A 214,551-nucleotide genomic window follows, 5' to 3' on the forward strand; every position below is an offset into this window, starting at 1 on the left:
AGAATAAAGACAAAAAATTGCCAGGAGACCCTGATGATGATGATGATAATGATGATGATGATGAAGAAGAAGAAGAGTTGGTTTTTATATATAACTATATAATGCTATAATGCAAATCTCAGAACATTAAAAAAAAGACAGAAAAGAACACACCAGCAAAAAAGGCGGCGGGGGGGGGGGGAATAGCAGGGCTGTTTGAACTAGCCAGAGCGCTTTAGAGATGGCTCATAGACGGATTGAAATGAGCTGTTTGAACACCCATCTTTGTATCGCTTTATTCCAAAACAGGCCAACAACGGATGACATCCGGTTTACAACGGTAATCTGAATAGGGCCTTTGGCTTCTTAGCGTTAAAAATACTAGCATGTAGGGAGAATGTTAGGCTAGAATCTCCCAGATGTGTTTACTTGGAACATGCAGGGATCTCTTTTTATGTGGGAAAGCATTCAAATACTTGACACGCATCCCATCCACAGTCTGAAATGGTATGTTCCAGAAACCAAGGCGTCACAGGAGGCTGCTGCCACCACTCACTGAGGCAACCTCAGGTAGATCCTGTCAGAGGAAGAGTACCAGGCTCGATGTTAACACAGTAGGGTTGTTCCACGAGATATTCTGTGCTTCTAACTGGCTCTGTACATTTAACACACAGAGAGGCACATATTATTTCTCACGGATGACACTAATAGTAACAGCTGACCCTACAATGGGCTTCTCCTGCCAAGCTTGTCACCTATGTTGTCATCACTCATTAGAGGTGACAGAACCGGCAGAATTAAGAGCTTCTTTATAGAGCAGAGCGGTGACTGAGAAAGATATAGCCAAATTGATCTGATAGTGGCTAGATTCATCTTGAAGTACTCTGCCGGGGAAGCTGAAGTGGCAGGAACAAAAGCCTTGCACTGATGAGAGGTTCCCAGTTCTTTCCCAGGTGGCTGGTAGCACAGGGAGGGAAATGGCCGAATGACCCAGAGAGGCAGGAAGCAAATATCTAGTGAACTCAAACAAGCAAACAAACAAAAATATGGCCTTGGAGGTGGGGGGAAACTAGCTATTGATTAAAAGTGAGGGATTTATAAGTGAAGTTGGAAGAACAGATAAATGAAAGGCATTGCTTCCCTGACTTTCAGCATATTATTGCCAAAGGGGAAAGTGCAAGGTTTGGAGCTTCACTGGATTCGTTTGACCCATTGTAATGAGCCATAGCACAAACACACTGGACATAAGGGTTTTGGCAGCACAGGTTCATGAATGTAGCCAGTGTCCAGATGGAAATACAGTACTGCTGCATTAGGATTTCTAGGTCCTTCTTTTCCACTGGCAGGAGTTTGGGGGGGGCGGAGCCTAGGAGGGCAGGGTTTGAGGAAGGACTTCAATGCCATAGAGTCCAATTGCCAAAGCGGCCATTTTCACCAGGTGAACTGATCTCTGTCAGTTGGAGATCAGTTGTAATAGCAGGAGATCTCCAGCTAGCACCTGGAGGTTGGCAACCCTGTGCTGCATTAATACCTAAGTTGGCACATCAGTGGCAGCAACTAGTGTCATGGAGAGCCATTTTGAAAAGGGACAGGTGGGGTGGGCCAATGTCACCCCCCAAATGGTTGGGCCTGCGATGCTGCCACTCCTTTTGTTTTTCGATTGAAAATGAGGGAAGCGGCCAAGTGGCATCTCTCTGAGACCCTTTGTCTAGGATCCTCAAGTTGCTGATGTCTAAGGGCCAAGCTAGATGTTATGGCATACATGGGTCTAAACACAGATCCAAGATCTCTTGGGACTGCCACGGACCTGACCAGGATCAGGCCCTTGTGGCATTTTTAAATGGCTTCATTCTTCTCTAAAATGGTGTTGGTGTTCACAGGTCAGACCTGTGGATGCTGTAATGTCTAGCTTGGCCCTGAGTATGCAAAGATAAGTACCATTCTCTTCTTGTACTACCCAGTCCACCATTTAAGATCGGTCTCCCAAGCCCTGCTCTGTTGTTTCACCTTCGCAGGTGAGGCAGGCAGTAGCAACTAGAAACAGGCATTTTCCAATGTGCCACCTTGCCTTTGAATGCTGTCCGCCTTGAGGCTGTTGTAGTACCTTCCAAACTGCCTTTTAGGCCATTTATGCATGGCTATTACCTTGTGGTCACCCCGCTGACTACTTCGGGGCTTTGCCTTGATTATGCATGCATTTTCCAACCATCAGAGGTCGCCTTACTCTCCCCACGCATTTCCGCGTGTTTTGCTTGGGGTTTGCTGGCTAAACGCGAATCCCAAAAAAGTGGCAAAATGCAAGGAAATGCGAGGGGAGAGGAAGGCAACCTCTGACAGTCGGGAAATGCAAGCATAATCAAGGCAAAGCCCTAAAGTAGTCAGCGGGATTACCGTGAGGAAACCGCCATGCTCTAGGCCAAATCATGTCTTTTTACCCAGGATTTTATCTTTTTAGTTGTCATATGGTCTACTTCTGGTCTGAGGTCTGTTTTGTGGATTTTTCTAGGGTGTTCTGTGGCTGTTTTGTGCTGTTTTTCTGGCCCTTTTTTATTTGTAATGGCTTGGGGTTTTTTTTTTACTGCTAACTTCTGATGTTTTTGTGCCTTTATGGTGTTAGTTTTCACTCGTAATAGCCTCACGCAGAACTCTGAAGAGGCAGCATATAAATTCCCTAAGAAAATAAATAATAAAGAACAACTTAACACAAACCAGGGCTGGGCATGCAGTGTAGCACCTTGACTGCTCTAGAATCAAATTGTTTTCACAAAGCAATCTTATTTTTTGTTCATCAAATTACAGCTAGCAAGAAGATAAGCTTGGCCTGGCCCACATGCCAAACTCGGGGTGTCATTTTAGCTGTCCAGGCAGAAATGTCTCTGTGCTGAGGCAGATAAGGCAGATTTATAACATCAGACTGTTAGCCATGTGTTGGGTGCTTGGACCAAATACAATGATCTCAATGAAAGAAAAATCAATTCTCTTCATTTCTTCTCTTTGGTGATCAGTAAAAAGTAAAATGTGACTATCAAGTGGAATCAGTGTGTTTGGGGTGAATTAATCTGTGAGTAAATTGAGAGAGGATCATTCAGAAAATAAGCATGACCATGGAGTAGCCTGCGCGTTGTTCACCAATACAGGCTTGCAGTTCAGTGCGTATGTAATTTCCGCAGTCTACGGACCTTGCTTTAATATCAGGCACAGCACAACAGCAGGCACACCCATGCACATTCGATGGTTGGGGGAAAGTGTCTTCACATTCCTTTAGACCAGTGGTTCCCAAACTTTTCGAGCCACTGCCCCCTTGGTTCCACAAACTCAACCCCAGCACCCCCTACCCTATCCCATAAAAAGCATTATTCAAAATAGGGTTTTCTATGTTGCACTAAAGAAGATAATAACAATAAAAATTCAAGACAGTAACAATTAATTTCACATCTATTCAAAATCAAATTAAAACTTTTAGTTGAAATTTATTCAACAAAACTGATGATCCAGTGGTACCAGCTCTTCAAAGTCTGGAAAAAAATTCTGATAGTTTCCACCTAATTTGCCAGCATAGTGCCATAGCTTGATTTGTTGTAAATTTGTGAACAACACAGTTGAAGGGGCCCACCTCTACCGCCCCCTGCTGCCCCCTTGCCTCTTCATGCCCCCCTAGGTAATCCCACTGCCCCCCAGGGGGTAGTACTGCCCACTTCGGGAACCACTGCTTTGGACTATTAAAATTAGTGCAGTGCTGCAATATTCTACAAAGAGAAACAACAATGAAAATGCTCTTACTATCTCACCGCCCTGGGGATCAGGGATAACTCATGTGATAGCTTGCTGAGAAGACTATGGCCGACAGGTGGAGCCTGAGGAGGGCGGGATTTGGGGAGGGCAGGGACTTCAATGCCATAGAGCCCAATTGCCAAAGCGGCCATTTTCTCCAGGTGAACTGTTCTCTGTCGGCTGGAGACCAGTTGTAATAGCAAGAGAGATCTCTCTCTCTCTAGCTAGTACCTGGAGGTTGGCAACCCTATGCTGTTAGTTCTCTGGGTTTAATTTCTGTTACAGGAAAAGTGGAAGTATGGATTTCATTTGAGAACTTTTGTTTGCCAGACACACTAAACTCTCTGTAATGAAATGGTAATTTTTAGGTCCAAAACATTACTAATTGACTAGGCCTTTAAAGAGAAAAATATAACTTAAGTAGTGAGCAAGGTATGCTGTGCCAGACTGCAAGAACCTGTTTCCTAGTACAATTTGCTCTAAATTACACCATACCAAGTCTAGTAGTCAGCAAATATCTGCATTACTTTCTTAGGAATGCACAACTGGGAACTACTGAACTAAGCCAGAGAACTGCAGCAGGGGAATCCCACTTTGAATAAAATATGATACTAATGATAAAGGAGTAACATAAAGCTGAATTTGGAAAACAATATGTTTATGCCTACGTCTCAAAACAGCAACTTAGAGTGTGGCACTTCAAATAATTTTACTGCGATGTGCATATCTTCAGGGAACACTTTCCAACATAAGCTCATGTGCCGAGGATCCTCTTGAAGGTCTACTATGGACTTTCACAGGTTTGTGAAATGTTTTGCAGCAACTTCTGTGATGCTCACTCTGTTTGTGGGAGGCACTGGCCAGGATTTTCAGCCTCAAGGTTTCCCTCCTAAAACCGAGGTGACTGGAGAGCCAGCATGCTGCAGTGGTTAAGAGCAGTTGTTTGGAGTGGTGGACTCTGATCTGGAGAACAGGGTTTGATTCCCCACTCCTCCACATGAGTGGCGGTTGCCAATCTGGTGAACTGGATTGGTTTCCCCACTCCTACACATGAAGCCAGCTGGGTTACCTTGGGCTAGTCACACTCTTTCAGCCCCACCTACCTCACAGAGTGTCTGTTGTGGGGAGGGGAAGGGAAGGTGATTGTAAGCCAGTTTGATTCTCCCTTAAGTGGTAGAGAAAGTCATCATATAAAAATCAACTCCTACTCCTACTCCTCTTCTTCTCTGTCCTGAAATTGCACAAGACAGGGCAAGATCTTCAGAGGTGTTTTTAAGGGAAGCTTGTACTGATCTTTTCATTAATGAACCAGGTGTTTTCTAGGGGCCAATTTGATCATCACTGATGTATGCATATTAGGCTGCATCTACTAATAGAAGTAGATCCAGCAAGGAAAGCAGCAAGGGAAGCTTCAAGAAAACCAATGACAGATAAACTAAGAAAGGAGAATGACTGGAAATGGAACATGGAAATGAGGGAAATGGTGCCAAGTAGATTTGTTTGAGAGGATGGAAGAAACATTTTTTTCTCAAAGTGGTTGCTATACAGTAAATGCCATATTATTATTGGAAGGAGTCACTGATGTCACAATTCTATTGAATCTGCTGTAAATATTTAATAAGAGGTTATTTTAAACCTGTGCTACTAACAACAGCAACTATACCAGCCATGGTATAGTGGTTAAGAGTGGTGGACTCTAATCTGGAGAACCAGGTTTGATTCCCCACTCTTCCACATGAAGCCTGCTGGGTGACCTTGGGCTAGTCACACTTCTTTCCAAACTCTCTCAGCCTCACCTACCTCACAAGGTGCCTGTTGTGTGTGTGTGTGGGAGAGGGAAGGCGATTTTAAGCCACTTTGAGACTCCTTATGGTAGAGAAAGCGGGGTATAAAAACTAACTCTTCTTTTTTTCTTTTCATATTGCAGAGGCATGAAACTTTTTATGTTAATCTTGTTAGACATTTTTTTTCATTTATATCATTATTCATATCATTATTGCTTGTCTTTCTGATCAGAGGTCCTTCCTCCAATCCCCATATTTCGACCGCCAATATAAATCCAATTTTAGTGCCAGTTTTTGCCAATAGACACAAGGAATACCAGGGTCGCTACGCAGAGGCAGGCAATGGCAAACTACTTCTGAAAGTCTCTTGCCTGGACAACCCCTATGGGGCTGCCATAAGTCGGCTATGACTTGACAACACTTTGCACCACCACCACACCTAAAGACTGCCTCTTGGATGTTCTCTATGTTATGATAACTGGCAGTATTTTCATTCCCCCCCCCACCCCAATTTCAAGCAGAGAATCACATATAACCAGAACTCAGCATTTTGAATGCAGCATAAAAACATACAGCTAAAAAGCTGTCCTAAAACCTTGGCAATTACCTTTTCCAAAACCTTAACCAAGAGGCAAATTTCCCTTGCCATATTTTCTTATAAAAGCAAAACAAACCATTCTCATCAGACAGCGGCTTTATATATTATCTAATTTGTGACGCAGTAATCACATTGTAGCCCATTAATTAAGTACCGATTCTTCTGTACATCAGCAGTGAAGCCACACGGTCATGTGCCTGTTCTGTTCGTATCCGGCTTTTTGATTATGTCAGAAGAAAAATACTTTCTGATAGTGTCAATGAAACAATCTGCTGTGGTTGCCTGTTTGTAGGTTGTTAGGGGGAAGGGGCTTGCAGGTGTTGACCTATATTTACGATCATTATAGAGTTGGCTCCCATTGTAAGTAGAACCCGTATTTGCTGCTTTTGTTTCTCAGTTACTGCAATGTCATTTATTTGTCTTCCACCTAGATTTACATGTGCAGCAGACACAATAATGCCTCCGGCATCTGTAATGTCAGGATTGTTGCGGGTTCCCCCCCCCCCCCGCACATAAACATAATAAGATCTCATAAAAGTTGCTAAGCTAGAAAAAAAATCTCGATTGCTAGTATTTTCAGCGTGAAAAGCAAAAGGCTAACTTAAAAAATCTGACTATTTAAATATATTGCTTGGATGTAAATCTCGTCTGAGCTAGAAAGCGTCGTTCATTCTAAAACGGGAAGCGCTGAGGTTTAATTGTTTTGTTTTGTTCTGGCCTTCTCTTTCTATTGCCTTTTCTAGCAATGTGGTCTCCCTCCAGTGGCAAAAAACAGTTCCAATTATATTCTCTTTTCTGTGAACCAAAGACGCTGCCAGTCTGATCCACAACAGCTAAAAATAGCACTATTGTGTGCTGGGGGTGGGGGAGGGGTGCTCCTACGCGGCATACTTAACCAACCCGCCACACTGGTATTACTTGTTATATTGCATACTCATCACACACTGATTGGAGGTATCTTTTCTCCCCCCTATTCCAGAACAAGAGGTCTTCAAGAAGGCATAAAGAGATTACACAAGTTGTTGTTGTTATAATGGCCAGAACTCAATAGAAAGCCTTCATCATAAATGGGAGGATAACCACTTGGTAACTGAACAGCAAAGCTTTCCGATTCAGGAGCCATCATAGCAATGACACGGAACACACACTAAAGTACAACACTCACAGAGCAATCCTATCCCCGGATGATGCCTGCTGGGTATGATGGCGATCGCATTGCTTCCAAGCGCACTAACAGAGCTGGAAGATTAGCTGGCATAGGGGTTTATTACTGGTTTGAGAGCCAGTGTGTAGTGGTTCAGGTGTAGGGCTAGGACCTTGGAAACCCAGGTTCAAATCCCCAGTCATGCCATGGAAGCTTGCTTGGTAGCTTTCGGCAAGTCACACTCTCTCAGCCCTGACCCTGGCTAGTATTTGGATGGGAGACCTCCAAGGAATACCAGGGTCGTGACGCAGAGGCAGGCAATGGCAAACCACCTCCAAACATCTCCTGCCTTGAAAACCCTACTAGGTCGCCATAAGTCAGCTCTGACTAGACGGCAAACAAATAAACAAAACTGGATTGGTGGTACTTAGTGCTGAAGAAACGTTTACATGCCACTAGCATGAGAGGTTAAAAGTGGGCAAAGCAGGGGCATGGTAAGAGAAGAACAGAGCTTATTTGGAAATCTGTGATCATCCAGGGTTTATTCTTGCCCCGTTGTGACATCATTAAGAGACCCTGTTACCAAATTCATGTTCATGTGTCTATGATACATATGGCCCCAACCCTGCACTCATCTGTTCCAGAGGAGACATTGGCAGGGGACTTCCTCACCCAGGCACTTCTTTCCCCATATTTAACAGCCATTGGCTATTCACATGCTATTTCACACTTTTAAAAAGTGAGAAATGAAGATTAATTTGTTCTTGACACTATAAAAAGAAAAGTTGCCACATCTCTCACGCAATTCACCGATCTAATTGATAGCAGATAACCCAGTATCTGCTTCTCAGAAGATGTCATTAGCTGTTTTATCCAGGGGGTGATATATTTATTCTGTGCAATATTATTTTGTGAACAAGCTAAAACAATGTGGGCTAGGGAGTATACTTGATCCAGACAAGGCAGCCCAACCAGAGGCTGTGGTGAAGGGAGAAAGGGTGAGGCCATGCCCAGAAATGCACCACAAGCAGCCTCAGACCCTGGCAGGCCCAGCGCATGCCTCAGAAGGGAGGTGGGACTCAAGCTGCGGACTGCTCCTGGGAATGGACCAGAAGAAGAGATCAGTAGCAGCTGACGCCTCCTAGAGCCTGTGGAGGCAGGCAGAGCAGTCTCATAGAATCCTAGAGTTGGAAGGGACCACCAGGGTCATCTAGTCCAACCCCCTGCCCAATGCAGGAAATTCACAACTACCTCCCCACCCCCACCAACCCCTACTCTAAGCCCAGAAGATGGCAAAAAACAACAACAACCCTCCAGGATCCCTGGCCAATCTGGCTTGGAGGAAAATTGCTTCCTGACCCCAAAGTGGTGATTGGCACTACCCTGGGTATGCAAGAAAGGGCCATGAGAGCCAAACACTGATGCAAACCTTCCTGCCCTCCCTCTCATGATCTGCCTAAGGTCATAGAATCAGCATTGCCGACAGATGGCCATCTATCCTCTGCTTAAAACCTCCAGGGAAGGAGAGCCAACCATCTCCTGAGGAAGCCTGTTCCACTGAGGAACCGCTCTGACTGTTAGAAAGTTCTTCCTAATGTTTAGCCCGAACCTTTTTTGATTTAATTTCAACCCGTTGGTTCTGGTCTCTTTTAAGAAGGGAGGGCCCTGCTAGGTAGGTCATTGGCCCAGATTCTCTTTACTCACCATAGGGCTGCCCCTGAAGAGGGGCATTGGGAAAGTTCCCCAGGTTCTACCCCCAAAATCTCCAGGTATTTCCCAATCTGGAAATACCAACCAAAGTACGGTAAGAGAGGTATTTCCCAATCTTGAGCACTGTGGTGGCAACCCTCTCTCCTCAGCCTAAAACTAAAATGCTTCTTGGTTCTGGCCTGGAAAAAGGGAAACTCTGGAGGGCACTACAGCCCTAGAGTTGCAGACTAACACCTGGCACATACATGGGATGACAAACAAGTGCTAAGAGATAATTTTAACAAAGGACCAAAAGTTCCTAGGGAAGTCCTGAAAAGAGTACTGAAATATTAATACATTTGAAAACAGAGATCGTTTACTGAGCTGAATATAATATACATTCAAGCAATCAGTATAATGTTAAGTATCCAATTAGCATCAAATACTAGAATGCCCACAATAAATGCCAATATTCCTAATGCCCACACATACTGTCCAACGCATTTCTCAGAAGGAGGAAAAAATTGGGAGAAGATAGCAAAGAATTGATATATTTGTTCTGTTTGAGGGTTCAACTGGGGGGCCTCCACATTGTTCCACAAGAGATCTTGGAACTACACAAACTGGGTGGGATTGGAGCTGCCAGAGTGGTGGTTGCCCGGGCCAGAGCAGAGGCCCAAGAAACATGTCCAGGGAAAATGCATGTGCCCTCTGCCACACAAAGCAAGACTGAGTGCAACAAGGGAAATGAAACCCAGGGCACACTGCACAGCAGAACACAACAAAAAAAGAGCTGGTCACCAAGCACAATTGGGGTGCAGACTCTGCCTTGAGTGCAGGAGATGAGAAAGAAAGAATACGAAATACTTGAATTGCTGGATTCGGGGGAGAGGAAGGAAATCCAGATGAACTCCAATGCAAGCTTCCTGATTCATGGATGCTGTTGTGGAGCAGTTCCTGTGTCATGGGAACTTCTCTAAATGAGGAAAGGGAGTCTTTGGGTGGGGAAAAGGTATGTGAGGCGGTCTTGGTTATTTCAGTGGAATGTAGGATGTTCAGTATAATCATGTGAGGAGAAAACTTCATTAAGTAAAATGCTGAGGTAACCAGTCTTATTATGACACTAGCACAAGACAAAGGAAAATTGTGCCAAGGACACCTTGACTGAGTTGCCACAATTCGTTGAGCAATGCTATTAGTATGTGAGGCTCCACCCTCACCAACAACCTCTCCTGGCCTCCAGCCATTGTGCCACTTTACTTTCCTGGGGTCTCCACAGGTCTCAGAATAGCAAATGTGGGGCACAGGGTTACACCACCCAAGTCCTCCCTCTCTTTCCTGGAGCAGTGTTCCTCCGAAGTATGGCACACTCCCCCTTTCTACTCCTCTCTGCCCTGGTTGCGGAGCCACCATTTTTGCTTCCTTCCTTCCCACCCAACCAATCAACCCCAGCACCACCACCACCCCGGCCCCACCTCATGGCCTAAGTAATTATCTGGTCCAAGGGTTGGAGCACCACTTCTCCCAGTCTCCTGCTCCATCCTTGCTGGCCCACTCCCTCACCAGCCAATTTCTGGAAGGCCTTCAACCAGGCCTTCCCTACCTGGCTCCTCCCAGGTTCTTGCCTGACTGAGCTTCTCTGGTGCTCTGCCTAGGCCATTATGGTTGGACTTCTGCTGGCTGCTTCCATGCTTCCTGGCTGGCTTCTGAGGCTTGTTCTGTCCTGGTATGGTCTTTGCTGTCCTGTCACCTGGAGAAGCTGTCTCCATTGCAAAGGATCATAGCCATGTGGCGGAGTATATTTTAATGGTGTTACAACAGTTGTCTTTCTTTATACACAAGGAGGAGGTTTGTGGCATTTTCTAAACTAATAAATGTATTGCCGCACAAAGAATTACTGATGAAACAATTACTGAATGAGAATGTATCAATAGATTTAATTGTATTAACTGGGTTTTTCCAGACATAACACACTTCTCATTCATTACTGATGTTAAATTAGCTTACCACAATGAGGGAGACTATGTTAAAACCTGTTGCAGCTGCTGTAAATGGTCACTGCAGTTATACATTTGTGATTTACATAGAAATGTCACAAACTACGATCCCTTACACACAGGTTGTTTGCCTCAGCTCTCATGCCATTAAGAAGTGACCCTCAATAGGATTCACTCAAAATTCTGGGGGTGAATCCTAGAGCATCCGATGACACAGTGACATGACTTCCAGTTATATAGCCGGAAGTGACATTGCAGCATGGATGGATGCCAGGATAAGACCTGCCCTCCCCAGTCTTCTGGAAAAGTCTAGATCTTTCTGACTTTGGCCACATAGCCACATTTTCCATGCATGAATCCCCACTGCAGCCATTTCTCCCTGAATTGTATTGACAGCTGCCAGCAGCAACAGGGAAACCACACAAGCCTGTCCCCACGTGGAAAACACCTGTACCACATAGGTTTTGTAACCTAACCCTACTGTTTAAAATTTTTTCCCCATATGTAGTTACAGCTAGTGACAGAGGATTCATTGCATGCTTTACCCACGAAGCATATACAACAATAAATATGTTAATCTTTGAGGCTGCGGCAGGCCTCTGGAATTTATTTCTGAAAGTATTTATTTAATTTGTACCACAACCTCACCAGGGCTTAGCTCAAGACTCCGTCTTCAGCCCTAAAGTTGAGTCCTGGAAGAAAAGCCCCTGTGAACACACACACAGCACCTTCCCCTCACCGCTTAACAGCTGCTGTATTTTGCCTCCCTGCACACTTAATCATAGAGTTGAAAGGGGCCATACAGGCCTTCTAGTCCAACCCCCTGCTCAATGCAGGATCAGCCTAGAGCATCCCTGATAAGTGTTTGGCCAGCCTCTGCTTAAAGACTGCCAGTGAGGGGGAGCTCACCACCTCCCTAGGTAGCTGATTCCACTGTCAAACAACTCTTACTATAAAAACATTTTCCTCTAATATCTAGCCGGTACCTTTCTGTCCACAATTTAAACCAATTTTTGCGAGTTCTATCCTCCACTGCCAACAAGAAGAGCTCCCTGCCCTCCTCTAAGTGACAGCCCTTCAAATACTTAAAGAGAGCAATCATGTCCTCCCTCAACCTCCTCTTCTCCAGACTAAAGGCCAGCTTATTTGCAGGCCTCAGTTACATTTTGTGATGAGTAAAGGGGATTGTGTCACCATAGTCTTTAAAACCTCAGATTACAAGGGTGTGATGCTACTTGGGGAGGGGGGAATAACTTTTTATAAGGCTTGCTCTGGGCTTTAGATTTAGTGAGTATGGATATCACTCTAGTACAAATTGGACAACCTCCATGGAACACCAGGGTTGTGACGCAGAGGCAGCAAGTCTCTTGCCTTAAAAACCCTACGCGGTCGCCATAAGCCAGCTGTGATTTGATGGCACAAAAAATAGTACAAATAAAAAAGGAGGAGTGGAGGGATAAATTGGATGGAGGTAGAGCTGTCGGCAGCCCTAGTTGCCTGCCATCATCCTCATCTGTGGTGCTACAACACTCCTGGGGAAAACCAGTTTTACCATAGTGTTTCCGGCAATTCCTAGAGCTACCCTACATCACTTCTGGGTTTTTCCAGGAAGTGATGTAGCAGCACAGAAGACATTGTGCCCCCTAGGTCCCTGCCTCCAACATTGCCACTCCTTGCCTCATAGTACATGTAGTGGGCATGGGGATGGCCCTGACACTTGACCCATTTCATTCTGGTGACTGCTTGAGTACTGGCTTCATTAATCTTTTTGAAGTCAGTTTTTCACATCAGAGAACCTTGTTATAATAGGACATACCCCATGTGTCCAGCACACCCTCCACTTGGCAAAGGGAGGCTGGTGCATTAAGTGGGGATGTAAAGTGTAGAAAGCTCCCTGGAACAAGTGGCAGGGCAGAGATGCCAAACTCTAAATAATGTGTTGACCCAACTTTCAGGTGGGACGCAAGTGATGGGTTCTCTCTCTTGCCTCCAAGTATCAGAAACCCTGATGATGCAACAAAAATTACAATGCCACATATACAACGGTGTTCTTGATTTCATAAATTATTTGACTATGGTCAAATAACAGTAGTCAATTCACAATATTTGACTGGTGTACATACCTGCCTTCTTTTAGGACTCTTTTCACTTAGCTTCCTAACTTTCAGCCTCCCTGAGCACCTCTGCCTCTGTCCCCTAATCTCGCAAACGGACCTTCCAGCTCTCAGCTTCTGATTATTAGAGTCTTCCCAGCCAAACTGGTCATTCTCTTTTGTTGCTGATATCACACTATTTCAGAATTCTGTTGCAGAAAAAATTCTGATGTAAGTATAAAGGATACAATTTCCCCAGCACAGACAAAAGGCCAATTGGTCGGTAGTCAGCTAGATTAGATTTGTCCCCTTTTTATGGATCGGTACAATAATGGCATGATGCCAAGATCTAGGCATTTTGCCTGAGTTGTTGATCGATGTAAAAATGGGTGCCAGGAACTGGGCCCACCATCCGGTATCAGAATGAAGAACTTCAGATGAAACTAGGTCCGGGGGCTTTCCTGTGGAAAGCTTTCCCTGAGCTGTGAGAACTTCACAATGTCATAGCACCCCAATGAGTGGGTGTGTGTGGTGGTTCACAGGTGACAATTAACCTAGCGGGTCAGATTCTTGGGGAAAGGAGCCAGTCATCTGAAGGCATCTGTGTTGCCAGAACTAACAGTTCGCTTTTATTTTCAACTTTGTTTATTTCTAGCACGCTGTAGTTGGGATTGTGTAGCCTAATTGGTAGTAGGCTGAGGAGCCAAGGGCCTTTGAACTTGATGGTGCTCTAGTCCCTTCCTATGATTCTGGTGTCCTGATTCTTAAGTACACAAGATGCACACTCACAGTTGCATACTGCAGTTGTTTGTGCCTTTCAGGCACTGTCTGAATTCTGACAACAGGGTGTGTAATGGGTGGATTCTTCTCACCTTTAAACACTTGCTTGGGGGTAAAGTGGCGAAGGGAAGCAAATCTACATTATTGATTGCATCCGTGGAATGGGGATGATAGTTTCTGATTAGTTAATGAGAAGCAAAATGGTGTGACAATGGGGATCTGATATCAACTTACATTCCATCCAACGCGTTTAAGCTAGAGCAGCCTGGATCTAGCTTGCAAAATCTTGCCTCCTTCTTTGCAGACAGCTGTAGAGACCCAGTGTGGTCCTATGCCTATTTACTCAGAAGCGAGTCACACTAAGTTCAATAATCCGCATCCATAGGCTTGCTGCCCACAAAATTTACATCTTCACTGATCTTCCAGGTACTGCCAAGACCATATTTATAAACGGAGTCCAATCATGTTCAGCTTCTCTTGGCACAGTTGCCTGAAACATACAGAATCCACACCTAAGGGTCCGTTCCCATATGGGTGTGTTTCCCACCTTTCCTTATAACCGTTACTAAAAATGCCAAGCAATCTGCAGTGATGTACTGGCACTGAATAAAAGCCTACCTTGGCTCTGGCACATGCCATACAGGCAAGCACTGTCTTAGATATGTCACTGCCAGGTTTGTTTTGTTTATAGCCAGTGCAGCAAACCCTCGAACGGGAGGGTTTTTTTTCCTTCCTGGAAGTGTGTTTTGCAATTAGACTGTGAGATCTAATTCACTTCGACGTTAGTCTTTGAATGGAGTGTGTGTGTGTGTACGGGAGGGAGAGAAAAGGGGCATTTTTACAAACGATTACATTGTGTATGGGCTAGCCTCTAGGGAGATCGGCCAGATCTGTTGCGGGTTTGGTACCGGCGAAGAACTCCGCTGTTGTTTTTTTGTTTTGGCGGAAAAGCTTGCGTGGGTGGCGGGCAAGTTGAGCCCCAGCGGGCTGGTTCGTTCTGCTTCATTAGCTCGCTTTCCAAACCCTACTGGGATTCTCCGGCCCTGCTAAAAAGGGCAACAGCGGTGCGTTGAGACAGAAGCCGGCCGCAACGCATGAGCCAAGCGCGTGTCAGCGGGACCTCCTAGGGCGCTAGATCTCTTTAAAACTCCCGAGCGCTACGTTTCCCCCTTGCAAAAAAAACCCACTGCCCAGACCCCCCGCCCCGGGCCTTGACAAGATGCGCTTTGCAGCTGGCCAAAGCGGACAGCGGTCGCGCGCCGTCTCCCTCTGCGCAGATTACGTAACGCGCGCACAAGATGGACGGAGCAGGAGCCGAGCCGAGCCTGGCAAGCGCCGATAACGCAGCTCCAGAAGAAGGCGAGACGTCGAGCCCGGGAGGAGGGCGGCACTCCCTCGCGCCCGCCCGCCGCGCCGCCATTGGCTCTCCTTCCGACCTCATTTGCATGTCTCGGAGCCTTCTTTTATGCCTTCAACCCCCTCTCCCACGTGATCGGAGAGGCGGACGAGACTTCCTGTTGAGGCCGATGGGGGGGGGAGGAGGAGGAGGAGGAGGAGGAGGGAGCAAGTCTCGCGTCTCTTTCTCTTCCCCCTCCCTCCCCCCCCCGTCGTGGTCTCGCGCTGCCTGCCTAACCGCTCGCTCGCCTGGCTTCTTGTCAGTTAGTAACAAAATGGCCGCGGTGGCAGCAGCTCTGCTCCTGAAGCGGAGGGCAGAGGCGGCGGCGGCGGAGGCTGTGAGGAGGAGCGGGGGGCCGGCGCGGCGGCGTCTCTGAGCCCGGCGGCGTGACCTGCCCTGCCAGCGGCCCAGCCCCTTCCCCTCCAAGGGGAAAGCTCCGTCCAAGGAGCCGCCGCTGCTGCTGCTTCCTCCGTAAATCCCACTGACCCCCCCCCCTGAGAGGCTCTCCGAGTCCCTGTGGAGGGGGAAAGGAGGAACGCACGCGAGAGATTGCTGGGTCCTGCTCGGGTGGATCCCGCTGGGAGAGAGAGACTGACGGACCTCCTTAAGAGAAAACTCAGCTGCTGGCTCGCCCGGGGGATCCGTGGGACCTGTTTTTCCCCCCCCTCCCCTGCGCGAGAGAGGGAAAGAGACTGCATTTCGCTTTCTTTCCTGGGTCCACCTATGTTTGGCTCAGCTGGGTGGATCCTCTTGAGAGAGGCTGGAGGACCCCCTCCTCACTAAGAAGCCTGTCGTCTGGACCCTTTCAGGATCCTGTCTATGAAGAGATTGCTGGAGCGCCCTTCCTCAGATCCACATATGAAAGGCACAGTTGGTGGATCTCCCCGGCGTTTGTGGATCCTTGCCTTCTGAGACACTGCCTGGATCCTTCTTTCCTCTTCTCCCCCCCCCCCCGGATTTTCCTGAGAGAGACTGCTAGATCCTTTTTCTGTTTGTGTTTCGCCTCCCTTTTAAGAGAGACTCTGCTGGGTACTTCTGTTTGGATCCCTATGCGAAACTCTGCCGGATCCTCCTGTGGCTCCTTTTTGTTTTTCTTGAGGTATTCCCCTTTAAACCTTTGGATGGGTTCCGTTTTCTTCATTTTAATTTGCACTTTCGAAAATAAAATCTTCAGCAGCTCATCCATATAAACTGAGAATCTTTCAGACACCATTTTTAAAAAGAACCCTGTTCTGATCAGCTACAAAATGTAACATTTTTCACTGTCTTGCATCCCCACAGTACATTTTTGCTGCAACCACGTTTATTTAATTTTAAAGCAAATTCTGGGTGCAAAACTCTAGCCAGGAACTCATAACTGGTAGTTTTGCTTCCCTGGAAATAAAAAAAGAAGAAGCTTGTTTTGGAATTGGACCTGCATCTGCTGCACTTACTCCTCTGGGCTGGAATCAAACCTGAGCTTTTAGCTCTTCTACTTGGATACTGTTGATTTCTTGTCTGATTCCTTCTCCCCTTCCTCTGTGGCAGGTTTTTTGTTTGTTTTGGTTTTGTTTTAAATTTGGAACAGGCATAAACATTAAAAACAAACAAACTTGACTTTCTTGGCCGTGTGAGATTTTTTTCGTATTCAACGTGAAAAAATACGGGTACTTTTTGTAAGTAAAAGCATTAAAGAAAGGAGCACGCTAGTGAAACTCCCAGACGCCAGACAAAATATTCACTTGTTCTTTCTCGAGGACACTGAGTCGAAAGCTGCCAAAGAGCCCCAGAAAGAAACGAAGAAAAGGTAAGAGGATGGCTGTTCCCACCTCATAACATGGAAGCAGGAAAGTTAAAAAAGGGGGAAAGACCCTTTTACATAGTTTAGGATGTACCACTCCCTGTGCCATATGTCCAGTATGCTTATTGCAGTATATTTTCTTATTTCATGGCGGAGTCATTAAAATAAGAAATCCATTAAATTGAAGTTTTAACCCCCCTGTGCGTATTTAATGTAAATCCTGATCATGGGGTGGGGGAAGGTGCCCTACTTAGAAAAAAGAAAAGAACTAATAAGTTATGGAGCAGGATTAATTCAAAATAATGTTAGTGTGTGCATGCTGCTGATAACATCTCATTACCATGTGATGTAATGTTTGGAAAATAGTGATAATTAGCCTTGGCAATTTGTCTTGGTTTAAGTGCGGCTAGAACAGGAAGGCTGATAGAATGTAACGAAGTGGACGAAACTTGAACTTCATCCTTGATTACCTACAGTCAAGTATAAAAAGGTGACTAGATCTTTCTTTCTTATAGAGAATAAACGGGTCCTTGGTTCCCCATATTACGATTTTTTTTTAATAAGGCCAATGTTTTCCTGTTCATGGTCATTTTGACTAAATGGAACGAACTGTTAATTTACTGAAGTATAAATGGAGAAGGTAGACATTAAGTTTGCTCAAAACCCTGCCAGTAGAAGTTTATTAAAGGTATCCAAAATATCTGAATTTCATAAGTTTGTGTAGATGCCTAAGCTTTGTAGAAGTAGTATAGACATAGAAGGTTGTTTTGGTGAATTATTAAAACACATATGGCTTTTTAACATACTATGGATAGATGGATGTTTAGAATTATGTTTAAAATTGCACCTATAAAAATGAAAGGTTGGATGTCATCTGCTAGGAGTATTAATGACTATGTCAAGTCAGTATGTGCAAATGCATAACCCCAGTCCTTCCATAGTAATTTTGACATATTCTTATAATAGCAACTAATTCTTATAGACATGACACCTCATCACCTGCTTGAACTGAATGACATAAAATCCAGTATTTCCCATTTTTAATGAACTTAGATGTGGTAAATGGTTGGGATGCAGCAGACGTTTGGTTATTCTAATCAAAGAGCATGAAGGTAATAAACATTTTTAAAACCCCATGGTAATATATTTATCTTGGTTTTTTATATAGTGAGGATCACTTCTGGTTTGTTCTATATGTGGCTATCAATATAAACAGTTTTTAAAAATTTCCCTCGGAAACCAGATAGAGAAGAGTAGAGCAGCTTCTCACTGGTAAAACTGATGACTTAAAAAAAATCTTAATTCAATATTGGAATTTCTGGGCATCATCTCGGTTACTGGAAACTCTTCCAAATGGTGCCAAACCTTTTAGCTTTACTAGCTACTAATAACCAGTTATGAGCTTTGATCTCAAAGTGGTGCCTCAAATATACGAAATTACTATCACAGCTATAGGCTTGATTTACTCTTTATTTTCTTGTCTGAAAATATCTGTATAAATTTTCTTTTCTGTACAAATGTATTGGACAGATTTCAGCTTGGGATCAATATTCACTTTAGTTGAATATTCAAGATGGTATAGTAATTTTTGATTAATGCCTTTTCTGTCATAGGTCTTGTTGATTATTTGGTTATAGGTGTTAAGTGTGATGATGCCTTGCATGATAGTTGGTAAGTAAGGCACTACAAACAAGCCATGAAAGTTTCCACTTTGTCACTTGCAATGTTCCACAACTTAATATAGAAACTACTTACGACAAATTTCTGGGTGCACACTAATCAAAATAATAACCATTCTTAATTCCATATGAGAAGGTAGTTTCACTTCAGAACACATCACTGGTCAAGACTTCATGGGCACAGGGAGTATTTTGACTCCTAAAGGTAAATATTTAAGTGCAGACATAAAACCAGATACATGCTGCTTCCTTTAGGAATGCTAAGGAATATGCAGTGCAATCTTAGAACAATTTCCTGGGAGTAAGCCCCATTGAATAGAGCCGTTTAGGATTGTTCTCTAAATGGACCAAAGAGAAAATAGTCAATGAGGAGAGCATACATCATTTTAAAAGCATTTTACTATTACATATAGAATTTTGTATGTTTGCCTGAACTTGTTTGGTCAGCTTGCCAGTATCATTACAATAAACATTTATGTGAATGTTATTGTGTTCTTTAGTTCACAATGGATAGGTGTCCTATGCCAACAGAAGTTCATCCTTTTTTTAATTAGACTGACTATCATGACTTGGGAAATACATCACATCCTTCTCCAGTAGCTAATACTGCTACTATCCAGTGGGAGAGATGAAAGACAAGGGAATCTGAATGGATCATATACCTTGTTGACCAAAGTCTTGGCGGGACAGTCCATTCTAATGAGAATTCTAGATAGAAAATCCTAATTTTTGACATGTTTCTATGCCTTTGGCCTATCTTAACATATAGTCACAGCTAAGGTTCTCTGTTTTGAAATACAGTTCCATATAGGATTGTGGATGATCTTCAAGACTGATTTCTGTTTTTGTCTGAAAGAGTTGCTTTATTATGTTATCTTACCAGTAGGGTTTTTTCCTTGTTCAGAGCTGAGTTTTTTAAAAAAATCATCTTTACAATCCTTGATTTATTACTGAAGTTGGAGCGGATAAATGTACGCTTTTGGCAGTCGGCTTGGGCAGGCACAATGTTAGGTCAGTAATTAAACCTTTCAGCAATTTTATTACTTTCAGTATTACATTCCTTCAGTATTCGATATGTTATAAATTCGAGCATATAATCATAAGGGAAGGATTATATGCTTCACAACAATTTTTTTGGTGGTTAGATCTTCATGCAGTTTAGTTAGATAAGATGCTGTAGTTCAGAATCAAAAGAGTGTAACTTGAACTGCTGTTGGAGTCATTACAAAATAATCTTAATGTATGAAAATAGTCAATTTAGGAAAGAGTTAAACCTTTAAATACATTCCTCTTTATTTCTAGCTAAAAACGAAAACACATTTCCATGTGTAGAGAGCTCAGCTTCTTTATTTACTAGGGAAAATAGTTGCCATGGTGACAGCCTATTTTGGAATATTTAGAAATCTAAAAATGTAGCCTTTGGAAACTGCCTCCCCCATTCCAGTTATCAGAAAATACATCTACTGAAACAGCAACATGAAAATGATTTGTCACTCAATTTTTGGTGGCTTAAAAATAAGACTTCTCTATCAGGGGGAATAGCTAATACAGTTAAGTTACATTTAGTTACTCCTAAGCAGCTGGCCTTGTTGAGATAAATATGCACTTTTCCCAATGCTGTCATCTGGCTTCTTTCCAAAACAAGCTGGAGGAGGAGGTCAGGGGTGGGGCAGCCTTCTACAGGGAAGGAAGGCTTTAAGATGGAAAGAATGGTTAGAGAGAGTCCCTATGAGAACACTGCAGACTGGAGCTTATCTCCCATCCCATTTCTATTCACATACGTAATATATGCTAATTTCATCTACTTTAAAATCTGTTACTGATACCAGTTACGGAATTTAATGCAAACTGTTTTAAATGTGTAGATTAATACTGCTAGTTGGAGAAGCTCCTAAATCGTTCTGTTATTTTATGAACTGTAGAATAGGATTACTTTGAAGGCAGTCTGTAATCCATATTATTTTGTAGGTTGCTCTTTGCTGCTGATGCTTTGTTATTGTTGGTATTATTATTATCATCTTCATTTGTTATTATCAGTTAAAATACAGATGACAAGATAACATGCTTGAAACATTTCCCTCCTAGTTTTGAAGCTACAGGAAGGAATCCATCAAACCATTTAGTACTAGAGATGAATGATAAGAAACATGTTAAGTGCCTGATGATGCTGTAGTCTAGCCAATTTAGTATCAAAAGAAGCCTTCTGGAGATAATGCCAGAGGTTTTCAGTAGCTTTATGAAGATATCAGCCAGGTCAAAGAAAATGTAAAGAAGGAATATATTTTACTGAATTGCAGGATGTTTTTGAAATAAACCAGTTTACAAACTTCTTTCATTTCCTCTCAGACCTTATATTTAAAGTGTTTAAATTTAGAGACTTCAGAAGAAAGGTGAATCACACATGCTGTTTTGTCTCATAGCCCAGTAATAAAGTTATAAATTGTGAGGACCTCTCATTGAAGCTTTATTTCCAAACACGAGTGCTTAGAATGAGGGTGTGTTAATGTACAGCAATGCTGGAAAAACAGCAGTGAAAAAATACCAACATTTCATTACTCAAACATGGCAGTGAAAAGATAAATGTAACCCAGGTTTTGAAAGTTTTTATCAAATGGTTGTTGAAGATCTGTTTGGTTGAGTACTGTTTCATGCAAATTGGTAAAAGTAAAAAAAAAAAGCAAGCTAGAAAATAGAGCTGGAATTCAATGCAAAGCAGTTGCACAGATGGAGAGTGGCTGATTTTCACTTCTAGCCATAGCCCCTAACTCCTCATGGACTGCTGGTCTGGAGAGCCTCTGGCCTTGGTGATGCAGAGAGATGTCACCATGAAGGGAAAAACCTTTTATATGTTTCTGGAACACCATGCTTCGGCCAAGCTTTAGTTTTAAAGCTATATTGAAAACAATATTTTTGGGTCTGAAAAATGCAATGCCTTTTGAACAAACAGATTCATTTATTCCAAGTAGTAAACAATGTGTTCAAAAGGTTGTTAAAACTAGGTTTCATTTCTTAAGTCTTATATAGCTAAAGCCCAGTTCTGCCTTCGTTATTTAATTGAAACCTGTTATGCACTCTCTGAGACGTCATCATAAAAAATCTGGTTTTAATATTTGATACTTCTCTGTGATGCCATAATCCTAGCTCTGAATGCTTATTTGGGTATGGGGTTTTCTGTCTTAAAAGGCATGGATTTCTACAAACTTTGGCCTACAGATCATTAAGAGTCTGAGGCAGTAAAGGCTTGTTACTCGAGCTCCTCTTGTTATATTTTACAGCTGTGGAGGGCTTAAGAGAGTGAAAGCAGTATCTGTGCTACGAAGTGATGTTTTATGGCTGGCTGCCCAGATTGTCTAGCTTTGCACACAGCTCTGTGGTTTGTCTTTGGAGGGCTGGAGAGGTGGAATGTATTCTTAATAAACAGCTTTATCTCTGCAGAATTGCTTTTCCTTGCCTTGAAATGGAACCTCTCTTCCAATCTTCAGTTAATTTCATTTTATTTTTTACAGGTTGTAAACTGAATATTAACCAGCAAACGTCTTTAGTAATTTGTGTAAAAAATACTTAAAGCTACTGTTCATTACTCAGAGTGCATACATTTTAGGAGAGACTGCTAACAAAAGCAATTCCTTTTTTTCCCCTGAAATAGAAGATTGATTTGCTTTGAGTAGCCCTAAATATCCACATGCTGGTAGTTTGAAAGCAAAATTGGAAGTTCAGTACCCCCCCCCCCCACACACACACACACACACTAATATGGTGTATTGCAGTCTAGGGAAGCCCTGTGTGCCATGCCAATATTACAGTAGAAATCTTTGTTATTGAATATTTGCTGAACAGTGCCCCCTTCCACAAGCTGTGGCTACTTTTATTTCTTCTGCATCTTTCTTGAGTTGGTCTTTTCTATTGTATTTAGAGCATGAATTTTCAATTTATTGTAAGGATATACCCCAAGATTTTTTTTAAAGTAAAAAATGGTCTATGCACCGTTACAGTTAAAGGACTGTGTAGTCTGACTGTTAACCCTATGCATTCATTCTTGTCTTGACCCTTAAGGCACATACTTTCAAGTTCAAGGATGCAATAACTTCTTAGCTGCTAGGTATTCGGTATCTATCCAAGGAAAGGAATTGCCCTACAAAGTAGCTTTGCTGACCCCTCCAACACCACTCAGTCATATGTTCCACAAAAGTAACATGTAGCCACTTGTGCAATTGCTGGAGGAACAGAACAAGTGTGCCTGCACAGTTAAAGGGAGGGGCAAAGAAGGAGTTCATGCTTCACCTAGTGACTTCTTTCATATGGAGTCCTGTATGTTTTGAGCACAGTGGATAGTGAGGATCTTCCAGTAACTTGCTGTTGTTGTATTTCGTTGCTCTTGTTTTGCTGACAAGAATGTTGGTGGTATGATCCACCAATTGATGATTTTAGAATCTGCTTTATAGTATTGTTATAAACTGCTGTTTATTTTAGTATACCTTTGAGGATGCAGGATCATGTCTTTGAAATGTAGTTATATTGGAGTATTGTCTCCCCACCCCCAATATAGTAATTAAACATTTTTCTGTGAGATGTCTGGAGTGTCTATAAGTTTTTATTTTATGCTATGCTATGTTGCAGTATCTGATGGTTCTAGACATCTAAAATCCTAATGCATTGGTTATTGAATGTCCCATTTTGTTGATTGTACTGACTTCCTATGTATGATCTGCCTGGAGTCCCTTTGAAGAAGGCGAACTATAAATAATTAAATAAAGTTTTTAAACTCTTAAAACAGATCCATTCAAAGCATAGGTTCTATGTTGCAACTGTATTATGGCAGTAAAATAATGGCATGGGAATGCAACCTTTTGATATACATCATAATTTTGCTAGTTATTTCCTTGGTACTGGATACTATTGTTTCACCTTTTCACTGTAGTTCTGCTGATTAGCTTTCTTGAATACTTAACCTACAGCCAGAGAAGATAGGATGACAAGCTCCTTCAACAGAACTAGTAATTTTGTTTCTCCACCAAATTAGGATTAAGAAACATCTGAAGTGGCAATTCAGTTGGGAATGCCAGTCTTAGCAGAAATATAAATGCCTAATTTGTGTTACAGTTTTGATAAAAGAATGCAAGGTGCTTTTAACCTCTGGAGTTAAAACTGTACATCTAAGGAAATGTTTTCATCAAAAGAAAAAAGAAGTACCTCATATAAATAAGAATATTTTATAGAGTAGTTCTATGGTGAGGGAATTGATTCATTTATTAATCAAAGTTGTTTGGTTTGTTCATTGGAAATTAATTTTCAACAAATAAAAATCATGCTTTCCTATTTTCATAAATGCATACCCTATCCCTACTGGTATTTTGGGGACAGCATATAGAGTGGTACGAAGGCTGCACTGAACAAAAGGCAGTGGACTGTGGATAAATGTTCTGTGATGATGTGTCTGCATTTTGGTTTGCTATTTTCCCAGGAAAGCTGTATCTTACTGGGACAAGAAGCTGTATTTAAATACAAAACAATTCAAAAATTTTATTGCCTTTGTTAATTTTTTTGTACATTGGGAAAGCTACAGAGTGCTGTGATAAATATTTCTGTTAGCTTTAGCTGTTTTGTTCTTTTAATTTCTCTGGACTAAAGCAGTCCATCCAGCACAAGTCATTGTCTTTCTGCATGCACCTGCACTAATAATAATGGATGTATTCAGTCATGTGCAAGGACTTGCTCATTCCTCCTCCCAAAGGCTGTTTCTTGCACTGCATCAGAGGATGCAGTTTGTGAAGCTGCTCCTAGGTTTGCAGCAAAATGGTGCTCTAGTACAATGTAGAGTTTAGGAATAAAATCAATGTATAAACTTACTTTTTCTCTAACTGTAGCTGTAAAAACATAGGGCACTAATACCTTGAGAGGCACTATAGTACTATCAAGGTCTCTTATTCCAAATATGAGAGCATGAAGTGTTTCATTATTGTGCACTGTATATAAATGGATAACTTGAGCTATATTGGAATAATTTGCATCAAGTAAATTAATATGACCAGAGGAAAGGAGATGCTGGCCTATCCTTTAATGTGATTTTCAGAAATAAAATGTTGATTTTAAATGTTTGACTCCAGTTTTGGTAACCTTGTTGATGCTGACGATCTGTTACCAGTGCAAAACAAATAATTTTGAGCTGAAAACTATGGGTTTCAGTTGTTTGAGGGACTAGACTAATGCAGAAGTATTTATCTTGGTAGTATTCCATTAATGAAGCTTTTTGCGGTCACAGTCCTTGCTAAGGTTTCCCATGTGAAAAATTAAAAACAGTGTCTGAATGGTTCTCGTAGGTTATCCTGGCTGTGTAACCGTGGTCTTGGTATTTTCTTTCCTGATGTTTCGCCAGCAGCTGTGGCCGGCATCTTCAGAGGAGTAACACTGAAGGACAGTGTCTCTCAGTGTCAAGTGTTTAGGAAGATGAAGATGCTGGCCACAGCTGCTGGCGAAATGTCAGGAAAGAAAATACCAAGACCATGGTTACACAGCCCGGATAACCTACAAGAACCAATGAACTCTGACCGTGAAAGCCTTCGACAATATAGTGTCTGAATGCTTAAAATATTTTGCATCTACTGCTGTTATGTTCTGCTTGTTTTCCAAATATAGGAAGGGGTGTGTGTTTTACAAAGGGGAACACGCACAGCTCTTAAGGCACGTGCTCTGTCATCTTGTTCCCACCTCATTCTGCTGCATATGCCAACCAAGCGATAATTGTAGTGCAGGTGCTGATAATGTCTCTGCATACCTCAAGTTTGGTGCATCAGTTGTATTTAGAAGAGTGTTCTTTATTAATTTAGAAATAATGGTGGGATGGTACATAGATAAGCAGTATTCTACAGAAGCATTCCCTAAGTCACCAGTGGCAAGGAAGCTTTCCTGTCTAATGATTAAGGCAGAGGAATTTGCTGCACTGTGCCTTTAAGAGTGCTGTGGTACCAGACCTGCAGCTGATTATACTTCCATTTTCAGCCTGATGCTGTTTTGGGCTACAAAGCAACTTGTCTCTGGAGTCTCTTTCTGCCTCCCTTTCTGTCTTGATATTTTCTCAGCCAGAAAGAATGGATGCCCTTTTTGCCCCTGCTTTTGTGCTATATAGCAAGTAAGAATATAAAATTATTTTTGAAAAATGAAGTCAGATTTCTCCTGAAGCTTTTCAAACTGCTGCTAGAGAGCATCAGTGATATGCAGGCTGATTATACCCCTATTTAGTTAGAAGTAAGCCCCATCGGGTTTAATAGTGCTTATTCCCAAGTAACTATGCACAGGGTTGCAGCCTGGAACCTATGAAACTGCCTTGTACTGAGACAGACCATTGGTCCAGCCAGTCCAGCACTAACTACTCTGAGAGGTAGTGACCCTAAGAACATAAGAAAAGCCATGCTGGATCAGGCCAAGGCCCATCAAGTTTCTTGCCTGCTGCCAGAGATCCTTTTTCCTGCAGGTGCTTGGAAGCACCTGAACTTGAGAACTTTTCTGCATGTAGAACATATGCTCTGCCACTAAACTATCCTCTTTTCCCTTTCATTTGTAATAACTGTTGTCTGAAAATGTAAGCCACACTCTATGAGCTCTTGCCACCAACAACGTGTTAGCTTTTAAGGTGCCACAGAATAAACACCTTGTTCTTGTTTTGGGCAGGAATTTAAACTAAATATTGTACTAGGCTTGTAAAATGGAAAACACAAAGCTCCAATACTACACAGCATGCATATTTAGAGAGTATAAAGAAAGTCCCAAATGGGAAAAAGTTATAGATTGACCCAAATTCTTTACACTGAATGAAAGAAATTTATTTAACCAGAAAATATACCTAGTGTTTGAAGTTGTATAAAAAATTATGTATTTGCTGACCAAAATAAGGAACTTGAAGGAGCAAATCAGTCAAGTTACAAACCTAATCACAACTTAAAAAGTAGAAATCATTCTTGTATCCATTAATTTAGATGAAATTGAAGACAGCAAGTTCTGAGGGTAGCAAGTTTAATTATTTTAAAGAATTACTTACCTTTTTCTTTTCCAGTTAGTATAAGAACTAATTAGGCTAGAAAGCATCTTATTGTTACAGATAATACTGTCTTGGGGTTGGACTTGCACCTGGTTAGTAGAAAATTAAAGATAGCCACCAAACCCAGACACAATTTTTGAAAGCCTATATAACAAGACAGTTTCTTATTTTATGCAGAAGTTAAAGCAACTGTTGGGCTGATGGATCCAATCTGAATTGTCCCCTTTACTGGTTACTCTTCCAATGTGCGTATGTACACAGGGCAGCATGGAGATTCTTTTCTGCCAGCCTCCCTTCCCTTCCCGGGGGACATCCTGAAACTGTCAAGGGTTATTCAGATGAAGTAGAAGCTTTAAAATGTCTGTAAATATTGATAAATGTATACTTACTGGGTTGTACCAGTATTTCTTTACCATGTTAGAATGTATCTCTTGTTCATGAGCAGCTTAAAACAAAGTGGAACAAAGTTGAGCCAAAGTAGTGGTGTGGTTAGAGTATTGGACTGTGATCTGGAAGACCCAAGTTCAGATCTCCATGCTGCTGTGGCAGCTTGCTGGGTGACCTTGGGCCAGTCACACACTCCACTTAGTCTAATTTACAGGGTTGTTGTGAAGATAAAATGAAAAAGGAGAATGTTATAAGTCCCCTTGGGTCCCCTTTGGAGAGAGAAATAGGGTATAAATGAATTAAATGTTCACGTTAAAAAAATTCTTCATGAATTTTGGTTTCTATCTAGTTCTGTGATCTTAATCCTATTACATTGTTCATTGGTTATTTTATGCTGTCTTGATTGCTCTGTTTTATATTCTGTAATCTGTCCTGAGTCTCAGCAAGACGGGCGGACTGAAAATATAATGAATACCTGTATAGAAATAGAATGGTATGATGGTTTCCCCTCTTAAATTTTTAAAAAGTTATTTGCAGTACTTGTAAGACAGTATGCGTGTATAAACTGTAAAGAAGCAAGATAATACTGTAGATAAGTGTACTTTTCTGTTTGATATTCAGTGAAGTAATTATGAAATGCTGAGAAGTATATATTGCTGAATAAGGATACCATAACCTGCATTCTATTAATTCCAGACATTTACAGTATACATACTAAAACAGCTATATATTTTATCACATAAGCATGGATTTTTCTACTTTATTTTTTCAGGTTTGTGGTTACCCTCTGGTTGAAAATCCCAGGACCCCTGACATTTCATTGTGTCTTTTGTCTAGCTCACTAGGGGTCTGAGTTTAGAATTCTTTCCATCCACTTAATGCACCAAATTCCATATTCACAATGCTTCTAACAAGAATGGTATTTAGAAAACTTTAAAAGGGTCTGTTGAAATTACAAAAGAAGCTGTCAGCTCATTGAAGAGTTACTGCACGTCTGCAGTTCTGATGTTGCTTTAATATTTTTTTAACTGGGGTTTGTTTCATGGATAAAGTCACAAGATTCTTCCTAAACAGCAAACTTTATACCTCTGCATAGCGACTCAAAACTATCCTAGGCTTTAAGGAAGCAGTTCCCAACCATTTTATTCTAGGGAATGTTCTTTAGTTTAGGGGACTAACCTAGCTGTGTGTAAGAGCTCTATTGCCTTTTAAAAGTACCACCCGTATAGAATTGAGACCAATTCAGTTATGTTCCTGCTGGGTAAGCGGCTTTGTTTGCAGAGCTCCTCCCTCCATACAATGAGAGGAAGATTTGTCCTTGCTGGGAGGCTGGCAGTATGTTGGTGAGGAAGAGGAGAGAGTTGTTCACATAGACTGCAGGAGGCTTAGCTTCGCCTCCTTATTGATAGACAGAAATAAATTAATGTTTTTGAACCAATTGTTTGATGAAAGTAGTTTAAATTAGACTTTGTGGTAAGGTGACCCTGTTTGCATCAAATGATCAGTGCAAAAAATTGTTACAGATGTATCACACATTTGGTTCGAAAGATTTTCCTGCTTTACTCTTGTCAAGCAGTTTTCAACTGGGCGTCTTTCAGTTGCTGTGATCATCATTTCTTTCCCCCTCTATTCTGAGTTCTCTAGAAAGGCGTTCAGTTCTACAGAACTAGGTTCAAATCCCTACTCTTCTTCCATGAGAGTTGCTGGGTGGTATTGGGCCAATTACTTTCTAACTAACCTATCTCACAGGGTTGTTGTGCAGGTAAAATAGCAAAGGAGGAACCACATAGGCTGGGGGACCTATTTGTGTAGCTATCTTTGGATAGCGTGGAGGTGCGGGGAGATTTGCTTAACAAAATCTTAGTACCATGATTAGGGAGCAGAGGTTGTTAATTGAGTTGAGGTCCCCCTAAATCTGCCAACCTTAGCTATAGTTATCCTGCTGTTTGTAATCTTTGTTTTCCCAAGTTGAGAACAGGATGTGAGGAAAAGATCTGAGTATCCAAGGCCTTTTTCTTTGTTTCAGTTTGTTTCAATCTGAAATTAACATTTTGAGACTACAAAGAATTCCAAGACTGATAAATGGTTGAGATTCCAGTTCTGAAGAATTACCCAGTATATCCATGACAGTTACATAGATACTTCACATTCTGTACAACAAAAACCCATAGGGTAGATAGGATTTTAGAACATTTGCATTTATGGAGTCCCACTTTTTCAGTACTGATAACTATGTAAGTGGTTTGGAGCATCTCTCCTAGGACATCTTTGAAGTGATTGACTTTTACGCACCTTCTGTGATGAATATTAGTTGTTGAAATTGCTGCTTATGAGTGTCCCCATAACAGCTCCTGAGCAGCCTTTCTTGAAAAGAATGGAAATCATTCTCTGCATTTTAATAGAAATAAAAGAAAAAATACATAATCTCTTGGAGCATGTATTACCTAACAAGCAAAGTTAGTTCACAGTGGGTAGCCGTGTTAGTCTGTTTGCAGTAGTCAAAAAGGGCAAGAGTCCAGTAGCACCTTAAAGACTAACAAAAATATTTTCTGGTAGGGTATGAGCTTTTGTGAGCCACAGCTCACTTCTTCAAAGTTAGGTAAGTGTCCAAAAAAGAAAAGAAAAATTGAGTAAGTCATTGCTGAATATGCATACACAAGCAGGGGACCTGCAAGGATTTCCTGTATTCAGTTTTCCCTCCTTCCCTACTTGTGGCAGCCTTTCCCTGGGAAAGGTCTGGGCGAGTTGCATAGTGTCAGCCACTGGGTCAGGCCCAGTTGGATGTTGGGGAACCTGCAAGGACCTGTGAGAGGCGCCTCATTTCTCCTCCACTACTAGATCTTCTTTCCTTCCTCCTGGCAACCCCTGTACCCTCACTTCTCTCCTTCCTTCCCACCAACCTATATTTCATCTGCCTGCCATCTTTACCTACATTTATTAACTTTACTACATTTATACCCCACTCTTTCTCCACAATGGGAACCCAAAGCAGCTTACATCATTCGCTTCCATTTTATCTTCACAATAACCCTGTGAGGTAGGTTAGGCTGAGATTGTGACTGGCCTAAGGTCACCCAGCAAGCTTCCATGGCAGTTTGGAATTCGAACCTGTGTCCCCAGATTTTACAGCCCATTCCTGAGCCGTGCTGGCGGCTTGACCCAAAGGCCTTAGGAGGCCGACAAAGGCCGGCGCAGGGGCCCACGATGCCGGCGCCTGGAAGGCGCACGCCAGCATGAGTGGCCCAAGCGCCGGTGTGCAGGCCCGGATGCCGGTCCCTGGCGGCAACAGCACTGGGCCCAGACGCTGCCGCAACCTCCCGCTGGCTGCTGGCACAGGCTGCGGTGGCGAGCCAGGAGGCATTCCTGGGGCGTTCTGGCACCGGCCAGGGGATGGGGCTGACGTTAGTCATCCTTCTGAGCCGTTTCAGCTCAGGAACGCCCCCCTTTTTTGTTGAAGCTGGTGTATAGGGTTGCACGGGTTTTTTTGTGCCGGGTAGAAGTTTCAGCAGTGCCGAAACCTCCTTAGGCATTCCTCTCAGGAATGCGCTGTAAATCTGAAATTCTAACAACTATGACATACTGGCTTCCCTCATCACAGGCAAATGTTTATATAAGACAACAGCTTTATACTGAGTTATATTTCTTATATAACCCCTCTTTGATTTCATTTGCCAAATTTAAACAATTCAAACCGTGAAGTATTCTGAACCAGCTTTTTGCCTCCGGCTTAACTTGTTTTGGAAAATTTTGCTGTAGTAGTTCAACCATTTCAAAGTAGAGACGTAGGAAAACAAGCTGCTTTAGTGCTTCCATCTTTTGGAAGAAGACATGGATTCAAAATAGTTCCCTGTAAACATCTGCTTGAGTTGGTCTGAACCAGGGGTGTCCAATCTTTTGGCTTCCCTGAGCCACATTGGAAAAAGAATTGTCTTGGGCTACAGATAAAATGCACGAACACTAACAATAGCTGATTCATAATGTTTTAAGTAAGTTTACGATTTTGTGTTGGGCCGCATTCATAGCCGGCGTGGGCCGCCGTTTGGACAAGCCTGCTCTAAACAGTGCAGCCAACTCTACCACTGTGATTCTCAAAGTTTGACTGTTTTTTAGTAGGCATGACCAGATCTTTGGGTAGACCAGGGCTACGTAGTTCCATTTTGCCTAGTTTTTGTCTCCCTTGGGAAAGAAGTAAGCAAGTCCACTTCATAACATAAAAGCATATCTTGCAAATGGAGGTTATGGATCCAAATCCTAAAAGGATGAGAATGAACAGACTAGGCATGGTGAGGACCCATGTTTGATAAAGTGTTAATAAAGAGGGAATTATGGAATCAATGGCCTGTTGAACATAAGGTGTTCCTTTTTATTTTTCTCTTCACCAAAATGCCTTGAGGGTGAGAAATTGGGGTTAAGCATGCTTGATGGATGAAACTTTACTACAGGAGAGGCTGGGCAATCAACAGAGAGAGAATGGGAGATGAGGTGGCTGTAGTAAGAAACCAACTGAAAGCAATGGTATGAAATATAAGAGAGAAAGTAGGAAGGCAGTAGGAAGGAATTTTTGCTTTAATACATAGATGGGAGGAATTGGGTTGCATGTGACTGTGGACTCTTTGTATACAAAGGAATGGTGTCTGTACTGAAATGACTGGGGAGCCCTTGTGTGCATAGATCAGTGTGTATATTGGAGTACCTATGCCTGGAGACACTGGAGTGGGAACCATGTTCTTTAACGTCATTCTAAATTTGGTAGGAGAGTAAAGGGTTTTTTCCCTGTCACTGTTTCAGAAGCCCATCTGTTACAACTGAAAAATTATACAAACATACACAAATAGAGAAAATGCAGTCTTGATTTTTGAGGGCTCTTTCATATTTATGCTTCAAAATAAACAACCAGTAGTGGAGTGTTAACACAGTGCTTTTGTAGTCATAGATCTAAATATAAACCTATATACTCTGAAGATCCTTTATATCCTTTCATTTTACTGCTGGCTGATTATATATGGATACATCAGCACGAGCTACTGTTTGATAGACCATGTGGAGATTCCGTTCTACTATTTCAAATGTATTTAAAGTATGTGTAGTCAGATATGTCATTATGTAAATCAGTTATGAAAACTGAGCTCTATTAAAAATTATAGTATCTTTTTTTTAAGCTACTCTAAACACAGAAATATAATAAAAACATTTCATTGTGAACATTATGCCTCTTACACTTGGCAACTGACATGTTAATTTGGTGGTATTCAAAATACATTGTATTTTTATTCTAGAAAAAATTGTGGCTCTCTGATTAGTTTTGAGAGATTCTAATTAAATAATACTGTATCAAGGCTGGCTTTGAAGTTAAGCGCTGTTTTAAGCAAACAGACCAAGCTGTAGATAAATTATTTCTAAGAAGAGAGGGATGGTGGCTTGAAGTTCTCTAAGAAGATCCCACAACCTTCATACTTGATTTTAATATTCAGTTGTCTCTGTTGAAATATTTGTATCGTTTAGTGGTGTGTTTGTAATATTCAACTATTCCCATCTACAACCGGTGTGGAGGCATTTCCGTAAAGGTGTTTGCCAGACTTGTGAATGAAAACTTGATGCAACGGTATCTGGAGAGGGAAAACATTCATTTCCAAGTTCATTCAAAATACAGCAAATATTTCTCGATCAAATATGCACTGGCTCCATTGCTGATTGGGAGGTATTGAGACATAAAAGAAACTGCTAAGTATCTCCATGGCTTCTGTCTTTATGTATAAAGAAAGCTGTAATGAGATGCTTTGCAATGCTGACAGAAACAAGGATGAAGAAAGATAATAGGTCAGAATAACAAAGGAGCATGTCAAAAATGTGTGTGCAATATGAATTTAATCAAGAGGCTGGATGACAATCAAAGAACCTGTAAGACTTAACAAGTCTCAGAACGGCGAACTGAATGAATGTAATTCCGGCAGCGTTATCATTGACCCAAACAACAGGGAAAGGAGAAGAGGAAAGCAACTTTACAAGATTCCAGATTGAACTTGTAGCACACACACCCCCCTTTATAATGTGCCAAGCCAGAGGCAGAAGAGGCAGCAACAGGCACCCTTGCTGAAAACCTTGAAACTAGTATTTAGTACCTATGTTGGTTTAAATTGTTGGATGCCAATTTTTGGCTTAAAAGTAAGATGAAAAATACAGTAAAGTAAGACTAAAGCAAGGAATAGCTCCCCCCCCCCCCCAGTAAAAGTGTGTTTTGCTGCATCTGGTGTACTCATGATCAGCCTATCCATAAATGCTGCAGCCTGATAAGAAACAGAACCCCCTGCAGGACTGTGGAGGTTGTCTTGGGTCTCCTAGAGCCCCCATTGAGTTCTCTGGGCTAAAGTACAAAAGGGGGGGTACAATTTAGAATAGTGTTGGGGGGGGGGGGAGAAAGACCTACTTCATATTCCAGAAATTGGGATAATCATAGGACCATCACAGGTTTGCAGGCTAAAAGTAAGTGTGAGTGTTTACTTCCATCCATATACCGGTAAGTGAGCATCTGTTAGTTATTCCTATGAAGGAGCAAAAGATGTTACACTTAAGTTTTTATTTACTTCATTTATAGTTAGCCTTGTTAGCTGAGGCACAAGGTGGATTATAACTAAAAACAATGCAGTAAGGACAGTACAATAATGATTCAATAGGAGCAATCACCACTGACAGTGGCCCTAATAAGGGAAAATTTTGACTTCTTTCCTCCTGAGGACACCCCAGAGTTGCCAAGGGGTTAATATGTTTGTTGTTATCCCCCCACCCCAGCAACCCCCAGAAACTAAGTTAAGGATATGGGCAAAGGTAACAAGGCATTGTTGAGAATTTCCTCTTTCTGATCTGTGTGGTTTGAAAGTCTTTTCAGAGCTTGGAAGCCATATACTGTTGGGGAAATAGGAGTAGATTTGGCATAGCAGACTTGTTCTGCCCCTTGCTCATCCCTTTCACTGAGAGGGCGGGGATTGGCGCAATTACACTGGAAGAATAGAGTCAGACTACACTGTTTCTGCCCACTTTTCAAACTTTATGAGCCAGCTCTTCTAAGTTTCTTCCATGCCAGAATGTAAAGTAGTAGTTGAGAACTGCCACATGGGATGTAGGAAGTGATGCAGCTCTGTATTCAAAGCTCTGATTTCCCCAAGGGAACAACTGAGGAAGGTGATATGAGGTGCAGGAGTATGGGGAAATGGAGATGTGGTAAGCAGTGGAACATGTATGTGGGGAAAGGCTGAATAGTGGAAGATTGGGTAAGAAGGGAAAGGGCTCTAGGACTGTTAACTTCTAGAGCATGCATTTCCCATCTGTCACGTTAAGGGGCTTCTTTTCTCTAAAATGAAGAAGTTGGTCCTAAATGGTAGGTCTCCTTGGGTTTCTATGCAAAGAATGCTTAATGAAGTGTACAATTCACATAATGGAAATCAATATTACAATAAGTTTAAACCAAGCCAATTTAACCTGCCAAGAGAGACCTGCAAAACTTTCTTCCCAAAGTGAAATGAGGAACATGTGGAGATGTGCAGTGCAAGGAGCAGTAGATGGAAGAGTAAATCACAGAGCCCCTGATCCATATGCCCAGTATTTGACAGCTGAAGGGACTTCTGGCCTTCAGCATTGACTTGCATAGCAGAAATATGGCACATTTCCCCTTTGTAGTGGTGAATAATGCCCTGACCTGGATGGCCCAGGCAAGCCTGATCTCGTCAGATCTCAGAAGCTAAGCAGGGTCAGCCCTGCTTAGTATTTGGATGGGAGACCACCAAGGAATACCAGGGTTGCTGTGCAGAGGAAGGCACTGGCAAATTACCTCTGTTAGTCTCTTACCATGAAAACCCCAAAAAGGATCGCCATAAGTCGGCTGTGACTTGATGGCACTTTATATACACACACACATATACACAGTAGTGAATAATACTTTTAAATAATTCTAGAAGGGAGCATTATTTTTGTGATCCTTGCTTTGATCATCTCTTGTCTTGGGGAATTCTCATTCAAGAATGGCTCTTGTTTTTCCCCTCAAAATGTTAATAAAATCTTTTTTTTAAATGGCTCATGGTTGTCATCTATACCAGGGCTTCTTAAACTTTTTCCACTCGTGACCTCTTTTAGCCCGAGAAATTTTTACGTGATCCCGGGTGTATAGGTATATGAAATAAGTATACAAAGAAATTTATTTTAAAACATTTCTTTGGTATACATATAATGTTACCATTTTACCAAATTTATCGCAACCCCCACATTCAGTTATGTGATCCACAGTTTAAGAAGCTTTGATCTATACTAACCAAAGATTATTGACCAAAATTCCAATTATTAATTTGAAATATCAGGTGTTAAATATTTAAAATTCAATCAGACTTTAATTAGAGGAATTCTAAATTTTTCTTTGGGCACATCTGAGATGAAAGTAATTCCAGTCTCAGAACCCACTCTGTCTCCCCCATTCTGATATCGTCCTTGCAACTAATAGCCTTTCTGCTTCGGCTTACAGAAGCTTCTTTACAACCTTTAAAAGAACCTCCTGAACAGGTATGGATGTATGGAACTCCTTATGTTAATGGTAAAGCTAGGTGTTAAGGAAATTTTCTGACTATCCATCACCATAAATATGAGTTTGTTTCCATCAAAACAGTGGGTCATGTACTTCTTGCACTGATGATTCTCTCTATGTAGAGAAATACACATGTAGAGTTTACAGCTTTTTGATTTTTTCTTTCTCTACAAATGTGTAGTAATTACTCACTTTTAAAAGAAATGCTTACCGTATATACCCGTGTATAAGCCGACCCGCGTATAAGCCGAGGTGCCTAATTTCTCTCCAAAAATGGGGAAAAATTAGGCACCCGCGTATAAGCCGAGGGTCGGCTTATAACTCCTCCCCCCCCCCCGCAGGCTTACCTGACCGGCTCCTGGCGGCGAAAAGCGGCGCGGGCCCTGTGGGGGCGGCTTTCCTGCAGCTGCTGGAGGCCGCCCCCAGGCCGCTCCGGGCGGCGGAAAGCGGCACGGGCCCGGCAGCCTCCCAGGCAGGCCCCGCTGGCCGCTCCCAGGAGAGCGGGCCGCCGCCGCCGGCGGTAGGGGGGGGCGGCGGGGGCGGCGGGGAGTCCTGCCTGCTCCCAGGCAGGCCCCGCTGGCTGCTCCCAGGCCGCAGGAAGGCGAGCGGGGAGGCGGCGGCGGGGGGGCGGCGGCGGGGGGGCGGCGGTGAGGCCTGCCTGCTCCCAGGCAGGCCCCGCTGGCCACTCCCAGGCCGCTCCCAGGCGAGCGGGCCGGCGGCGGAGGCGGCGGGGGCGGCGGCGAGGCCTGCCTGGGAGCAGGCAGGCCCCGCTGGTCGCTCCCAGGCCGCGGGAAGGCGAACGGGCCGGCAGCGAAGGATGGCGGCAGTGGTAAGTTTCCCTCTTCCCTCCTCCCTCCTCTCCCCTACCCTACCCTACCGTATTGACCCACGTATAAGCCGAGTTGGCTTTTTTCAGCCCTTTTTTTGGGTTGAAAAACTCGGCTTATACGCGAGTATATACGGTAGATCTTTCCAAAAGACAAGGCTGATAGTGACTGGGAAGAACAGTATGTTTCCATAAGATGAAAATGGAGGTTCACATTGTTTGTTTATGAAGTATATAATGTGCTTGGTACTACAGTAATTTTATCAAACTCAAAGGTAGGAAAAATAAACTTGAAAGGTAGAAACAAGTTCCTAATCAAGAGAAAGTATATTTAGACAGGAACAGCCTAATACAGTCCCAATACGTAGTACAACCAATGTTTTTGGATATCAAGTTATACTTCACATAACAATCACTGAACTCTCTAAGAATGTATTATCATTAAACACATTCCAGCAATTCAGTTAAATAAAAAAATCTTGAAAATGGTAGAAATGACATCATCTAATGAAAACGTAGGTGTTCCTCAGCAGTAATGTAATCCAAATTCCTTTAGTAGTTGTTCCGGTCACAGACTTTATTTCTTGTGTTTTGGTCCTGAAGGGATGGAGAAATGTCTATTTATGAAAGCCCATAGTGCCATGACTTTCATCCACATTTTAATAGCTACATTCCTTATTGTGTGAGCACCTAGCATGGATCAGAAAGATTATCAATGAATCATCATTCAGTGAAAAGATGCCTAGATTGTATCCAAAGGATGGAAATAACAGTCACCTTTATAGCATATGCACATTTAGATGCCATGGAGTTCTCCTGTAGAGCTTTTGCCTTGATTGCAGTAGCATGGATACAGCTAAAAAGCTGGATGGTGGATATTGTCTCCCAGTCCAATACAGCATCCTTCCCTTTCCTTGGGGGAAAGCTTTTTGGTGAGAATCTACCCTCATATTTGCTGAATAAATGCATGCTCCAGTCAAGCCAAAGATAAAATTTCTAGACATCCACAATGACTGTGCCCTCAAACAGCTGGTGAGAGAACCAGGGTTCCTGGGGGGATACAGGAAATTACAGGCCAGTTAGCTTAACGTCTGTTCCAGGTAAATTGATGGAAAACATTAAAGATACAATTGTCAAGCATTTAGAAGGGCAAGCCCTGCTGAGCAAAACCCAACATGGCTTCTGCAAAGTTAGGTCTTGTCTCACTAACTTTTTTGAGTTTTTTTAAAGTGTCAGTAAGCATGTGGACGGAAATGAGCCTGTGGACATTGTGTATTTGGATTTCCTAAAGGTTTTTGACAAAGTCCCCCACCAAAGACTGCTAAGCAAACTTCATAGTCATGGGATAAGAGGACAAGCCCTCTTATGAATTGGGAGCTGGCTAGAAAACAGGAAGCAGAGAGTTGGAATCAGTGGTCAGTTCTCCCAATGGAGTGATGTGAGTAGTGGGGTCCCTCAGGGATCTGTGTTGGGACCAGGGCTATTCAACCTGTTCATCAGTGACCTGAATCTGGGGGTGAACATTGAGTTTGTAGATGACACCAAATTATTTAGGGTGATTAAAACAAAAACAGATTATGAAGAGTTCCAAAAGGATCTCTCCAAACTGGAGGAATGGGCATTAAAATGGCAAATGAGATTCAGTGTGAGCAAGCATAAAGTGATGCATATTAGGGCAAAAAATCTCAGCTTGAAATATACATTGATGGGGTCTGCAATGGCAGTGACAGATCAAGAGAGGGATCTTGGAGTGGTAGTGGATAGCTCAATGAAAACATCAACCTAATGTGCGGCTGCTGTGAAAAAGGCTGGCCATAATGTATTCTCACAGAATGCCAAACGTGACAGATTTTTTTACTCCAAATGCTGAGAAATGGAATGTATAGATGCACAGATGGCCCCCTGACTGCTGGGTCTACTTCATGCCTCCCACTCCCAATTACAGTGATTTCCAGTTATTGAAGAAGAGTTGGTTTTATATGCCGACTTTCTCTACCACTTAAGGAAGAATCAAACCGGCTTACAATCACCTTCCCTTCCCCTCCCCACAACGTACACCCTGTGAGGTAGGTGTGGCTGAGAGAGCTCTAAGAGAGCTGTGACTAGCTCAAGGACGTTTTTTTCCTGTTTGTCTTCTGCCAGAGGGTAAAGATTTTTTGTTTTGTTTGAATCATTCCCTCACCAACTCTCATTAGCCCTCCTCCCTTTTTGTGTCGGTCAACATAATCCTTTGCAGAGTTACTCCAGTCTAAACCTGTTGAAATGAATGGGCGTAGACTAGAGTAACTCTCCTTAGGATTGCATTGCATGTGTCTGTGTACTTCATTTAATTTTTTTTTGGGGGGGAGAGGTATTTTAAATGTTGCTTGAAATGTTTGCTTCCTTTTTTTGTTTACATTATTTATAGTCCACCTTTCTCACTGAGATTTGAAGTGGATTAGACTGTGAATTGGGTGGGAAGGTGGCATAGAAATGTTTTAAATAAATAAATATTGGCTGTGCTTGTAATTTTTCTTATAGAAAATGAAGATATTAATAATTTTAAATTCCATAAATGTATCACATAGTACAATTTTATATGCTGACTAAATTATAAATTATGCATTTTATGCTGTTCGGGGGTACAATAAGTTTAGGTTTGTAGGAAGGTAAGTAAGGCATATATTTCAAATTCCCCCCCCACGTTTCCATGTTTTTCCAGAAGAAAAGAAGGGGGAAAGTCTCTTCCCCCCCTCTCCATGGCTTTAAAATTTCTGGAAATTTTACATCTTTGCCCACAAGTGATACTACTAGAATTGTTCTCCTTCAACTGAGATTATTGATCAATTTAATCAGTCTTGCTGCCCAGCAGTTCAGAACTTTGATCCTTGATAAGGTCAGGTGTCTGACATGGGACCACACTCTATAATTGATACAGTGGGCTCAGTTGGAAAAGAACACGTGTCCTTGGATGGTCTCATGCTTCTGGGGTAGTCCTTGTTCTGCATCGAAAGAAGCTTCTTCAGTTTAAGGCGGGGGCTCAGCTTTTCTAACACAAGGAGCTGCTTTTTTAGTTTTGCAGCTTCCTTTATGTTTAGCAAATGAACACCACCCAGCATTTCTTGGTCATTGGAAAAAATTAGCTCATTCCTCATCTACCATTATGTCAAGGGTCTACCTTTTGAATTTCTTTTGACTGTGCAGTGTGTTTCTGTCATTAGCCCAGACTGGTTCACAATATGGAACCATCTATGCTGGAGTGTACTGTGACTTCAAGTTACATTTTGTGATGCATATTTATTCCTGCGTGGCCCTTCATGTATTATTTAATTCCCATAGTATTTGTAGAGGCATTTGCTCAACTATAAAAATTGCCACTGTAACAGTGAAGTGTCCACAACTGTATTATAGTGCCCTTTATGGGAACAAACATTGCCATCTGGCTACTGTGTTCTTGAGCAGTAAAGGGAAAAGTGGGCAGGGAGATGATATTACAGCCCATTAGAATTCTCTCTCTTCCGCAGAGTATCCTGTTGCACATTTGACCCACATTATGTGTGTCCTTGGTTCTGGGCAGATGGGATAGATTGATGATATTATTAGTATTATCAGCTACCACACTGCCCAACAAGCTTCCTAACAGACTTGATGGATGTAAACTCAGTCATGATGCTCAAAAAGTTATTGCTGCAAGGGTTTTTAATTTCCATACTGAGGCCATTTCCCTACTAAGTACAGATCACGCATTCAAGGATGCCATACAGCTGTGGTTCTGTTCCATTTTGTATCTGGTCCTATCCATGTTGCAGGTCTTACTCAATCTGATGTTTTATTCTAAACTGCTAATGCATCATCTATGGGTTGTGGATTCCTGATGTTGTGGACAAATCCCTCTCTGGGTAAAATTGGGATTGTTGTGACTACTAACCTTGTCAAGAAGAAGAAGAATAGTTGGTTTTCACACCCCACTTTTTCTCTACCGTAAGTCTCAAAGCAGCTTACAGTCGCCTTCCCCTCCACACACACCAGGCACCTTGTGAGGTAGGTGGGGCTGAGAGAGTTTTGAGAGAACTGTGACTAGCCCACGGTCACCCAGCAGGCTTCATGTGGAGGAGCAGGTAATCAGACCTGATTCTCTAGTTTAGAGTCCGCCCCTCTTAACCACTTTGTCACACTGGCTCTCGAATTGTGAGCCTGTTAACAGAGGCCACCCTCAGAGGTTTATAGGTCAAAATAGTTTCTATATAGTTTCGTGGGATTCACTGATCTGGCCTGCTGCCCCAACAAAACCTTAATCAGCTCCTATAATAAGAAGTCTTTCTAGGGGGTTGACATGTACATGACCTCCCCCAGCTGCCAGAATTCAGTCTTCCCCATACCTTAAAGAAGGATGGAGGGCAATGAAGCAGCAGGCATCACAGGTTGAAGAAAACTCTTAGTGAATCCAATCAAGAATGCCTAAAAACTCTCCAGGATCAGAGGAGCATGCCTACTATATTAGGTGCTTCCTAGAGGCACCTGGTTAGCTAATGTGTGAATGCCTACTATATTAGGTGCTTTGGAAAACAGGCAGGATGGTGCCTTGGTCTGATCCAGCAGGGCTTTTCATATGTTCTTATGGAGGGAAAACAGTGGCCTGCTGTATTTATTCAGTGCTTCCTTGAGAGAAAGTGCTGTTCCAGTTTCAAAAAGACAGTAGTGAGCCAATTGCTTTTTAATAAAGTGTTTATTTGATCCCTGTAACTCTTAATCCCTGTAAATTGGGCAACTAAAGCTCTCCTATTTATGGTCAGGGTGATAAAGCATACTGTTGCTGGGCAGCTCTTGGTACTCCTGGATTTAATGAATCTGTTATATCACTTTGGCTTCTGATCAGCATACAGGACTGAAATTGCCTTGATCCCCCTAGTTGATGACTGTTGCTCTGAGAGAGGGAGTGTGTCCCTGCCTGCATCTCATTCACAGTCATTACCAAGATATGGTTCTGGGTTGGAATTAGGGAGTATTGCTTTGCAGTAGCTCTGTTCTGCTCTGACAAGCTTGATTGGCAGATTCTAGAAGTTGGAACTGGGTGGGGAGAGGATTGTTCTTCTCCATGCGAGCATTCATATGGAATTCTAGAAAGACATATTCTGTCTCCCATGCTTTCAAGCATGTAGATGAAATAACTGGGGAAAATGATCTGTTTGATTGAGTTATGTTTATTCTCTTCCACGTGAATGAGGTGTAGTGATGTTCTTCTTGGCTGGTTAGGATTATATCATAGAACCATAGAGTTGGAGGGGGCCATACAAGCCATCTAGTCCAACCCCCTGCTTAGTGAAGGATCAGCCTAGAGCATCCCTGACAAAAAGATGATATAAAGATGAACAGGTTGAAATTCAATGTAGGCAAAACAGAGTTATTTGTGGTGGGTGGACATAAAGTCACAGATGTGGCAGAATTGCCTGCCTGGGGTGGGGCTGCACCCCGTCAGAAAGAACAAGTTTGCAGCCTAGCAGTGGACCAGTGGCTCCTCTTAGCTTGTCAGGTGGAAGCTGTGGTCAGAAATTTGTTCTGTCAGCCGTGACTGATGGGCCATCTGCATCCCCTCTAATTAAAAACAACAACCTTGCCACTGTTTTGCATTCTCTTGTTCTCAACCACATTGTATGCAGGTCTGCCTATCCAGGTGGTTTGGAAGCTTCAGTTGGGATGTCAGCCCCTGGGAGCATGTAATATTACTACTATAGGATCTCCATTGATTACTTATTTGTTTCCAGGCTGACTTCATAGCTTGCAACTCGCATGCCAGGGACCCCCTTGTTCTGTGCAAACTATCTGTCATAAAATATTTTAGATATTTTCCCCTTATAGGTCTGCTGAGGGGCATGGTAAGTAACCACATCAGCACCATCTGGCTTTAAGAAGGTACTCTGCTAGCAAGAGTACCTCCCTTACAAGCCAATGAACCTATGTGACAACAACATTTGATTGTTCGAGAAGCTGCACAGACTGTGCTGCTGCATCTTTCAGCAAAAAGCCGTGCTGCTGAATTGGCTTCTAAAGTGGTAGAAATGCAGTTTTATTGTCTTGTTTCTCTTTATGCCACATTGTTCTTCGTTTGTCCTTTTGAAAGTCAAACTGCTGTCAATTCTAGGAGTTTACACTAGAACTTTACTGCAGTGTTGTAGATGTTTAGCCAAAAATTAATAAGCAACAAAAAAAAGCTCAGAATTGTTATGTGCATCAAAAGCTGTGTTTGTGCAGTGTACTACTTGGAGAGGGGCAGATAGTCTCACTGGAACATTAAAACCCAACAAATATGGCGATGGGAGTCAGAGATTTAAATACCTTTGTTGGCCTGTTCAGTAAGTCTGTTCTCTCCATTGCTGCATTATTTTAGTCATTCTTCCAGCCTTAAATTATGTCTGCCTTCCCCAGACAAGCCGAAATTTTTCCTGTCTGTTTCTTTGGTTATTTCTAGCGTAGATTAGTTTTTGTAGTTGGGATGCTTCAATGTGGGGCAAATGTGAATTTTTATGAAATGTGGGGGAGGACCACCCTCCTCACCAACTATAACAGTGGAAATTGAGTGAAACTCAAGCCAAAATAGTATGGGAAGGAAATCACAGTACCAGAAACTGGGCAATCTTCTCAGATGGGAAATGCATGGCTTATTTAGTTACTGTTACTTCATAACTTTGGAGTTTTTGAAGTGCAGAAAGCCACGTTGGACTTATCCCAAGAAAACTTAAAAATTATCTAAGTCACCTTTGGGTCATATCGAAGGGTTGCCAAGGATGAAATGAAAATATCAGAGCAATTGGACTACGACTGTGTCACGCAGTCTTTTGATTTTTGTGCAGAGCAGTGTTGTCGGTGCTGGATTTTACAGTAGCTCTTCAGCAAGGTCTTGCACAAACAGATCTGCACTTAGTAAAACTTCTGTTCGGCAAACACTTGGCAAAATCCAACCCAATGCCTATCTGAAAATACAGTTTTATTATTTATTTGGGCATATCCAACCATCAGGGGACTTCACAGAGAGGGGCTGTCCGACTGCAGCCTACTTCTTCTAAATCATGTTCCTGGGAGTTAGTGGATCCTCAGGAACAGTGCAGAGAAAAGCAGGGCTGTGCAGTGGGAGGGGGACTCAGCAGAAATGACCACTCCCTCTTCTGCAAACAGAAATGCCATTCTGTTAGAGGAACTGTGTGGCTGGATTTATACATTTATTTAAAGTAGGTGCCACTTCTCCTGAGACTTGCTTGAGGTGGCTGACTAAGTAAATACAATAATATCATAAATCCAAAACCATGAGAATTACCAATATTGAAAACAAGACAGCAGCCTAAAATGGTATACATGAAATGGCCTTCAGGCTAGAAGCAGACTATAAAAGCAGCTTAAAATGATGAAACCCTTCATTTAAAAATACGGCCTGGGTTTAAAAAAAATGTTTTGGCCTATAGTTAATATATTGCTCTCTTTTTTTCTAAAAGTTTTTAAAGCTGCTTTGAGTCCTGCTTTATAAAAGAAAAGGGGGGGATAGGAAAAAAATTATGTAAATCCAAATACATTTTAACCATTTCAAACCTTTGCTGCATAGTCTTGTAGGTCCACCTTCCCTCACACCAACAATGACTTTTGCTTTCCTTTTCCTATAATGCTGCTCTCATTGGCCAGTCCCATACTGTGCTGCGGCAGCATTATCTTCCATTGTAATAATCCCCTCCCTATCACTGATACGCATTTCCTCCTCTATGTATTCAGAGAGTGAAATACCTGCTTTTATTAACCTTGGCTTGGTCTTATGGCTTTAGATCATGATAGGGCTAAAATACATGGTTGACACAGAAACTTTATGAGTTAAAATACTGCCACAAAACAAAAGACAGAGTGGTAGGTTCACAGGGAACTTTGGAAATTGAAGTTCCGGAACCCTTAGCTGCTGTGTTAAAAGTAGAAAAGAAAACTACATTTACCATGTAAGGGACTTCCCTCAGTCACCTTGTAAATGTAAGGAGGATGCTCCCTGGGTTCTCAAGACAGGGTTCAGAAACCAGCCAGCAGCTCCTGCCATATAGTCTAGATTTTTTTCTAATGGGATGTTTTGAATTTGGCTATGATTTGATTTGGCCTGTTTGATTTGACTATTAATTTGGCTATGATAATGCCCTAACCTAGATAGGCCAGGCTAGCCCAGTCTCGTCAAATCTTGGAAGCTAAGCAGGGTCAGTCTTGGCTAGTATTTGCATGTGAGACCACCAAGGAATACCAGTGACTTGGAGGCAGGCAATGACAAACCACCCCTGAACATCTTTTGCCTTGAAAACCTATGGAGTCACCATAAGTCAGCTGTGACCTGACGGGGGAAAAAAAGAAAGAAAAAGATGATTAGCTAATATGTATCTTTCCAAAATTCTGAATGAGATCTGAGCTGTTCAGTGTTCTCTGTACACTGTCCAAATGCTCCCCTTTTAAAGGCATCATGCTGAGGTTACAGTTAAAAATAGTCAGATAATTGAGTCTTGAACAAATTTCCACTTTAAGAAAGGCCTATTGCTAGCAGAGTTGTTATAGCTGCTGGCTGTGTGACACCGTAATTCACGGTTCATTGATCTTGCTTGCACAGAGCTGTGGTGTAGGGTCAGAAGTTTCGCCAGCTATCACAACAGGTTAGGATTTCATACCCTAGATATCTGACACTGGGTGGAAATATGGCAGAAAAGTGACAGACTTCCTGCCTGTTTTCTCAGATTTGCCAGTTTACAAATGGTAGCACAGTACCCCTGAGAGAAGTTGCTATTGTTAACAGCTGGAAAAGAGTTGGGAAGTGAGCTGTAACTGAGCCTGTTTAAAAATAGCATGAACAAATACTTGAGAAAAATATATGACTGTTTAGGATATTTAACACATTTAGCTTGATCCATAGGCCACTTGAACTAAAATTTTGAGATTTAAATTAAATCCAGACATAAATTGTTATAGACAGTGGGCTGTCTGCAAATATAATATGATTGTAGTTTAGCCTTTTTCTTACCTGATGCCAATTACTCTCTTGAAACTTCCTTTTGTAAATATATTGGGAGGGGGGAGGCACACATTCAACCTAATTTTAATGAAATGTTAGTGGTTTTGCAGTTAAGTGGTGTTTGAGAACCAGCATGGTATAGTGGTTAAGAGCGGTGGACTATAATCTGGAGAATAAGTTTTGATTCCCCGCTCCTCCACCTGAAGCCTACTTGGTGACCTTGGGCCAGTCACAGTTCTCTCCGAACTCTCAGCTCCACTTACTTCACAAAGTGTCTGTTATGGGGAGAGGAAGGGCAGGCAATTGTAAGTTGGCTTGAGACTCCTTACAGGTAGAGAAAATTGGGGTTGCATTACATTTCAAATAAGGATTGTGTTTCAATTTCAAATAAGGTCATATTTGGCCATTCTTTTATAATTTCCCCAAGTGTTCCATTAAGAAGCTGCAGGTACAGCATTTCCTGAGCCAGTTGGGCCTGTATCCTACTCTGCAAAACAAAGTTCGAATCTTTCCTCTGACAGATGAGCCAGTTAAGTTAGAGGAAGTCCCCTTAGGCTAAACTCTAAGGTAGGATACCACCCTCTGTTGCAGACCTGGAAGTCACTATTCAACAAAAGAACATTAGAGGGAGACACTGGCATAAAACTGTGAATTGGATTTCATTAATAACCCCCTCCCCAGCTTGAACTGGAACTTGGGATTTCTTACACACTATAGGTTTTATGTACCTTAGCAGAACCTGGGATTCCCTGGGATTACAGCTGTTAACTAGTTTAGCATAGCTAGTGAATGGTCACTGTGTTTTATGGGAAATGTACATAATTACATTTCACCCTGTTCTCCCTGCATTTCCTGCCCCCCTTGACCTTGCTGTTTGTTTGTTTTTTCATACTCCCTACATAATATGACAGCCTAGTGAGGATTCATTCATGTTGTCTGATGTGGGCTCCAGTCCATGGAAGCTTGTGCTGTAATACAATTTTGTTAGTCACAAGAGACCTGTTTGTTTAATTATAGCATGTGTGGAGCAAACAAAAGATCTAAATTACATGCAAAATGCACCTTTCAAATTATTTTGAATGTTTGGAGTGCATTTTACAGGGATACTAAATAAAACTAAAATAGTATTTCTGTCTGATCCTGTTGATTATATTCATACTAATTTGCATATTTTAATGCTCACTGTTATTTAAGGTATTTTGAAATACGGAGCTCTCTGAAACAATTTTTAATCTTAATTTTTAAACAGGGAGAAAGAACAAACACAAGAAGAGGAACATTTGATGGAAGAAAAGAAAAAGAAAAAGCAGGAAGAAAAGAAAAAGAAGGAAGGTGCTCAGAAAAAGGTTTGTCTAGATTATTCTTGTTGCAGGGTTAATATTTTGGGTAACTATTATTGTGAATTTTAGGAACTATTTTGATTTGGTGTTGTAAATAATCCCATAGATTAAGCAATGTTTGGAAAAGGTATCAAACAGTATGCACAAGTTTGGTTCTGTTAGCCTTTTCTTGCCATGATTAATCACTAACAGTGTGATCAGCAAATCAATGGGTCTGAGAAAGGTTTCCCCCCCGATAGACTCATTTGCGGGTTGGGGCCCAAAATTATAGCCTAGCGTAACTAGGGTAATAGTTGGGCAGTACAAGAAAGGCCTAGAAGCACATGATGCTGGGAACATTTCTTAAATTCTGTGCTCAGCTGGTAATTTAAATGTACTAGCCAAGCTTCCTTTTCAGCCAAGGAAGAAGAAGAACATGCCATCGAGTCGCAGCCGACTCATGGCAACCCCTTCCACAAGTCATTCCAGGCATGAGATATGCAGAGGTGGTTTGCCGTTGACTTCTTCCACATAGCAACCCCAGTCTTCCATGGCCAACCCTGCTCAGCTCCCAGGCCCTGAAAAGATTGGGGGCAAACTGGGCTATTCAGGCAGCGAAAAAAAGTTGCTATGAATTTTATTGTAAAATGTGTATCCTCCCTTTCCATTAAGCTCATAGTTAATTATTACAGCAACTCAAGTGTGTTTGTATAGGCTTATATAATTTTCTGTTCTTTTCGTTTTCAAAGACAGGTTTGTATCTGCTCTGCTTTTCATGTGAAAGTTCAGGAATCTCTAATTGTGAACCTTCTTATACCACATTTGTTTGACATGTCAGTGCATCTAACTATAATCTAACTCTAGAAACACTTACTGATTCAGAGTGGACAGCTCTGTCCAGTTACAAAAAATGAATGTTTTCTTGCTATTTTCGTTAGGGTTGTTAGTCTAGATTTAGAAATGGTTTCTGAATTTCAAAAGGTTGCACAGATGGGAGAATTTTGTCTCCTGCTGCTTTGTCCAGATTTGCCCAAGTGCTGGTGTGATAGGAGAAGCAGCACCTGGAAGAATTCTTCTTTCTGTGTAACCCTAAAGTTTCAGGAGCCCCCTAAACATCTGTACTGGCAAACCCAAACAACACTTTGCCTTCTCAGTATAATTAAATAGAAAAACAGTTCCTAATAGCTGGTACCTCCATTCATGAATTAGTAAAATGTGTTGACCAGGATAAAAGAGGATGTACACGTTGACCAGGATGTACACGTTTAAACATCTTCCATTGCCAATAGTGAAGAGACTCACTCATGAACTGTGCCCTGATCAAATGTCCTGTTCAGATTTTTTTCTGAGTAGTCTGGTATTTCCATTATTCTACCGTTATATGTGTTGGGGGAGGGGAACCTACTCTTGGGATAAATGAGAGGTGGTCCGTGACCATCAGTACCTTCCTGTGACTGCCTGCAGAATCCAGCACATTTTGCAGGACCAGCACCATCATCATTTATAGGCAAGATATGGTTCATTGTCAGGGCTGTAGGCTTCTTTAAAAAACCCTGCTACTGACCACTTTTTGTTTTTTTATCTTTTAGGCTGCTGAACAAAAAACCAAAGGTAATGTAATATTTGATTCCTTGTAAAATGGTAATTGTTTGCATCAATTTGAAATTGAATTTTTAATGTGGACTGCAGACTTATCATTAGATGGGAAAATGTTCCATGGTGTGTGTAGGTTCACAGTTTTATGTTGTAGTAAATAAGCCTCTTTAGATGGCACAGAGTTGATTTTCTTGCACCACCTAAGGTTTCTGTGTCCCCTTGCTCCCCAGGCTGTTGTGAGATTGTTTTGACTGAGCTGAAGGATTTACACTTAGCTTAGGTGACACAGAGCAGGACGGTGTGCTCCTCCTCCATCCCATCACCCTTCCATGGTTTGAGATAATTGATGCTTTTGTGACATCCAAATCAGGTAAACTTTAGTTATTGCTAATTATACTTTGCTTTCAAACAAGGAATTGAACCCCTGGCTTTGAAGTGGGGTTCAGTCCCTCATTTGGAGGGAAACTATGACTAATACTAACCGCAGTTTGCCAGGTTCAAAGGCATGACAGACTATGGTTATGCGAAGCCATGGAAGGGAGGGGAAAGGAATGTGGAAATGTGAGTTGGTATGCCCAATCACAAAACCATGGGATTGAATCCAGACTAAAGAACATAAGAAGGGCCATGCTGGATCAAACCAAGGTCCATCAGGTCCAGCAGTCTATTCACACAGTAGCCAACCAGGTGCCTCCAGGAAGCCCACAAGTGTCTCCAGGAAGTCCTGCCTGTGTTCCAACATACCTAATATAATAGGCATGCCCATCCTGGAGAGAATAGGTATGCATCATGACTAGTTTCCATTTTTACTAGTAGCCATGAATACCCCTCTCCTGCATGAACATGTCCACTCCCCTCTTAAAGCTTCCCTTTCAATTTGATTTGTATTTTGTTTTAAATAAATCATACAACACACTTTCAACAAGAGTATAAAAATAGTTACATCCAAGAAGAGCAGTTAAAAAAACCAATAGCTATGACACTAATTTATTACCAGAAAACAAAAGAAGGTTGCCAACTTTTTTAAAAGCAAGGTGTTTTCTGCCTACCATCTCTTAAACAGGCCAATTCTGTTAAACGAGAGAGCTTAACCAGACACCAGACTTTTTGAAACCACCACTGAGAGAAGGGTTGGGTAATTCCTCCCAATCCCCTGTTCTTGCTGCAGACCCCTGGTTTGCCTCTTATGCTGTTCCTGAGGGTCCACGTCCCCCATTAGTTACATTTTGGGGAGATGGGGGGTGGATGAGGCAGAAACGTTATGCTCTACTGACAGAAGTGACCTGCATGAACAGAGGAGTTAGTGATCCATGGGTATGAGGATTGCAGATCTCCCTCCCCACAGTTCTTTCAAACTCTGGGATGATACCTGGGGTTGTGGGCTGAGATTACTAGAACAATGTAGAAGTACTCTGTGGGCCTTTAGTAAATGCATATTATATAACTTTATGCTATTTATTGTTTCTGTTTTCAGTTTGTTACCTAATAATCTCAAACACTACATTTACTTTTGTATAGTGTGTTACGCTGATGCTTTCAGAAAGTTTGTGACTGTGACCTCGACCCCAGCATACTTTACTGCATGCTTTTATACAGTGAAACTCATAAGCCATTTTGTTGGCCAGTAACACACTCAGACAAGCTCTTTGGAAACTTTTCAATCATTTTGGGATTTCACTGCTTTAATAATCATCTGCAAACATGGCTTCATCACTGTGCTTAACTCCAGATAATTTATAAACAAATTAAGCCACACAGTCCCAGCAGGGAATCTTAGGAGACTTCATTGTTTACTATTAACTATACACACTCATGTAGAAAGAAAGAGAGAGAAAACAAGATGCTTGAGAGATCTAGTGCTTTGCACATGTTGCTGACAAAATAAGTGGTAAATGTTAATGTCTACACCACCTGCATGTATTTCTGCCCCATTATCTTGCCTAAGTACAATGTACCAAAATGCCTATCTTCATGTGAACCCACCTGGTGATTTCTCTCTGGGGGAGAGGCCCTGCTCAAGATCCTTCTCATCCAGGGCTTGTGTTGGCATCTAGATTAAACTAGTAAACATTTTTTCTTATTTGCAAGATTTCTTTCGTTTTTCTATTCATTTTTTAGTTGGATATAATAAACCTGTAAAATATTGTCACATTATTAATAATAAATTTGGTACAGGTCCTGAGCGGGGCATTGTTCTTTTTAGCATGGTGCCAAAATAGGAGCTTCTCTCTTGGAAACCATTCATGCAAGATGAACTGTTTAGAATCAGATTAAAAAGCAGTTGAAATATTTTTTTATCTCTTGTATTTTCACATTCACTCTCCTCAAACCTTTTGCTTGTTTTTCCTTTAGCCTAATTGTGCATCTGGGAGAATGTCAGGCTGCTGTCTACAGTTTTACTCTGTGTCAGTGCCCTTGACCACTTTGGTCTTAAAAGAAATATGTTAACGAAGCAATGAAAGATATGTAGCTTTTATGGAAATCTTTTCCAGAATCCTGAAAATCATTAGTTTATTTTTGGGTAATTTGGTGTGTGGGCGGGTGATAAAGAATTGAATCCCCCCCCCCCTGACTGTTAAGGATCAGTTGTTGATGGTATCTTCTTCCTGGGATTTGTATAAATAATGTTACGAAGTTTTACAATTTTGATCACACTCAACTCATTTTACTACTTGTAATTTGTTCTGGGGAGCAAGTATCTGTATCACTACTTGTGGGTAGTTCTCTGTATTGAATTCCTTGATATTTCAGTGTTAACAGGGCTTAGTATTCAATTCCGTGATCCCGTAGTAATATGACAACAGAAAAGAGAAAGAAGCGAACGACCATATGTTTCTACTTAAATTTTATATTAGTAATTTGGTAACTTAATGGGGTGTACTATTCGTGGATACTATCTGTAAGGATTCTAAGAAAGCCATCCCATTATACTTTGAATGACACTGAAGTACAGACTAGACATAATGCAATGCTTCCTCAACTTTGTTGCAGAGCTGTGATGCAAGGTTAAACTAGGCACAAGATTTCTCTGTTAGGAAGGAACTGAACATTTAGAATGTAAACTGTGCAATGCTGGATTCAAGAGTGGTCTTCATTTGAACCCTATCATTTGTGCAAGCAAGGGATCTCAAATCCAGTAAAGACACTCTACAAATGAATTTTTACATTCATTTTACTCATTTAAGATGGTTTATATTACACCTTTTCACTGAACAAAATCAGACTTCAAGGTGGCTAACAATATAAATCAAATAATCAGTAAAACAAAAAACCAAAAGATATAACATTTCAGTGGGCTTATCATGTTGGCTTGTTGTATATATCTGGCCAAGTGGGCTCTATTCTGTAAATTATTCTGCAGGAATAAATTTGTTAATCTTTAAGGTGCCACAAACCACCTGTTTGTTTTTCAGTTTGCTGTCTTTTCAGAATTTAATACGCACAATTTAAACTTTTGTTTATTGACTCTATAATGTCCATTGGGCCATTAGGGAGAGTAACTGGGTAGGAGGAAAATAAAACAGGAATCCAGCGGTACCTTAAAGACAAATCTTATTCCAGCATGAACTTTCATGAATCAGAACTCACTTCATCAGATCAATGAATTGTTCATCCATTCGGCAGAAGTTATATATACTCAGAGCTGCAAACAACAGCAAGATGGGGAGGAGGACAAAAGTTGTAGGCCATAAAGAGAGATTGACACCAGTGCCAAGTGGCATTCCACTACCTTACAAGTGGATATTCCACCTGATCTTGCTGTTGTTTATGAACATTAAGCCCACAGTTTCATGATTTCTGGAACTATATAAGTCACCTGTAAGCTACTCTGATTTTTAAAGGATTCCTTTGTCAGTTGCTGCATTCTTCAGTTTGGAGTTTGTCAGTTTGTGAAAGTATTAAATGAATTTTGTTCTTGGTTTTGGATTTTGCATGGACCAGTATGGCTGTACAACTTTTTCTCCAGTTTGTGAGATTAGTTATTCAAACTTGTTCTGTCTGCCTGTTGACCAGGTATACATCTTATGCATGTTGTCATATGCCTGCATGGAATCCATAATGAAATGTGGGCATATGTATGGGTTCTCTACTTTTATAGAGCAGTGTTTAAGAACTCACACTAACAGTGCATTCCTGAGCTCTTTGGCCAAAAGAGCTCAGGAGGCAAAAAAGGGGCTGCGCTGGTGTAAGTGGGACGGCCGCCGGTGGTCGTCCCACTTACGCCGTGCAGAGCAGCTTGGATGCCGGTGGGAAAGCCCAGATGCTGGTTTCCTGGTGCTGCTGCGGCAGCGCAACCCAGGGATGCCAGCTGGGCCTTCTGCCGGCATCCCACTGGCATAAAAGCCCACTCTGGCATTCCGGGGGCATTCCAGGGGGTGGGGCTGCCTGTAGGCAGCCTCCTGTCTCCTTTTGCCTCGAGTACGCCACCAGGACGAACAGTGTTGCTGCGCCTGCTTTTTAGCAGGCACAGCCTTGCTGTTTTCAACAAGGCGAAAAGCCCCATTTAAAAAACAAAAAGCCTTTAAAAGGCTTTTTTTGAGCTTTCAGCAGCCAGGAAACCTCCCCACCGTCCCCAACTGCCGACAGCTCAAGAATGGGCTGTAAAGGTTAAGTCTAGAAACAGTTGCTTCTGTCCTCTCATTTTTCCAGCTTTTGCATAGACCTCATCTGTGGGGCCTATTCTCTAGAGCAGTTTCTCTGGACAGCTGGCATAGAAATTTTCTAAATAAATAAATACTGCTCACTTCTTGTTCTCAACAGCATTGAGGCACATTTTGTCTGAGATCATTTTGCTTCTCAGTGAGCTTTGTACATACTTTTGCCCTAGTATTTTGGCAGTTCATCAGGTTCTCCACAGTGGTATGGAACAATGCTCTTTGCCTGGTTTCCATTGGTGACCAAGCATTGCCCCTAGAAACCCTAACCAAGGTTGGTGGTGTGGTGATTCAGTGATTCAGATTTGCAGCACATTATTTTAATGTTTTGTTTTCTTACATTCACTAGCATCAGAATATCCTTAATTGCAGATTGTCCTCTGAGTGTGGTCTGTCTGTATTTACCTTTTCCTTGCCCTGAGGGTATCATAGAGAAAGGTGTGAAGTGAACTCTAATTAGGTCTTATAATTGGATAAACTGTAATATGAGCCTATAGCTGCCTTTAGAGGAAATTGCTTTTATATGGAGTTCGCTAGACTGCCATGGTTACCTTTTGAGTAAGGGTGCTTTAGTAATGCACAGAGGCCATCTATTACATCACATGTTCTTGTTTGGGGTGACCCTAAAGTTAGTAAAGTTAAGTGTTTAGTATGGGATCTCTGTTTTAGCATTGCAGTGCCAGAAAAGCTTTATTTTTTAGTCTATGGTTTTTTTCTGAGATATGAGATCAGAAATACTTTTCAAAAACCTGAGTTTTAAATTCACTCATGCAGACTTCACGGGAAGTCAACAAGGTCCATCCTCCAGGCTTGCCTTGGAATTGGACTTGAATATTTAATTTGGAAATTGGTAAAAATAAATAAAATTATGAGCACAATCCCAAGCACTTGGATAGGAGCTGGGAGTTCCACTGTACTCATCAGGACCACCGTGATGGTTCCAGAAGCTCCTTTCCTTCCTAACCCAGTTTGCTGTTGCGGTAGCAGGCAGTGGTGGAGGAAGCTGGCTGGCTTAATAGATAGGGGTTTCACACCACTTTCCTTTCCTGTCTCTGCCCATACCAGCAGATGTGGTTTCAGGTGGTTTTTTAGCAGTGTCTTAGGAGTTATTAAATATTAGACACCCCAAGGACTACTTGGAAATTGCCAAAATGGTGTCCAAAATGGTGTCCTGGGGAAGGAGAGGGAAGCTGGGAGACCCCCCCCCCCCCCGCTTGTTGGTCTCTGCCCCTTTCCTTCACTGTTGCCACTACCTGCCTGCATAGCACAATAAAGTAAGATGAATTTGCCTAGAGGGCAAGAGGTGACTGAAATATACAGTCCAAGCCAGAGAAACATGTAGTGTGCCTTCATAGAGTACCCTCCCATAAGAACATAAGAAAAGCCATGCTGGATCAGACTAAGGCCCATCAAGTCCAGCTGTCTGTTCACACAGTGGCCAATCCCCACCCCCCAACCTGGTAGCAACTCTGACAGCTTCTTGAAGTTTGTCCTTAATCCTTGCTCAGTCAGTATGAAAATATTTGAATCCATGGCTAGCTGAGATAGTCTTCTGTAGTGGTTAAGAGCGGTGGTTTGGAGCAGTGGACTCTGATGTGGAGAACCGGGTTTGATTCCCTGCTCCTCCACATGAGTGGCGGATGCTAATCTGGTGAACTGGATTTGTTTCCCCACTCCTCCACATGAAGCCAGCTGGGTGACTTTGGACTAGTCACAGCTCTCTTAGAGCTCTCACAGCCCCGCCTACCTCACAGGGTGTCTGTTGTGGGGAGGGCAAGGAGAGGCGATTGTAAGCCGGTCTGATTCTTCCTTAAGTGGTAGAGAAAGTCGGCATATAAAAACCAACTCTTCTTCTCGTCGTCCTCCTCCTCTTCCTCCTCTTCAGGTAGCTGTTGTTTCCACTAGGAGGGCCAGTAACGTGTATGTGCTCTGGGTTCACTGCATCCCCATATACACTAGGGCACAGTGGTTCTACATCGTGGTTTCTGGTTTCCCAAGATTGCCTCCACTTTAACAAACTAGGAGATATTCCTTCTAATTTTCTTTTTAGACACTAAGATTCATGCTGAGTAGGCTCTCCAATATCTTCCAAATGTGTGAAGCCCCTAGGTATAAGGATGGTTCTACAAAGATGTTTCTTTGCTATAGAGCTCCCTCCCAATTAACAGTCCTCTCCCCAGTGATTTTCCTGCTGGTTCCCTGTGTGTGTAAAGTGCCTTCAAGTCGCAGCCGAGTTATGGCGACCCCTTTTGGGGTTTTCATGGCAAGAGACTAACAGAGGTGGTTTGCCAGTGCACAGCAACCCTGGCCTTCCTTGGTGGTCTCGCATCCAAATACTAACCAGGGCTGACCCTGCTTCGCTTCTGAGATCTGACAAGATCAGGCTAGCCTGGGCCATCCAGGTCAAGGCTTGTAAAGTGCCGTCAAGTCGCAGCCGACTTTTGTAAAGTGCCGTCAAGTCGCAACCGACTTATGGTGACTCCTTTTTGGGGTTTTCATGGCAAGAGACTAACAGAGGTGGTTTGCCAGTGCCTTCCTCTGCCCAGCAACTGTGGTATTCCTTGGTGGTCTCCCATCCAAATAGTAACCAGGGCTGACCCTGCTTAGTGTCTGAGATCTGACGAGATCAGGCTAGCCTGGGCAATCCAGGTCAGAGCGTTGGTTCCCTACCACCACCTTATTCTGTGAGGGAGGGCCATTTACTCCATGTGTTGTTAGAGGACTTTCCATGTTGTGTGCAGTTTTCAGGTGGTCTTTGCAGAGCAAGCAACCTGGCCTGTCCATCAATATCTGTAAGCAATATGTCTTGAGCATTAGTGTGGTCTTGTGCAACTTCTGATAGGGCCAGTCATCATTGCCTTGTGACATTGGCTTTCTTCTTTGACAGTCTCTCGTGTGCTTGCACAGAGACCATAAATAAAAAAGATCAGTTGCTTATTTGTAACTCTTTTTTCCTTGAGTTCTTACTCACTGATCTATGAAGTCACATGACTTGCCTTCATGCCTCACTGCAGATGTGTGTATCGTGTAGAATACTTTCATAGTGGTCATGCAGCAACTGAGTGGGATAGCACTTGCTCCACTCATGAAAGCATGTGCAAAGGGAGAACACATTTCCATTTCAAGGGAATGACTTCTCAGCATCAGTTTAAGGCATGTGTTTGCACATATGGTTACTTACAAGTAAGCAACCTGGTTTGATTTTGTTTTCACAGCTATCTGCATTTACAGAAGGTGGTCTTTCATTACCCTGAATATTTTCTCATGGAAATTGATTTAACTTATAAATGATATGTTAAGGAGATAGGCAAACACAATTCTGGATTTGTCCAAGTCCTGAGAAGTCCTTTTCTACTGCAGGTTGGCTTTCCCTGTGGTTCTCAGAGAATTTTGAATGTTTTCTGCTGTATTCATTTGGCCAGACCTCATTGCAACTTACAATGAGGTCTTTTTCCTTTTTTCCCTTTGGTATCAGTGTATACAGTATAAGGTGCTGCCCTGAGAAACCTTCAGTGTCAGTTGGTAATGTCTTCTAATGACTTCGATAAGAATGCTATGTTCTTGATGGGGGGGAGCTTTATATTACTCTTTCAAGTGCTACATAACTTGAAGCTGTCGAAATAATAGTACTTTCCCAAACTCGGGCAGGCAATTCCTGAAAGGGGGGGCAGATAGGCAGTGGGTGGAGGCGGTGGAAAAACTATTTTTGGAGAAAAACCCAGTGGAACTCCCCGAGTTCCACGGGGCAGCACCATGATTTTGCAGGCATATCTTGATGCCTGCAAAATGGCTCCTTTCCAGCCTGAAAGAGGTTAGGAAAGGCAGCTCCTCCTCAGGGAATGCCTCCCAGGACCCACGCCGGACATACGCCCCCTCTTCAGGATCGCATGGTATGGCACTGATTTGCTAGTGCTTCCTCTCCTCTTTGCCTCCCCCTTTGATTTTTTCTCTTCTCAGCACTCAGAACAATGTACAGGATGCTCATCTTCCCTGTTTGTTTGTTTGTTTCAATTTATATCCTGCCCTCCCACCGCAAAGCGGGGCTCAGAGCAGCTAACAACAGTTAATAAACAAGGTAACTAGTTGTGCTCCTTGGTTCTTGTAGGTTATCCGGGCTGTGTGACCGTGGTCTTGGTATTTTCTTTCCTAGGAAAGAAAATACCAAGACCACGGTCACACAGCCCAGATAACCTACAAGAACCAATGAACTCTGACCGTGAAAGCCTTCGACAATAGTTGTGCTCCGTTCCAGATTTGTTTGTCAGTTTTGGACATGTTTGAAATTTAAATGAGGACATGACAATCATAACCCTGTCCCCATTTCATTTAAAGCTTTAATCTAGATAACTCGTGGTCAGATAGGAACTGTAGATTTGAGAATTAATTTCTTTCAAATCCACCATGAACCTGGTACAGGGTATATTTCTATGTGTTCCTACCTTTCCTCTGTTTTATTTGAAGATACGAGTTAAGGGAAATAACTGGGCTAACATGCCTTCATTTAAGTTTCAGTGATTTGCAGAGAAGGCTTGCTGGTTCTGTAACAGTCCAAAAGGTCATTTAGGAAATTCAATCTCATGGAGTGCTGGCTAGAATATAAATTTAGCCCAACTACATAACAATAGTTAAGGTAGTTGTGATCAAGCTTCCTGCTGCTTTATGGTTATTTATCTGCCCACAGTGTATACTTCACTGTGCATTAAAAGACTTTTTCTCCTGTAATGTGCTTTGCCTCATGCATTTTATTAAGCCACAACAGCTGTGATATGTCCAAATGGTAAAATTTTAGAAATCACAATGGCTTTTGGGAAACTCATTTTATTCTGGCAAGAGGGCAGGTGTGCTGTAATGAGGGATCTACTCAGTGTCATTACTGTACACAAAGGGCGGCTTCTCATAACTGTACCCTTGTCAGTTGCAGTATTTGAAGAGCACAGGGTATACTATATTTTAATGTACAAGCATAATCATGTGATTGCAATCCCCCCCCCATGTGCTTGTCTTACATATGCAAAAGTGGGCAGCATCTACATGAGAACGAGGTTTATTTGCTCCTTGCATACTCCTCCCCTTGCATTCCGTTCTAAGAACAGTGCTTTAGCATTACCTGCATGTTTGTCAAGCTGGCAGTTTGATAAATTGCAGTTCGTTTTTTGCCTTCAAACCAGGATTCTAAACCAGCATTTAACTATGGTTTAGGCTACTGACTTGGAAGAAAGAAGCAAGCTGCAGGTTGTTAGAACACCATATTCAGGCGTTGCAACACATTGTGTTTGTTATAAACCATAACATCTCCAGTTTCAGCACAAGCCAGAGGTCTTCCTAATTTATTCTCATTACTAGTAAACTATGGTTTGTTCACCACATCAGAATAATTTGTTATCCTGAGAATCACAGGCACATGGATTCCCACACCCATCTGGGAATGAGATCCACACATGCCTTGTATAAGTGCAGATTTGTGTGTGAGTTCATACTCTTAAGAACAGGCGTAGTTTTTTGTTGTATGCTGTTACTTGGGGCATCATCCCACCGTACACAGGTATCAATAGTAGAGAACAAAAATATATTTTGTCAATGGTGAAGGGTACATGAACACATGAAGCTGCCTTATACTGAATCAGACCCTTGGTCCATCAAAGTCAGTATTATCTACTCAGACCGGCAGCGGCTCTCCAGGGTCTCAGGCAGAGGTCTTTCACATCACCTACTTGCCTAGCCCCTCACACACATACACACGGTTGCATTTTACTTGATAATTCATAAACATGACAACCAGAAAAAGGTCTATGTATTTTTAAAGGCAAGTGCATTTATTCATGTATACGTTTGCCCATACTTCATCAGCTACACTTTATACTCCAGAATCTATAGTTATCACAAAATGTCAGAAGAACAGCCACTTCTAAACATCTATTTCGTTACTGTAAACGTAACAAAGTATTTCACTGAATGGTCACTGGTGCAATTTTTTATGTTCTCATCTTTACAAAAGTTTCAAAAATAGAAGCTGTTAAAAGTATTCCCCTTAAACCCATAACGTGCTTGATTCCTTGAAGAAAAGCAGAATTTAAGAGTCAGTTCTCCCAGAGTCATGTTTTATCTGCAAAGGCGTGCTTATAAATTTTGTTCCAAAGTTAGCTCTTTATTGAGATTTTTAATAGTCTTTCAAAGATTGTAAACATTTTTTCCCTTTACTGAAATGTCAACTCTTTTGAATCTTTAATGAAAATTCCTCCTGTTTGAGCACCACTCGTGTTAGTAGAATGGTGTGTGCTCCCTCTGCTGTTTGTCTTCCATTCCTGTTCTACATTGTTCATACAGAATGGTTCTGATAAACAGGCATTTTCTTTTCATTGGCTGGACATCGTGCTGTTCTCTTGCTAGTTTTTTTTACTGCTCTTTGTTTATTTTTTGTGTCTTTTTTGAGATGGAATGACCCTCGTTGTACATTATGCTCCGGTTGCAGATGTACAGGGACAATGTGATATTTTTGTCTGTTTTCCCCCCCTAGTAATTCGTAACATCTGTTTGCCTTTTTGATGCTGCAGTGCCTTGAGCAGATGGTTTTCAGGACACTGCCCATAGTGACTCCAAAGTGTTTCATGGAGTGGTGATATGCAACTTGGCAGCCAGCATTGGCTTGTATGCTACCGGTATCACTGCAGGCAGCTACGAAAGGTGTAGTTGTGTCAACAGAATGCACTGTTCTTTGCTGTAACCAGCAGTGGGGTACAACCCATTGGTTAAACATTACTGGGATTCTGCACTTACCAACAATAAATATTTCCCTTTAATGCCTTGTTTCTAGCAGTCTGAAATTTTTCTGTAACTCTTTTTTGCAGTTTGCACTGAAGTCCCTCTTAAATGTTTCCTGGCAGCTCATGCAACTTCATGTGGTCTTCTTTTCATTAGGATGCTGCTTTAAAATGAGAGGAGGGATTCCCGCCCCCATGTCTAAATAGAACTTGCTTTTGAAGACTGCTCTTGTGTCACAAGGAGTACTACAGTCTGAATTTAAGCTTGCATGAAATATTAAAGAAAGATACTACAGTGTGGGTGGCTTCACTGAAGCCAACTTTCGTCTTCCTTGCCTTAACTTCCCATGAGCAAAGCTGTAACAAACGTGGTCGATGAAAGTTGGCTCTTTTTCTGCTTGGTCAAAAGCATACATGTGCCTAAAATCAACTGTACAGAATTTTGAATGAATGAAGTAATAGCATAATATTATTAGTGGTTTTAATAAAACATTTAATTTATTTTAACATTGATGTAATAGGATCTGATTTACTGGGAGTGGCATTTAATTAATTTAATTCAATTTAGAGAGTTAACTCTATTACATATTAGTATAGAAAATTACCTCTGAACAGTCATTTCTCATTGGTGACATGCAATAAGTTAATTTAGCTCTCAATTCGTTTGGGTGCATTGTGAGTTGTGCACAGGGTTGCTATGGCGACGGGTGCTCAAGCAAGAGCTGTCAACTAAAACAACAAATAGACTACGCCAGCTCTGCACACTGGCACCGTTGTTGTTAGTCTGTAAACACTGACATATGGATTCTGTTTGCTCTATGCCTGATTCTGGTCTCTTTGGTGTTTTTAGGGGAAGCGGATTGTGTATATGTTTATAATTGCTAAAATTGCCCTGGAAGACTTGGTGAATATACCTTTTGAAAGGCTTCTCTGGTCATGGTAAAAAGAGTGGCTACATTTCCTTGGAAGCGTAGGTGGTTTCATGTTCGTGCGGGACAGGCTGAAAGAATTGTTGCTGGTTTTCATCAGTCGTGATTGGAGAGCCGAGCGTGCTGGTGTGTGCGTTGCCTGAGAGAGGTTTTGTGTTTTTTTTTTGCTATGGCAGTTGAGAAATTTAAAAACTGCTGGATCTGCATTCCTAGTGTTCCTGAATAATTTAAATGCTCCTTCCCATATATGTCATTAATATATGATGGCCCTGCAGACATAAAATTCTTTTAGGCTTCAGCTGAATTAATGAAGAGTGTTCCTGATACTGCATCATCCCAAGTTTTCACTGTGAGGTACTCGAATGTCGCAGGCAGTATTAATCAGCCAAGAAAACTCTTTGTGGACTTGGGCCGTGTTCTAACATGCAAGTACTACGGGCAGTGAAGTAGCAAAGTGTTAGTTCTCAATGCTGATTATTGTTAACATCAGAGTAGAGGTATCCCTGTCTAGTAGAAAAAATATTTTAAAGCATATTTCAAAGCCAAAAGCATCAGCAAATAGAATCCTAAAGAGTTGCCTGGAGCAAATCCATGGTTGAATTACAATAGTCAATGATAAATCATAATAGCAGCTTTCACAGACTGAGATATTACACCAAGTCCTGTCTGTCCTATGTATTTTTGTGTCAAAAGAAAATGTATGTCACTAGGATCTGCGCGCCCCCCCCCCCATGCTTCTGTACAGCATGAAGGGGTGGGGTAAGCGAAAAGAGAGAATACGTTTCATCTGCATGGTACCACTCAGGTTTGAGAATAACAGTGCTTTCTTGCTAATCTAGCCCCAGAATGTCACCATTCAGCACTATAGGGCAATTGAACTAGACTGTTGACAGGCAGGAGTAGGTTAAAAGAATGCTACTCAGCTGGCCAAAGTCAGAGCGGGAAAACCTTTGTTTATGGTAATAGTGGTTCCAGCATTAAAATGGTGGAAGGTGAGGGTTAGGTAACGGCTCCCCCATTCTCCTAGTAGCTGTATGAGGAAAGTCACTTCTTGTTATCCAGTGGGCTGAAGGGAAACAATAACAAGTTGCTTGTCCATTTCAGCCATTCAACAGAGAGCGACTCATTCATATATGCTGTCTTGATTCTGTCTGTTGGGAAAGAGGCCTCTGTTTGGACATGAAGCCACATTTTTCTCAGCACCCCCCCCCCCCCCATATGCTGGATCTGGAATGGGCACTGTCCTGTATTGAAATGCTGTGATTTGTGTACCAAATACATTTCAGTTGTGCTCATGCCTTCTATTGCAGGCATCGCTCCCTGGCCTCTTACCATGGAACAAAGTAAATTCCAAAACATTCTGGGCAGCATACCTTCTAGACAAAGCTTCTGCGATGATGGTCTGGCTGAACTGTGAAGCAGAGCAGAATGCAGACCAGCACTGAACGCAGCATGTGTTTAGCAGAGAACATGGCTCTGCTTAAGTATGCTCTGCCCCTACTACGGTAGCCCAAATCCCGCTGCTATAAAGGGAAGCTGATACTGCTGAAGTGACAGGGTAGAAGGCTGGAATTATGCTTGTTCCCAGACCAACAATTACAAATGTAGATTAAAAGAAATGAGTTATACCATGACTGTAGTGTCTTCGGTCGCCTATTTTTTTCTCTTTATGGTGCTCAGGCTTCTTGCGTGCTGTACAGCAGAACCATTCTGGATACAGTTTGGGCTGCTTCCTTTTGCTGGCAGAAGTCAACTCTGTGTTAAGACTGCAAACAGACATGATTTTGTTTAGAACTTGCATGGTCAGAACATCGGGCGTTTGATTAATTGGGACGAGTTTCATTTCTGGTTGCTTTGCCCATGCTGTAAAGGGTCTTGAGGGACAGTTGCTCATTAGAGTCATTGTTGGCATTGATTTCTTCAGTGGGGAGAAATCAAGATCTTTGCAGGATTATGTTGGCTGTATCTACATGTAACCTTGAAAGAGCAGTTTCTAGCTCTTGCTGAAGAATCCAACTTCACTCTCCATTTTGGGGGAGAATAATGGGATCACAATTTCACACATACCTTAATAACCTGAAGTTCTCCTATCTGTCCAGTTTTGGTTTTTAGAATCGTAGTATGTTAAATAGGAAATTTCACTTGTTCTGGAATCTCTGAAGGTTTGACAATGGATGTCATGCTGTATTGATTCTACTTTTAATCTTTCAGTACTGTTTGATACCATGGGGTCTTAGGGTGTTGGCAAATCAGCTGCAGAAGCTGGCAGGCATAAGTATGCTTTATTCTACTCTTCCCTAACAATGAGGTGTCAGAGAGGAGATCTGGAGGTTGAGGATGAAGAAATCATCTTCCTTAGTTCTTTGCCTGGGTAGAATCCTACAAGACTGTATAGTATTAAATCCTTATAGATCCCTGCTGTTTTGTTATCATCACATCCTCATCAGGTTGTGCAGTCTTACCCAATATTAGGCTTCAGCGAAGGACTGGAAGTTGGTGAATGGACAGAAACAGACCAAAACCAAGGTAGGCTTTATATTCTACAGCAAGGGTATACTGCTTACAAACAAGAAAATTAAGCATTCTGCAGAGAAATATTTTTTTTAAAAGCCTTCCTTCTGCACTGACACAGCTTTCCTGAACAGATGAGATGGAAATATAGCTAGGTAGCAAGTAGCTATTGCTAGATTTTTACACACTAATTCACTTAGATGTTACTCATCCATTATCCTTACCTATCATTCAGTGTTCTGCCAGGCCCTAATAGTGTTGGAGAGCTAGCGTGGTGTAGTGGTTAAAAGCAGTGGTTAGGAGCAGTGAACTCTAATCTGGAGAACTGGAGTTGATTCCCCACTCCTCCACATGAGTGGTGGACTGTTATTTTGGGGAACCGGGTTGGTTTCCTCACTCCTCCACATGAAACCAGCTGAGTGACCTTGGGCTAGTCACAGCTCTCTTAGAGCTCTCTCAGCCCCAGCTACCTCACAGGGTGTCTGTTGTGGGGAGAAGAAGGGTAGGCGATTGTAAGCCGGTTTGATTCTTCCTTAAGTGGTAGAGAAAGTCAACATATAAAAACCAACTCTTCTTCCTCTTCCTCCTACTGCTGGCGGAAGGTAGTCATTGTTGACCACTTTATGAAGGAGAGGGAAACTGAAAACTTTTGAAAGGGCCACCATTATCATCATGCAGGGACATTTATTGGTATGTAACTAATTGGGCGCCCTGACCTGGATAGTCCAGGCTAGGTCGTCAGATCTCAGAAGCTAAGCAGGCAAGTATTTGGCGACTGTGGCAAGTATTTGGATGGGAGACTTCCAAGTAATACCAGGGTTGTGACGCGGAGGCAGGCAATGGCAAACCACCTCTGAATGTCTGTTGTCTTGAAAACCCCATCAGGGGTTGCCTTAAGTTAGTTGTGACTTGACAGTAGAAAAGGGGGGGCACCATAGGACTCAGTAATTAATTTTGTATGAATGTTACAAAGCATTTGCTTTATTATATATTTGTGAGCACCCTAGAAGACCTTTTGGGGGGAATGTTTAAATAAATAAATAAATTAGAAGCTACTAGCAGATAGAAATTGGAGGTGAAATAGATAGACCAGAATGCAGGACGCTGCTCCTCTCACTTCCATCAACTCAGAGGTTTGCTAGGCCCAGCATGTGTTGCACTGTTTGCTGCAACTTCTTTGTGAAGGAAAAAAAATTGGAACTGCACATCCCCTGCAGTCATCCGAATATTAATTTTTAGTTCTTTTGAGGTTCAGCAATTAGCTTTAATAGCTATAGAGCAAATTATACCCTTTTCTTTATGATTTGGACCTGGCAACTGATTTTGTAATAGTAGTCTACGTTTTTGTTATTGAGATTTTACTGAATTGGTGTACAATATGGGATTGTAAGCTACTCCATAGGGGATGTAACTAGTGGGATGATCTTTTTGGAAGCACTCCCTGCCCCCGGTGCTGATTCTCCTGATTTTTTGCTGGCTTTCTGTAAGCCCCCAGGCACAGGTCAAATTCTTGCAGAGTGAGAAAAACCAGAAGGAAATTCTATCTTTAGAGCTCTGGAGAGTTGTGCTGCATTCTGTTTCATCAGGTAAGAAGTAACTCAGCAGATCTACAGTTTGACACAAGCCCTTTTGGACAAACCCTGAAGTCCATAGTTAAATGGTTCAGTGTTTCATTTGGAAGCAGAATCTGTTCCTGTACATCGGCATTCTGAAGGTTGACTCAAGGATAGACACCAGTTTCCATAAAGACAGATATTGATGAGGCAATAGGGAAATGTGCTATCGGGAAAGCTAAACTAGTTAACAAGAAGGAAGAAATTGATAACTTCTGTTCACAGATAGTAACCTTGGTTTCATACATTCTACCAAGATGCAATATTAGATAGGGAGAGAGCAACCTCTCCAGGGATCCTGAAGAGATGCAGAAATAATGGATTTTTAAAAGCACAGTTTTGAGAGGCTGTTAGCATCAAAAAAAAACTATACGTGAAAGCAAAATGTTTAGAGCTCTCAAAATTGAGCAACTCATTAACTGCTATTCTTAGTGTACTTGTATTTGTATCCTTGAAGAAGATAAGAAAGGCAGATTCAAGTGAAAATGTGTAATTTGTACGAAGTGATAGGAAGCAGTCACTCTGAAAAATGCGATTTGTGACTAACTTATAGTGGAGCCTATAGGTTACCATGGCTTCCTCATAAAATGTTGGTATCCCACTGATGGTTTTAAATTCTTTCTGGATGACATATTTTTCAGGCAGCTTCTCTGGCAAAAAATTAGAAATTAATTTGTCTGAATCAAGAGCTGCTGAATAGATGACAAATAAATTTCACTGTTTTATAACAGCTATTTAAGAAGGGCAGTTATCCACCAACTTCATTTGATGATCATATGTCTTGGGATGTGCTTCTAGAATGAATTATGTTTTACACCTTGAGGGCCATTAAAAGGTATTAAGATGAGAGCTGGCTAAATTGTTGTCCCTTTGATTTAAGACCCACAGATTGAATAGGTTGTTAGAGTATTCTTCTCCAGTGTAACTGCTGACACATTGTTCTATGACAAAAGTATTTGCAGGGAAGAGAGAGAGGTCCTCTTGGGTTTGCCTCTATCATTAGATTGTTTTTTAACTTGAAGAGTCGTGCATTTTCAGTGTGCTACAATGTGTGTTTTGTGTTGCTTTGTATTTGCTATGCTTGCACAGATCATGTAAGGTTAAAACCAATGTTGATGTGGTTTGGAATATTCAGGACTAGATTGATAAAATCCTCACTACAGCTAAATCAAAACTGATGAATGAAGCTACAGTGGCATTCCATATGGTTCCCTGCTAACATTGTAATGGATGATTCAGAGAAAAATCAAAATGTTTGTTATAGTTTACTTTTTTATTGGTAGGAAGCATTATTGCTGTTTTGGTCAGCAGTCTTCACCAGCATTCATCGTAGTAGAATTTATAACTCCAGTGTTTCAATTATCATATCATCTATACACTAATAGTTGGCCAAATCTGAGGATACTTAAATCCAGTGACTGGAGCTGTGAATGGGCAAGACACATGTTTCTACAAACTTGAAAATGGTGCCAGGTTTGCAGAATATATATGTATGTGTGTGTGTATAGGGTTTTTAAAAAACCCAAAATGATAAAAGGAGGGCCTGTATCTTTAAGCAATAGATTCCCTCAGTGGATGTTGCTAGGCAGCCACAGCATTCCAGGTTTCAGTTTCTGTGAGTAAAAAAGCAGGGGAAGGGGGAAGGGCTCTTTCCAGGCCTGTTTTGGCCTTTGAGGGAACACTCATTGGTCTGGCTAGGGTTGCCAGTTCCAGTTTGGGAAATTCCTGGAGATTTTGTGGTGAAGTCTGAAGAGGGCAGGTTTTGGGATGGGGAGAGGCCTGAGCAGGGTATAATGCCATAGAGTCCACCCTCCAAAGCAGCCATTTTCTCCATTGGGACAGATCTCTGTAGTTTGGAGTTCATTTGTAATTCTGGGGGATCTCCAGGTCCCATCTGAAGCTTGGCAACCCTAGGCCTGGAAGTATCCTATTGGTGACTTGATACCACCTGACTTGCATGATTCAACTAGGCCTGGCTGCTTGCTACTGTTCAACAGCAGCCACCCTATGAAAGCCAGTGTGGTGTAGCGGTTAGAGCTTCAGAGCAGGGTTTGCGAGATCTTCCTGTGGAAGCTCACTAGGTGATGTTGTGCCAGTCACAGACTTTCAGCCTAACCTACCTCACAGGGTTGTTGTGAGGATAAAAAGGAGGACAGGAGAATGATGTAAGCTGCTTTGGACTCCACTGTGGAGAAAGTTTTTCAAGGTAGTTTTTCAAGGTAGAGGCTCGGGGAGAGGGGTGGGACAGAATGCTTAAGACAGAGGGACAGATAAAGGGAGGAGGGAAGTCTGAGGAGGGGAGGGTTTGGGGAGGGGCCCCAGCTGAATCCAATGCCAGAGAGTTCACCTTCCAAAGCATCCATGTTCTTCAGAGGAACGGCTCTCTGTCATCTGGAGGTCACTTGTAGTTCCAGGAGATCTCCAGACTCCACCTAGAGGTTGGCACCCTGTGCCTGGCAGCAACCACTGGGTGACTTGATACCAAAGGATTTGCATGACACTATTAGGCCTAGCTGCTTGCTGCTGTTCAAAGCAGCCACCCTATGAAAGCCAGTATGGTATAGCTGTTAGTGCTTCAGAGTAGGGTCTGGGAGATCCAGGTTCAAATCGCCTGTCTGCCATGGAGGTTCTCTAGATGATGTGCCAGTCACATACTTTCGGTCTAATCTACTTCACAGGGTTGTTGTGAGGATAAAAAGGACAGGAGAATGATATAAGCTGCTTTGGTCCCCACTGTGGAGAAAGGTGAGGTATAAATGAAGTAAATGCCCTGACCTGGATAGTCCCAGGCTAGCCTGATCTCTCATTTCATGGGGGGGGGGGGGGAACCCAGCTGCAAAACCTGCAAACCACCTCTGAACCTCTCTTGCCTTGAAAACCCCACTAGGAGTTGCCATAAGTCAGCTGTGACTTGATGGCAAAAACAAACAAAAAATTAAGTAAATAAATAATAAATATAGGTGAAGATGGGAAGCAGATAAAAGATAGGCTGGTAAATGGTAGAGAAGAGGAGAATGAGGCAGAAAGGGAAGAGGATACGGAAGGGAGGAGGGAAAGAGGAAATAGTGCGGGCAGGGGACACAGGAAATGCTGAGGTGCCTTGAAGTCATTGAGGGTTCCCTACCATGCAAGTGGGCCTTGCCCAGTGGCTGGCACCACACGACTGTGCTGTAGTCTTTTTTTTTTATAAATTTTATTTATTTTTAGTCTTATATCCTGCTCTTCCCCCAACTTTACAGCCCTGATTCTCGTGCCCCTAACTCCGAACCTCAAAGATTTTTTAAAATGTTGCTTGGAACAGTTAAAAGCCCATTTGCCAACAGGAGTCCGCTGGGTATTGTATCAAACCCTTTTCAGAAGAGTTCACATTTAAACATAAGGGATTCTGAAAATATACACTTCTGATGGCAAGAGTCCAAATGAGAAATTAGACCAGGGGAATATGTTGCAATCCCTACCCTATCTTACATGCTTTGCTTAGAGGCATCCAAACAGAATGTAGTGCACCAGGAAAACAAGAGCAATGAAATCTAGATCCGTTTATTTTCCTGTTATTAGTATCTTGTGGGGATTATGGTGATTAAACATCCTGCTTGGTAGACTGTAGCCCCTAACCTCTTGAATGTTCTTATGTGGAAATCTCTAGAACTGGATTCTGTGCAGGGTGTTTATGGCCAGGTGTTAATCTACAAACTGAAACTGTATTGCTTCTTAGTAACACTATTCCCAAATAAGAGGCTTGAGGATTGTACACAGAATCTGTATAGCTTTGATAATATTTTACGAATCTTGTTCCTTTAAAAACACCCGTTTCTCATAGTTGCATTTTTTCAGATTGAGATTATTTCAGTATCATTTTGCGCAGTTAGACCTTTCTGTGGCCGAAGGATGATAGTAGAGCAGTACTACTTACATTTGAAGCATTACCTCTTATGTAAGCTCTGTGATACCTTCACTTTTACCAGCAGATGTCACTGTTGTCAAACTTGAGAGTTTAGTAGACAAAGGAAGTAATTTTCTGAATAAAAATTCACCATTTCAAAGTGGAATGGGGGAAAAATAAGTGTTTCCATTCTAAAACTGTATTCTTACCGTAAAAATCAGAATTTACTTAAAAAGAACATTGTGCTTCTTCTGCTGTAGTTCAAGTGTTTCGACTGATCTGGGTAAGTTCTTGTCTTTGTATCTGGCTTCAATAGGGGGTACCTCTGTGTGGGCGTGATAATCTTCTTGGTTTTATTTAAAAGGTGTTTCCTGTTTCCTGTTCCTGTTTCAAGGTTGCTTTAACAACCTCTTTCTCTACACAGTGTACATGCACAATTTTGGGTACAAAGGAAATGGCTTCATTAAGGTTGATTGGGGGGAGGGGAGAGAGAGAGATGAGAAGGAAAAATTGCCCATTTGATTGGCTGGATGAATAGCTCTGATTTATGGGATCCATCTGTTTCCTGTAATGAATTCATAAACCCATCAAACAATGACCCAAACCAATTATGGATGGGGGGTGGGGAGGAAATACATTGGCATGCTATGTTTAATGCAGTGAGGCACTTGCATTGTATAATCAAAAATTCTTCTCACATACAGCACTCTGTAATGGAGCTGCTGTGTTTAATGGAAGCTGTAAATAAATCCTGTCACAGCAGCAGCCAAGAATGCATTGCTGGATTTAACTGTTTCTCTGCCAGAACGCTGCTCCCTTGTGTTCTAGCTCTTGTTCCCTCTCTAATGAACAATTGCAAGTTCCGCGCAAATTTGGGGGGAGAATTATGGCATGCTACAGTGTACAGTGTTAGTTGGTTCAGTTAGTTCAGTGTTAGCTACAAATCAGCATTGAGGGGCTTAGGCAGTTTCTGTCACTGCTATATGCATTCCTGCCTTTGGTCCCAGAAATGTGCTTAAAAGCTTTTGTAGTAATTGAAATCTGGGTGACTGATCCCATTCATTGCATTAATAAAAATCATATACAGTTTCTTAATGCTTTTGTGTAGAGTTGGGATTCCTCTGAGATTTTAATCATTAAAAAGCATATGTAAGTAATTATTGGATTTGTTTCTCTAAAATTGGATTAGGAAGTTATATGCCATTAACTATGCAGCGATTATTAGCAGCAAGCAGTTTGGTTAGAATGTGGGAAGCTCTTGCAGTGTGTTACAAATAGATATCTGTCATTAAAAATCCAAGGCAATGTGGATTTCTCTTAAATTCCATGCTTTCTTTCACTTTGTGCTACAATTAGTGCAGCCCTCGCTATTTAAAAAGCAAACAAAATAACCTAATAACTAAAATAGTACGTTAAAGAACAGTCCAGAAGACAGCGGACTGATCTCAACAGCATCAGGATGACACTAGATGAGATTTCATTTACTGTATCTCAAACAGCTCCTTAAATGACAACAGCCATGGCAATATATTACCATCAGGTGAAAGGGTAGACAGGCAGTCTCTTGTGTAACTGGCAAGGTCTTTTTGTAGATTGGCAGATTGGCCCTTGGGGCTGATTAAATGTGTGGTGCACAACATTTCAGTCTTCTAGCCGGCCTTCACTGACCATGGCTGCTGCCACGGATGCTTTCATCGTATAAAGTTTGCTGGGTGAGAGGAAGTGTTTGTACGTTCAGAGGGGTATGGTTTATCATCCCAAAAGGTATGGTTTGGATCAAGAAAGGTAGTCTCAATTGACAGTTTATAAGGCAATTGTTGGATCTGCCACAGCAGAGAAAGCATTAGCAAAGCAAATGCAGTCACTCAAAGCAGCAGGCATTTTCCCACAATGCAATAGCAAATCTCCACAGCTATTTAGCTGGCAAAGGGTGCTATAAAATTGTGCATAAAGGATTTTAGTTTAGTGCATGTTACAATTTTGATGTCTAGTCGCTTTAAAATACCTTAAGTAAATCACTGTAGTACTTGAGATCCAAAACAGCAGGCCAATTTGAAACCAAGCCATAAGAATTTAATTTATCTTGGTGCTGTAGCTGAATGCCTCTCATCCAAATTCTATAATCATGCAAAGTTTATTTTTGGCCTGAGCACTTTTTTAATTAAATGGTTCCCTGCCCTTTAATGAGTGTGAAAGTAGGGGTTTTTTTTTGTACCATCAGAATAAATTGAGAACTTCTTTATAGGTTGTTGAAAAATATTAGCCACTATAAATAATTTTCAAGAACATTAATTCTAAGTTAGTAGGCTGATTACCCCCTTATTTCTAACTAGTGCTGTCAACTGATTAGTTTTTAAAAATCATTTTATGGTTTTTAACTGATTGATTACATTTAAATACATTTACATATTTTAAAATGTAATGATTATACTTTATGTATCTTATAAAGAAATAGGACCTTTTCTCTTAACCATGGCAATGTAGCCCTCATTATGCCATTGTTGAATAAAAAAGAAAAAAATCCTTTAATTTTTTTCTAATACAATAACGTACCAGAAACCAAAATGGCAGGAAAAATAAACAAGTGCAAGTGTTGTCAGTATTTCAGAAGATTCAAATTTAAAATGTGACCTGACATTGAATTCCACTACTCTGTCAGCTTCAATGTCTTTTGGTTACCAGAAGAACAGATATAATTGTCCCATTGTCAGAGGGATGCTTTTAGGTGTCCTGCAGGGTGTGAGTGTGTGTATCTATATCTATATAGATATATCTATATAGATATATCTATCTATATCTATATATCTGTATCGAGAGAGAGAGAGAGAGAGAGAGATGAGAAAACCAGTGTTTATTCTCTCCATGATTCACTTTGTGGTTATTTTGTAATTAACTGTATTCGGAAAAGTTCTTTTTTTCATTGTTGATTGTTGTATTCATAATTTATCTTTTTCCTTAACAGGAATTCAGCAGTAGGAGGAATGTTAATCAATGCATGCTTGCTATTTTCCAATATGAACCTATGCTAGGAAAAGGTGAAAAATCCATTAGAATGCCTCCAGAGAACCACTTCAGAAAGCCTTTTACCCACTTCAGCTGCCTTCGATAAATGGTTTAGATGTAAGACTGGTTAAGTCTGCTCCTGAATGCCCCAACCATATATAAAAAAGTGTGGGGGGGGAGATCCTTATACCAGCCATTTCAACACTGGGCCTAAATTTACCTGTTTTTTTTTTTTTTTAATACAATACCTTTATTGGCATCTTAGAATAATAAAACACGCGGAAAATTTACCTGGTAAAAATCACAAACTGCAAATAATCCAGGAGGGCAAAGTTTTCAGTTTAGGCAAATAAGCAGTTCTGAGGAACATTATCCAGAAGCCTTGACCTGAATGGCCCAGACTAGCACTATCTCATCAGATCTTGGCTCTTAAGCAGGGTTGGCCCTGGTTAGTACTTAGATGGGAGACCACCAAGGAAGTCCAGGGTTGCTATGCAGAGGAAGGCGACAGCAAACACTTCATCTCTTGCCTTGAAAACTGTAGAGGGTTGCCATAAATCACCTGTGACTTGACGACACTTTCCACCACAAGTGCTAAGTCAAGAAGGAAGGGGCCTCCCAACTCCTAAGGTTTCAAGCCCTATTTGCTACACAGTGTTAAAATAGACACTTCAAAAAGTTCTCTAGAAGTGCTGAGTTGCCTTTTGCCAAGGGCTTTGCATTATAATTTATCTTTTTTCCGTAATGGGAATTCAGGAGCAGAAAGAAGCACCCTAGCTATGATTGGTCAGTCTCCCACTTCAGCCACAAAAGTTAGGCAGCTCATCAGGTACCAGTAAGGGCTAAACTACAGACCTAAAAACGCAAAATGGCTGGTATGAGGTGGGATGATAGTCATATTCACTGAATCTGAATGCTGGCAGTATATAATCTGTTAACGACTACAAAGCTGTCTTCCCTACCAGCAGTATTTCTGTAAAAGGCTGGCTTGAAATCCATTTCCTAAGGGACTACAGTCAGTTTCATTCTTACTATATGCTGGAAGCTCCTTAAAGGTCAGCTGGAATAGCAGAATCCAGTCTCTGCCACAAAGCTGCAAAATGTATTTGAAGAAAATAAAAATATTTTGCAGTGTATAAAATTTGATAAGGCAGAAAGTCATATGCCACAACACTGCGAAACATCAATTGTTGAAGACAGCTTAAACTGCATTTGAAGTGGTATGTATCTGTACTTATAGTATCATCAGCATAAGCATCTCCCTGAGGCAGACTTTGAGTGAACCAAGAATAGAGGAAGCAAAAGACATTTTGTCTACTTAGATCCTGAAAAAATAATGTTAAGGATGCCTCTTTGCTGCATGAAAACCAAAGGTGGCTTTTTCTACAGAGACAATGAAAAGCAGAATAGTTTATATTCTTAGTTTTCAAAAAAAAATGTAGGAGAAGGTTTAGCTTCTGATACTGGTTTGGATCTAAACTACCATAAATGCCATGAGCTTGCAGAAGCAATCTTTGTTCTTTTTTCCTGCAACTTTGGTAACAGAGTGGGTTGTGGCACTGTGGCTGTAGTGGGAAGATGGTATTGGAAGGAAATGCCCCCTTTTGCCCAATTCGCAAAAGAGTATACACAAGCCTGGGAAGGGGTGACTTCTGCTGATTCTTCCTTCATGCTGCAGCCCCTCACACTGCTTCTCAAGTAATTCTAGCAAATTTCTCAACCCCTGGGGCGAGTTTCTTAGCAGCACAGGAGAGGAGTGGGAAGGAGCAAATATTTTTTCTTCTAACTTGTTCCATTCATGGTTGGTTGGATCCAACCTATTGTCCTAACCCCTTTGCCATTTAATGCATTTCATACTTCTTTTCTAGGCTGGGTTTACACAAAATCAAAAGCCTGATCACAAGTTTATTTTGCTACATTTAGATTTCTTTGGGCAAACCATGTTTTCTCAGTTGTCAGCGAGTTCTTCTGTTTGATAACGGGAATAGGTGTGCATTTCTTCCATCAGAACTCCAGTATAACAGTCCGGCAAAGTCCGCCTCAGGGCATGAAATTGGTGCATTTCCCAGCCATGAAACTGACTTTTTCTTTGCCTAGCAACTTGTGCTCTTTGAGCTATTCTGATCCTCATTGGGGTTGCCATTGGTATGTAGCTAGCTAGAGTTTGTCAGTATTTGTGCCAGAATGGGATGCAGACTGAGTGACTTTGGCCTCATTACTTCAGGCAAGATTAGCATGTGTGAGATGTCTGATAGAAATCTGGAGGGCAGGTCTAAAACGTACATCATGACTGGAATGTGCACACATGGCTGATAATAAATAAATGAATAGGTCTGAAGGAGAGGAACCAGACAACAAAGACTTGGGATGACACAAAGCTGACCTCTGGATCAGTTGTTCTGTCGCTCTGGTTTCTGTATAAAAACTGTGCATAGGGATGTAAGATAATATCTTTGTGTATACATTAGTCTTTCACTTTTGGTAAAATGGATAGGGGCATGCTTTCTGTTCCAAAGCCTAAAGGATGCTGTCTTATGAGAACAAATGGCTTCACTGAAGAGAAGGTTGTAACCTGAAAATTATATATAAGGGAAAGTTTATTTTTGTTTGTAGTAACTGGGGAGTTTAACACAACAGTTATAGAGAAAGTAGATATGTTCTTTATGTTAAGGACAGCTGAATGAAGGAAAGGGAAGATACAGCAGAGGTTCTTCAGTCTTAAACTTCAATAGTTCATTACGATTTTAAGAAAAAGGAAACCTAAACTGATTCTTTGAATCCTAGGGATGGTTAAACGTACCATATTAGTATTTTACTTTGAGCGCAGTCCTGTAAGCACCACTTCACTAGATTTCTGGAAGCAAAAAAGGGGCTAGGGACATTGGAAAAAAATCTGTATTCTAAAATGCTGCCTATTTAAAAATATTGGATATTTTTAGCAATTTTTTAAAGCAAAAAGTTGATTTTAAATTGATTTTGAAACTACATTTAGAGTGTTTATATGTGTATACATAGAGGAGGTCCCATATTGTCATCCTTTCCTGGGAGATTGGAAGAAGCTAAAGTTTCCCTTCTCTTAGCAGACTCCTCTCCGGAGATAACCATTCAAGTAGCCAAATTTTGCCTCCTGTCTAGTGGGATTCATAAACGGCTAATTGAAAACCCTTCCCCATAGAAGATCTTTTCTCCTCCTCTTCAAATCATCCTTCCCAGAATCATCAACTTTTATTATTTTATTTTATTATTTTAAACCCAACTTTGATTTTATTCAGAGCTGATATTGCATCGAAATAAAACTTGATTGATTGACATAGAGGAGGGAGGGGTAGCTCCTTCTGTACCTGGTTCATAAATGTGGATTTATAGCCCACAAAGCATTTAAGCTGGGGAGCTTTAGTTTTGTTAAACCATACAGACATTTGTTAAGCCACACTGAGATTATAGTAAGGACCTGTTGGAATATGCAGCATGAATTCTTGACTGTAAGAATGCATCCTGATTTCAACTGTATCATGGTTTCCTTTATAGGACTGGGGAAATTAGAGATCTGAAGAAGGATATGTTGTACAAAAGGTGCCAGTAGAACAAAAGTGTGCATCAAATGTCACACAGGCCTTTTGGATTACCGTCTCAGGGAATGGAAGAGCCTTCGTATTCATAAACAGGAAGTGAACTATTGGAAATTTAGATCTACCTTTAAGAACGTAAGAGCCATGCTGGATCAGACCAGTGTTCCATCTATTCCAGCATCCTGCCTCACACAGTGGCCAACCAGTTCTTCTCGAGGGCCAGAAACAGGGCACAGAGGCCAAGGATTTCCTTGTTGTTAGCTCCTCACACTGGTATTCAGAGGTTTACTGCCTCTGAATGTGGAGGTTACCTTTAGTCACCATAGCTAGTAACCACTGATGGACCTATCCCCCATGACTCTGTCTAATCTCCCTTTAAAGCTGTCTGCGCCTGTGGCCATCACTACATACTGTGGCGGCAAATTTCTCATTTTAATCAATACTTACGTAAATAATTATTTCCTTTAAACAATATGAAAACAGATCTAGAGTTCCAATAGTTCACTTCAGGTATAAGGTAGAATATTGTGTATAGGTGTCCTAAGCCATTGTGTTTAAACAGAACAAAATGTTTTCTTTAGGAGTGGAATGAAAATTGTAAGCTAACTGATTTTCCCCAAACTTCTTTTTGAAAGCATCCACACACTATTGTATTGGTAGCATGTTATTTAAAAACTTCCAGAGGTTCAAACTTTGCAATGAAATACTACGGAACGAGTAGGTTGATTTCACTTTTCTGCATAAACCCGTAATGTTGCATTTTGCCAACCATTTCTTTATGATATCTATCTTTGCATTTTAACTTTTTGTGGAGTATGGTGAAAAGTTTTAATACAAGTATTTCTCTGTTTTATACTTCTTTGTTCTTGGGTCATTTTCCTTCGTGGGGATCTGGCTCTGGTTTCATTCCAATTAAAAATCTGGGAAATGTTTCTGGTCTTGGAGCAGCAGCTGCAGAAGTTTAAACAAAGTCAGTATTTCATCTGTATTTCCAGAGTATGCATTCTTGGACAGTATTAAGCATACTGTATATATAGTGTAACACACTGAGTTTGAGCCTTATATACAAAGTTGCAAAATGTAAAAAAGCAAGAGATGATGTCATTTTTAAATGATATTTAGGCTCATTTTTATTCTGAAATAGTTCAGAGAAGCAGGGAATAGAGGAATGGAATGTTTCTTTCCATTTGCTTATAAACCACTGCTTTTTAGGAGAAGACAAGAGTCTAGTTGTATTTGTTCTTTCTCAAGATGTTTGTTCTTATTTTTGTTTAAATCTCCCCCCTCGTTTAAAAGATTTAGATGCCACATTTTCTGCACTTCAGGCTCTCAGGTTGTTTACTATTAAATTTAAAACAACCATTATAAAAACAATATAGAAACATAGCAGCACCCTCAGCTACCAACAGCATAAATTTCACAAGGCTGCCAAAAGTCATGGTGAATAAAAATATCTTTAGGTACCTGAAATTCAGTAATGTGGGCACCAAACTAATAAACCTGGTGAGGGAATCGCATGTTACTACTGAGAAGATTGTCTACTCCAAAGATGAGGCACCTGGAACAGGGCCTCACAATATCTCTTAGTATATGGGTGGGTTTATATGGGAGTAGATGGCCCTTTAGTTATGATGGCCCCAGATAGTTTAAGGCTTAGAATCATAGAATCATAGAGTTGGAAGGGACCAGCAGGGTCATCTAGGCCAACCCCTTGCACAATGCAGGAAATTCACAAGTGCCTCCCCCCAAAACCCCAGTTACCCCTACTCCATGCCCAGAAGATTGCATGATCTGCCTAAGGTCATAGAATCAGCATTGCTGACAGATGGCCATCTAGCCTCTGCTTAAAAACCTCCAGGAAAGGAGCGCTTACCACCTCCTGAGGAATCCTGTTCCACTGAGGAACCACTCTAACTGTTAGAAAATTCTTCCTAATGTCTAGACGGAAACTCTTTTGCTTTACAGGTAAGAATCACAATTTTGAATTGCATCTACATATGGCAGCCAGCAGGATCAGACCAACAATCTGGTCTGTGTAACACCCTATTGCCCACAGTGGCTATCAGGATGCACCAGAGGTTCCACGTGCCAGGGTTGCAGAGGCTAATCCTGTTTTTGCCTCTCAGCAACTAGTATTCAGGGGTGTACCTCTGGAAATAAGGTTCCATTTGGGCAGCATTGGGTAGTAGCCATGATGCCTCATCTGGAAATAAACTAGTAGCCAGTGAAGATATTGAAGCACATGGAGATGACGTTAGTGCTAACTGGGACCTCACCCTTGTAGAGATTCCTCAAAGACTTAAACCTAATCAGGTAATGATCTGTCCTTGACAATGGCACTGCTGATATTTCCAGACTTGCAGATCACCACCATATTCTCAGAGAACCCCAAATCAAGCATGGCATCTGCTGCCTGTGTAGGGCCTAACACATTTTGAAACAGTGGTTATCATGCTGGTCATTAGGTTCAAAACCACACCAGACATGGGAACTTAAGTGTGAAGTTTGAAGTGTCCTCGAATTAAAAGCTGTTTAACCTCAGCACAAAGTCTGCCTCTGCCAGTTTTGACAGGGAGTTTGTTTTCCAGGGGGGATGGGTGATATGCTCTGTCCCTTATTGTCAACAATAGGAACATATACCATATTTTTCCATCTATAAGATGCCCCCATGTATAAGACCCCTATTTTTTTAACCCAAAATTAAGATAAAATAGGGGTCATCTTATACATAGGGGTGTCTTATAGAGCTTTCAAACCGGGAGCCACCCACCCAGCCCGACAGCTGACAAATGGGGCTGTGGCGACCAGTTTGAATGCCTCATGCCGGGCGACCAGAGCCACCGGCCTCTTTCCTCATTCACTCTCTTTCTCTGCCCGTTGGGCGAGGAAAGAGAGCCACCAGTTGGGTGGGCGGCGAGCAGTTTGAACGCCGGACGCCGGCTGGCCAGGGCTACAGGACTCTTTCCCCGCTTGCTCTCTTTCCCCGCCCAACAGGTAATGGGCGGAGAAAGAGCGAGCGGGGAAAGAGGCGGCAAGAGCCGGCTTCCGTGTATAAGGCGACCCCCTAATTTGGGGGCTAAATTTTACAGAAAAAAGGGTCGTCTTATACATGGGAAAATATGGTAGTCGAAACAGGGATCAACAACACGCTTTAAAATTTTGATGGCACAGCACAGTCAACAACTGCATGCTTCTGCACACTGAGGCTTGTGCAGATGCTTCAAAAGAAGGACACTATTGAGACAAGCTAACCATATCTCATCTAACCAGGTTTTGGTGATGCATCCTCATCCAGGATTAAATCATAAATGGCAATAGATTTTCCTTGGGCCATGCTGGCATTCAGCATCTTAAGACCAAACTAGGCTAGTCTGTCCCACACTGATACTATTCCTTGGGTTACTCAGCTGTTCCTCGGGCCTGTGTCACTACCCAGGCACACAGGGATGTCCTATTCAAAAAGGATGAGAACAATAACCTCAATCAATAGAAAGCATGCAAAACAAGAATAGAAAAGAAATCAAACAAATTACTCAGAAAGTAATACTCAGAAAGTGCATAGTTCCCACATCACTCTTCTGTCAGGTCTACCATGCTCTTGCTTCTCTCTCAAGTGACAACTCAAAGGAACAAGTGGATGTTTGTGTGTGTGCGTGCGTGTGTGTGTGTGTGTGTGTGTAATTTGTGGTGTCAGAAAGCTGAATTAAAATATAAAATTAACAAAAAATTGTCGAAGGCTTTCACGGTCACAGTTCATTGGTTCTTGTAGGTTATCCGTGCTGTGTGACCGTGGTCTTGGTATTTTCTTTCCTGACGTTTCGCCAGCAGCTGTGGCAGGCATCTTCAGAGGAGTAACACTGAAGGACAGTGTCTCACAGTGTCAAGTGTGTAGGAAGAGTAATATATAGTCAGAAAGGGGTAGGGTTTGAGCTGAATCATTGTCCTGCAAAAAGTATCAAAGGTAATGTGCTAATCATTGTCCTGTAAGTATCAAGATAATGTGCTAATGAGGGTGTGGTATGTTAATATAGAACCATTGTATCCTGAAGTGATCTGTTAATGTGTGAATCGAAAGCTAATCTGCATGGCTATTGTGGACTGTAGTCTTTGTTAGTCTGGAGGTTTTCAGGACATGAATAAGGCTTGGCTTCCTGTCCTGAAAACCTCCAGACTAACAAAGACTACAGTCCACAATAGCCATGCAGATTAGCTTTGGATTCACGCATTAACAGATCACTTCAGGATACAATGGTTCCATATTAACATACCACACCCTCATTAGCACATTATCTTGATACTTACAGGACAATGATTAGCACATTACCTTTGATACTTTTTGCAGGACAACGATTCAGCTCAAACCCTACCCCTTTCTGACTATATATTACTCTTCCTACACACTTGACACTGAGAGACACTGTCCTTCAGTGTTACTCCTCTGAAGATGCCTGCCACAGCTGCTGGCGAAACATCAGGAAAGAAAATACCAAGACCACGGTCTCACAGCACGGATAACCTACAAGAACCAATAAAATTAACAAATTCATAAGCCATTTAAATGCAGAGTCATTGCCTTACAGCTCTATTTGTTTCTAAGTTGTTTTAATCAGTGTTGCCAGTAAATAATTTTCAAAGAAATGGATTGCTGTTAAATGTACCCTGTTCTGATTTTTTTAAAGCATAAACTTTGGGACTATCTGTTGCTGATTACCCGCTACCTTCCAGCAAAAAGGGCATACAAATCAGAGCCACTTTGCACTTTGCTGCCTTTTAAAAACGAGTTGTTTAATTCTTCCTCCTGCAATCTAATTCTTAACATTTCCTTTTCCACAGTGCCAGAACCTATTAAGACCAGTTTAAGCCAGCCCCAACCTGCCGGTACCAGTACCAGTACTTCCACCAGCACTATTACTAACAATAGCAATGGCAAGCGTGCATCTGCCAATGGGCAGCAGCCAGCTGCATCCCGATACTTGCCTCGTGAGGTGCCTCCACGCTTCCGCCAACAAGAACAGAAGCAGCTTTTGAAGAGAGGCCAGCCTCTGCCTACTGGAACTCTGATCAGCACGAGCCCAGCGCCAGGTACTGGACAAGCAGGAGCAAGTCCTCCTCCACAGCCAGGAACAGGTGGACATCACCACCCCACTAAGACTCAGACCCCAGCAGGTAAGAGGCTTATGCCGAGAAGTGAATTACGCGGAGATGACTTGTTTGGGTGTTCATTTAAATAGCTAACTCAGAGCTGCCCTCTGTCAGTTGGAGTCTAGGCTTTTGGAGGAAGAGATTTTGCTATGTGTTAGCCAGGGTACGTTCACTTAAAATGTATGTGTGACTTCCTTCCTTCCTTCCTTCCTTCCTTCCTTCCTTCCTTCCTTCCTTCCTTCCTTCCTTCCTTCCTTCCTTCCTTCCTTCCTTCCTTCCTTCCTTCCTTCCTTCCTTCCTTCCTTCCTTCCTTCCTTCCTTCCTTCCTTCCCCCATAGGTCCTGAGCAGTTATTTCTTAGAGGAAAATATGATAGAGAGATATTTGACCACAGCCAGTGTTATACTTGGATCTCTATTCACCAGCAAAAAGGGGACTATTTTATCTCTTGTTATGGTGGCAGGAATTCTCGCTAATATGGGAGTAATCCATTTATCTTGGTGGTGTTTGAAGAGGGGGCATTCCATCATCTTATGAGATAATGTGTCTGTGTGAACATGTGAGAGTCTTTTCCTCAGAAGTACTTAAATAATATTGGTACCTTATTGAAAGCTGAATGCACATTAATCCCGTACTTTGCATTGTCTTTTTCAACACCTTTTTTACTGACTTCCACTTGCCACATTCCAACGAAGCATGCTGATCTTAGCTTCTTGGAAGGGTGGGCAGAATAGAGCTGTGGTAAATAGAATCAAGATGCAGACTTGTCTTAGGACTAAACATGAGAAGGGGATCTACATGTATTTGTAAATGGGTACACCTGTTCATTTCTAAAGTAGGGTGCTTGGTCAAAGGGAACTGAACCCTGTACCCCCCTCCATTTTTTATTTTTGCTGTGCTCTGGTGCTTTCAGCACTTTTCAAGTCCTGTTCCAATGGCAGAAGAAGTACTGAATAATACTGAACCTGGGAAGAAAGCCCCAAAGTTCAGTGAGGCAAGGGCTGGGGATGGGACAGGTTTAGCGTCCCTCGTTTACACACTTAACACTTGTTTAAAAGCAGATCCACACCTACCACCGCATTAGATGTGAATGAGTGGACACATTGCTCCTCATATCTGGTTTGGCCTTGATGGAGTAGACTTATTGGCTGTGAGCAATGGGATAATTTTTGAAAAATGTACTTACCCGTATATACCCGTGTATAAGCTGACCCGCATATAAGCCGAGGTGCCTAATTTCTCTCCAAAAATGGGGAAAAATTAGGCACCCGCGTATAAGCCGAGGGTCGGCTTATAACCCCTCCCCCCCGCAGGCTTACCTGACCAGGCTCCTGGCAGTGGGAAGCAGCGCGGGCCCGGCGGGGGCGGCAGCGCGGCCTCCCTGCGGCCACAGGAGGCTTCTGGAGGCCGCTCCCGGCTGGGGAAAGGCGGCGGTGGCGGCAGCGCGGTCTCCCTGCAGCCGCAGGAGGCTTCTGGAGGCCTCTCCCGGCCGGGGAAAGGCGGCGGCGGCGGTAAGTTCCCTCTCCCTCCTCCCTCCTCCCTCTACCGTATTGACCCGCATATAAGCCGAGTTCGGCTTTTTCAGCCCTTTTTTTGGGCTGAAAAACTCGGCTTATACGCAAGTATATACGGTAGTTTCAAAACTGAAAGAGCATGTTAAGAAATCTCTTGAAACTGGTGAAATTTGGAAAGCCCAGATCATCTGTTCTTGTAATGGATACTGTTATGCAAATCACTATAAAGGAATAGGGTTACACCAGTAAGGCCAATAATGCCACAGCATTCAAGCATGGGTAGCAACAGGTTGGGGTTTTTTTTTTTTTTGCTGTGAGTAGCAGTGGGGATCAATAAACTGAGATTGCGTGTAAATGGAAGACGAATCTTTCCTTTCTCCACTCTATTTCAGCTTTTGTATTTGTCTATCTTTATTCGGCCATAGTAGAATGCTAACCAGCTCCCTCCGGGTCAATACAACGTTGGCATCTTCTTAACGAACTGCTGTGTTAAGGATCATTTTCTTGTTTCATGGGAATCCCATTCGGAGCAGGTGTGAAGCAGGTTGTGCAACATAGATCTACTTGTCAAATGCTGTCAGCCAAGCTGTTACTTTACACTGGGGATTTCTCAAGTAGGTTATCCCTGATTTAAAGGAAGGAATACATAGTTTGAGCAGTCCTCCTCTGTTCGTTTGTGCAGAGGAAGGCACTGGCAAATCACCTCTGTTAGTCTCTTGCCATGAAAACCCCAAAAGGGGTTGCTATCAGTTGGCTGCGACTTGACGGCACTTTACACACATACAACCTATTACTTCAGTGTTTGCAAACAGCAAATTTGTCCTCCGAGCCAGGAAGAAATTTTGCATTCTGCAAGCATTGTAGCCTCATGCTAGATGACATGTATATAATTTAAGATTTGTTCTGATATAACTCGAAAAATGGGTGTTCTCTACATTGTGTGATACAATAACGGAATTCATTTCCTTCATAGTTATTTGTAACTCATATCTGTGAAAACAACACAGCATTTAATCTTGCTTCATGCTCAGTTGACTTTGGACATTCCTTTCAAATCATCAGGCTTAATCATAAGAGGCTGTCTTGGAGGAAAAAAAGATTCCAGTATTCGAGTAATGTTTGCTGATATTTTTCATTAACCGTTTTTTCTGAAACTTTCTGAAGTTGCACACCTCCTGTGATCTCTCAGTCTTCTGCCCGCTCTGATCTCCACCTAGCTCCCACACCTTCCAAGCAACTTCGTGTCTGTTCGTGGGCTGCTCCACTCATTTGTCCCTTTGCAATTTCATTTCTAGTCTGAGGTAACCAGACCAGCAGCAAAGATGGGAGCTCCGTCTCACCCTTCTCTTTTCATGACTGTGGTGGGACTGCAGCACTGGGAGCCACTGGACTGTGCCTGTTTATAGCCTAGATCGGGGTGGGGAATGTCAGGCCCGGGGGCCGTTTAAGGCCCACAAAATCATTTGGTCTGGCACTTTGTGGGTCCTGGCAAATCTCTAGCTCAGAAGGATCTAAGACTGGTGATCTTCCCCCTCCCGCTGACAGGAATAGCCTCTATTCAGGTGGATGTGAGTTTGTTTTGCTGAGAAAAAGAACCTTTTTTCCCTTGCAGAAGAGTCGTTAGCTATGGAGCTGCTAGGACCGCCCAAGAAACTGTGTTAACCCTTTCCCACCCAGGCCATGGAGAAATGTATTCCCTCTGTACTACAAGAGGGCTTGGGGCAGAAGTGGTGACAATGGAGGGGCTAAAGGGAGCAGGGCCAGAATGCGCAGGAGTGGGGGAGTTCTTAGCCAGTGTGTCCTCATTTCATCCCTGCAAGCGGAGGTAGCAGGAGCCACCTGTAGGATCCGGCCCCGACCATGCGGAGCAGGAGCAACTCTGCTGTGTGGTGCAGCAGACCATCCTGTGCCACCAGGTGGGCGAGTGCACCACCAATTGGATGCCTGCCTGCTTGCCCGTGCCGGGGGGGGGGGTCATCTGGGCCAGCTGCCTGCTTGGGGCTTGGTCGGCTAATTTTTAAGTTGATAATTTTGTATGGCCCGCGAATGATGTTATAAATATCCAAATGGCCCTTGGCGGAAAAAAGGTTCCCCACCCCTGGCCTAGATAGACGTGTTACCAGCAAGACATACAGATTGATTGCCCTCCACCTGCTAGTAACTTCTATCTCCCAGTTTGAGAAATGAGATATCTGACTCTTGCAGAAATAAACTGTGGTCAAAGCAAAAGTCGCAATTTACGCAGAGAAAATTGTGCAGCGTTGTCTTAGCATTTTTCCCCCAAAGGAGAGAGCCACTGATATCTTCATGTTGTCTTGAAATCGTAAGAGCTAAAACAGAATGCATATTGATTGTTAACACAATTTGAAAATTTGCATCTCAAAATCTGTGCTCAGAGCTATCTTTCTTTAAAGTCAGTTGAGATTTTTCAGCAGCTGTTGCTTTCTAAGCCTCCAGACCGTGGGTGCTGGCAGCCCCGCCACACACCATAAGAGCAGTATGTGAAACTGTAGCAAGATGAACTAGTCCTTGGAGAGTTAATGGGCTCCCCGCCAGTTTATAGCCTAGCTGAGCAGAATTGCTTGCAAATATTTGAGTATAGTCTTCCCTAAGAATAGCCTGAGAAAGGGGAGGCTGAATGGGGTCAGCTAGAAGGGAGAGGTGGCCAGCCAACCCTGGCAGCATACATGCCAGGGCTTCTTTCGGAACAAGTGAGTAGAAAGGAAGAGGCATCTTATCTCAAAAGAGACGAGTTTCAGAAAAAATACTGGGGATAAGAGGACTCATGGTGCAGCTGGGCTCTTTACATAGTCCCCCAAAGCCTACAAATATATCTGCTTGAGAGAAGGCCAGTTGTCACAAAGTTCCATTTCAAAGTGGATAAGGAGAGTTAGAATTGTCTAGAGTTACAGGTTTCTGTTGTGAACAGGAATTGTGTGTGAACAGGAACAGAGGGTAGGACTGAAGTTGTTACAGCTCTCTCCCAGAATAGCATACTCATCAGGCTTGCAGGACCTTGCTGCCACAAGCATCCCTGTCTGATCTGGAACTGGGACATGAAACCATTTTGTCCATGGGCATTCCTGCTTTGTACCTTTCCCCAAGAGTTTTGTATCAGTGAAGGCTATTTCTTATAGCAGAAGGGAGAGTTTGGTAAATGAGTATATGTATGGAGTGGGGTATATAGGGAGTTCTGCCAATGGAACATTGTTTAATTTGACGCCCCCCCTGGTTTTGTCATGCTGAAATAACACAAAACTTAAAGTGAAGAACTGATGAAAATTGATCCTGTTCAGGACTGGGAAAATCCTGCACATGGAAGTGCCTAGAAATTTGAAAATTTTCCTATTCTGTATCCAAAAATACATAAATGCACCAGATTTCAAAATGATGAAATATGGGTTAGTGTTAGTGTCCCGTTTTAGAGCAATGATGGTTTGAGTAGAAAGTTGGACTTCACTGAAGCACAAACCATGTGTGCATTTGTGCATGTGTACCTGCATTTATTATCAAATGTCCCTCAATCTCTACTGAAATGTTAAATTATTTTTGGTACTTTGTTCTTTTGGGACTCACTTATTTTCTAGTTAGGCAGTCTAAAGGTTTCAGAATAATCTCTTCTAAGAGATTGAATGCACAAACATTCTTTATATTCTTAACATTCCTGTGTTAATTTTGCTCTAAAATATCTGAATTCCTAGCCACTACATACAGTTTAATGTGGGTGGGAAAAGGCCATCAGATTGTTATAGACCAAAGCAAAATCTTTTAAAATATGTAAATTTTAGTAAATTTACTTTTGAAAGATGGCTGTTGCTGCAGCATTATAGAAAACACCTTGTTTGTATTCCCTTTTCAATGGTTTAGTTTATGGAGGATTGCATATGCTGCATTTCAATTGAAATAGTGTTAGATTAATTTATATTTCTCCATTTATAAGAATGCATCCTTCTTTAGCCTGTGTTTTTAACTCTTCCTATTTGGATGGGAGACCATCAAGGAACACCAGGGTTGCTGTGCAGAGGAAGGCACTGGCAAACCACCTCTGTTAGTCTCTTGCCATGAAAAAACCCCCAAAAGGGGTCGCCATAAGTCGGCTTGACGGCACTTTACACACACATTTTGTTGTCTCAGGGTAGGTAACATCTGGAAACAATAAGCAATAAAATGCTTTAATAAGACTCATAAAAATAAACCTGCCTTCAAATTTTATATATAGTTCTGATGCAGATTCTACTTAGCCTTTAAACTGAGTGTTTTTGGTTTCTTGCACATCAAAGAGTTTAAATGCCTGTGGAAGAACTCAGTTGTTGGCTGTGGGCCGTGAATAGTTTTCGTAAGTGCTGATGCAGTTGAAATTTAAATACGTAAGTGGAGAACCAAAGAGAATGCTAGTACTGGATGTACGCTTGAAGGAAAGATGACAAGAGGAAGAAGTGATAGAACTGGAGTTTTATCCTTAGAGTAAATCTTTAAACTACAACATAGGTTTCCATGCAACTTCATGCTAACCGCTTGGCTGATACAGAAAATAATAGTTTATATCAGCAGTCCCCAACCTGGTGACCGTGGGCACCATGGTGCCTGCCAACACCTTTCCTGGTGCCCGCCAAGGGCTTTCAGAAGGTGGGCAAGGCTAGGTGGGGCTTTCCCCCAGCAGGGCTTTTGGCTGGCTGTGCAGACTAAAAGGTATCCCTTTAAACAGAGCTTTTCAGCTCATTCCTGAGCCTTGCTTTGGTCGGGGATGGCATGGCCGAGGCGCCACTGTAGTGCCTCCAAAGAGGTTTCCCGGCCTCTGCAAGGCTGAAAAAGGCCTTTTAAAAGACGAAAAAATCAAAAATGGAGGAAAACCCAATTGAAAAAATGATGCTGTGCCAAGAAAAACCTGGCGCAGCAGCACTGTAGCTGGAGGGGGCGTTCCCGGACTGGAGGGGCTTAGGAAGCTGACTACAGTCAGCTCTGCCCCCGGGAACACCCACACACGCCGGCGTCGCATTTCTCTTCCGAGATTTCGGTCCCGGGGAATCTGCGTCGTCAGAGGAGCACTGTGCAGCTCAGCGGCACCCAGGCGCTGATAGGATTGCTCCCACTGCCAGCATAAGTGCCTCTTATTCCATGATAAGAGGGCACTTGCGCTGGTGCCAGGGTCACGCCACCTCCACTATACTTTCAGCTCCCATCCTCAGGAATGGGCTGTTTGCCTGAAATGTTGGAAAATTACTATTAGAGTTGTATATGACCTCGATCCTTGACCTTTTGGGATTGTGTCCACCGCCCTTTTGTCAAAATTCCAGAAGCGCCCACATGCACAAACAGGTTGGGGATTGCTGGTTTAAATAAATATATTTATTAAAGCAATATTACACAGTTTATAGCCCAGTCTTCCTGCAAGGAACTCAATGCTGCTTACAATACAGTTCATTCTCAGAGGGTCTCCCATCTAGGCTGCCTAGCTTTTGCAGGACTGCCACGTGCACTCAGAACCCTGTATTGTTGTTCAATATTATGTTAATTAAATGTGCATTAACAGATTAGTGTAGTATTGCTAGCCATTTTTGTTTTCCAGTGTGTGTTTGGAAAACTTCCAGAAGGCAGTAAAAATAAAAGCAAGTGCAGAAGTAATTGTCTAGTTATTACCAAGCTTCGATTAAGGATGTGTACTTTTGAACAAGGGCTAAATAAATGTGAGTAAAAAGAGCAAAAATGAGTGTGTATTATTTGTCATTTATTTCCCCATAATTTATGAGGCTTTTTGAATGTCAGTGTTGGCTTACATATCTTGCTAGAGTTACAGATGCTAAGATTGCGTGCAAAACTCTGAAAATGACCCAAGGATGGAGTTTGTGTGTGTGTAAAGTGGCGTCAAGTCGCAGGGGACTTGTGGCGACCTCATAGGAGTTTCAAGTAGGGTTGCCAACTTCCAGGTAGTAGCTGGAGATCTCCCGCTATTACAACTGATCTCCAGTCGATAGAGATCAGTTCCCCTGGAGAAAATGGCCACTTTGGCAATTGGACTCTATGGCCTTGAAGTCCCTCCCCTCCCCAAACCCCTCCCTCCTCAGGCTCCGCCCCCAAAATCTCCAGGTATTTCCCAACCCAGAGCTGGCAACCCTAGTTTCAAGTCAAGAGACAAACGGAGGTAGTTTGCCATTGCCTTCTTTTGCATAGTGACTCTGGCCTTCCTTGATGGTCTCCCATCTAAATACTAACCAGGGCAGACCCTGCTTAGCTTCTGAGATCTGACAAGATCGGGCTATCCTGGGCCATCCAGTTCAGGGCAAGGGTGGAGTTCAGCTCAGTTAAAATCCAGTAACTGTTTCTAGTGAGTTATGTAAGTTATTATGTTAACCTCCATTTTAAAAACTTGCCACATTCTGTGCCTCTTATTGGGCACTATTCTAGTCCTTGAATAGCTAGAAATCTAACTTAACCTTTTAATTTTGACCTAGTAGTTTAGTATCTTTTAAAACACAGCTATCTTTGCAGAAGCCAATAAACAGTAATAGTTTATCCACAATATCTTTAGGTGCACATTTTTTCATGATAGGAATTAAAACAATTAAATTATTATTTTTAAATTAAAAACCTTGGCTAAAGCTTTCAGTAATCTGATTTTCAGCATTAACGTATTCATGCTCACAGTGAATTTATTAGAAAATACCTGTATGATGATACTGAAAACATGGCTTTTTTTTTTTAGCACATTGTTGGCTTTATATAAATCTTGAAATATTGGTGGTAGTTCCTTTCATTGTGTGTTTTAGAAGCGGCAGTGTGTTAGAATTGTTGTGTCTCGGATATTTGTGTTCATAGTTGTGTTAACCTAGTACTGTTCCCCAGAATGGACGTTTGAAGCACTGTCAAAAGGGCTCAATGGGAAACCCAGTGTGAACTGAGGGCACTTCCTGTGTGGTGAGCACATAAGGAAAAGTAGCTAAAAGGAACAGGATAGATGAAAGGTCAGACAGAGACCACAGAATATGGCTACAGTGTTTGAGTAACTGCAGTGCCTTAAAATGATTGTTCCTGAGAGGAAAAAATACCAATACTGGTAGATTGTAAACATTGCATTATCAAGCTAGTGTGTGTGTGTTTGAGAGAGAGAGAAGTATGATCAGCAGCCCTCGCTTCCTCACAATGGAGTTTTTGTATATTTTTAGCACAACTAATCGGTTTTGGCTGGGTAGGAAATTGACCTGCTCTTCCTGCTGCTTATGCCCCACTTGAAGTCCTAATCTTCCTCTGGGATGTTTATGACATAACAGTTGCTTTCTGTGTGTGTGGAGGGGGATGTCTGTGATGCAGAATCGTATATCTATATATCTATTTTGCAGGTGTGGGCCAGTCTTCGGATATCTAAATCCACGGATTGAGCCCACACTGAAGAAAAGGAGATTTTTCTCAGAACATGGAGGACCCCCCAGGTTTGCAGAAAAATGTTTAAACTTTTTAAAAAATACTGAGGGGGGGGTTTAAATCTCCCCCCCCCCAACAAAAACATGGTCTGAAGATGCACAGAGTACGTTTTTTCAATAATAACCACAAAAATCAAAGCCACATTTCTCAGGATGCTGAATATGTTTCTGCACATGCCTAGGTAGAGTCATTGGACACGCATGGCCTTGAGTTCCCCAAAGGTTTTGTGAACTGTACACTCTTTGCTTCCTTGATGAAATGAAATTTGATTGTACTCCTGGGATAGATGTTGTAACAACCTAGTCTTCATGCATTAATTACTCCTGGAGATTGCAATGCTGGTTTCCCCTTGTGATAAGGAAGCACGGACATTCTGAGAGGACAGATATAGCTATTCAGATCATGGAGCTGGCCTTACTGACCGTCACCAGGAAAAGCTGATGCTACAGCAACCTAATTTATTATTTCAGATATGACAAACTGGGGGGGAACTGCATTTCTGTAAGAGATCAACAATTGGAAGATCCCACATGCTATTGTGTATACGCTGTTGGTTTGTGGAGGTTTATTTCTTCCTGTCTCTGCAGTGAGCATGCACAGTCCTCCCCGTTGCTTGTTTCCTTTCTTTTTTAAACTTGCAAATTAGAATTGTTCTGTACAAGTAGGGAGTCCCTCGAAATACAAAAACTCCCAACTAGGATTGCCAGGTCTCTCTTCGCCAATGGTCGGAGATTTTTTGGGTGGAGCCTGAGGAGGGGAGGGACTTCAGTGCCATAGAGTCCAATTGCCAAAGCAGCCATTTTCTCCAGGTGAACTGATCTCTTATCGGCTGGAAATCAGTTGTAATAGTAGGAGATCTCCTGCCACCACCTGGAGGCTGGCAACCCTACTCCCAGCCCTGTGTGTGGATGAGTTCACTAGTTGGATATAGACCGTGATGCTTGCAGTTAGAAGGGACAAGCAGGGGGCTGCATAGAATGATTAGTGGAGGGAACATTAGGAATTTCTCACATTCACTTTCTTTACTTACTTACTTTATTTATAGTCTGACCTTCTTGCTGACACTCATGGCAGGTTACAAAATATACAATTTGCAATCAGACGCACAAAATTTCCAGTAAACAAAACAATGGGATTAGGATTAGAAAATGAGACAACAGTGCAAACTACTGACTAAACCATGACATACTGTAAATAGTTCAGAAAATGGATTTCAGTTCAGTTTAGTTTATGTACAGACATTTGACCAGCAAGTATCAGTACAAAATTACAATTTTAAAAGCCCAACAAAGGACCTCCGTATTTTACTGGCTACGTAACAGAACTTTGCCACTGAATAAGAGATAAAAGCATCTTTATCTTCTAATAAAAATTTAATAAAAATAATAAAAAATCTAATAAAATCATCCAAATGGCTAACATTTCTAAAATTTCTAGTCAACACAGGTAAAATCAGCTTATTTCTAACCGCCCGATAAAATTCACAGTGTAATAAAATATGTATAATTGACTCAGCTGAATTAAAATTACAGGGGCATAATCTGGCCTCTACTGGTATATGCTGAAATCTCCCGCTGAGCATAGCAGACAGAAAATGGATTAGAAAGGTAAAAGACAATGTAATAGAAACACAAAGATACATACAAAAAAAATTGCAATAGACTACAATCGTATTCCTTTATAAAAGCTCCTTCAGTACCATTCCACTATACTACAGCTCTAATTGCTTTATAAAAATGCCCTCCTGATGTTGCTCCTTTGCATGTTCCATGGAATTGTAGAAGTGTGGTAGCATTCCTGACCTCCTTAGACTGTCCATTCTACAAGGTGGGAACCACAAAAAAGAATGCGTGTGTATGGACATACTGTCAGTCTCCTTTCCAGGATTCTGTAAATTCTTAAGGGCCTGACCGCTCCCTCCCTCCCCTTAACTGACTCCCAGATTGCTCTCTACATTCTCTGTCTCCTGGTACATGCAGATGCATCATGACTTAAACAGTATTGTGCACTATGGCCTGTGTTACTATGCCAAAAGCTACTTATCTACCTGGAGTGTGTGTGTGTAAAGTGCCATCAAGTCGCAGCCGACTTATGGTGACCCCTTTTTTGGGGTTTTCATGGCAAGAGCCTAACAGAGGTGGTTTGCCAGTGCCTTCCTCTGCACAGCAACCCTGGTATTCCTTGGTAGTCTCGCATCCAAATACTAACCAGGGCTGACCCTGCTTACTTTCTGAGATCTGACGAGATCAGGCTAGCCTGGGCCATCCAGGTCAGGGCTCTACCTGGAGTAGTAGACCCTTTTATGTTTTTATGAAGGACATGGGCCAACCAGTTTATTATTAGATAGACCAGTGGTCGGCAAACTCATTAGTCAACAGAGCCAAATATCAACAGTACAACGATTGAGATTTCTTTTGAGAGCCAAATTTCTTAAACTTAAACGGTATATGTAGGTACACTGTTTATTAACTTAATAAACTTGATATCATACTTAATAATGTGTGTGTGTGTGTGTGGGGGGGTCTTTCTCTCCCCCTCCCCAAAAAGGGCTCCTCCCCAAAGACAGCTGCATCTCCTCCTCCCCCCACCCCGCTACTCACCGCTTCCCACCCGGCCCAACACCGAGGACCGGCCATCGTCTCTGTCAGAGACTAAGTTAGACGGACTCTATGGAGTGACATTCCCACTGCGTTCTCTCCACGCCCCAAGCTCTACTCTCTCCAGGGATTTCCCAAGCCAGAGTTGGCAACTGCAGCACCTGCGTTGCAGGTTGATTTCCCAGCATTTCTGCTGGGCAGCGTCAGGCGGGGGGGGGGGGGGGCTAGAAGATCCGCCGCTCCCTGCTTGCCTCCTACGGGCTCAGCAGCGCCACAATTCCTCTGTCTCAGGAAAGACCCACCCCAGCTGGCGAGCCTAGAAAACACCCCTTGGACAAGCCGGGGCGGTGGAGGGATCCCACGCACTGCGCCCTGGGGAACTCCCGGCTCTTGCTGGGAACCAGCGGCCAGTAACGGGAAGGGCTGGGCTTGTGCAGCCCCCGGCTTTCGCTTTCGGTTCCTGGCTGCAAAAGGGCCGGGGGGGTGGCAGGCAGGGCAGGCAGACGGCGGAGCCAGGGGCTGGAGAGACGACGGGAAAGGCGCCGCATGGAGAAGGTAAGGAGTGGGGCTGGCGGCGGACCCACGCTCACCCGGGCTCTTCTTCAGTGCTGGGCGGGGGAAACCGCCGAGAGGATGCCCCTGGCCCCCTTCCCTGGACAGGCACGGGAGCTGCTCTGAAGCTGCTGGGAAGAAGTCCGGCTGCAAAGGCAGCGCGCGTCCTCCAGCGTGTGCGTGGGAGTGCGCTTGAAACACGCGCCGGCCCCGCGGATGCCCCCCCGCCTCCCCTCCCCTTTAGTAACGGGCGCCGGATTGGCAGAGCCGCACTCAAGGGGCCAAAGAGCCTCATGTGGCTCGCGAGCCGCGGTTTGCCGACCACTGAGATAGACCATCAACCATTCGTGGACTCTTGAGAAATCAGTGAATGGAAAATTTCCCCTTGACCCTCCAGGTGCCATAGGGGGCTTGAGTCCTTGGACCCTAAAACAGGCAGTCATCTATCAGTTACATTAAAAAAAATATCACTAAACAAGGATGGTGTAGCCAATTATTGTCATTCTCTAATTTGTCCTTCATGGGCAAGATGATAGTTAAATGGTTGCAGAGTAACTCCAGGCCTTCTTAGATAAAATCATCTGCCCTAGACCGCTTTCATTCTGGTTTCAGGCTGGGCTGTGGGTCAGAGATGGTGCTGGTGGCCTTAGTTGATTATAGGTTGACAGACCCCCTGCCATGGGCGGAGGCCCCCTCCCTCCAGCATCGTCCAGCTAGCTAGTGGGGAAGTGATGCCATTATGTCACTGACGACAAGGGAGGCGCTCTGGTATTTGGGCAAAACTCTATGGTAAAAACAGTGTCTACCGTAGAGTTTTTGCCCAAATACCAGACTGCCTCCTTCATCGTCAGCAATGTGATAATGTCACTTCCAGAAGTCAAAGTTTGCAGCTTATCTGGCCATTGCCATAATAATAAAATCATTCATTCACTTCCAGAAATGACACCATTGCGTCAACGATGTCGAGGCCTAGGTCTCATTTCGCACCTGGTAAAACCCCACCCACCCACTCACTCCCCCGCCAGTTGCCAGGGGGTGCCTGGCAACCCTAGTTGATGACCTCCGTCTAAATGCAGATAATGTCTATGCTAATTTGGAAACACCAGTTAGTACAGAACACAGTGGCTCAGCTACTGTCAGGTGCTAAGAGGAATGTGCATATCTTTCCCATTCTGTAGATGCTCCATTGGTTACTGATCAGTTACTGGGTTCAGTTCAAAGGTTCTAGCCACCACCTACAAAGCACCTAATGGTATTGGATCCACATACCCGCAGGACCACCTCTCCTGCTGTGTTCTATTTTGACAGCTGCACTCATCTGATCAAAGCCTTCTGAAGGTGCCACCCTGCAGACAAGTAAAATTGGCAGCTGCCTTTTCACATGCATTCTCTGTGGGGGCTCCCACATTGTGGAATGGCCTTCCTGAAGCTGCAAGGAAGGCCCACGTGCTTCTACCATTTCTCGGAATCTGTTCAGGAGGACATTCTTACGAAGGGATTAGAACTATAGTATAATGAACTGGCTCAGGAGATTGCTTCTTTCAGGGATAGTATTACAGCATTTTACAGAGCTTACTGTACATATCATACAAACATACCCTTGACTGCAATTCATTGCCTTCTACCTTAGTAACCCTTTCTTCAGTACAGTGTGTAAAACGAGACAGTTTTATTGCTTCATTCTTAGCCTACATTGACTGTTTTGTTGTCTTAGAAAGTCTTTTTTTTCACTTGCCTGCATTGTTTTCCAATTCTTCAGTGCTAGCCCCACTGCATTGTTTTGTCAGAGATCATTATTAGTAGCCCTTTTGTTGGTGGATTTGAAAGTTTCATAGTGCCTGGATAAGGTTGAGACTCCGTAATTCACAGTTTTATACTAAAAATCACATGGTGTGCTCACAATACCTGAAACTGCATTTTAACCTGCAATTAGAGTTCCTTCTCTATCAGTAAGTGAAAATGCTACAGTATATAGGGGTGACAGTTCTGCACTCTCATAAACAGGGGCTGTGTTTTAAAAGGCTGTTATATTTTTTCAGCTTTCTCAGTAGAGAAATAATAAAGCAACCTGGTTGCTTGCCAGATTCCATATAGGTTTGTTCCCGATATTGTATTTAGTACTAGTATGCCAAGTATACAGCACTTCTGTACTAGATGGGAAGAGGACGACGGAGTCAGTAAGGAGGCAGGAATTTATTTGCATGCGGCCAATCGGCAATGTGCGACTGTTCTTTTGGCTGACTTTCAAAAACCCGAAGAAAAGCAGCCACCATGCTAATTGCGGCTAGGTCCCGAAGTGAAAATGTTTTGTGACAGTTGAAAGAATTTAAAGAGGAAGGAAGATCGGTTTAGTGTCAGCTGCAATTAGATAATCAAAGCTTTTAAAATCCTCATCTGTTGATACCTTACCCAGAGTTAAGGGGGCTGTGTGCTGCCGGAGGTGGGGGCAGGAGGGTGGAGGAGTCTCCCTGTGCGGAAAGGGCATTTCCAAAGCCGGCACGGCCAAGGCCCGAGCGAGCTTGCAGGTTTTCTGGGCGCACACTTGCACCGAGCGATTTTCTTGGCAGCTCTACAGGATGAGGCTCACTCTGTACACAGCCGACATATTGAAGCCGAGAGCCTAGGCGAGCCTAGATGCAGGAGGGGAGGCAGCTCTGCACACAATGTAGCGTCTCCTAGGATGGTTGGGCGACACCTTTCCTCAGGTATTTCATTACTCGCTGGCCCCATTAGAGCAGCCAGCGGGGAGAAAAAAAAAGAGGGCAAATAGCATACGCTTCTGTGAAATCAGTTTATTACATAATGTTTCAGCAGAGACAGCAGCAGCAGCAGCCAGCAGCACGGCGTCCTAAGCTTTTGGCTGCCTTTCAGGTTTGATAAAATGGCGTCCTCAGAGAAAGAGCTGCTTGCTAAAGATATGCTGCGCAGGGCAGAAAAATGAAGTTATTATTTGTCATTATCTACTGCTGTTTGGTTTTGGAGTGTTACTATTTTATTGAGTGCTCACTATCTAATAATGAAGAATGCTCTTTTTAAAATGCTGCTCGGCTCCCCCCCCCGAATGCATTAAATGTCCCTACATCAGAGGGAGCATACTTACTTGCATACTGTAGTGAAGAAAATTAAAAGAGTAATAAGATTTACCACTTGTATTGCCTAATTTTGGGGTTTGTCTATCAATAAAGTGGCTGTATTTAGTATTCTCATCTCTTAACTCTTCCACATTTGCATATACCTTTTTGGCATAATTTGGCAGCAGTAAGCATTTTTGTAGTCTGTGTTCTTGTTAGAGCAAACTTACAGTAGAGAAACAAATAGTGCGGAAAAAGTTGGCTTCCAGGATGCTTGCAATGCATAGGTTTTCACATTTGTTCTGATCCAGCATATGTGCTGATGAAATCAGACAATGTCTATTAATGTTGTTAAACATATCCTGTCAGGCTTAACCCCATCCCTTTTGAACGTTTTCAGCACCATTCTGTACATCACTGATTAAAGCAAATGTCCACACTTTAATTCACAATAAAGCAATGTTTTCAGCATGTTAATTGAGCCTGCAAAATAGGGATTGTGATAACAAATTTGGGGGTTTGTTGAAATATTCAATCGGGATATTGATAATTTCTTATTTGGGGAAGGGACCCCATTATTGTTCCTGTTTAGAATCCAGGCATTTTATCACATCAGTCCTAAAGAGCCCAGGCCACAGAAATTGACAGTGGGACTGGCTTATATTTATTTATTTACATCATTTGCACTCTACCTTTCTCCCCGGTGGGGACCCAAAGTAGCTGACATTGTTCTCCTCTCCTGGACCCTCTCTTAACAATGGCCCTGTGAGGTAGGCTAGGCTGAGTGTGTGTGGCTGGCCCAAGATATCTGGACTCAAGTGGCATCTTCTTGAATTCTTAAAAGAGACAGAATATTTGGCCACCTTTTTATCGAGAGATGGGCATATCACTTAAGCTGTTGGGCGGGGGAGAACCCTAAATTGTGTGACTGAGTTAGAACATGCACTTTTATTTAATAGCTATCTGTGTTACAGAGCAAAAGGTTAGTGGTCATCTTTGTTTGAAGTTCAGCCCTGAAGCTGCCTTCAAGGGGGTGCTTTCCGTGGCCCTTTGTAGTTTCCGGTTGGACAGCCTAGCCCTGTCTCTTCTGCTTGGTAGGTAGGATCTGGCGCAAGGGGTCAACTTGCCCCCTTGCCCTAGCACTGCATCTTGTCTCCACCTTCTGTACTGATGCGATCGTTTGTATGCAGCAAGCACTAACATCCTCTCAGAGTCTAGTTTACAGTAGAAATACTTTATAAAATATGCATTTGGCTCCACTTCATTGTAGCTAAACAATGGGGCAGAAAATTACTCTGTTGTTTGGTGGCTGTGTCTGATTTTGGAAATCAGTCCTGTCAATGAGGCCTTTTTTGTTTCTGAGCTTGTTTGTTTCTGAGAGTCCCAGCCTGCTGTCCTATGTTGAGAGTACACTAGGCTGCTTTGCTTTTATAGACTTTTCCTCAAACCAAAAGCCTGGATCTTAATTTAAACTATACTGGGTTGGATCTTTCGGAGCTTTCCCACTAATGGCAGCACCTTCCGTCAGCCACAAGGAGCCTCGTACCAGAAATAGAACCTCCTGCACCGGACGAAAGCCCTGCCATTCATGAAAAAGTTTTGTGGAATCGTGCGTTCAAAATTGTAATTAGCACTATTTCAACATATATAGTTGTACTTTGGGTCTGTCCCGGGAAAAGAACTGATATAGAATTTAGTTTAAAATTTCTGGGGCATATGGGAAAAGGTTTGAACATATATTCTACTCTCCCATGGCACTTACCAGAACCAATCCTATTGGTTTAATCTAATAAAAACAAATGCACGAATGTGGGGGAGAGGGTGAGGGTCACTGCTTGAGGCTATAGTATTGGTGATATGTAAAACATATGCGTATTATCCTAAGTTCTAAGCTCCGAAAGCAATTATAATTTAAAAATGCACTTTTTTTAGTGGCATTTGTGTAGCTCATAAGCCACGGGCTTAGCACGGGCTAGATTTTATGTTTCCAGCTGCCCATCCATAAAAGAGGCTGTAAAAGGAGGGTGTGCTTCAAAGAATGTAAGCATAACAATCAAGCCAAGAGTGTAACTGATGTATTTGGGTCAACAGCCGACTAATTTACATCATGTTTAATTTTTCAGACCTTGGTCACAGCGGATTGGGAGACCATTATGAGAATACTCACTGGGGACAGCAGCCCACTTTCCGAAGTGAAGCCAATTGCAGCTGGGATAAAGTGATAATAGACAGGACTGACAAGGAAGCGTGGCCTTCCATTACAGGAACTGAGACTGAGTCTGCCTCAGAATGTACTACAGACACTGACTCTGCCTCCAACTGTGGCTCAGAGAACAGTAGCATGGCTACAGGGAGTGCCCAAGGCAACTTCACTGGACATACAAAGAAACCTAATGGCAATAATGGCGCCAATGGAGCACTCATCCAAAGCACTTCTAACCAGAGTGCCCTTGGAGCTGGTGGAGCAAACGGAAATGGAAATGCAGCCAGAGTGTGGGGTGTTGCCACAGGTTCCAGCTCTGGCTTAGCTCATTGCTCTGCCAGTGGTGGGGATGGAAAGATGGACAACATGATTGGAGACGGTAGAAGTCAAAACTGCTGGGGTGCTTCCAACTCAAATGCTGGCATTAATCTTAACCTTAATCCCAATGCCAATCCAGCTGCCTGGCCTGTACTTGGACATGAAGGAACTGTGGGAGCAGGCAACCCTTCCAGTATTTGCAGTCCAGTCAGTGCCATAGGTCAGAACATGGGCAACCAGAATGGGAACCCAGCGGGCACCTTAGGTGCTTGGGGAAACTTGCTGCCGCAAGAGAGCACAGAACCACAAACGTCCACTTCTCAGAATGTGTCTTTCAGCGTACAACCTCAGAACCTTAACACTGATGGACCAAATAACGCTAACCCCATGAACTCTTCACCAAACCCTATCAATGCAATGCAGACAAATGGACTGCCGAACTGGGGCATGGCTGTTGGCATGGGGGCCATCATCCCGCCCCACCTGCAAAGCCTTCCTGGTGCTAATGGGACATCAGTTTCTCAAGTCAGTGGGGGAAATGGTGAAGGAATGGGCAATTCAGTGTGGGGGATATCCCCAGGTAATCCTGCCACAGGAAACAGCAATTCTGGGTTCAGTCAGGGGAATGGAGACACTGTGAACTCAGCATTAAGTGCTAAACAAAATGGATCCAGCAGTGCTGTGCAAAAGGAAGGAAATGGAACAAGTGCTTGGGATTCAGGTCCTCCCGCTGGCCCTGGAGTCTTAGCGTGGGGCAGGGGCAGTGGCAACAGTGGTGTTGGTAATATGCATTCTGGTGCTTGGGGCCACCCAAGCCGCGGCACCAGTAACGGTGTTAATGGTGAATGGAGCAAGCCCCCAAACCAGCATTCCAATAATGACATCAATGGGAAAGGATCAACAGGGTGGGATAGCTCTACTGTTACCAGCCAGAATCCTGCCATGCAGCAGGGCAATGAACAAATAAACTCTTGGGCCAAAGCTGCAGCATCTGGCAATGCAGGTAGTGAAGGAAGTAATGACAGTAATGGAAGTCAAAATGAAGGCAGTAACGGGAGGGAGGGAGCCGGCGAGGGTCGAAGAAGAGACAAGGGGATGATAGACCAAGGGCAAGTCCAGTTGCCAAGGAATGACCTTGACCCAAGAGTGCTGTCCAACACTGGATGGGGACAGACTCCTGTAAAGCAAAACACCGCCTGGGAATTTGAAGAATCTCCAAGATCCGAACGAAAGAATGACAATGGAACTGAGGCCTGGGGTTGTTCAGTTCCTCAGCCTTCAAACTCGGGGGGCAAGAATGATGGGTCCATCATGAACAGTACAAATACCTCTTCAGTATCTGGGTGGGTCAGCTCTCCACCTGCAACAGTTGCAACTAGCACAGGTTGGGGCGACAACAATAACAAAGCGCCAAATGGCCCTGGGGGATGGGGAGAGCCAGCAAGTTCTACTGCTGTCAATAATGCTGCTGCTGCCAAAAGTGGCCACACTTGGAGTGGGACCGCAAATCAGGAGGACAAGTCACCTACTTGGGGTGAACCTCAGAAACCCAAATCTCAAAATTGGGGAGATGGACAAAAATCAAATCCAGGCTGGACTTCAGGGGGTGGAGAGTGGGTTGATTCCTCATCTGTCCCTGGACACTTGGGAGATGGGAAAAAGAATGGGTCTGGATGGGATGCTGACAGTAGATCAGGGTCTGGTTGGAATGATACTACACGTTCCGGGACCAGCGGATGGGGAAATGGCACAAACAGCAAGGCTAATACAGGTACAAGCTGGGGAGAATCTTTGAAACCTGCTCCCCAACAGAACTGGGCTTCTAAATCCCAGGACAACAACGTGAGTAATTGGGGAGGAGCTGCTTCTGTCAAACAGACTGGATCGGGATGGGTTGGTGGGCCAGTGCCAACCAAGCAGAAAGAGAGTAGTGAAGCGACTGGGTGGGAAGAGCCCTCCCCACCATCTATTCGGCGCAAGATGGAGATTGATGATGGTACCTCAGCTTGGGGTGACCCAAATTACAATAACAACAAGACTGTAAATATGTGGGATAGAAACAATTCTGTAATCCAGAGCAGTACCACAGCCACCACCGCTAGCACCACCATTATCAACGCAAACATGGCTGAGCCTCAGCCACCGCACCAGTCAAGTGCCCAGTCAACCCGGTCCCCGCTGCTTGGTCCAGGTATGATACAAGTTTTCTTTACTCAGAATAAATATTGTGCACTTCGGCAAGATATGTTTAATAATCATTATTTAAGCAGTACTTGTGCACCTTACTGTTATAAGATATGCTTGTGTTTAATAAGAATAACATAAAATGGAGTGTAAATTATTCATTTGCATTATAATTTGCCATTTTCATTTCAAAATTAAAGTACACAGGGCAGTCTGAGGACTAGATTAGGGTTGTGAGATGAACGTTTCAGACGTAAAGAATGAATAGCAAAAACATAAATGTTGCAGACCATGTGGTACCAAATAAATCTGTGGAATATGTTTCAAGTACCAGCACACATACAGCACCAATTTCTTGCACTAAAGACATAGGAAAAAATGGGAAAGATACAAAGAAAGTCCAGGTTATAAGATTATTTGATAATTGGTCAGAGAATCAGAATCCTTGTTTTTGAATAGATAAAACCACTTTAGGTGTATTTAAAGATATACTAACATTTCTATTTAATATAAATGCCTGTCAATATGAACATGATTGCAAGCTCTTAATAGAACAGACCCTGAAATAGCCTCTTCACAACATTTAGTACATTTAATACTGTATATTTTTCTTTTGCTTTTTGTTCTTCTATGTTGTTCAGTCTTCACTGTCCATTCTGAGATATCATACATCTGTTTCTGTTACACTTCTTCTGCCTCTTGCCAAAGAAATACTTCTTCAGTTGTGACTATTACCCAAGAGTCCACTTGCTTATTGAAAGCAATAATTTTCATTCATAATCTCATACAAAGAAATTTTTGTATTGAGAAGTTGCTTTGTTTTTAACTGGTGTTCCACAAAGATGCAGTCTATAACAGCCCCCCCTTTTTTACAGTAATGAAGGCAACATTCTGTAATCTGCAGTTTTAGCTAATTCTCACGTTTCATCTTATCGAATCATTACAGAAAGAATGCAACTTTTATTGAAAACTACTTGTTTACTCAGTTTTACTTTGCTGTGCCACTTTCTCGTTGCTCCAATCAATATTTAAGAAAACATTTTTGTAGGCTATGTTTCAGCAGCTACAGCTGAGGAGTTCCCTATTTCTTAATTACCTGGCACATCATGCCCCTAGGAATTTTACAGAAATCTTCAACTAGCTGTAGTCTGTCCTGCTTTTGGAACCCTGAGCTTTACTAAACTTACTGCATGTTCTCACATGGAAGTGAATACATAGCAAGCAGTTGCCAGTCCTCAGACTTGTCTATGGTGATCAAAATAATCTTCTCTGAACCATATCACCAAGGTTGGGGAGGATTTTAAATTTGTTTTTGTATGGAACAATTGGTACTTCAGTATAAGAAATGAATGTTCAGGACTTTGTTGAAGGCAGTGGGCATGATTCAACCCCTTCCCAGTGCCCCAGTGGTTTCTACGTGCTTGAGCATCTAGGAGCCAGACAAGAACAGCTGCATTCACCTTCCCTGATCAGCCCCCCTTGGCAAGTCAAGGACCTTACACCAAGGCATTTAGCAGTCAAGAAACATTTGTGGGAATGTGTATGGACATGTTCCAGCAGCCCCATATGCCAGGATATGATAGATAAGGGGAGAGTGGGAAGAAGACAGTAAGCAAGAAGTACCCTGACTTCTGTCATTGATCAGAGATCCTGCAGAGCAAGGATCTCCACTCCAGTGCAAGGGGGCTTGTGTTGGTAGAAATGTACTAGGAGAAGGAAATGTGCTGGAGGAAGATTTCCATAGGATCCAACCCAGAATCATTTTATTCTTAATAGATACAAGTGGACATCCTTAAGAATGTGTCCCATTAATCCAAAGCTTTATTTGACGTTTATCTGTTTAGGCTGGTGCTGTTTTAATGGCTACATACTACTTTTAGAATCAGTTATAGAGGGATGAACAATATAGCCCCTGCAAGGAGCACCATTTGGCTTTTCGATTTTCAAACCTGAGGCAAAATGAGGTTGGGAGGGGAGAGTGGAGTGGTTGTGGACCACTGTACACAATTCCTTCCCCAAAGTGGCTCCCCTTTAAAAATTAGTAGCAGACTAGGATTTTATTGTTTTATCTATGGTTTATGTTTGTGGTTTATTATACAAATGAAAGAGAGAGAAGAAAAGTGACTTGGTTAAGGCTCTTCAGGCAGTCTGAATCTGTGACTGAGGGGAATAGGTATAAACATGTTTGCCACTTTTAACTCCCTCTTTAAAACCTCATGCCTTTAACATAACTCCTTAGTCTCCATGCCTTACTGAAACTAAGAATATGTCCAGGTAACTGAATGAACACATATTCTCCTCCCTGGTTATCCCTTTGTTATCTTCCTTGTTTAGTTTTTTAATTCCTTGGGGCTACAAATGTAACATTTTTGAAAATGTTGAAGTCATGGGGGAATTATTATTTTTTTCTGGGGGAAAATGAACTTTGGAAAACGTATGTAATACTTACTTATCAAGCGTAGATTTATTTTACTGTTTTAACAGCATGAAATTTATAATTTGAGTAAAGCCAAGTCCTAAAAAGCCCCAGCTGCCTCACAAGGTACCTGTTGTGAGGAGAGGAAGGGATTGTGATTGTAAGCCACTTAGTGACTCCTTAAGGTAGAGCAAAGCAGGGTATGAAAACCAGCTCTTTTAAAATTATTGTATTTATTCAAAACGTGCAAATATTTCAGTTTTTTCAGTGCTTTCCTAAATTTCCAGCTTTTCAGTTGGTAATTTTTTAAAGTCCGCAGAAACAAATATTTTTTGCCTGGCCTTCACATCTCTACTAGAGTCAGAAACTTGTCTTTTACTCAGTACCATGAACTCTTGATAGTATGGTGTAAATTAGAAGTAATACATTGTTGCATGTTCATAAAAAACAATACAAGCAAGCACTACTGAAATCATTGTGACTTGAATCTCATATAATATACCTGGTTTACCAACTTCTTGCATGCACCCAGGTCTGTGAATATGTACATTTTGTATTACTGGCTTCCTGTAGAATGAGAGATGCCATCTTTGAACAAGTCATGTGGAGTTGCATTAGGTTAAATCATTTCCAGAAGGCTGGGAAGGGAGGCATTAGTGTATTTTCTACTCTGGTTCCTTGTCTTACAGATTTTCAAAAATACTGAGATTGTCCTTTGTATTGGCCAAATAATTTCTGAAGCATAATGATATACTAGAGTCATAATTATAGCTTTTTCTTTATTAGTCACAAAGCCTAGGAACATATACTTTTACAAAAGAAAAAATGCTGGGGTTACTTATCTGAAGAAACTTGCGTAAGCGGTTGGGATAGGATCACTCTCCTTGGGAATGTCTTGGGAATGCCTTCAATCCACAAATGTAAGGATCGTGGATTTTTCTTACATACCCTTACCCACAGCAGTGATTCATAACCCTGGGAAAGTTTATTCCTTTAGTATCCGTGGCTTATAGCCACTGATAAACCTATCCTCCATGAATTTGTCTAATTCTCTTTTAAAGCTTTCTATGCCTGTGGCCATCACTACATCCTCTCATGTAAAGAAGTATTTCCTTTTGTCTTTCCTGAATCTACTGCCCATCAGCATCATTGGATGTCTTCAAATTTTAGTATTTTGGGAAAGGGAGAAGAAATTCTCTTTGTCATCTCTCTCCACCCCATAAATAATTTTATAAACCTCTATCATGTCCCCCCTTAATCGTTTTTTTTTCTAAACTGAAAAGTCCCAGACTCTTCAGCCTTTTCTGATGGGAAAGCCGTTCTAAACCCCCTAATCACCTTGGGTCCCCTCTGCTGTACTTTTTCCACCTCTGCAATGTCCTTAGGAGTTATGGTGACCAGAACTGCACACAATATTACAACTGAGGCTTTTTTCACTGGGTTATCACTTTTCTTGAGCTATCTACTATGACCCCAAGATCTCTTTCCCTCTCGTTCTCAGCAAGTTAAGCATACATACTCAGCATATACTTGTTGGGATTTTTTTGTTCCAGTGTGCATCACCTTACTCTTATTAACATTGAAATTCATTTGCCACAGATGCCTTCTCACCCAATTTTGGGAGATCCTCCTGGAGTTCTTCACAGTCATCCTTGGTTTTCACCATCCTGAATAATTTTGCTGAGAAACCCACTGTATCTAAATTGTCATTTAGTACCAGGCACGCCCGCTTCCCCATCTTCACTCAAAGACTTCCAGCATTGGCATAAAGACACCAGTAACATGTTTCCCTCTCCAGCAGCCCTTGCCTCCCTTGACTCCACACATGGCCCTCCTTCACCATCCCACCCTCACTATCAGGTTCTATTGTGTTCCTGTCAAAATAATCCTGAGTGTTCACACTGTCATCTCTTTGGACTGACTTGGTCCGAACTGGAGGCTCCCCAGTTCCTGTCTGCTTTCCCCCTGGGATTAGTTTAAAAGCTGCTCTGCCACCTTTTTGATATTAAGTGCCAGCAGCCTGGTTCCTTTTTCATTCATGTGAAGCCCATGTAAAGGTTCAGCTTGTCCCAGAAAGTTTCCCAGGGCCTAACAAATCTAAACCCTTCCTCCTGGCACCATTGTCTCATCCTTGCAGTGAGACGTCTGATCTGTGCCATTGTGCAGTTCTAGAAATGCTGCCTCTGAGGTCCTGGCTTTTAACTTTCAGCCTAATCTAAATTTTTCCTCCTGTTGCGTTTTCTTATCTCAGTTTTTTGGAATAACACCACGATGTGGCTTGCCCGCCTATACCTACTTCTTGACAATTCCTCGTCTCTCCAGAGCCTTCTTTCTAGCTAGATTAAATGCTGGCAGAATTTTGAATTTACCATACTCAGAAAGGACTTGTCTGTGCTCTTCTGGCTCCATCGACTCATTAGCTCATGTGCTCTTGGAATGCTGTTTCTATGAGGACCTTAGATCACAATATATATCTCCTCTTTTAATACATGAAGCCAATGCCTCTGTGTCAGATATAATGCCTCTTTTATTAAAGGATAGGAATCCAAAGGCTACATTGGCAGTGGCAAAATTTATCTCAGTTCTTATATCCCTCAAACATTAGATTTAAAACTATGCTGCTCAAGATCAGAGGATCAAGGAGCTTCTAATGGAGAAAGGAAAGGAATTTTTTTCCTCCAGGACCTCACAATTTGCACCATAACTGCTGACTCCTCCCCAGCACTATGTATTAACCTTTGATAGTGCATGATATCCGCAACCTTTGCACAAGGCAGGCAAGTTACCAGACCCCTATCTCCATATGCCCAGCAAATGAATTACCCTCTGCCACAAGCCCACCTCCCCCCAACCCCAGAGGGTTATCCTCGGTACAAGAGGGTATTGGTATGGATCTTCCAAAGCAGAAATCCCTTTTAAGGGATCACATCCCTCCTCCTTAGACTGATGCCCTCCAGCCTCGAGATTTTTACTCTCCACAGCAGCAGAAGAGCTGCTGGCACAGAAGTGGGGCTGTTCTGGTAGGTCCCAGAAGGTCTTGTCTCCAGACTGCTCTCTCGCTCTCTCTCCCCCTCAGCTTGTCCAGGTCAATTATCCTAGCCTCAAGGGAACAAACCTGCTCACTGATAGCCAAGAGCACTATGTATCAAGCACACACCCATGGTTTCTTCCCAGTGGGAGATAATCATACATGTGGCACTTCCTGTAAAACACTGTGTAAAATTGTGCAAAACTGTGACCCAGGGTCACAAATCACTGCTGTGCAAAACACTGGATAGCTCCCACTCCTCTGCTGACTTGCTGCCTTCATAACTGGTTTAGTTGTTTAAAGATGTTTTCGGGTGAAAAAAAGGGTGCTTTGTATGGATTCCCATAGCAGGAAGGATACAGTGGCACACCACCCTACTTGCTGATGGGAAGCTCGTATGTCCTTTCTTAGGAATGCAAGACTCGAGCGGTCCGCTGCTACTTCCCCTTGAGAAACTCCCAAGCTCTACTCCTTTGTTAGGAAGCACTGGAAACAAGCCTCCCCAGGGTTCCCATGTGCCTCTTACACAGTCAGACCTTTAATGAGCTCTGCTTTACATCTGTGAGCTGTTGGAAAGCTCTGGAAGCAAGCCCCCCAAGGATCCTGAGTGGCTCTCCCAGAATCAGACCTGTAATGAAGCTGCTTTATACTGAATCAGACCACTGTTCTGTTCTGATTAACAGTATCCTCTCCAAGAACTTGGGTCGTGGCCTTCCACATCTCCTACTGCCTGATCATTTTAACTAGAGATGTCATAGATTGAATCTGGGACCTTCTGCACTATACCTGCTAATGGCCCTGTAGAACTGTCTTTGCCCTTATAAAGGAATGCATATCTAAAGAGGTAACCAAGGAGGCAGGTTGACCTCCAGTAACTCGATTCTAGGAGTTGCTGAGATCATCACCTTCTTCCCACTCCTTACTTTGGTCAATAGTCACTCATCCATCTCTGGAAAAGGATATTGGGAACTTACCAGCAAAGTCTCCGTAGTGTACCTCCCCTACAGGATAGGTACACCTTAATCTAGAGCTGTTGGTCTTTTCCCCCTACGATGGCCCAGTCTACCAGTTCTGAGTAATCACTCCATGGATAGGAAAGGCATATATGCAGTAAGTATCTTTCAAAGGACAAGACTGCTTCAAAAATTTAAGCATTCAAAGATTTAACAATTTCTCTAGTTTACCTCCTGCAAGTATATAGGCATAACAAAATGAGGAAAGCACTTCTGTTGTACTTTCTTGCTTATCACATTTGCCCAAATATAGCACATGTGGACCCCTGAACACTCCATAATATCTGGGCCTTGCATTTAATTAATGTTGGGGAATATTTACAGCATGTTTCTTGGTATGTAACTGAAACATGAAAGCACTGTTTCTTGACCTAGGTCATTTAGAAGTCCATAGTTGATATAGCAGATTAGGTTCCTGAAGATCAAGGCCAGGATCCTATAACATCGTTCCTCTCGTGCTTCTCTCTGGCTTCTGCAGTGGCTTTCCTTTGCTTCTGAGCTCACTTCCTGTACCATTAACACTTCTGCCTGCTCAAGATCAACATTTTTAAAGGAATTTTTACATGTGAGGATATCATAGGAACCCAGGCCAAGACTTCTGGATTCCAAGGAGTCAGCTCCCTGTTAGTCTTCTAAAGATAATGAAATAAAGTATGTATTATCAAATAGTGAAATTATAATGCATTATATTGTCGAAGGCTTTCACGGTCAGAGTTCATTGGTTCTCGTAGGTAATTCCGGGCTGTGTGACCGTGGTCTTGGTAATTTTCTTTCCTGACGTTTCGCCAGCAGCTGTGGCCGGCATCTTCAGAGGAGTAACACTGAAGGAGAGACACTGTCCTTGAGAACCAATATAATGCATTATAATTATAATTTATTTACTTCATTTATTCCCTATCTTTCTCCCCAGTGGGGAGCCAAAGCAATTTACATGGTTCTGCTCTGTTTTATCCACACGACAGCCCTATGAGGTAGGTAGGGCTGAATGTGTGTGACTGGCCGAAGGTCGCCCAGCAAACTTCCATCGCAGCAATGGGGTTTGAACCTGGGTCTCCCACATCCTAGTCCAGCACTCTAACCACTACACTACCTGGTGTACTATCATATTATCAACTAGTCTCTTAAAGCTAGGTGTACCTCAAAGCTGGTGAAATCAAATTAATATTATAGAATGAGAGTTCATACTGTTTACCTTACTATATAGAGTCGTTTATTTTAAAGGATCCCACAAATAAGTGTAGATCATTAAAAATAATTTGTCCCCCCCATTTACCATCTCCAGTCTTTTGCCCTGTTCCTCCAATGCAGCACCTGTAATGAGACCTATAATCCTACTCCTGTGATCCTTTGCCTAAGCAGTCACTTACAGGATTGGATTTTGAAATTTATTTTTTACCTCTGTAACTGGAAAAGACAATCATGCTAGGAAACATTGAAGGCAGCAGGAAAAGAGGAAGACCCAACAAGAGATGGATTGACTCTATAAATGAAGCCTCAGCCCTCAATTTGCAAGACCTGAGGCCAGGCTGTTAAAGATAGGACACTTTGGAGGACATTGATTCATAGGGTCGCCATGAGTCGGAAGCGACTTGACGGCACTTAACACACACACACACACAAGTGGGCTATAAAGCAGCATTAACAATATCATGCTTTCGCTGCATTAATTTTTGTAAATACAAATATTGTTTTTCATAAAGTGCTTTTTATAAAGAATCAGTGTTGTATAGGGGTTAGACTAGAGTATCAGACTAGGATCTGGGAGACCCGGTTTGAATTCACATTCTGCCATGGAAACTTGCTGGAAAAGCTTAGGCCAGTTATACACACTCAGACTAACCTACCTTTGTAGTGGTTGTGAGGATAAAATGGAAGAGAGGAGAACTATGTGAGCTGTTGTGTGTCCCCTTTAGGGAGAAAGGTGGGGTATAAGTCAAGTAAACAAACCAGGAGTTGTTTGGGGGAGTCAACAGTTAGTAACACACAAGTTTCTACTTAAAGATTTTATAGCAGCCATCATAACGATCTTTTTTTGCACTTAATTTGATCTCTTGAGAACTTCAGCAACTATGGGTGTCTTAACTCATTATTGTTTTCATGTAATTACAAGTAATTTGCCAGGGCATGAGCTCCCTTGTTGTGAATAATAATTTACATAATATTGAGTGGCTCAAAACACAATGTCTTTAACAAAATGACTTGCACATTATGGATTGGTAGCAATTAATCATTATTATTGAATTTAAAGAGTATCCAGGGAAACTGGTTACTATTTCTTTATACTTTATAATTGAATACCTGTTGCAGTGGAAACTGCAGTATTTGGGGCTGAGGTTAAATGTATTACAGTTGGAGTATCCCTTATCCGGACATCCCATATCCGGACTGACCCGAAAACCAGACCCTTCGAGCCGGCATGCAGGCAGATCCACGTGGCCCGGCCTCTCTTGACTTCCCAGAGGCTGGGAGGCTCAGATCTGATTCGCAGTCACACTGCCTGGCCTTTCCGAAGTCTGAAGGGGCTGGGCGGCGTGGCTGTGAGTCAGATCAAACTTCGACTGTGGCAAGGAGGGAAGCTAAACTGAAGTCTAGGCTGGCCCACAGCCCGCATAGACTTCAGTTTAGCTTTCCTCCCTTACGCAGTCAAACTTTGGCTGTGGCGGGGACACTAAACTGCAGCATGCCCAGACTTCAGTTTAGCTTTCCTCCCTACCGCAGTTAAACCTTCAGATCTAAAATACAGACAGATTCAAAATATGGATCACTTCTGGTCCTGGGCTGTCCGGAGGTGGGGTACTCAACCTGTGCTGCAAAGATTGAAAGTTTTTAAAATGATGTGTTGTTGTTTCCTGTCTAATATTTAATGATTCTCTTTGACAGTGTATGTTTCAATATATGAGTGAAGAATTGAGGTAGAAATGAGGCCCTTCAATCCAATTTCCTTATAACTAGACGCATGCAGTTTGGCTGATTATTTCTAATCAATATGTGCACTTCAGATTTCCTTACCTCTGTCTCGCCGTTCTGTCTCCAGTTTTCCTCACCATCTGAATCCTGCCTTACTTTTTTCTCATTCCTGGAGGAATCTGAAATCTCCATTGCTAGACCTCTTTTTGCCTGCTATCTTCTGAGGTCTATGCCTCATCTTTCTGAAACTCTTCTGCCTGGCCACTCTCTAGGATTAGAACAGCAGGGCTAAAGCCCTGTGGATAAAATGCCAAATCCTAAATTTCTCCTGCAGGTCCTTAAAAAAGTGACATACAGCAAAGGAATCAGACCTTATCCATCAGGCACAAAGTTCTTATTGGATGTATGCCTGAGGTCTGTTTTGAATGCATATGTCTTACCTCTGTAAGTAAAAGTCGTCTTGTTAAGAGTGATGATTTTAATTTCCTATTTTCATTTGTTTGCTTACTTTTTTGAGCTTGGTTGACACCACATATCCTGCTAGGGCTCTCTTCAAGCTGTCCATTCTGCCATAACACAGTCTTGTCCCTTTTTGATGACAGCTCCAGCATTATGGAATGCCCCCCTCAAAGAAGTGCCAGGGGCCTCTCTACTGTCCACCTTCCAAAAGAAATATAACTGTTCTTTTGCATTTGGCAATTGATTTCATAAGGAGACATTATTTTGACACATAAATAAAATAAAGACACATGTCTTTAAAAGTTATTTTAATTGTCTGTTACCTACATGGGAAGGGACTTTTATTGGTGGGAAAGGCAGCATATAAATACTTAAATAAATAAATCTGGGGGGGCACTCGATGATGATGATGTATGTGTGGGGCATCAGTAGTGTGTTAAAGGTTCAGAATCACTGCCTTAGGCATATGAACAACAACAAATCTATCCACACAAGGGAAGTCCAAATCAGATTTAGCTTGGTCACTGCACTTTTATACAGGTTTAACAGACTTTGTGGAGTCGTAAATAGGCTCCCAGGTAGCTGCTGATGCTTGCTTTCCTTTATCACTTTGGTACCATTTTAATATGCAAAATGTCTTATCCTGTAACAATGTTCCCTTCACACTTCTCTCTGGCTGCTGCAGAGGCGTTTCCTGCACTGTGGCGCTTTCTTCCTCTGCTGCAAACGTTTCTACAGACGCAAGAGCCCCTTGGAAAACATCGGTCTGGAGCAAACGGAAGCGCTGGCGGCAGAGGAAGTGAGTGCCGCAGCAGAGGGGCAGCCTCTGCGGCAGCCAGAAAGAAGCACAAGGGGAACGATAAGATTCAAGCCTTAGTCCTTACTCATTCCAGTAATACACCTGTGAAGCAGGTCACTCCTCTGTGCTTGACAGATCAACCAAAAGATGAGGCTTTCTTCTCAGACCTTCCCGGTGAGTTTAGAGTTAAGCCGGGGTCGGACCCAAGGTCTTCCAGTATTCCTTCCGGTATCATAACTCCTGATATATTTAGGGTTAACAGACATTACTCCCTACATAACTCACCACTATTTTTACATCTTCCCTGAGTAAGATTATATTGTTTTCTTTCACCAAAAGAAATTAAAATTGAGACCTTAAAACATGTTCCTTCGATGTGATTAGGCTGACTTTTTCAGTTACCTGAAAGCAGGTGATTTCTTTTTTTCTAATGCTACTGGCTCGTGGCCAGGTGATTAGCGGAGTGATCTATACTGCCAGAGGCTTATCCATGCCAGGAGGTGCTACATCAGAGCAAGGCATTGGTAAACAGCAGCAGCATGAAGTTGACCTTGCATGGCTGCCTCCCATGGTAACAGTTCCTTTTGAGACAGGCCCAGAGGGATTAGACCAGGAAAGACAGGGTTGCTTGTTAAGATGCAGCCTTCTAGTCAGCTTACAAGTCGCTTACAAAGGTAGAGCGGGTCAAAACAAATGATTGTACAGGTACTTTTCCTGAGTGTAAGACTTTTAATATGGAACATTTCAAACCCTTTTGGTAGAACACTGAAGAAAACCAGACTGCACAAATATCAGTTTTCTTTAGAAGATAGGAAATAGGAAATATTTGAGAGTGGTGTAAAACAGCAAGCAAATTGGATTTCAACAATGAACCTCACTGCTTACGGAATGTCCACATACCTCTTGTAGAATAATAACACTAGAAGAGACTTGTAGGCCATAGACTAAGCCCAGATGTGCCCTATGCAAAAGATCTTAAGATATTAGCTCACATTATCTGATGAAAGGAGCTTTAACTCTTGAAAGTTTATACCACGAAAATCTTGTTGGTCTCTAAGGTGCTACTGGATTGTAATTGAGCTCTTCTACTTTAGACCAACACAGCTACCTTCCTGAAACAAGCTTGCAGTATCCAGATGCAGGTGATTGCTTTATTGCACATCTGTTGTAAACTTCTTCTCACCACACAGCAGACAATAGGCCCAACAAGTGGTTAATGCGCATTGTGAAAAGTTACCACTTGTCAATTGGTTATTTATATCTATTCATTGTCAGGTTGAGTAGATAAAATGTGCACGTTCAGTGGCTTTCATATATTTGTTTCTTTTTCGTGACTTCTGCTTCTTCTAGCAATGGGGATAAGTGAGACGTCACACTGAACATTGATCTCAGGAAGTCCTGCTAAGCCACACCTTAGTTTTCCTTAGAAGTTTTCATATTTCCAATCTGTCTTTGCAGCCATAAGGACGTTTGTTAAATGAAAGCACAAATTGCTGAATTCTGTGCTTCATTCAACAGAATTCTGTATTTGAAAAATTCAGTCACATAAATATGTAGGGTGTTGTCTGTCTCCATTAAGGCTCTAGTCCTCCTTCTAGGCCTGAGTTCCTGCCCACAATTCTGTAACTGCTTCCACTAGTCACTGCACCCTTACCACTAGATTAGGCTTTGTCACAAGTAGGCCCCAAAAGAGTATCCTGCTGCTCTCCTGGAGAGGAATGCTGCCTTCTTGGTCCCTTCTGACCTCCAAGGCCTCAGGCCTTACCAACTGTTTGGCTTCCCACCTTTGTCAGCCAGCCATCTCTCCTCACTGCCCTCCTTCTTTTCTGGCCTTTTATTCTCCTTTCTCCAGCTACATCCACTCTCTTGGTCTATACTTCAGTTACCTACCAAGGAGGTCTGTATTCCCAAGACAGCCTTTACTCTTGAGGAGACTAATATTAGCCATCTCTGCCATTGCTTGTTCTGTAGGTGCTGTCAGGGCCCAGTCCTGCCTTTCCCTCTTCTTGTTAGCTAAGGTTTGTGTGAGCGCTCTGAGCCCGGCTTGCCTGGGTAGAGCAGGTTATAAGATTGATATAATAAATGAATAGATAAACCTCTGTGGAGCTGTTTCCAGGCTCCGCCTCTTGATATACTGACCTGAAATAGCATGAGGTGTGAAAGATACACACAAATATTACCGTAATGAATTGCAAGTTTCACACCAGAGTTGCCAATTCCCTTTTATAATAAATGCCGCCTGTTATCAATGCATATGTTAATCTGCTTTGGTTCTTAGTTTAATCAAATGTTAGGTGGGGGGCAGTGGGGATTCTTGGGACCTGGTCATCAAAAATAGTCTGTAAACACTGTTACTTAGTATAAAGCAAAGTTATACCACTCTGGCATAACAATGTTTCCAGTGCCAAAAAGGAAAGGAGGGAATTTACAGTTTTGGCACATGGTTCCTACCGTGCCACAGAATTTCTTTCTGGAAGGGCAAATCAAATCAGTCTGTCCTTTGTGACTAATGAAGCCCTTTCTGTACCAGTTGCTTCATGTTCACAAGTTGCTCATAGCGTCCTTTTTAGTGATTGTAAGTTAGGCCTCCAGGTCCCTGGGAATTACAGCTCATCTCCAGACTCCAGAGGTCAGTTCCCCTGGAGAAAATGGATGCTTTGGAGGGTAGACTCTATGGTATTCTTCCCCACTGAGGTCCCTGTCCTGTCCAGGCTCCATTCCCAAATCTCCATGAGTTCCTCAACCTGGAGATGGCAACCCTGTCCCCCCACCAGCGACCGGGGAGACCTGGCAGCCCTACTGTAAGTAGAAGTTAATTCTGTAAAGGTTTGTTTCTAACCATGGCTTTTCTGTTTCTGACTTCAGCAGGCTGGGGAGAGATGCCTGCTGTCCATGCAAAGCCTGAAGCTTCATGGGGAGAGCCTTCCTCCCCTTCTGCTGCAGTTGATAATGGCACTTCAGCATGGGGGAAGCCCCCCAGCAGTGGTACAGGGTGGGGAGATAACTCAGCTGAGTCAGCAGGATCATACGGAAGAGCAAGTGCACCAACTGCTGCCCCAGCACTGTGCAAACCAGGTGAATGCATGCTCAATATATCGGCTGGGTGGAGAGGGCAAGTCTAGCAGCCCTTATTTCTGATTTTGTTTATTGTCCTTTATAGCTTGGAAGGCCAAAGGCAGGCCAACATCTAGGCTGCACTCTGCCTGAAATACCAGGTTTGCAGCTCAGGAAACCCAATAGGTTCTAGATAGCTGATGGGCCCCTATTAACTAGTTCTGTTGGTTCATCAGCTGCAGTTTGATTACTGCAGTATGTTTATATGTGGAGTTGCTGTCAGACGTCTGTCAGAAAAATCATCTGGTGCCGAACACAGAGGCAAGCTGTTAACAGAGACTGTTAACATTTCTCATTTTCACCGACTCCCTCTTTGTTTGTGGACACAATTCAAAGTATTTGCTGTGACCTATAATAACTGAACGGCCTAGGACCAGAATAGCTGACCAACTGCATTCAAGCACATGAACGTAGCTGTGGGTTGAGACCTTTATTGGAGGTTCTTCTCTCCCCCTCCCCCTTTCGGGGAATTCTGTATCTTATCTGCAGGTTTCAAGCTGTGTAATCCGCCTTGAGTCCAAGTGAGAGAGGCAGACTATAAATAATGCAAATAAATAAGTGCTGCCTCTGTGTTAATGGCTTCCTTTTTTTACTCTTAGTGTTATGACTTTATGTAAGATGCCTTTAATACTTATTGATAGAATTTGTTTTAAAATAGAACTGATAACCTTTCAGGCATAAAGCTCTTTGGTAAAAAAAAGGAAAAAAAGGAAAAAAAAGAAGGGCGGGGAGATAGTCTCCCCTGTACAATCATCAGGTCATTAGTGACCCATGGGGTGACATCACATCACGACATTTACTAGGCAGACTATGGTTATGGGGTGGTTTGCCATTGACTTCCCTAGTCTTCTACACTTTACCCCCAGCAAGTTGGGTACTCATTTTACTGACCTCAGAAGGCTGAGTCAACCTTGAGCCAGCTACAGGAAACCAACTTCTGGTGGGATTGAACCCAGGTTGTGAACAGAGCTTTGACTGCAGTACTGCAGCTTAGCACTCTGCGCCACAGAGCTCTTTGACCTTCAGAAAGCTTGCAAATACCGTATTTTTTGCTCCATAACACTTTTTTCCTCCTCAAAAGTGAGGGGAAATGTCTGTGCGTGTTATGGAGCGAATGTACCGGTATGAGGTCCCTCCCAGCCACCCAGCGCAGCGGAAGCGGGGTGCAGGGCCCCGGGAGCCGGCTAGGACGCCGCCAGCCAGCTGGGGGGCTCCCGGGGTGGCCCAGCTCTGGCATTGCAGCAAGATGTGCGGCCGGGCTCCAGCGCAGCAGCAGCGGGGCGTGGAGCCGGGCCGCCCCGGGAGCCGGCTTTAAAGCCGCCAGCCAGCTGGGCTGCGGGAGGTCCCTCCCAGCTGCCCAGCACAGCGGCAGCAGGGCACAGAGCCGGGCGCCCCGGGAGCCGGCTTTAAAGCCGCCAGCCAGCTGAGCTGCGGGAGGTCCCTCCCAGCTGCGCAGCGGCAGCGGGGCGCAGAGCAGGGCGCCCCAGGAGCTGGCTTTAAAGCCGCCAGCCAGCTGGGCTGCAGGACGTCCCTCCCAGCCGCCCAGCGCAGCAGCAGCGGGGCGCAGAGCCGGGCCACCCCAGGAACCGGCTAGGGCCGCCAGCCAGCTGGGAGGTGGGCGGGGCACACAGAGCCAGCTGGGCGCGTGCACCAGCTCGCGCCGTCCTGACGCGCACGCGCCCAGCCGGCTCTGTGCGGCCCCGCCCGCCTCCCAGCTGGCCGTTGGGACGGGGAACACCGGCTCACGCCGTCCCGACGCGCACGCGCCCAGCCGGCATTCACTACATAAGACAAGTTTTTAGAGGAGGAAAACAAGATTTTTTCTTGTTTTCCTCCTCTAAAAACTAGGTGCGTGTTATGGTCAGGTGCGTCCTATGGAGCGAAAAATACATATATCCATACAGAAATCTTGAATGGCAAATTGAAATCTTTCATTTTTCCCTCAGCTTCTAAATCTTCTATGCAAGAAGGCTGGGGCAGTGGTGGAGATGAAGTAAATCTCAGTACAAGTCAGTGGGAAGATGAAGAAGGAGATATGTGGAATAATACTGCTTCACAGGAGAGCAATTCCTCTTGTAGCTCCTGGGGGAATGCCCCAAAGAAAGGACTTCAAAAGGTAGGATGGTTAAAAAAATGATTAAGATAGGAAGTCAAGTGTTTCATATGTTAATTTTTTAAAATCTTTATCAAATTATTTCATGAAAGTCCGAAATCCAATATGAGATGTCTCCAATAGGTTTCTCCACTTGTTTTGATTATTTGTGCCTGGTGTTGGCAACCCAGATGCAAGCAGGATTGATTCTCTTGGTACACCAGCCATGCCTGACTTCCTGGTGGAATTGAGAGAGGTGGTATTGGCCCTGAAGTTGGATTTCCCCTTCTTCCCAACTCTGATTGTATTGCAGTATTTCATCATCTGTGCAAAGGGTATCTTTAGAGCTTCAAGACAACAATGGGGCCCCACTGCTGCGGGCAACACTGTGTGGGTCAGGTTGCACGCTGCATTTGTTATGCTGTATTGTCCTGTGAAAAAGTCCTAGATTGAAGGGTTTTATATGCTAACTCGGTCAGAAAACTAATAACAGTTTTTACTATTGTGACTAAACCCCTGCAAGAATGTTGAGGTAGTGTGAATGGTCGACCTCTGGAGATGTTCAAATTTTAATAATGAATATGGAACAGGGGCCACTTGAAGCACTAGGCTGTGATTCTGATAGCAGTGAAGAAGCTGCACTTTCCCACCAGAACTGTGTAACCTCTGTTAGAGCTGTTAGATAGAAAACAGTTTATCAGCTTCTTCTAATGATTACCTGGAAGGAAAATTGTCCACATTTCACTGCGACAAATTTGCAGGGTATTTTTGCCGCTTCCTTTTAATGGACAGCAAAATTGGGCCTCTGAAATCTTTTTTAAAAAATAAATTGACCAGCTGCCTGATAACCATTTTTCTCATGATATTCTAAAGACACTGGAGTACATGATGTTGAGCCCCCCTTTCTTTTTATATAAAACTCATGGTCACATTAGTACAGGACCAGCTCTTCTCAACGCTTAGGGCTGTTTAGCTTGGAAAGAAGGCAGCTAAGGGGAGACATGATAGAGGTCTATAAAATTATGCATGGTTTGGAGAGAGTGGACAGGGAGAAGTTTTTCTCCCTCTCCCATAATACTAGAACACGGGGTCATCTGCTAAAGCTGGAGGGTGAGAGATTCAAAACAGATTAAAGGAAGTATTTTTTCACACAACGCATAGTTAAATTGTGGAACTCCCTGCCCCAGGATGTGGTGATGGCTCCCAGCTTGGAGGGCTTTAAGAGGGGAGTGGACACATTAATGGAGGAAAGGAGTATTCATGGCTATTAGTTAGAATGGATACTAGTCATGCTGCATACCTATTCTCTCTAGTATCAGAGGAGCATGCCTATTATATTGGGTGCGGTGGAACACAGGCAGGATGGTGCTGCTGCAGTCGTCTTGTTTGTGGCTTCCTAGAGGCACCTGGTTGGCCACTGTGTAAACAGACTGCTGGACTTGATGGGCCTTGGTCTGATCCAGCAGGGCCTTTCTTATGTTCTTATATGTTTGCAAGTGGGGACCAACTTCTAATCTTACTATACTTTTTGGACCTTCTTGCAAAGTAACTCCACGCTACTTTCCTCCTCCCCAGCATAAGGCATGGGAACCTCCCATCAGTTAATACTGAATACACTTGTGTTTTATTGTTCATTTTTTGTATTTTCCCTCCTGAGGAACACATTGCATTTCATACCCCTTTTGCACATTTTGCAGAGACAGATTGATATTTGCCCTCAATCCTCTCAGAGCCTCCTCTCCCAGTTTACTTGTTTCTCCTCTCTCTCCTGAGCTTGCCAGTCACCTATGAGGGAGTTGTCACCTCAAGCTTGAGAACCACTGTGCAAGGCATTTCAAAGGCCCTCTCCCCTCAGCTTGCTGTACATGCTGTTGGTCTCAGTTGAAAAATAGATAATATTGCAGACAGGAAACAGTGTACGCCATTGAAAGGAACCCCAACTTTGTGGAAGCTATCCTAAGCAAATCTGCTCAGAAATACGCCATGTTATTCAATGGGACTTACTCCGAGGAAAGTGTCCCATGTGTTACGTTGTAATATGTGCAATACTGTCTTAAAATGTAGCATGATAGCAAGCTCTGAGATAGTTGTTCCAAATGTTTCTCAGAGTTTTCCAGGCCTTCTTATCTCTAATGGTAGCTTTTGCATTAACTCTGCTATCTCAGGGTTTCCCAATGTGGCATCCATGGGCATGATGGCACCCACCAGTACTTTTACTGGCACCTGCTGAGCTTTGCAGAAAGTGGGTAGGGCCATTGTAAGGTGGGGCTTATTATTGGTTGCCCTCATTCAAATGAAAAGATTTTCCATGGCTTCAATTGCAGCTATAGCCAGCGAGGGATCAAAATAACTGGAAAACAGCAAGGTTCCATTTCCCTGTGGTTCCATTTCCCTGTTAGGCCTTCCTTCTGTTTATTCCCCTTCTCTTTCTCCTTTCCTTCCTCAAGCTTTACTTTTGATTTTTGTTTTTGCTATTCTTTTGCAAAGCAAGGAGGGAGATATTTTGTTTTGCTCCACCTCCTGTGGCAGCCGTTTTGGAGTGGCACTCACCACCCCTTCTCAAAATTCCAAAGGTCCCCACAGGCTCAAAAAAGTAGGGACCCCTGTACTGTCTCTTGATATATTGCAGCCCACCAGGCCTTTATCGTAGATAGCTGGAGGTTTGATTTTGTAGGACAGAGGCAGAATGCAAAATCAGAAGGTGTGGTGAGCAGCTGGAGCTGTTTCTGGTTTAATAGACTTTAACTTGTGCAGGCCAGACGCAGATGATATATACAATTGTGAGAGTAGTACTTCTGGTTTTAAAATGGTGCGATGTATGAAGTTTAAAAGATCAGTTTCAGTCTAGTTTTTCCCCCTATATTGACAGCAAAGGGGGGAGGGCTGTGCTCAGTTTTTGGTTTACCGACTGGTTTGGTGGGATCTTGGCATGAAGTTTTAGTTGCTTACTTGCTAACAGTTGGGATAAAGCTATTCAGTTTGCAAGATGGATCATTTCTTTGCTGTGTACATCTTTCTCACCTGATTATTTGAGATTTGTATAAGGTGTATTTACTATTTGTGGAGAGGAAATATATGTATATTCTAAGTATGAAGTCACACAAAAATGTTATAAGCGTGCATGGAGATACACCCTAAAGTAACATACTGTATTAATAAGGAGAACCTTCCTGTGGATTTGATGCCTCACTTCTGTAAATATGAAATATAGTAGATTTAATAGCTTTTCCTATTTCCCCCCTCAATGAATCTACACAGGGCATGAAGACATCTAGTAAGCAAGATGAGGCCTGGATCATGAACCGTCTGATAAAACAGCTCACAGACATGGGCTTCCCAGTGAGTAAAATTCATATTCCTATATTACCTGTGTTTTTTCCCCCTCCCTTTTGTAGATTATTCAGATAAGGAGAAGCTACATGGTCTTTTGGGGGTTTCTTTTTCTTAAACTTCTTCCTACTAGCTGTATGTGATAATTATCTAGATAAAGTTGAGTACTTGGTTCACCAGTAATATATAAATAGTGTATTGGGATCATGGAATCAAAAAAGTTGAGCCTTGTCATAGTGGGGGCGACTTCTCAGCATGACATAAGAACCTCCAAATTCACCTTGGAAGAAGGCAGAATAATGGTCAGGCTTTACAAGTAAAACTCAAGTGGCTGACCTGCAGAGGTTAGCTTACCTACAGCAAACAGTAATGATTGTATTGGGGAATATTGAAGAAGTCTGAAATATTAGTTCTGCTACTAGTTCTTGAATATTATTTTTATTTTTCAAGGTATTGCACTATCTACATTGTGTTTGTTCATGCAATAAACCTGTGAGGTACATCGCTATTCTCAATTTCTAGATGGAGCGAGTAAAGGGATAGAGAACTTACCTAATGCCACATAGTGACTGTTTGGCAGCAGTGGAACCTGCACATAAATGCAAGTCCACTCTGCCCAAATGTTGGTGAGCCTTATATCTATCTTCTGTTCAGTGACAGACCTTTTCACTGACACAGTTCCTGTGCCCTATAGCAGGAGTTTGATAAACAGGTATTAGCAGGTTATTTGTGTTTATTTCCATGCCATGTAAAGCTTTACCTGTTAATTTCTGTACATCCACTTTCTGTCAAAGGCTCTGGAGCCAAACCCCCTCTCGAATATGAACATTGACATGAGGAGAAAATGACAGAGTTAATCCCACTGTAAGAATGGGGTTAAGATACTCCTGAACCTTGAGTCCTAGAAATTCTAGTTCATGGGTCCCCACCATGGTGCCCGTGAGCACCTTAGTGTCCTCCAACACCTTTTCTGGCGCCTAAATGTTCTTAGGAAATGGGAGGGGTCAGGTAGGGCTTTTGCCCAGCAAGGCCTCTGATTGACTATTGGAGATTTAATTGGTTGTGCAGGTTTTCTAAAATGTTGCTTTGGCAGCAGCTGCCACACCAGAACAAGAATCTGAACTGTGTTACAGAAGTTAAGCTGTGGCAATCATTTTGTGGGTGGCTCTGCCTCCTGCTGCAACCATTTTATGGCAGCCATTTCATGGCTGCGCCCACCATGCCATGTCAGAATTCAAATGTGCCTGCAGGCTCAAAAAAGTTGGGGACCCTTGGTCTAGCTGGTTCAAAATGAGCTTTCCCCCCTTATGTTTCCCTTCTTTGCATCTCTGACTGATTTGTTTACAAAATTACAATGCTTGAGCTAGACTAAAATCATGTAACTTACCCTTAGGGATTTTTTTTACTGTTGTCACAAAGCCCATGTTACATTAATTATGAACAAACCTTCTCATTTCTACAGAGAGAGCCAGCAGAAGAGGCCTTGAAGAGTAACAATATGAATCTTGATCAGGCCATGAGTAAGTATTTTTGCAACTGAAATAGACATTTATGTGGGTTGATCTGTTATGAAATCAGTATCTTTTCCCGACAGCATTTTATCAACAAATGGTAGTTGGTTGTGAATTATCATCATTGCCAAAGTTAGTACTTTAAAAGCACGCTGCAGTTTAAATTTTAACTTAGAAATGTAATAGATGCAGCAGTGGGAGCAGAATGATAGAAGTATCCATTGGATAGCCATCTTATCTTGACTCTGAGGCATCTTTTTACGTTTTTACTATTTGCAGGTGCTCTGCTGGAAAAGAAGGTGGAAATGGACAAGCGTGGAATGGGAGTGGCTGACTACAATGGAATGGTCACCAAACCCCTTGGCTGCCGCCCACCACCGATCTCCAAAGAGTCTTCCATGGACCGCCCCACCTTCCTTGACAAGGTAGGTGCAACATTCTGCAAATAAAGCCATTAGTATATTTGCAAGGGGGAAGACATTCTAAGAGATTAACACAGAAGAGAAATGTAGATGTGTTGCTTTGCCTCACTGTTATGTTCCTTTTTCTTATTTACTTGTAAAAAGAATAGTGGCTGCCCTAGAGACTGAGGTGAAGTGTAACGGAATACAGTTATGGCATTAATAGGGTTGCCAACCTCCAGCTGGTGGCTGGAAATCTTCTGGTATTACAGCTGATCTCCAGCCGATAGAGATCAGTTCACCTGGAGAAAATGGCCACTTTGGCAATTAGACTCTATGGCATTAAAGTCCCTTCTCAAACTTCACCCTCCTCAGGCTTCGCCCCCAAAATCTCCAGGTATTTCCCAACTCAGTGCTGGCAACCCCATTAACCATATGAACTGTATTAAAACAAAGCTTCAATTATTTGCAAAACCATGCAGTCTTCACTCTGCAATAGTAAATTTGTTGTTTTTTTCACTGCAAGTAATAAAATGATAAAAGCTAGGAGGAATCTGAAATTCTCCTACTCTACCCCTTTGCCACAAAGTAGGCACAAGCAGATGCCACACAGATATGAATCCCCCAATCAGTGTGTGGATTAAATCTCATTACCCAAATTCTAGTGTGCCAGAATCAGAGAGCAGGAGTGAACAGTGTGCTGTACAGATCCCTGGGTTCTACAGATCCCTGTGTAATTGCATAAACAATAAAGTTAAAAGTCCAGATTATTTTTGTCTCCCCCAGTATCAGAATTTCAGTATCCTTGGGGCAGAGACCTGTTTCTTTATTTACGTTACTGTGTAAAGTGCTATAAACATACATAATATATACCTAATAATAATGATCCAAGCCACATAGGTGCAGCACTGGGAGTATATGAAATATCATGAATGCATGATATTTTGGCTTCAGATTGGTATTCCCAAGTATTAGCAATAGATTTCAAACTTTGCTTATATTATTCCTCTACCAAGTCTGTCTGAATGAGTTGCCTTAAGCCTTCTAGCACCCTAAATTCCATCTCTGATCAGGACAATGTGTATTACTCCAGAGGAGAAAATATCCAGGACGAACCCTTCCTGATTGCAGTAGGCTCTCATTAAGGTGTGAAAGTAAAATATTCTTCCTAGGTAGAATACTTATTATGTTCATGACAAGGCCAGCTTTTCAGAACTTTACAATTGAATGTAAAGTACCGCATTTATTATTTCTGGATTTTCTTCTCCTATTAGTACAGAGTTCAAGAAGTCAGTGTAGGTAAACAGAAATAGTAGCTTTCAGCAATAATTATGATGTGTTAGCATGAAAAAGAGCGAGTGTACATTTTAAATAAGAATTTTTTACATTAAAGCTCTGGTATGGCCCTGACTGTGGTGCATGGCCCATGGTTTCTGAAATAAGGATGTCAATCCATTCTGATTGTTTGATCTTTAAAGTGTGTTAAGAAAAAACTTTCACACATTTCTGACAATGGGAATATTTTTCTTCTCTTCCCCCAATGACTGTCATAGCTTTCTTCCAACCAAACTAATTTGAAAGCAGTCAGTATTGTAGAGCAGTGTTGTAAAGGGTTTGAAAATGGGCATTTCCCTTCCATAATCCAGACCACAAAGGTTGTGCACTTGCCCCATCAGCTGACTCTTGCATAAGATTATCCAGTCTGAGGCAGTTTTGTGAATCACATCTGTTGCTGTTACTGGGAATTACCAAAAACTGTGTTAAAAAGACAAGTGTGGTGTTGCTACTGAATTCTCCCCATAATTCAAGGGAGTGCAGCCATTCAGATTAGTTTCCCACAGCAGAGTCCCTTTTGGCAATGAAAAATGTCATTCTCCAGGGCATTCATTTTTTATATGATAGCTGTATTTCTAAATTCAATATATATTTTACACTGAGAATGTGAATGCCCATTTTTATTTTAGCTTTAAGCAAAGGTGTTGGAATTGCATGATCAGGATTGGCACATGTGTGTGATTTTTTTTCTCACCAACTTTGTGCGATGCACTATGCATGAGTACAAGTGATGGTTTACCCAGCAAACTGGTCTCCAGCAGAAGGAATATAGGGCACTGAAAACCATTCCCACTTAAGAGGCAGGAATGGATTGCAAACAGCTTGTGACCTGGGGAGAAGAAATCCTTGAACCTGTTACTGTCATGCAAGCTGCTGTTTGTGGAGCATGACGGATATTCTTGCAGAATGTGAAACACGTTGAGCTGGAAGACCTTGGGGATAGGATTAGAAAATGTCAGTATCCTCTCTCAGGACTTCGCATAACTAAACCAAGTTTCACTATGGTTGAGAATAAAGAAACTTTTCCTTTGCCTCTTCAGGGAGCCACAAGAAACTCCTGTGAGCATAATTTATTTAAGACTTCTGAAGTCTTCTAAGTTTGATGGACATGGGGCAATACTTACTCCTTTTAGGGCTATGGGCTGTTGCCTAACAGTTGTTAATATTCTAAGTGAATGGATGAGCAGATAATGCAAGTTAGCTGTGAAGTTAATGTTTTTTTAGTTAATAGAAAATGTGCATTTTTAGGCAAAGAATACAGAAAATTTAGAATTTTTTTTCCAAATGACTTCTGGCTTTTACTTGTGGAATATTTATTTGTGGAAGGGAACATTTAGGCATCAGGAACAATCCTGCTGCACAAGGGCCAAAGCCATTGCTCGGCAACTTGCTACATAATATTAGCCCAGTAGTGGTAGAAATTATGTTTCTTTTACTGATTGTGGGTCTTCCTGATAAACTAAATGAAACATTAATGGCCCTTTGTCCATTTCTTTATGGGTTTTCTCCAGAGCATGTATTGTTTTGATCCCACGCTAAATTCCAGATACATTAGCTGTATCTTTTTTATTATTAAAAAAGTAGAATAGATGGCAGCATTCTTAGAGAGGAAGCTATACCTACTAAAATATAGAAGTAGACAGATGAGACTTTTTCCACAGTCCTTTCAGGTTCAGGTTTCTGATCTGAGGGTTTTCTGTTGAGCAAATGGGAAGTAATTGTTTCATTTTATTGGAGCAATCTGTAACTAGGAATAATCCTAGAATGATAGAGTTGGAAGGGGCCATACAGGCCATCTACTCCAACCCCCTGCTAAATGTAGAATCAGCCTAGAGCATCCCTGACAAATAGAGAGCCTTGTTATGCCAGAGCTTGGAAATTGTGCCCTACAGAATTAGGTATCAACCTTAAGCCCACCTAAATTCATGTTTAGTCATACTTACGTCAGCAAGACTTAAATGCATATAGGAGTAGTAATGCATGGAGCCTTAGTTACATATACAGAATTCTCCTGAGTTCCCATTTGTTCTCAAACAAGACGTGTAGTCTAGGGCACCCAACATATGTATCAGTCTACATAATATCCCCCTTTTCTCCCTTCCTCTTTTCAATAAATTCCATTTGGGTATTCATGTTTGTCTGTTGCAGTAAAACCAAAAGCAGTCTCTTGTGGCATGACAGTAGATGGCACAGAAGAGTGATATGTTTTCTGAACAGCTAATTTATGCCTGTCCTGAAAGAGGGATCATTGGTAACATGTGGGGCCAGGGGAAAAAATGGGGTCTCTTGCAGTTTGCAGCTTTCCTAACTCTATACGTTTATGCTCAGTTGCTTCATACTTTGCTCCCAAAATGCAGTCAGGCCTAAGGTTTTCAGAAACACTAGATGTTCCTTGGGTTTTTCATTTTGTAATGTGATAGAAAAGAGAGGAAGAAAATTGAGCATGGAGTAATGTCTGGACAACACTTTGTCTAGTGGGGTTATTTGTGCCATTCCAGCTGAGCCAAACGATTACCATATAGCTTTCTTAGTTTTTAAAAAAAAGTAAAATAAGCACCCCCTCCTTGGTCTTGCTGGTTTTCATGTTTGAGAATGGTTATTTAGTAATACATTTGCAAAATGCAAAGAACAAAGCAAAGACAAACAGTATCTTAATTCTGTTTCTCTCTTTCTTCTTCCTTCCACTTCATACTTTTATGTATTTCTCATGCCTTTTTGAATAATATTTTGAACTTTTATTCATCCACGTTCCACTTATATTTCCATGGGACACTGTTTTGTGCACTGTCTGCATCTGGACACTGCACACAGCTCACCCTTTCTTTTTTCAATCAGGATGGCGGCCTAGTGGAAGAGCCCACTACTTCACCATTTTTGCCTTCACCAAGCCTGAAGCTCCCCCTTTCAAACAGTGCACTCCCTAATCAGACCCTGGGTGGGATTGCCTCAGGGCTGGGCATGCAAAACTTGAATTCTTCTAGACAGGTAAGGTATCTTTGAGAGGCGATGCCTGAATGTCAGCACTCCCAGCTTGCTAGTTAAGGAAATGTTTATGCTCTTATTTTTCCCCCCGTTTAAATCTTCATATGTAGATAGATGGTTGTGAGTTCAAAAATCAGCTTGGCGCCTAGGCCCTTTGGTACCGTATGCCAAGGTGGCCCAAGTTCTTTCACTGTAGAAATTGCCTTTGCTGGTACTTCCCCATAATTCCTCCAGGACCCTTGTTGATCATTGGCCCTCCTCCTTACCCTCACGCCTAGACTACTCTCAGAGTTTGTGTTTTGTTCTCGTTTTCTGTTCAACAGGTGATAATTTAAGGCAGTGTTTGGATCAGGACCCAAAAAGGGGGTTGTGGTTAAATGCCGTGGTTTGGAGCGGTGGACTCTGATCTGGAGAACCGGGTTTGATTCCCCAATCCTCCACATGGGCGGCGGAGGCTAATCTGGTGAGCTGGGTTGGTTTCCCCACTCCTCCACATGAAACCAGTTGGGTGACCTTGGGCTAGTCACAGCTCTCTTAGAGCTCTCTCAGCCCCACCTACCTCACAGGGGGTCTGTTGTGGGGTGGGGAAGAGGAAGGTGATTGTAAGCTAGTTTGATTCTTCCTTAAGTGGTAGAGAAAGTCAGCATATAAAAACCAACTCTTCTTCTTCTCGCAGAAGGGTCACAAAGTCAGGAGGGGGGAGCTTAGAACAGAGCGAGTTGCATTAGGAGGCTCTGGGAGTTTTGACAACAAATGTTGGGTTTGCCTCTGCATAATGTGCAAAATGACCATGAAATACAGACCATTGCTCAGTAGTAGTTTATAATTATTGAACATGATAAACAGAATAAAATTTGTTCAGTGTTAACTGATGTGATCTTCTTAGATTTTATGTTGGGACGGGGGAAATTAGCAAGGAGATTCTTTGTACATGGATCCTGAAAAGTACAGTAAGCTGAGACGTGGTCTCACTTAAGAAAGTGGAGAATCACTACTGTAAGGTTTCCCCTACATAAGGGCCTTCATAGCACTCCTCCCTGCAAGCTGTCTTGATCCTGGTTGTCTGGCTAATTGATGGGGCTAAGCCTGTCCTCATTTTTCTTTGTCCAAGCACCACTTTTGGTTCTCATTTTCTGGGTGGCATTCCATTCCCAGTATTAGAGAAATGTAGAATATTTCCCATGTTTCAGTGCTTGGAGCATAATATCAGTCCTGTGAACACTGTACCAAATTATTTGTTTTCCAGTAAGTCAGGGTAATCACGATGCAAGGCATTGCTCATTTCTAAAATACGGATTCCAAATATCAGGTTTGTATGGCAGACTTTTGGGTCTAGTCAGTAGCTGCATCAGATGTGATTAGAACAAAAAGAAGTAATCAGTTTTCCAGTCTTACGTGAGAAGAGGAAGGAGGAGCTGCAGATCTTAAAGACCCATTTGGCAGCAAAAGGTTATTGCTAACCTTTTCAGAGGGGAATTTGTGATGCCTTGTTTGAAAGTCACATGGGGAACCAGCATACACAATTTACCAAATTGCGGCCCGCACAGTTGCCTTACAAGCAGCGGCCCATGTGGCTGGTTGTATGCGTGGTAACTGATGTTTCAACTTTTGGATTCTTTGTACAGAATATCTTTGTACAGAACTGGTGTGTAAACATGAGTATGTAGCCACTGGTGTTTCAGTTTTGCCAGGCTTTAAACTAAACCTTCACTGCAGTGTCAACCGAAACAACTGCTGCTCTGCACCAGCGATCGTTTATTTGCTAATGTCTTGAGCTGCGGGGCGAGAGGGCAACGCGGCCGCAGTGATTGTTAAGCTGTATGCTCTAACTTTGCCATCCCACAGATACCGAGTGGCAATCTGGGTATGTTTGGCAATAGCGGAGCAGCACAAGCCAGGACCATGCAACAGCCGCAGCAACCGCCAGTGCAACCTCTTAACTCATCCCAGCCTAGTCTTCGTGCTCAAGTGCCTCAGTTTCTCTCCCCTCAGGTTAGACTAAGCTCTGTTGAACTAGTAATAAGCAGGGGTGCAAAAATCCACGTGCCTCAGCCAGTGGCGCGTAAAAACAGTTAGGCCTGGTGGCCAGCAGTTGGATTATTGAGATGACTGAGAAGCTCATTGATCCTATTTTTTGGCTCCTAGAAAATTTCAAGTGTTTCAACAGGGTTTTTTTTGTGTTGCTGGTAATAGCAATTTCTATGCAACAGCTAATGTGTATTGCATATAATACTTCTAAACAGGGGGGAAAGCCCTTCCATTTAAAAGGTTGACTGCGGTAAGTGATGGCTGATTGTGCCAACTAGGAATTAGATAGATAGATAGATAGATAGATAGATAGATAGATAGATAGATAGATAGATAGATAGATAGATAGATAGATAGATAGATAGATAGCCATGCTTCTGAAGTATTGGAAGGTACAATGTGTAGCCAAATATCACTGAGATTGTAAATTCCCATGCCAGTATATATGATTTCAGAAAAGTAGTATTTTCTGTGTTCCTGTATATTGTGAGAAAGCCCCTGTGCTACTCTAAGTTATAATCAGTTCTGGAAATGTATTAGTTTTTTGCTGCCATTATATAACCTTTCAACAACTTCTTTCACCTTCTGTGTGTAATTTCTAGTTAAAGCAGCATGCAGTCCGCAAGCCCTTCTGTCAGCTTTGCTTAAATTGAGAGTACACAAGTATAAATAATCGCAGCTGTAGAACCAAAAGTCCTCTTGTTCTTTTCTCCAGGTTCAAGCACAGCTTTTGCAGTTTGCAGCAAAAAACATTGGTCTCAATCCTGCACTATTAACCTCGCCAATTAATCCTCAGCATATGACGATGTTGAACCAGCTCTATCAGCTGCAGCTGGTGAGTGAGAATGCACACCAAGAAATTTACGAGGCTAGCATGAAGGTCCTTAGAGCCATGAATGTGGTTGTCGTCACTTGAAAAACAAAATGAGAGTTCTAACAATGGCCACATCTAGGTGTCATAACGGAAATTTGTCCCCAGACTGGCCCAAATTCAGCTTGTTGTCATTGGGCACGCCTTGGAGGCTGCAAAGTTTGGGAAGCTTTGAATCAAACTTCACTTTGCTGTGGCATTCACATGCAGGTGTCTGGATGAATTGAACCTCATTACCTTCATTGTGCAGGGGGTTGGACTAGATGACCCTTGAGGTCCCATCCAGCTCTATATTTCTCCACCACCACCACCTGGGACTCTAAGGTTTGTGTGTGCGGAGGCATTCATTGCCAGTTCATCCAGGAAATCTCCATTCATGACAGGAAGAAGGAAAGGACGGAGTGAGGCAAGCGTAACATAAATGTAACCTCAGAATGCAAAAGGATCAAAATTATCCTCTACTACTTATGGTGCTTTGTCAGAATCCTGCCATGATTTTGTTTTTCAGTACAGAAGCGAAACCAATTTAAACGAAGTGCAAAAATTCTTTATAAGCTACCACATATAATTCAAGACCACATACGACAAAATGTACATCAAAACCCCACAAAAAACCATATATACAATTCATATGTACAAAAGTTGTTTATCAAAGTTGTCTCAATGATGAGTACAGAATCTTCTCATTGAAGGCAGATATCATGTAGCAAAATAAAGGCCATCAGTTTATGGAGGATACGGCCATTTCAAATTCTTAGCTTATCAAGCAATTCTTCTTCAGTCCTTCCTATATTATAAAAAATGTGTAATTGCAGTCATACTATATTGCACCTAAATTTTACAAAACATAATGAATATAATAAAAAATTTCCACAGGGGCACAAAAGGCAATATACACAAAATTTAGTATCGCAGTTAGTAAAGTAAACTGCGATACTAAATTTTGTGTATATTGCCTTTTGTGCCCCTGTGGAAAAATTTACACTGGATCTAGTATTAGATCAATTAAAACTCGAATCCTGGAACATAGGTCGAGAATACGCGCAGGCGGGTTAACAGCTCCGGTAGTAGAACATTTCCTCCAATTTCGGCACAGCGAGAACGATCTTCGCTATTTTGTAATTTGGAAGCTGAATGCCAAAAGATATGATAGACAAGACAAGGAAAGGATATTGAGACAAAAGGAGGGTTATTTTATTCATCTTTTGAATTCCATGGCCCTTTCCGGATTAAACTTAGAAAACGATCTTTCGTGCTATATTTAAATGTGCGCATGTCCCTTTAAGAGTGAATTGCCTGGACCTCCATTTCACAGCAGATGCATGCAGTTGAGTTTTGCTTCACACACTGGTTAGCTATTTAACTACTAGGAAATTTCAAGGTGGGAATCGCTACACTTTGTATTCTTACCCGGAGTGGGACGTGATTTGGCTCTGTACCCCTTGTGGGACAATTGAAGTTACCTACATTATGATAATGGAATATATAGAAAAATATGCAGGATATTGAATGTAAGTATTTTATTATATTCATTATGTTTTGTAAAATTTAGGTGCAATATAGTATGATTGCAATTACACATTTTTTATAATATAGGAAGGACTGAAGAAGAATTGCTTGATAAGCTAAGAATTTGAAACGGCCGTATCCTCCATAAACTGATGGCCTTTATTTTGCTACATGATATCTGCCTTCAATAAGAAGATTCTGTACTCATCATTGAGACAACTTTGATAAACAACTTTTGTACATATGAATTGTATATATGGTTTTTTGTGGGTTTTTGATGTACATTTTGTCGTGTGTTCTCTTGAATTATATGTGGTAGATTATAAAGAATTTTTTCACTTCGTTTAAATTGGTTTTGCTTCTGTACTGATTTCCAAATCCCTTGATACTTGTACAGTGGTGTCTATTTCGTTCTCCCATGATTTTGTTTTTGGGCAGACCATTCCAGAAGCAGGGGGCTGAAGCTCCTTTGGAGCTGGCGTGACCTCACTCCGGCGTATGTGCCACCATATCACAGAATAAGGTAGCATCTATGCCGGGGCGGGGGCAAACATGCCAGCATCTGGGCACCACCAGCCCCCGCTGCCAGTGCAGCCATGCCAGAAGGGAAAGCCTGCGCCGGTGTGTAAAGAGCACTCCCGGGGGTGGAGCTGCCTTTAAGCAGCTTCCACAGCCCTTTCATCCTCGGAACACCCCCTTAAGTGGCAGTGGGACTGTGCCACCTTTTTTGGTGACACAGCCTCACTGTTTTCAATGGGGCATTTCCCCTTTTTCCCCTCTTTTATTTTCAAAAATGATTTTTCGCCCTCTGGAGGTGGCGTGGCTCTGCTGCGCCTGGTCATTGTGGATCTACCCCCCTTTCAGGATTGCACTCTATTTCTAGGGTTTTTCCTGTTGTGTATTAGTGTTATTAGCAGTATCATTAGTAAAACCAGCTTTCTATATGATTTCTCACCGATAGAAAGTGAGAATAATTTCTGTTCATTTATGCTATTAATCATTCCTGTACACATCCCAGTAAGCCCATATTTTACTGCTGTTTGAGACTGTTTTTGATCAGCTACGGAACGCAGAAACTGTCTTTCTCATACTTGTTGCTCCAGATGTTAAGAGATTTGCTGTGCTTAGGGTTAGCTTACTAAGGTTTTGGTGAAAATGCTCCAGGCAATGAATTCAGAGTTTTTGTTTTTGTAGCTTTCATTTCTGGAATAATTTCATAGCAGGGACTTATGCAGACATAATGCTTAGCCCTATATTTTTCTTAATCCGGTTAAAGGTTATGTCAGAATGTTTGAAACCTGGTTAAGGATTGGCCACAAACAAGGAAGTGATGCATGGATTGAACTTGGTTTGCATGCCAAGGTTAAGTAATGCATTTTCAGGCAGGTGACCAGCAGTTCATGCACATGCCTCCTTATTCACTCTGCAGTTTAGCTTGGCAGGTTAAATGACAGTATTCCTATACACTTAACGATCTTAACTGGGACTGGGGCAGTAAAGAGGGTTGCTAGCTCCGGGTTGGGAAATACTGATGATTTTGGGGGTGGAGCCTGAGGAGGACAAGGTTTGGGGAGGGGAGGGACTTCAATAGGGTATAATGCCATAGAGTCCACCTTCCGAAGTGGCCATTTTCTCCAGGTGAACTAATCTCTGCCACCTGGAGATCAGTTGTAATAGCGGGAGATCTCCAGCTACAACCTGGAGGTTGGCAACCCTAGCAGTAAAACATGTTTAACACTAAACATGGTTAAATATTATGTATGTATGCGGTGTTGTGGGAGAGTTATGGATATCATGGACCACCAAAAAGATAAGTGCTTTCTAGATCAAATCAAGCCTAAATTTTCCCTAGAAGCTAAAATAACCAAACTGAGGCTATCATACTTTGGTCACATTATGAGAAGGCAAGAGTCACTGGAGAAGACAATAATGCTAGGAAAAGTTGAAGGCAGCAGTAAAGGAGAAGATCCAACATGAGATGGAGTGACTCAGCCAAGGAAGCCATGGCCCTCAGTCTGTAAGACCTGAGCAAGGCTGTTAATGATCGGACATTTTGGAGGTCATTAATTGATAAGATTGTCAGAAGTGTCTTGACAGCATATAACACGCATGTGTTTAGATGCCAAGCGTTCCAAGCTCTTTACGTTTTCTCCCTTACCAGAATTCACAGAAATAAAAGGAACACTGGCATGAAGTATCTGAATTGAGGTTCACATCTTGAACAATGTTTGTAGAAGGTTAAACGAAAGCTGGTGCCTTTATTGTGCTTTTCTTCAAAACATTTTTTAAAAAATTTGTCCCCGGATTTAACCGGCAAACTATTTTTTGCAACCAGTTGTTGAACATACCTCTGTATCTGAGGCTGTTCCCGGTAGCCACATTTAATGGTATTTGGTTAGTAAATGCAAGGTTTTTAGTTGTTGTAAGGGGAGACTTGTTTATCTGGATTGCTTTATGAAATCCATGTAATCATTAGTAAGTAGAAAGTCTTTAGAGTAGTTACTAATGTAAAAAAAAATTGACGATTGACTGTGGTTCCCTTGAGAGCTTTGGCCATCTTCTCTTTTATGACTTTTGACCCCTTATTTCCAATCTGCAGGCGTACCAACGTTTACAAATCCAGCAGCAGATGTTACAGGCTCAGCGTAATGTTTCCGGACCCATCAGACAACAGGAGCAGCAAGTAGGTTTAATCTCTTTGACACAACTCCATGTGTACGGGCTCTGGCGAATCTAGTGTGTTACATGGTGCAAGTTAGTTTCATTGAGTAAGTCTGTTCTAAATATTGTCGAAGGCTTTCACGGTTAAAGTTCATCGGTTCTTGTAGGTTATCCGGGTTGTGTGACCATGGTCTTGGTATTTTCTTTCCTGACGTTTCACCCACAACTGCGGCAGGCATCTTCAGAGGAGTAACACTGAAGGACAGTGTCTCTCAGTGTCAAGTAACACACTTGACACTGAGAGACACTGTCCTTCAGTGTTACTCCTCTGAAGATGCCTGCCGCAGCTGTGGGCGAAACGTCAGGAAAGAAAATACCAAGACCACAGTCACACAACCCGGATAACCTACAAGAACCGATAAGTCTGTTCTGTTGTCTGATTTAAAATCAAAAACAGTAGCAGCTTCACAATCTAGCATGAGGAAGTAAATAACTGTTAACCCATTGAGTTTATTGTTTGCTGTCTGGGTTATGATAACAAGAGCCGTGAGCCTCTGTTCTGTCTCCTAGTTGTTGACTTTTTTAATTTTATTTTATTTTTGCTTGTTGCCAGGTTGCACGTACAATCAATAACATGCAGCAGCAGATCCAGCAGCACCAGCGACAGCTGGCCCAGGCCCTGCTTATGAAGCAGCAGCCACCCCCTCCGCATCTATCTTTGCACCCCTCTGCAGGCAAATCAGCCATGGATAACTTTTCACCCCATCCCCAGGCTCCTGGCCTATCTGACCTGCAGACCAAAGAGCAACAGTCTTCACCGAACACCTTTGCTCCTTACCCCCTTGGTATGTACAGTTTAAGAGCCTAATAAAAAAGATGCAGATAACTGTGCATGTGACGATTGTCCCACTTGACCAAAATCCTAGCAGTTATTATGGCTTCTGAACCATATTGGTTTCTGTTTATACTGTATTTCAGTGGTTCCCAAACTGTGCTCCGTGAAGAGATTGGAAAGAAAAATACTACTGTCATTCAGTTTAGTATACAGGTGCTAAGTGAAAATTAGTGCTCCATGATGATTAGTGCTCCATGGCGCAAAAAGCTTGGGAACCGCTGCTGTATTTCATTATTATGGCAGCTGGTGTCACCAAGCTAAAATCAGTAAGCATTTCCCATACATGGCAACAGTGTCTCACGTTTTCTAAAAAGATTGCAAGAACATGATAATACAAGTAGAACTATTGTGAGAATCATAGCACATTCATTTGTGTTCAAGAAAAAAAGCTATAAAAGGTGTCTTTGCAAACTGAGGGGAACTCCAAATTTGCATTAAAAAATATTTCATTGATAGTTTGTGGGGTTAAGTAAGACACATTTTTAAAAATAAAATCACAGGGATTTCACAAAATTACCTTTCAAAACATGGACACTTCTAAACTGTGTTTTATCTCATCCCATTTGGAGGCGGGGAGGGGAGCAGGTGGAAGTAACGGGAGAGGGAAGAGTGACTGCAGGAAGGGAGAAGGAGAACCAGGAGAGGAAAATAGCAACTGGTAAATGGGACAGGGAAGAAGAGAGTAGAACCAAAGGTGAGTGGGAAAAGCCAGCAAGGAAGGAGGCAGAGCGGGCACCAGAGCAACCTGTGAGGAAGCAGGGGGAAAGGGAGAGAAATAAAGACAGCCCTGGGGAGGATATATGATTAACCCTCCAGTTCTCACAGTTCCCCTGCTTGTATCATCTGTTAAGCTTCTCTGTACTGAAAATGACAACAGGAATGGAAGGTGGCTGATTATGAAGAGAATGAGCCGCATGAGTCTGGAGACGCGCAGTGCATTTGTGCACCTGCATCTGTGTTTCTTACCCACCCTGGCAATTGCTTGTTTTCCATAGTGTCTCACTGTCCCCTATAATACCAAAGTCCATGTCCCCTGGCACTGATTAACTGTAGGTTTAAAACCGACTCTTCACAAACTGTTTAATTAACTTATGGAAGATGTGGTGACGAAGACGAGGTTTTGTAGCTTTGGAATGTTTGATTTCCCCCTGGCTTTCTTATCTGTAGGAACAAAGCATTAGCTTGTAAGATCTAAGAAGTGAAGTATGATTAAATAATACAGTTAGGAATTAAGGATGTATAACAACCTGTCCACTTCATCTTAGCTGGACTGAATCCAAACATGAATGTAAACAGCATGGACATTCCTGGTGGTTTGTCAGTGAAGGACACTTCTCAGTCCCAATCTCGCCTTCCTCAGTGGACACACCCCAACTCAATGGATAATCTCTCCAATGCGGCTTCTCCACTTGACCAGAATCCTAGCAAGCATGGTATGTGAAGCTCACTAAGCATATAATATGTAATAGCAAAAGTCTCCTGGTTCTGATATTTCTGTCTTTGTACAGATTTTCAATAGCTGTGGCAAAATACTTTTGCTGAATATAAATTATTCCATGCAACATGCTCAAATTCATATGTGAAATAAAATTAGAATACCAAGCTCAAAATGTAAACTCAGAAGGATATTGCATGTATACGGTATTCCTATAGCATTTAGACAGCTTATGGCATTTAAGATAAATTAAGGATATGTTTTATGGCGGTCTAAAACATTTACAGTGCGAGAAGGTACATTTTTGCTGGGTATATAATCTTTAATAAACTACCCAATTCAAAAGATATGCATAGATACTTGGCCCTGGATATTAAATTCCAAGTAGTACGCTTACTTTTTAAACAAGTTTTTAATCCTCGTAGTTCCTCTGATCAACTTGGTAGATGCTAAGGACTCTGATACAAGAAGGCAAGGGAAGAACCTCAGCTTTTAGGTGGCTTAACATTAAATAACAGAGACACTGTATTTTTGTCATGTTTTCTTAGTTCTTAGGGGTATATTGAGAGGCTAAAACAAGTTCCTGTTTCTTCATGTAAGAAACAAGTCCAGAATGAATAAATCACTGAGATAATATCTGTGAAGTGTACTTTGCACCCACCACATTAATGCAAATAGCATTCAGATTAAGTCAAATGCATGTGAAGCTAAACTGAAATTCATGGTCGCCCTCAGGGTCATAATATATATTTAACCTAATGCTGCAAGAAATATATTTGAGCCTTTTGTTCTAGTTTCCAAATCACATTTCCTAAACTCACAATTATGCTCTCTAAAAAAATATTTACCCTTTCCAACTGCATTAATGTATCACTTTAATTGTCTTAATCTACCAATTGCATTCACCTGAGTAGTGCCTATTCTATTCTTCATTAAGATTTTCTTCTTTATGCTTATGGCGCAGTCCCACCAGCATAGTGGTTCTGAACTAACCCAGAAGCAATTGTACAACGTTCTAGTGCTCTAGGCTTAAACTTGATGCAAACTACATGTTTTATACTACTTAATATCAGTAATGTTTTATATAAATTTACTGAACTATCAGTGCTATTCTAAACATAACTATTCCCTTCTAAGTCCATTGAAACTTAAGTTAGCACTGAATGGTAGTTAACTTTGTGCCCCAGGTTAATTTACTACCTTTAATGTAAGTGTCCAGCATCATGGTTGAGTTATGTGACCCATATATTGTTCTAGTTAGATTTGCTGAAATGCTTAGCAACAAAATAAAAATTACAGCATTAAGAGAAGCAGTCAAAAAATTAACTTTGGACTTGCATTCTCCATTCTTTTCATGTGTATGTCAGGTGCTATCCCTGGAGGTCTGAGTATTGGTCCTCCAGGAAAGTCCTCCATTGATGACTCTTATGGCCGGTATGATCTGATTCAAAACAGCGAGTCACCAGCTAGTCCTCCTGTAGCCGTTCCTCACAGCTGGTCACGTGCCAAATCTGATAATGATAAAATCTCCAATGGTTCCAGCATCAACTGGCCACCAGGTAACTCTTGATAAGTATTGTAGAATCATACTGTTGCAATAACTGTTTTATTTACTTGGCTTTATTATCCCACCTTTTTGTCTATAAGGTCCTCAAAATGGATTAGAGTGTTTTACAAATGAAATATTAACTTATTCCGCTCCTTCACAATATATGAGCCCCTGCTGCTTTGCCTTAGAAGTTGTTCTGTTGGTGGCTTCAGAATGGCCATTGCTTGTTGTCCTCCAGAACCCTATGAGGAAGCAGATTAAAGTTAGTTATAGTATTCCCTAAAATAAGAACAAGGAAACCCCAAGTTCAATGTGCCTGATGTATTATTGAACAAAATATGTGTTCATGGGAAGGAAAATGCCTTCAGGGTCACATGGCAATATAAACTGGGATAAAAACTTATTTCCTTGTCTCTGTCATGATGAACTGCCATAAACTTGACACCAGAATGAGTCTGCTGAGCCTTCCAAAGATGAGATTTTCCTTCTGTCGTTAGCAAAATGCCCATCCCACTAGATGTTCCATCATCAGGTCACGGTAGTCTTGGTTTCCATCTATTTTTCTGCTGTACCTTTATCCACTTGCGAAAATTTTGGAAGAAAATGTGATGTCTCCGTCTTTTTCCAAACAGAATTTCATCCTGGAGTACCATGGAAAGGACTGCAGAACATCGATCCTGAGAACGATCCTGATGTTACGCCTGGAAGTGTTCCAACAGGGCCCACCATTAACACCACCATACAGGATGTTAATCGCTATCTACTCAAAAGTGGAGGTAGAGTAGTAGCCATGTGTCCTGTTGCCTTTATTGTTTCCCTTCCTTTCTTTCCCACTTCTGTGCGTTATAGCACCTGCTAGTCTGAAAGTGACCTACCTTTACTCAGGACCCACGCTAGACTCGGCACGCAATCATACAGTTCTCCTGTCACCTTTCTCCCCCTCCTTTTGTAAATAAAAGCAAGCCTTGGGAAGCTTTAAGTTTAAGCAGGAGTGTAGCAAGGGAGAAGGAGTGACGTTGCTTGACAGTTTCAGCTCTAGCCATTTTTGCCTTCAAAGCCTCCTCGCTTTCCCAGCTGATCTTCCGCGCGCAAAAGAAAGGGTGTAGCCTGAGGGGAGAGGTTTAGCAGCCCGTCACCCTCCACTCAGAGTTGCAGTCCTGCACGATTGCTTTTGCTTTCAAAAAAAAAGAATGTCTCATCTTGTGTGAGCTTATTGTCACTAAAAGCAGGGTCTAAACAATCCTTATGCTTTGTAGCTGTTGCTTAAACATCCATATGGCTTTTTTTGTTTCTTTTAGCTTGGAAAGGGCAAAATACGAGGATTTCTTTTTCCACTTCGGAATTTTCAAATCTTTAATAGAGTATAAATCATGTTTGCTGGAAGTTGCTCCTCTCATCCTTGGTTTCAGTATAGTCTTCCCAGTTTCTCTTCCTGCCTCTTACAGCTGCAAAGTCCTGATTTCAAATGCAAGTAGTCAGCTTGTTAATAAGGGAGCGAGTGCAATAAATCCCACGCTGGATGCTGTTGAAGATGAGAAAAATAGGCTGCCTCATTGCTAAACCCAGCAATGGAGAATATAAAAAACCTTGAACGCCCGTACATTGAGACGTACTTCTTCCCTTCCTTATCTGAGATTCTTCAAGCACTAGGTTATTAGACACTCCCCCCTCCCGGTACTTCCAAACTAGATTCTGTATCACCAGAAAGGGAATTAAGCTGAGCTTATCTGGATGTTTTGTTTGACGGGAATGCTAGACCTTCAAATATATACTGCCCAAAGCAAGTCTAGTAGCAGCAATAGTAACAGAGTAGTCATGTTGTTCAAATGATTTGTTGGCCTTCCAAGTGTAGATTGTACTGACATAAGCTGTATCTTCCAGAGCGCGTGTGAAGCAGATCTTTATATCTGGCAGCCAGAGTCCACCTTGAAAATACGATAATTCTTGCCACGTTCTGTGGATGAATTAGTGTATTTTCTGGAATACTGCCCGGTCATGGTGAAATGTCAGTTGACGTGAACACCTTTAATTAATTTCAAAATTGAAATTAAGCCATTTATATGAAATGTGAATGATAAAAGCTAGGTACTTTAAAGATATTCTTCTTCAGTTAATCAACATTTGCATGTGTGTGTAAAGATCTCCTGCTTTCTGTTTCCTACTTGTGCTATGTGTTCTGTGATATTCTTCTCCCCCCCCCCTTTCCCTAAACTCCGGCTTGCACAACAGAGGGCCCATAGGCATGCTTGCATCTTTCTCACTGTTTGCAACTCCTTGCGGAAATTCTAAATCCCCCCTTTGCATTCAGCACCTTCCCACATTTTTGTAGACACGTCAAAAGCCCGGGCAAGCCCATCAAAAGGTAGGGGTAGGGGCTCCTCCGCTCCCTGAAATGCATAGAGTTTGTTGAAGCCAGCCAGCCCCTCTTAATGGTCTGCCTGTGTCTTGTACTCCTTCAATGACGTGCATTGCTGAGACTGTGAAAACATTGTGTGTTCTTCCTACTAAACTCATTGAGGACTTGAGAAGAAATGATAAGGCTGGGATAGAGGAGCTGAAGCAAAGAGAAACTGAAGGAAGAAAGAAAAGGGGGGAGAACCGAGAGATGAATGGCAGGGAAATCTCTGGGCTGTGGAAAAGATAACAAGGGACAGGAGCATTACAAGTTTACATTGAGAACCTGGGATGACAGTGCAGAGGAAGTGCTGTAGTGTGCATAGAGGGGGAAATGGGGTGGGGTGGGGAAAACAGAGAAGGGGATAACAGAGTGCACAGAGATCTTTGTGGTGGGAAAGAGATGGAATTAACAGAAAAGTGAGAGTATGTGGTGGAGGAAATGCTACGGACAGTGTAGAGAAAAACAGGGCTACAAAGAGGAAGTGGTTTGAAGAGAGAAAATAGTACATACACTGGATTATTTTAAGGAACTCATTTAATTAAATGTTGTAACAAATGTTTCTTGTGGTTTGTGGAGTGAAGCGGGCCTTTTGAGCTGGCGTCAATGCACAAGTGGCCCTCAGATTAATCTGAGTCTTTCACTTCTGCTTTTGGACAGCCTCCAGAGTAGAATCAGTTCATCCCATTAAAAAATCTGCTTGCATTCTACACCAAGGAAACCCAAGTTATGAGATAAATAATTTTGCAAATCAGCAACATGTTTTCATGGTATTCAGTTTGTATACTTTCATTGCTCCTGAAATGTTTGAGAACTGGTTCCAGTATCACATTCAAATCTTCCAGTCTGGTTTTTGGATGGTTGGGAGTATGCAGTAATCTTCTACGTCGGGGTGGGGAACCTTTTTTCTGCCAAGGGCCATTTGGATATTTATAACATCATTCGCTGGCCATACAAAATTATCAACTTAAAAATTAGCTGACCAAGCCACAAGCAGGCAGCTGCCCCAGATGACCCCCCCCCCGCACGCGTGGGCAAGCTGGCAGGCATCCAACCGATGGCGCACTCAGCCACCTGGTGGCACAGGATGGTCTGTTGCACCAGCTAAGTGTAGCCGTCCAGCCGCACGCCAGAGTTGCTCCTGCTCCGCATGGTTGGGGCCGGATCCTACAGCTGGCTCCTGCTACCTCCGCCTGCAGGGATGAAATGAGGACACACTGGCTAAAAACTCCCCCCCCCCCCGCATTCTGGCCCTGCCCCCTTTAACCCCTCCATTGTCACCACTTAGATCCTTCTGAGTGGATTGCCTGACATTCCCCATCTCTGTTCTACGTGCTATAAGCTCTTCTTCACGTGGGTGCTGATTCTGTCCTCCGTTTTCAGGTTTCCTCTAACCATGCCTTGATTTGACATCCAAATTAGGCAAGCTGTGGCTATTGCTAAACTCCAGACCACTATTTTAAAGTCACAGTTTGAAGTTAATTTGCAAACTGAATTGTTTTGCAGTGTTGGTTTGAGAAGATAAGTGTGTGTAGTAGAGGGTCAGGAGATCCTATTTGGATAGGGAAGCCGAAGCTATGAACCAAATGCATTTGCAAGGCACAGACTGAACAGAAAAGCCTTTTATAAATGATGCATGCTTTCCAACCTTGTTCTACAGCTCTGAGAGGCAGAATCTTGTTTTGTCAATGTGAAACTACAAACTGCTTCATGCGTGACAGAAAAAAGGGTCCACATATGATGTGCATTGTGTGTGTACCCTGTAACATATACAAGGGAAAACCTGTTGCCTTTTATATCTCTTGTATACCACACAAGCAAGGAGCATGTAAACCACATCCAACTTGGTGAAGTCCTTTTTTTTTTTTAAGGTGGTGCTTCCCATATTTCTGGCTTTGTGCTAAAACAGTGAACAACATACATACACCTTTAGTTACTCAGATCTTACAAATTTTACTGGTAGAAATAAAATTATATTCATAATTGGAATCCTCTCATAAGATGGTCATGGGACCCTCATGCCTGTTTATGATCAGGGGGGGGGGGGAAACAGGCATGCAGGCCCTATGGCCATAGTGTGAGTGGATTAGATCCAATGAATGGGAACTCAGTTATCTCAATAGGACTTTTGGGGAATTGCAGTGCGTGTACATGCTTCCTGCATTCCTGTTCTGTCTTTTATTTCCCCTCCACTCACTTCCCAATGTAAGTTACTTACACTCAGAGCACCCATAACTTGCAGGAGGTCTGGATGGGAGGTGCACACTGACTTTTCATTCCCTCACAATCTTCTCATGCCGTCCATGTGTTTGCCAGGAGACCCTGAAGACAGGACTGTATTGGGCTCAGTCAGGAGTGTATTTATTATTCCATACATTTTCCGTAGAAGTGCTGATTGTTAAAGTTGTGCTCAAGAGTAAGGCTTTGTGTAGTGAAGCATTCATTGAATGATTCCTTAATCAAAATGAATGCACACATATACATCTTTGTATATGTGTCAGAATTGTCTAGCAAAGGTTGACAAGAATCCTCTCACACAGGGTGTCTCCACATGTTATATTATCTGCCATGATTCATTTCAGTACAGAAACCTTGAGCCATTTCCTGGTGTGTTATTAAGACAGACAAGTGGCTGATGTTCTGCTACAAATGAAAATTTGGATAGTACCTTTGTTTGTTAGAATTAATATTTTCAGTTCAAAAGAAACAGTGTTACATTTTATTAGTTTGGATTGGAAACTTTTTCTTTTGCATTAAAGTTATTATTTTAAGGTATGTTGCACACACTGGCCAGAACACAAGAGTAACTTGTCTGAACTTTCTGACCACGTAAAGTTTCACTGTGCAAGCAGTAGTGCTGGACATGGCATAATTCTTGGAAATTATGAGTGCTTACCTGTGTCCAACTTTTGAAAATGCATTCTTTAGTTGCAGTTATTTCATTTGAAATTAAAGTGATTTCACAAACATCCATTGAAACTAACATTTTGTTGCTACTGCTGTACCCTGCCCAAGCAGAAATAGGTCACTGGATACAAGGAAGTTTCCTTGTGCCATATCATTTAAAAAAAAAAAACACTTTCACTAACATAATGGCCTTTATGTTGGCAGAAGTTGGCTATAGGATAGGCGCCAGTTTGTATGGCTGAAACTAATAAGCACTGCAACGGAAGTTGTAGTTCTGGATGGCTTCTGTAAGCCTGCTCCAATTAATTGTTGGTGTTTTTACAGTCTAATCCAGGGGTGTTGAGCATAAGGCCCATGGGCCGGATCCAGCCCCTTGAGAGCTCTTATCCGGCCCATGAGGCAGCCGAGGCAGCCACCCACCCCAATCTGGCCTGGCAAGGCATGACCCAGCCCGACCAAGTGTAATTTATGTTATATCCGGCCCTCGTAACTATTGAGTTTGACACCCCTGGTCTAATCTTATGCCAACTGACAAGGACAGCAGAGTCTGACTCTTCACTCCCAAAGCAGGTGCAAAGATACACTTTGTTCTCTTGCACAGTTCTGCAGCCATGACTTTAGAGTACACTCTTAGGTGCCACCATTGCTGTGCAGAATGCGCAAAAGCAGCCTCTCCTGCAAAGCTGTGCATTACATGAAGCTTGGAAGGAGGACATTGGCTGATGATAGTAGCAGGGGTTCTTGATGGCAGGTGGGAGCAGAGAGAAGGAGCTGTACCTTACTGGCCTTCCACAGAATGCTTATTTTAGCTTTTGTGACACCCAAGTGTCATCAAGAGAAATGGCTACATTTTCATAAGCATTTTTCATCAATCCATGCACCCTGGGTACCATTGCAATAGATGTCACCTCCCGGGATGTGACCATTTAGGCAAGTTAGACCGTATATCTATTGCATGGGCACAAGCATCTTTGTCATTGTGTCAACTTTTTTTCTGCCACATTCTGTTACCTTGGGTCATGTTTCCATACCCATTGCTGGGCCTCCCAGGGCAAGTCTGGGTTGGCTTTCTTACCTTGCATGGTTTCTGTGTGCACACGACGGTGTTAGAATTGCATATGCTACAAGAAACGCCATTCTACCCACCTTTCTTAGTTGCTTCTTTGCTGGTTCTGCAGGGTCATCCCCAACATCATCTCAGAATGCCACGCTGCCTTCATCGAGTGCCTGGCCACTTAGTGCCTCCGGCTACAGTAGCTCTTTCAGCAGCATTGCATCCGCACCTAGCATTGCAGGTACGACCGATGGCCTTTCTAACTAGAGTCCCTCTTTGTCCACAAAGTGAAGAGGTTCTGAGCAGGCCTCTGCTCTTTGTGGTAATGATACCTCTGTGGGAGTGCTGCATGAGTTTGACATGCTGCACTCCTTTAATCAGTCTTGGGAGTTCGGTGGTAGTGAGGAATGGGCTGGGCTCAGTGGTAGAGCATCTGCCTGGCATGCAGAAGGTCCCAGGTTCAATCCCCGGCATCTCCAGTTAAAGGGACCAGGCAAGGAGGTGATGTGAAAGATCTCTACCTGAGACCCTGGAGAGCCACTGCCGGTCTGAGTAGACAATACGGACTTTGATGGACCAAGGCTCTGATTCAGTATAAGCCAGCTTCATGTGAATATAGAAGGGGATGCCTGGAACTGGCAATGCCAGACAATACTGACCATTTCCCCCCAAAAGAAATACACACTAGGTGTAATGCTGTGGTCGTTCTACTGAACCATTTTCTGTCGATGAAAACACATTCGCTAGCTAGACCTTCATAGATCTGGCTTGCACCCTTTCATCAACAGAAAGTTGTGGAATAAAAAGCATTGCCTGTCTGAAATTGTGCATCTTACTCTCTGGAAACAACTCTTGCTGAGTTTACCGATGCAGTGAAATTCTTCTGCTTCTCCTTTTCCAGTTTTGCCTAGCCAGGGTGAACAGTGTGATGACTGACAGCTTGCATGCAGCTATACATCCATTGTCTCACCTTTGAGCATGCAGTGTTCAAAATGCTGACACCCATCTCGTTCAGTTTAGCCTCATAAGACTAAACAATGCCCTCTGGCCTTTCTGTATAGGACAACTTCAGGCACCACTGTTACAGCCCCAGAGCTTGCAAGAACAGCCTCTACAGTAAATCTATACCATGCATGAGGCGTGGAGGGGTGAAGTGGTCTAGTGACAGTTGCAGGGGTTCTCAAAGGCAAGTGGCACAGAGATAAGGAGGTTCTTTGCTGGTTTTGCAGCAAAGTACCAAATTCTGCTGTTTGCCCATCACTAAACCCGAGAATAGCATTCTTGATCACACTTTTAGTGAACGAAGCATTCTTCCCCCCCCCCACCCCCCAAAAGCCTGTTTTGTATAGTATATTTGAGGTTAGTTTCCAACAATAGTATGTGTTAGTCAAGGCCAGTCCAAGCATTGTCCCTGGTTGAAAAGAAAAACCCAATTACAGTACTCATTTGTCATCACTGCCCCCTCTTCTGTCTGGGATCAACAAAGCAGCCAGTGGAAGGGATTGTCCCATTTTTCACGGGGTGCCTGAGAAGAGGTTGTGCCGCTGCCTCCCTTTTCAAGAGCCTTGTATGACATGAGAGGATTTTCTCTCTCCTCCTCTGTGACGTGCTGCGGACAAGAAAGCAGCAATCCTGGTTCCTTCACTTAGCACAGCCAACGTGGGAAGGCCCAGTCTCTGCTCTTAGATACTCTGTGCAATGTGAAAGAGCCACTTTTCATGGGGTTCCTTGTTTGCTTCCTTCATTCCCCAGAGAGGGTGCAGTGAGCCGGGGGAGAGCTTGTGCTCTGTTTCATGCTGGCTGCACCCTGGGAAGGAAGGAAGCAAATGAGTGGTAACAGCCTTTTCACCTTGACTGCACATGGTTGTATTGGGAGGCAGTGGAGCCAGGTCCTGTCACCGACAGAAGTTACTCTCCTTCCTCTCCTCTTTCCGTGGACACCAGGCACTGTGAAAAGTGGTGTTTTGTTGCATACAAGTTTCTTATCATTTTGCTGCTCCTACCCTGTCTGTCATGTAGGGCAGACAGCTTCGCCCTGGGTCTGGTCTTATGAAAATCAAAGTAAAAGCCAGCGAGGTGTAGTGGTTAAGAGCGGTGGACTCTAATCTGGTGAACTGGGTTTGTTTCCCCACTCCTCCACACGAAGCCTGCTGGGTGACCGAGGGCTAGTTACAGCTCTCTCCGAACTCTCTCAGCCCCACCTACTTCACAAGGTGTCCATTGGGGGGAGAGGAAGGGAAGGAGATTGTAAGGTGGTTTGATTCTCCTTAAAAGGTAGAGAAATTCGGCATATAAAAACCAACTCCTCCTCTTCTTCTTAAAATGAAATTTCCCTTTGTCACGCAAATTACCAAACTACCACCAGTGTTGTGATTCAATATATTTGATTGGTTAAAAGTAAAGCAGTTAACATCTAATTAATGTTGGAATTTTTGACAGCCCTAATCAAAATGTCAATGTCACGGTATCATTTTATTTTTGGTCAGTATACTGAAGACTGTGTGGGTATTGGGTTTCCCCCAGCTGAAAATGGAAGGGAACGTGGAACTCTTTCTCCAGAGTCAGCTTTAGGACAAACCATTAATTTTGGCCTAAATCCTTCCAAAGTTACTCTGACAGCTTTCATCCCACCCCAGGTTGTATCCCATCACTACCTTTACAAAACCACTCTGTAACCTAACACTCTGGGTGGCTGCAAGCTCAGCCCAGTCAGTAAATCTACCAAGTGTTAATTTCTTGGGTCATCTCCTTGGGCAGTCAAAGCTGAAACCTGAAACGTATCATGAAGCCTATGCCATTTTTTAAATCAGATTTCACTTTTTATAAACTTTAAGGCCACACTACTTTCAATTCTGTTAAACATGTATCCTGGACTTGCAGGGCAGCTGGGTCCTTCGCTCTTTTTTTAGCCCCCCCCCCTTCCTTTTCTTAGGGCTGCTTTTGGTACAGACTGGGGGGAAGGGATACAGAGATAACAAAGCAGAGATGCCAGGTGGGAAGCATTTGGTGTACGTCAATGACCTTGGTGGGTTGAGGAAACTGTCTTCCAAGCCTGCTCTGGCATCAGAGACTCTCACTCCCTCATACCAGCCTGTGGTGCCTGTAATTAATGCAGCCTGTGGCTAATTCCTGCAGTGTAGGTAACAGTGTTAATGGTTCTTGTGTATTTTTTTCGGGTTTCATATGGACTGTTGTCCTAGCTCACATACCCAATTAAGACTTTTTGCTTTTTTGCTTAAGCAGCAAAATTAGAACATTTATATTTTTGGAAGAGCGTGAGGCCTGTCGTCTACAATTAATTAAAAGTAAATTATAATTTGCTTTAATTTTAATTACTAAGCATTTCTTTTTGTGTGTGCCTTTTCTCCTTTTTTTCCTGTTCTGCTTCTCTGCATTGGCCTTACGGGAGCTGTTGGCATAACATTTAAAGATTGTTGTTGTTGTTTTTAAACTGAGGTTCAGCTATTGGTTAGTAATTAAAGCCAAGCATACATGTTCCTTTGGACCAACTGTGCAATGGCTATTTTTATCCGTGGTGTTGGTCCTGCTGTTGAAACAGAGTATCTAGAAGGGGATAAAACGTTGATCTTGATAGTATGCCAGTTTACACGTGGCACAGCCTTGCAAATTGTACACATGGAAGGGTATAGAAGTGTGTGCCAGGGCCCTGGTTCTCAAGAAAGGTTATCAGTGCAGTAGTTTATATAGATGAGGCTTGCTTTGGCGTCCCACCACATGTCCATCTTACATGCTGAGGCCATTAGTGAACCATCTGTCTAGGAACGTGATTAGTATTTCAGTGATGGGATATTGCTGTGCATTTTCTTGACTGACCTAATTGAAACCCGTGTGTGGGCTATTCCTGAAATCGAAGTTGAATTGCATGCATTTTTCAGGGTCAATCGGTTTCACATCACCTTTTCTACCATAGCTGTGGTGATGCCAAAAAGAGATCAGAGAACAACTGATATTGGAAGAGATGTGGTATTCAAGTAGTACATGTTCTATGAGGGCTCCTTTTTGTGGAAACGTTTCATATTAGTGTGGGAGACCCTGCTTTTTCTACCATCTCTAGACTTAGCTTACTGTTCAGCCTAAACTATGGCTGGCAGCTTTTTGCTGCCTGTTCCTGAGAGGGGAGTAGGCTAGCTTCCCAACTAGATGAGTTAGAGATGCCTTTCTCTCCCTCCTTCTGCATGGTGCCTGAAAGAGGTCAAGATGGCATGCAGAGGTAAATCAGTGAAAGACAGGAAAGCAAGATTCCTTCTCCTCTATCTCAATACCATTTTGCTTGCCACCATCCATCTCCTTATTCCCATTTGCCATACTCTTCAGGTGGTAGGAGAAGGAGCTGCTCCTATATGGAGCCTTTTTAAGGCAGTGTAATGCCCTAATATGCTGTCTGGTTACGTCTAAGTTAGAGATGGGACATACAGGGCCATATCTGGGGATGGGGAGGTAGGGGCAGTAGTTGTGTCAATGGGAGGACTTGCCCGCAGGCCACTTTTGGGGTTAGGCAGGATCCTGATCCACCTACCCATCTCCACCCCCTCAAATAGTACCTCAGCCAAATGTAGCTTCCAAACAGGGTAAAAAACCATACAAGAGAATCTCTGTGGTTCATGAAGAAGAGGAGCTACTTGCTTGGAAGCAACAACAATAAAATAGGTGTTCAGTGACTTGAAACTTGCAAATCCTGTCACCAACTTTATTCTTAAGTCATGATGCTGGGTGATCTGCATTTGAAGTCCTGTTGAATGGGGGATTTGTCCAGGACCATGAAGAGCTACTCTGGGATTTTTAAAAGCGCTGTCTTAAGGGTACTAGGGTGACAGCAAGAATCACAGATAACGTTAACAAGGAAAGTTTTGCCCTTTACGTTAAGGGGTGTGTTTATCAGTGCTTATCCACTGGGTGATGAGGCCCTGAACCCTAGGGACTGCCGATGGTCTTGACTATTTCACCTTCTAACAGATAACCTGAATTGTATTTCTCTGTTGCAGGTAAATTGTCAGACATCAAGTCGACGTGGTCCTCGGGCCCAGTCTCTCACACGCAAGCCTCTCTGTCTCACGAACTGTGGAAGGTGCCCAGGAACACTACCGCTCCTACAAGACCACCTCCAGGCTTGACAAACACCAAGCCATCGTCTACCTGGGGCGCCAGCCCACTGGGTTGGGCCAGCTCTTACTCTTCTGGTATTCCCAACTCCTACGTTTTATTGCAATGCAACAACTTTACTGTTCATATATCTCCTCTTTGTATTCAGGGTTCTTTTATGTAGAAAATGTCGGTCCTCAAAGGGCCCACGGAATGTGTCGGTGTTGAGGGGTTACGGTGTTTTTTCCTGTGATGGGAAGATGCATTTTTAACAAAGCCGAGGCAATGCGGGCAGTCAGTCATGACCATTCAGTCCAGTTAAAATAACTTCTTCTCTTGGTAATTCTTTTCTTTGTGGCAGGTGAATTTTTGTGTGCAGCTAGGGATTGTGCATTAAACAATCCACGTTACTGCAAATAAATGAAAGGGGTAATTGGACTAGCAAAATATTAATCTTGGATTTTTTTTTGGCAGGGTAGGGAAAACCATGAAAGCACAACTGCATAGTGTATGCTAAGCTGAATTTTCCAGATGTAATCACTGTAGAGGCATGTGACACCCCCCCCCCCGCCCCCTCAGCATAAGTAGCTACAGGGGTATCGTACTAAAACATACCTTCATATTGGGTAGCAGCCAGACGTTAAAGACAGAGGGACATTTGTCTGTGCTGCAGGTGGGAAGTGACTGATTCCATGTACTAAAACATAAGCGAAAGAACAACAGACTTAAAAGCATTTTAAATTGCCATGTCTTTCAGGATGATCTTTCCACTGTTTTGTTACTGATTGTGACAAATGCTTGCTTCGCAAGTCAGTGTTGACCACCTCCCTCCTACCCGGTGATTACTGCTGCTAGTCCAAATTGGATTGGCAGGGTCAATGCCGGTGGCACATCTTTTTATAGCATGAGACATAGTAGTGACAGCAGCAAACCTGTGAGTTAATCAGTGTGCTACTATCTCAGGTTGAAGCTGCTGTCTTGACCCAGGGTGCACCTGATCCCCTCAAGCAGCACAGCTCCTCATCTGACCCTTGTCAGGAATATAGAGATGGCACAGACTGTCTGCCCAAGCCAACCTACACTGCTGGCCACATCAGCATCTCTTTTGAGGCAATATTTCTCTTACGGAGCTGAAGCACCAAATTGGGAAGGGGGATAGTGCCCTGTTAAAATTAATCCTAAAGGAACAGTTGCTGGTGCAAGAAAACGCTTGAGGATCAGGAAGAAGTTCAACAAGACGTTTGCATTAGAAGAGAAATAAAAATTTGGAGAGTTCAGACATTTGGACAGGCTGTGATTATGATCATCTAAGAAACTAAGGAGAAAGGGACGGCAGTGCTGATCACTCACTAAGGCATGGTTTTAGAAAAATTGGGCTACTCAGGTATTTTATGGTTATGGGTTTGGGTCCCCTTGTACAGCACTAGGCAGAATCCTGTGGAAAACCATGACCAATATTTGTAAGACTGGATAGTAGGTTATGTGTGGGAATCATGCCGCCAGGATGTGTATATTTGGTTACATACATTGCCCAAAATCTGCTTCATCCTATCAGTGTCTCCCCCAAAGTTTATCCTAATTATGTGTAACCTCCAGACTGTATGTTATAACTTTTACTACTCCTTTAAAAAGGCTCTTTCATGATACTTTTGATATAATAGAATGGTTCAAAAATGAATGTAATTTTTTTTACTGCTAATGGTGGAAAGGAAATACTCTCTTTGCCCTCCCCTCCCCCATATGCAATTATAGTTAACTTTTTCTGAGCTCCACCTGGTGGCCAAGGAGCAGCTATTACACGATGCTACAAAATTCCTCAGCCCGTTTGAACTGAAAGGTCACTGTGTAATTTCAGTTCTCCCTTGTAAAAACCAAGCACATTCATCTTTATTTTCTGTGTGTGCCATTTTCTGATTCCTCATGCCAGTTCTTCCCATTAAATTTGCACAATGTGTAATATTGTTTTTGCTTTAAAAATGGTATATTGCAAGTGGAATAAAGTTTCGTTTAAAATGATGGGGTAAGGCATAAAAGAAAAATAAAGAAACAAATCATTAACACCAGCAACAGAAATTTGCAAAATTAAAAGGCTCAAAAAGGAGCATGATGATATATTGTTCCCTAAATTCTAAATACGCCCTGACCTGGATGGCCCAGGCTAGCCTGATCTCGTCAGATCTCAGAAGCTGAGCAGGGTCAGCCCTGGTTAGTATTTGGATGGGAGACCACCAAGGAATACCAGGATTGCTGTGCAGAGGAAGGCACTGGCAAACCATCTCTCTGTTAGTCTCTTGCCATGAAAACCCCAAAAGGGGTCACCATAAGTTGGCTGCGACTTAAAGGCACTTTACACACACACACAATTCTAAATACAGTTTGAGTGCAGCAACACACCTGACTTTCGAAATCCATGTGGCACTTTGTTAGTGCTGCCATGTCAAAGTCATGCAGTTTGGCCTTGTAGGACCAGGCAAACCAGAGGTGCTTTAATTGGTCTTCTGATTTTTTTTAACCGTAGTTGATTCTAATTTAGCTTAAAGCGTCTTCTCTGATACTTTAATTTGTGGAACAGCAGAATGCAAAAGGAATGTAATATTACAGGGAAGCAATCCTAAGCAGGTTTACTTAGCCCCGTTTTATTCCGTGGGGCTTACTCCCAAGCAAGTGTTCTTAGGGTTGCAGTCTGTGAGTCTGAGCAGTGCACAGTGCTTTTACACTGGGGGTAAGTGCAAGTTCAGAAACTAATGCTGCTTTGGGGGGGGGGAGGAAGTAAAGTTGAAATTCACAACTAACTAAGCATACTTTTGTATATGTGTGTGTGTACACACACACATAATGAGCATAATGGAGTGGACCCAGCCAGCTGTACCACTCAATCTCGCCCCATTCTCCTCCTTAGTACAGTCTCTGTCTCACATAGCTTTTGTCTGTGCAGGTCCCATGATCCACAGTGTAACTTTTTCGGATAGTCAAAGGAGACCCTGTCCCCCTTTTTCATCCACAGAAAAGCTGGTGGGCCTACCCCAATATAATTAAATCAACATAAAAACCTGATCACAGCTGGAAGATGCTTATTTAACCTGTTCCATTCCCTCTATGCCTTACATGCCATTTTGCTTTCAGGAATCTGTTTTCAGCAAGATCCCTGTAACCACTTCAGGATTTGCCAGCTTATCTCAAAAGCATGAGGTCTGAAAACATAACAAATGAGAGAGATTCCTTTGAGCATTTCAGGCTTCCTTTAACCTCCAAATCACAGAAATAGGGACATTGCAAAGCAGCAGTAATACAGAAGTGTCTCAAGGCCATATGTTGGCCACCATTCCATTAAAAATCTCCCATAGTAGCTGAAGAAAACATAGTATGAATATGCATCCTCCAGTGTAATTCAAGAGCAGCTACCAAGGAAGAAACAAGTCAGCTGAAAACCTCCCTAATTCAGCAAGAGACAATTCTGACAAATTTGCTTAATAGAAATTCCTGTAGCAATTGTATTCCTCATGTCTGTGTCCTGCATGTTGTGCAGCCTTTGTTCTGTTGGTTGGATTGTGCTGTCACTAATTTTCCCCTTCATTGTGATCTAGGCTCAGCCTGGAGTACTGACAGCTCAGGAAGAACGAGTAGCTGGCTGGTCCTCCGCAACCTCACACCCCAGGTAAGCAAAGCTCATCGATTAATCCAGCAAAGAACTGGGGCCCACCTGGAATGCTAGGAGCAGCAGCAGCAGAAGAGTAGGTTTTTATTCCCCACTTTTTTCTACCTTAATGAGTCTCAAAGCAGCTTACAGTCACATTCCCTTCCTCTCCCCCACAACAGGCACCTTGTGAGGTAGGTGTTGCTGAGAGAGTTCTGAGAGAACTGTGACTGGCCCAAGGTCACCCAGCAGGCTTCATGTGGAGGAGTGGGGAAACAAAGCCAGTTCTCCAGATTAGAATCTGTCACTCTTAACCACTGCACCATGCTGGTTGTCAACATTTGGAAGCCTTTTGTTTATGTATCAGCTTGACATGCAGCTTATGGTATTCCACTTACAGAGCAACAGGAGTGTCCCAAGTTGTCACTGGCTAGTGCAGTAGATTTTTAGGATTGATTCATTTGACATTTTGTTAACTGATTATGTAGCATTAAATGCACTTTGTCATTCATTAGTTTGTACTGTTTTTGTTCTGTCCTAGTAAGACAAAATACATCCTATCACATTAACTACTTTTGAATCCCAATAGAATCTCATGAGCCTGGAATGAGCAACCAATACATTGCTCTGAAATTTTTTTAGTACAAATTATTATTCCTCTCCTTGCTTTTGAAAGTGTTCAGTGCAAACTTAGATTCATCAGAGCATTTAAATGAAATATAAATACAACCCATCGGCCAATTAAATTATAAGACAGTTCTTGAGTGGATACGCATGCTCACTCACTGTTCCAAAACTGCAGGAGTGTCTTTCTAGGTGTGTGGCAGTTGATACGTATGTTACAGAAAGTGGCTCCCTAATGAAGGCTTTAATGGTAAACAGACGCCGTGAAAGTAGATACACGAGTCACTCCACACATCCACTTATAACAAAAGTAACAAAAAAAAGTGATTATAATTCACCTTGGAAAATCACTATAAACAAATGACTCAAAAGGTGCATATTGTTAACCAGGATCCGATGCTTTAAGACACGTTAAAGTGTAGTTTATCAACTGTTTAGTAAGAATTAAATTACTTTTCCAATTAAAGCTCCCATCCTTAAAGGAAATGCCCACAAAATCCTTGGCATACATAAAAAAACCCAGTCTGATTGCAGCTTGTTCAGGGGAGAAGGGCACAGAGAGAAAAAGAGAGAGAGAAGCAGGCAAATGCATTAAGCCTCTAGAGAGAATGAATGTATAAAAGGTCAGTAAGCTATAAGTAAGGGGTGGCTACTACAACTCTGTCATAGTAACTCCTCATAATATCTGTAAAGTCAGTCTGCCATCATAAAGTCAGTCTGCCATGCTGCTCTCCCTTCTCCCTCATCCCTCTATGTCAAAGTAAGTGGTGTGCATTAAGGCAGATCATCATCTATATGCTAATAGCCAAGTTGGCAAAATTTGAGGATACTTAAATCTGGTGATTGGAACAGGCAAGACTGATCTTTCTACAAACCTGGAAAATGCCCCAGGTTGGCAGAAAAATCTGATATCTTAAAAAAAAAAATGTTGGGGAGGGGGGGTTGAAAACCCAAAATGATAGAAGGAGTGCCTGTGGCTTTAAGAAACAGATTCCCTTGGTGGCTGTTGGTAGATAACCACAGCATTCCAGCCTTGATGTTTCTATGGGTAAAAGGTAGGGGGAGGGGCAAGGCCTTTTCCATGGCTGTTTTGGCCTTTGAGGGAAGGCTTATTGGGGCTATGGTTGCTGGCTCCAGGTTGGGAAATTCCTGGTGGTTTTGGGGTGGTGTCTAGAGAGGACGGGGTTTGGGGAAGGGAGGGGCCTCAGCTGGATATAATGCTATATCATCTATTCTCCAAAAAAGTTATTTTCTCCAGTTGGCAGATCTCTGTCATCTGAGGTTCAGCTGTAATTCCAGATCTCCAGGTTCCACGTGGAGGCTAGCAACTCTAGGCCTGGCTGCAACCACTGGGTGACTTGATACTAGCCAATTTGCAAGACTCATCTAGGTCTAGCTGCTTGCTACTGTTCAACAGCAGGCATCCTTTAAAAGCCAGTGTGGTGTAGTGGTTAGAACATCAGAGTACTGTCTGAGAAACCCAGGTTCAAATCTCCATCTTGCTGTGGAAGCTCACTGGGTGATTTTGGGCCTAACCTACCTCACAAGGTGGTTGTGATGATAAAAAGGGAGAGGAGATTGATGTAAGCTGCTTTGGTCCCCATTGGGGAGAAAGGCAGGGTATAAATCAAGTAAATAAAAAATATAGCTGAAGATGGGAGGCAGATAAATGGTAGGTTGGTGAATGGTTGAGAAGGAGAGAATGAGGCAGGGAAAGGGAAGAGGATATGGGGTTGCCAGGGGAGGGGAAGAAGAAATAGCGTGGGGAGGGGGATACAGGGTAAAGTGATATGCCCCCCCAACACACAATTCCTTGAGGCTTCCCTACAATATAAGTGAATCTGCCCCACGCAGCTTGGCCCCAATTTTCCTAGGTAGAGGCTACTGAGGCAGGGGGGTGGGGGAGCCGAAGACAAAAGGCCAGATAAATGTAGGTTGGCTGTAGGGTGGGATTGGGGAACAGATCTCTCTAGTTGGGAGATCTATTGGGATTACAGGAACTCTCCAGGCCCCACATGGAGGTTGGCAATCCTAGGAGAGGAGGAAACAGGAAAAGGAGAGGCTATGGGACCTTTCAGGAAAGGAAAAGGAAATAATGGGCGAGGGGGAAATGAGATGTCTCCCGGAAGTCCTTGCGGGTTCCTGCTTGTCAAAATCTAATTTGTTGTGTTGGATTTTGTGAAGATACTGTTTTGACTTTACAGAAATGACAGCTTACATTATTTAAAGAAAAAGCTCAATGAATCAATATAAAATCCTTATTCTTCTTCTCCCATTAGATTGATGGTTCTACACTGCGTACTCTATGCTTGCAGCATGGTCCTCTTATTACATTCCATCTGAACCTGACTCAAGGGAATGCTGTGGTCCGATACAGTTCCAAGGAAGAAGCAGCGAAGGCCCAGAAGTCTCTGCATATGTATGCATATAGCCAAAATTTGCGATGGTTCAGAATCTTCTAAATTTGCTATGTCTGTAATGATTGCCAGGAACAGAATGAATAATAAAAAAATAGAAGGTGCAATGTGCATAGAAGCATGGCATGAAGTGATCTTGCCTGATATCATCTTTATGATACAAGGCATAATCCTAAAGACTGGCAAATCTAATATAGAGTTCTTGCAGTTTTTCCTCTCATTCAGTGTCAGCTCAGACATCTTCAATGTTTGGCCTCATTCTCAAAGCAAAGCTAGTGAAATTAGAATTGGCCTTCTAAAATATTTGCTTTCATTAATATTATACTCCTCTGTGAATGCTAACATGAAGAGATGATGAGACCCCAGTTTTTGGACATGGTGTACATCTGTGTTATTCCCTGGTATGAGACTCAAGTGGTAACTAGTTAGTCTATGATTAGTTGAGATTCTTATTGACACCAGCATGGTGCCCACTAAATGGAATCCATGTGTAAGCAGTGTGACTAGAGAGATGTGTTGTGCCTGGATAAGTGCCAGCCCCAACTTCCCTTCCCAACTAGTTTTGCCCAACTTTTCCCGATTTATTTATTAAAATATTTCTGTACTGCTTTCCCATAAAAGGGGGGGGGGGTTGTGTCTCCTGCTTCTATCCCATAAAACTCAAAGAAAACTTCGAACTGGTGGTTGCTCATCTCTTTATACCCGTGTTGTTTCTTGCCCCTTGGCTTTCAAGTTTAAGCATAATAGTCCTTGTTCCTTTCCTTGGTGTGTGATGTCTTCTTAAAGTAGGTGAAAGCAGTGGTGTTCCACTTATAGTTCCAAGGGGAAAAGGACATTTGGGGTTTTCTTGTAGTTTGGATGCTGCGGGTTCTCCAGACGCAGCCCATTAACTCGTCTTACCTTTCCAGCAATACCTCTTTCATCCACTCTGGCAAAGCAGTTTAGGGGGGGAAAGTAGACAGTCACAGAGCTGCAGAAATGTAGACCAATTATTATATAGGTTTCTTGGATGAAAAGGCTTGCTTAGAGTGTTTACCAGCAATCTTAAACACACTTATCTGGGCATAAGCGCCACTGAATAAAGAAGGATTTCTGTCTGAGTAAACGTGCGTAGGATAAAGGATTACGCCTCAGTTTCCATTCTCCGGTAGTTTAAGTGACAGGTCAGGATCTGAGCCCCCTTGTGTCTTTCCTTCTGTTTCTAGGTGCGTTTTGGGGAACACTACCATCTTGGCTGAATTCGCTGGAGAAGAGGAAGTAAACCGTTTCTTAGCACAAGGCCAGCCACTGCCCCCCACCTCCAGTTGGCAGTCCAACACTGGAACCACTCAGACACGTTTGGGCTCCACAAGCAGCTCCCACGGAATGGTGCGCAACGACGGCGGCCACTGGAATACCCCCTGCCTGGGCGGGAAAGGGAGCAGCGACTTGCTCTGGGGCGGGGTCCCTCAGTACTCGAGCAGCCTTTGGGGTCCACCCAGCACCGATGACGGCAGGGTTATCGGAAGCCCAACGCCTTTGAATACTCTGCTTCCAGGTGACCTTCTCAGTGGGGAGTCCATCTAGGATGCCAGAGAAACAAAATGGAAGTAACAATCATCAGCACTAAAAGAAAAATAATGGTAACCCTTTCCAGTCCAGGGCATCGTGAAGAATCCAGCTTTAATAGATCAGACTGGCAGCCCTTTTTTTAGTACCTCTGTCCAATATCGACTATGAAACTCTGCCGAAGTCCTTGTGAACTGTTAGTGCAACAGTATGGGCTCCCTTTGGTCAGTGTCACGTGCTAATGATAGGTTTTATGTGGGTTTTTTTTTCCAATGGCTTTTTGATTTTGTTTTTATGTTTGTATGGTGTTTTTAAAGACGTATAAAAGCTGCTTAGACTAGTTCTATCATGAAGGGCACTTTTCAGAATTTGGGCTGGAAAGGGTTATTTTATCAACTTTGGGAGCGGGGGAGGGATATAAAGGGGGGGATTTGAGAAAGCCTATTTAAAATGAGCCTGTGATAATTATGCACATTACCAGAGGCGGATCCATTAATCACAAGGGGGTGGCAACCGACCATCCCATCAGCAGCACTGGGGAACAAATCTTTTGCCCCTCGGCTGTGCAACTTGGATTGAGCGGTGGGGTGGAGTATCTGCGTCCATTACTCCCATGGGTCTTGCCTATGCACATTACACTTGTTTCATTACTTTTTTGTGTCATTTTTTTAAAATTCCCCCTCGAAAATAGTAAAATGGTTTAGAGAAAAAAATACAACATATCAAACATGCAACTATACTTGAATCCAGCAGGCCAATAACAAAATGTGAACACTTTCCTATTATTACACTTCCAGGTTGACATCAGAAAACAAAAGAACAGGCTCTAGGGAAAAAAATTAAGTTTTTTTTTTCTTATATGTATGCATTGGGGAAAAGATGGATCGTTGTGTGAGCGTATGGGGGTGTGTGTGCGCCAGTTGTACGACTTAACAAAATGTGTGTTTGTTTTTTTCTTTTCCTTCTCAGTATATGCTTTTGATTTGCTCATTGGTCAGAACGTTTAATTGTTATTAGCTTCTAACTTTGCACTGAGTGTCCACAGCCCTTCTTGTAGCTAATCCTACTTGGTTTTTTTAAGGAAAAAAATGAAAAAAAAAACTGATAGGAGGGGCTGGCGACAATTCACGTGTAAATGTTTACTCAAGGACTCTTACCGCATTTTAAAAACTTACAGTGTGTATCTCTGGAGAATAATATGTATATCTACCTTTAGCAGCTTTTTATTGTGGACTAATGCAAGGAAATAATTACCGGAGTATTGCACCACTTTTTTTCCATTCAAAATATAAAGTTTAAAAAAAAAGGAAAAAAAAAAACTCTTGTTGAACTGTGGCCATAAATACTTGTAAAGAGTGAATGGTTCCCTGCAAGCCGGAACGGAAACAAGCACTTGGACATAGGTTTTGACTGCTTTTGGAGGAGCCTACAGTTTCGGCTCTCACCTGTTTACAGACTTTTTTTTTCCTCCTTCAAACTTTAAAATAAAAAAAGGAATTGAAAAAAAAGAAAAAAATAGACTTCCATCATAAAGAAACCTATTTTCAGAATGAAGATATGCTACTTCAGAGCTCTGGGATTGAAACAGTGTTTGTTGTTGTTGTTCTTGTTGTTCTCGTTGTTGTTTTATCCTTTTCTTTGGCCATTGCTGTGTACTCTGTTTTGTTTTTTTCCTCCTCTTCGTCAAAGTGGCGAAAAAAAAAACGTTGTGATCACTATCTTGCACATGGTGGAAGATGTCTCAGGAAAGCCGGGTTTCCCGAGGAGCAACTCCACACCATTTCATGTATTTTTTAAACCCAACTCCTAGCACTGAAGATGTTATTAAAAAACAAAACGGAAAAATAAATAAAAAAAGACAGTAAGAGAAGAAGAAAAATACCTAATCTAATGTGTAGCAGTTACATATTTACCAAATAATGGACTCAAAAAAATAGATGTTTGAAGAGTGCTTTATATATTAAAAATTGCTTTATGTTTAAAAATGATCAATGTTTTTGATTGTTTTGAAAGGAAGAAAGACAATGGAATAACATACCCTTTGAGTATGTTTTTAAAAATTATATGAACATTGTGCTCCCTGCCTGCTTGGATCAGGAAACTTGTGCATTACATTTTTTTTGTTAAAGATTAGCTTTTTAATGGTATTGTCCAATTAAAAAGGGTCCTGCAAGATTGCAAATCAACAAAAGCTGGTTTTCTAGAGGATCATGAACTATGCACAGATTGGGTTCCAGACTTGTGTTTTCTCAAGTTTTCGTAGTGTATTTAGCTGAATACCCTTTTCTCAGAGTGATTGCATCTCATTCTCATTACACGCACTCTACATATGTATTGTGTATATATATCTCTCTATACACACGAACACACACACACACACACACACATTATATTTATATATAAAATACATATGTGCCTATGTGCGGATTGAAATAGTCAATACAATTTTCCATGCTGAAGTTTAGCAATGAGTTGTAGGAATTAAAAAAAACTCCCAATCATTTAAAATTTGGGATGGAAGTTTAAAAAAAAAAATCCTGTTGAATATTTTTTTTGCCTTTCATTTTGAATTTAAGATGTCTGTAACTCTGAGATGAAAAGAAAAAAAAGTTTGTGGCTTTTAATGTTATTTCTCCTCATAGAATGTGATTGTTAAAAACATGCACCAGAAGTTGCTTTCAAGAGTACGAAGATTCTTTGAAACTTAATAAACTGCAGTTTTTCTTGGCTGTTAAAAAAAAAAAAGCATGTGTATTTTTCTTGCGTTTTGAGACAACTGTTAACCTCCTAGCTTTAACTGCAGTTTTTGTAGAGGGCCTTTTCAAGACTTGCCACGCTTCTTACATGTTTAACATGAAACAAAGAAATATTAGAAGTAATTAAAATGCCCCCCCATATGTTTAGTTTGATGTACATCATCTGATTTTAGATTGTGGGATATTTTTGCTATATGTGTTTTGCCAATCTTTGACATAGACATTAAGATAGTAATGGATTATATATGGATTGTCACATTTTTACAGTTGTATTTCTGTTCTCCTTTTTTCCAATCCTATGGAAGAATTTTCATCACACTGCTGGAACTGTGAAGAAATAGAGACAGAATTCAGAGACCACCCAAATATTATTATGCTTTTGGGCCACCATTCCTTTGCCTCTAGTATTTCTTAACCTTTGAGAACAAAGGCTTTCACTCATGAGCATTTTTTTAGGTAATTTCCCCATTTTTTGTTCACATGATATTACAAGAGCATTCTGCTTTTCCTCTGAACTCCTGTTCGAGAGAATAATCAAAATCACTTCCATGTGACAGCTTCAGCTCAAACTTTCAGAAAAAGTTCAAGGCTTGGAGTATGAGCCGTGAAGGCAATTTATTCAGCCCAAGCAGTAACCTATAGGCCTATGAGCACATTCCGAGTGGGGGGGGGGGATGGGGACGAAGCTCCATAGGAGCTGCCGTGACCCCCGCTGGTGTATGTGCATGTATAACCTGGGATAACAGCCAGTTACGCCATCCCGGGTGGCACACACACCAGCTCATGGGCACCCTGGAGTGGTGCAGGCCTCCTCAGCCACCGCACCGGGACCTAAATCCCAGAAGAGGCGGCCGTGCCAGTGTTCGGGGGGGGGGGGGCGTTCCAAGGGGCGGAGCTGACATTAGCTTCCTGACCCCTTTAGACCCGGGAACGCTCTGCTGAGCCAACATTTTTGGTGGCACAGCCTTGCTGTTTGCAATGGGGCATTTGTACAAAAGCTTTTTTTCTCCACAACGGCCAGGAAGCCTCTGAGGAGGCTGCTCCCAGCCATTGCGAATCTCCCCCCACCCCCCAGGGATGGGCTGCCCAAGATTTGTTTGCTTAAGAATGAGTTTCCAAATCGCTGTGACGCCCCGGAATTCATCAGTAGGAATCCCTCTTTCTCTGGACAGCAAATCAGCAGGACTTTATCTCCTTTCTTGCAACTTGTGAAAGTCTTGTGGGGGGACGGACCCTAGCTTTTAAGCAGCCAGTAACTTCTTGTTGCTTACTTGTTGTGATCTCCCACAAAATGGCTGGCAGTGTGTCTTGGTCAACTTGACATGGCCTTGTTTTCAAAAGTATGTGTAAACAGGATTGATGTTGTGCGCACGTTAAATTTGTCTTGTGGTTCAGTCAGGAAATCGATTCTCTGGCCCTAAATATATGACATAAGGATTTTCAGTTCATGCTGCAATTATGCAAGTGGGATTAGCATGTCGTTTAAGGCATTCTCATGAGTGCCTTCAGGCCATGTTAACACTGTTTTGTGCAACGTAACCCTTTTAGCTAGAAATTTGGAAAAGCCATGCATGGAAATAAGCTCACAGTTTATTTTATGTTAGGTTGCCTGGATTTGTTTAGAATGAGATATACTTCTGGAAACTAGTATCTACCTTCGCCAAGCAAGCAAAATGAGTTTTCCCATGTTTTAGCCAAAGTATACATTTTAGGCACTTGCTGTGATTTTTTTCATATAAATTTAAATTAGTTGAATGGGGCAAATAGAAGCTTCCCAGGACCATTTCAGGTCAGGAAAAGGGCACAGGTTTTAACCCCCTTACCCAAATACCTAAAAAGTATGTTTTAAAAATAAATGGGAGCTCTGGACACAGAACTCCCTGCACACATCTGGCTTGACCTTGTTGAAATTGCATCTGAGAGCACATTCCAGTAAACGCTAACCATCGGCAGCTACTTAGAGCTGCAACGTAGCCTGTCATTTCTAGAATCTCAGCAAGCCATGTAATTTATTTCCATGTGATGATTTAGTATTGGGTCTGAGTGGTGTGGCCGAAGGGGAGCCCAGGGACAGTGTTTTTATAGGTGCCTGTGTTGTCTCTTGGAAGCCCAGTTAGTCACTGTTTGAAGGGGTGTAAGATAGAAGTTTACAGGCAGAAGATTCAGATAAAAGCAATATGAACTACAGCTTCCAGCAACACATAATTGCAAAGATTGGGTTAGATCCAATGCAAGGTCTGTGCGAGGATTCCTGATCTTCCCAGCTTTCTCTTCAGCCATTATTTCCACCCCCGTAGAAGTTTATCCCTGGGACCATGGGACCCACTTGGAGTATGGGGAGGGTTGCCAGCCTCCAGGTACTGGGGAGAAAAACGGCACCTCTGTACTTGTACCAAAAGGTTTAGAAAAACAGTACAGGAAACTGTATATACACAAAGTGCAAATATTTATAAGCTACTGAGGTGAAACATAGACCATATACGTGACATATATACAACACAATTATATACAATATGTACAGTTCACACAAAAAATGTAGAGAAATTTCCAAAGGTCTCAGCTGAGTACCACAAATATATAGAGGAAGTTCCAAAGGTCTCAACTGAGTACCAAATGAATGCTAATATTGTAATCCTTGTGTAAAGTTCATATAGAGCCACAATCATCGATGGATACGGCCGTTTCAGATCCACAGCAGTGGAAATCTTTCTTCAGTCCTTCTAAAAATTAATATATTACCATCAGTATATAAATATATAAAGATTATGACTATTAAAAATTGAGTCAATACAATATACTTACAATACAAAAGTGCTGTTACATAGTCAGCTGGGGTTGCCAGTTTGTGACCTGAAGCATTACTCTTTACCCTTAAATGGTGGACTATATGGTATTATACTAGGACTGTCAGTTCTAAGGTTGCCAAGCTCCAGGTGGGGCCTGGAGATTTCTTACTTCCTATAGGGTAAAGCTGATGTTAAAATGCTGCTAAAATATACATTGTCACTTTAAAGAATTCTAACCCACTTCGGGGATGCATCATCAGCAACACCTGGGTTTTCCTATGTATCTGATTAAGACTCTGTTCTAGTTTATTAGCTGCACTATGTGATGTACTTTACTGACTTCTGATTGCTCATACTTACCCTGTGTGGGAAGGAATGATGACTATGTAACAGCACTTTTGTATTGTAAGTATATTGTATTGACTCAATTTTTAATAGTCATAATCTTTATATATTTATATACTGATGGTAATATATTAATTTTTAGAAGGACTGAAGAAAGATTTCCACTGCTGTGGATCTGAAACGGCCGTATCCATCGATGATTGTGGCTCTATATGAACTTTACACAAGGATTACAATATTAGCATTCATTTGGTACTCAGTTGAGACCTTTGGAACTTCCTCTATATATTTGTGGTACTCAGCTGAGACCTTTGGAAATTTCTCTACATTTTTTGTGTGAACTGTACATATTGTATATAATTGTGTTGTATATATGTCACGTATATGGTCTATGTTTCACCTCAGTAGCTTATAAATATTTGCACTTTGTGTATATACAGTTTCCTGTACTGTTTTTCTAAGCCTCCAGGTACTAGCTGCAGGTCTGCTATTACAACAGCTCCAGCCGATAGAGATCAGTTCACTTGGAGAAAATGGCTGCTTTGGCAATTGGACTCTATGGCATTGAAGTCCCTCCCCTCCCAAACCCTGCCCTTCTCGGGCTCTTCCTCAAAAACCTCCTAATGGTGGCAAAGAGGGACCTGGCAATCCTAAATATGGGTCAGGAGGTAGAAGGGGATGAAACCTTTCTGTTCTGCCTCTTCTATCAGTGGGGCCCTGTTCAAGCCAGATTCAAGAGGAAGTGATTTCACCCTCTCCCCATTGCAGCCTCCCCAACTCATGTAGCTATTACCCCATGTGGGTCTTCACAACTGAGGAATAAACTTCTCCAGGGTTGGAAATGGCGGCTGGCGGGCGAGGGGGGGGGCTAGGAAGACTTGTGACCATCAGCACTTTCCACCGATGGATCCCGAGATCCAACCTGTTGATTATTACAAGATGTTGTGATGATCTTTAGCATAAACTTGGCCTTTTATCGTTTAACTGACTGCTGTATAATATCTGGCTGTTAGTTTACTAAAAATGTTTGCAACTAGTTCTCACACATCACGGTTTGGGTCTTGGGCTAACTCAATGCAGAAGCTCCAGGTACTGAAATAGATGATCAGAAATCACTTAAAAGTTTACTGAGTTTGCAAGGAGGTTAGCTGTGGCTTCTGGCCAACAGTAAGCCTACTGTTATCACCTCTACCCCTACAGCTGTGTGGAACTTTGTTTTCATTTATTTCCTCTTTTGGTAAATACGGATCTAGCGATTTGATTTTGCGTCTTTTTTGTGTGTGGTGTAAATGATTTTTAATCCTGCAGTAGAAATCTAGCGGTGCTGGAAACTTGGTCAACCACTGAGGTGGTGATGGTTGGCCATATTCCTGTTCTCCTCAAAGAAAATTGCTGATCAACCTGCTTCTCCCAGTCACCATATTTGGCCCCTCCCTTATACCTCTCTGCTTTCTCCCTTCATGTTTCTGAAAAGAAAAGGGGAGTTGAGCATTCAGGCATGTGGCATTCCTCAATGTCTACAGTTTGGCTTAAAAATAAATAAATAAAAAACCTTAATATTGTCCAAAGGGGTCAAAAAGAGAGAGACTGGTGTAAGTAAGAGAAGAGAAACAAGGAAGTAGAGAAATCCATCTGTTGTGTTTTAACTCAGCTACTTTTATTTGCTAGTTTTCATATTTCCTTGTCTTCCTATTCCTGCAGGAGTGCTCTGAGCCCCAGTCAAAGATGCCTTCTGGCTTCCCCCTTTCAAAATACCTGAAACAAATTGCAGGAGTTGCTGGTGGAGTGTGGAGATTAATTATTGGTTTCTGGTCTCTAACAGCCTATTCCTGAGGTCTGAGGCTGAAAGAGCTCAGTAGGTGCGCAAGTGGCCGCACCCAGACCTGCGCCAATTGCGCCGCCAAGACTGGCACGGACGCCGGCGTTGGGACAATTACACTGACCTCTCTGGACTGGCACAGCAGCATGGTCCTGGCTGGGACGCTGGCTCGGCCACCCAACGGTGTCCCAACGATGCAAGTGCAGTTTCCTAACCCCATCCAGCCAGTGAATGCCCCCCTACGCCTCAGCGGTGCTGCACCAGGATTTTGCTGGCACAGCATCACTTTTCTCTATGGGGTGTCCCCCCCATTTTTTACTTTTTACATTTTTCAAGCCCTTTTTCCTGCTCATGGCAGCTTCCAAACCTCTTTTGGAAGCGCCATGGCAGTGCCTCGACCACTCTGTGCCCGGGCGCCACTGGGCTCAGGAATGGGCTGTCAGTATGCCATGCATTCCGCTCCTCGTATTTATATCCCACCCTGCTTTGAGGAACTCATGGCACTGTACCTGGCCAATTTTATCCTTCCAACAGCTGGATGAGGTAAATAGAAACTGGCCTGTATCCTACCAATCCACTCAGCGAAACTCAAAACCTTTCTCTAGCCTAAAAATTCTTCCTCCAACTAAGTGGCTCTTCTGTCCAAGGACTTAAGTGGAAGGAAGGCTCCTAAGGCTAGAGGAAGGTTTCAGGCTTCATTGAGTGGGATGCTAGGATACACGCCCCTGACTGGCCCAAGATCACACTTCCCATTGGTCTCTCTTCCCCCCCCCCCCCCAGAATTAAGAAGCTGATAACTTTATAGTTGCCAATCCACAGCATATGTCCAGAATGAGAATTAGGTCCCCCTTGTGTTACCCTCTTACCCCTGCATTTTGACTGTATGACAGTTCCATTACTGGCAGGGGGTGGGGGTGGGTTACAGCTGTAGGGCCAGAGAAAGGCCTGTAGGGGGCTACAGAGAGTCCCAAGTCCATTAGTTTTGTAAATGTTAAATTAACGCAAAATATTACTTCTTATTCATTGGTGTAAGTAAGGGAAGAAGGATCCAAAGCAGCTTACAGCATCATTCTCAGTGTGGTGTAGTGGTTAAGAGCAGTGGTTTGGAGCAGTGGACTCTGATCTGGAGAACCGGGTTTGATTCCCCACTCCTCCACATGAGCGGCGGAGGCTAATCTGGTGAACTGGGTTTGTTTCCCCACTCCTACACACGAAGCCAGATGGATGACCTTGGGCAAGTTACAGCTCTCTTTGAGCTCTCTCAGCCCCACCTACCTCACACGGTGTCTGTTGTGGGGAAGGGAAGGTGACTGTAACCCGGTTTGAGTCTCCCTTAAGTCGGCATATAAAAACCAACTCCTTTTTCTTCTTCCCTTTTATTCTCAAAACAACTCTGTAAGGCAGTGATGGCCCTAAGGTCACCCAGTGAACCAGAGCCCTATCCCAGCACGTTGTGGCATAGTTGTTACCCGAATTAGATTGTCTCTGGTTTAGTTGGGGGAATTTGTGTTGAAGAGAGAGCTTTGCAAGAGGCACGGGTAGCTTAGGGATCTTTTAAACCTTTAAACCATGACGCAGAGAGATAAGCTGCAGTACTGCAGTCCAAGCTCTGCTCACGATCTGAGTTTGATCCCAACAGAAGTTGGTTTCAGGTAGCCGGTTCAAGGTTGACTCATCCTTCCATCCTTCTGAGGTCGGTAAAATGAGTACCCAGCTTGCTGGGGGTAAAGGGAAGATGACTCAGGAAGGCACTGGCAAACCACCCCGTAAACAAAGTCTGCCTAGAAAACATCAGGATGTGACGTCACCCCATGGGCATCCATTATGCAGGCTTAAATCCCTTGGAAAACTCTCAATAAAGAGGAGGTTTGCTCAAAGAAAGTGTGGTTTTATTACAAATAATTTCAAGCACACAATATAAGCCCACATGCACAATTCATACAAGAGCTAGTGAAGAATAAAGGGGTGGGAGATAGATTTAGGGAATGGGTGATATTTACCAGACTAGAAGAGTGATGTCTGATGACAGTAATGCTGTAGAGGGCGAAAAACTTGTGGAAGCAGCAATAGCATGCTACCCTACATGCAAGTAGAGGGTTATGTTCGGATCCAAGGTGCACACACACACACACACACACACACTATGAATGGCCAAAGGAGTAATATTTATACGTAAAATGTGTCCTGAGTAGGGTTGTGCAAAAAGTTTTTTTGGGTAAATTTCAGGTTTATTGGGCCCAGTTTTTTCGGTAAATGGAATAAGCCAAATACCCATACCGATAAAGGGGTATTTTGGCTTTATTTCCGGGTTTACACCAAAAAAAAAAAAAGGCCATTATAATCTATGGGGATTTCTTTGAAGCTCCCGTGGAGGCATATTTGGAGGTAGAGTTCCCAAATTTTCAGGGTAGCTTCAAGGGGCTCTACTTGCATGACCCCCAAAGTTTGGTGAAGATTTGGTCTGGGGATCCGATTTTGTGGGGTCCAGAAGGAGTCACCCCCTTCTCCATAGAGAAGTATGGTAAAGTTTACCATGCTTCTTTATGGAGGAGGGGGCAACCCCATTCAGACCCCATAAAATTGGACCCCTGACCCAATCTTCACCAAACTTTGGGGTTTATGCAAGGAGAATCTTGTGAAGCTACGCTGCAAATTTAGTGACTAACTTGTAAAATACCCCCTCCCAGGAGAATTTTAAAACTACTTATTTTTCACAGTCTGTAATGGCCATATTCATACCAAAGAATCGTGGGAAAATTCAGTTTCCCATGAATGTTTGCAATAATAGGCCCATTTCCCCACAATTCTTGGGTACAGATGCAACCATTACAGACTGTGAAAAGTAAGTAGTGTTAACATTCGGGGGGGGGGGGCATTTTTCATGGTAGAGTCCCCAAATTTGCAGTGTAGCTTCATGAGTCTCTCCTTGCATGGACCCCAAAATTTGGTAAAGTTTGGGATGGGGCCTGATTTTATGGGGTCCAGAAGAGGTTGCCCCCCTCCTCTATAGAGAAGTATAGTAAAGTTTACAATGCTTCTCTGGAGGAGGGGCGACCCCTTCTGGACCCCATAAATCGTACCCCCTGACCCAATCTTTCCCAAACTTCAGGGTTCATGCAAGGAGTCTTGTGAAGCTACCCTGAAAATTTGGGGACTCTACCTCTAAAAATGGCTCCCCCAGAGCTCATTTTTAAAATCCCATAGGAAAAAGCCCGGGGAAAGCCGAAGCTGAAAAAAAACAAATACCAATTCGGTTGATTCGGCGATCGGCTATCCAGCTTCAGCTTTATTCCCAGGTTTTGGTATTCAGTAAAACCAAAACCCAAATATTGCCGAAACAGCTAATTTTTGGTTTATTTTCAGTTTGGGTTTATCGATATGCACAACCCTAGTCCTGAGGCAGTATGAGGTAACTGGCATGTATTCCAGGGACAAAGAAGTGATTGCTTTTCCAGGGTCCATACAAAAAAGAATGAGAGGTTTGATGGCTCTTGCAAGAATACCTGAATGATTCTTGAGGATAGTGATTTATTGTTGTGATAGTTACAGGTATGAATCCTTGATGAGATTTCAGGACAACATAATACTTGGAGTATTCTCCTGAATGCTAAGTGATTGGCTACAAAGTTGAAATGTGGTACACTTATAGCCAAATAATCTTAACTGAAGATTCAGACAATGGGACACTTGAGCATCTTTTTTTCAAAATGGAGGGTATGAAGTTCATCCCAAAATTATTATGCTCCCATGCTAGGTAGGAAATGTGCACATATGTTTCACTACTTGATAACCAGAAAAGTCTGGAAAAGGGAGATTTCTAAACTTAATCAAATTTCAGGCCGTGAAAGTTACATTATAATAAAAACGTAGTACTGCACTGAGCAAATTTGCCCAGATGTTACAGAATATATTGATCTGTTGACATTCTGAAATCCCCTATACATACTTGAATCAGCCTTTGGTGAGTTTCTGATAGCAGCCAGGAATGTGTATCTAAGCTTGGAGAAATCAAGTTTCATTTACTAGTAATTGATAAACGTTGCAGTCAGTGTCAGAAACTTGGCAAATATTGATACAATTATAATATTTTAACATTTTTGGGAGGAAATATTTTTGTCATGAAACTTGTAGCTAACAAAGGACGGATCAATTGTCCTCTGAAGAGGTGTTCATACAGATATTGAATTTTCCTCAATGTTTAACAATATATAAATTATTTAAGATGACAATATGCATCAGAAAATTGCTTGCTTAAAGCTTCCTTGGATTGCCCTTACTATTTCCTGATGTTTGTTTGTTTGTTTATTTTTCAAATTTATATCCCACCCTCTTTCCCAGCTGAGGCCAGACTCAGGGCGGGTAACAACCTTTTAATAACATAAAATCCATAAAACAGCGATTAAAATCTCATAATAAAAACATAACAGAATGGCCTTAAAATAACACAGACTCTGCCGTACTACTGGGTTTAGGCAGGTCACCTCCCCACAAATGTCAAAGTGGGGTGGGAGATGGGGAGGCCAGCAATGATGGATAAACTAGCGGCTGCCCTCAATTATAGGCCTGGTGGAATAGTTCTGTTTTACAGGCCCTGCGGAACTCCTTAAGGTGATCATATTTACTTCTTTTAAGTATTTAAAGAAACGTTTCAGCATTCTTTGTGGCTCAAATCAAATCAAAATTTAAAGTATGGAGAATAAAACAGACCCCAAATAACCATCCCCTTAAAAAAATGCTTTTAGTATACGTCATGTTAAAAGCCTGGTTATTGCCAAGCAGGGCTAACCTTAAGTAGGGGAGATTTTACTTGGTGCACTGGGGTATGGATGATTTGGAATGGTTCAGCTGTACCGTTCTCCAACCCCAGAGGCCCATATGTGTTGGGAAACTACGATATCAGATCTTTGTCAGATCCCTCTGATCCCATTATGTGGTGTTATTGATGAAAGAGACCACATATTCATTGATTGCTATTACATGGTAATTTTATGAACGAAGCTTTTGCCAAAATGAATATGAGTTTGGCATCCTGTCAGTACAGCAACAACTCATTCATGAACAGATGTTGAATCTCTTTTGGACAGAACAATGAAACTGCATTCATGAACAGCCTGTTTGATGGATGGCATTAGGCTGAATGTGATTTTCTTATGCTTAATGCATGTTCAAAGCTTCATAAGTAAATAGAATATTTTCCTGTGCGCTCCTCTCTCTCTCTCTCGACTATCTTATCACAAGCTTTTCCTAGTGTCTTGAGGTTTGCTTCTCACATCTATTTACTCTTCATCTCAACCTCTATCCTGCAAAGCAGATGACATTCATGCCAGACAAATCATCTTGTGGAAATTCTTGCTGCATAAAAAGTGTTATGGAGTGGTGTGGAATAATTCATTACTGACACTGCTCATGACATGGTATAGGCATTGAGAGCCAGCCATTTCTCATTTTACATTTAACACTAAGGTACAGGTTCCCTGAGCATATCAAATTCACCCTGTGTTCCTTTTCAACACCTGGAAGAGGGGTTCAGCGTTTTTCAGCCACAACGTATGCATAGTTTACAGAGTCATGTCCAACATTTTAAACAGAAGCACCCTTCAGAGTGGACTAGAGGTGTGTGCATATACTCAGATATCCATGCCTAAAAGCAAAATGAAAATTGGCCTGATGCAGCACATGTATATTAGTGATTAGTGAAGCTGTATGTTGCATTAATGATGTGACACATAATGTGCAGTTGATCCACAGTGAGTATTGCACAAGTTGGGTGAACTAGACATATGAGAAACGCCTCCTTCTGGAGACGTACATAACTATTTGGTCTTAAAATGATATTGGGTTAGCTGGCAATGGCCATTTATGAATGGGAGGTTTTGCCTTGGATTTGCCGCTTTCTAGGTGCACATTTCCCCCATCTGAATTCTCAAAACTCTGCAGGGGGGCTTATTTTTTTAGTTTTGAGAACGCGGGTGGGAAAAAATGTGCACCTGGATGGTCCAGGCTAGCCTGATCTCATCAGATTTCAGAAGCTAAGCAGGGTCAGCCCTGGTTAGCATTTGGATGGGAGACCACCAAGGAAGTCCAGGGTTGCTGTTCAGAGAAAGGCACTGGCAAGCCACCTCTGTTAGTCTCTTGCCATGAAAACCCCCAAAAGGGGTCGCCATAAGTCGGCTGTGACTTGACGGCACTTTACACACACACACACAGCAACAAAGCCAAGGCAAAACCTCCCATGCATAAATGGCCAATTTCAGCTACAGCCACCAGAGGGAGTAGTTGCCTTGATTTAAGTCATGAAAGAACAACTTCTTTAAATGCTGTCTGATGCCACAATTCTTGTTGTTTATTAGTTTACTTACTGAGGCTTTTCCTTTTATTGGTAGTGTTGAAATCATCAGCCACAGTCATGACTGAACTCATATGCAGATTCAGATGGCCAGCAATTGCGAATGCGCAGTTAAATCACCCAGGATTTTAAACAAAAGCCATTGAGGGACTTTCGACTTCCTAAATTATTCAGAGGTCATATTTTTTTCCAGCACCCTGAGAACCAAAATGTTATAGACAATGGATAGATGCTATCCCTTGCATAAAGTTAGAAAGCTATGGGAAACAGGTGCTAATATAGGTTCCTCCTATCTGAAGCCTCTGGGTTGGGATTCACATGTATATTGAGACTGTGAAATTTGGGCTCAGCAGAGACTAGAAGTTTACTTTAATGATACTGTTCATATGGCCAATTCGACCCTGATCAATGTCACACTAAGATCAAAATTTAAAAGGAACAATAAGAGAATTAGTATTTTTTAAAAATCTTGATTGACTGAGATACAAACTTGACAACTGCCAATGTCGTATTAAAATCCACCTCTGCTAAAAGAACCCTCAAATTTTCCAATTCACAAGCAGATTCCCAGATAAAAGGCTTTATCCATCTGTCTCTCACTTCGTTGCTCAGACACTGAAGAGTGTCTATTTGGCCAGAACCACATTGGCATACTCTTTCACAATATGGTACCCTAGAGACTAGAACTGGTCAGCTCACTATAAAGTCATGAGAATCAACCCACCAAGTCTCTGTAATGCCTACTAAATCATATCACTCTGTCTACATTAGAAGCTCAAACTGTTCCTTCTTATTGCCCAAGCTTTGGGCATTGGTACATAGACACCTGAAGCCCCTCACCTTGGGCTCCATCTGACCTGGCCCTCCCACGTCTACTACTAGTAAAATGGGCATCTATATTATCCTGCTAGGTGTGGAGGAAATTTTTATTACTCCTCTGCTTTCCTCAATTTCTGATCAGGGGCAGAAGTGTGGTAAAATTCTGTTCACTATTTGGTGGAATAATACACATTATTAACTTATCAGTTGCTTACCAGAGCCAGGTTGGTGCGAGAGCCAGCGTGGTATAGTGATTAAGAGCGGTGGTTTGGAGTGGTGGACTCTAATCTGGAGAACCAGGTTTGATTCCCCACTCCTCCACATGAGTGGAGGATGCTAATCTGGAGAACTGGGTTGGTTTCCCCACTCCTACACATGAAGCCAGATGGGTGACCATGAGCTAGTCACGATTCTTAGAGCTCTCTCAGCCCCACCTGCCTCACAAGGTGTCTGTTGTAGGGAGGGGAAAGGAAGGTGATTGTAAGCTGGTTTGATTCTTCCTTAAGTGGTAGAGAAAGTCGGCATATAAAATGCAATTCCCCTCTTTCTTATCACATACTGTGATGCTACCACATAGTAAATGACAATACGTCTGCTTTCTCTCTTTTTTCAAATTCCTCCAACTGACATAACCCTCATCCTCCACTGAAATTAAGCCTAGGACTATTACTCTATGTTACATTATGTATGGGTCTTGTCAAGTCAGCATGCACTAGGCTGTTGAAGCTTAGCTTGTTGGGAGCAGGGAGTTACAAAGGACCACAGCACTTACAGAGACTTTCCCCTGTACTTTTTTTTCCAGTGGGCCTATTATTTGCCCCTATGGGGAAGCTTATATGTAGCCCAATAGTGGCTCAGGTAAGGAAAATGGAGGGGAGGTTTAGGTCCCCACAGGCCTAGCAATCTAGGTTTCCACAAGGTACTTTCAGTGCACATCTGCTTCACAGGACCCAGGGCAGACATGAGGTGGACCCATAAACAACGTAACTTTTAGTTAGGCCCTAAGTGTGACTGAACCATGGTCTCTCCACATAGGGTTGCCAGCCTCCAGGTGGTAGCTGGAGATCTCCTGCTATTACAACTGACCTCCAGCCGATAAAGATCAGTTCACTTGGCTGCTTTGGCAATTGGACTCTATGGCATTGAAGCCCCTCCCTAAACCCTGCCCTCCTCAGGCTCCACCCCAAAAACCTCCCACCGGTGGCAAAGAGGGACCTGGCAACTCTATCTCCACGCTCATGCTGGGATCCACCCCCAGTCAACACCTTGTGTGTTGTTTTGAGGGGAGGGAGTTGTGTTATTTGTTGCCCTGTCTAGCATCATACACATATTTGGTGCAATGTAAATGTAAATAAATGACAGAAGGTCCCCTGCGCTCACTCACTTTCACAAATGTTGAGTCAGAGTTATGCGGCAGTAAAATACATTCAAGTAGATTTGTGGTAGCAATTTCTACTTATTAGTTTGCATCTGGTTCAAGCAATTATGTTAACAAAAAAGAGTACAGCTTAAGCTCAAATGTGCGGGGGACATCCAAAGAATTCAAGAACCTAGAAATTTTAAAAATGCTGGTTTATTAGGGCCATCTGTATGGAAAACCAATGCAGGAAGGACTGATGGGGGATTTAGGTAACTAGAAGCTAATAATGGCGCAGGGGATTACGATGATAGTTGGGTGCCAGAGTCGTTATTTGTCAGGGCTCAGAACTCACCAACAGGATGTGACTTCGCATAAGAATGTATAAGTGAAGCAGCTTTACCAGATCAAGGTGATGATCCTCCTTCTAGCCTAGTCCGTTCCAGATGCTTTCAGGAAGCGCATAAAAACACACGGCTCTACTATCAGTCCCTTGAGATGTCCTGCACTTGGCAGTCTAAGGGTATCCCCAGCAGAGGAAGTATACTTCAATCTAGGACCATAGATATTCTCCCTCAAGCTGGGTGCCTATTTTTAAGAAAAGATTATTTCAAAAATGTAATCATCACTCAGCAAGTAGCCAGGCAGCATTCAGTTTATGAGTGTGCAATGGTGTTTTAATGTGTGTGTGAGCTCTTCTTTTTCCCGTGCTCCGTTATTGCTTGCTGTCAGTGGCCTGTTATTGATTTCTGATTTTAATTGCATTTTAATGCTTGTGTCACCATGGGCATATTTGATGGAGAAATGGCTAAGAAGTAAACCAATTAAATAAAATTGTAGCAAAGTATTAGGGTAAATTAGTGGCGCAAGCTCCTGCTCCAGCCTCTTCCTTTCCTCCAGCTTTAATTCCTTTCTGTTTCATACTACATTTTAGCACATTAAATGCCTCTCTGTGGCTGCTGTTTGCTTTCTGCTGTTTTGAACGGGTTTTCAACTTAGCAAAATGTTAGTCGCTCAGTTATCAGTTCGGATTGCCACTTTATAAACAGAACACAATCGTTAGATAGAGCCACATCTTTCATGGCAAAGAAGAAAAATGCAGCAGTCTGCTGGTCGTAATTCAGGTTTCTTTTATTAGATACAACATTTGAAAAGGTAAAAAAAAAACAGGTAATACACAATGAGGCACAGACCAACTTGCCAGGTAATACACACTTCTTTCCACAATGCACAGATGTCTCAGACAGTGGTAACTTCACTGCAAACAAAACCCACACAAGACCACATCCATGCAAATAGTCAATGCGGACATTAGAAGCAATAACACTGATTGTTTGGGAGGCGACCCATTCACACCTGCACAAAACATACGCACACACTTGTACACCAAATCGTTCTTTCTTCCCCAGCTTCAAGCATATAAAGAAATGTTCAGTCACTCACGCAGTGCAAATGATAAAGAGGTGTCCCGGGAATTAAATGTTACTTTTGGCACTTCCAAATGTCTACCTTCAGGGATATGCCTTACAGAATGTTGGCTATGTTGCCACAGACACTTGTCTGTGTGACCATCACTTTATCATTCACCTTGGCCAAGCTGAACACATGAACACATGAAGCTGCCTTATACTGAATCAGACCCTTGGTCCATCAAAGTCAGTATTGTCTACTCAGTCGGGCAGCAGCTCTTCAGGGTCTCAGACAGGGGTCTTTTACATCACCTACTTGCCTAGTCCCTTTAATTGGAGATGCCAGGGATCAAACCTGGGACCTTCTGCATTCCAAGCAGATGCTCTACCACTGAGCCACGGCCCCTCCCCTGGATCCATAACAAGGGTGCACCTTAGCTATTCACATTTCTTTCAATCTCTACATCAACAATAGATATGGATAATGAAACAGGACAGAACTAGGATTCTTACACTTTTCTCAGGCATTAAAGGCATCCCAATTCTTACCCTGTAACTCAAAAGCTGAATGCATGAAATGGCACATACATTTGTGACTTTGGGGGCCACCCCACAAGCAGAAATTACAGTGTTATGACAAATCATCAAGTTTTACTAATGGCTTCTGAGACCGAATATGACAGAATACCCCAACACTGATACGATGGATGCAACCTGGTCTCTGTACTCAGCCCACAAGAGTTTTCAAAAAGTCTTGCAGCTATGGTCCTTGCCTAGTTCAACAGACGGTACAGCTGTTGGCTTTGTTCATGGGGGGCCTCAGCGGTGGCCCCTTGGGCAGAGTCTCCCGCCTTCTGCGAAGGGCAGGGCTCAGCCGGCTGGGCAGGTTGACTTGCTGGAGCAGTTCTCTGAAGACCTCCACCACGTTCTCGTTCTCTTTGGCTGACGCTTCCAGGAAACGGCTGTTCCAGTCGAGCTCCACCAAGGAAAGGGCGTCCTCAGGTAACACCTGTCTAAGCCCACCAGCTTCTGCCTTATTGCCCACCACCACAATGGGTGGGAACTTATCCTCCTTCAGCTCGAGGATCTCATCATGTAGACTCTTCACATAGTCAAAGGATTCTGCATCATCCACAGCATAGACCAAAGCGAAGGCGTCACTGTTCTGGATGGAAAGTTTACGCATGGCTGGGAAGGAGTAACTGCCGCTGGTGTCCAGGATCTCAACTTTGATGGTAGTCCCATTCACCTCATACTCCTTGGTGTGCAGCTCTTCCACAGTCCGCCGATGCTTTGGCTCAAAGGTGTCCAGCAGGAAGCGATGGATCAAGGCTGTCTTACCCACCCCAGCTGCGCCCAGGAAGACCAGACGTACTTGGCTCTTCTCCTTCACTGCCAAAGACATGATTCTGTACGTTTGCACCTGTGCAGAGGGCAAGCAAGGACAGGAGATTAAAGTCCCAAATACCGGCTGAGAATATGTGTACCTGACCTTGATGCTCTGTGGCTTAAAAACGAGTTTCTATTTCCACGGTTCTTTCTCAAGTTTGCCTCCACTCTGGTTCTCCAACTTCTCCCTGCCGAATCACTGCCGTGCGCACAGCCGCCTGGCTCCTCTTCCCATGTATTTATGCTCGCTTCTGTCTCTCTCTCACACACACAAACACAAACCGAGTTTCGACTGCCTCCTCCGGTCTCTGCTGGGGGGGATGTTGGGGGGTGGGCGGGGGGAGAGCAGGGGACAGATGGATGCTCTGGGCCAATCAGCTGAGCCCTGTCCTTGAAATCCATCCCCAGCCCCTGGAGAGACAGACAGATAGAAACTCACTAGCAAACATCACACACCGCTGATGCCACGGCTGGCTGCTTGAGGCAGCTTAGCTGCCTCTCGGCTGCTGAGCCCACGCAAGCCATAGACTTTTGCCCTCCTGAGAGATTAACTTGCATTAGCTGGAAACAGCCTGTTGTTCTTTGTGTTTCCTGGAAGGTTCAGTGCCTTCGCTACCCTTTTCCCTCCCCTTTGTCGGCAAACTGTGCAGCAGGGAGTGAAACACATCTTAAATTAACAACAAGAAAATACGAGTTGTACAAAATGAACCACTAAGTTTGTGGGGATTTGTAGCTGGCAATGTTGCTACTAAATAGGTGTATTATGGGCAAATAAGAGAAAGGGATCAAACCAGCATCAGAGGAGTGCCGGCTGTCTGGTGAAGCAAATCTTCCTCGTCACAGTCAGAGTCTATTATTTGTTTTTGAATGAACATGAATACGAAAGCCTTTATTGGCATTAAAAGGGAAATCATACAGTGAAGTTTACACTGAAATCATAAAGGCATGCAGATATCATACGATAAAAAGAAAGATTATTTGTTTTTGTAAGCCATATTCAAGATTCTTAATAACACCGTAACTCAGATTGGGCTTATTTTCATTTATATTTCAAATAACTGAACTGTATAGCAGGGAACTAACCAATAGGATTTAGGGAAGTGGGGTCACTGACCTCCTGGTCACTTTGCAGCTATTCAAGTAGGGCTGCCAGCTCTGGGTTGGGAAACACCTGGAGATTTTGGGGGCGGAGCCTGAAGAGGGTGGGGTTTGGGGAGGGGAGGGACTTCAATGCCATAGAGTCCAATTGCCAAGGTGGCCATATACTTAAGGGAACTGATCTCTGTTGCCTGGAGATCAATTGTAATAGCAGGAGACCTCCAGCAACCACCTGGAAGTTGGCAACCCAGCCCCCTCTGCCTTCCTGTCTGATCCCATGCAGTTCCCACATGGGTCCTGACTTACTTTTCGATGTGGCACCAAATCCATCAACATAGGCTAAGGCAGCCAAGGAGAGGGGAACTGACTGAAGCACCTTTCTTGTCTCTCTTTCCCTGGCAGATGTTCATGGAATTTTGTTTTGCTTATCAATACCTTTCGTGACTCTTAAAACATTCTCGCATAAGATCGCAGCACAAATTGTTCCCTCTTTCACGTCTTCCGTCTTACAGGTTCTTAGCATTTTGCGACAGGCGAGGCTGTGGGCAATACAGCTCTTGTCACTTTCAGGAGCAACTGCTGAGAGCCTTCATGAAATCCCAGCCAAAAATCCCAGACTAGAAGCAGGTCCTCCCCAAAAGCAGCAAGAGCCCTCACTCCATCCCATAACAGCTCCTGCGGGGGCGGGGGGCAGACCCACCTTAGAGCCTTGACTAATGGGTTGAAGACCACTGCCTTACACAGCACTAAACAGTTAGAAGAAGAGTTGGTTTTTATATGACAATTTTCTCAACCTTTCAAGGAGAATCAAAACGGCTTAATCTCCTTCCCTTCCTCTCCCCACAACAGACACCTTGTGAAGTAGGTGGGGCCGAGAGAGTTCTGAGCGAACTGTGACTAGCCTAGGGTTGCCCACCTCCAGGTACTAGCTGAAGATCTCCTGCTGTTACAACTGATCTCCAGCCAAGATCAGTTCCCCTGGAGAAAATGGTTGCTTTGGCAATTGGATTCTATGGAATGGAAGTCCCTCCCCTCCCCAAACCCCACCCTCCTCCGGCTCCACCCCAAAAACCTCCCGCCACTGGCAAAGAGGGACCTGGCAACCCTAGACTAGCCCAAGGTCACCTAGCAGGCTTCATGTGGAAGAGTGGGGAAACAAACCTCATTCTACAGATTAGAGTCCGCCGTTCATGTGGAGGAGTGGGGAATCAAACCCAGTTCTCCAGATTAGAGCCTGCTGCTCATAACCACTACACCACACTGGCTTTCCCATTCCCTCCATTATATGAAAAAGCCCACGTTTGGCAACCAATGTGACCGGGGGAGTGGGGTTATGCCCGTGGAAAACTTGCCAGTTGGCAAGCCTAAGATTCTGCTTCTTTCATTGACCCTACGCATCACCTGGATAAAAAAAGAAGGGAAGGGTTCATCCAATTTGCAGCCTGCAGTTTATTTGTTTAACTTTCTTTAATTTCTGTATGAAATGAACTTAACATATCCTTGTATGTGTAGTAATGATAGAGAGGTTGCCTTTCGCAGTTATGCTCATCCCATCACTATATGAATGGCTAGAACAGCGATGCTCAGCGAGCAACCCTTTCTCCACAGAGCCCCTGTCTTTTGGGATGAGCTACCAGCCATGGTAGAGACTTCCAGTCTTTCGAAGGGTGATCAAAACAATTCTCTTTTGTTGAGCTCTCTCTTGGGGGATGTTAGTCTATATGGTATCTTTCGGATATTGCTCAATATGTTCTTAATTTGGGAGAGCTGTTGTATTCTATGGATCTTGGGAAGCTGAGTTGTTGTTGGGGCTTTTATTTTATGTTTGGTTTTACGATGATATGTTGGGCTGTTAAGGAAAGGTGGGCTGTAAATTTTTTAAACAGCTGTAAACAAAGTTAAGTCCATTTGTAAATGGTGCTGATGCTAGAAGAACCTGCGCTTGTGACACCCCTTCCTCTGGGTATATACGTTAGGCAAAAGGCAACTTTTGAAAGAGGCTGAATGTAACATCCATACATTATCATTATACCCCCACCTCCTGCATCAGACTGGTAAAAATGGCGCAGGAGGCTGGATCCCAAATGATTATCAGCACGGCATCAGTTGCTACTGCCATATATGTAGGGTTGCCAGGTCCCCCCTCTCCTCCAGCGGGAGGTTTTGGGCATAGATCGTGTGCGTGAGGCCATGCCAACGCGATCGTGTCACTTCCGGTTTACACCCAGAAGTGCTACATTGCAAGGGGCCTAAACTCCCAGTTTGAGTGGTAAAAGGCCTGTTGCGATGCAGCACTTCTGGGTGTAAACTGGAAGTGCCGTGCCACGGCGTGCAGGCGTGTGTGCACACTTGCCCGCCAACCCTCAGCTGGTCGGTAGGCACCCAGGTGGATTGGTGGGGGTTTGCCCGCCACCACCAGGCACTTGGCAACTCTACATATTCGAAACATACTAAATTTTAAGAGTAAGTTCAAATAAATAAAGGAGTCTTGTTTATATGATATATTAATAGGGTTGCCTACCTCCAGGAACTAGCTGGTGGCTGGAGATCTCCCACTATTACAACTGATCTCCAGCTGATAGAGATCAGTTCACCTGGAGAAAATGGCAGCTTTGGAAATTGGACTCTACGGCATTGAAGTCCCTCCCCAAACCCCACCCTCCTCAGGCTCCCCCCCCCAAAAAAAAACCTCCCAGCAGAGGCGAAGAGGGACCTGGCAACCCTATATACTGACCATGAGGCCATGATGAACAGCAAGCAATGAATCCAGGAAATCAGGAGCTTTAGATAAGTGAGGTGTGGGCAAGGCGGTTTTTATAATTGCAATATCAACTTCTCTGGTTCTGCCTTTTTTTTTTCAGTGCACCGTTAGTAGTTTTGAGTCATTTGGGATCAAATCGTACATCCAGGGTTAACTGAGAAAGAAATGTTTACAAGGAAGGGCAGCTTGGTTCTGATGTCACACAAAACAACAGTTTAATTCCATTAATCATACTTAGGGTGATTGCCCAAACACAGAACGACGTTGGGACAATCAGACGCTACTCCAGAATAGTTAGAGTAGGCCAAACCAGGATCTGAAACCATGGTTTGAAATATATTAACCATGGTTCACCTTACCTATGGTTTGTATGAATGTGGACATCCTGGATTAATCCTGGATTGTTCTTTGTGTAGTTCTTGCTGCAATACAGGTTGGGATACCAGCGATGAAACCAGCATTTGTCAAGGTCAACCAGGATGTGAATGATCACCAAATCTTAGTTTTACAAATGAACCAAAGTTAAAAGATGCCATGGCTTCATATTAACCCTGAGCCAAGGCAGCTTCTGTGACCTTTATTGTTGCAGTTTGTGTATGGATAAAAGTACAAGTGAGGCTTCAGGAAAAGAAGTTTCACAGTCCATTACCAGACGTCAGGATAAAGGCCATGGTTTGTTGCTAAGTGACAAGGGAATTTGTTACAGCAGATTACAGGAATTATTGTAACCCAAATAGCATCAGTCTTATTCAGTCATATCTAATAAGGATCACCAGTCCTTCCTATTTTTACTAATAGATTCTCTATCACACTGTTTTCTGTTGCCTAAGAAGGCCGGACCAGAACCAACGGGTTGAAATTAAATCAAAAGAGTTTCCGTCTAGACATTAGGAAGAATTTTCTACAAAAGAGAGAGGAGGTTTTGCCCTTCCTAATTTTAAACTTTATGTGGAAGCCTCAGCTTTGGTATGGTTAAAAGATTGGATATTGTTGAAGAATGCACGCTTATTAGATTTGGAAGGCTTTGACAACAGATATGGGTGTCATGGGTATTTATGGTACAACAAACTTAAAATGCATATGGCTTTTCAACATCATATTGTCAGATCATCCTTGATAAAAACTTGGTTGAGATACAAACATCTGTTAGAAACTAAGACACCGCTATGGATATCCTCACAAGAAATGTTAACTTTACAACCATTAAGACCATCACAATTTATAGAATATCAAGACCTTTTGAAATGGGAAGGGAATAAAAGTGCCTTAAAAGACTGTGAAGATGTCAAGGACTATTTAAGTTGGTTCCAATATCATCAAATAAAATCTGTATACGTACAAGATATGAAACTGGGATTCCTTAAAGAAAAATCAATTTTACAACAGACATTGTTGGATAACACTGACCATCTAATTTCAAAGATGTATAAGCTTTTGTTGTTACTATATGCAGAACAAGAAAGAATTAAGCCAACGATGATAACTTGGGCACAGACAATTGGTCATAATATTTCCTTGAACTGCTGGGAAAGACTTTGGTCAAGAGATATGAAAAAGGTTCTTTCCCAGTCTATAAAGGAGAACATTTACAAGATGATTTACAGATGGTATTTGACACCGAAAAAACTGTCCAAAATGTATAGTACAATGCCACCAAATTGTTGGAAATGTCAGGAAAAAGTTGGTTCTTTTCATCATATTTGGTGGCTCTGTGACAAAGCAAAAAATTTCTGGGATATGATATATTATGAGCTGAGACTAATTTTACAACGAAATATCCCTAAAACTTCGGAGATGATGTTGTTAAGCATTATACCAGAAAACATTTTATCGCAAAGAACTTTTTTACTTTATGCCACCACAGCTGCAAGAATGGTCTATGCAGCTAAATGGAAAATGACTGAGATACCGGACAAAACCGACTGGATAAATAAAATGTTTGAACTAGCAGAAATGGTGAAATTGACTGCGTTAGTAAATCACAAGGACAATGATGAATTTCTGAAGGAGTGGGAGGCATGGATTTTATATTGTAATGATGAACTTAGTATGAAAAATGTTAAAGGTTATGATTTAGTCTAATTCAATTGTTAATAATAGTTATATATTAGAATTAAATGAATGAAAAAATTAAATATTTCTTAATAATTGTAGAATGTTATATATTGAATTAGAAGATAATTACAAAGAGGACCACGGAGATAAGTCAGTGACAGAAGAAGGAAGAGGGGAAGTTAGAGAAGATATAGATAGTATTATATATTGTAGATTAAATAAAGATTTAGAATTAAATGACAATGATAATTAAATGTATGGATGTATAAGAAAATTTAAAATTTTTTTTAAAAAGGAAGAATTTTCTAACAGTTAGAGCGGTTCCTCAATGGAACAGGCTTCCTCAGGAGGTGGTAAGCTCTCCTTCCATGGAGGTTTTTAAGAAGAAGTTAGATGGCCATCTGTCAGCAATGCTGATTCTGTGACCTTAGGCAGATGATGAGAGGGAAGGCATCTTGGCCATCTTCTGGTCACTAGGGGTGTGTGGGGGGGAGGTAGTTGTGAATTGCCTGCATTGTGCAGGGGGTTGGACTTGATGACCCTGGTGGTCCCTTCCAACTCTATGATTCTATGCTTTTTCTTCTGTTACTAATATATCAGATCCATCCAGCTAGTAATTGGAGGTTGGCAACCCTAATCTCCAGCCACCACCTGGAGGTTGCTAATTCCTCCCTACCCCACTACAAGGCTGGGTGCAGAAGAAAGTACTTTCTGTGCAGCCTGACTTGGATGGATCTGAGGCACCAGTGATGTGAGAGGAGACATGTGCCTGCCATCACCTCCTCCTGTATCACCAGCTCCTGCTAGTTTGGCACCCCGAATTACATGGGGAGAGGATCTGAGTGCACAGGGCGGGGCTGTCATTGAAATGGCAAAAATGACAAGTATGATATGCTTAAAGCAGGGGTGTCAAACATAAGGCCTGTGGGCCAGATCTGGCCCCTTGAGGTCTCCTGTGCAGCCCGTGAGCCAGCCACCCTCCCCACTCTCGATCTGGGCCGGCAAGGCATGGCCCGGCCTGACTAAGTGGCATTTATGTCATAACCGGTCCTTGTAAAAATTGAGTTCAACACCCCTGGCTTAAAAGTCATGGGCAGTGCCTTCTTAAGCCCCAGATTTCAGCACATTGCCAACGCTGCAATAGCGCTGGCGTAGCCAGTTAGCATCCTATATAGTTATTTAAATATTTATTTCCTGCCTTATCTCCATAGGCTCATGGTGTTTAATAAAGCAACCACAAGTTGCAAACATAAAACACACCACAATCAACATGATAACAGAGTCTGATCTCCCCCCACCCAAAAAAAATACTGCCCACTGAATGCATTTAGAAATAAAATTATTTATGCCCCTTCCTAAATGCGGGTCAGAAAGGCAGCCTCCTCACTAACTCTGGTAAACCACGCTAAAAGACCCGTCCGGCCACAGAAAAAGCGTATGACCTGGCTATTGCCAAACAGACAGGGCATCAGTCGAGGCAAGCTACCTGAACAGCACAGCTGCAGCATGGGGTGATACCAGGAGATGCAGTTTGATAGGTATGAGGGGGCATTTGCCACTGCCACTCAAGAGTCGTATCCTGCCACTGCTGGAAAGGGTTGCTCGAGGAGTTTCACCAGAAACTCTATTGTAAGAACTTCCTGTAAGTAGATAAGGTGTTATGTTTCTTTTTCATTTTTCTTCGAGGACCCTGCCACCCCACAGTCCTCCTGCTGGTACTGATTGACTGACTGATTGATTGGATTTATATCCCACCCTCTATCCCAGCCAGGCTGGGCTCAGGGCATGTAACATCACCGAATACACAATGGAAATACAACAAAACATACAAATATATACAATATTAATTAAAACCCGACAATTCTCAGTTAAAATCAGTCTAAAGCGAAACCAGATGGCGCTCAGATTTGGGTCGCAGGCTCTTGGCCAACTCGGAAAAGACAGCCAGGCTCCCCCACAAGAATGGCTAAAAAAAGGTGAGCGGGGGGTGGGGGTGGAGAAAGGGAGGCCAGGTGTGATGGAGACCCATTGCTGCCCTCAGTCATAGGCCTGGCAGAACAACTCGGTCCTACGGCCCCTGTGGAACTGTTGCCAGGCACTGCCTCATTTGTCTCATTTCCTCCGTCTATTGGCATCTTGTGGCAATGAATTTCATAATTGTGATACAGTTAAGGTTGCGAAGTGCCAGGTGGTGGCAGGCAAACCCCCGCCAATCCACCTGGCCACCCGCTGACCAGCTGAGGGTCGGCGGGCAATCTGTGCAGGCAGGGACAGGTCACTTCCGTTTCACATCCAGAAGTGCTGCATTGCAAAGGGCCGGTTTCCACTCAAACTCCCAGTTTGAGTGGTAAAGGCCTGTTGCGATGTGGCACTTCTGGGTGTAAAACGCATCACAAGGGGCCATTTGAGTGGAAACCGGCCCTTTGCAATGCAGCACTTCCGGGTGTAAATCGAAAGTGCAGAAGCACTTCCGGGAGCGTGCGACCCCCCCCCCCCAACCCCCAGTAAGCTTAGGTACAGTCCATGTCAGATAATAACTGAAGCAGCGGTTGTTATCACGGTGTCCAGCAGTCCTGCGTTTTTGTTGCAGTGAACGAGGAGAGACAAGAGGCGCGAGTGAACCATTCTGGTTTTGGTTTGCTTGTACGGCTAGTCGCGAAGCCGCAGACTTGCCTCCAGGGGCAGCTGCCATCCTCATGTAGCACACTACAACATTTGTACTCTCCTCGAATAAACGTAAGCACGTTTATAAGAGAATAGCCATCCGTCAATTAGCGATACAAAATTAGAGGCCAAGGGAGTTCTGGGTTCATCCTCTATCCCCCGGGGCTGTTCAGATAAGGGCGGTCTGGCCTCCCTTATCAGCTCATCTTCCAGAGACACATGGCCCCTTAGTTCCATTTATTCACTGTAACTGTAACGTTCATCCTAGACAGCAGGTCCTTGGCTTTCTCTGCCCATTAATGCCGTTAAATGGAGGGCTAATGCTCCCTGTTAAAAGCTGTCTTGTGCAGATATGCCCTCACCCTAAAGACTACTGATGGCTCCCTGTCACAGCTTTTGCCTTGGATTCTCTGGCTTGGCCACAGACATGGAGACAGTGGGAAGGGACGCACAGGCTCGTCAGGACCCCCAATTTCAAGGTAACCTTGGTAACCTGCAGCAAACTCCATTAGCCCACAAGTACCATTGTCGTATTTAGTCGGGACAACTGCATGACAGAAGGTTCCTGGTATACTTTCAATTCTGCATTATTCTGCCTGGAGCTTTCCTCAATAAGATTCTTGATCCTCTTGGCTGTCATCTTATTTGCTGTGTATAAAGTTGCCAATGTCCGGGTAGTTAACTGAAAGCAGACACCTCTGTGTAAATAGTAATTGCATCCAAATGCGCACAGAAGGGCACACAAATAGTAACTAAATGCTAAGAAGTCTATTACGTATCTTAAATACATCCAATATATACATAATTTTTGCTTCAGTACAATATAGCATCCAAAATCATCAAGGTAAGTACAAAAAGATCCAAATATATGGTATAGTACAGGGGTGTCAAACATGAGGCCTGGGGGCTGGATCTGGCCCCCCAGGCCATGTTTACCGGCCCGCAGAGCCTGCCCCCCCCACTCCCCCCCCAGTTCTAACCGCAGCTCCGGGTGCCCCGGCGGTTTGAGTTTCTCCTGTGTGCCTGCCCTTCCCACTCTTAAAGGGCCCGCTTGACTAGCAGCTCCCCCTCCACCCCCCACCCTCCTCCCTCCTGGCTCTCTTCTCCCCAGCTGGGGACGAGCCGCAGCTCCTGTGTGTGTGGGGGGCACTCTTAAAGGGCCCACTTGACTAGCAGCTCTCCTTCCTCCATCCTCTGGTTTTTATCTCCCCCCCCTCAAAAGGTTTGCTTTTTCAAATGCCTGTGGTATGAGTGTGCAAAGGGGTTTGCTGAAACCTTTAAAGATGCTTTCTTGGCCCAAAGTCTGTTTAGTATTGGTTTGAATCTCTCCCCCCCCCCACTCACCCCAAAAAAAGGTTTGCTTTTTCAAATGCATGTGGTATGCGTGTGCAAAGGGGTTTGCTGAAACCTTTAAAGATGCTTTCTTGGCCCAAAGTCTGTTTAGTATTGGGGTTTTTTTATCTCCCCCCCCCCCCCACAAAAGGTTTGCTTTTTCAAATGTATGTGGTATGAGTGTGCAAAGGAGTTTCCTGAAACATTAGAGGAAAATACTGTAAGAGTACTATTGTTGTAAGCTTCTTTGTATGTTAAGTTTTAAAAAGTATGTTTAAATCTGAGTTTGCCTGTGTCTTGTATAAAGTCCGTTTCTTGGGTACCTGGCATTACATTTTATGGCATTTATTTATTTGATTGATTGATTGATTGATTGATTGGGTATGGCCCGGCCAAGTGACATTTCTGCCATATCAGGCCCTCATGACAAATGAGTTCGACACCCCTGGTATAGTACTATCTTTTCTTATATTTCAGGGATCTCAGGTGAGTTTCAAGGTAGAAGAAGAAGACAGCTGTTTCAGTTCTTCATCACTTCCCCTTCATGAAGAACTGAAACAGGTGTCTTCCTCTTCTACCTTGAAACTCACCTGAGATCCCTGAAAATATAAGAAAAGATAGTACTATACCATATATTTGGATCTTTTTGTACTTACCTTGATGATTTTGGATGCTATATTGTATTGAAGTAAAAATTATGTATATATTGGATGTATTTAAGATACATAATACACTTCTTAGCATTTAGTTACCATTTGTGTACCCTTCTGTGCGCATTTGGATGTAACCTCCAGGTAGTAGCTGGAGATCTCCTGGGATTGCAACTGATCTTTGGGGAGGGAGAGGTAGCGCCTGACCAACCCTTGCGCAGCTCACCCTGCGCTAGTGAGGGCAGTAGGCAGGGCCTAGGGTTGCCAACTCTGGGTTGGAAAATTCCTGGAGATTTGGGGGTGGAGCCTGGAGAGGAGGGCCTTGAGGAGAGGAGGAAGCTCAGTGGGGTACCATGCCATTGAGTCCATCCTCCAAAGCAGTCATTTGCTCCAGGGGAACTGACCTTTGTCATCTGGCGAACAGTTGTTAACTCTGGGAGTTCTGCAGGGGCCATTTGGATCGGCCATCGCTTGCCTCGCCTGCCAAGAGGGGGGCAGCACCCATCCAGATTTCCTCCCTCCTTTGTGGGGGTGAAGCAGGAGGATCAGGGAGGCCATTTCCAGGGCTGCCCCCCCAGTCCACCCCTGGAGGGCTGTGCCAGAAGCTGTTTCTCAGTGGAGTTTCGTAAGCCCCTCTTTAGACCACAGCCCCCACAGTTGTGCAGAAGCTGCTGCCAGAACTCAAGTTCCAGAGCAGACAGCCTTATTGAGGCAAAACTAAAAAGGATTCTTGGTACCTTAAGTAGGTTTGCCAACATCCAGGTGGTGGTTGGAGATCTCCTGCTATTACAATTGATCTCCAGGTGACACGGAGCAGTTCCCTTGGAGAAAATGGCTGCTTTGGAAGGTGGACTCTATGGCATTGAAGTCTCTCCCATCTCCAAACCCTGCCCTCCTCAGGCTCCACCCCCAAAATATCCCAGTATTTCCCAACCCAGAGCTGGCAATCCTAACCAGAAGGGCTAACAGGTTTATTTCAGCTTTTATGGACTACAGCCCCCTTCATCAGACATCCCACTTCGACAGATGTGGATGCATCTGAAAAACTGGACTCCAGCCCATGAAATCTTATACTCCAACAAATCTGTTAGTCTTCATGGTGCCACAAGATTCCCTTTTTGTTCCACAAAATTCAGGGGGCCTTTGGCAGGGGACCTGTGAACTGTGCTAGTTCAAGGAATGCTCATGGACAGGAAGGGAAGCCTTAGAGCAGATGCAAAACTCTTTGCATGGATCTGCAAGTCTCATGCTGGTGTACGATTCTGTTTTGGAGAGACCATTAGGAAAGGGGAATGCTCAAGACCGCCTTTGAGAAAGGCCAACGTTCGCTGCAAGAGCATAAACAGGCCTCTGCAGACTGGCAGCCTGAAGAAATTGGCGGCTGCTGTCATGTTCACTTTGCCCATTACTTCAGAAAGAGACATGGAACTGCAAAGAGCAGCTGGGAGCCTAGCTGTCTGTCACCACAGATTTTGCTGATATGTCTCCACACATTCCTCCTCAGTTACAGCCACTGCTGCTGATGTGCCTTTCATTTCCTTGTGCTTTCCTGACGACCAGCTTGAAACAGACTGGAGTTGCCATTTGTAGGAGACTAGTCAAAATGTATACGACGCAATTTCGAAAATCTATTGTGAACTGTGCTCAGTGCAGCATTACAGATCTCATTTTGTTTGGATGGCTGCTGAGTCAGAAGTTGGCCATCAGGATTTTCTGTTTTAAATCATGTTCATTAAGACCTGTAGAATCATAGAATCATAGAGTTGGAAGGGACCACCAGGGCCATCTAGTCCAGCCCCCTGCACAATGCAGGAAATTAACAACTATGCTTTAAGCTACACATCATATAATTTTTGAAGCTTCAATACCATCCATCCTTTTCCTTCTCTTACCTGAAGGCTAAACTATATGCGACATCTCATTTAGTAGAAAAGAGCAAGAGTCCAGTAGCACCTAAAAGACCAACAAATTTCTGGCAGGGTATGAGCTTTCGTGAGTCACAGCCCACTTCTTCAGATAACCTGAAGAACCTGAAGAAGTGAGCCGTGATTCATGAAAGCTGCCAGAAAGCTGTCAGAAATTTTGTTGGTCTTTAACATGCTACCGGACTTTTGCTCTTTTCTACTGCTACAGACAGACTAACACGGCTACCCACTGCGATCTATCTCATTTAGTGATATTGTGTGGACTTACAAAGCAATACTAGTGCATTTGCGGCAGAACGCAACCCATGTGAAACTTCTTAACTGCCCTTGCACTGTTTTACCACTGAAACTCAAGCAACTATATCTTTTCCTCAGAGAAGATAAAAGTACCCTAGCATGAGCAATTTTCGACAACAACAGAAATTGAAAACCTTCTTCTCCCCCCCCCCCCCCAACCAAAGGCCAGTCTTCTTCTTTGAATTGCAGCCTCAACCAATGTAGGGCATTAAACCAAACACTCAACATAAAGAAACAGGGAATGAGATGGATCTAATGAGATGCGTAGTTCCACCATGAGTTAGGATCACTTGCTCTGTCTAGCAGGTTAGCTATATCCTCTGGTTTGAGCTTTAAAGGGAGTTAACAGGAGAATCTTTTGGGATTCCCAATATGGTTATGCAATTCTTTCTGGGCAGTGATGGACTAGCCCTGCAACTTACCTGGGAAGTTCCTCAGGGAGCACTGAAAGCATTGCAAGGTCCACTTAACTTGGACAAAACTCACCAGTGGGTGAGCGCCCACCTTTTGCCATTGTCAGCTGAATCTGAGCTGAGCGAACCGTGTATCGCTGCCAGCAGTATGACGGCCACTTTACTTAAATCTCTCTAGGGCTGATTTAATGTCTCCTGATTTAATGTCTCCTGTTTCTGGGGATATTTCTGAGGACCATCGCTCATGTACTTTTGCAGGGAATATGTTAGGCAAGTCTACGCAGGAAGAAAGCTAGGAAAGGAAGTTTTTGAATGACATCCTGGTTGAGGTTCATTTATGTGCCGTTTGACCCAGATTGCTGTAAGTAGCACTGCCCATGATTGCTCCCAATGGTCTGTGTTAGATCCGTGCGAATGGCCATGGGTTGCAGAAGAGGCTGGGTCGAGAGCCAAGGAGCCGTTAGGCAAGGAGGTTGTGTGTGTCACCATGTTGGTCATTAAAATTCTGGGACGTTTTCTACATTGGAGCGGGGGGACTATATTATATGTTACCCCAGCTCTCGGATTACAGTTCTACAAGTGCAAACCCTTCTGAAACAGATGGAGGATCACATTTCACCACCTCAAGTACAAGCACTATACAATGCCTCCCATTATCAGATGCTGGGATCACCGTTGGTACCACGTCCTGCTTGTCAGCTTCCCAAGGATGTCTGGCTGGATACAGCTGGAAACACTATGACACCTGAGATGGACCTTGGAGAATTCAAGCAAGGTACATCATCTTCTTATGGAACTTGAGAGCACAGGTTTCCGGGGCCTAAATCTATTTCATTGGTTCAGACAGGCCCTTCTAAATTCCTTATCCTAAGCAAAGTTATTTGGAAGTAATTTTGGAAGTAATTTCTACTGAGTTTGAGCTAAGGTTGTCAGGCTGTGACTGTGCCTGGCAGGAGCCTTGGGAGCAGGGCCCCGGGGGTTATGTTGGAATCTGCACCATGACATCTCGTCCAGGAAAACCATAGAGTTTCTGGCGATTCCTAGAGTTACCTGAAATCACTTCCAATTTTTCCCGGGAAGTGACATAGCGGGATGGATGCCACTGGTGTTTAAAAACAAATCTCCCACCACCACTCCATCCCTAGTTTGAGCACTTTCTTTCCGAAAAGTATGTTTAGGGTTGAAGCCCAAGAAAGGAAACTAGCAAAGCTACATCACTTTCCTGTAAGGTTGCCAGCTCCAGGTTGGGAAATACCTGGAGATTTTGGGGGTAGAACCTGAGGAAGGCGGGGTATGGGTGGGGAGGGACTTCAATGGGTATCAGGCCATAGAATCCACCTGCCAAGGTGGCCATTTTCTTCAGGTGAACTGATCTCTGTTGCCTGGAAATCAGTCGTAATGGCAGGAGATCTCCAGCCACCACCTGGATTTTGGCAACCCTACTTTCCTGGCACTGGCTCAAACTGCAGGGGTGCCAGAATGGCAGTTATGGGCAAGAACTTTTCTTCATGGACTATGGCCTCCCTCTCCACCTGGGATGGGCAAGACCAGTTGCAGGAGGGCAGTGCCCAGCCCACCTGAGCCTTGCATGACAATGGGGAGGCCTCACCCAGCCATCAACACCGGGCCCTCACTTGGTAGGGTTGCCAACCTCCAGATACTAGCTGGAGATCTCCTGCTATTACAAGTGATCGCCAGCCAATAGAGATCAGTTCACCTGGAGAAAATGGCCGCTTTGGCAGTGGGACTCTATGGCATTGAAGTCCGTCTCCTCCCCAAATCCCGCCCCAAAAACCTCCCGCCGGTGGTGAGGAGGGACCTGGCAACCCTATCACTTGGTGATGGGGAGGCTGGGTCTGGCCTGCTGAGTGGGCAGGCTGCCCCTCTCTCCCCCCTTCCTCCTTTGAGTGGCTGAGGCCAGGGTGAGCCAGGGAGTGGGGCAGGTGAGCTGCCCCCCCCTCTCTCTCTCTTTGGCAGGTGAGGACAGGGTGGGCAGGGGAAGACAGGGCCATTTTCCAGGGCTTCTTTTTCCTCCAAGTCCACCCTGTTGCTAAAGCTGCTCACAGTGGCATTGATCCAGCCCCTCCCCAACTTTATCCAATTAACTGCACATTACGATACCCTGTCCTGCAAGGCAATCCCTTCCTACAGTCATTTGGGAGTCTAATTTCTGTTTAAAGAGGAAGATGCTTCAATCTTAATCCAGTTTAGTTTTGTAAGCATTCGTGACTTCCTTCACCTATCATTAGGGTTGCCAACCTCCAGCTGGAGATCTTCTGCTATTACAACTGATCTCCAGGCGATAGAGATCAGTTCTCCTGGAGAAAATGGCCGCTTCGGCAGTTGGACTCTATGGCATTGTATTCCCTCCCCTCCCCAAACCCTCCCCTCCTCAGGCTCCGCCCCAAAAATCTCCAGGAATTTCCCAAGCTGGAGCTGGCAACGCTAGTCATTAGGGAGGGAAAAGGTCAGAGCTTATAAGCAGTGGGTATAAGAACCATGTTTACTGGAACACAACAGCCAACTAACTAAACAGGACACAACTAGGCCTCAGTAACTCTAACTCTTCCTCCAGTTGTGGTCACAAGATCTGAGCCTCTCCTTTCTAGAGAGCCTGTGGGAGTTGTCCTTTAAGCAACAGTACCAATATACCACAGATATGTTGATAAGAAATATCTGGTAAAATATGGAGGAAGTGTTGAAGTGCCCAGTAGGGTTGCCAGGTCCCTCTTCACCATTGGCAGGAGATTTTCGTGGTGGAGCCTGAGGAGAGTGAGGTTTGGGGAGGGGAAAGACCAATGCCGTAGAGTCCAATGGTCAAAACAGCCATTTTCTCCAGGCGAACCGATCTCTATCGGCTGGAGATCAGTTGTAATAGCAGGAGATCTCCAGCCAGGACCTGGAGGTTGGCAACCCTGGTGCCCAGTGATTTGTTTTTCCTTAGTAGAGAGAAACTGAAAGTGGTTTAGGCCATCAGATACTGTGTGTGGTTAACTATTAGAGCAGGGGTGTCAAACTCAATTGTTACGAGGGCTGGATATGACATAAATGTCACTTGGTCAGGCCAGGCCAGGCCTCGCCGCCGCAGAATGAGAGTGGGGGGAAGGGGTGGCTTCCTCTGCTGGCTCGTGGGTCGGATAAGAGTTCTCAAGGGGCCGGATCGGCCCTCGGGCCCTCGGGCCTTATGTTTGACTCCCCTTTATTAAAGGTTACAGGGTCTTGTCAACTGAAGGAGTCTGTGCAGATCAAGGCAATGGAAGCAACTGTTCTTGGCCAGGGGATCTGGGTCGGAGCCAGGTCAGACATAGTAAGAAAAGAACCACATGGATCACCAAGGCCGTTAACGCATGGCCTATTTGTCTTGCGACCCCCCCCCCAATGTAGTGATTTTCCCGGGTCCACATGCGCGCCATCTCCGGTCTGTGCATCCGATTCAGTTCCGGAGCGATTTACCCACGTTTTTTCCAAACCCTGTCTTATCGCGAATGTGAATTCACATTCGCGAAAATTGCGGCTGTTTGGTCATGCGTGAGCTTCTGGGTCAACATCCCATCAGGCCAGCACGCCCATCCCATCAGATTTTTTTGGCCCTTCCGTCTGCCCCTCTCAACATTTGTTGCCGGAGATGAGTGGCTGCCATTGCCACCTACCATTCACCACAATGCAGCCCTTTTCTCAGTACCCTCGTCATGTATTTTTTGTTGTGATGCTGGTTGTGATGCCGGTATACCAGTTAATCGGTTCCATGACTAGCCGGCCGACTGTCGGGTCTATCTCTTCCCGTTTCCATGGTGCCCTCTTCTCCCCGTTACCATTCAATTAAAGTGTCTTTTGTTTACACCAAGCGTTTGAGGTAGGACAGGGGTTGAGCGTCACTCCTGTACGGTGTGGTAAAGTGGGGACAAGGGCAATGAAGGGCAATGATTGTGGGGGGGCTGGATCTGCACATTTATTAGTCGCCATGTTGCTCGTTCTCCAGGAAGTTGCCTGCCCGAAGGGCACCATTTTCTTGCTTTCTCTAAAGGGGTGGAGGCAGTCAGGGGGCGTGGGAAAGTCAGTCCTCCCCCACGCGGCAAAACCGTCAGGGAAAAAAAATTACGGATCCTGTCGATTGGTTTTTTGGCATACCGGCATACCAGACTGTTCCCCCCCACACAAAAAAATTAGGAAGAAACCAACCACATACAGTCACATGGTGGTGATGTAAATTACGGTGCCACCCACGACCACTCCTTCCATATCCCATGTGACCCCCATGTACCAAATGCATGGGAGCCTCAGGGGGCGCACATAGTGTGGGATGGGAAACGCCATGCATTTAATTTCACAATCACAGAATAAAATGGTGTGAGATGGGAGAGAGATAAACCAGTGGCATCTTGCCCATGCGTTAATGGCCCAAGATTTCTGAGCCACAAGTAAATTCCATTCTGAATGTTTTCTAAACACTGAAGTTCCGTTGTCCATGGGAAAGCTGTGTTTCAAGGGCTGCATCTCAATTTCCCATGTGCTACTTCTCAGATGTGTGGCAGGCAGCTCTCCGTGACATCTCAGAATATTTGGCCGCTTGATTTGCAAGCAACTACCTTCGTTCTTTTGTTAAGGAAGTGGCATCATGTCATTTTACTGTTTAAAAAACAAAAAGCAAAACCAGAAACTTGTTCCTAGCTGCATAATCCAGCTCCGTGAAGCAGAAATGACACATCCTGGCAGTTGACATCTCTAAGGAGAATTTAGCACAAAAACACAACAAGCCTACAGCAGTCTGGCATGCTGTGAACATGCCACTCTGCCCATCCAAGGCAACCAAGTGATGCCTAGCTAGGGACCATAGTGCCAAAGTGTTTGCCCTGGATCTGAGGCAGACAGTGGCAGCTTCGAGGCCTCCGATGACCAGACACGTTTGGCACACTCTGGCCTCTTTCTGCTGAAGTACCTCAGTGGACTTTCAGCAAAGCTTCTTGCAATCTGAGCATGTGGATGTGTCACAGACACCAAGTGAGACAGGATTGCATGTTATGGTTGCACTCAATGGGCTTCCGTTCCCATATCATATTCCCGGCGTCACAGAAGAATTACATGGCCGACAGTATTGAAAGCAATATTTGCTTTAGGAAGAAATTGTCCTGGCAGGAGGGGTAGGGTTGCCAACCTCCAGGTACTAGCTGGAGATCTCCTGCTATTACAGCTGATCTCCAGCCGATAGAGATCCATTCCCCTGGAGAAAATGGCCACTCTGACAATTGGATTCTATGGCATTGAAGTCCCTCCCCCTCCCCAAACCCCACCCTCTTCAGGCTCTGCCCCATAAACCTCCCACCAGTGGTGAAGAGGGACCTGGCAACCCTACAGGAGGGGTGATAAAGGCCACAGTGATAAAAAGGGAAATATTGAGGAATAATGGAAATGGTGGCAGATGTCACACCAGGAGGACTGGAGTGAAATTTGGGACGCCGCTGCTTTCCCATTGCTGCCGTCGAGAGGGAATGGAGTAGGGAGTTGATTCCATCTTGACTCAAAGGGAAGGGAAGCTGTTCACAAAGAGAAGGAGATGTTTGACCTGGCTGCTGTCCTGATTCTACTCAGCCTCCTGACCAGCCACCAGAAGTACATCATAAAATAACCATATGCCCTAGGAACTGCTGTCTCAGGGCCAAACGAGATGTGCCTGTTTTTAAAGAGCTGAATCACATGAACGCATGAAGCTGCCTTATACTGAATCACAACCTTGGTCCATCAAAGTCAGTATTGTCTACTCAGACCGGCAGCGGACTCTCGAGGGTCTTAAGTAGAGGTCTTTCACATCACCTACTTGCCTGGTCCCTTGAACTGGAGATGCCAGGGATTGAACCTGGGACCTTCTGCATACCAAGCAGATGCTCTACCGCTGAGTCACGGCCCCTCTCCTCTAGGTTCCCTTGACCCAACTTAAGTTCCCTGCAGCCCCATTGCCACAGGGGGGGAAAGAAAGGCTCCTGCCTTTTTGGGTTGCTGTTCACAAATACATCAGAATTTAATTAGCCCAGATACCCCTGTCTCCCACATTTAGAAACTAGCCAGGGTAATGAGTTTCCCTGACAGAGTCAGAGCAAGGACACTCTCCCATCAGATCTGCACTCTAAAAAGAAATATTCTTGCATGTCCAAGAAAACACACACCTCCTATTCTATCAGCTTAAGCCTCTTATAGGTCATTTATGCATGGGAGTTTTGCCTGAGGTTCATTGCTGGCTGGACCCACACTTTCCTATTGGGAATCTCTGCACCAGCAGCCTCTGTTAAGTCCGCGAGGGGAGGACACACGAGGTCAAGACGGAGTTCCAACAACAACGCTTTATTGTAGTGAAGAACTGAACTGGGCATACAGTGGAAATGGCCCCAGTTATATGCTACCCTGGCTGCCCGCGGCCACTCCCACCACGAGGGGGTAACAACCCCGGGGTACCAATGGCGCGTGCCGGCTTAGGATGAATGGCGTTCGCCGGCAGGGGGCCAATCGCATGTGCAGGGTTTAGGATCCTTCGTCCAAGACGAAGCTCCTCAAGCTCCTCCATTCCCCTGCCTGTCTGCCAACTATATACATACACAACACCCCTCCCCGCTAAGTCTTGACAATCATGAGCACACATAGTCCTTAAGGTGGCTGGGCCGCGATCTTGCGCGCTGGGAGCGGCGAGGTGCTGGAACGGGGGTTTCCGACTGCTCAGCGTCTGTGGAGCTATCCTGTTGCTCGGTGGCGGGGAGGTCTTCCTCTCCTCCGTCTCCGGGCAGCATGGCCTTGTTCATCGGTGTCGGCCAGTCGGGTGCTGCGGGCTCCATCACTTCAGTGCGTGAGGGGTCTGCGGTGCTGGTTTCGGCCTCCGAAGGGGACCTCCTCGAACAAGTCCTGGGGGTGCTCCGCAGGTTCCGGGACGCTGGCCTCACCGTGAAGCGGGAAAAGTGCCAGCTCGGCCTTCCTCAGGTGGAGTTCCTGGGCTACCTGATAGACACTGACAGCATCCACCCAACCCCGGCCAAAATTGCGGCCATCCACGGTGCCCCACCTCCCCAGTGCAAGCAGGAGCTCCAGGCATTTTTGGGACTATTGAACTTTTACCACACCTTCCTACTCAACAAGGCGTCGGTTGCGGAGCCCCTCCACCGCCTGCTCGACAAGGCCACTCCGTGGTCGTGCGGCACGCCACAACAACGAGCTTTCGAGGCCGCCAAGGGCCTTCTCTCCTCCTCCAGTCTGCTCGTCCACTTCGATGAGCGGCTTCCGGTGGTCCTCACGTGCAATGCCTCCCCCTACGGCATCGAAGCTGTCTTACACCACCGGATGCCTGACGGGCAGGAGGCCCCGATTGCATTTTACTCCCGGACTCTATCACCCACCGAGCGCAACTACGCCCAGATAGACCAGGAGGCCCTCGCCATCATGGCCGGGGTTAAAAAATTTCATGACTACGTCTACGGCCACCCCTTCGAGATCATCACCGATCACAAGCCGCTGCTGGGCCTCTTCATCCCGGACCAACAAACGCCACAGATCCTGTCGCCCCGGATGCTCCGCTGGTCTATTTTTCTGAACTCTTATGACTTTCGCCTGCTGCATCGTCCGGGGAAGTCCATCGGCCATGCGGACGCCCTGAGCCACCTGCCGCTCGAGACTCCAACCCCGACCCAGCCCCGGCATACAACGTGATGCTCCTCGAGTCCCTACCGGAGCCACCCCTGCAAGCCGCGGATGTCGCCGCCCATACCGCGAAGGATCGCACCCTCGCCCGTGTCCTCAACTGGGTGGGGAAGGGTTGGCGGGTGGCTCGGCCCGGGGAGGAGTTCACGCCTTTTGCGAGCCAGCAGCACGAACTCTCACTTCACAAAAGGTGCCTGTTATGGGGAAGCCACGTTGTCATACCGGCCAAACTGCTCTCAAGAATACTGGAGGCACTACACGCCAGCCACTCGGGCATCGTCCGCATGAAGGTGCTGGCACGCAGTTACGTTTGGTGGCCGGGCATCGACGCCGCAATAGAGGAATAGGTGAGCCATTACCAGCCCTGCCAGGAGTCCTGGCCCGAGATGCCACGCACCCCTGTCCAGCAGTGGGAATATGCACATGCCCCCTGGTCCCGTCCACACATCGTTTTTGCGGGACCATTCCAAGGCAAGGCGTTCCTAGTCGTTGTGGATGCCTACTCCAAATGGCTGGAAGTCATGGCCGTGACATCCCTGACCTCGCGGACCGTCATCCGGGAGCTGCACCGGCTCTTCACCACCCACGGCCTGCCGGACACCGTTGTCTTTGACAATGGGGCCCAGTTCACATCCACCGAGTTCCAGGAATTCATGGCAAGGAACCTGATCCGCCATTTGACTTCGGCACCCTTCCACCCCTCCACCAACGGCCAAGCGGAATGCGTGGTCTGCACAACAAAGGACGTGTTGTGTCGCGTCATTCACGGGGACTAGGATGTGTGGCTAGCCAATTTCTTGCTAAACCAGCACATCACCCCCCACTCTGCGACGGGCCGAAGTCCCCTGGAACTTCTGATGGGTCGCCGGCCGAAAGTACTTCTCGACCGCCTGCACCCTGACTTCGCACCAGAGAAGCCCTGCCGACTCTGCCCCACAGTACCGAGGACCGTAGAGCAGGAAGACTCCGTCTACGCCAGGAACGATGGCATGGGCCTGGTCTGGATCCCAGCCACGGTCCAGGAAGCAACCGGGCCGGTCTCCTACCAGGTCACCACTCCGGAAGGCCCTTTAGGAGATCCTCCATGAGGTTTTGGAAGAAGCCGTGTGCCGTGCTGACCCCGAACTGTAGTCGTTTCACCCTGAAGGCGCCCCGGTGGGTGACGATCATCTGGGCGTCCGCTGAGTCGGCGTCAACGGGCAGCTGTTGATAAGCTTGCACCAGGTCGAGCTTAGCGAACACCTGGTTGCCGGAGAGGGACTCCAGGAGGTGGCTCACCACGGGCACTGGGTATGCGTGACTCTGAAGTTTGCCTTCTTAATGGTGCACTTATAGTCCGCACAGATCCAGACGTCGCCGTTGGGTTTCAGCGGTGTGATGATCGGGGTCTCCCATCGTGCGCTCGGGACCTGTTCCAGGACGCCCTGGGAGACAAGGCAGTCCAGCTCGGCGTCAATCCTGTCTTTCAAGGTGAAGGGGACGTGGCGGGGCTTGAGGAGGGTGGGGCGGTGGCGGGCTCGATGAGCAGGCGGACGGGAGGGCCTTTGTAGCACCCCAGCGGGCCGCTCCAAACGTCCTCGAATTCAGTCCAGATGGCGTTGAGCTGTGCCTGGTCAATGTGGTTTACGCCCATGAGGTGGATTCCCAGTGCGGGGAACCACTCAAGTCCCAGGAGGCTAGCGCGAGGACCCTCCATGACGACGAGGCGTAGGAGGCTCTCGAAGTGCTTATGGCGGACGGTCACGAAGGCGACGCCCCGAACTGGCAGCCAGCGGCGCTGGAGTCGGTGATGACCATCTCCGACTGCTGCAGCTTGGGAAGGGTCATTCGGGGGGCCAAAGCACGATATGTCTCCGCCGAGATGATTGAGAGCGCTGAACCGGAGTCGACCTCCATAACGCACGGGGCGCCCTCAATAGAGATGGTGATGGAGACTTTCCGGGCGCCGTGGACCTTGTGAAGCTCGATGCTGTGCAGCCGGTCGTCGTGATGGCAATGGCAGGACGTGGTGCGACCCTCAGTGGCAAGTGCTGACTGTGAGAGAAGATCCCCCCCCAAAAAAAACCCAATTGCCGCAAAAAGAAAGCATTTTAAGAACAATAAACAAAAAATGGAACAATCTGAAAGAAAAGGGGGGGATCCAAACCTCTGTTTTAAAACGCCTTTCTTTTGCTCAGAAATACAGAAGCAGGAAGTATTTGAATCTCCACCTCTTTACACTCTGCTTTGTGATTGGCTGTGTGAGAAGTCAGTCTTTTTGTGGCCCGGTTTTGCCATATGCACGGAGATTTCAGCCGGGCTGAGTTCAGGTTAAAGGGGAAAGGAGGATTAACAGAGGAATGGGAAGACCCAGACATTGCGAGGGCTGGCAGCGAAGTCGTTTCTAATGGACGGAGAACTCGTGCAGAACTCCAAGGAAAAACCGAGTCAGACCGGGGCCGAACATGAGTCCAAGTGCCCATGCATAAATGACCATTGAGTCACTTACGTCTAGCCACCCCCATCATCCCCCAGTTCTCTACCATTTGGACGTTAGCATCATATTTAATTCTAAAAACATCCCCCTCATTCCCCAATACATATTTCCCTTGATGAGTCATGCTTCTCTTTGCCCTTGGTCTAAGTAAAATTTCACGTTTGTATGATTCATACTGTTCAGCAACAAAAGTCTAGGCACATTTCCAAGAAAATCGAATGGAAAGTTCCACTATTTTTTCTTAGTGAAAAGTCGCAGAAAGACCCTCTTTCTGATTCTTGAGGCCCCTGAACTGGTTCTTGGGCCACATGTTTGGTCAAACTGTGCATTTCAGACCTGCCGCAACGTCTTCATCAGGGTGTTGGCCATTGACAGTTTTTCAACCAACAGATTCGTCCCTTGGTGTCCTGGCCCAATTAAGTACGCCAAGGAGGAGAAGGTTTAAAGATTTATTATTCAGCTGAATAACAGGCTCCAAATGTCCAAAGCAGAAGCAACCACTTTTAGTCCAGCATAAGATTATATACTTGCCAAGATGTCAGTCATTACAAATGTCATGTTTTCCTCCTCTTTACATCATTCTTTCCCCACCTTAGACATACAAAGTCATGTTAAACCCACATCAAATCTTTCTAGGGTTGCCAACCTCCAGGTACTAGCTGGAGATCTCCTGCTATTACAACTGATCTCCAGCCGATAGAGATCAGTTCCCCTGGAGAAAATGTCCGTGTTAGCAATTGAACTCTATAGCATAATTGGAGGGGGGGACTATTCCAGCCCTTATTACAGTTAGGGTTGCCAACCTCCAGGTACTAGCTGGAGATCTCCCGCTATTACAACTGATCTCCAGCTGATAGAGATCAGTTCCCCTGGAGAAAATGGCCGCTTTGGCAATTGGACTCTATACCACTGAAGTCCCTCCTCTCCCCAAACCCCGCCCTCTTCAGGCTCTGCCCCAAAAACCTCCCGCCGGTGGCGAAGAGGGACCTGGCAACCCTACATCTTTCCATATGACCCATGATCTGAAAATGGAGACGATTTTGCCTTTAGGGTGGCAATCTGCTATGCTAATGAAGCAACACCTCTTACTCTGGCCTTGGCCAAAGCAAATACCTCATCGGCAGGCTAATAGAACAATCTGTGCTTAGAGCAGGGCACAGGGCAGACTGGATGATGTGCTTGTTATCTCTTGTCTCCTACAACCGCATCAGAAGTCCATGATTCCGCACCTCCTTTCATCTGCTTCAGAAAGCTGCTTTCATTCTTTTCATGAACCCTTAGCTCAGGCCCTCTAGGGCCGTGTTGGCGAATCTATGGCACGCCGAGCCCTCTCTGTGGGCACGTGCAGACCCGTTGCGTCTGCCTAGGGCTGTGCCGTGTTGCCGTGGTGAGGGCGCTGAGGGCGGTGCTCCTTCTCCCCAAGCCCATGCTCCCCAAGCCTGCGCTGGCGCCCTCCCCCTTCTTGCACCCGTGGCAAGCCCCTCCCTCTCTCTCAGCTGAGCTGCAGCTGCAGCCGCAGCTCAGCTGTTTGTCGGGGCACCCTGCCCGTCTTCAGTTTGGACCGGGAGGCTGTGGCCGAGCACCTTGCCACACACCCCTCTCAGATGAGATCGCATAGATTTATTTAAATTAGTAAGGCAACTCAAACTTAGAGATTTCTTTAAAAACAAAGTGCCAAACCCAAGTGGTCTTAGAATAAAATTTAATTTTGTGCCTCCAGTTCAAAATTATTTAATTTCTACTTTCCACAAATTAGTTCAGAGAGACATAGCAAAGATAGAGAAAAAAAAGGGATCCCGATCCAATACAATATCACGAAGGAAGATAGAGATACTATAAAGAACTTACAAATGTTTCCCAACCTTATTATCAAGCCAGCTGATAAGGGCAGGGCTATTGTGCTTTTAAAAAAATCAGAATATGATGCAGAGTGTCATAGACAGCTTAATAACATACAATACTATAAGAAATTAAAAAGGGATCCAACAAATACGGTTCTTAACCGTATAAAAACAGTAATTTATGAAGCGCTAACTTTGGATTATGTAACAAAAAAGGAAGCTGATTTTCTATTTAACAAATATCCTAAAATTCCAACATTCTACATACTACCAAAAGTTTATAAGGGTATTCTACCACCTCCTGGAGGCCCAATAGTATCTGGCATTAATGGTCCTTTGGATCATATATCAAAATACCTTGAAAACCACCTTCATCAATATTCTATCAGAACCTCCTCTTAAATATTAGACACCACACAATTCATAAAGGAAACTGAAACTATTCTCAACATACCAGGTGCGGTTATTGCCACGCTAGATGTCAGATCTCTATATACTAATGTTCCACTTGAAGAGGCTAGAGCCGAAATAGAAAGATTACTCGAGAGTATATTAGAACAGCAACCACCTACTCCTTTCCTATTGGATTTGCTAGACCAACTCTTTGATAATAATTATTTTAGGTTTGAGGACAACCTTTATCAACAAACAAAAGGAGTAGCGATGGGCTCAGCGGTGGCGCCATCGGTGGCAAACATTTATATGATTTTGTTTGAAAAGAAATTTATTTTTGTTAATTATATCTTTAAAAATCATGTGATATTTTTTCGCCGATTTGTGGATGATCTGATAATGTTATTTGATGATGCATGGAATTGTGAACGGTTCTGCAAAGAAATTAATGAGTGTGATACACATATTCAATTTGATTGTAAAATGGATACTATGAAGCTGCCATTTTTAGATACTGTGGTAAACATAGATGCACAAGGGAAACTATGGGTCACCCCTTATAGGAAGCCAACAGATAAGGGAGCGTTACTGCATTATGACTCACATCATCCCCCCTTTTTAAAAAATAATTTACCTTATGGGCAATTCTTGCATTTAAAGAGAAATGCAACAAAAAGGGAGGACTATGACATAGCTTCAAATGATCTTACTAACACCTTATTAAGAAGGGGTTATCCTAAACACATTGTTGATGCAGCTAAACAACATGTAATAGCATAGATCGTTCCTCACTCTTTATCCAAAAAAACCCGGACTACAGACAGATTAACAGCTTCCTTTAATTACACATCACTAGCCCATAAAATAAAAAATATTATTTTTAAACATTGGCACATAGTACAGGACATACCAGGATGCTCAGAGCTACCCTTAATTGGGTTAAAGTGGACTGTATCTTTAAGAGACTCCTTAGTCCATACAGATTGGACCAATGTTCCACCTACAGTAGGGGCAGTAGGTCATTACACCTGCGGATCAGGTGCAGTGTGTCGCTTTTCATTACCAGTGAAAAGTTTCACGAGAGAAGACACTGGTTTTAAATATAATCTACGCCACTTTACTAATTGCAATTCGCAGAATGTGATTTACATATTAATTTGCCCATGCAAATTAATTTACGTAGGAAAAACGACACGCCCTCTAAAATTAAGGATCGGGGAACACAGGTCCAGAATACGCAATCACGTGACAGCGGCACCTATTGTAGAGCACTGGATGCAATACAAACATTCAGAAGATGACTTAAAATTCTTTGCGGTTTGGCAATTTACACCTAAGAAGTATCAAAAGTCTGATGTAGAGAAAATACTCTGTCAACAAGAGGCACGCTTTGGGCATCTCTTTAATTGTGTAACACCCAATGGGTTAAACACGATCAATGACTTTACACCCTTTCTGTAACAATACATCCTTTCTGTAACAATACATTGCACCTGGGATCGAAATAAGATATTTAAACTGAGTTTGCTAGTAACATAATGACTGTGAGCAAGAAAGAATCTCTGTCACGTCCAAACCTCACAAGTTACTGTGCTAAATTGCTGAATGTCAACAATTACGTGAGTATGAGACTTTTTTTGACTGCTGTAAATATAATGTAAATATAAGGTGTAAACATAGTTTAATTAAGAGATAAGTATAATGTCGCCATGAGTCGGAAGCGACTTGACGGCACTTAACACACACACAAGTATAATGTTGAGCTAACTGTAATATTGGCATTAAATTAATAGCTATAGCTCTGAGGTAAATACCCAGTAGCTGAAGGCTTCTGTGAACAATTGGGGTGGCTGAAGAAGGATCGAAACAGGCATTTTGAACGGTATCCTGTACCACTGGCAAACGGATAACAGCCTAGTTCACTACCAGACGGATAACAGCCTAACTTTACTTCAAAAGAAAATCAACATAAAATTAACAAGAACATTATTTTGTGCCATTTTACAGCTGTATAAAAATTTTTTTGGATGAGATGTTATGTACATGGTGAAGCATATAACCATGATACTTCTAAGTTAACATTATGCAAACAATAATGTGTCTACAATATATGTCTCATACTGAATAATTATCATTGTAAATATATTAATCACTATATGTTTTGTCAGTGGTTTACATTTTTATAATAAGCCTACAACAGTAACTTTGATTACAACTATAACTACACAGCTGAGATTACTTGTTTGAGTACCTGGAAGTTGGCAACCCTAAGGTACATGGCTTCAGATCGTTCAGGGACACCCAGAAAGACTGCTGATGTCGGAAGCCTGGATCTAAGCTGGGCATGCCCAACAAGTCATATTTGCTTTAGGGAGGCTTTTCGTTCAAGTATGAAATTTATTTTTTTACTTTCCGAGGCAAAACACCTTCAAGCCATAGCACAGTGGGAGAAGGTATTTTTCAAAAGGCATTTTGGGGCAGATGCAATCCCTCTTACTGCCCAGACCCCCAGGAGAAGCTTTCTTTTCTCCTGTCCGATACTGACTCTGTTGTTACTTACAATGTGTCTCTTTTTGCCCCAGCGGCCAGGAAAATCCGAGCAAGCATTGCAGTTAAACCGGACAACATTTGTATTTAATTTAAATTTATTTTTGTACTTGATTTTAACTGTTTTTTTTTTTGGTTGAATCTGATTTTATTGTGTCTACTTGATTGTAATGGCCTTTGGCTATGTTCAATAAATCTGTACCTACCTACCTTCTGCCCAGACCCCAAATCCTACTTTAGATTTGATCCTAAGACTTGAATGGACTTAGAAAGGTGAAAGTCTTTTTAGGATTGTACTGTGTCTGCCTGAGTGAATTAGCCAGTGCCGGTTGTCTGCCTATGTACAAGGGGGTGGGGAGTAGAAGCTGGACGGGGCAAACCATCAAAGACTCAGTTCTAATCCATTTAAGGAGCTGCCTACATTCCTATCCCATTTGGAAAATCAAATAGGACATGCTGACATGATCCACTGTTGCTTCAAGCATGCTGCAGGCACCAGTGCAGTCATGCATCGCTTTGCCCTTCAAAGAAAAACAGAGAGAGAGAGAGAGAGAGAGAGAGAGAAAGAAGGACAAAGAGAGATTTGCTGCAAACGGTTCCTGTAGAGCTTTAAGTCAGCTGAAGGGGAAAAGCACTGATGGGGAAGGATAAGGTGACCAAGAGAGCACCCTAATCAAGGCAACCGCGCTAACCCTTGGGAACAGCAAAGCTATGTTTGCCATCTATTTTACCAGAGGTTAAGCATGCAGCTTCTGTTGTTCTTGAGAGCCGGGACATCATCAGACTCCTAGAACTGTGCGATTGGATTATCTAAATCTGTAGCTCTACCGGATCCTCTACAATCCGTGGCCCTACAGACCAATCATATTACAGTTTGTCCTAAACAGAGACCTGGAAGAACCAAGATGCTTCACACCAAATGTAGATTGGAACAGAACAGAATAAGGAGCCAGCGTGGTGTCGTGGTTAAGAGCAGCAGGACTGTAATCTGGAGAACCAGGTTCATGAACACATGGAGCTTCTTTCTACTGAATCAGATCCTCGGTCCATCAAAGTAAGTACTGTCTACTCAGACCGGCAGTGGCTTTCCAGGGACTCAGGTAGGGGTCTTTCACATCACCTACTTGCCTAGTCCCTTTAACTGGAGATGCCGGGGATTGAACCTGGGACCTTCTGCATGCCAAGCAAATGCTCTGCCACTGAGCCATGGCCCTATTCCTCCACATGAAGCCTGCTGGGTGACCTTGGGCCAGTTCTCTCAGAACTGTCTCAGCCCACACAGAGGCAAACCACCTCTTAACCTCTCTTGCCGTGAAAACCCTATGGGGTCGCCATAAATCGCCTGCAACTTGACCGGCACACACACACACACACACAGAATAGAAGAGAAGTCATTCAAGCAAGCATCCTTTCCTACTTTTATTTATTTTACTTCATGTATACCCCACCTTTCTTCCCAGTGGGAAAAACCAGAGAAGCTTACCTTGTTCTCCTCTCCTCCATTTTATCCTCATAACAGCCTTGTGAGGTAGGCAAGTCTAAGAGTATGTGACTGGCCAAAGGTCACCCAGGAAACTTCCATAGTAGAAGGATTTTGAACCTGGAGTTCCCCAGATCCAAAACTGACACTGTATAGCCACATAACCACACTCTTCCAATGAAAGGTTTTTTTAAAAAAGCCACCACACTCTACATCAGGGGTGTCGAACTCATTTGTCACGAGGGCCTGATATGACAGAAATGTCACTTGGATGGGCCATACCCAATCAATCAATCAATCAATCAATCAATCAAATAAATAAATAAATGCCATAAAATGTAATGCTAGGTACCCGAGATACGGACTTTATACAAGACACAGGCAAACTCAGATTTAAACATACTTTTTAAAACTTAAAATACAAACAAGCTTACAACAATAGTACTCTTACAGTATTTTCCTCTGATGTCTCAGGAAACTCCTTTGCACACTCATACCACATGCATTTGGAAAAGCAAACCTTTTGTGGGGGGGAGGAGATAAAACCCCCCAATACTAAACAGACTTTGGGCCAAGAAAGCATCTTTAAAGGTTTCAGCAAACCCCTTTGCACACTTTTACCACATGCATTTGAAAAAGCAAACATTTTTTTTTGGGGGGGGGGAGATGAAAATCACGTGTAAAAAGAAAAATGAAGAGGCCAACAAAAAAACCATTTTGCCTTACTTTGGAGTAGCCTTCAGAAGAACCTGGATCTCAAGATCCAGCCCGGCCTATTGCTATTTGCAGGCTCCAAAGTCCACATCCTCCCAAGTCTGTAGCTCAGAGCCTGGTCCGCCCCACCCAGTCCTTTCTCTTGCTTGAGCCCCTCCCTCAGCTGCTTGACATCTGCCTGCATGTCTTCCATATTTGCATATTAAGGAGACTTTTCTGTCCCTTCCCCCCTCCCCACCACACACAATTTGTCAGTAAGTGTCTCTGGATGACTGACCAAAAAAACGTAGAGATGTCCTTCTTAACTTGTTCCCCATGTTTGCTGCTGGAGCTGGGGGTGCAGAGCGAGGAGGTAGTTGTGAGTTTCCTGCATTGTGCAGGGGGTTGAACTAGATGGCCCTGGTGGGGAGGGGCTGTGGCTCAGTGGGAGAGCATCTGCTTGGCATGCAGAAGGCCCCATGTTCAATCCTCAGCATCTCCAGTTAAAGGGACTAGGCAAGTAGGTGATGTGAAAGTCCTCTGCCTGAGACCCTGGAGAGCCGCTGCCGGTCTGAGTAGACAATGCTGACTTTGATGGACCAAGGGTCTGATTCAGTAGAAGGCAGCTTCATGTGTTCATGTGTCCCTTCCAACTCTTTGATTCTATGATTCTATCAGATGGGGGAAGGCACCTGGTTCAGCGGGCTGGTTCACAGTGAGAGTCAGGAGGCAAGGAGAAGGCAAACAGGAGCGCTGCGAGCTGCCCGGGCGCCCCAAGAGCAACCCAAGTATTTGAACTCGCCTTTTGGCCTCTCTCCTTTCTCCTGCTGCAGTCGGGACCAGTTGCCTGCGCTCTCCCCAAGTTGGGGAGAAGAATGCTGGGAGGGACGGAGGAAGGTGAGGTGCTAGTCAAGCAGGCCCTTTAAGAGTGGGAAGGGCAAGCACACAGGAGAAACGCAAACCTCCGGGGCACCTGGAGCTGCGGGTAGAACCGGAGGAGTGGGGGGTGCGGTGGCGGCAGGCTCCGCGGGCCGGTAAACGTGGCCTCGGGGGCCGCATCCGGCCCCCGGGCCTTATGTTTGACTCTCCTGCTCTACATGCTTTGTTGATGCCCTTCCCAACTTAAATTCAGATCAGGCAGAGTGTGTTTTGGCACTTGAGATAGAAAGTGTATGTGTTGCCTATCACATCATTAAATAAATCACACTTTGCTTCTTTTGACCATTCCCAAAATGAATTTCATGCTTTCTTATGGAAGGATGGTTCCTGTTCTGTACATTAGCCATTGTGTAAGCAAGAACCACAGACCTGGAAGAGATCTAACTTGCCTGAATAGCCTGTACTTTGTCTTTAAGCCTTTCCTGCTCAATGACTGTGAAATCTTTCCTCTAAAGCATCCACAGGGAGAATACTCAGGGCTACATGTATTCCATGTCTAAAATAAATTAAAATTATGTACCAGAAAACCCAAATCTGCACCAGTAAGAGCTTGATCTCCAATTTGAATCAATTATGAAAATGTGTATTTGTTATTTTCAATATTTATTCTCTCTGTTTTTGGTGTCCCCCCCCCCTTTGCACATTTTATTTTGGTTTCATGAATGCTAGAGAAGCAAAGACAACAAAGCCTTTCCCAGGAAATTCAGCTACCTCTCTGGCGTTTAGCCTTTCAGGAGATGCACCCACACAACTTGTCCTCTTGAACATACACTGTCGTGTCAGGTTAGTAATATAAAACTGGGGCGACAAGTAGATTGAATTTCCACTCATGGAAAAAACTGCCCTCTCTTTGTATTCTACACAGTCTGGAGCCTCTGAGTGAATGACTCCATGAAATTGCTACTATTTTCCTAGAAATGCACCTATTATGTTCAAAAGGGAAGGTCTCCAGCTTATTTAATGAGCTCCTCTGTATGCAACTGTAAACACTCCAGAAAATAATGAGCTGTTTTTGAGGACCGTTGTATCACTTTATTTTTTGCTTGTTCTGTCGCTAGAAAACAAGTAATACGTGGGCCTGTTTAAATTTGCACTTTTGCTGTCCTGGTGGACTTGGAAATCCACTTTCTCGGTGTCTGCTTAACGGAAGGGAGACCCTTGGTCCATCAAAGTCAGCATTGTCTACTCAGACCGGCAGCGGCTCTGCAGGGTCTCAGGCAGAGGTCTTTCATATCACCTACTTGCCTAGTCCCTTTAACTGGAGATGTAGGGAATGGGATTGAACCTGGGACCTTCTGCATGCCAAGCAGATCCTCTACCACTGAGCCACAGCCCCTCCCCAAAACAGGATTCTGACTCAAGTTGCCCCTTAAAGACTAGCAAATTGTATTCCGGCATGAGCTTTCATGAGCCAGAAGTGCTTGTCTAAATACGCAATGAAGGTAGGGTTGCCAACCTCCAGGTGGTAGCTGGCAATCGCCTGCTATTACAACTGATCTCCAGCCGATAGAGATCAGTACACCTGGAGAAAATGGCAGCTTTGGCAATTGAACTCTATGGCATTGAAGTCTCTCCTGTCTCCAAACTCTGCCCTCCTCAGGCTCCACCCCTAAAGTCTCCAGGTATTTCCCAACCTGAAGCTGGCAACCCTAAGTGAAGGCAAACTGACACGGAAGGAAAGGGGTGATCTGGGGAGGCAAAAGTTAACACTCTGTCAAAGGTTGCTTAGAGCAGAAAGAGCAGCCTGGAGGCTGGCAACCTACTCCTCCTGCCAGGTTTGGTGGCACTTAATGCTTGTGTCCCTCAGGAGAGAGGCTTTATTCACTTGGGCTGAGATGGAATTGGCTCCTAGCTCAGCCTTTCTTAGCAGCAGCAAACTGGAGGTTCAGGGACAACTGTGGTAAAATGACCCCCCCCCCCGACTCTTGTTTTTTTAATGGACAATGAGAGAGTTACTCAGCTAGCTTTGGTCTCAAGCTTCAAGACCACAGCGAGGAGTTTGCCTCTCTCAGCTTCATCCAACTCATTCCCTTTCACAAACAAGGGTTTCTCTCTGCTGCCACTAGCAAGCCCCAAACAGAACTGCAGCCTGATCACCTGCCGTCAGACCCTGTAAAAAATCAGACTCTCCTCCTCAGTTCAGCCAATGTGGAGGTAGAGGGAAATCTCCTGGTTAATTCTCAACTAGGCAAGCTGTCCCTGCTTCTCTTTTCAAGAAGCAATTTTTGTGGTTGCAAAGACCAAGTAACTCGCATTTCAGAAAAAGATTTTTTATCTTAATGAATATACCCTACAATTGATAAGTGTGTACAGTGGAACAGAAAAAGACTACAGCATCTGAGCATGGCGAAAATGAAATAGGTATAAACTCTTCCTCTTTCCCTAGGTCTACATCTACAGTTTAATCTCTCTGATGCTTAAGAGATAAGCAGAACTATCATAATTGTTCCAGGTTTGCTGTTCAGAGCCTGTTCGTATCAGATTACCGTCTTCTCCATCTGGCTGGTCGCCTCTCTTCAGAGCCTGTGCCGGCATGTGCATCCTTCATAATTAGGGTTGCCAACTCCAGGTTAGGAAATTCCTGGAGATTTGGGGATGAAGCCTGGGGAGGATGGGATTTGAGGAGGAGGGGGAGCTCAGCCAGATATAGTGCCATAGAGTCCACCATCCAAAGCAGCCATTGTCTCCAGGGGAATAGATCTCTGTAGTCTGAAGATCAGTTGTAATCCCAGAGGATCTTCAGACCCCAGCTGGAGGTTGGCAACCCTATCTCAGAATCCCCACAAAATCTCTTGACATGTCTGCTTGTGTTTCCAACAAAAACCTGCCCATAAGAACAGTTGTCCCCTTTTTAAAAGAAGTCTTTTTTCTTCCCACAGCCCCCCCCCCCAACTACTTTATTTTTATTCCCACAGTAAGGTCACCAGGGAGAGAAGAGGAAAGACTAGAGCCATCTGGTCATTTGGGGAAACAGGAAGAACCAACATGAGATAGATTGACTCTATAAAGGAAGCCCCGGCCGTCAGTTTGCAAGTCCTGAGAAAGGCTGTTAACGATAGGACATTTGACATTTTGGAGGACAGTAATTCATAGGGTCGCCATGAGTCGGACGTGACTTGACAGCACGTGACTTGACACACACGCACACATGCTGTCATTAGCATACCAGTGGCTTTATTGCCTCAAATTCTGCAGCTTGGAATTCAGGAAAAAAATAAGTAAATGGGGTGTCGGGGGTGGGAAGGAAGAAACTAGCTCTTTCTTTTGACCGGACTACCTGTAAAGATAGTCTGAGCTTAACCCAAGCATTCACAGAGTGTAAACTCAACATTCACAAACAAAGTGGAACATTCTTACACAGAAATTTAGGTGAGGTGTAATTTCATCATAGACATCCCAATTCCTCGCCTCAGTCTTACTGGTATTCTCCTGGCCTCTGGGATTAACCTTCCCAGGAAGAGTTATAGGCCATTCATTAGTAGGGTTGCCACTTGCCAGGTCCCTCTTTGCCACCAATGGGAGGTTTTGGGGGCGGAGCCTGAGGAGGGCGGGATTTGTGGGGGAGGGACTTCAATGCCAATGAGTCCAATGGCCAAAGCGGCCATTTTCTCCAGGGGAACTGATCTCTCTCGGCTGGAGATCAGTTGTAATAGCAGGAGATCTCTAGCTAGTACCTAGAGCAGTGGTTCCCAACCTTTTTTTGACCAGGGACCACTAGGACTTTTTTGTTCGGTGCAGGGACCCCAAGGTTCAAAATAAAAATTCCTGGAATTTGAAAATAAACTTTAATCATAACTGTTAGTTAAACATTAAACTTAGAATTATATTTGAATATATATATATATTATAATAGAGAACTTTTAATTGAAAATATTAATTTATTATGGGTTTATAACTTTGTTTCGCGGACCTTAATTTAGTTCTCGTGGACCCCTGGGGGTCCATGGACCCCTGGTTGGGAACCAGTGACCTAGAGGTTGGCAACCCTATTCATTAGCTAGAATTCTAATAATACTGATCTAGGGGAAATAGCCATTTTGGCTCCTCTCTCATGGAAAAGAGATGTTTTCGTCCTTGTTTCGTTCTTGTGGAACCAGACCCAATGGAGTAGCCTATGTGGAGGAATAGCTCCTGTGTGGGGGGCACTTCTAGCATCTTTTTGTGCTCAATAGTGATGTCTGGCAGCTCCATCGGTCCTATGGTTTCCCTGGCAACAAGGGAACCGACTCTGTCTTTATTTATATTTTGCTGTGAGTCTGACCTTCTTTTCCAGCAGAGGAACAAATCCTTCAAAGTGAAATGTCAGCTAGTCCTCCCAGTTATGATTCCTTCAGCAATTTGTGGGCGGAAAGGATTGGGTAGAGTTGCCAGGAATTTGTGGCTGAGCCTGTCGGCCTCTAATTGATGTAGGCGTGTTTGCCAAGTTGTATGGAAGGGGAGGAAGGAGGAGAAAGCAGCCACATTCTTCCGACAGAGAGAAAAGTCGATCAGACATGAAGACAGTTTTACCATGGTGGCTTGTGTTAGTCATTTTACACCCCAGTATGTGTGTGTATGTACACACAGATACATACGCTCACACACAGATACATTTGCCACTTCTCTCCGTGTGGTGCTAGTATACCTCTTCTTGCAGACATTTGAAGACACGGAGGAGCTACGTCAACCAGGCTGTAGAGCTGGTCAGTTAGTGATCTCAAACGGTTGCCAACCTCCAGGTAGTAGCTGGAGATCTCTTGCTATTACAACTGATCTCCAGCCGATAGAGATCAGTTCCCCTGGAGAAAATGGCCGCTTCGGCAATTGGATTCTATGGCGTTGAAGTCCTTCCCCTCCCCAAACCCCACCCTCCTCAGGCTCTGCCCCAAAAACCTCCCGCCGGTGGCGAAGAGGGACCTGGCAACCTTATGATCTCAACACGCCTCTTCAAATTCCATGATCTCCCTGACTGTTCTGAATACATTAACTCTGTCTTTAGTTTCCCTGCACCAATTCCTTGTCTCCGTTCACATCAGCCGCAATATATAGTCTCCCCTAATCAAGTGCTTCCTGTCCCTAAGCACAGCTCCACTCTATGCTTTCCTTCCAACATACTTTGCTGCCTCCGCTTCATTGCCCCCTCAACACCTCTTCTCCTGCTTCCTTCTCTCTGCTTTCTGCTATCCTGTTCCCTAATCCTAGATCAATTTCCCACACCTGCTCAACAGCCGGTCTCATTCAAGCCCCTCCAGAAGAGTGATTTAAATAACCCAGCCTTTTGGGAACCACCCTAACCTCACTATGATTACTTTATTTCCCCCCTGCTCTGGCCAGTACACATCACCAGTTCCTAACCTTTCCTCCCATCCCTTTCTATTATAGAATTTTCACTCTTTGGGACATGGGATCATCTGTTTTCTGTATAATGCCTAGTGTACTGTCTGCACTCTTTCCATGTTAAAGGAAATCATATTACAGCAGCCTCCCAATGTGTTCTTTACTTTCATAAAAGGAAGACAGATCAGTACTAGATTTAGTTGGTTGTCTAGAAATAGTTATGTTGGGTTACACTGAGATCAGCAAAGTGAGGTATTGGAGTTCTTTCTAGCCTGTAGTGCTTTAGAGTACAGGCAGATGTTCACTTGTTTGGATGCTATCCTGTCTTAAAAGGAATCCCTGTTTTTATACAGAAGGACAGCATTCAGGAAGAAAGCTATAGTGCCCCCGGACACACTGACTTTCTGAGTGCAGGATGCTTTTTGGGGGTGGCGGGAAGCACTGAAACTTCACCTACAGTCCATCCCCCCCATGCCATCCCGCTGACTGAGTAGCTCAGCTCTTAGTCTAAGACCTGTTGCTCTTGATCTGCACTATTGGAAGTCTTTGAAAGGCAATGGACCTGCAACCAGAAATGGCTGGGAGTTCACAATGTATTAGTTTCACTGCAATGCCATTCTGAAAATCCGCCCTTTTATGAATATGAATGCCCACAAGAGGAATTTTAAACAATATTTTGTTTAAAGCTAAGCTGCAGGGAGAAGGACATATGGACAGGTAGAGGAAGAGTGGGAAGAAGAAGAAGAGTTGTTTTTTATATGCCGACTTTCTCTACCACTTAAGGAAGAATCAAACCGGCTTACGATCACCTTCCCTTCCCCTCCCCACAACAGACACCCTGTGAGGTAGGTGGGGCTGAGAGAGAGATGGCTTCATGTGTAGGAGTTGGGGAACAAATCCAATTCACCAGATTTGGTGAATTCAATTCACCAATTCACTCCTCATGTGGAGGAGTGGGGAATCAAACCCCACTCCTCCACATGGCACATCTGTACTAAGAATGTGAACATGTATTTATTGGTTATAGGGTTCCCAGGTCCCTCTTCACCACCGGTGGGAGATTTTTGGGGTGGAGCCTGAGGAGGGTGGGGTTTGGGGAGAGGAGGGACTTCAATGCCATAGAGTTCAATTGCCAAAGCGGCCATTTTTCTCCAGGTGATCTGATCTCTATCAGCTGGAGATCAGTTGAATTAGCAGGAGATTTGCTACTACCTGGCAGTTGGCAACCCTAATTGGTTAGCAGAAGGGATAAGACATGTGTTAACATTAAGGTTGCCAGCTCCGGGTTGGGAAATACCTGGAGATTTTGGGGGCGGAGCCTGAGGAGGGTGGGGTTTGGAGACAGGAGAGACTTCAATGCCATAGAGTCCAATTGCCAAAGCGGCCATTTTCTCCAGGTGAACTGATATCTATCGGCTGGAGATCAGTTGTAATAGCAGGAAATCTCCAGCCACCACCTGCAGGTTGACAGCCCTAGTTAACGTATAAGGGAACATAAGAGTGGTAGATAAGCTGCACATAAGAGTGGTACGCATAAGAGTGGTAGGTAAGCAGCAACAGACACCGTTCAGCTGTTGCCTTTTGTCAGGATCCAGAGAGCTTTCTGAATTCCCCTTTCTAGAGAGGCACCTTTGGTCCCCTCAGCTTCCTGCATAACAGAACATTTCAAAAGCTTAAAAAGGTGTCCATTTGAGAAAATACAGATTTGTTTAGCTGGTATTTGATAAAATACCAGCTAGCAAAGCGATCTGCAATCCAAGACAGTCGGTGCCACTAACCGGAGAGGGAAAGGTGATACTTAGCAGCTGTGCTTTTGATGAAGCTGAAAAATAACACACACGGGCGCTCACCCTTTTCCTCTCCACATCACAGAAGCAAATCTGTAGCCCGTGGTAGGGGGGAGGGGAGAGCATGGTGCGCAGCTTGTTGCTATGCGCTTGTCGGGGGGGGGCACTCTCCCCCTGAGCCTCGGAACTAATCTATGTAGTGCCTCATTGAACTTGGGACTCTCCATGGAAACAGTTTGTTAGAGGCAAATCGCGTACCGTGTTTACCCTTTTATTAAGCAGAAAAATTGAAAGACTCTAATGATGTGAAGTACCAAGCCCCACAAACATAAGCAAGGCTGCCTTACCTTTATCTTCTGGCAAGCACAAAAAAAAAAGTTTTGTGTGAAGAAAGGCGCAATGCCTACCTATCCACCTACCATCCCATTCAATCTTTCTTGCAAGGAGCTCAGGGCAATGTACTGGGTACAGGGCCTTCCTCTCCTCCATTTTGCCCTCACGTCAGCCTTGCGGGGTACATTGCACTGAAAGTACGATTGGTCCAAGGTCACCCAGTAAGTTTTCCAGCTGAGCAGGGAGTGAGCCCAAGTCCTCCCATCCTAGCTGCCATGGAACTGAAAAGCTGGGGCAATGTCAAACCATCCCAATTTGAACTTTTTCCTGCTCTTTTTGGGTCAGAGTCCATCAGTTATAAATTTCCTCTGCTGCCACCTGAAGCCCACAAACTCTCTCTGGTATGGTCACTTGTCAATTTTTTTTAAGGAATATACCCCCTCTATTTTAAATCATCATTATCATACTGACCCCACCCTCCACTATTGTGTGTGTAAAGTGCTGTCAAG

General features: G+C 43.4%; 2 protein-coding genes and 1 non-coding gene across 6 annotated transcripts; 1 reads left to right on the forward strand and 2 right to left on the reverse strand.

Moving 5' to 3' along the window:
* The first annotated feature begins 16,772 nt into the window (after positions 1-16,772).
* Positions 16,773-158,161, forward strand: TNRC6C (trinucleotide repeat containing adaptor 6C). 4 transcript variants are annotated; one of them, XM_056864829.1, is made up of 23 exons: positions 16,773-17,017; positions 46,746-46,842; positions 48,405-48,426; positions 80,166-80,498; positions 97,747-100,335; positions 113,816-114,025; positions 116,011-116,180; positions 119,415-119,495; positions 120,949-121,006; positions 121,277-121,422; positions 125,569-125,718; positions 127,561-127,707; positions 128,459-128,578; positions 132,723-132,806; positions 133,398-133,629; positions 134,945-135,112; positions 136,482-136,673; positions 137,296-137,439; positions 143,144-143,260; positions 148,023-148,217; positions 151,704-151,774; positions 154,657-154,796; positions 156,000-158,161. In XM_056864829.1, exons 2-23 carry the CDS (start codon positions 46,780-46,782, stop codon positions 156,358-156,360), a joined length of 5,793 nt encoding a protein of 1,930 aa, XP_056720807.1. In that variant the 5' UTR covers positions 16,773-17,017; positions 46,746-46,779; the 3' UTR covers positions 156,361-158,161. The 4 variants fall into 4 exon arrangements, with proteins under 4 accessions (XP_056720807.1, XP_056720808.1, XP_056720809.1 ...); XM_056864830.1 differs by having other exon boundaries at positions 113,819-114,025; XM_056864831.1 differs by lacking the exon at positions 143,144-143,260.
* Positions 158,162-174,313: 16,152 nt separating this feature from the next.
* Positions 174,314-174,382, reverse strand: TRNAS-GGA (transfer RNA serine (anticodon GGA)). The gene has a single exon. It is a non-coding gene; the product is annotated as a tRNA-Ser (tRNA).
* A 267-nt stretch (positions 174,383-174,649) lies between these two features.
* On the reverse strand, positions 174,650-175,484 carry LOC130487828 (GTP-binding protein Rhes-like). Its single transcript, XM_056861374.1, has one exon. It carries the CDS (start codon positions 175,382-175,384, stop codon positions 174,758-174,760), a length of 627 nt encoding a protein of 208 aa, XP_056717352.1. The 5' UTR covers positions 175,385-175,484; the 3' UTR covers positions 174,650-174,757.
* Between the last annotated feature and the right edge of the window lie 39,067 nt (positions 175,485-214,551).

Source organism: Euleptes europaea, chromosome 1 (assembly GCF_029931775.1).
Source record: "Euleptes europaea isolate rEulEur1 chromosome 1, rEulEur1.hap1, whole genome shotgun sequence".
NCBI lineage: Eukaryota > Metazoa > Chordata > Lepidosauria > Squamata > Sphaerodactylidae > Euleptes > Euleptes europaea.

What these genes read in the sequence shown, in the direction of transcription:
- TNRC6C (XM_056864829.1), top strand. Translation starts at nt 46,780, where the DNA reads ATGGAAGAAAAGAAAAAGAAAAAGCAGGAAGAAAAGAAAAAGAAGGAA. An exon ending in TCAGACAACAGGAGCAGCAA is followed by an intron (nt 132,807 to 133,397) that starts GTAGGTTTAATC and finishes GCTTGTTGCCAG; the next exon opens with GTTGCACGTACAATCAATAA. An exon ending in CTTTGCTCCTTACCCCCTTG is followed by an intron (nt 133,630 to 134,944) that starts GTATGTACAGTT and finishes ACTTCATCTTAG; the next exon opens with CTGGACTGAATCCAAACATG.
- LOC130487828 (XM_056861374.1), bottom strand. Translation starts at nt 175,384, where the DNA reads ATGTCTTTGGCAGTGAAGGAGAAGAGCCAAGTACGTCTGGTCTTCCTG.